Here is a 286,840-nt window from a genome sequence, read left to right as displayed (position 1 = left end):
GGCTACAACTCTTATGAAGATACCAAAGCCCAAAAATGTCATTAACCAAGTCAATTTGCTTGCCAAATTGAGTTACAAAATCTGTCCAGAATCGAAATTGACCAAAATTTGCAATACAAAGGCAATCTGTCCAACTTTGATAAAATGACCATAACTTGGTCTAGAAAACTCCAAATGACATGAAATCAATGTCAAAATTTCAATAAGACATAGACCTATAATATTGCTCTTTTGACCAGAACTCAGAAATCAAGGAAACTAGGTTATTTAGCTAGGTCAAGATAGCATACCAAATCTGAAAATTTGCAATAAAATGCAATAAGTCTAGAAATGGAATTGGCAATAAATGCCAACATAAGTGAAATGTAAAATGTGACATATTGTGATATTAGAACCAACTTACCTATTGTGTATGAAAAGTCAACATTTTGAGTTGACTAGCAAATTGATTAGTAATCATTAAAAATTAAATACAAAGAATTATACATTAAAATTTATAACATGCCCAAGTATGCCTAGTATGATTGGTTTGGATAGTTTGGCATGCCATTAGAGTTCTAATAGCAGTATTGCATATATGGCTTCATGCCATTCTGTGTTCTGTGGCTTATTATGCAAATCTGTGATATAACAGTCTGTGGCTGATCTGATTATGATGATATGCTTAGCGTTGTGCCTTATGACTTATATGGCTCATTAGCCATTCTGCACACCGGGAGACACATTGTGACCAATGGTGTGATGGCTGGAGGTACTTGGTACCCAGTGCCACTTTACCCGTTTATCCAGTCCGGTCAGTTGTCTGGGTCACTTGGGGCAACTAAATTAAGTCTAAATAAATTATTATCAAATAAAGACATAAAAAGTAATAAATTCATAACTTTATTAATAACTACTGAAATATTAATCTGTAAGAGATATTAGCATCAAAACTGCATAAACAATCATTTTACTTTATTTTAGTTTATTTTTATTTTATATTGGTACCAATAAGCATTATTGCTTAGTGCGTCGCTCTTTGGTACGCATAGATTCTGGAGGTAAAGATAAAGAGCCTAGCAGACCCTAGACTAGGTGATCTACAGATTTGCAGGAGTCCAGAGTCACCTACACATAGTGTATTCATGGTAGGACATTAGGTGGATTCTGTATTTTGTATTTTGTAGCAGACTTAGGTTTATCATGTACATTGTAAAATTTTGGGATTTAAAGTTTATGTAAATGTCTGTATAATTTGTAATTAAATAAAATTGAGTACTTCTTTATGTGTTTGAGATTATTTTGGTATGAATGAAATTATGGAAATAAATGTGAATGAATTTTTGAGATTCTGATAATTTGTTGAGATTGTGTTGAGATATATTGAGTTTGAGAATTTAAGTATTATATTGAAATTATTTTTAACAAGTATAGAAGAACTGTTTGTCCAAATTATAGCTGACACTCTGCCGGATTTTCTGTAAAAATTACGCAAACTCAGATTTATTAAAGTTTTAAATTATAACCAAAACTGATATGAATTTCTTACAAAGGCTATTTGAATTACTAAAATGAGTACTTAGAAAATATGATAAGATAAGATAAGGTGCTCTGGCACTCCGTGTGACACACCTTGCCCAGCTACACTGTAGACGGGTGAGGGGTGTTACATGAATCCTCTTAGAAAAAATTCTAATATATACATCTTAAGAGATCGGGTGAGAGTCCTTACTCGAATTCTCTTAGTAAAATTCTAATAATAAAAAAAAAAATATCTTAAGATATCGGGAGAGAGTCCTTACCCGAATTCTCTTAGCTAAAACTTTAGTAAAAACATTTTAAGAGATCGGGAGAGAGTCCTTACCCGAATTCTTTTAGCTAAAACTCTAATAAAAACATTTTAAGAGATCGGGAAAGAGTCCTTACCCGAATTCTCTTAGATAAAACTCTAATAAAAACATTTTAAGAGATCGGGAGAGAGTCCTTTCCCGAAATCTTTTTAATCAAAATTTTAATATTACTAATACCTAAATACCGAGGTGCATAACATGTGAGCCGAAAATCCTCCTCATTCATTGTAAATCTTTAGGAACCCAAATAATGCCTCTTTAGAATTAGAATCCCAATTCAAAGCGAAAAAATTAGATAAAATATGTTACAAATCAAATAAATAAAACACCAATTCACTGTAGGGTGATCCCATGTACCTGTGTTCTTGGGAAACTCAAAATGATGAGATATTAAATGCTTCTTTTATCAATAATAAGGACCGATATCATGACTCTAAACCCCCCAAATTATCAATCATAAGTTATTAAGAGCACATCGTTAAGTTTGCCGACCCTCGTTAAGAGACGAGGTGGGGTGTCTAACACCTTCCCCACCCGTGAATGGACTCCGAACTTAGAATCTCTGTTTCGAAAGTGATTTTTATTTTCAGTAATGGTTTCCTTTAATTTCCCTTAAAATTAAAGTGGTGACTCCTCACTTTTTTCACTTTGGTTAGAATCGTCTGGCAACCGCAAAACCCTTGTGACATCATATAATTTATATCATAAACATATTCAATTGAGCATTTTAACACGATTAATTAAACAAATGAGTCATTATTATAATCTGACCCATAATAATCATTAACAACGAATAAATATGCGAGAGTTGGGGAGAAAAAGAGGATGTAGAAGGATAGTTGCTTTTATTAATGAATGATTAGGGGTGGCTCTAATTCCTTTTGCTCGAAGTATAGGCTTTTCCCTCCCCATCTCTGACCAAGGTTGTATATATGTGTTTCTGAGTTTTCTTAGTTTTGCGTTGCAGGTTGGGCTTGCTTAGTGAGAGATCTAGAAGACCTGTTCCTCGTTCGTGAGTTGATTCATCTGTGAGAGGTGTTTCATTTGTATAGTGGTGTGTCTGAGGTCGTGCACCAGCTTAGCCACTGATAGTGACACTAAAGGCTTTGAGGTGCCATGGACCTTTACCCCATCACCCTCAGTTGGCTTTAAATGATGCCTTTACTGTTTTCTCTAGCCGACCATGGTTTAAAGCTCCTCTGATTATCTAAGCTTTTCTCATAGTATGGGCTCAGTTTGGGTGAGAAAACTTGGTTTGAGGCTTCTGCTTGACTGTAGTCTACTCAGATCAGCCTTGCGTGGTTATTATTTGGGGGGATCCATCAGTTATGCTTCCCTTGAGTGGTGATGTGTTACCGTCGCTTGAGAGAGTTGGATCATCTTCTGTATTGCTTTTGAAATTGTAAGAAACTAGGATTTTCCTATTTTGTATTTGGGCCTTTATTAGGCTAGATGTTCTAGGCTTGTGTAGCTAGGAGACAATTTTTTTAGGCCATGATCCATTTTTGTATTTAACTCTGCCTGTTTGAAAGGCTTCAATGAATCTATTACCTTTGGGGGGGAAAAAACCATATGAACAACAATTGTTTTATGGGTCAATTTCTTGACGCATAAGCATTGCACAACCCGGATTAAGAGATGTGGACTAGTAGCTGAGCAAATAAAATAAAACCACATGCTTGGGCATAGAAATTCAAATCCAAAAGTGAGATTTCTTTACTTTCATTCAATGCACCATTGGAGAGAGAGAGAGAGAGAGAGAGAGAGAGAGAGAGAGAGAGAGAGGAAACTTACGTATTGATTCAAAAAACTACAATTCAGAATCCCCCATATCAATAGAATGTTTCTATGGATTAATCAAATGGTAGAGTTTAATCAAATTATCTTGCTTCTCCTAACTATATGCATGGAATACTTACATTTGCAATTATAAAGAAAGAATAGGTTTTGAGTTTGAACCTTTAAATTTATTTATTTTAAAATTATTTGTTTTCTAATAAAAAAAATGAGAGATTTACCTCTTTATTGAATAAATAAAATTGAGAAATAGTTTGCCTCTTGAGACAAGCTAGAAAGGACAATACGATTAATATAGGATTTAGGAACCTTAATTTTATTCTCAGACTCATTTGCTTTTTCATTAAATAGCCCTAGTTGTCAGCACTGTCTCATATTCTATTAAGATCAATGGGCATAGATTGGGTTTCATTATTCCTTCTAGAGGTCTAAGGTAAGGAGATCCTATGTCCCCTGTCGACACCATATTTTGGCCGATCCCCAGAATCAACAAACTTCGAAACCGATCCCTAGCACTAAGTCTCTCCTTGCCATCTAATCACAGTTCCGATCTCTCTTCACAGAGAGTTGAGTCAATGTTAAGCTCTCGTATCCGTTAAAGCCTTACCGGACTCTCAATCATTCACCGATCTCTTAAGCCAATTGTCAAACATCCTGACCAGTTAACTACATTCCCGATCACTCTTGTCAGACGAAATTGAATTAACACCAGAACCTTGCTGCCAATAATTATAATCGACCTCTCTTTTAAAGGTTTAGAAATAACCAAGCCAAGGTTCTAATCCGGTTTAATGAAGATCCCGATCTTAGATGTTCAAGCTAAAATTTTCAATTAAGTTCCGTTTAGCAATCTCATGCATGTTGTATTTTCCGATCTCTCACACTTGGGATAATAATGGTTTTTAGTTGTTTCAATATACTCAGACAATCAAGTGTTTAGAAATTTTTCGATCACAACCATTCATCAAACAAAAGGGCATTCTATTTCATTTCATCACAAAATTTGTACAAGTTATTCGGCTGGGGGATCACCCCCAGCCTGATCTACATTTTGCTCATCCTCTCCTTCCTCTTCACTATCCTCACCCTCGCCCCCGGGAGCCAGGTCGGCCATCCAAGAGAAGTCCTCTTCTGGGTAACGCTTCTGGAGTTCGGCCAAGAGGTCCTTGTGAGCATTCACATAGGCACCAGCTATCCCTGTCACCATTTCTTCATCTTTCGCCTTAAGCTCCTCTATAAGTTGGGCGACCTGAGAAGCTTCGTTGGCCCGGAGCGCCTTGACTTCCCTGAGATCATGATCCCTTTCAGCCAGAACATGATTCTGTTCGGCCACTCTGTCTTCATAGAACTTCGCCCGCCCCTCAACTTGAGATATGTAATCCTGAGCGGATGCGAGTTGGGATCGGAGGGAAGCCATTTCCTGATTCTTCTTCTCGATCTCCTTGCCCAGGCGATGAGCCTTTTCCCGAACTATGGTCTGGTTCACCAGGCACTCCACGTTCAGGCTCATGGAGTGAGTCAAGATATCGTCAAGGCTGTCCGGGGATAGCCTGTCCCGATCCTCCCGAAGGCAGATGGAAGACCCCAAGACTTTGGCAAAACCGGGGTTCTCCCAAACAGTCCGGTTATTCTTCAGGGATTCCATCAACATTTGAGCGCCACGAGAAGAGGATCTCACAGAAGATTGAGAAGGACCCCTTTCTGTGCTTAGAGCAACTGGAGGGGGTGGAGCCGGCTCTTCCTGTTGAGGAGGAGATCGGACGACTTCAGATGATCGGCGGACGAAGGTCGGGACGGGCCTCCTTGCGTTCCACGGTTCATGGCGGAGTTCAAGCATTTCCGAACGCTTCATCTCCTTTACTTTCCGGGAGATCTCTCTTTCTTTCTTCCGCTTCCTAGAACCCTCATCACCCGCCATACCTGCACAAAGAAGAGGTCAGTGAGATCGCTAAGGTCCTGAGATCTGAGATGCAGAAAAATACGATCCGAGGTCGAGAGAAGCGGAAGATCGCGATCTTGGCGGTGAGCATTGTATGGTCCAATGGTGCGGCTCGGCGACCACGCATCTAAACAGGAATACTTTTGAGTGGCAGCCTGATTCTTCAGATCCATCACTATTAAGCTTTCCTCCTAGTTCAGGTTAAGGCGCTTCGGAAGCAGGGGCCCCTGGTGCCACCAGCTGCGGGGGAAGTCCTCAAAGCAGGTCGAATTTTTGCTCCTCAGAATAAAGAAGCGGTTCTTCCAATTTTTAAGGGAGGAGGGCAGATCGGTGAAGAGCCCGCAATGAGGCTTCGCCTAAAAGAACCAGTGCTCATCGTCCTTTCGGCGAGTTAGCCTGTGCAGCTCGGCGAACTCCTTAGCCGTAGGTCTGATTCCCTTAGCTCGGCATAGACCTCGGAAGGCTACTAAGATCCGCCACGAGTTAGGATGAACTTGAGCAATGCACACCCGGTGAAGTTTTAGGACCTCCTTGAAGAAGTCAACCAGAGGGAACCGAAGACCGGCCTTTAACTGTTCCTCGTATACCATAACCAGGTCATTCTCTTCAAAGAAGTGATCGGCTCGGTGATCGCCGTGGCACCGGATAAGTTCGTACGAATCAGGGCGAATATTGTACTCCTGGCTAAACGATTGTAGATCGGACTCTTGCAAGATCGATGGCAGCTCATCCATAGGGATATTCTCCCTCCCTGAAGAAGGTACGTGCCTTGATGGTCCGATCCACCCCCGAGCTGGAACAGAGGCCCTAGGAGGTTCTGTTTGCGCGCTTGGCCCGACCACCTCTTCTTCGTCAGACGACCACAAGAACTGAATGGAAGGAGGACTCGCCGCTCTTTGACCTTCGGCACCACTCATTTTCAAAAGAAATAAAGAACTTAAACTAAAAAGAAGATCAAAGCCCTTACCGGAGTCTGATCGGCGTCGGAAGAACTTGAGCAAACGAGAGAACTTTGAGGTTGTGAGCGAGAGATTGAAAATGACATACAGGAGCAAATGGCTAACCCCTCACCCCTATTTATACTTGTCCGAGCATTTAATGCTCACGAGGTTCTAGGCAACGCATCGATTGGTGGGACTCGCCAGCTGTTCTGACACTTCTCTCAAATATTCCAAAATTCCATAAAGAGATCGGCTAACTAGAGATCGGCATTATCAAGATAAATATTTCGAATTGCGGATCAGTTAAGGTTTGTTCAGTTAGGAACCAGATCCGATAAGCACATCAAAGCTCAGAAAGTAATCAATGCAATAAGATGATAATTCAAGAAATAAAATTTTTTATTTCCAAAAGATCGGATTACATCATTTGGGCGATCTCTAGGGATCGGATTACAATGAAGGTCTAACTACATCATTTGGGCGATCTCTAGAGATCTGATTACATTGAAGGATTACATCATTTGGGCGATCTCTAGAGACCGGTGGAACATCCTATCTAAGGAGTCCCAGGTTTATAACTGATCCCAAGGGTGTCGCCGATCGGAGCTTAATCCGCTGTCGGAACACCCAATGTGGAAGGAAACCGCTGTCGGAACACTCAACGTGGTGAGAAGCCGAATGAACTTGAGGAAGCAACCGCCAAGGGTCAGCGGAGCATCAGCAATTTGCTCGGCCAAAATCAGTTTGTCGATCATGCCAGTTGAACAACTCGGGATCGGCACGGTCGAGGTCCGCAATCTAGATCGGTCAATTAACCCAGTACTCTCACCATCATCAGACAAGGTTATGCGATCACCGGGGTCGTAAATTTTCAGTCGAGGAATAAGGAAGTCCATCGGAGAGGGATCAAAAACCACAATCATGGCCGGAACGACCGCCGGAGCAGCTAGAACTGGAAAAGAAAGAAGAAAGAGAGGAAAATCAGATGAAGGAAATGTCTCTGTCGTCAGGGGTATATATAGGGGAAAACGAGCATTTATTGCTGAGCAGAAAACAAAGCGAACGCTTCGGGAATCGAGGGGAAATTAATGCTTTGACTAGACCGGATCTGAGAAAGGGAAAGATCGGAATAATAGATCGGAAGATGGGAGACCAGCATGAAAGATCGGAAAAGAGCATGTAAAAGAGATCAGAAAGAGGAAAGATCGGAAGGCAAAAAGAATAAGACAAATCCCAATAACCGTCGTCAGAATCAGAGTCGAGGTAGTTAAAGCGTTGCAGATGAGATCTCCACCGCACGCCTAAGAATCGCCCGCAATGCTGACAGGTGCCAGGGTATGTCATGACAGTCCTGTACATCCCAATCCCCACCATTGATCTCACTGGTAAGGACAAACCCGGAACCCTTGGATCAAGAGAGAAGACGACAATACCAGCGTCTTTCGCTCTTAGCCCTCAGATCGTTCCGGACGAGAAGATTTGGGACCGTCAGATTGAAAGAAGAAAAGGACAAATATTCGAAGAGTGATCTCACCATTCATTTTGATTCTCTTTAATTCTGAACATCCGATCATGTCCTTGAAATCTTGACCCTCCATCTCCTCAAAATAAATCCCGACCCTTCATGGGAGCACCGATTCCTATAAATACCGCATGAAAAAGCTCAGGGACGGGCAAAAAGAGAGGTAGTTATTATAGCGGAAGAACTCTGAAACTTGATTCAGTTTGTTACTCTGCTACTTTGAAGTTTTGATTAGAAAGACTTTTGAAACTAGTTTTCTGAAGTGTTTTCTTGAAAAGGATTCTGAATACTGGAACTCTACATTTTCAGTTTGTTCATTATCTGGTCACACTCTCACTTTCAGCCCTTTATTATCTCTGTCTTCATTCCCGTTATCCAAGCTCAATTTCATTTCACTCGGTTTTTATCTTAATCTGATTGCATTTTAGCTAAGCACCCTTCATTTCACAACGAACATCAGCCCTCAAGCTAATCAGTCCGCTGTCTTATTACTATTTGTCACCCCGTATTTATTTCAATAGATTTGGCTCCTTACAGGTAAGAGCTCATATTGCTGTTTTATCAAGTATTTACGTTTACTTTCCGCATTTTCTTTGTTCTTTTTATGTATGTGATTTTCTCCAAGTTTATTTAGCGCCAAAGAACCTTAAAGAATGTTACTCTCGAGTTTATTTCTTTAGTGATCAGTCTATCATTTTATTAACCTTCGTCGTTTCTGAATGCAAATTTTCTAGTTCCTAGTAGCGTGTAAGCGGTTGGGTAAAAACGTAGGTAACTGCAACTTAAGGGTCTTTTTTTTAGAGAAAGAGCCTGAATAACACGTCAGGAAAATAGCCACAATATTAGGCTAACGTAAACGGCAATTCGGCAAGATGCCATAAAGTGGGATAAAACCAAAGTAAACGAAACAGAATAGATCGGACATTAATAGATACTGGTAAAGTGACCTCAGGGGAGGTCAGCAAAATTTAGTCCAGCTTTTCTTATTTAGTCACAAAATATCAATTAGAAGCCTTACCCCCCCCCCCCCCAACACCTTAGAACGTCGGAATCTTTAGCTTTAGGACCTTATGACATGTAGCTGAAATTAAAATTTGGGAGATCGGAAAGATCCCATTAAGGTTCCTGTTAATTTAAAAAGAGATCGGAAAAGGGTTCTTATCCGATTCTCAACTCAAAACTTTAATTAAATAGAGATCGGAGGAGAGTTCTTATCCGGTCTCAAATCAAAATTTTAAATAAATACTTAATAGAGATCGGAGGAGAGTTCTTATCCAGTCTCAAATCAAAATTTTAAATAAATACTTAATAGAGATCGGAGGAGAGTTCTTATCCGGTCTCAAATCAAAATTTTAAATAAATACTTAATAGAGATCGGAGGAGAGTTCTTATCCGGTCTCAACTCAAAATTTTAATAAGCATTAAATAAAGATCGGAGGAGAGTTCTTATCCGGTCTCAACTCAAAATTTTTAATGATTTAATAGAGATCGGAGGAGAGTTCTTATCCGATCTCAACTCAAAATTTTAATAAATATTAAAGAGTTCGGAGAAGAGTTCTTATACAATTCTTAAATTAAATTTTTATAAAATAGTTCTTTTAGATAAGATTAACATGCAACAGTAACTCACTAAGGTTGTCTCATTTACTTATGTATCTGGGTGATCCAAATTTAGTGAAAAATCAAATGCTCCTTTAGTCAAAAGGATCAACATGTCCATTCAAGCCCTCCTAACTAATGCAAAATTAAATCTACTTACCCTTATTAAGGGACGAGGTGGGGTGCCTAACACCTTCCCCACCCGTTTACGGACCCCGAACCTAGAATCTCTGCCTTGAAGTGGTTTCATTTCAATTTATTTTCACAAATAGTTTTCTTTAGTTTCCCTTAAAACTAAGGTGGCGACTCCTCACTCTTTCCCACTTCAATGAGGGATCGTCCAGCGACCGCAAAATCCCTTGCGACAGCTTGGTGACTCCGCTGGGGATTATTACAAAGACTGACTTAGCCCCGGTCTAGTGGTCCAAGAGTAGATTTAATTTTGTCCGGTCAAATTATAGTTAGATGGGCTTATTCGACGATGTTTTATACGTTAATTATTGTTATTGCGGCTAACTATTTTGCTTGTTTTGCCTGTTTTAGCTCCTTACGGTGCTCTTCGTTTCGAAAAAGGGAAAAAGGGAAAAATGGAAAAATAAAATTCCCCTGAATTGGGAAGAGGTAAAGGTGTCTCTTCACACACTGAACACTCACACGATGTCCTCACACACTTTGGCCCTATACCCGGGCTTTCTTACCCTTTTAGGAAAGTAGGAGGGAGTCATGTAGCGGTACCCGTGGGTTCTACCCCGTTAGTATCCGTAAGGCTTCTGCTCAAATTGAAACTCGTTCTATTCACTGTGATACCCGTGGAATTTTCCCGATAATATCATGGGGGTAGAATGGGGCTCTCTTGTTCTGATGAGGGGCAATTTGGGAACCTGTGGCTTTTAGAAAATTAGATCCTGAGCTAAACTATCACGATAGCTGAAAGCCGTAGTAAGCTACCTTGTAAGGTAGAACTATCCAGATAGGTAGCGCTCGTCCGATATCAGGAGTCTCCCTATTATAGGACAAAAGGGGCATACTTACTCTTATCCTTTTCTGCTTTAATTTCCTTTTGTTCATTTTTGTGAGGGTAATCTTGAATTCTACTAAAACACCTACACATTTTCCTACTTTGATAAATGTGTACGTGTCATCCTGTCAATAGTATGATTCAAAATTACCCTAATTTATCTTGCTAACAAATTTTCCCGCAGGCATTACCAACCAAGAATCTGTAAAAGGATAGGCATCATATTTATCATGGCATCCTCAAGTCAGTCGGCAGAAGAAGTTCAGAATGCTAAACTTTGGTCCAAATCGATTCATACTTCAGTACCCCCACAAAATGATGTTTCCAAGGCACATGCTAGTTACTACCTTCATTAGATCTGAATGGAATTGAAGTCAGAATGAACAGCCTCGAGAGCCTGTCTAATGGATGGAGGTTGCTTCCCGATCAGGTCAAGGCACGGTTTGAAGAGAAGTATGGGAGGATTGCAACCTTAATGCGAGTCAAGGTCCAAATCCCGGCATTAAAAGCCATGTTGTCGGTTTGGAACCCTAAGTACGGGGTATTCTCTTTCAATGATATTGATACAGTTCCCACTCTGGAAGAATATCAGGCATTACTAGGGATCCCTTATTCAACACAGAATCGGATCTACCTACACCTTGAGCATAGGCAGACCTGGAAACGATTAACACATTTGTTGGGCATCCCTTCGGAGGAGGCAAAGTCAAAAGAAACAGTCAAGGAAACACACATGGTTGGTATTGGACATATCTCCAGAAGTGGTTAGATCAGTACCTCCAAGAGAAAAAATGGAATCAAGCTTCAATGGCACTCGCCTTGGGGATCTATGGTCTGATTTTGTTCCCGGGACCATTGGGAATCGTAACTTGCAGCGCGGTGGAAGCATTCTGGATGGTAGAAAGGCAGGAGATCAATCCGATACCGGCAATTCTTGCGGAAACCTTGTTAACCCTAACCTACTGCAGACAACAGGGGAAAGGGTCCATTAAGTGTTGTTCTCAGTTGCTATACCTCTGGATTATCAGTCACATGTGTCCTGTGGAGACAAAGGGCTTAACTTGGTACCTTGACCAGCCTCCCATCGAAAAGATGACCCGGTTAGTAATCAGTCCGAAGAATGAACAGCAGTGGTGGGAACAGATTTTGAGTTTCAATAGCCATAATTACTGTTGGAGGAAGCTGTGGACGTCAGGCCAACCCGTTTTGATCGGTACGGGAGGTAGTCAGTCGGTATCCCTAATCGGAGTAACCGGATATGCAAGTTACACTCCGGCATTGGTAATGAGGCAGTTTGGCTCAACGCAGTCCATGATCAACATTGAAGAATACCACCAAGGTCACTTCTACCATGAGCTCAAGGAAGAGGAAGGATTGAAACTGGCTCGCAAGTTTTGGGAAAACATTACTCTGATGGAGAGATCGCCTAAAGGCCCAAGTGCCTCGGGCGATTATCTTAAATGGAGAGCTGACAGGGACCAAGAACACTCAACTACAGAATTCGAGGACAGCAACCCTCGCCAAAACATCCTATTAGAAGAAGCTGATAATCGTCTGCTTGACTCACTACAAAAAGCAAACACCGAGAACTCACAACTGCAAGAACAAATAAAACAGTTGGAGGATGAACAGCAGAAACTTAAAAGAAAAGTGAGAGAGCTCAAGGAAGAGGCAAGGGCCAAAAGGATGGGGTTCGAAGAGCAAGAGGAGCAGTGGGAAAAGGAAAAAGACTCTCTCCAAGCTGAGGTAAAGGAAGTGAAAGTGCATAATAGTAAGCTTCAGGAAAAGATGAAATACCAAGAGGTGCTCGTTGAAGAGTATAAACAGGAAAACAAAAAAAAGAAGCTCGAATTAAAAGAACAGGCACTACTCATCAACGATATCTTGAAAGAGTGTGCTAAGGAAAGGAAAGAAAAAGAAAAACAAGCTACTCTCTATCAAGAACTGAAAGAGAATGTTAACCAGCTGGAAAGAACGATAGCACAGGGAAAACAAGAATTATTACCTGAATCCGAGTACGCTCTGAAAGCATTCGACCCTGCCAAACAAGAAGAAAGGTTATATGAGTATCTCAGAAGATGTCATCTTATTATAAAGAGCCTTCTAGAGCCTAGGCCAATGTAGAGGATACGATGTATAAATTATTCAGTTAATGAAATGATTTCTGGACCATTGTTTAGCAAATTTGTGAATGAATAATATGACTCCCGTAGGAACTCCCTCGCTAGGGTTATGTGAAAAATTAAACGCGCTATATGGACAGGTATCATAAATGCGCATTCAATCCAGTCATTCACAGTCAGACTATCGAACGATGCCATAATAAAATTGATGCGATTATCCTTTTACAGATTTCAACCTGGCTCTCAAATGCCACTGTATCCTTCGTCCAGACCAGGACTTTTAGTTTCTTTGCAAAATTCAAAGTTCATTTAAAATTTTCTTTTTTTTGCTCCTTACAGGAAATCAATATTGCTTCAAATAAGGCAAGTCTGACCAAGCACACGGTTCAGTCCAAGCGAGTGTACTTAACAAGATCTCGGACAAAGAAGATAATGGAAGATCAGGAACAAGTACAGAACCTATAGGGGCAAGTCTCCGAATTGAAAGATCAGGTCTCAGAACTTATGAGACTAATGAGGGAAATGTCCCAGAATAAACCCACTGCAGAGCCTAGCCTGCCATTGCCTCCTCCACCACCTCCAACAAATGATCCTCACCAAGCTTCAACTTCTTCCACCTTTCAATTACCTATCCCGGACCCGACAGTCACTGTCAATTCGGTCGTCAAGACTAATGACCTGCCTTTCTCCTATTACCCGGCTGTCTCAAATGCCGAGCCTCACCCTTCAATCCTAATCCCTCCAGTTTACTCCACCCCTCAGCTCCCGGCCGGGGGAGCATATCATGCAGTGGGAGGGGAAAATAAGACAAAAGAAAGTGAGAAACTATCTGCTCTAGAGGAGAGATTGAGAGTAATTGAAGGGCTGAATATGTATGGTTCAGTCGACGTGGCATCGCTTAGATTGGTTCCTGATGTGGTGGTGACTCCCAAGTTCAAGGTCCCTGATTTCGACAAGTACACAGGGAATTCAGATCCTCGCATTCACTTGGCCACCTATATCGCCAAGATGTCTGCTCTGACAGAGGACGATAGACTGCTGGTCCACTTCTTTCATGAGAGCCTCTCAGGGGCAGCTTTGAGGTGGTGCATTCAGTTGGACAGGAGCAAACTGCGCTCCTGGAAGGATTTAGCTGATGCCTTCTTAAAGCAGTACAAATTTAATTGTGATGTGGCCCCCACGAGAAGGGACCTCCAGAACCTGGTACAGAAAGACAGAGAAAGCTTCAAGGAATATGCCCAGAGATGGAGGGAAAAGGCGGCAGAAGTGCATCCCCCGGTGACCGACAATGAGCTATGCTCTCTGTTCATCGAAACTTTGAAGGCCCCTTACTTCAACTTGATGATTGGGAACACCTCCAACAGCTTCTCTGACATCATACAGGCTGGCGAAAGGATAGAGGCTAACCTAAGAATGGGACGACAGGTGAGCCGGCCGAGAACCACGCAAAGAAACGCCAACTTTGGCAAGAAAAAGGAGGGTGATGTCCATTCAGTCACCTGGCAGAATAATTACTCCCCATTCCCTCAAAACAATTATCGGCCATATCCTCCCCCTCATGGCCAAACAGTCGCCAATATTCCACCTCCTTTCCCTAATTATCCACACCCACGCCCACAATACCCTCCACCTACAAATTACCAACCAAGACCATCTCTTCCTCCCGCTCAATCAAGACCACCACTAAACAACCCAAGACCCCCAAGAAACCCTGATCCACCTCTTCCCCTCCCACTCAGTGAAATATACCGATACCTTATCGGTATAAACCAAATCGTACCAGTTCCCCTAGATCCAATTCAGCCTCCATACCCCAGGTGGTATGATGCTACTGCCCGTTGTGAGTACCATGGAGGGGCACAAGGGCACTCAACCGATAACTGCGGGGCACTTAGGGGGAGAGTGCACGCTTTAATTAGAAATGGGTGGTTGAAGATTGAGGGAAATGGTTCCTTCCCCAATGTTACCTCAAACCCACTGCCTAACCATAATGCAGGCAGTGGTGTAAATATGATAGAGCCTGATGAAGAAAGATCAACACTGGAAGTAGATAAGCTGGTTCCTTACTTTAAGGAAATTTTTGCTGTGGCAATGAGGGAAGGCTACCTCTACCCTCAGGTAGCGGGATTGGACGAGAGTGCGGGGTGTCCTTATCATAGAGGGGCAGCTGATCACGAGCTGCAGAGCTGTGTGGGATTCAGGCAAGAGGTTCGGAACCTATTGTCTCTCAAGGTTCTGAGATGCCAGACAAGGTCGAAGATGGAAGAGGGAGTGAACACCACTAGATACGGCCAGAATGCTTCTACCTCTAAACCCAGAATCACCTTCTCACCTCCGGTAGCCTCACCACTAGTAACGGTTATCCGAGCCCCATCTCAGCTCCCTGTTACCAACACCCACGCCATACCTTGGAACTACAATTTCCAAGTCTTCACTCAAGGAGCATCAAGTAGTACACCGGTTCCTAGCCTGGCTTCACCCCCGACACCTCCTAAGCCATATTTCACTCCTCATGCACACTTTCAGATGACTTATGCTGGACCTACCACCAGTGCTACTCCCCAGATCGATCCCCAACCCGTCACTGCCACAAAGCCCTCCTCCCTTGAGCAAGAGGTTGAGTTCATAACTCGAAGTGGGAGGTGTTACAGTAACGAAGAAAAAAAAAAGAGAAAAGGGAAAGTAAAGGTGGGAGAGTCATGGAAGAATGCAGAAGAGGAGGTTGAGAAGACAGAGGAAGCAGAGCCTGCTGAGCATAAAGAAGAGGAGGAACTGTTGCTCCAAATAATAAAACAGAGCGAGTATGATGTGGTGGAGCAGTTGAGGAAAACTCCTGCCCGAATTTCGCTGTTATCGCTGATCTTGAGTTCGGAAGTGCACCGACAAACCTTGCAGAGAATCCTGGATCAGGCCTTTGTAAACCCCGACATTACTCCGGGGCAGTTTGGGAAGATAGTGGGACAAATCCAGGCATCCAGCTTTGTTACTTTCTCGGAGGACGAGATAGACCCTGCGGGTTTGAGGCACACTAAGGCTCTACATGTAACAGTGAAGTGTAAGGGTTGTATAGTAGCCAAGGTACTTATTGATAACGGGTCAGCTCTTAATGTACTCCCTAGTGCTACCTTAGCTAGGTTGCCAGTCGACCAATCGGACATACGTCAAAGTGCTATGGTGGTAAGAGCCTTTGACGGTACCAAAAGAGAAGAGTTGGGAGATATTGACTTGCCGCTTCAGATTGGCGCATGCACTTTCAACATCACATTCCAGGTAATGAACATTGAGCCTGCCTATACTATGCTACTGGGGAGGCCTTGGATCCATTCTGCGAACGCCACTCCCTCAACTCTATACCAGAAAATAAAATACATTAGGGACGGCAAAATCGTCACAGTAAAAGGAGAGGAGGCCTTGCTAGTCACCAAGCCGCAATCACTGCCCTATGTGGAGGTGGCTGAGGAGTCATTAGAGAGCTCTTTCCAAGCCCTTGAGTTACAAGAAACCATCTCAGAAAATGGAGGGGCTATGGCTATGGTAGCCAAAATAATGACAAGGAGTGGGTACGAAGAAGGCAAAGGCCTAGGCGCCACATTACAGGGAATCGTTGAACCCATACCAACTATCCAGAAGGTAAGCCGCTGCGGTTTGGGTTATGAGGAAGATGCCCTTATGGATGGGCATTTCTGGATGAGGAAAATGCTCCGGGATCAAAGGTTCGATCGGAAAATGGGAAAGATGAAAGTAGTCCCGAGAATTACGGAGATCTTCACTAAACAGGTCATTCAAAGATCCGCAAACACAGAAGAATCACCCGATGATCCATCCATAGATGTCATCCAACTGGATTCCTTGTATGAGGCCCTAGTCTCGCCAATGACTGAGGGGCAAGAGCTGAACAACTGGACAACTGAGGACATCCCTGTACTCAATTTTGAGTAAAGTACCTTTGGTTATCTACACTTGATCATTTTGTCCATGGTGACAAGTGTAATACTGTAAATGGACCTTTTTCTTATGGCCTAAATGTTCATGAATTAATAGCGCATTTTAAATCCAATTCTCTCTTTCTTTTGAATTCCATCCTTAATATACATTTTTTTATTCATTCAGGACCATTCATCAATTAACACCTAATAATCCAATAGACTTAGAAATTTCTCTGGTTAATTTTGAAATCCCCATAACTGCCATTACTTCAAATGATTCTGAGGAAGACCCTACACAAGAAGACAGTGAAAAGGATGAGCCCTCCCTCGTGCCTTGTGGAGACGAAACGCGCACCGTAAACTTAGGCACAGAAGAAGTAAAAAGGGAACTCAAGGTAGTGGAGAGTGAAGAATTGGGAGATATGATCAGTCTGCTTAAAGAATTCCTCGACGTATTTTCCTGGAGCTATGATGATATGGTGGGTTTGGACCCCCAGATAGTGACGCACAAAATTCCCCTAATTCCGTGGACACCCTGAAGCGTGGTTAAGGAGAATGAATCCCGACACACTGCTCAAAGTTCGGGATGAAGTCAAGAAACAGTATGACGCTGGGTTCCTGGAAGTGGTCAAATATCCCCAATGGATAGCTAATGTGGTCCCGGTAATGAAGAAGGACGGGAGAGTTCGGGTGTGCGTCGATTACAGGGATCTCAATAAAGCGAGCCTGAATGACGATTTCCCTCTCCCTCACATTGATGTGTTAGTTGACAATGCTGCGGGATTGGGCAGGTGTTCGTGTATTGATGGGGCATCAGGGTATAATCAGATCCCGATGGACGAGGAAGATAAGGATAAAACTGCTTTCATCACTCAATGGGGAGTATTTTGCTATCGGGTCATGCCTTTTGGGTTGAAGAATGCTAGTGCTACCTACTAGCGTGCAATGGTCACATTATTCCATGATATGATGCATAAAGAGGTGGAAGTGTATGTGGATGATATGATCATCAAATCCCGGGGAGAAGAAAGTCATGTGCAGGTACTGAGGAAAGTATTTGAGAGACTCAGGAAATACCAGTTGAAACTAAACCCTGCTAAATGCATATTCGGAGCTAGATCGGGAAAGTTGTTGGGATTCATAGTAAGCGAGAGGGGAATAGAGGTTGATCCAGACAAGGTTCGAGCTATTCAAGAGATGCCATCCCCAAGAACAGAAAGGGAGGTGCGCAGTTTTCTGGGAAAGTTGAACTACATTTCAAGATTTATTTCCAATCTCACTGCCAAAGCTGAGCCAATTTTCAGGCTACTCCGGAAGAACAACTCCACCCAATGGGATTCAGTTTGCCAAGAGGCTTTTGAGAAGATCAAGCAATACTTGTCAAGACCACCAGTATTGGTCCCACCCGTGGCAGGAAGGCCTCTTATCCTGTATATGGCAGTCCAGCAGAACTCGATGGGATGTGTTTTGGGACAACATGATGATACCGGGCGAAAGGAGAGGGCTATTTATTACCTGAGTAAGAAGTTCAATGATTGTGAGTCAAGGTACTCTTTCTTAGAAAAGACGTGCTGCGCGTTAGCCTGGACAGCAAATCGCCTCAAGCACTACATGTTGAATCACCAGACATGGCTCATCTCCAGGATGGATCCTATCAAATATGTATTCGAAAGCCCATTCGTGCCAGGTAGGATAGCCAAGTGGCAGGTTATACTCTCCCAATATGACATAGTCTATATGACCCGGAAAGCGGTGAAAGGTAGCGTGATTGCTGACCTCCTAGCAGAAAATCCTATCCAGGATTATGAAGCTCTGGATTTTGAGTTCCCTGATGAGCATATTAATGAAGTGGACTGCGAAGAGGAGGGGCCAGCCGATGTATGGGAAATGTATTTCGACGAGTCATCAATTTGTCCGGAATGGAATTGAGCCGTATTGATATCCCGGATGGAAAGCACTTCCCGATAGCCGTTAAGTTGAGATTCATTGCACCAACAACGCCGCGAATATGAAGCTTGTGTGATGGGTCTACAGCCGCCATCAAAATGAAAATCGTGAAGTCGAGGTATACGGAGACTCACTACGATTATTTATCAAGTCAAGGGAGAATGGCAAACCAAGGATCCCAAGCTAATCCCGTATCAGAAGTACTTATTGGAGCTGATCAAGAAATTCGAAGAAATCTCTTTCACTCTCCTTAGTAGGGACAAGAATCAATTTGCTGATGCCTTAGCCACTCTAGCTGTTATGGCTCAAATCGAAGAGGGTCAGATGGCTCAGACATTGAAGATTAAAGCAAGAAGTGAGCCAGCATATTGCTTCGTGATTGAAGAAGAGCCCGATAGAAAGCCTTGGTATCATGACATCCAGTCCATCAGAGAACTGCAGAATTCCCTTAGGGGGCGAGCAAGAATGAAAAGAAGATGATTCGAAGATTAGCATTGGGATACTTCCCCAGTGGAGAAACCCTATACAAGAGGAGCTCCAACGGCGAATTATTGAGATGTGTGGATGCAAAGGAGGCGAAGAAAATCCTTTTTGAGACTCATGAGGGAAATTGTGCAACCCATGCCAATGGGCACATGATGGCTAAGCAAATCATGCGACGTGGGTATTTTTGGACCACAATGGAAAAGGATTGCATCGAGTATTTCTGAAAATGCCATAAGTGTCAAATCTATGTCGATCCAATAAATGTGCCACCTCACAAGTTGTTCAACCTCATCTCACCATGGCCTTTCGCAATGTGGGGCATCGATGTGATTGGTCCCGTAAATCCCAAGGCATCCAATGGGCACAGATTCATCCTTGTGGCCATCGACTATTTCTCCAAGTGGGTCGAGGCGACATCCTATGCGCATATCACACAGAATACGTTTCTCAGATTTTTCAAAAGCAATATTATCTGCCGGCATGGCCTCCCTAATGAAATCGTCACCGATAACGCTAAGAATCTGAATGGCTCGAAGATCCAGAAATTGTGTGATCAATACAAAATCCGACACCTCAATTCCTCCCCATATCGTCCCCAGATGAATGGAGCGGTGGAAGCTGCAAACAAAAACCTCAAGAGGATAATCCGGAAAATGACGGTCACGTATAGGGATTGGCATGATATGCTTCCTTACGCTCTCCATGCATACCGGACTTCTGTGAGAACCTCAACCGGGGCAACTCCATACTCGCTGGTTTACGGCATGGAAGCAGTATTGCCGATTGAAGTTGAAATTCCTTCCCTAAGGATTCTGAAGGAGTCAGGAATTGATGAGTCAGAATGGATCCAGTCAAGGTTGGATCAGTTAAACTTGCTTGATGAGAAAAGGTTAGCAGCAGCATGCCATGGGCAGTTATACCAGATGAGAATGGCTAGAGCATTTGACAAAAATGTTCGCCCGCGCGAATTCCAACCCGGGGACTTAGTTCTGAAGAAAGTATTGCCAAATCAAAATGATCCCCGGGGCAAATGGTGACCAACCTACGAGGGACCCTATGTGGTTAAAAAGGCATTTTCTGGAGGAGCTTTGATCTTGACCCACATGGACGGTGAAGAGTTTCCGAGACCTGTGAATGCTGACACCGTCAGAAAATATTATGCCTAAAAAAAAAAAAAAAATCTAGGGGTGAAAACCCGAAAGGGCATCCCGAGAACAAAAAGGGAGAAATAAGGAATGGGGGGGCATGAAATCAGGATGAGGAGGAAACTGTCACGGCATAAGGCTTCAAAGAACTTGAAATAATGGCATTTAAGGGATTTCAAAATTAGCCACAGGGAATATGTGAGATCTATCCTTGTACCCTTCTTCTTTGAAACTTTTTCTTGTTTATGTTAAACCATAATAAAATCACACTTCATTCCCCATGTTTCTATCTTTCCCTTATATTTATCTTTCTGCAATCTCGTTATTTAATGCGCTATTTAAATCAGTTAAAATTTTTGCCATAAGATTAAGATTTGACAATTGATAACCTCACGTACTTTACTATGAGATTTGCAGGGAATGTCAAAAAAAAAAAAAAAAAATAGAGGTGAAAACCTGGAAAGGCGCTTCTGGTCATATAGACGAAGGGGAAGTAAAGACCCGCGAGGTGCTTTTCGGGGGGAAATCTGAAAAACAAAATGGGGCATTTCAAGAAACAAGGCCATAGGTCAAGTCTTGCAACTCGTCCTCCATTCGTCATTGGTCTTCGGGATTCTGTTAAGTACACTTCATTGGGGAAGAACTTCTAGTCTCCGGATCAGGCTTGCTTTGTGAGTGCAATTTTAATTTCCTGCATTTAAATTTCCTGCTATCAACCTCTGGTTCCTTGATCTAAGTTGATTTTAATTTCCTGCAATTTACATTTCCTGTTATCAACCTCTGGTTCCTTGTTCTAAGTTGATTTTAATTTCCCGCATTTAAATTTCCTGTTATCAACCTCTGGTTCCTTGATCTAAGTTGATTTTAATTTCCTGCAATTTACGTTTCCTGTTATCAACCTCTGGTTCCTTGATCTAAGTTGATTTTAATTTCCTGCAATTTACGTTTCCTGTTATCAACCTCTGGTTCCTTGATCTAAGTTGATTTTAATTTCCAGCAATTTAAATTTCCTGCTATCAACCTCTGGTTCCTTGATCTAAGTTGATTTTAATTTCCAGCAATTTAAATTTCCTGCTATCAACCTCTGGTTCCTTGATCTAAGTTGATTTTAATTTCCCGCATTTAAATTTCCTGTTATCAACCTCTGGTTCCTTGATCTAAGTTGATTTTAATTTCCTGCAATTTACGTTTCCTGATATCAACCTCTGGTTCCTTAATCTAAGTTTATTTTAATTTCCGCAATTTACTTTTCCTGTTATCAACCTCTGGTTCCTTGATCTAAGTTGATTTTAATTTCCAAAGAATTTAAATTTCCTGCTATCAACCTCTGGTTCCTTGATCTAAGTTGATTTTAATTTCCAGCAATTTAAATTTCCTGCTATCAACCTCTGGTTCCTTGATCTAAGTTGATTTTAATTTTCCTGCATTTAAATTTCCTGTTATCAACCTCTGGTTCCTTGATCTAAGTTGATTTTAATTTCCCGCATTTAAATTTCCTGTTATCAACCTCTGGTTCCTTGATCTAAATTGATTTTAATTTCCTGCAATTTAAATTTCCTGTTATCAACCTCTGGTTCCTTGATCTAAGTTGATTTTAATTTCCTGCAATTTAAATTTCCTGTTATCAACCTTTGGTTCCTTGATCTAAGTTGATTTTAATTTCCTGCATTTAAATTTCCTGCTATCAACCTCTGGTTCCTTGATCTAAGTTGATTTTAATTTCCAGCAATTTAAATTTCCTGCTATCAACCTCTGGTTCCTTGATCTAAGTTGATTTTAATTTTCCTGCAATTTACATTTCCTGTTATCAACCTCTGGTTCCTTGATCTAAGTTGATTTTAATTTCTCGCATTTAAATTTCCTGTTATCAACCTCTGGTTCCTTGATCTAAGTTGATTTTAATTTCCTGCAATTTAAATTTCCTGTTATCAACCTCTGGTTCCTTGATCTAAGTTGATTTTAATTTCCTGCAATTTAAATTTCCTGTTATCAACCTCTGGTTCCTTGATCTAAGTTGATTTTAATTTCCTGCAATTTAAATTTCCTGTTATCAACCTCTGGTTCTTTAATCTAAGTTGATTTTAATTTCCTGCATTAAAATTTCTTGTTGTCGACCCCTGGTTCCTTGATCCAAATTGATTTTAATTTTCTAGTCTTTTAACGTCTGTTGCCTATCTCTAGGTCACTGATTTAGGTATGCTTTAGTTCCCTAACTTCGAGCACTTAATCGTCCAAAATATGGGTCTGAATCTTTACATAATTCTTACACGGGAAATTCTTTTCCCTTTGATAAAAATTATGTAAAGAGGGGCAGCTGTCGACACCATATTTTGGCCGATCCCCAGAATCAACAAACTTCGAAACCGATCCCTAGCACTAAGTCTCTCCTTGCCATCTAATCACAGTTCCGATCTCTCTTCACAGAGAGTTGAGTCAATGTTAAGCTCTCGTATTCGTTAAAGCCTTACCGGACTCTCAATCATTCACCGATCTCTTAAGCCAATTGTCAAACATCCTGACCAGTTAACTACATTCCCGATCACTCTTGTCAGACGAAATTGAATTAACACCAGAACCTTGCTGCCAATAATTATAATCGACCTCTCTTTTAAAGGTTTAGAAATAACCAAGCCAAGGTTCTAATCCGGTTTAATGAAGATCCCGATCTTAGATGTTCAAGCTAAAATTTTCAATTAAGTTCCATTTAGCAATCTCATGCATGTTGTATTTTCCGATCTCTCACACTTGGGATAATAATGGTTTTCAGTTGTTTCAATATACTCAGACAATCAAGTGTTTAGAAATTTTCCGATCACAACCATTCATCAAACAAAAGGGCATTCTATTTCATTTCATCACAAAATTTGTACAAGTTATTCGGCTGGGGGATCACCCCCAGCCTGATCTACATTTTGCTCATCCTCTCCTTCCTCTTCACTATCCTCACCCTCGCCCCCGGGAGCCAGGTCGGCCATCCAAGAGAAGTCCTCTTCTGGGTAACGCTTCTGGAGTTCGGTCAAGAGGTCCTTGTGAGCATTCACATAGGCACCAGCTATCCCTGTCACCATTTCTTCGTCTTTCGCCTTAAGCTCCTCGATAAGTTGGGCGACCTGAGAAGCTTCGTTGGCCCGGAGCCCCTCGACTTCCCGAGCACGATCCCTTTCACCGAACATGATTCTGCTCGCCACTGTCTTCATAGAACTTCGCCCGCCTCAACTTGAGATATGTAATCGAGCGGATGCGAGTTGGGATCGGAGGAAGCCATTTCCGATTCTTCTTCTCGATCTCCTTGCCCAGCGATGAGCCTTTTCCGAACTATGGTCCGGTTCACTGTGCACTCCACGCTCGTGCTCATGGAGCGAGTCAAGATATCGTCAAGGCTGTCCGGGATAGCTGTCCCGATCCTCCCGAAGGCGGATGGAAGACCCCAAGACTTTGGCAAAACCGGGTTCTCGAACAGTCCGTTATTCTTCGACTCCATCAACGCTTGAGTGCCACGAGAAGAGGATCTCACGTAAGATTGAGAAGGACCCCTTTACGTGCTTGGAGCAATCGAGGGGTGGAGCCGCTCTTCTGTTGAGGAGGAGATCGGACAGCCTTGATGGATCGGCGGACCAAGGTCGGACGCCTCCTCGCCTCCCCGGTTCATGGCTGGGAGTTCGAAGCATTTCCGAACGCTTCATCTCCTTTACTTTCCGGGAGATCTCTCTTTCTTTCTTCCGCTTCCTAGAGCCCTCATCACCCGCCACACCTGCACAAAGAAGAGGTCAGTGAGATCGCTAATGTCCTGAGATCTGAGATGCAGAAAATACCAGTGCCGAGGTCAGAGAGCAGAAGATCGCGATCTTGGCCGGTGAGCAACTGTATGGTCCAATGGTGCAGCTCGGCCACCGTGATCTAAACAGAATACTTTTGAGTGGCACTGATTCTTCGATCCATCACTATTAAGCTTTCCTCCCGTTCGTTAAGGCGCCGAAGGGCCCCGTGCCACCAAATCGGGGAAGTCCTCAAAGCAAGTCGGATTTTTGCTCCTCAGAATAAAGAAGCGCTTCTTCCAATTTTTAAGGGAGGAGGGCAGATCGGTGAAGAGCCCGCAATGAGGCTTCGCCTGAAAGAACCAGTGCTCGTCGTCCTTTCGACGAGTTAGCCTGTGCAGCTCGGTGAACACCTTAGCCGTAGGTCTGATTCCCTTAGCTCGGCATAGACCTCGGAAGGCTATTAAGATCCGCCACGAGTTAGGATGAACTTGAGCAATGCACACCCGGTGAAGTTTTAGGACCTCCTTGAAGAAGTCATCCAGAGGGAACCGAAGACCGGCCTTTAACTGTTCCTCGTATACCATAACCAAGTCATTCTCTTCAAAGAAGTGATCAGCTCGGTGATCGCCGTGGCACCGGATAAGTTCGCATTTAATCGAATGCACATCAGACTCTTGGCTAAACGATTGTAGATCGGACTCTTGCAAGATCGATGGCAGCTCGTCCATAGGGAGATTCTCCCTCCCTGAAGAAGGTACGTGCCTTGATGGTCCGATCCGCCCCCGAGCTGGAACAGAGGCCCTAGGAGGTTCTGTTTGTGCGCTTGGCCCGACCACCTCTTCTTCGTCAGACGACCACGAGAACTGAATGGAAGGAGGACTCGCCGCTCTTTGACCTTCGGCACCGCTCATTTTCAAAAGAAATAAAGAACTTAAACTAAAAAGAAGATCAAAGCCCTTACCGGAGTCTGATCGGCGTCGGAAGAACTTGAGCAAACGAGAGAACTTTGAGGTTGTGAGCGAGAGATTGAAAATGACATACAGGAGCAAATGGCTAACCCCTCACCCCTATTTATACTTGTCCGAGCATTTAATGCTCACAAGGTTCTAGGCAACGCATCGATTGGTGGGACTCGCCAGCTGTTCTGACACTTCTCTCAAATATTCCAAAATTCCATAAAGAGATCGGCTAACTAGAGATCGGCATTATCAAGATAAATATTTCGAATTGCGGATCAGTTAAGGTTTGTTCAGTTAGGAACCAGATCCGATAAGCACATCAAAGCTCGGAAAGTAATCAATGCAATAAAATGATAATTGACGAAATAAAATTTTTATTTCCAAAAGATCGGATTACATCATTTGGGCGATCTCTAGGGATCGGATTACAATGAAGGTCTAACTACATCATTTGGGCGATCTCTAGAGATCTGATTACATTGAAGGATTACATCATTTGGGCGATCTCTAGAGACCGGTGGAACATCCTATCTAAGGAGTCCCAGGTTTATAACTGATCCCAAGGGTGTTGCCGATCGGAGCTTAATCCGCTGTCGGAACACCCAATGTGGAAGGAAACCGCTGTCGGAACACTCAATGTGGTGAGAAGCCGAATGAACTTGAGGAAGCAACCGCCAAGGGTCAGCGGAGCATCAGCAATTTGCTCGGCCAAAATCAGTTTGTCGATCATGCCAGTTGAACAACTCGGGATCGGCATGGTCGAGGTCCGCAATCCAGATCGGTCAATTAACCCAGCACTCTCACCATCATCAGACAAGGTTATGCGATCACCGAGGTCGTAAATTTTCAGTCGAGGAATAAGGAAGTCCATCGGAGAGGGATCAAAAACCACAATCATGGCTTAACGACAAATGAGCAGCTAGAACTGGAAAAGAAAGAAGGAAGAGAGGAAAATCAGATGAAGGAAATGTCTCTGTCGTCAGGGGTATATATAGGGGAAAACGAGCATTTATTCTTGAGCGTAAAACAAAGCTTAACGCCGGAATCGAGGGGAAATTAATGCTTTGACCAGGCCGGATCTGAGAAAGGGAAAGATCGGAATAATAAATCGGAAGATGGGAGACCAGCATGAAAGATCGGAAAAGAGCATGTAAAAGAGATCAGAAAGAGGGAAGATTGGAAGGCAAAAAGAATAAGACAAATCCCAATAACCGCCGCCGAATCGAGCCGAGGTAGTTAAAGCGTTGCGCATTTAGATCTCCACCGCACGCCTAAGAATCGCCCGCAATGCCGACAGTGCCGTGGTATGTCATGACATCCTGTACATCCCAATCCCCACCGTTGATCTCACCGGTAAGGACAAACCGGAACCCTTGGATCAAGAGAGAAGACGACAATACCGGCTTTTTCGCTCTTAGCCCTCGGATCGTTCGGACGAGAAGATTTGGGACCGCTGATTGAAAGAAGAAAAGGACAAATATTCGAAGAGTGATCTCACCATTCATTTTGATTCTCTTTAATTCTGAACATCCGATCATGTCCTTCAAATCTTGACCCTCCATCTCCCTCAAAATAAATCCCGACCCTTCATGGGGAGCACCCGATTCCTATAAATACCGCATGAAAAACTGCTCAGGACGGCAAAAAGAGAGGTAGTTATTATAGCGGAAGAACTCAAACTTGATTCATTTGTTACTCTGCTACTTTGAAGTTTTGATTAGAAAGACTTTTGAAACTAGTTTTCAAGTGTTTTCTTGAAAAGGATTCGAATCTGGAACTCTACATTTTCGTTTGTTCATTATCTGGTCACACTCTCACTTTCACCCTTTATCATCTCTGTCTTCATTCCGTTATCCAAGCTCAATTTCATTTCACTCTTTTATCTTAATCGATTGCATTTTAGCTAAGCACCCTTCATTTCACAACGAACATCAGCCCTCAAGCTAATCACCATTGTCTTATTACTATTTGTCACCCCGTAGTTATTTCAATAGATTTGGCTCTCATGTAAGAGCTCATATTCTCGCTTTATCAAGTATTTACGTTTACTTTCCGCATTTTCTTTGTTCTTTTTATGTATGTGATTTTCTCCAAGTTTATTTAGCGCCAAAGAACCTTAAAGAATGTTACTCTCAAGTTTATTTCTTTAGTGATCAGTCTATCATTTTATTAACCTTCGTCGTTTCTGAATGCAAATTTTCTAGTTCCTAGTAGCGTGTAAGCGGTTGGGTAAAAACGTAGGTAACTGCAACTTAAGGGTCTTTTTTTTAGAGAAAGAGCCTGAATAACACGTCAGGAAAATAGCCACAATATTAGGCTAACGTAAACGGCAATTCGGCAAGATGCCATAAAGTGGGATAAAACCAAAGTAAACGAAACAGAATAAATCGGACATTAATAGATACTGGTAAAGTGACCTTAGGGGAGGTCAGCAAAATTTAGTTCAGCTTTTCTTATTTAGTCACAAAATATCAATTAGAAGCCTTACCCCCCCCCCCCCCAACACCTTAGAACGTCGGAATCTTTAGCTTTAGGACCTTATGACATGTAGTTGAAATTAAAATTTGGGAGATCGGAAAGATCCCATTAAGGTTCCTGTTAATTTAAAAAGAGATCGGAAAAGGGTTCTTATCTGATTCTCAACTCAAAACTTTAATTAAATAGAGATCGGAGGAGAGTTCTTATCCGGTCTCAAATCAAAATTTTAAATAAATACTTAATAGAGATCGGAGGAGAGTTCTTATCCGGTCTCAAATCAAAATTTTAAATAAATACTTAATAGAGATCGGAGGAGAGTTCTTATCCGGTCTCAAATCAAAATTTTAAATAAATACTTAATAGAGATCAGAGGAGAGTTCTTATCCGGTCTCAACTCAAAATTTTAATAAGCATTAAATAAAGATCGGAGGAGAGTTCTTATCCGGTCTCAACTCAAAATTTTTAATGATTTAATAGAGATCGGAGGAGAGTTCTTATCCGATCTGAACTCAAAATTTTAATAAATATTAAAGAGTTCGGAGAAGAGTTCTTATACAATTCTTAAATTAAATTTTTATAAAATAGTTCTTTTAGATAAGATTAACATGCAACAGTAACTCACTAAGGTTGTCTCATTTACTTATGTATCTGGGTGATCCAAATTTAGTGAAAAATCAAATGCTCCTTTAGTCAAAAGGATCAACATGTCCATTCAAGCCCTCCTAACTAATGCAAAATTAAATCTACTTACCCTTATTAAGGGACGAGGTGGGGTGCCTAACACCTTCCCCACCCGTTTACGGACCCCGAACCTAGAATCTCTGCCTTGAAGTGTTTTCATTTCAATTTATTTTCACAAATGGTTTTCTTTAGTTTCCCTTAAAACTAAGGTGGCGACTCCTCACTCTTTCCCACTTCAATGAGGGATCGTTCAGGCGACCGCAAAATCCCTTGCGACATCCCCTTACCTATTTCTTTTTTGTGTGGAAGGCCTATGCACAACATAAAAGCTTGCTCATTGCATGGGTTATCTATATCGAGACATGGTCCGAAAGTCACTCATTTGCTTTTTGTGGATGACTCCATTCTATTCTCTAAGGCATCCATGGATGAAGCAAGGAAAATAGCTTGTATTCTCCACTCATACTCAGAAGCCAGTGGTCAATGTATTAATCTTGACAAGTCCAGTTTAATTTTCAGTGCTAACATGCCTAGAGATCTCAGGAACAGAATTGCCTCTCTCCTTAGGATTCAGAAAGTGGACAAACTAGATAAATTCCTTGGACTTCCAGTAGATGTTCTGAGATCAAAGAGTCAAGCTTTTACCAATATTAGAGATCGCATTTTCAACAAAACAATGGGATGAATGGAACACCTCCTCTCCAATGGAGGAAAAGAGACTCTGATTAAAGTAGTAGTAATTGCCATTCCTATATATGCTATGTCCTGCTTTAGACTTCTTGCTAATCTTTGCGCTTCTATTAATTCAATCATCACAAATTTTTGGTGGGGAAAAAAAGGAGCTGAAAGGAAAATTCATTGGGCCTCATGGAATTCCTTATGTGAACCAAAGGTTAAAGGAGGATTGGGTTTTTGAAACTTCAAAAGCTTTAACATGGCTCTGTTAGCTAGTCAAGGTTGGCGTATCTTGTCACATCCCACCACCTTGCTAGCCAAACTTCTCAAAGGTAAATACTTTCCCTTCAACTCCTTTTTACAATCAAAAAAGGGTTATAATGTAACGCTCTTACTTTAGGTAGTTCATACATTCTACTCTTCTGGTAACCAATGTCTGTCCGGACAGCCAGAATATCTGGAACTATATTTAAACTAGAGTGAGGAGTCATACATAACCTAAATAATAACTAAGAAAAATTAAGGAGAAATTAAAGAAATGAAATGCAAAGAGGTTAAATGAGCCGAAACATCAACAATGGGTAACTCTAACAGGAAGCGACTGTGAAGACAGTTGCAACCCTAGACCCATGGAAAACCTTGTGAAATAATTATTTGGTACTTAAGTGAAGGATTACTGAGGTTTAGATGACAATAAAATGCCAAGAAACTATAAGAAAATTTATGTCAATTGATACAGATAATTATAACTCAGTAAACACAACAAAAGACATTTTGGTCATTTCACCCTCAGAGTTGATTTTTGACCAACATGTTTATTTAAGTAAGATTTATGTTATAAAATATGAATAAATATTGATGAAAATTTAATTAGAAATGAGTAAGGAAGAGAGGGAAAGAAAATAAAACAAAATGAAATTAAAAATCTAATTATAACATAAGTATTATGCAATAGTGACGTAATTAAAAATTTGTAGCCAATCAAAATTTGACATACATAATTAATGGATATAAAAGAAAACTAAAAGAAACAAATTAGTCATCTTCTACCTCCTTCCAAGCTTGGCCGAAACCCTATTTTAGAGACTTCCTCCATTTTTGTTCATGTAAGCTTGAATTTCCCTTGCATCTTACCATAAAATCCCTACATCCCTTCACTAAAAATTGATCTTGCACCTTGGAGAAGTGATTGGCTACCAAGAATTGAAGAGAAATTGAAGTTTTAACAAGTCAAAGATTGGTCAATTCAAGGTTAGTGCCATAAACAAGCTTCTTTCCTTCTTTAATCATTGTTAGCATAGTGAACTAAGTTGAAATCTTATGAAATTGAAAGAAAATGATAAGTATTTGAAAGATCAATTTTCGGCAGCCATGAGAAGATTTGGGGTTTGATGATTTTTGATGAAATTAATTTGTTTACTAGTGTTGTTGATGAGTATATGTGATAGATAAGTTGATTGGTATGAGTTTACTATGTGTTGGATGAATTTATGGATTGTGATGGTTAAGGTTTGTGATAAATTTGGGATTTATTAAATTGATGTTGAATTGATGATATTAAGGTTAATTAATGACCATTTGATGTGGTTTGACCTTAGAATGGAATTGGTTGTGGAATTGAATTGTGAATTGGATGAGTTGCCCTTGTGCTAAAAATTCTGGACTTTGAGTCTAGCAGGTTTAGGTAGCTATAAGTAGAGTTGTGTAGCTTTAATTGGTGTAAGGCTAATTGACAGTGAAACTAGGGACATAATGCCATATTTTTCATGAAAAGACCTTACCCAAAAAACCAACACAAAGTGACCTAAAATTGGCTTGAATCTGAGTAACTAAAATTTGGACCTAGAAAAATGACTATATGAATAGTGATTGTTCAAATGGGCATAACTCTTTGTAGAGAGGTCCAAATGACCTGATTATTGAACTCATGGAAAGCTTAGACATAGTAGAACATCTTTCATGAAGAATAAAACTCAAATTCTGACCATAACCTAATCAAATTGCTAACCAAAGTTAGCTCATCAAAATTGCCAGAACCAAAACTGCCCAGAAAATTCTAAACATTGACCAATCCGACCAGTTATGGTAAAAATGCCATTACTTAAGCTACAAAACTCCAAATAGAATTATTCAAAAAGAGAATTAAAATAGAGACATTAAGGAACAACTTTGATGAAGAGAGGTTAGCCAAAATTCCACTGTAGATTTGTCCAATGGAGCAATAAACTTAGGTTGCAAAAACTAAAAATTTTAAAATACTTCTGAGAAGACTTGAATTGTGGTTGGTAATTAATGCCAATAACTTTATAACAAAAAATGTGGTATGATCATGTATTTAGAACTTGTATACCTTTTATTTATGGAATAATCAAAATTTAGTATGAATAGTGTTGTGAATAGTACCGACAATGATACAAAATGCAAAAAACCAATACCTAAAATACTAGAATGCCCATGTATGCCTAGTTATGATTGGTTTGGATAGGTTGGCATGCCAATAGGGTTCTAACTGTAGTACTGCTTATGGCTCTATTCCATTTCGTGATTTATGGCTTTTGGCCATTTTGTTATTCTTTGACATATACGGTTTTATGCCCGATTGATATTATGGCTTCTTAGTCATTCTGTTGCATACTTGGAAGACACTATGTGACCGATGGTGTAACGGCCCGAGGTACTTGGTACCCAGTCCAGTTTACCTATTTATCCAGTCCAATTAATTTGTATAAGTTGCTTGGGCAATTAAAATAAGTCTTAAAAAAAATTAACAACTAAATAATAAATATAAAAACCATTAAAATAAATATATTACAAATAGTTATCAAAAATACAGTCTGTGTGTAATAATAGCATAATTTCTTTACTTTTAATTATTTAGTTTATCTTTATATTATATTTGCACTACTAAGTATTATGCTTAGTGCATCGCTTTTTGCCACGCATAGGTATTGAAGATCAGGAGAGAGAGCCCAGCAGACCATAAACTGGGATTTTTGGGAGTCCAAATCTGCACCTGAGTTCAGTATCACTATCCTCTGCAGTGCATTTTGGTAGGACCGCTAGGCTATATTAGTGTATTTTGTATTTTGTAGTTAGACAATAATTTTGTTATGTAAATTATGAACTCATGTAATTATTCATTAATTATGTAAATTAATGAAAATTGAGTGTTTTATTTATAAATATGAGCATTGTTTATTTATGTATGGAATGAATGAATTTGTGAGTTTGAGACATGGAGATGAAACATTGAAATTGTGAATAATTTATATTATTGAGATTTTAAATAGGTGAAAAATTATCAAATTATGAATAAATTAGGAGAAACTCCGTTAGTTTCTCCGATTGATTAACCGAGTGTGATATGCCTTGCTCGGTGATACTGTAAACGGGTGAGGGGTGTTACATGTAAACCATCATGGGGATGAAGGAGTATTTTATAGGGGAGACAAGTACTAGAAAGAGGCATGAGATGGCATGTAGGAAATGGCCAATCCACCCTTTGTAAGTCTGATAAGTGGATTCCCAATAGCTTCCCAGCGCCACCTTGAATCAAGGAGAATCATGATCCAAATATTTGCTTGGTATCTCAGCTCATAGATCCTTCTACTAACTCTTGGAATCTCAATTTAGTTAAACAAAATTTCGAGGAAGAGGAGGTTCGGAATATTCTATCAATTCCAGTTGGAATTCGCAGGCAGGAGGATCATTTAGCATGGCACTTTGACAAGAGAGGATCTTATTCAGTAAAATCTGGTTATTATATTGCTAGACAGATCAATAATTCATGCAGGGATGGGAATACAGCAAGATCAGGGCCGTCTTCCTAATTGCGAAATGAAGTTATTTAGAAAAACATGTGGAAGATTCCTCTTCCCAATAAACTCTCTATTTTTCTGTGGTCCATGCTTCGAGATAAGCTACGTTCTGGGGATCTCCTTCGTTCTGGGGATCTCCTTCACAAATGCATTCCCCAAGCTTCACCAGATTGCTCCTTATGTGGCCAGAAAGAAACTACAAAGCATATCTTCTTTGAGTGCCCAAGGGCAGCAGCATTGTGGTTTAATTCCCCCTTCAGAGATTGATCCACATTTCTTAATGGTTCATCTGTTCTGGATTGCTAGGAATCCCTCACACGGCCCTTATCTAGTCTTGCATTAGGGAGAGAATTGATTCAACTAGCAGTCTTCATTCTTTGGGGCATTTGGAAATGTAGAAATGCTCAGGTATTTTGGGGTCTTCAGCAGGATTATCTTCAAGTCATTAATGGGGCCATTTCTTTCCAACAGGCCTTTAATGAAGCCAGACCCCCTCACCAGCATCCTCCTAATCCTCTAAGTGCTCAACAGATCTCTTGGGCACCTCTTCCACCAAATGTTTTGAAAGCCAATTTTGATGCAGCAGTTGATTCCAGTCGATATAGGGGATCAGTGGCAGTTATTTTCCGAGATCATACAGGTGCTTTAAAGGACTGGGGTTGCCGTTCATATTACCATGTTTCGAATCCACTAGTGTTGGAAAGTCTAGCTTGCAGAAATGCCGTTCAGATGGCGATGGAAAGAGGATACAATCGCGTCATCTTTGAAGGCGACTGTAAGATCTTGATTCAGGCTATTCTCTCTAATCAACCTCCTCTTGATATCTAAAATGTGGTGTTTGATATATGCATTTTGAGCAGAGAGTTAGACTTAGTTCTCTTTAATTTTGTCACAAGGAACTATAATAGAGCAGCTCACTTCATAGCCCAAAAGGTGATACTTCCTTTGCTGTTAATCTGTTGTAATCAACACCAGGTTGTATCGGGTACATTGCCCGTTTAGCTTTATTTATAAATTTTCTCATCTTCAGAAAAAAAAAAAAAAGCCCTAGTTGGACATGTCATATTCAGGGTTTTGGGCCTCGTTTAGATGAGCCCATCTAGTTAAGATCAAGTCCTCCTAATGATTGGGTTTTTAAGGCCACCCTGTTACGAAACTCTTCTAGTGCCCATAACAATTAATTTAACTCCAACGAATTTCAATTTAAACCATACTTTCGAAAGCAATAAGCAGTTGGGCTACTAACGCATTAACTGGTTCATCCCATTAGAGCTGCATAGTATTTTTTCTTTCATTCTCTGGCTATTGACCACTAACAACTGGCCACTATGGGGATCATTAATTAAAGCTCATTATTAAGAGTGCAATTAAACTTTGCAATGGCACTTTTGCTTTACTACAAGAGCATCACTTAGAAGCATCTACGAGTTTCTTTGAGTTCTGGTGTGAAGTCTAAGGTCATGATGAGCAATGATGTTTCGATAGTGTGTCGGTAATTCCATGAAATTTGAAGCGCCGAAGCTAAAAGGTAGATGAACTACTCCAAGAAAAAAAAAAGCACCTCTGCTAGTGCCGCATTAACCTAACTGTGCTTTTTCTGGTTTTCTTGATTTCTTAGTGGCAGCAACTACACCACAATATCATCATTCATCACTGCCCTCTTATATCTCAAATTGACACATATAGAAACTCAATATGATTTAATTTTTGTTAAATCATGATAAAAATAAGATGCCTAGCTTAACTTAATTCAGTATCTAAAGACATATCATTTATTTGATAGAGTCATATTTTAAAAAAAAAAAAATGAGGATAGGACAACTAAATCCATATATATTTTTAATATTCGATTGATTTGAAATTTTATGTGTATATAGTTTATTTAAATCATACAATATAATTTAATATAAATTTATTCATTTATATCTAAATTATTTTCATCTATTAAAATCATTAATTACATTTCTTTTGGTATGAATAAATTTCAAAAAATTTCTAAATACAATAGTGTTCATTTTAATTTTGTGTTCAATTTTTATAAAATTTCACATAATTAAATTAAATTCTAAAAAAATAGAGTTAATACTTAATACCAATTATGACTTGTAATTTGTTTATTTTCTTTTTATTTAAAGAACAATATTTTTTATGAATAACAAAATCTATTATATTAAAAGTATTTTAGAATATATACATATTAAATTAAATCATAGATTGATTTCAAATATAAATTTATGAAATTTAATTGAATTTTATATCTTATGGTATATTATTCTTATAAAAAAATCATTAGCAAGTGAACTTGAAATAGAATTATATATTTAATTATTTATACCAAATAAAGTGTAAACTTAAATTTCTCCCACAAAATTAATACTTCTTTTAAATACAAAGTTAATACTAATTAATGTCATCGGATGTTAAAAGTGAGCAGAGTTAATTACAGTTGCAGATATGCAATTGACATTTGTAAATTATTGATCTATATGAATGCTATCATTTAATATATGTGGAACCAATATTAATCAATGATATCATCATCACTCACAACTTATAGCTACCATTTATTGCATTCGCAGATATTTAAAAAATACTTCAAATATTTTATCAAATAAAAATATATATTTTTTACTATTTTAAAATTAATAAAAAAGATGGGACTTAACGTATTATACTAGGAGACAAACATTTTACTATTACTGATTTAAATGACTTATTAAATAAAAACTTTGAATACCTTATTAATGGGATAATAAAATATAAATATATTATTAATTAACGCAATTATTAAGTTGTCAAATTGATAAAGTTGTCCTATCTAATTTAATATCAATTATTGACTTATTAAATCTTTACGCTTTCAGTAAAAAAAAAAATTGATAGGTTCCATTTACATGCAAGGTAATTTTTCTCTTGCAGGATGAGTACGCAATGGTGGTTGTGAACTCTAGACTGATGAGGAAAGGTTAGGCTTCCAAACTTACAGCAACCAGCTACAAGCTGAAATGATTTTTTTTTTTTTTCTATAAAAAAAAAAAAAAATTACCGGCGCACAAGGGCACTTGGTCATAAAATTTCAACAGTTAATGGACCCACCTTTACGTAAAACACCCAGCCAAAAGGCCATTTCTCAACTCATTATTATTCGAGCTATGCCTATATATACATTCATAAGGACTTAGCGATGCATTTAAAGTTCACTCAGATATATACAATGGATACATGTCGTCACACAGGGGGTCTTCTCCTTCTTTTTCTTCTTCTTGTCTCTTTGTTAACCTTCTTTGCTGAAGAAATTGAAGCTCTACCAAGTCCAAGGACTTTGAATCATAATTCGGTTACTGCAGTTTTAGTGTTTGGAGACTCCACAGTTGACTCTGGAAATAACAACTTTGTCAAGACCATTTTCAAGGGCAACTTTCCACCTTATGGAAAAGACTTTCCAAATCAAGTGCCAACCGGAAGGTTCAGCAATGGACGCCTCACCCCTGATTTTATCGGTAAGTATTTCTATGATGCTTTAATTTTCTTCAAGTATCATAACTATGAATATATAATATTGCTTTATTTATTTACTGGGTGTATGTCAATCTGTCACAGCTTCGTACGTTGGTGTGAAAGATTATGTGCCTCCATATTTGGACCCAAATCTTAGCATTGAGGAGCTCATGACAGGAGTCAGCTTTGCCTCAGCTGGCACCGGATTTGATCCTCTCACACCACAAATAAGCGTCTCTCTCTCTCTTTCTCTCTTTCAAATTCATAATCATTAGTGCATAGTGAATGGTAGATGATAAACAGATACATAATATTTATTAGGGCTAAATATTTGTCTGTCATTTGGATACATGTTCATTTAATTTTGATTTGTCACTCACTTGAATTAAAAATGATTTTAATATTAATAATTTAAAATTTATTTATGCAAATATAATTTGATACAAATATATTTGTTTATATGGTATTTATTATGGGTGGTTAGTTAATTACTCATTATATTTCAGCGGGGTTTTATTTTGGACAGAATGTGATAGGGATCCCACAGCAAGTGGAGTATTTTAAAGAGTACAAGAAAAGGCTGGAGTCTACGATTGGAAAGAAAACAACAGAAAATCATATCAAGAAAGCTTTGTTTATTATAAGTGCTGGAACAAATGACTTTGTTGTTAACTACTTTACCTTGCCTGTTCGACGGAAGACCTTCTCCGTTTCAGCTTACCAGCAGTTCATATTGCATAAAACTCTGCAATTAATACAGGTTTGACTCCATATTAATTTTCGATAAATTTTTTGTGTTAAATTTTCATTGGAATTCCAATTTAAGGTCTTACATGTTTGAAGATGCATTAATTGCTTTCGAGTTGACGCTAAACAAACAGGCTAAGGTTTATTTTATATAGGCTCTTTTTTTTTCATATATTGATATACACTTTGTTTTATTTTTTAATATCTTAATAATAAGATAAATTTAACAACTATCTCTCAATTTATCTAGTTATAACATTACAGTTTTTCAACTTAAAAATGTAACATAAAATCCCATCAATTTTCATATTTTGCACAGTAAAATCCCTCTAACATCTAATTACTGATTTTTCAGTTAGATGCTTACTTGAATAGTTATAACATAGAGCTTAGTCAATATTTCTTTTTTCTCTCTCAAGCCATGTATAAATTGAATTATTCTTTTTTCTATAGACAGAATAATTTTTTACGTATAGAGAGAATAATTTTATACTTTACATAAGAAATGAGAGAGAAATATTGACTAAGTATTATGTGTGAGCTGTTCACGTTAATTTTTAACTAAAAAATTAATAATTGAAAATTAGATAGATTTTACTGTATAAAATTTAAAAGTTTAGGAGTTTTATATTATATTATAAAGTTAAAAGACTATAGTATTACAATCATATATGTTCAGGTATAGTTGTTAAAATTTATTCTTAATTAATTATTAAATTAATAAAAAAATTTAAAAGTGTATGACATAATTAAAATTAAAAATATATTTATTTATTTTTTAAAATATAATATAATAATGAAAAAATAATTTGCCTATAAATCAATATGGGCCTCTTCTTCTGTGCTTTTGTATTCATTGCCCTGGTCCATTTTACTATGAGCTGTGACATGTTCGTTTCCAGTTCTGTCGACTTCATTTATTTGTGGGCATGCACGATGGTTACTTTGAATTTATAAATTATAGTCCTGGAAAGGACAAATTATATAATTTATAAATTATGATGGCAAATATTAAATAAATATTTGAATTACGGGGTGAAAGAACATAATCCATTAATTCCTGTGGGCCAAAGGAAACCCAACTCGTTATTATTATAATTAGCAAAGAAGATCCATTAATTCCTGTGTCAACTATATGTGATAATTATAGGATTTGATCGACGAAGGAGCAAAAAGAATATTAGTAGCCGGACTACCTCCGATGGGTTGCTTGCCGATTGTTATCACCCTTTTCTCCAAGAACGCCATTTTAGAACGTGGTTGTCTTGAATATTTTTCCTCCATTGGAAAACAATTCAACCAAATGCTCCAAAATGAATTAAATCTCATACATAATCGATATCCCGACGTCAGAATCGCTATCTCTGATGCATACGGACCACTCACAGACATGATCGGAGGGAAACAAAGCTCTGGTAAGATTTAATCAATATATTCTGGAATTTATGGTAGCTCACAAATTACTATACGTGGCTTTTTTTCTTTTTTTTTTTGTGAAGGGTTTGACGTGGTGAACAGTGGGTGTTGTGGGACGGGTTACCTGGAAACAGGAATATTGTGCAATCCAAAATCATTTCTGTGCTCTGATGCCTCCAAATATGTATTTTGGGATTCAATACATCCAACTGAGACGACTTACTATAACGTTTTTCAGGCCACACGTCCTACCGTTGATTTTTTGATAAGGAATCCCTAATTATTTATTTTATGCGTATGTTTAATTTTATTTTTCTTTTTCATTTGTTTAAATTATTACAAGAGGATGTACACTAAAATGCATAATTACTCTCCCCAGGAAATCTGTATAATGGAATTACATAAATGCAGGGAGTATTATCCATAATTTTATTTTATCATGGGATTAGTGTTTATCCCACAAAAATATCATTATTATTATAATAATATTCTTGGGATTTAGACTCTATTAATTTCATGAAATATTTTTTAATATTCGGAGCAGGTCAATAAAAAATATTTTTCTAATTAAAAAAACTAAATCATTTTTAAGGAATATGATTTTTAAAAATAAAATATTTTTCATTTTTATTTTTAGATTTTGATAATTTTATTAAAATATAAACATATTTATATGTATATGACATAAATAAATATTATTAGTTTAATATTTTAATTAAATAATATAAAATATTTTTATGAAAAATATTATTTTAAAAAATCTTATATATAAATTATTTTTTACAAAATAAACTGAATCTTAATTATATTAATTAATTAATTTTTTATTTTAAAAATTATATATATATATATATATGTAAATAAACTATGTCCAAAGAAAATAAAAATACTATACTATCTCTACCCCTCATATTTCTCTTTAATGGCCGTGATTTGGCTAGAGGCATTGTCTAACATGATGGTGATGTGTTCAAAACACTCAAGAAAAAGGAAGTTTCAAAATTTTCATCGCCATATCTTAAATCTCTCTCGTTCGATCACCATCGCTATTGATTTCAAATGAAAGTTAATGACCATCTTTTTCTCTCTATTTTCTTCCTTTTCTTTCCCTCTACCTCTCCATCCCCCCTCTAGATTTACATAACCAATAAATCGAAAGCCTAAACAAAGAAATTAATCAACCAAGAATCGCCCATGACAATAAAAGCTCAAGCTTCTTAAAGCTTTGACCATGAGAGATAGGAGCTGGCTTTGATTGGTAGCAGGGAGAGGAAACACTATATAGGTGGTGTGCTCTAGGTGGGTCACAAATTCGCAATAATAGCATATAAAGAGTACTGTGGGTAGATCGCAATAAAGGGATGTGGGCGTGCGTGGTTGGTTGCAGCAACCAACAGCAACAAAGTGGGAAGCGGAGTTGGATGGGGCGATTGGGGTGCTGGGGAGAAAAAGAGAATGCAGAAGGATGATTAGTCTTTTTTTTTTTTTTAAATGCATGATTAGTTTTATTAATGAATGTTGTTTATGGAATTTCACATCCATAATTAACTTGACCAATAGGAAATATATAATTTTATGATAATAAACAATTTTTTTATAAAAATTAAAATATATGGATGAATTAATTTATTTTAAAAATATATAAAATGATTGAGTAATTAATAAATAATTACAACATATTCTTTTATTTATTATTAATATCATATTAATAACATTAAAAATACCTTTTTATACCAAAAAAAAATTTAATTATTAAAAAAAAAAAAATCATTTATTATGTATATTTGTTACGGGCTAAAATTTCCATCAAATAAAAGCCGAAAAAGCCAGACGCTCTTATTGTTTCTCTACAGAACCAAGTTGCGACGTGACAGTTGGCATTCCACCTATCTCATTTTTTTGGGGATCATTTTGGTAGTTGGATTTTCTTTTGGGTCCTTATTAGTGGGTGGTTAGCAGTTGGAAATCTTGTAATTAATTTTCCAATGCAAAGAAGCCTATACAACTTATAGTTTAATGAATTTGAAAATTTGACAACTCAGCAAGAAAGGCAACTGCACCCACCTCATTAAATCTATTTAATGGGCTAACCGATGCCAATAACTTTCCCCCGATCTTCCTTTCAAGTTAATTTTATTTAATTTTTAATTATAAATGATTTCATACACCTGTCATTTTCGAAAATAAATTCTCATGTGGCAGCATATATATTTCGAGCATACAATTTTAAATGATTTTTAATTAAATTACGGTTGATTGATTGATTGGTTTAGCTGGAATACGATTGAGTGTTGGGAGCTACTTATGCATGTTGATGACTTTCTCCTTTTTATGGATACACAAATTTATTGTTGCTTGTTGCACTAATTAGCCTTCATAATAATAGAATTTTATTTTTTTTAATTAATAATATCACCTAATATCCACCCTTTTTAATTGTGCTTTGATTATAATTTCCTATCAAATTAAGAACACATCATTAATATAATCTCAAAAACTAATTAAGCACATTGTTAGGTACTTTTGAGTGAATTATAAGTAATTAAGAATAAACATTGGATTTAGGTTTTGATGTCAAACCACAAGTCCAAATAGACTTAGCAAAGGGATAAAATAATTTGCCATTATTTTTTTAATATATTTTAATTTAATTTAGTGATTAAAGGTAAATTATTCACACAATTGAAAATTAAATTTAAAAACATTAAAATTGATAAAAATTAACTGAAATAAAACTAAAATTAAAATTGATATCAAAACTATGAGGAAAGTTAAAAGATTTTTTTTACCGATTTCGATCTTCTGGGTTTAAAATTAACATTATCAATTTTAATACAATTTCAATCTAAAATCAGTTTGTGCCATTGTGGCCAGTCCCGCTGAAAGACCGGGTTATATTTTCGGTAACGGAATTTCATTTTTCATAATAGTTTTTTTCCAATATTTAATTTAATTAAGATTTAAGCGGGAAATAACTACAATAACTACGATATTTCGCGCGGTCGTGTCAAGGCTTTGTAGTTAGGACTGAACAGAATTCGGTTCAAATTGAAAAATCAAATCAAATTGAGTCAATTTGATTTAATTAGTTTGATTTTAAAATTTAACTAGTTCGCTTTGATTTTACATTATAACAATTTTGATTATTTCTGTTCGGTTTGATTTTGAAGAAAAAAATTGATTAAATTGAATCGAACCAAATAGTAGTTTATATATTTAAATCGAACCGAATCTATTTTTGAATTGATTTATTTTTATGGGAAATTCATGAATTATATTAGATTTTATATATATTAATTGTTTAATTTCATTGATTAATGGTTATTAGGTTCAAACCAAAGTTAAAATTAGATCAAATAACTTAAAAATCAAGTCTAAATTAAAAAATCAATCAAAAATCAAAACTGATTGATTTAAACCGAATCGAATCGAAATAAAGCGGTTTGGTTCGATTCAATTTTTCACTCATTTTAGTTCGGTTCGGTTTCTAAAATTTAAAATTCAGTTTTTATAATTTAATTTGGTTCGGTTCGGTTCGATTCGAACCGAATGCTCACCCCTATTTGTAGTTCTTGACTTCATGAACTTCAAATACTAGGGTTTTGAAAATTCAGAAAAAAAAAAAGCTCTAGGATCAGTAGAAGAAGCAGCACAGCCAGAGGAGGCACCGAAGAAAACCCTTTAGCTATCCTCGACGACACTGATTCCAAAGACATGCAAACAGTCAGTTCGATTTTGAACCAAACCGATAAAATCAAAAATCAAAAATCAAGAATTTTAAAAATCAAACCAAATCGATCACTAAGAGGGAATCAAACCGAACTACTAAATATCAGTTTGGTTCGATTTTAAACAAATCAAATCGAATTTTGTAAGATTTTATATTTTCAACATTAAATCTCAATAACAAAACATAAAAAAAAACTTAGAAATCAAAACTCAAAAATCTTTGGGTTTCCTTAATATATATATAAAATTTCAGTTCGATTTTTTTTTTTCTCTATGAAAATAACCGAACAGAATCGATTAATCCAAATTATCAAAATTTATAAATTGAATCAAACCAATTGAACCAAATTAACTTTGTTCGATTCGATTTTTTAATTTAGACCGAAATCTACTAACCTTAGAGCTTACATGGATCGGTTGGATTCATTATATTTCATTAAATTAAATTAATAAAAGTCAGTTTTAATTTTTTTAAATTAAAATTAATAAATTAAATTATAAATTATATATGTGTGATATTCATATTGAACAAATTGAATTTGACTTTTATTATTTTTACTTATTTTAATAATTTTTAAAATTTTATGATATAATTTTTATTGATTTTTTTATATACATATTATACTAATTAAAAAAATAAATATTAATTTAAAATATATTATTGAGTAAAAATAACATTTACATGTACCTGTTGATAATTAAAAGATAATTTAATTGTCTGTATAAAATAGATTTAATTAATTTATATATAAATATTCAAATAATTTTATTAATTAAAAAATAATACAAACACTTCTAACACACTTGGCTCGTAAAACTTTTTTACTTGTTAATTCATTGATGTTAACTTATAATTTTCCTCCAAATTTTTTTTTTTAAATTCTTATGTTATAAATGCTGGACCAAGTCTCCTTATATAGGAAAATATGCGATGGTTAAGGACCAAAATTACTACCTATCTTATTGGCAATTCTTTAACACCAAGTAATTCTTCTTCAGTTAATCTTATTCAATGAAATGACGAGGCCACCTTTTTTTGATTAAGACAACTTGTACCAACTAATGATTTCCTGGTAAGTAAATCACACTAACCACTTTTAAATTGAGGAGATTATTTTATTCTCATTCCTAAATTTTAATTTATTATAAGAAAATTATTTAATTTTAATTTTATTTTAAAAAAATCCTCACACAATATCATTTTTTTTAAAACAAAATTTGAATGGACTAAATTGTCCCTAAGCCACCTTCCCTCTCTTCTTTCGCCTCCTGTGAAACACCAAAATAACCTTCCTTTCTCTGATATTTGATTAGGAATCGAAAGTGAGGATGGTTGAAGTCCTGCTTCAAAGCAGAATCACTCATTCTGCATTTGTATCACTCATCTTTTCCTCCCACCATGCTGTTGCATGTCTCATCGCACAAACCCTTCAACACATCATTACGTTTGTTGGTTATTATTGCAATCTCGCCTCTCGAACTCACAGCTACATGTCGCAATCTCCTCTCACATTCATAGGTCACTACAATTTCACTCTTGCTTATGCTCGGAGGTTACTACCAAATAATATGAACAATTTCAATTTGGGTTAGGGTTTTTCCTAAGTTGTTTTTCGATTTGATTTCTTGTTAAAAAATTGGGGTTTTATAAATGATTAATAGTTTGTTTTGATTGAATGGATTTAGGTTATTTGAAATTTTGATTACTGATTACTATTTTGTTTTGTTTAAAATTTCAAAAATCTCAAATTTATTTTAAATGTATTTATTTTGCAATTTTGATGTTATTGGGAATTTAGTTTGTATAAGCTCCTCACTACGTCCAATGCAAACGGTAGTACTAAAAGTCTGAAAAAATGTTGTGAGTCGTTCAGCGAGAAGGTAGAGTTTGATTGCGGTTTGTGAGGTCCATGTTCTTCCGTTACTAGAAAATTTTCTTGAGTTGTTCAGTAAGTTAGAGTTTTCCGATTGGAAGTTAAGGGAGGAGGTTGACAGGGAGTAGCGTTGGTGTTGGAGAAAGGGAAAATGATATGATAGACTTCATCAGGATGGCTGATGATGGAAGCACTTAAGCAAGGGAAAGATTCGAATGAAATGGATAATTGTATTAATAAATAAAATAATGTTAATAATGGTTGTATTACTATTTAGAATTATTTTATTTGATAGAAATAATAATTAATAAAAAACAATAAGAATTAATAAATAATATATATAATTAATGTTGTATTAACAAATAAAATAAAATAATTTTATTAATAAATAATTATTAATTAATTTAATTATAAAGACTAGAGATAAAAAGAATGTGAAAGAATTAGGATGATAATTTTATTTTTAAGGAAATGGAATAAAAAAGTAATTTTATTATTTTTAACTTGAATTTTTTTTTAAAATAAAATTAAATAATTTTATTTTAATAATTTAAAATTTAAGAACATAAATAAAATAACTCCTTAAACTCAAGATCATCAGTATAATTTACCCTTTCCTGACAGTACAACACGATGAAATAATTCAAGCTTGCATGAGTTGATTTTAACTGTACTTAACGAAGGCTGTGGTGATGAAGCAACTTATTTAATTCCTAACAGTATATTTGATATATATACACACACTTAAATTATATTTAAATTTAAATTTAAATGTATAAAAGCAGTTCAGTTTGGGATTACTCGGTTGATTTTTTTTACACCCTGCTACACCAACGACGATAGTACGTATTTAACCTTTTTGTCTCTTTGATCTCTCCGTTTGGCTCCCGAAAATCTGTAGGAAAACGAAGGAAAAGACAAATTTTAGAGTTTGGTATTAATATTTACATTTTTCCTTTGCAATTGAACGCCGGGATTGCTTTTATAGGAGTTAGAGCTGCTTCTATTGATCAAAATGATGGAGCTCCTCCAACCAAGTAATTTTTTGAAAAATTCTTGTCAAGCTGCTGAAATGGTTGTGTGCAGCATAATTATGCGTATTACTTGGTTATTCTGTGATGATAATTGCACTGATATTTTGATAACAGAATTTAATTTGGGAAGCAAAATGTGTATGAGGCCGTTTTCCAAATCCTGAGGGCTGGGAAATTTCTGGAATTGATTGTAGAGAGTTATTGGCATCTGGATGAGCTAGATAAGGTGCTTCATTGATTTTCTTCTGTTCCTTTTGCTAATTCAATCCAATTTATACTTGCAACTTCTTATGCTTTTGAGGGTTTTTTTTTTTTTTTTTTTTTAATGCATAGCGTTTTCCACCTGTTTATTTTATCAGATGCAGGAGCATCAGAGTCATCTGAGTTAGTGGTTGATGAGGTGTTAGGCCTTCTGGCCTTTTTAAGTGCTATATTTTAAGTCATAAGTTTCTCTGTGTTGCTGTATTAGATACTACCTTCAATTTTTTTGTTACTTATTAGGCTTGGTCGCTGTTTGTTTTTAATTTGGATATTACATCTGGTGAAAAAGAAACTGCTGGAAAAAACTCTGTACCATTTGACTCCTTGGTGAGTAGGATTTTGCTTCGACCAACTTTTATGTCAATTCTGGATCATAATATATTTCCTATAAATAGCAACTCAATTTGAATTTTGCTTACACGTTTCCACAAAGGAATGGACATTTACTTCTGGATATGTGAGTGTGGATAGATATTGTTTGTAATTCACTTATTTAATGTTATTTGATGATTTTTATCTTTTGAATATTTTTTCTGTTATTTTCATTAGAAAGAGCATATGGCATGGGGGATAGGGTTTCTTTGCACATAGATTCATGATTAAAACTCAGTGGCTTTTTCTTGTCGCCCTAAGATTCCAGCAATGTTGCAGACTCTCAATAAATTTTTATGGTTATTTGTATGTGACTATTGATATGTTGCACATGTACTGCAATACTATTTTTCATGTAATTGCTTCTTTAAAGAGATAAGAAAGAAGAGAGAATTGGATTGAGAAGCTTGATTATTCCCTCAAGTTGATTGGAATTTATACTGAATGAACTGGTATGAAAATTTTGAATACAATCAATTTTTATGATGTCTGAATGATTATAGCCTATAATATCTGCACATAACCTAATTTACAGAATATGATACCTCAATCTTAGATATATATATCTTGACAGTTTCTACCACTTTCAGGTTTTCCACCTGTTGATACAAGATCTCGCTGAAGTCATCAATGAAACAAACCTTCGAACATTGGAAATAGAGGTAAGGTTATGCCTGTTTTTTGTACTTCACTAATACAAATGGTGTTAGACATGGTGACCATGTCTTCTGTGTTCCGGTAGGCAGGCCGGACCCTAAGCTTGTTTTCATCTCCTTGTTTAGTCACTTTGTTGACTAAGGCTCTTGCATGATTTTGCATTAGTCACTGGGAAAGATGTTGCTGTTTCAGTATCTTATCCACGTTCTTGAAGGAGATTTTGTACATGCAACAAAGCTTATGAAGGTAAGAGCACATGATACATCTCATATTCTTTTGCTTTTCAGTATAAAAGATTTAAACAGCTTATTGTTGCATTCCAGAAACCATGAACTGGATGCTTGTAAGAGAGTCCTTGCCCAGAATGCTTCTGGTATATTTCTACCTTCTAACCCTTTCATTGTGATGGATCTTTAATTTAGCCTTCTTAATTGTGATAGTGTAGACATTAACTGCAGTATTACGTCCTGAGCTTCTAATCTTTCATTCCTTTCACTTTTATTAATTTTTTTCGATTGCAACTTGAGGCATTGTTTCACATTAAATGGTAAAAATATGTGAAGTCAACGTTACATTGATTTGGCAGAAGTCAAGAAGAATAAACTACAAAGTTCTAATGAAGGATTGCTTGTCCATTATGTGTGGACTATGTCAATTTTCTTCTGAATTCAGTAATGATATCAAATATTCTGATAGTTCTGTGGCAAAACCATCCCAAAATAGTAATCCTGCTGTAGCAATTGCTTTGCCTGAAGTGAGAAGCAGCACTTCCACTGCCACGCAGGAACTTTTGATAATTGTGAGTTGCCAGAAATATTGTTCAGTTAAGGATATTCTAAATCATCTTTTCTATGAATCCTGATGATCTTGGCATTTTCTGATTATGGAGCTTGATAGTTGATACGTCAAGAAAGAAAGCAGATGTCCTTGGTTTTACCACCAGAGCTGATGGAGTGAGGGGTTTACTTGTCTTCTTGATATAATGATATTTTTTAATCGCTTTTTTTTTTTTTTATTACTTAAGATAAACGCATTTCTGGGATTTGGTTCAGAACGCCTCTGGTAGAGATAATTCTGGACGGGTCGACTTATGATAGAGATATGCTCTCCCAATTTCTTGAGGTATTTATCTCAATTTTTTGTCTCTAAACTCCCTTCCTTTCCCCCTCCCCAACACATACATGCAGGCACAGAAATATGCATTGCGTTGAAAAGTTACATAAGGCATGGACAACCACTAGTTGGCTCAGTAGCTTTTGTATCAGTTGTGACCTTTAGTCATAGATTCATTGTCATACACTTTATAAACACAATTTTTTCCTTTCAAATGTTGTGACGTTGGATTTTCGTAAGCGTCTATCAATGTTTGATGACTTTTCTGTTCTTTTATGTGGTTTTCACAAAATAATTATTCTGAATGGCTTTTTAAATTACTAAAAATTGCGGACTTCTTTCTGGTGATATTCATGTTAACGTATCACATGATCAGAATTTTCTTTTAATTTTTTAAATTAGTAAATAATTGAGCTAAGGTAGTTCAAAGTTCTCTAATAATGTTTTAGAACAATTATTTTCATAAAAATAGTTGGGTGAAGCTGATCAGGATATTCTTTTCCTAACTATGGGAATGATATGCAGATATTTGATGAACCCAAATGGACGCTGGAAATCATTTTGCAGTATTTTGCAAAATACATTGCTAAGGTACATGGGTTGTTGAGTTATATCCAGCACACTTAAAATGAAGAGCTGAAAAATAATATTGACAAACTTCAGTGTTGAATATTTTCTATTTAAGAGCTCATTGTGAATTATTAAACGCCCCCATATGTTTTATTTTGTAGCCATCTGTTCGCATCTGGAGATCTAATGGTCCAACAAAGGATGATGGGACGTTGATTGGGTTTTTGAAGGGGTTTTCAAACATCACTAGCACGAAGAATGTTACTAAAAAGATTAGTGAAGATGTGGTTCAGATGCTTTTGGCACATTGCTTTTTAGGTGATTGTTATTTGTTACCTCTTTCCCTTCTAAGTATGCATTCATGCTTGAAATTTTGAGTTATGTCCATGATGAATGTTGTTTTTTCCTAGAATAACTTTGGAGAGCTATTTACGCTGGTGCAAAAATCTTTCTTTTTTTTCTTTTTAAATTAATAGCTCTAATTGATGAAAGAGATGGCTACTTAGGAGTGGGTATCTCCTATAATCTTCCATTGGCCTTCCTAAACAAGAAGGAATATAAAACAAAATTGGGATGGGAACTGGTTATGAGGACACAGGCACACAAATAGTAAAGTTCCTGAAAGGGTTACTGTACCCTCGAGTGTATTACTGGTTGGTGATTTTACTCAGTGTCAAGTATCGATGTCGGCAGGAGCGTCATGATTTGGGAACTTCAAATTCACTGGTACAGATTAGATTCTAAGGTAAATTGGTATTATATAAAGTTAATTTAGGGGGATCGTCAGCGCCAGAACTACTAATTTTAATTTTCTTAAAAAATCTAATTCTTCTTCAGGCTTTTCTGTCATTAACATCATCTCAACAAGAAGCTGAAGGCATCTTTGATTCCAAGGACAAAGTGTCACACCTTACCCCTTCCTAAGACATAACATGTTTCTGTAATACACCTAATGAATTACCGTACTTCGCTTACCGGTAACACATTAAATATACTACAAGAAATTTTAAAATAATTTCTAAAAATTTTTAAAGTGGTGAGAACGTTGAATATTTATTAAAAAGCCTTTAATTGAAATTTTGATCATGGATCAAATCCTAGATTAAAATCTGGTGTTACGAAAATTGTTCAAAATTTCGGTAAAGTGCCGGCTGTATTTTGAGAAAACAGTTATTCAAAATCTAAAAAGAAAAACACTTTCAATATGTTTTCTCAACCACAACTCCAATGCAAATCATTTTCGTATCCCAATTCAATATAATCAACTTAATTAAATTATCAAGCCATACTTATCATAAAGAAAACTATTCATAAATTACAAAACTCAGGAAGAAATATAAATATTACATTTATTAAGGTAATAAAATTAATATTACAAAATAATACAGATAAATAAATTCTCAAATTAATATTATAATAATTGCATTTCATTACATACCAAAATAATATTACAAAAATTTTTGTACAACTACTCAAATAATTTACATACATATTATTACATGAATACATCAAAATGTAATATACAGGGGTATACCTATGATATACCTGGAGCTAGTCCCAATGTGTCTTCAAGAAATCTTACTCAGCTGTTCTATATTACTTTCACCTGCGACATTATACAAAATTATTGCTGAGCGGTAAACTCAGTGGTGCACAACAATAATTTAAAACATAATACACTATACATTGACAAACTTATAGCAAAGAGTTTGAACATCTTGAAATTCATCAAATCAAAGTCAATATTTTTAATGATACAAATCAAGTATTTAAATGACATTGATCAAGAAATTCAATTTAGCAATCATAACTAAACATTTAAAATAATTCCAACAATTTATGGAAATAAAGAGAAAATTTCACTAAAATCAATTATGTACAATTCTCATTTTAAAAATCACCATTACTTATTTTCCAAAAACTATTCTTAATCTCACTAACTCTATACAAGACTAATCCGTAAGGGCCATCTTCGAAGTGATTCTTACTCCTTATGGTCGGGGAGATCGAATCGTTGTGCACATTGTTACACTCATTTCATATAGGCATTTTAGGGTAGTTTTGCATCCATTTTATCCTCATATTTTAGTGTATTTTATGTTTTTAGCTTTATTTTATCTTATTTGTTAACTTTAGATACTTTATATTTGATTTTTGTAATTTTATTGTTTTTGATAGGATTTTGTGGCAAATCGAAGATCAATGAGTGCAATAGGAAGTGATTTGAAGAGATTTGGAGTTCTTTAAGCATGGAGAAAAGTTAAAGAAATCAAGTCTTGAAAGAGCAAACCAGCCGAAATTTGCTTGAGGCTTTGCTTAAGATCATGCTTAGGGTAAAGCGGCAGTGCTTAAGGGGCAGCACAAGTCAAGCAGGAGCAGAAAAGTCCATTTTACTCTAAGTCTGCCGAGATTTGCTGAAGGTCTGCTTAACCTTAAGCAGGCAGTGCTACCAGAAGCTGAAATTTGCTAAGGAAGCTGAAATTTGCTAAGAAGCTGCTTAGGGTTAAGCCGAACCCTAAGCAGACTGCCCAGAACGTGAAAGATGCTGCTGACTTTGATAATTTTATACCTCATTTCCTATCCACTCCTTGGCTCTTATTTACTTTTAGGGCAACTTTTTGGGACGATAAAAATTCATCATTTCCTTATTTTTGCCACAAGAGGAAAGGGAGAAAAGACAAAGAGGAAAGAAAAATTAATAGAGGAAGAGGAGGAGACGCCATTCTTTTTGGGGAGGAGCTGCTGTACCAGTTCTGGAGCTCCAGAAACCAGAGATTTTGGTTCTTCTACCTGGGTTTTTCTATTTTAGTCCTTTTATCATGTTTTTCTTTACTTTTCCATCAATCTTTCTTGTAAATACCATCATGAGTGAGTAATCTCTTTAGATTTCAGAGTTGGGAAACATGTTTTAGATTAATTTGTGGATTTGGACTGGGTATTTCCTTATTTTACATAAATATGAGTTTTGATTCCTTCATTGTGTGCTTGATTTACTTGCCTAATATTGGTACCCATTGGGTATTATATTAATCTTTGATTGAAGGACCGAAAGGTGAAAGTCATTGATAGATAATCAAGGATTGGAACTTAAAATAACCTAGATTTAGAAATAAACTAGGATTTTAAGAGGAATTAATTATTGGTTACAAAACTTAATGGGTTTTAAAGTAATCAAATAACATACGAAAGTAGGTTTGGTTATTTTAGAACACACTTTGGTTTGCTTGAAAAAGATATCAAAGGAATTTAGAATCAATTTCCTTCAAACTCTATTTTTTTTCCCTAAAATTGGAATGCCCAAGACAAATCCCAATTAATTTATGCATAAACCCCAACTCTGGAATCACTTTTACCATAATTAGACTTTCATTTAAATTACCCATTGTTAATTTAGTTTAATTGCGAACTAGAATTAGAATTTATTTGTTTGCTCCTTACCTATTTCAATTAGATTAATCAATTTACCTTGCTCATTTACATTTACCATTTATTCATTAATCATTAGCCTAAATAATCGCTTCATTCATAGTTTGGTAATCAAACAGCAAATCCTCGTGGGAACAATACTTGATTCATCACTTTATTACTTGAGACGACCCGTATACTTGCGGATTAGTCACATCAAGTTTTTGGCGCCGTTGCCAGGGATTTGATTTTTGTTTGATATTGAACAATTGTTTGTTTGGTTAATTTGGGCATTTTATTTTATTTTCTTTTTACCATTTTACTTTGAGAATTTGTTTATTTTGTTTTTTAGGTGCTTTATTTTATGAGAAGGACAAAAAGTGAAGAAATCAATCTATTCTTTAACCCAGAAATAGAAAAGACAGCAAAAGCTTTAAGAGCAGAATCTAAGAGGAGAAAAGCTGAAATTAAAGCTCAACAACAACAAGAAAGAGCACAAGAGCAAGAGGAATTACAAGAAGAAATGGCCAACAACAACAATAACAACCGCTCTGTGAAGGATCATGCCTATCCTAACATTGGGGATTTCATGCCAAGTATCACAAGACCAAGGGTAAAAGCTAATAATTTTGAACTGAAGCCTGCACTTTGTCAGATGGTACAGCAATCACAATTTGGAGAAAATCCAAGTGAAAGTCCACATGTGCATCTAGCACACTTTCTTAAGATCAGTGATATGTTGAAGATAAATGGAGTTTCTGATGATGCAATTCGACTCAGATTATTTCCTTTTTCTCTGAAGGACCGAGCTAGAGAGTGGTTACATTCTTTGCCACTGGGTTCTATCACAACATGGGATGAACTTTCTCAAGCATTTTTAGCTCAATATTTTCCACCAAGCAAGACAGCTAAGCTAAGAAATGAGCTGACTTCTTTCAAACCTAGAGATGATGAGAGCTTGTATGAAGCATGGGAGAGGTACAAGGATTTGCAAAGGAGATGTCCACATCATGGGATTCCTAAGTGGATGCTTGTTCAACACTTTTACAATGGAGTTTCACTAGCTATTAGAAGTACAATTGATGCATCTTCTGGAGGTGATCTTATGGAAAAATCTGAAGATGAAGCTTTTTCTGCTCTTGATAAAATTGCTTATAACAACTACCAATGGAGTTGTGAGAGGAATGAAATCAAGAAACCAGCTGGTATGTTTGAGCTTGATGCCATGAATATGATAAATGCTAAGTTTAATGCTTTGACAAGGAAGATGGACAAGCTAAGCATGAAAGTAGATTCTTCAGCCGGAGGTTCTAGTAATTCAGTAGAAGTTGGGGCTGCAAATGTCAATTGTGCAGCAGATTTTTCTGCACTTAATCAAGATTTTTCAAGTGAGCAAGTGGATTATGTGGGGAACTACAACCAAAGACCAGGTGGTAACTCATTTTCTGAAACTTATGATCCAGCATGGAGAAACCACCCAAATTTCTCTTGGGGAGGTAGACAAGGGCAAAATCAGAATTTTCAGCAACCTTCTGGATATCAACAACATTAGAATTTTCAACAGAATAGAGGTCCTCCTCCTGGAATTTCTAAACCTCAAAATGCACCTGCTCCACCTCTACCACAACAAGCACAACCAGACAAGACAGCTAGATTGGAAGCTATGATTGAAACTCTACTTGTGAGCCATCAAAGTCAACAAGAAATGATTTCTCAATTAGCATCTAAAGTGGATCAAATGGCAACACACAACAAGATGTTAAAGAATCAAATAGCTCAATAAGCTAGCTCTTCAAGTAACAAAGCATTTGGGAAGCTCCCTAGCCAGCCAGAAAATTTAAGGGAGCATTGCAAGGCTATTACATTGAGGAGTGGAAAAATATTGGAGAATGGAGATAAAAAGATTGAAGAGAAAATTGAAGAAGAGAAAAACAGAGAAGGAGATGAACAAACTGAAGCTGAAGTTAGAATTGGAGCTGAGAAAGAAAATTCAGTGGAAGAAAAAGGAAGTAAGGAGAGGGAAAGCAAAGAGGAAGAACCAAAATATGTTGCACCTAAAGCCTACATGCCACCTTTACCATTCCCACAAAGGTTCCAGAAAGCGAAATTGGATAAACAATCTGGGAAGTTCTTGGAAGTATTGAAGTCTTTGCATGTGACTATTCCTTTCACTGATGCCTTAGCACAAATGCCTTCATATGCTAAATTTTTTAAGGAGATTTTATCTAACAAGAAGAAATTGAAGGAATTTGAGACTGTAGCTCTCACGGAAGAAAGCAGTGCTATTTTGCAAAATAAGCTTCCACCCAAACTGAAAGATCCTAGAAGTTTCTCCATACCATGTCACATTGGGGATATCAGTATAGATAAGGCTTTATGTGATCTTGGAGCCAGTGTTAGTCTGATGCCATTGTCTATCTATGAGAAAGTGAAGATTGGAGAAATGAAGCCTACTACCATATCACTACAGCTAGCAGATAGGTCTATTAAATTTCCAATTGGGGTAATTGAGAATGTTCCTCTGAAAGTTGGAAAATTTTTTATACCAGTGGATTTTGTGGTATTGGAGATGGAGGAGGATGTACACATTACTAACATTCTTGGTAGACCTTTAATTGCTTCTTCTGGAGCTTTTATTGATGTAAAAAATGGGAGGCTTACATTAGAAGTTGGGGAAGAGAAAGTTGAATTTAATTTGTTTCAAGCAATGAAAAAGAAAGATGATTCAAATTCATGCTTGAGAATTGATGTGATAGATGAAGAGGTCAGAGAAGTGCTTAAAAGGCAACATCCTAAAGATCCCTTAGAAGCTTGTTTGGTTCATAACATCAAAAAAGGGGACGAGATTGAAGAAGCTGCAGAATATGCTACAATTTTGGAAGGAAATCCACCTTTGCCTATGGCTGATATTGAAAAGATTGGGGACTTGAAGCAAGATACAACTTCATCATCAAAGCTTGAAAAAGGTGAAGCACCTAAGGTAGAGTTGAAACCTCTTCCAACAAATCTCAGGTATGCTTTTCTAGGTCAAAATTCTACATATCCTGTAATTGTTAGTGCTAAATTGACTGATTGTGAGGTTGAAAATTTGTTAAGAGTTCTTAGAAAGCATAGAAGGATAATTGGTTATACCATTGATGATATTAAAGGAATACATCCTTCTGTGTGCATGCATAGAATTTTGTTAGAAAATAATCATAAAGCCTCTCGAGAATCACAAAGGAGATTGAATCCAAATATGAAAGAGGTTGTGAAAAAGGAAATCTTGAAATTGCTTGATGCAGGTATCATTTACCCTGTTTCTGACAGCAATTGGGTAAGTCCAGTTCATGTTGTACCTAAGAAAGGGGGCATCACAGTAGTGAAAAATGAAAATGATGAACTAATACCTACAAGGATCAGAATCGGATGGAGAATGTGTATAGACTATAGGAAATTAAATAATGCAACTAGAAAGGACCATTTTCCATTACCATTTATAGATCAAATGCTTGAGAGACTAGCTCATCATTCTTATTTTTGCTATTTGGATGGCTATTCAGGGTTCTTTCAGATCCCTATTCACCCAGATGATCAGGATAAAACTACCTTCACATGTCCTTATGGTACCTTTGCATATCGAAGGATGCCATTTGGACTATGTAATGCCCCTGCTACATTTCAAAGATGTATGATGTCCATATTTTCTGACATGATTGAGGGTATTATGGAAGTGTTCATGGATGATTTTTCTGTGTATGGTAAATCTTTTGATGAATGCTTATCTAACTTGTCTAAGGTTTTGCAGAGATGTGAAGAGTTCAATTTAGTTTTGAATTGGGAAAAGTGCCATTTTATGGTACAAGAAGGAATTGTTTTGGGACATCTTGTGTCAAACAGGGGTATTGAGGTGGATAAAGCAAAGGTAGAAATTATTGAGAAAATGCCACCCCCAACATCCGTGAAGGGAGTGAGGAGTTTCTTGGGGCATGCTGGATTTTACAGGAGATTCATCAAGGATTTCTCTAAGATTTCTAAGCCTCTTACCAATTTATTGAGTAAAGATGTGGAATTCCATTTTGATACTAATTGTATGAATGCTTTTTGCAGGATAAAGGAAGCTTTGATATCTGCTCCTATTATGCAGCCTCCCGATTGGTCGTTACCTTTTGAGTTAATGTGCGATGCTAGTGATTATGCCATTGGGGCTATTTTGGGACAAAGGAGAGATAAGAAGGTGTATGCAATATACTATGCAAGTAGGACCTTAGACGATGCTCAAATAAATTACTCTACTACAGAGAAAGAGTTTTTGGCAGTGGTATTTGCAGTAGACAAATTCAGGTCCTATCTTGTGGGGTCAAAGGTAATAGTGTACACGGACCATGCAGCTATCAAGTATCTCCTTCAGAAAAAAGAGGCTAAACCTAGATTGATAAGGTGGGTGCTACTCCTTCAAGAGTTTGACTTGGAAATTAAAGATAAGAAAGGAGTAGAAAATGTGGTAGCAGATCATCTATCTAGATTGAGGCAATAACAAGGAGATAATTTGGGAAAAGAACCCCCAATAGATGATTATTTCCCCGATGAGCAACTGTTAATAATCATGAATGCAAAAATCCCTTGGTATGCAGATTTTGTGAACTATCTAGTGTGTGGAATCCTTTCACCTGACCTAACATGGCAGCAAAAGAAGAAATTTCTTTTTGATGTGAAGGATTATGATTGGGAAGAGCCATTTTTGTTCAAGAGATGTGGAGATGGGTTGATTAGAAGATGTTTAGCTGATGAGAAGATAGGGAATGTTATTAAAGATTGCCATTCTTCACTTTATGGGGGTCATATGAGCGTGACAAAGACTGCAGAAAAAGTTCTTCAAGCAGGGTTCTTTTGGCCACACATGTTTAAAGATGTGAGGAAGTTTGTAAATGCATGTGATAGGTGTCAAAGGATGGGTAATATCTCGAAGAGAGATGAAATGCCCCTCCAAAATATATTGGAAGTGGAACTATTTGATGTGTGGGGCATTGATTTCATGGGACCTTTTCCATCATCCTTTGGACACAAATACATTTTAGTTGGAGTAGATTATGTGAGCAAATGGGTTGAAGCTATACCATCTCCAACTAATGATGTTAGAGTTGTGATTAAATTCCTTAAAAAGTTCATTTTCACAAGATTTGGAACTCCACGTGCCATTATAAGTGATGGAGGTTCTCATTTTTGCAACCATCAATTTGAAAGATTATTACAAAAATATGGAGTGAAGCATAAGGTTGCAACACCCTATCATCCGCAAACTAGTGGTCAAGTGGAGATCTCAAACAGAGAGTTGACAAGAATTCTTGAGAAAACTGTGAATAGTTCGAGGAAAGATTGGTCACTAAAGTTAGACGATGCTCTTTGGGCCTATAGAACAGCTTTTAAAACTCCTATTGGCACTACCCCATTTAGATTGGTTTGTGGGAAAGCTTGTCATTTACCTTTGGAGTTAGAGCATAGAGCATATTGGGCCATAAGGACACTAAATTTTGACTTAAAAACTGCAGGAGAAAAAAGAATGCTGCAACTAAATGAACTTGAGGAACTTAGATTGGATGCTTATGAAAATGCCAAGCTTTACAAGGAAAGAACTAAGAGATGGCATGATAAGCATATTAAGAGGAAAGAATTTCAGGAAGGGGATGTTGTTCTTCTATAGAACTCTAGGTTAAGGTTATTTCTCGGAAAATTAAAGTCAAGATGGTCAGGGCCCTACACTGTTATAAGGGTATATCCCTATGGAGCTGTTGAGATAGGAAATGAAACCTCAGGGACTTTCAAAGTTAATGGGCAGAGATTAAAGCATTATATTGTTGGAGAACCCACACAAAAGGTTGTAGAGGTTTCATGGCTTGGTTCTCCAATCAGGGATACTTAGGTGATTTGGAGTGGAAGGTCAAGCTTAAGACCTTAAACAAGCGCTTCTTGGGAGGCAACCCAAGCGTATCCATTTATAGTTTGTTAATTTTCCATTTCATTTCATTTTCAGTTTTTGCCCTCATTAAACTCAAAAGTGACATTTGTTTATCTTTTATAGGTCATTCATGAAGATTGAGCAAATTAACACTTGTAGCAAAAAGAAAGAATTGAAAGAGAGCAAGTATAAGCAAAATTCTACACTCTATCCAGTACCTGTGAACAATAACACCTTTAAACTTGTGCTAAATTGCTGATATTGCAATCTACTTGATAGCACATGTTTGATTTTGTGTCTTGTGTAAATTTTGTGAAATGCAACTTGAATGAGGATCAATTTTGATATTTAGGACTGATGTGAGCTTTATTGAGGTGCAAAAATAGTGTTTGTTAAGTTTTACCTTTTAGTGTATATATAATTTTGTAGTCTGATAGGAATTTACATGTTTTTGTTTGAATTGCTATTAGTTTTTACAGTCTACAGATTTTTGCTACTATTCATGCTGCTTAAAAAGTCAATTTTTATGTCTTTTCTGCAATTTTTGAATGTTTGGAACTTGTCTCAAATGCTGCTGAAAATGTACTTTTGGTATAAGTTCAGAAAGGAGATCATTTCATTAAGTGTGTAAAAGGGTAGTCACAATTGGTGCCTCAATTGAAAAATGCTTGCATGAGCTAAATGAAAATATATAGTGTTTGATGAGTTCTAAGAGATGATGAGCTTAAACCCCTAAATTTTATGGTGTTTGTGTGTATTTGGTAATTGCTGAGGGTTATGATAGCATTCCATAGCTTTTGGACTGTTTTTGATAAGCAAAACTACAATTTTTCCAAAAACCTGCCGAAACTTGCTGATGATGTTGCTTGTCAAGCAGAGTCTTAAGCAAATTCTGCTGAACCTTATGCTTAACCCCAAGCATGACCCATATTACCACATGTCTACCCCACATTTTAAAAAACCCAAAAATTTCCGCCATTTTTATAAAAGCCTCGCTCAAACTCCCGATAAACCTCACCGACTCCCTTCCCACGCCATTTTTTCCTGCAAATTCTTACGGGAAGCTGAAAGGTTTCTTTCTTTTCAATAAGTGGTGGGAACTAAAATGTGGTCTACCCACAAACCCAAACCCAGGAAATCTCGATACTCTGTCCAATCGAAAATGGGTACTCCATCCTCCCTACCCATAAACCCTAACCCCAGTCCCAGTCCGCCACTCCCTCAGTCACCACCACCACAAACGCCGCCGCTCCCTCAATCGCCACCACCTCAGTCGCCACCACTACCCCCAGACCAAACACCAACCCTCATTCCGCCGACTCCCCTCTCGCCGCAAACTGAATCGCAAAATGAAATACCAATTCTCGACACTCATTCCCCAGAACCAATGCCTGAGCCTGCACCTACTCAAACGAAAACTAAAGGCAAAACTCAAAAGGCTGCAGGTAGACGCAAGAAAACCTCTGTCGGAAAACGAAAACGAGTACCCTCTGTTCCTTTCGACCTAAATTGTCCACCTCAACTTTGCTCTGAACCAGTCAGCAAAAGGACTAGGTCTTCCTCGCAAATTCCAGCACCAGCGATCCAAACACCTGTGTCTCAGTCACCCTTGAACTCTCCAGCAGCACCTGCGTCATTTGCTAATGACATAGAGGAGGTAATGTCTCCATTACCTTGGGCTTTTAAGGATATGGATATGAAAAATGCCTATGAGAAATTAGTTTCTAAACCTATTTTGGCAAACAAATATATGGATGAGCAAATTTTAAAAGAATTAGGCATTTATGATTCTGTATTTGCCTATTTGGATGCTATCAGCTGGACTAATTTTTCTAAGATTAGGGAACCAGTGTACAAGGATTTGACCCTGGAATTTTTGAGTTCCTTAAGGCTGAATTTCAAACCAACAGTGCCTGAGCATAAAGATGTAATATATTTTCGATGTGCTGGAATTGATAGGGAGTTAGACATGGATGCTATGAATGCAATTTTGGTTTTCAGGATTCGGGGTATAAAAATATTGAGTGGCAGCAAACTGTTTATGACCCTGTTCAATTCTGGAAAGATATTGCACCTTTTGGGGGTTATTATCGATAGAGGACAGTAAAAGCCTCTGGGATAGTCGATCATGTGTTGAAATACCTCCATAGGTTCTTTTTTACACTGTTTTAGGAAGGGGACACAGTAACAGTATTGTGGGAGCTGGAGACTTATTTTTCTTGTGGTGCATGAAGGAGAGAAAACAAGTAAGCACAGCTCATTTCATAGCTACTCATTGGCACCAAATTGTCACGAAGCATACTAAAGGTAGTATAGTTTTTGGGGGGGTATATAACTGCTATAGCAAACTCATTTAGCTTTGATGCTAGTCTATATAAGTTGCTGCCAGTTTCTGGTGAATCATATATAGACAGCACAATGTTGCTGCACATGGATGTTTGTGAGAAAGTAGGCCATACCTATACTCTGTTAAAGACATCCTAAAGCCACCGTGCAATGAGACCCCACTACCTTTGCACCAGCAGAACCCCAACCAACCACTACCCCACAGTTTTCAGCAGACATTTTGTCCCTCTTAAGATCCTTGGAATCCAGGATAGCAAGTTTCACTGTCCAACCATCTGTTCCCTCACCTGACACCACAGAATTCTTGCTACCTTGAAGAGCTTAGAAGTCAAAATTGATACCATGGGTCAGCAGCAAGTTTACCAAAAGAAGAAGCTCGAAAAGAAACTTAAAAAGAGATTTTTATCTCTTAAAAAGAAACAGAAGCAGCATCAACTTAAAATGTTGGAACTTTACAACAAACTGGCCCAATCTTACAACAATTTATATCATTGGGGCCAAGACATGTTTCAAGAAATGAAAGACCTCACAGAAAATTTGGAAACTGCTTCTGAAGCTTCGGATCACAATGAACCTACTGTAGAACCTGAAGCAGACCCTAGTACAGCAGCAAAGCCTTGACCGCAGAACTTGATCAGTAGCAACAGTTTTAATTTCTATTTTAGGTTTATTTTGTAATCTGTTTATGTTAATTTTCAAACTTTAGTAATAGTTGTAATACTTTGGTAATTAGTTTTTGTGATTATACTTGCACTTCTTTCCTTTAGTTTACTTTATCTTATTTTATTTTTTGCTATGGACATAGTTACTATGTGAATGCTTTTTGGTTTAATTTTAGATTTAACTGTTAGATTTTATTTCTTTACACTTTTTCATTTTCTTGCACATTATTTTTGCACTTTATCTTTTTCTTCAATCCTAATTTTGTTGACATTGATGAGTTGCACAATTTTCTTTGAGCCGCATATGTTTCACATCATTTGGAGGTAACAGCTTACCCTTTTACTATTTATGCTTATGGTATGTTGCCAATGCTTATGCTTTCGCTTTACCCTACGCAACAGGTTAAGCAACATCTTCAGCAATGTAAATTCATACATTTGGGATACTTTTTCACATTTTTCTCTCTAAGCCTTCATTGTTAATATCATTTTGAGCTAATTTTGGAATTCTTGAGCTTATATTAATTTAATCCCCAATTGTATAAATTTCATTAATTAAGTAATTCACACTATTTTGCCCATCTTTGCATTCATTTTAAACATTGAGGACAATGTTTCATTTGAGTTTGGGGGTGAGGGCAAAATTTTTGCAAAATTTTTCAAATTTTCATTCATTCATTCATTTATTGCATTTCATTCATCCATATATAGATAATTCATACACTTATATATAAACCTCACACATGTCTATACCCATATACATACATTTGCATATAGTTTTCATATAGATTACACTTAGTTTTAATTCAATTTATGCATTCATTTTAGGATCATGCATATCATAAAAATAATTTTTTTTACCTTGTCCTTAGAGGATTGAGAATTACTTTGAAGAGCAATTAAGCTTACTTTTAGAAGGGTTTGATGGATTGAAAGTTCTAGATAGGTGCAAAGTTATTAGATTCTTGCTTTAGTTTATATCTTCTTAGCCAAGGGCCACCCAATCAATTGCATTGATTTTGAGTGCCTAGAGAAAACTCTAAGGTAAGAAATAGCTAATTGATGTCTCACCAATCCTAGAACAATCTTCCTAAACCTTTCAAGGCGAAATCATAGCATGCACTTGAAAAAGAAATGATCTAGGCATTCTTTGAATTTTAAATCTATATTTTAGCCTTAACCAACCTCACTTCAAAATTTCCCTTTGGAACCAATTTAAACCTATATTTATCCCTCTTATTCCTTTGGAACCCACATTACTACCTAGCCATAAACCCAAACACTTACCTACCCTCTATGAGAATAATCCTTTGAGTGATAGATACACATAAAAAAATAGATAGAAAAAAAAATATATATGACAATTAGTTGGGAGAAGTGACTAAAATAAAAAAAGCTAGCAAATTCAATTATGGTATGTAAAGTAATTCACCACTCAAGTACATAAAGAAATGAGTTTGGGGGTGAATTGAAAGGGACAATTGTAATTCAAATTCAATATTATTTATGTAGTCCCTCTAAAAGCTTCAAAATTATATGCTAGCATTGGTGAATAGTTATAAAGTTCCTTCTCCCAAATGATTCAAAAAAAAAATAATAATAATAATTTGTGTGTCTTGATCTTTTAATAATTTGATTATTCTCATATTTTGTTACCCTTATCCCTTTCTTGTTAGCCACATTATCACCCCTTAGCCCCGCTACAACCCTTGAAAGTCCTTTTGATCTTTTGATGGTGTTTTGCTACATTAGTGGAGATTGGAATAGGAGAATTGCCTATGGGATTAGGATATCATTAATCCATTCATTTACTTCCATTATTATTTGAGACACTTTAGTTTATGGATTACCCTATAGTCTATTTAGGCACGATTATTCCTTGTGATTGATTGGTTTGGGCTTGATAATATGGATAGTTGACCCAAGACTAAGCGGTGATAAGTTTGGTAAGGATTGAATTCTTTGCATCTTGAAAGTGGGTATATGGTTTGTTGGTGGCTAAAAGTAAGTTTGAGAGTTTGGATAAGTAATTTTCATAAATTTAAGGTAAGGTACCCCAAATTGCATTAATTGTTTTAATTTGCTTGAGGACAAGCAAATGTTTGAGTTTGGGGGAATTTGTTACACTCATTTCATATAGGCATTTTAGGGTAGTTTTGCATCCATTTTGTCCTCATATTTTAGTGTATTTTATGTTTTTAGCTTTATTTTATTTTATTTGTTAACTTTAGATACTTTATATTTGATTTTTGTAATTTTATTGTTTTTGATAGGATTTTGTGGCAAATCGAAGATCAATGAGTGCAATAGGAAGTGATTTGAAGAGATTTGGAGTTCTTTAAGCATGGAGGAAAGTTAAAGAAATCAAGCCTTGAAAGAGCAAACCAGCCGAAATTTGCTTGAGGCTTTGCTTAAGATCATGCTTAGGGTAAAGCGGCAGTGCTTAAGGAGCAGCACAAGTCAAGCAGGAGCAGAAAAGTCCATTTTACTCTAAGTCTGCCGAGATTTGCTGAAGGTCTGCTTAACCTTAAGCAGGCAGTGCGACCAGAAGCTGAAATTTGCTAAGAAGCTGCTTAGGGTTAAGCCGAACCCTAAGCAGACTGCCCAGAACGTGAAAGATGCTGCTGACTTGGATAATTTTACACCTCATTTCCTATCCACTCCTTGGCTCTTATTTACTTTTAGGGCAACTTTTTGGGACGATAAAAATTCATCATTTCCTTATTTTTGCCACAAGAGGAAAGGGAGAAAAGACAAAGAGGAAAGAAAATTTAATAGAGGAAGAGGAGGAGACGCCATTCTTTTTAGGGAGGAGCTGCTGCACCAGTTCTGGAGCTCCAGAAACCAGAGATTTTGGTTCTTCTACCTAGGTTTTTCTATTTTAGTCCTTTTATCATGTTTTTCTCTACTTTTCCATCAATCTTTCTTGTAAATACCATCATGAATGAGTAATCTCTTTAGATTTCAGAGTTGGGAAACATGTTTTAGATTAATTTGTGGATTTGGACTGGGTATTTCCTTATTTTACATAAATATGAGTTTTGATTCCTTCCTTGTGTGCTTGATTTACTTGCCTAATGTTGGTTATTGTATTAATCTTTGATTGAAGGACCGAAAGGTGAAAGTCATTGATAGATAACCAAGGATTGAAACTTAAAATAACCTAGATTTAGAAATAAACTAGGATTTTAAGAGGAATTAATTATTGGTTACAAAACTTAATGGGTTTTAAAGTAATCAAATAACATACGAAAGTAGGTTTGGTTATTTTAGAACACACTTTGGTTTGCTTGAAAAAGATATCAAAGGAATTTAGAATCAATTTCCTTCAAACTCTATTTTTTCCCTAAAATTGGAATGCCCAAGACAAATCCCAATTAATTTATGCATAAACCCCAACTCTGGAATCACTTTTACCATAATTAGACTTTCATTTAAATTACCCATTGTTAATTTAGTTTAATTGCGAACTAGAATTATAATTTATTTGTTTGCTCCTTACCCATTTCAATTAGATTAATCAATTTACCTTGCTCATTTACATTTACCATTTATTCATTAATCATTAGCCCAAATAATCGCTTCATTCATAGTTTGGTAATCAAACAGCAAATCCTCGTGGGAACGATACTTGATTCATCACTTTATTACTTGAGACGACCCGTATACTTGCGGATTAGTCACATCACACATTATATCCACACAACAAATTACTTCCGAAAAGAGCCAAGTTAAACTTAGATCTAACTTCTGATAAGAGGAGGATCTAAGCATGTGTACGTACCATGGTAATCAAAACAAAGCTAACTCCAGTGTCTCCTCAACAAATGATGGATGGATAATAACCAAATCAAGCATCTATAGTGAGATATAAAATAACCTCATAAATTTTATTATTCTTTTTGTGAGCATAAAATTCATAATACAATTCAATTCAATGTCAATTCCAATATCCAATAATTTTTATGCCCATCAGAATTCAAAATATATTTTATCCATTTCCCATGTAACCATATTCCAATAATAATTTTTCATAGCAAAATTCTTTTCAATCCATAATAACAATAAAGTCATAATTTAACCATTTTCCAAAACTAAACTCATTCATAATGTGACACATTTTCATAATTGTTGAAATAAGTTCAATGCTTAAGAAACATAATACATAAAGAAAATAAACTCATTTAATTAAAGGAAATATGCAAAATATTATAAATGGAAAACTAGTTGTGCACAAACCTCTTTTGTTGACTCAATTTACTCCAATTTTCATTTTTCCTTCGAAGATCCTTTTCCAACTGAAACACATAATTTAAAGTGCTTCAGTATTCATTCTTTGCCGACTTATCCTACTCATTACGGTTCTTAAATTAGGCCCTCTACATTTTTGTGTATGGTGACACTATTCATGATACTATTTAAGTCAAAATATTGACTTTTTCATACTTAAAGGGTATGTTAATTCTAATGACACCCACTTACCACATTTTGAGTGTCAAATTGGTTGGCATTGGTTGCCATTTCAATTTCTAAGCTTCCTAAGAGACATTGTAAATTTTTAATTTTGGGTCATTATTTTCTACTGTTTCATTGGTCTAGTTACTGTAGGAATTTGGCTAAATGTCATTCATCAAAGTTGTTCCTTATTGTCTTAGCTTTAATTCCTTTTTTAAATCACTTCATTTAGAGTTTTGTAGCTCAATTTGTGCCTATTTTTCTAAGGCTGGTCGGATTGGTTACAATCCAAAATTCTGAGCACAATTCTGGTTCTGACAGTTTTAGTGTACCGACTACAGCTCACTTTCAAATGGGTTATGATCAGAATTTAGGTTTGTGTTCTTCATAAAAGTTGTAGCGCTATGTCTCAGTTTTCCATCGGTATAAAATTCAGGTCATTTGGATCTTCCTACACCAAGTTATGGCCAAATGAACAAACACTGTTTATTTGATCATATTTGTACAGTGGCAGTGTGCCAATTCCGTGTTTAATCTAATTGTTTACTAACTTAGAGTCATTTTCAGGGTAGGGTTTCTGCATGAAAATGGTGGCATTATGTGTCTACTTTCATTTTCAATTGGCCTCACACCAATTGGAGTGGCAGATTTACAGTTTTAGTCCTTGAAGTGGACTAAGGTCAGGCTGTCCAGAATTGAACTCCTACCAATCTGAATTTGACTTCACTTCTCAACATTCAAACACATCCTAATTGATCCCAATTGACCATTTTGAGTCCCAATTAAGTCAATTTAGTTCAATTTCAAAAATCTCTAATTTTTCCCTAATTTTCCCTAATTCAAGAACCCTAATTTCTCAATTTTCTCAATTTATGAAATTTACACATACACATCATCTGTCCATTATCAATTCACTAAAAATTTATGTTTAATTTAACTAAGCACCATCGATTCCACTTATCCCTAGCATGACCGAAATTCATGGGATTTCTTTACTTACATAATTGTTTCAATTTTTCATCAAATTTTAACTTAATTCAAGTGTAAGAGCATGAATTTAAAGAGAAAATAAGTGATTGAAAACTAACCTCTTTGGAATTACCTTGATTCCTCAATTTCTTCTTCTTCTTCCTTCAATCTTCTTCTTGAGGTCCAATTTGAAGGTTTCTACAACTCTCGTAAGAATTTTATGAGGTAATTTAGGGTCGTAAAAGCTCAAAGTGAGCTTTAATATAGGAAGACAAAGAAAAAATGAAAGAGAATGGAGAGAGAAGGTGGCGGCACCACTTGAGGAAGAAGACCAAAATTGGTTTTTCTTTTTTTTTATTTTTATGTATTTATCCTATTTTTGACTTGGTCAAAAATATAATTAAATGGAAATTATTTTTATGATCATGCATGATGTCATGGAAGTGATGTCATTAATCCTTATTTTCTTTTCTTTTCTTTTCCCTTTATTTTTCCTCACTTCTTCAATTTAATTATATATTTCACAATTTTAATTTCTCACATTTTATTGGACAGTTAGGTCATGAGTCACCTCTAGGGGTGAATTGATCAATTTGCCTATCGCCGGTCTGATCCGGTTTGCCAATAATTCAGTATTTCTTGCAGAACTGTGACCTAATTATTTGATCTGGTTCTCTATATTTTTCTGTGATTTTTACATTTTTTCTAGCTTCGCAATTTTTCTTAGGACTGCTGTGTCATAATGTCCCGTACGAAATTAGGATTTTAACTGATCACGCAATCACTTCTCGGTGCGGTCACCCATCGCTGTGACCCCCGGCTTATTTAATTTTTTATATTCTATTTTTCTGATATGTATGTAATCACTATTAATTTTTGTTCAAGACTTTTCTAGGTGACTTAAATATGATTCTAATTCTTTTAATTATTTAGAACAACACTAATCACCGAAACAGTGATTTGCACAGGACTATGCATATAGGGGGGTTACACAAAGTGAGAAGCAACTTTCTGGTGGAAATGCACGAGCATGTAATCTTTGCATTTGGTAGTTTGAAAAGAACGGACAAGTAAGACTTCACAATTCTTTTTAATAATTCTACTTGCACATATAGTCTGAACAACTAATTTTTTGTAAGTACTAGCAAGCAACTTGTGCATTAAAGAAACACAGCATGGATTTCTGCGAAATACCTCTTATTCTTAGTTATTTTTCACATTACATATTTAGGCACCTCTTTTGTTTTTCAACCACCTTTCGTTTCAAGTGTCACAAAGTTTGAAAGTTTTATTCCATGTTATGATGCAAAACATGGAGATTTTGCGTATCGGAAAAGAAGCAATATTTACAGCAGCAACTATTCTCTCAACAAAGTCATAGGAACTCATGTCTGACAGATGCAGGTAACATGATTAAACTATTAATGCATGTGTTTGTTTCTGCAAGGTGCTTATAAAGTTTTCTGTATTACATTTGTTAGTGTAGTTGCTGATCTCATCATTACCCTTGAATGCAATTTTCTTTTATCCAATAGTTGAGCTGCATGATAGGCTGTGTTTACCCTTAGATTCAGAATTTATGTAGGTAAGGTCACTGGTCCATTGCAATCCCTTTTGTTATCTGGGTAAGGTCGCTGGTTCATTGCTGTACTTTTCTGCCCAGGACTTGACGTGGATGACAGATTAAGTAAAACCTTTTTGCTTAATTCTGTTTCATTATTCCACATGCTCCACTGGGCCAAATAATAAGATCATTGTTGCTTTCAAGTTCAAAAAAAAATTTGTGGCGTATGTGTGCTTGTAAAATTATAGTATATGAAATCAGCACGAATTAGAAAGCTTTTAAGTTTAAAGCACTATTTTTGAAATGGCATTAGAAGAACTATATCTTATTTATTCTTTAATCATGCCAATGCATGTAACTACCCCATCAAGGGAAAGGAGTTGTATATCTGTGGTATGGGATTGTTCCCCAAAAACGATGGAGTGTGGTCTGTCATGTTCACAGAAATGAGAGCTAGTAATAGCATTCAATCTACCTTTGTGGGGAGAAAAAAAAAAGATCTTTTTTTTTTTCCAAATATTGTTTTGCTAAATTTGTATCACTGTGCTTGCATTCACAAGCGCCTTTCCTACAAATCTCAAGCATCAAATACAATGAGAAAACCCCAAAACACCTAACAACAGTTTTTTTCCCGTGAAAAATGATAGGAAAAACAAATATATCAAGCTCGAATTGTATCTATGATGCATGTAGGCGACAATCTTTCCTCTTCTCTCCATGTCTTCTTCCCCTTTTGATTCCAATAGAACCCATTTTATCCATTGCTAGTGAAAATGCTTGGAAGAATTTCTGCTTATCCTTCCCTAGCTGCTGAACTAGGGTCTTGGTCCGTGGGTCCAAAAACAGAGCTTGGTCAGATGCCAACAAACCCAATTTAGCCTCCAAGTTTCCATAATAGGCATGATCAAACAAGAAAGGAGTAGTAACATCAAATGGTGCTACAATATCTGCATTTCCACCAAATTCTGGGCATGACATTTTCAGTGCCTTGAGGAGCCTTGGGTCAATTACAGGGTCAGGCTGCTTGGTGCCTTTATAATTGTAAAGGCGGCTAATAAATTGCTTACAATGGGCAAATCCAATTGTATGTGCACCTGAAAGCACCACTAGGTCTTCTAGTGTTAATCCTTTGGAGTTAAAAAGCTTCAATAGTTGATCAGTTGTTGAATTTGCACGAGGGAGATTATAAGGCACCCTTGATGCCTTTGATATTTTTCCATCCCATCTCCCTTTCTTCACTTGGTAATAAGGTCCCCCTGCCTGTGCCATGTATATGTATCATATCAAATTACAACACTCCATTGTTACATTGTAGTATTATTGAGCAAAAAAACAAAAAAAAGGGAGAACCCAGAGAAAGACTTGCCTATAACATGAAGTGTTTTGTACCCATTAACCCATGTTGCGCTTGTATTGATTTATTGTAATATGATATCTATTGTAATTAAGAATTTTTAAAGACTAATGCATTTTAGTTTAATGGTGTTAGTATCATATTTAAGTTCTATTTAAAACCAAATTGTATAAAAAAACTATAAATTTATTTTTTTTAATATATGATAATAACAACAAAATTTAGAAGTAGATAGCATAGAAAATCCGATTTGAGATAACTAAAATCATACAACACAAATCAAAGAACTTCAACTAAAATCAAATGGGTTATAGTCCATTAATTTTTTTAAAAAAATAAAAAAAGCATAAAATTCAACTGTAGATCTTTGTTTCAGAACAATCTAAGACAAACGTCCATGTTCTTGTCTCACTTGTACTCTCATCATGTTACCGATGAATGCGGCATTTGGTGTTTCAATGTCCTAGCCCTAATTTTTCAAGGCCGAATTGATTAATCTTGACATTCATAGAGAAGTTCATTCTATAAACAAGGACAAATTACCAGCACACTGACCTAGCTGTTCAAATCACATATGTCATTATAAACAACAAATGGGGAACATGGAAATATGTTTGTTTTTTTGTACTTTCTCGTTCTCCTAGAAGGGTGTGTTGAGTTATAAATACTTGTTAAAAATGACAAAATCAATCTTCCTCTCCACCTTTCTACTTTGGAAGCATATTATGAGCACTGCAACATATAATCTTACCTACAGATAAGAGAGGGAAACTAAAATGTCCTTTTTTGATTTGTTCATATCAAAAGACTAGCACTATAAATTGGACTTTTGTAGGATCAAGTTACCATTAATTTTCCACATTTGTTAGGCAGTTTTACTAAAGTTTCCTTTTAGATGTGTTGGGAAGTGCTATATGTAAATGGTGGGATTGCAATATTAAAATGAGTAATTACTTATACAAGTCTAGATTAAAATGAACTAATATATTATTTATTCAACACTCTCTTCGAACCTAACAAAAGGATTAAAAGGTAAAAGACATTTTCTCTCTCACAATCATATGGATTTAATATGAGAAGTCACTTTTTCGTGAGAGAGAAAACTATTTTCATGTGCTCTGAGAATATTCTATAATCTTAAAAGGATATCATTAAGTCAAGAATGATGTTAAGTTTAATTTAAAGATATTGAAATTCTCTATGAAATTTCGAATTCAAGTTGAAACAAATGAAAATATAGATGATTAAAGTTTGAAGAAAAAGATAGTAAATTTAAGGAGTAAGAAGAAGTTAGGGGCATACCAGGTGGATATAATCTCTTGCTGCAATTGCAAGAATATCTGCGCAAGAGACAATACCAGGGCATTTGCTCTCAACCAAGGCCTTAGCTTTCCTAATGCTTTCAAATCCTTCCACTCTCAAGTTCTTATTATCCTCTGCATCCTTCTCTGCCAACTCTGTGCCTCCAGGCTTTGTTGATATCATTATTGAAGCATCACAGCCCTTCAATAATATTTGCACATATACTTTCAGGATCAATTAAAACGCAAACCCAAAAATAATTAAAATGGCATTGTAGAATTTGCTTGAAATGCATGTGAGGAAAATTTGGCTAAAATGCGTATGCATGCATGGAAAAATAATGAATAGTATTGTGGAATTTAGATTATTACTTCTACAAAGCAGTCATGGAAGAATAGGCGAATGGTGGCTGGCCCTGAAACTGGCGTTTCTTTAAACTGTTGGGAAGTGACTGAACCAACAAGTTGCTCAAGTTGAGGGCAGGTTTTTGTATAGTAGTTAACGGAGAGTTGGTGTGGAGGGCGAGTAGTATTGGTGGTTTTGGCTAGAGAAATTGGCAAGAAAATGAGCAAACAAGTGAAAACAAAAGACAGTGAGAGAAGGCGAGGAGAAGAAGAAGAAGAAGAAGAAGAAGAAGAAGAAGAGGAGGAGGAGGTTGGAGCAGGCATGTTTGGTGTATATGTTGAAGTTTAGGACAAAGAAATTAATGGTAGTGGAAAATATAAAAGTGAAGAGCACAGAAGTAGAAGTTTTTATTTTTTGGGACAGATAGCCATGTAGAAAATATATATATATATATATATATATATATATATATATATATATATATATATATATATATATATGGAGAATCAACACCCGTGAAGGCCAATACCTATACATAAAGCTGGTAGATATGGAAAAATAAAAGAATGCCCTTCAAATCTTGCTCGCCTGATTCAAATTCCAGAGTCTTCGCATTCTTGGGCAATTCAAAATTTGGGAGTTTTAGCTAATAGTTTTGAACTTACAAAATTAGCATGAATAATACAGTCACAAGAACATATGGAATGGAATCACTAATCATTCTTCATTGAAGACTTAATTATTGTTACTTTTGTCTTCTACAAGTGAGACAAATCACTATCTATCACTTCTCAATATTTCTTTCTTTATTTTTTTTTCTATGCAATCATTCTTGTGTCTAAAGATTTGCTTAATTACATATTGACCTTAGAAAGGAATTTAAAATTTTGGGAGTTAGATTTTGTGAGATAACCTAAAGACTACAAGTAAACAGTATTAGTAGAGTTGACTAAAGTGTTGGTTTGGACGGATTCTAAATTAAAATCAATGATTCTTATTCAAAATTTATGGGAGGGTCCTCCCAATTTCTATTAAATTTTAGTTTTGATTAAATTCAACGGTTGAAATTTTTTAATTTTAATTTTTTTAATTGGATTTTGAGCTAAAATTGAATCGATTAGTTTAAATTTAAATTAAGATTGATTTTGATAAATTTTAATCTAATTCGATTTAAAATTAAATCAGTTTGATTCTCAGATGATTTTAATTCCAAGCCGTCCCTTTGCTAGGTTTAAGTCTAGGGGATATTTACATCAAGCTGGCCAGAACACAACAGGTTACCCATGGCTATGAAATAGTTTTGTTACTAGTGGCTAGTGCTATATGCAACGAAGGTAGCCAGCAGATGCTAGTGGTAGTGAGTAGTGACCATAAAATGAAAAGTTTGGTATATAACTGATCACTTTTTGTGATTTATAAGCTATAATTCAATTAAGAATTTAAATTTTAATAATAATAAAAAAAAAAACTTATTGTAGATAAAGTGAGTCCCACTTCTCAAGCAAAGGTAAGTTCTTAAATGCAGGGCATGTGCAAAGAGGAGGGACCTCAATTCACCCAGAAGAAAGAAGAAGAACATGAAGAATCCTTTTGAGACCATTGGTTCTGTTGTCTAGAATAAAAACAATCAGTGGGAAGTTACCTTTGCTTCTCAGTTGTGTCTTCAATAGAGCAGAGGCTTTTCTTGCGTGATTGCAGTAAAAGCTGCATGGGCACTCAAATATTATTACTTCTCATTCCAGTGGGCAGCCATTTTTAAATGGTAGAGAAGTTAAAGTAACACGCGACTCAGCAGCACAAACATTGCCAAAAAGTTAATTCTCAGTGCCCACCCACTCCGGTTGATGAGTTAATAGAGTGACCTCTTGCTTGTGACATATGTTAAATGGCCTGGGATGCCAAGCTCAAGCCGAGATAAAACAAAATAAAGCACTCAAATGTCAAAATAATGGATAAAATAATGTAAAAGGCTACACAAGTACAACCATTGAAGAAGACAATAGCAACTGCCAACTGATCACCTCAGAACTGCTTTTCTCTGACATTTTAACTTGGGGAATGGCAAAAATGTCACCAAAAACCACAAGTACACAAGAAAATAAAATTGTTAATTGTTCTTAATATCTCTCCGATATATTTCTTATTATCATTTGCAATTAATTGTTTTTATTTTTTTTAATGATTCAATAATATAAATAATTTCATAAAGAGGAGATTGTAAGTAATATATTCATTAAAAAATTAAGGGAGATCAATGAATTTTCACTCAAATAATATATTATTTTTGATGAAATTAAATATATTTATTAATAAATTTTAAATCATTTATATTCTTGGGCTTCTAAGCGATGCTATGGACAAGTCTTTTTCTTTTCTCCTGGAGTTGGACTTAATCCAAAATTTAAATATCTCCATTCACAAAACGATGCGTTTTCCTTTAAGCTTTTGAACAGTCCAGTTGAACCCTTAGTTCTGGCTCCCTCGACTTGTACTCATTCCTCGCTGCGCCTATGCTGTTTGATGAAATTCTTGAATGAACTAGTGAAGCCATTCTGAATTTAGCTACCTTTTAATTGTTAATAACTGAACTTTATCCCTCTTTGATAAGCTTAACGTTACAATATGCAACGCTTATCATCAAGACTCTCAAGAACCTTATCGTTCTCAATTGTCCCCATTACTTCATTAAAACAGCGAAATTTAACTACCCGCTCTGTGAACTCGACTCTCCAAACCCTCCGGCAACAAGAACCCACCATTCCAGGTCGCTTCCTCAAATGGGGTTCGCTTGGTTTTGTTAGAACCTCAAGGTTTGCCACTGGGTTCACTCCGCTGCAGCCAAAGCCGCTTGATTCGATAATGGATATTGAACGGGCCAAGGACAAGTACCCTGAGGACCTCGCTTCCATTTGGGATGACGTAATGTATCCAATTCTTCAATCTTTTCTGATTGTATATTATTTATGGATTGTGGTTTAGCATCAACATTAGGCAGAGAATAGCAAATATAAATGTGTTGAATTTTGAATCATAGATTGATTTTTCAAGAGTGTTTTGCTTGTAGTCTGATTGAAATCTATTGTTTGACTGAATGTAATTAGTGTCTCTCTCTCAGATTGATGTTTTGCATTCCTTGTCTTCTATTAATCTTGTTTTGAATTCCTTGTGTTCTATTAATCTTGATATGCTGCAAATCTAGTTGTGGAGATGGTTTTCAGTCCATTGCTTTGTGTGTGTGTGGAAGAACTTCTATTTGTAATCATTTTTTCAACTTGGTTGAAATGTGAATTTGTTAATAAACCAAAATTTTGCTTAATATAACTAGGATGTATAACTGTAATGTTCTAAGGTATGTAATACAATTATAGTATTTTTCCTGAGCTTTAAAATTGTACAAAATCAGATTTGTCCAAAGCATCTATTTGTGATCTCTTCTACCTTTTCTCCTGTCTGTTTATATTTAATCATTAATTCCTTAATGTACTCGAATTCCTTGTTTTGCAACTAAGTGTGTCTTTCACATGCTTTACTTTAGTATGTTTTCATGTGGTATTACTATTTCTTAGTTATCATATTTGTGTATTTGGAAGGATCTTGATTTGAGCGAGTATCTATGTTGGTGTATCAGATAATTTTTTCCTTGTAATCAGAAAAGATATTATCAGATTCACTTCAGTGTCTGAAGCAATATTATTGATATGAAAGTCTAAGATGATTATATATGGTGACTTTTGTTTTATTGAATATTTGTGTTTGAACTTCTCTTATGTCAGTATCACTTGGGAAGAGGTCATATTGGTGCGTCTGTGACAGCCAATCTTTATCATTTGTTGGTGCAAAGAGCAGCAGATTGGTAATTGTATTGCATAGTGTTCATGTTGTAGACATGTCCTCTTGCCCTATCTTTACTATTCCTACTTCTATCTTTGCAGCCGGTATTTTGTTATTCCTCTGTGGAGAGGAAGTGGTTATTCAACGATATTTGCTCAAGGTTAGGTTTCTGACTTCTGATTAGTAGTGGTTAGCATGCATGCTGTGATATCTAATAATTACAATGTTTCTCTTTTTGATATTTGATTTATTTGTGTCAAGCAAACTTCTCTTCATGATTGATCTTATTGGTGGATTAACATATCTTAAGCCATGCATTTTCATTGCCATTGCACGATCATGTATCCCTATATTTGCTATCTGTTAGGATTTCGAGTTCTATTGCACAGTTATGCAAAACCGTTCCAAGAATTAATGAAGAAATGCCGCAGAATTGCTGATGCACTTATTTTTTACTATGACAATTTATCAACTGATTGCATTGGCAGATTTGTTCTCACACAAGTCACTAGAAAATTTTGATTATCTTGTTTGTGTAGTTGTATATAATAATGCGAGCCAAGTGCTTGGTGAATTCTTCATTATTTTGGGTGAACAACCCTTCTCAAGTTGTTCCACATTAGTGAATTACATCAATCCTCTACCTGTTCACCATTTCAAAATCCTTTTATTTCCTAAGCTTGTTGCAGTAAGGAAGATGAAAATATGTTTTGTCTTGTTGTATTTGCTTATTTGCTACATGTTTCTCTGAAACTTTCTTGCAGTACAGATGCCACACATGCTTTTCACTGGACTTGAAGATTACAAGGCAAGAGGAACTCAGGCAGCACCCTACTTCACCGCCTCTTTTTATACTGAATTTGCAGAAACCAAGGATTTGGTCCTTATCCGGGGAGATATTGTTTTTACCAGCAAGCTCGCCGATGAAGAGGCAAAGTGGCTTTTAGAGACTGCTCAATCTTTTTATTTGAATGATGGGAGGTACAAGCTGGTTGAACGGTTCAACAAAGAAACGCGTGATTTTGAATTCAAGGATGTCTTGCGAGCACTGGATATGCCCATTCTGTGATTTCTGATCTAATTAATTATGGCTAAATAGAATTGGGACTATAAAGGAGAATGATTTGATGTATTGAGAATGTTGAAATTTTTATTGGGAAAAGCTGACGCACATCTTTTTCTACAGGGATATAGTTAGTTGCTTTTGCAAATTGTTCCCTGTTTGAAGATTCGATTATTGAATGCATCTAATAATTGCAAATGCGCAAGTGAAAGAAGACAAAAAAAAAGTCTCAGAGGAAAGCATCCATGCAGTGCAGCTCATGAGTTTGTGAACTCTGTTTACATTGACAAGCTAATTTCCTATGTTATTACTGTCAGCACTAAAATGTACAACTTTCGTCCACTTCTATTGGTTACTTTGTAAAAGTAATTTTATTCAAAATTATTTATTATTTTGAGAAGATGTATATATATATATTGAGGATTTAATGATCAAAATTCACTAATTATGACTTTTGGTATATATTTTTTGGTTTGGAACAAATGTTTTCAGAACTTGAATGTTATCATATTATTTTAATTCTCCAAGTCATTTTTTCAAAAAATAAAAGAACCATTTAATTTTGGAAATTTGACACATAATGCATGAGATACAAGATGGTGAAAATGAGATGGTTGGTTATATAAAATTTTAATCAAAGTGTATAATATTTTAATAATTGAATTTAGAATGGGCAGACGAAACGGCTCGTTTCAACGATGGTTGGGAAAACGACGCCGTTCCAAGGCATAATGAGTTAAGGATAACACTAGCGGACCCCGACGAGAACGGAGCCCTCCCTGTCTTTAATTCTTTGCGCAATCAAACCCTCATTTTAGCTCTCTCTCTCTCTCTGATTTATGTTTCCTTTACAAAAGCTCTCGCTGTGCAGTCTGCACTCTTCTTAAATTTCAAATCTCGCACGATGAGCTCTGCACACATCTAAGTGAAAAGAAGCTCGTACGTCATCTGCTCTCCAATCTCAAGCTGTCAAATTTTATTGTATTCACTGTTCACCATCTCTACTCTTGCTTCCTCCAGATTCCAATCCAAATGCTGCTCAAATAACTTCTTCAATTTCATCTTTCTCAGCTCTTTATAGGGAGAATAATAATAATAATAATAATAATAATAATTATTATTATTATTAAAAGTATCCCCAAATGAGTGACTCCACTGAGGACGCCAAGCACATCGAGAAGCTCTACGAGTTCGGCGAGAGACTCAATGAGTCCAAGGACAAGTCTCAGGTTCCCCTGCTTCTCTCACTTTTAGGACATATGTTTTTTCGTTGTTGTTTGATTAAATTGATTTCTTTCTTTCTCTATTTATTTATTTTTGGGTTGTAATTTGCAGAATGTGAAGGATTACCAGGGAATTATCGATGCAACTAAGACGAGTGTAAAGGCGAAGCAATTGGCGGCTCAGCTCATCCCGAGGTTCTTCAAGTTCTTCCCTGACCTCTCCAGCCAGGCAGTCGATGCCCATCTTGATTTGATCGAGGAAGAAGAGCTTGGGGTATGTATTTTATAAGTAAACAGACTTTTATTTATGAATTATCTATTGTATTTATACAGTTGTCGTATATGGCTGCTCAGCAAAGAGGCTCTCTTTCTATTGATGCTTGGTTATGGTAATTTTAATCAATTAACAATAAGTAGGTTTAGGGTTTGAACCTATTAGTTAGTGGCCTGTATTTATTGTGAGGGGAATATGTGGCTGGAGATGTGGATTATCCTTTTTTTTTTTGGCAATTTCTGCATTTATTTTTAATGGGACTTAAGTTTCATAATTCCTGCAGGTCCGGGTGCAAGCAATTAGGGGCCTGCCGCTATTCTGCAAGGATACACCAGAGTATCTTTCCAAAATCATCGATATTCTTGTGCAGCTCCTTGTAGCTGGTAAATTGGATTTGCCTTGTTCCTTTTGAGAACTTTTATTTGTTTGTTCTAAATTTATAATGTTTGACATTTCTTGAGGGTTTCAGAGGAAATTGTGGAGCGGGATGCTGTGCATAAGGCCCTTATGTCTTTGCTGAGGCAGGATGTAAAAGGTGATTTGCTTAACACTAAGTTGGTGAAATTATTTGAATGTGTATTATATAGTGAGGCATAAAGTTACGGATACTCTATCTTTGAACTGTAAGGTAAAGCTCTTCTACATTTGAAGATTTAAACTTCTGGAATTAACATATACCAGTACTGGAATTCTTTGTTTAGTTTATGATTATGCAATAATTATATTTGATAAAGATATACCGAGAAAAACATAGGTATTTTCTTTGTTTGGCATAGACCTGGTTTTTAATTTTCCAGCTTATTTGTTTATTGTTTATTCAAAATAACATTTTAACAGTAGGCATATTCCTGATTCTTATTGAATACATTATATTTAAGCTCATGTGTGGGATTGTAATGCAATCAAGATATTACAGAATATTGAGAAGACAGTGGAATTACTGTGTAAATCTATTGAAGATTTTATAGCTCTATGATTTTGATGTGGAAGTAAGGTTCTTGTCCTAGTGGGATGGTAGAAAAAAAAAAAAAATCTATATTGAGTAGCTTATGTAGTTGAAGTTACATGATGCTTCATGATCAAACAATTTCAAGAACCCATCTAGTATGTACTTGATTGATGGCAATAGGGTAGGACCTAAACCTTTATTGACATATGCTGTTTTCTGTTTTCGAGCAGTACATATCGAATGTGCCTTTTCATAATTTCATGCTTCTCCTATACCAGTTTAAATTTTATGTTCTAAACCTTACTCTTTGCCCTTTTATTACCTTGCATTGCCCATATGAGGTATTATCATTATTTCAGTCTTACCACAAATATGTAGACCAGGTCAAGGGTGAATTGCCTCGTCCAAACCTAACATTAGTGCCATTGCTGTTGCTCTTTAACTGTTCAATCCTAAACTCATTTATGTTAAAAGAATTTGACTATACTAAGTTCCTAACAAAAAAAAAAAATGAAGTAATTGTTTTCACAGAGAGGGAAAAGTTTTGATAGAAATGTGGTTTAAAACTGCTCGAAGAGGGGATCATTGAAATATCAACTAAAAGAATACACTCCATGTTGGTATTAATTGGTGCATCTGTTAAGCAGCAATTCTCTGTGCAGTGTTATATTAAAATTAGAATTGCATAAAATTATTTGACTTCCATAATCACTAGTGTATTATTTAATATACCTGTTGTTGGTTCACCTTTTGTGGTTTTATCTCAAAGTTATTTAATCTTCCTGGTATGCAGCCTCTTTAACTGCCTTATTTAAGCACATTGGGACTACTGATGAACAAGGTCCAGAAGATGTCCGTGAGAAAGTTTTAGGCTTTATTAAAGACAAGGTTAGAAGATTACCTCAGATGATGCTTTTAATTGTTTTTGGTCCCACTTTTCATGATAATTGATGATTAATGATTGCAATTTCAGGTTTTCCCTCTCAAGGCTGAACTTTTAAGGCCGCAAGAGGAAATGGAACGGCATATAACTGATTTGATTAAAAAGGTAGATTCATCCATTTTAATTCTTTATATTTGACGTGCCTAGAATTCAAATCTAGTATTCTATCCGTAGAAGATCCATTAATAATTTGATTTGGTCCTTTGCAGGGCTTAGAAGATGTAACTGCAGCAGAATTCAGAATGTTTATGGACTTCTTAAGAAGTTTGAGCATATTTGGAGACAAAGCTCCTCCAGAACGGATGAAAGAACTTATTGAAATTATTGAGGGACAGGCCGATTTAGATGCACAATTCAATGTGAGTGCTTCTTTTGCTGCATATAGTTATGGTAAATTTGGAATTTTTTATCTTCCTATCTATTGAATTGTTCAATGTGTTTATGAACAATAAAAGAGAAAATTGCATTTTTTTTTTTATTGAAATGGTTTCGTTTTGATGACCTATACTTGATTCTCAGATGTGTCTTTAAGTAGTTTGCATTCTTCACAAAGATTCATATTTGATTATGTTTTCCCTTTACAAAAGAATTTGGAGGTGTTTATGTTTCTAATTCTATGAGTATGGGTGGGGGTAGCTCATATCTGGATAAGTTGCTTCTCAATTATGCACTTTGTAGCTTTTAGCTAGCATGGCAAAAGGTGTATTGTTATCTTGCCTTTTTAATTGGTTAGCTGATGAGTTTAGTAAACTAAAAGCAGAAAAAAAGGAGTTTTTTTGGCACATTTATGATTATCCTGATATGGCTAATTTAGTGGCCGTTTTGAGCTTGTAGATGTAACTTCTCTATATATAAACTATTTAAAATGCCAATAAAGACCATAATGTGCACTTGGCTTGGGGGGGTTATTGATGCAAAATTGAAATTCATCTTGGGGAAGTATAGGAGGTTTATCTTATAAAGAGGTACTCAATATTCATTTTGTTTACTTGAACAGGTGTTCTTCTTCTATATTTTATTTTGGTTAAGGATCATATTCTTTTTATGAATTTTTATTAATCATGTTCTGAAACTGTAGTGATGACCTCTTGTTGATTCCTTTTGACGTGATTTAATTGATTATAACAATGCAGGTTTCAGATGGAGAGCATATTGACAGGCTGATATCATGCCTTTATATGGCACTTCCATTTTTTCTGGTAAGGATTGTTCAGATTTGTTGAAAAATTTTGTATATGGTATAATCTTTCTCGAAATTTATAGCCTGACCTTCTTGATTCTTAAACACAGCGGGGTGCATCAGGCAGCAAGTTTTTGAACTATTTGAACAAGCTCATTATACCTGTTTTTGATAAGGTAATGCGATACTTTTTTCTTCTTTATTATATTGATGTATCTATGAACTATGATCTTGTCTATGGTTATTCTGTGTAGACCCAGCCATGGTCTGGGTTGGGCCCGGAATGAAAACCGCACAAACCCAAATAGGAACTGGTCAGTGGGTCATGGGCTTGAACTGGAGTGATACATCTTGTTGGACGTCAGTCCTGGTCTCTTCCCACTTTTAACTGGCAGTTCTTTCCAGTTCAAACCTTTTTTTATTCAAAAAAAATTTTCAACTGTTAGATTGCCTCAATTTGGATCGAACCAGAACCAAAATCAAACCAGAACTGTGGGGGACCAGCCACTGCAGTTACCCGAACTTCCACTTGTAACCTGGAACCAGCCTGCACTAGTTCTGTGTTCTTTTTTGTTTTGAACGTTTGATTTCATTCTGTATTATTTGTAGTACTTGTTCTTAGATAAATATGCCTAAATAGCAAAAAATAAGAATGTATTCTAATAATTTTTTTCTTGCCAGCTTCCTGAGGAACGAAAGCTTGATTTGCTCAAAGCACTTGCAGAAATTTCACCTTACACTCTGCCACAGGATTCACGCCAGATTCTTCCTTCTGTTGTTCAGCTATTAAAGGTATTAGTTGTGTTATTTTATTGGGAATGATAACGTATACTTCTTCCATGGTCTTAGTGTGTTCTCTCCGGTTTCAGTTCACCGATTCTCTCAGGTTTCAGTTCACAGATTTTTTTAATTGTGTTGCGTTAAAGAAATCTCTCACAAATAACAGAAACATATCTTTGCAATTTCTTGGTTGTTGGCGTAAACTGTCTTATTGCAATATTTTTACCTTTTTTACCTGCAGAATTACATGCCTCGAAGGAAGACTGGAGAAGAGATGAACTTCACTTATGTTGAATGCTTGTTATATGCATTTCACCATTTAGCTCATAAGGTAATTTTTTTTTTAAATTACTTTTATCCCCTTACTCTTATAGTTCTCTACACTGATATTTATTTGATGTATGTTTTCATAAAGGCTCCCAATGCTACAAACAGCTTATGTGGTTACAAGATTGTTACTGGCCAGCCATCAGATCGGCTTGGGGAGGACTTCTCTGAGCTGTACAAGGATTTCACGGAGAGGTGGTGTTTTTGTAATCTCTCAAGTATTTTCTTATTAATTGTTTTATTAAAAATATGATTCTTATTCTTCTTTGCTTTTGAACAAAATGTTATTTTGATTAATTTGGGCAACTATGAGTTATCTAGATTAAGTAGGAACTAGTTCCCATTAAAATCAATTGTGTGTGCCCCTACTCTGTCCATTGGCTAAGCTGTGGAGAAAAGCTCAAAAAAAAAAAAAAAGATTTATGGAGAGAAAAATGATTGAAATGACATATCTAATGACTGCACATATAAAATGTTCTGGGAAAATGATTTGAGTAAATAGGTTTATCTATCAGACAAAAAAAAAAGGTTTATCTAATTCACAGGTAGTAATAGAGTGTTCACTGTGGTCAAGAGGCAGAATTTCATTAGATTCATTATCAAAACAAATGGCAGCTACAGGGTTGTTGACTGCATGGAGTAACAATTTCAGATGATAACTTCTGTAGAAGCTCATTAAAGCGGGCAATCTTATAAGATTGTTGGATGAAGTAGTACCTTATTGCCTTGGATAACTTGGATTTCTAAGTTTCAGATATAGGTGCATTCTTCTTTACTCTGATGCTGACTAAAATAGAGAAATTAAGAAAAGTGATCCTTTTCTTGGTTTTGCTGGAGGTAAGAATTCTGATCATGATACTGAAGAACATTCTTCCTTGCCCCATGTACCCTTTTTTTCTGGGGATGACCACAAGGTGTAGTTCTTTTAATGGAAAGCTGTTTATGAATTGAGTCTATTAGTCAAATTCAATGGAATTTGAAATCATTTCTAATTACTCTCTATGGTTACCAAAAACGTTGTTTGTTTGGTGATTCTTTGTCTATTGAGCCTATATGTGGATGAAATCTGTTGTTGGATCAAGGAATAGTTAAAGCTGTATTATTCAGTGGCCATTCTCAAACTAAAGTATTCCTCATAAGTTTTAATTCATGTATTGGGAGTGATGTCTTGATTGATTATTTCTCTTTCTTTAATGAAATCCATATGGCTAAACCTTGTGTCAAAGCAATTCTTATTTTTCCCTACCAAACCTTGTCAATTTGTATCTTTTATTACCTAGTATGCTGCTGGGGCAGTCTAAATGATGGTATAAGGTGTGTTGCAAAGCTTTCCCAAATTGTTCTGCTGTGCTTTTGTTGGTCCCTATAATGGAGGTGGCAAGGTCACTGCAGTGCTTTATGAGATTATTTCACAGTGCAAAAGGCTTCGATTTTTTTCTGTAAGAATAAAAGATAAGGTCAAGCCGAAGGCTACAAAATGCAGATTTTTTGGTAGTTTAGGATTCTTGGCTATGTTCTAACCATTCTATGCTGATCTCTAATTGTAATCCATCAGGTCCATTACTTAATCAGCTAGAGGTTCTATTTTTCATTTTTATTCCTTTTTACTTTTCAGATATGGCTTTTGAGTTTTCATTTCTGTTCTGATGATGCAGGTTGAGTAATGTAGAAGAGCTAACTAGGGCCACCATGAAAAAATTAACTCAGGGAATGGCTGAACACAACAAAGCAATGGCAGCTGCAAAGTCAGATGAGGCTAAGGATAACATAGTGAGTTAATTATTAGGAGATGGAATTATTTCTTCTGGAGTTTCTTATAACATGTGTCTCACGGGGATATTTCTCATTTAATGTGCAGAAAACTCAGAAACAGAATACTACAACTGGGTTGCGAACTTGCAATAACATTTTGGCAATGACAAAGGTGATGAAGAACAAAATTTTTGAGATTCAAAATTGCATGGATGTCTACTCTTGAATCACCAGAACTAATATTTATCATTTTCACAATTTTCAGCCTTTGCATTCCAAGACACCTTCATTTATTGGAGATAAGAGCATCAACCCCTCTTGGAAAGAAGCAACAAAACCTTCTGTGCGTTCCACCACCACAGCAACTGGGTACAAAAAATGCTCACAACTTCTATGATATACATCCATGTTTTCTTTTTATTATTATTATTATTATTATTATTATTATTATTATTATTATTATTATGTGAATTTATTTTTGTCTCGTTTTATAATCAACTGCCCAGCTTTTTACCAAATTGGTTTGTGTTCAATTAGTAGCATTATGATGCATGAAAATGAGTTTTTCAGAAAATATGGACCCATACCAACTGTTGTGGTGATATTTCTGCATGTTATGCAATTGCATTTATTAATGGATCCATTCTTATTTTACTTTGTACTTTTTTGTGCAGAGCAAAACGGCCTGCTACTGCTGTTAATGGGTCTGGCAACATGGTGAAAAAGGGCCGTGGTGCTGGTGGCTTACAAAACCAACTGGTGAACAGGGCATTGGAAGGTATATCTCATGGAGGGAGGGGCGGTACAAGAGGCAGGGGTAGGGGGTGGGGTGGGCGTGGAAGAGGAAGAGGCTATAGGTAAAATTTAATGCATGTGTGCAAAGAGAACAACCATAATCTGGAAGAACAGATTTGCACCAGAGGAATACAGCGGGAGTCGATTGTGTATTAAGAAAATTCTTTTTCTGTTGGAATGAGATTTCATACATGGAGGGAACTGACACATTTTCGGATTTATTGTGGACTAACACTAACAATCCTATTTGTGTGGAGCTTTTCTGTCAGTCTGTAGATTGGCTAGGGATTAGAGCCTTGGGTTCCCAATCTGAAACCAATTTATTAGCTAATCAAAGCTGAACTGCTGGGCTAACGAATTATATTTGCATGTTTATTGCCATGTGCATCGTGTGTAATTTTATGTGTTGACTATTTTCAACTTCAGATAACAATGGTCATTTAGTTCTTATTATAAATATGTAAAATATGAATTAGGCCTGTTAAAGGCTAAATTTTAAGAACTTGTATGGACTTCTGTTTCGGTGTGAGGGTAATCATCCTTAAATTCTATGGTATCTCTGAGACTGTGGCTGGACCCAAGGTTCGATGGCTGGCACTTGCTTTTACTGATTCAGAGGTGAAAACTTGCCTGTGGAAGGGAAAGCTCGTTCAATATTTTTTTCTTCACGCGAAAACGCGTGGTTATCGAACCTGTCTGACAGGCAAGAATATTAGCCACGATATTATAATGACGTTATGAGTTGTCGATTTCGCTTATGATGTTATGCGAATAAATCTTCCAACTTGCCCATGAACTTCTATACGAGTGGATGCCATAGGTTTTGGCTTTTCAATTCCATCGTTTGACTCAAAGTAGACGTGGAACAAGAATGAAAGGGAACTTTTACTGAATTTTATGACATTCTATGTGGAACAATCTTAACAAAAAACGAAGCATATTTGAAATCAAAGTTCTTGAGGTTTGAATTTGAATCTTCGCATTTAAGAGAAGGCCACGTATCAAGCCTAAGCGAAAATGATGCTAAACCCATTTGTCTATGAACCTACCATAAGCTTTCCAAAGTTGATTAACTTGATTTGTACTTCTTCCTAGACTATGTGTGTCGAGTTTGTTTTCAATCCGTTAAATTCGTTTGCAATATGACTAGAGAGAAAATTCAGCTTCGATAATTCGATTGTGTTTGAACGAAGGAATTATTGTAGGAATTGAATTTCATAATTTTTATGTATAATTTTTTTAATTGATCAAGAGTAAAAAAATTTAGATTCTTAGGTTTAAGAATAAATATTAACTATATTATATTTTGGGGGCACATCAATGTAAAAATAACTATTGTACACAATAAATTCTGTATTCATACATAATAAAATTGATGAATGAATTTTGGTCTAGTGATACAGAAATTGGTCTCCACGGTCCACTGATTCGTTAAAGCATCTGGCTTAGTTGCTCAAATTTCTACTTATGCATTGATCTCAGCTGGTGATCATCAGGTGGCCTGAAGACTCCGGAAGAATTTAGAATATTCACAGCTTCGATTTCATGTGGAGAGGAGGAGGCTGGAAGACTCTCCGGAATGTCACAGGGAGTGGAAGATTCCCACCTTGGAGAGATCCATTCATGGAAATTAGGTGATGGAGAAAAACTTGGAGAGTTTCCTGGAATACCAATTTCTCCATGATATATATACCTTGCAACAGTAACAGTTTTCCTCCAAACGCTACTCTTTGCATTGCCTTCCTGATTTGCCTTTTGATAACGCCAATACTTATTCAGCAAGTGAACTAGAAATAATAGGAAACAAATGGTAGAAGTTGCACCAGATATTACGAAGAGACCCCAGAAACTTTTTAGGCTTAAGCTTTCAGTTTCATTGTCAGTCGCACTGCTGGAACACTTCTGAGAGAAAGCAAACCACTTGTTTTCCAATTTTACCAAATCTCCATTTTCTGATAACCTCAATATAGCTTTGGAAAAATCACTTGTCATTGGGGAGCCCTTCTGAAACACCTAAATCAATAGAGAATCAAAAGCATTTCTCGTTTAATCACCTCAGTAGGGACATGAAAAATGAAATTGAATTTCTTGATTGAGTTCTGGAAAAAGCAAATACTTACAAAACCTAATCCTCCAAATTTATACGTGGGTGCGTTTGGAACATATTCCTTGCAGTAATGGCTGAGGAAGACTTTCTGATATGGGAGTTCAAGAAAGGCAGCATATATTTGTCTACCCTGGAATTTACTGGGGTAATCGTATTCGCTAGTAACATTCTTGATATTATTGAACTTCAATACTTTCTTCAAATAATCCCTTACAAATGAATCTTCATCACAACCGATTGGTAAGTTTTTACTTCTTAACCAATCAATATCAGTAACATTTGGCCGTAGCCGTTGGATGGTAAGCATTGAAGTAAGGCTAGCAGTGTAGCTTGAGTTTAAGATCAACACAACAAATAACCACACTACCAACACCACCCGAGTGAGATTACTGTAAACTTTCTCCCCTAAAAAAATGAAACCATTGAGTATATATTATAAATGGTTCAAAGAACGAAATTAATGAAGTAGACGTAGGACAGAGAAGTATTTTTGGTGCTTACTGTGAGCAAAAAAGAGAGAAGAGAAAGTGAATAAAACTGCAGCGCCAATTTGATTCTTCAATGGACCTCTAAAATCAGGATTAGATTGGTGCTCCAGGAACCAAACTATGAACATCGTGTAGATCAAGATGGCACCGGTGACCACCCACATTTGCCAAGTGAAGGGCTTCGTAAACATCCATGCTGACTCTTCAGACTTGACGGGAACTATCATCGACAAGCCTGATTCTGTATATGGCTGGGTGAATTCCACTTTATCCATTCTGTCAGCTAGTATGGTTACGTCACCGACGATGGCATCAAAAGTCTTCAATTGATTTTTATGCACAGGACAAGCAATAATCAGTCAGAAACAGATAAATGTCCAGGAATCAATACAACAAAACAAAGCAAAAATCCACAATCTACAGAAATCAAATTTGGCTTCAATGCTTTGAATGGCCGAGTCAAATTATAGGAATAGTATTGAAGAGAAGGTGTCACAAGCATATGCAGAGATGACTATGAGAGTATATATGCCATTCCCCTTCGAGAAATAATGAGTCATCACCAATGTTGTGAGGCATGGAGTTCGAACCCCTATCCAAGCTGAACAAAAAAAAAAAAAAAAAATGCACAATATCAAATATGGGTAAAGACTACTAGATACCTTGTTATATACGTGATTCACCAGATCGTCGTAAGTGCCATTATAGGGTACAAAATTGTAAGGTAGATTATAATCCAAAAACTTTAACACTTCATGGAAAAGTTCAATGCAAAAACCATCATATTGGTTTTCACTTTCATTCACTACTCTCACAAACCTCTGGAACGAGGTTCTCCCTGGAACGCCAATAGTCATGGGTTTTGTATTTGAAGGCATTGCCCAGCCTTTTGGAATCCGCTTTAGGTTCCCAGGCCAATTCACATGACCTTGCAGTTGCAGAGACCCACCACCGTTTTGATGTCCTCCACCTTCTTCATTACTTTCCCAGAATCCGTACCTAGGCAACCAGAAGTCTATCTCCTTATATTTCTTTCCAACCACGTTCACAATCCCCAGTTTAGGACTATGCATTAACTCGCCTGCTTTGAAACGTATCTGACCACTTAAACCAGAGAAATTGCTTGACAATATATTATTCAAGAACTCATTTGGACTACTACTACTGTTGCTGGACATTTTCTCCATGGCCTTTATAATAGTTGAAATGCTATCATATGCTCTCAGGGCATAAAATCCTGGCTCCAAGTTATCTTCTTCTGGGTACTTTGACCTGAAAATTTGCCGAAACCTCGCATGGAAACTTTTGTAGGCACTGCTACTATCAGAATAGTAACTCTTAATTCCTAGAGCTCCTTCCATAGAGTAAATAACAGAGGTGTTAAACGAGTCCAGTAAACTAGTAACAGTATCGGTGAGGATCCACACTGTGTCTTTCCCCACCAGCCCCATGTTCTTAGCTTCTCTAAACAAATGGGTCACCAAAGGAAATGATGTCTGAAGAACAATAAAAACCCGCGATTTGATTTCTTGGAGCTTTGTTAGTTCCTCTTTAACAGCCTCTTTCGGATCTGATATTAAAGCAAATGGTGGTAAAACTAAGCGGTGCTCGATCTCTGAACCAACCTCCTGTAGAGCCTGAGATAGAAGTGCCAGCTCCCCAGAATCACCACCATAAATATTATCTTCATAAATTGCTACAACCCTTCTCCAATTATAAGCGCGAGTAAGTTCTGCAATACATCTCATTTGTTCAGAATCATTGTAAACCATTCGTACCAGGAAAGGCCATCGAGATGGTGTTAAAGGTGGTGTTATGGCAGGTGCATCAAATGAAAGAACGGGAACTTGAGCTTGGCTTCCAATATCAGCAACTAAAGCTGCCTCCTCCCATCTCTCCATGCCCAATATTGCCTTGACTCCCTTCTCTTTAATAAAATTTTCAGCTGTAACGGAAATATCATTTCATTAAGTCCATTAACACAAATGGCTATTGATGTAGAAGTGCGTAATACTAATTAGCATGAAATGCAATAAAAACATATAGTTACCAGCTTGAGCAGCGTGGAGGGGATTTCTTTGGTGGACTTGGAAGTAAAGAGATATATTGTGATCTTTTGAGCCATTGTTGAAATTTAGAACAGCTATTTCAATGGCAGTTTTCTCTTCTTTCCCGATTCTTGATTTGAGATCAAGGATTGCAGCAATGTTCGTAACCTGTTTATAATTGCCATTGATGACTTCGGCTTCGGAGGGTCGGAAGAGGAAAAAGGAGGTAATAAGTACAAGGAAAATATGCCAGAGTTTTGAAACTGACTTGGGAGAACTGATTGAGAGAGGAACTCGATAATCTTTTACTTGAAAGCAAATTACCATGGCCATTATGCTAAGAAGATTATTCAGTGTTTTTTGACATATGAAGATGGCTGTAGATTTTCCATATGGTTATCAAGATTCAGTACTACTATATATGTGGGAAAACAACGAGCCGCGGTTCGTTCCTAGAATCTACGCGTCAATAGTTTCTCACCTTAGAATTGGTCCTTGTTGGGACAAAGTCAATGTCTTATTTTAAAGACGAAAAATTGCAGGTGGCAGGACTCGTGACTTTCGAACCTAAATGTATAAAATGTTATTTTTTTTAAATTCAAGATTTAATTATTTTTTTTTAAATATCTTATATATTATTTCTTAACGAATGAATGAATCTTATAATTTATTAAATGATATGAAAAAAGATAATTTTTGAGAGAAGTGATCATATAAGGATTTTTAATTTTTTATAAATGAAGAAAAAGAAAATGTATAAGACATTTTTTTCTCCCTTGAAAAATCTTTAGAATTATACCACTACTTAGTTTTTAATTTGTCTTTTATTGTCAAACGAAATGTAAATAACTTATCCTCTCTCTTTGAAAGAAGGGGCATTTCTTATTCTATTGATACTTGAAACAATTTTATCTCTTCCATATTAATGTATTTCTAGAGTCAAAATCAAATAGTAAAAATTATTTTACGCTAAAGCTGAAAGCACATTTAGTATTTTTGAATTAAAGTTTTGTTATTGATAAATTTATAATCATCATACGGAGAATTACATAAACAACTAAAATTTAGTAGTGAATTTGTTGTATAGGCTGCATTTGCATATGTATTTTATTAAATATGAATATGAATAGGAATATATGTTTTAATAAAAAAGATTGTAAAATATTAATTTATTATCACATTTAATTTTTTTCATTTTTAAATTCTAATTTATGAAAATGAATTTGCTGAGAAATTAATTAGGTTTTTTTTGGACTGAAGCTTGTATTGAAACAGTTATGAGGGACATGTAAGGGGGTAAAAAAAAATAATGAAATTTAGTTAAATAATATTGAAATTATTTTTAAAATTATAATGGGATTTTAATTTAAATTTTATTAAAATAAAATTAAAAAAAATGCATAAGTTGATTTTGTTGACAAGTATTGGAAGTTAGAGATATGAGAATACTTCGAGGAAGGAGACAACGTAGAAAAAATGATGAGTGAAGCTTCGTTTATAGGCTGATCCTCTTAATAATGACAAAGTAGAAGTGTAGAATGAGTTGGGTCAAACGGATCTAAATTATTTTCAATTGTATATAAGGTTATTTGATTTTATTTTTTAAATAGACTTGGACAACTTTTCATTTGAATTATTTATTAAGCTATTAGACAAAAAAAAAAGATTTTTAATTTGTAAATCATAGATATTTTATAATAAAATATTAATTTTATTATTAATTAATTTTTAAACCAATTCAAATAAATTAATTTCATATCAAATTATTTTGATTATTAAGTTGATTTTCAATTTTTTTTTGAAATAAATCATAATTCACTTGGGATCATGTGAAAGAATATTTAAATCTCAATTGCATAGTTTAATTAGTTTTGTAACTATTGCACCATTTGTAATAATTAAAAAAAAAATTGAAATCTGAATATGGGAGAAAGTTAGATATTTTAAATTTTAAATTTTTTAATATATAAGAGATGTAGTTATTTAATTATTAATTTAATGATTAAATGTTTATTTTATAATATAAGAGATTAATTATTTAAATTCTCTTTTTTTTTTTTAAATAAACCAAAAAAGATAATGAGTCTTAAATCATTACCGGAGTAGAAGCAAACAATGTTAACATTAGGGAGGGCATCGAGCCCAGCTACTTGGGAACAGAAACATTAATTACAACGCCAGGCATATGATCCAGCAGTTCAGCCTCCAGCGTATGTTGATCATGAGCATGGAAAATTCTTGTTCTATGCTCAATTAATAGAACACGTATTTATCTATGGAACTTATCATAATTTTAACTAATATATTATTTTATATAATTAGGTGTACATATTTAAACGTAGAAAATACTTATTCTAATGAGTGTTATTTATATGCCCATTTTGTGAGAAAAATGAAATTATATTTAATTATATATGTAAAAAAAATTTAATTTGATTTCTTATGAATTCGAGTACTCTTGTGTATATATATAACAAAATTTTCAGAAAATTTTAAAAGAATGAGGAAGAAAAAAAAAAATCATTTGAATCACTCTACTCATTTTTTAAAATCAGGACATGTCCTGCGTGTATAATTACCCATACAATATTAATGATCTCGACGGCTGTTGTTGAGAAGGGTTGAAGAATCTCTTAAAGAAGCATTGAATATTCACAGCTTCGATCTCAGGTGGAGAGGAGGCTGCAGGAACACTAAGAGAAGCAGTCCTTCCATAATAGATATACCTTGCAATACTAACAATCCTGCTCTTGTTAGGACTTCCATTGGCTTGGTGTTCACTTTGCCAATACACCTTAATTACAAGTATTAAGAAACCAATGCTAGCAGTTGCACCTGATATAAAAGAAGAGACCCCATAAGTTTTTGTGGCTCAAACTATCAATTTCGTTATCAGTCGCGTTATTAAAACAATTTGACGAGTGATGAAATCACATATTTTTCAATTTTACTAGCTTTCCATTCTTCGACAGCTTTAATATAATTTTAGAATAATCAGCTATCATTGAATAGCCTTTCTGAAATTCCTAAATAAATAAAGAAACTTATTAGAGAAATACAAAATGAAAATGAATTTCTTTATTGAGTTGTGAAACAAACACTTTCGAGTAAGTGGATGTGGAATAAGAATGATAGGAAACTCTTACCGAGTTTTATGACCTTTTATGTGGAAGAATCTTAACAAAAAACAAAGCGTGCTCACTTAAAAATTGAAATCAAAATTTTTGAGGTTTGAATTTGAATCTTCGTATTCAAGAGAAGGCCAAGTAACCCAAATGTCTGTAAACCAAAGAGAATCTTTCCAAAGTTGTTAATTAACTTGATTTGTACTTTTCCCTAGACAATATATGTCGCGGTTGTCTTCAATCAGTTAAATTCATCAACAATAAGGCTAGAGAGAAAATTCAACTTTGAATGAAGGAATTATTAGTGCGAGAAATGAATTTGATGATCTATATGTTTTTAATTGATCAGATTAAAAAAATTTAGATTCTTAGGTTTAAAAATAGATATAACTATATTACATTTTTGGGCAAATTGACCGTACAAGGGTAATTTAAAAAATAATATACTGAAATCGGTTAGAATATTGGAAAATTACGGGAAAGGGGTGAGGAAACACAAAAATGTTGATAAAAATAGCGTCCAAACACATAAACGCTATTTAAAATAGCGTCCCGAAGAAAACGCTATTCAAAATAGCGTCCTGACGTAAAAAAGCTATTCAAAATAGCGTTTTGACGTGAGGACGCTATTTTGAATAGCGTCCCCACATGCCATTCGCGTCTCAGAAGCAAAACGCTACTTATAATAGCGTCTCAGAGCGCTTCTCCGCCATGCACCCTATGCAGCAGAAACACGCTAATCATATTAGCGTCCCAAAACACGCTAATCATATTAGCGTCTGAAGTAGCACAATTTTTATAATTTATTTATTTAATTGATTTTATAAAATATATTAAATTTATAATATTTTGATCATTTAATTTTAGTTATTTATTATATTTTATAAAATATATTAAATTTACATATGTTAGTTGTATAGATTGATTTTTTTTAAAGTTTGTTTTATGTTTTAGTAGTAGTAATATTTATTTAATATTATATATTTGTGAAATTAATTTTATTTATATATTGTAAATAGAATATAATTGTACGGTTTAAAAAATATTTATATTCAAAAAATTAATTTTATATTTTTGTAAAAAAAAAATTTATTAATCATAAAAATATTTCTTAATTTATAAATTAAAAATATAAATGTATAATATTTGAAATAGTATATTTTATGCATCTTAATAGGAATTTTTTTATTTCTAATATTTAGAACATAGTAGATTGATAAATTTAAAATTATGTTAGTTATAAACGTTAAAAGTTATTAAAGTATAACTAATATTAATTTTTATTCTTATTATAATTATGGATAATATATTTTCTTCATAGCAACTAATAAATGTAATTACTTTATTAGTTTTAATTACTTTATTATTTTCAAATTAATTAAAAATATATATATATATAATGTTTGCTAACATGTCATACGAGCAATTGGCTTAAAGCAAGATATAAATTAAGACAAGTATTCATAATTATTATACAAATAAAAATAAATATTTAAATTAGTCATGTGCCACAACTAGGTCTTCGAATATGTCGTCTCGGTCGAAGAACTCGATGTTGTCCCCTTCTTGTTGCTCTTCTGGATCACCTTGTGCATCTTGGGGTTGGCCAGGTTGCCATTGTTGTTGTCCTGATGATTCCCCCCTTGCAGTATAATGCATAGCACCTTGTTCATGGTGTCCAAATAGACCTGCACTAGATGGAATATGGCCTAAGGCACCAGACTGATATAGTGCATAGTGTTGATCTGAACCATATTCGCCAAATTAACTCGAAGCATATTGTAACACCCTAGGCAAATCCCACATCGACAAAACATGAAAGAGATGCTGGGTTTATAAGTTGGTGGTTCGTAACCCCTAGTGACGCGTTTTAAAACCATGAGGGCTTTGGCCTAGAGCGGACAATATCACTAGTGGGCTGGGCCATTACATTAGTGGTATCAGAGCTGCTCCGCGTGCAACCTTGAACGATGGTGGGGCAAACCTCAGCGAGGACGCTGAGTCCCATAAGGGGGGTGGATTGTAACACCCTAGGCAAATCCCACATCGGCAAAACGCGGGAGAGATGCTGGGTTTATAAGTTGTTAGTTCGTAACCCCTAGTAACGCGTTTTAAAACCGTGAGGGCTTCGGCCTAGAGCGGATAATATCACTAGTGGGCCGGGCCGTTACATTTGTGGTATCAGAGCTGCTCCGCATGCAACCTTGGGCGATGGTGGGGCAAACCTCAGTGAGGACGTTGAGTCCCATAAGGGGGGTGGATTGTAACACCCTAGGCAAATCCCATATCGGCAAAACACGGGAGAGATGTTGGATTTATAAGTTGGCGGTTCGTAACCCCTAATAACGCGTTTTAAAACTGTGAGGGCTTCGGCCCAGAGCGGACAATATCACTAGTGGGCCGGGCCATTACATTTGTAGTATCAGAGCCGGTTCGTGTGCAACCTTGAACGATGGTGGGGCAAACCTCAGCGAGGACGCTGAGTCCCATAAGGGGGGTGGATTGTAACACCCTAGGCAAATCCCACATCGGCAAAACACGGGAGAGATGCTGGATTTATAAATTGGTGGTTCTTAACCCCTATTGACGCGTTTTGAAACCGTGAGGGCTATGGCCCAGAGCGGACAATATAACTAGTGGGCTGGGCCGTTACATTTGTGGTATCAGAGTCACTCCGTGTGCAACCTTGAACAATGGTGGGGCAAACCTCAGCGAGGACGCTGAGTCCCATAAGGGGGGTGGATTGTAACACCCTAGGCAAATCCCACATCGACAAAACACGAGAGAGATGCTGGGTTTATAAATTGGTGGTTTGTAATCCCTAGTGACGTGTTTTAAAACCGTGAGGGCTTTGGCCCAGAGCGGACAATATCACTAGTGGGCTGGGCCATTACATTTGTGGTATCAGAGCCGTTCCGCGTGCAACCTTGAACGATGGTGGGGCAAACCTCAGCGAGGACGCTGAGTCCTATAAGGGGGGTGGATTGTAACACCCTAGGCAAATCTCACATCAGCAAAACAAGGGAGAGATGCTGGGTTTATAAGTTGTTAGTTCGTAACCCCTAGTGACGCATTTTAAAACCGTGAGGGCTTCGGCCTAGAGCGGATAATATCACTAGTGGGCTGGGCCGTTACATTTGTGGTATCAGAGCCGCTCTGCGTGCAACCTTGGGCGATGGTGGGGCAAACCTCAGCGAGGACGTTGAGTCCCATAAGGAGGGTGGATTGTAACACCCTAGGCAAATCCCACATCGGCAAAACACGGGAGAGATGCTGGATTTATAAATTGGTGGTTCGTAACCCCTATTGACGCGTTTTAAAACCGTGAGTGCTATGGCCCAGAGCGGACAATATCACTAGTGGGCCAGGCCATTACATTTGATTGTAACACCCTAGGAAAATCCCACATCGGCAAAACATGGGAGAGATGCTGGATTTATAAATTGGTGGTTCGTAACCCCTATTGACGCGTTTTGAAACCGTGAGGGCTATGGCCCAGAGCGGACAATATCACTAGTGGGCTGGGCTGTTACATTTGTGGTATCAAAGCCACTCCGCGTGCAACCTTGAACGATGGTGGGGCAAACCTCAGCGAGGACACTGAGTACCATAAGGGGGGTGGATTGTAACACCCTAGGCAAATCCCACATCGACAAAACACGAGAGAGATGCTGGGTTTATAAATTGGTGGTTCGTAACCCCTAGTGACGCGTTTTAAAACCGTGAGGGCTTTGGCCCAGAGCGGACAATATCACTAGTGGGCTGGGCCATTACATTTGTGGTATCAGAGCCGCTCCGCGTGCAACCTTGAACGATGGTGGGGCAAACCTCAGCGAGGACGCTGAGTCCCATAAGGGGGGTGGATTGTAACACCCTAGGCAAATCCCACATCAGCAAAACAAGGGAGAGATGCTGGGTTTATAAGTTGTTAGTTCGTAACCCCTAGTGACGCATTTTAAAACCGTGAGGGCTTCGGCCTAGAGCGGATAATATCACTAGTGGGCTGGGCCGTTACATTTGTGGTATCAGAGCCGCTCCGCGTGCAACCTTGGGCGATGGTGGGGCAAACCTCAGCGAGAACGTTGAGTCCCATAAGGAGGGTGGATTGTAACACCCTAGGCAAATCCCACATCGGCAAAACACGGGAGAGATGCTGGATTTATAAATTGGTGGTTCGTAACCCCTATTGACGCGTTTTAAAACCGTGAGTGCTATGGCCCAGAGCGGACAATATCACTAGTGGGCCGGGCCATTACATTTGATTGTAACACCCTAGGCAAATCCCACATCGGCAAAACACGGGAGAGATGCTGGATTTATAAATTGGTGGTTCGTAACCCCTATTGACGCGTTTTGAAACCGTGAGGGCTATGGCCCAGAGCGGACAATATCACTAGTGGGCTGGGCTGTTACATTTGTGGTATCAAAGCCACTCCGCGTGCAACCTTGAACGATGGTGGGGCAAACCTCAGCGAGGACGCTGAGTACCATAAGGGGGGTGGATTGTAACACCCTAGGCAAATCCCACATCGACAAAACACGAGAGAGATGCTGGGTTTATAAATTGGTGGTTCGTAACTCCTAGTGACGCGTTTTAAAACCGTGAGGGCTTTGGCCCAGAGCGGACAATATCACTAGTGGGCTGGGCCATTACATTTGTGGTATCAGAGCCGCTCCGCGTGCAACCTTGAACGATGGTGGGGCAAACCTCAGCGAGGACGCTGAGTCCCATAAGGGGGTTGGATTGTAACACCCTAGGCAAATCCCACATCAGCAAAACAAGGGAGAGATGCTGGGTTTATAAGTTGTTAGTTCGTAACCCCTAGTGACGCATTTTAAAACCGTGAGGGCTTCGGCCTAGAGTGGATAATATCACTAGTGGGCCGGGCCGTTACATTTGTGGTATCAGAGCCGCTCCGCGTGCAACCTTGGGCGATGGTGGGGCAAACCTCAGCGAAGACGTTGAGTCCCATAAGGAGGGTGGATTGTAACACCCTAGGCAAATCCCACATTGGCAAAACACAGGAGAGATGCTGGATTTATAAATTGGTGGTTCGTAACCCCTATTGACGCGTTTTAAAACCGTGAGGGCTATGGCCCAGAGCGGACAATATCACTAGTGGGCCGGGCCATTACATTTGATTGTAACACCCTAGGCAAATCCCACATCGACAAAACACGGGAGAGATGCTGGGTTTATAAGTTGGTAGTTCGTAACCCCTAGTGATGCGTTTTAAAACCGTGAGGGCTTCGACCCAGAGCGGACAATACCACTAGTGGGCCGGGCCGTTTCATTTGTGGTATCAGAGCCACTATGCGTGCAACCTTGAACGATGGTGGGGCAAACCTCAGCGAGGACGCTGAGTCCCATAAGGGGGGTGGATTGTAACACCCTAGGCAAATCCCACATCGACAAAACACGGGAGAGATGCTGGGTTTATAAGTTGGTGGTTCGTAACCCCTAGTAACGCATTTTAAAACCATGAGGGCTTCGACCCAAATCGGACAATATCACTAGTGGGCCAGGCCATTTTAAATTCGTCCTCGCTGAGGTTTGCCCCACCATCATTCAAGGTTGCACGCGGAGCGGCTCTGATACCACAAATGTAATGGCCCGGCCCACTAGTGATATTGTCCGCTGCGGAAGCCCTCACGGTTTAAGCAGCGTCACTAGGGGTTCTGACCGCCAACTTATAAACCCAGCATCTCTCCCGTGTTTTGTCGATGTGGGATTTGCCTAGGGTGTTATCTCTCCCGTGTTTTATCGATGTGGGATTTGCCTAGGGTGTTACAATATTATAACACCCTAGGCAAATCCCACATCGACAAAACACGGGAGAGATGCTGGATTTATAAGTTGGCGGTTCGTAACCCCTAGTGACGCGTTTTAAAACCGTGAGGGCTTTGGCCCAGAGCGGACAATATCACTAGTGGGCCGGGCCGTTACATTTGTGGTATCAGAGCCGCTCCGCGTGCAACCTTGAACGATGGTGGGGCAAACCTCAGTGAGGATGCTGAGTCCCATAAGGGGGGTGGATTGTAACACCCTAGGCAAATCCCACATCGACAAAACACGGGAGAGATGCTGGGTTTATAAGTTGGTGGTTCGTAACCCCTAGTGACGCGTTTTAAAACCGTGAGAGCTTTGGCCCAGAGCGGGCAATATCACTAGTGGTCTAGGCCGTTACATTTGTTCCACTAATTATAAACCCAGCAAATAAGCTACTCATTGGTGTTTGTGGCTGCTGACTCTCAGTGAAGTCAAATGTGCTTCTGCTTTACGCATGAGAATGATATGACATCCATGGTGTTGATGGGCCAGGTATTGATGGGGTAGGCATCCAACCAGTATAATGTGGGGGGATAGTTTTTGAATATGGTTGGAATACTGTGGATGGACTAGGATGAGATGGTGCAGGAGCTAAGGGAATAGGACCAGGCACTGATGCCATGCAGAAAGGGTGAAATGCGACAGGTGGGGGCATAACATCATCAGGTGGAGAGGATTGACGCATTGGATGTTGACGACGTCGAAGAGGACGTGATTGACGTCGTGCTGGTCTACGTGAGGGCTCAGGTTGGTTGATGGGTTGGTCCTCTTCCAATTCATCATTAAAAGTTGCTACTTGAGGGGCAGACTGAGGAGGTGGCATTTGGCAAAGCCTACTTTCTTGTTCCAGAACAATCATCATTTTCCTTAATGTACGCTTAACTTCTGCCACGTTTTGTGTTGATGGATTTTGTAATTTTATCAAACAATCCTCAATTGCGTCCTCCTGTAAAAATAAAAAATATATACATAAGGTCACATTTTAGGTTAAAAAATATAAAATTATTATTATAAGTATTTAATAATGAAAAAAATACATGTTATTAATCATTACCACACAACCAATAGCAGCTCCACTTATTGAGATCTAACGTCTAGCAGCTCGACGGTACCACTCCATATATTCAGAATGATGGTGGAGTGGTTGTCCCATTTGTTGCCCTTGAACAATATATTGTTCTCGCCTATTCCAACGATGAATATATGTTGCATGGTGGTGTGTCCAATTACTCTCACTGAGTCGGAGAGTAATATCGTGCAACTCATCTGTTTGCATCGGTGGTGCTGGAATAGGCTGGGCCAAACCAAACTACCTCATCACTCTGTCAGGTTGGTGCCATTCAATAATATGAAAGCAAATTAATGGCACCACTGTCTTCCAACTGGGACGACCTTGGATACACATGTCTGGCAGCTCATCCAATAATTCCTCACTATATGGTTCCCATGTGATCTGCAAGTGAATATTAGCAAAACATGAAGTGATTATAAATGTACGAAAAAATATAACATATTATTTTTTGTCAGATTTATGGAATTTTGACTTATGTATGGAATTTTATGTCATATTAATTGTTATATTGAGTTTCGCCAATTTTTTTTTATTTTACTATTTTTTATTTCTTTAATATTATCTAAATAATATAATTTTATAATTTATTTTTATTAATTACATTTTAATTATAATGCTACTTATTTTTTTGGCAATTTTTTATATTACTAATTTTTCATTTTTTAATACTATTTTATATAAATTTATATTTTATTTTTATTACATCATTTTCTATAATATATTATGAACTCAATTTTCTATTAATTTTTCCCTTTCTTCTATAGCTTTTACTAATTTTTAAAAACTTAAACTATTATTTTACTTTATACTAATATTTTCTGTTCAACTTATTAAACTATTATATTATGTGATACAAAAATTATATGACTTAATATAAAATTTATTTTGTAACATAATTTACATTTATAATTTTTATTTTCTCTTTCCTAACATTTTCTTAATACTACAAATTTATATTATTTTTTTCTTTACCTTCTTTACTATTATACACTAAAAATATAATTTATTGTATTATTTTTCCCAATAACTTTTACTCATTTTATCAGTATTATGCTATTACTATATATATATCAACTTGCTCACAAACATACCAACATGCATGCATAAAAAAAATATATATATATATTATTTTCAGAATAATAATTACATTAACACTCAAGCATTTTATATATTGCATGTTAAAAATTATAACGAAAATTTATTTCTTAAGTGATGCTTACAAAAATATCAACTTACTCACCAAAAATTTCTCACAAACATGCACAAAAAAAATTACATTATTTTCACAATAATAAACATTATTATCACCTAAGCATTTCATATGTCGACACCATATTTTGGCCGATCCCTAGAAATAATAAATTTCGAAACTGATCCCCAGCACTAAGTCTCCCTTTGCCAGCCAATTACATTTCCGATCTCTCTTTGCCGAACAACCACATTTCCGCTCTCTCCTTAAAAGGAATCGAATCAATACTAAGTCCCCATGTCATTTAAAGCCTCGCCGACCTCTCAAACCAATTGTCAAATCCCCTGACTAGCCAATTGCATTCCCGATCTCTCTTGACAAATGAAATTGAATCAATACTAGATCTTTATGTCACCAGTTTTATTGCCGATCTCCCTTTTAAAAGTTTAGGAATAATCAAGTTAAGGTTCTAATCCGGTTTAATGATGATCCCGATCTTAAGTGTTCAAGCCAAATTTCCAATTTTAATCAAGTCCCGTTTAGCGTTGGTTCCCTGCCGATCTCATGCTTATTGTGTCTTCCGACCTCTTACACTTAGATTAATAATTACTTTTAGTTGTTTTAATATGCTCAGACAATCAAGTGCTTAAGTAATTTAGAGATTTTCCGATCACATCCATTCACTGAACAAAAAGGAAATTTCATTTCATATTAAAATTTGTACAAGTCATTCGGCTGGAGGATCACCCCCAGCCTGGTCTACATTTTGCTCACTTCCTCTTTCACCCTCAGCCTCCTCCTCGCTTTCCTCTTCGTGTTGGGGAGCCAGGTTGACCATCCAGGAGAAGTCCTCCTCGGGATAACGCTTCTTGAGCTCGGCCAAGAGATCCCTGTGAGCATTTACATAAGCGCCGGCCTCCCTCGTTACCGCCTCTTCCTCTTTCGCTTTGAGCTCCTCAGTGAGGTGAGCAATTTCACCAGTCCGGAGTGCCTGAACTTCCTCAAGGGCATGATCTCGCTCGGCCAGAACATTAGCTTGCTCGGCCAGCTTGTCCTCGTAGAACTTCATCCGCCCCTCAATTTCAGATATATAGTTCTGAGCAGATGAGAGTTGGGATCGGAGGGAAGCCACTTCATACCCCATCTTCTCGACCTCCTTACCCAGGCAGTGAGCCTTCTCCCGAACGATGTGCTGATTCACCAAACATTCCACGTTCAGGCTCATGGATCGGGTCAGGATGTCATCAAGATTGTCCGGAGACAGCCTATCCCGATCCTCCCGAAGGCAGATGGAGGACCCCAATACCTTAGCAAAACTCGGGTTCTCTAGAACTGTGCGGTTCTTTTCCAGCGAATGGATCAAGATTTGGGCACCACAGGAAAGGGTCCTTACAGGAGGCTGGGAAGGACCCCCTTTCGTACTCGAGCGACTGGAGGAGGTGGAGGTGGCTCTTCTTAGCGAGGAGGAGATCGGATCACTTCTACCTCGGGGATTGGCTGCCCCGAAGGTTGAGATGAGCCCCCTTGTATTTCCCCGGGCTCATGGCTGGGTGTCTGCAGGGCTTCAGTTCGCTTCATCTCTCGTACCTTTCGGGATATTTCCCTCTTCCGCTTTTGGCTCTCCTTGGAAGCTTCGCCGCTTGCCATACCTGCACAAAGAAGAGGTCAGTAAGATCGCTAAGGTCCAAAGATCTGAGATATAGAAAAATACCGATGCCGAGGTCAGAGAGCTGAAGCCCGCGATCTTCGCCAGTGATCAATTCCATTGTCCAATGATGTAGTTCGGCAGTCACTGCATCCAAACAAGAGAACTTCTCTCTACCTGCCTGATCTTTCAGCTCCATCACCATCAGGCCTTCTTCCCTATTCAAGGTGAGGCGCTTCGGAAGTATGGGACCCTGGTGCAGCCAGCTACGAGGGAAACCCTCAAAGCTGTTCAGAATTTTGCTCCTCAGGATAAAGAAGCGGTTCTTCCAATTCTTCAGGGAGGAAGGCAGGTCGGTAAAGAGTCCACAATGGGGTTTCGCCTGGAAGAACCAATACTCGTCATCCTTTCGACGAGTCAGCCTATGCAGTTCGGCGAATACCTTAGCTATAGGACGGAGTCCCTTAGCTCGGCAGAGGCCCCTGAAGGCTACTAGAATCCGCCACGAGTTCGGATGAACTTGGGCGATGCACGCTTGGTGAAATTTTAGGACTTCCTTGAAGAAGTCATCAAGAGGGAACCGCAGCCCGGCCTTTAATTGTTCTTCGTATATCATGATCATATCGTTCTCCTCGAAGAATTGATTGGCACGAAGATCGTCGTGACACTTAATCAGCTCGTATGAATCAGGCCGGATGTTGTACTCCTGGCTGAACGATTGTAGGTCGGTTTCTTGCAGGATTGATGGCAGCTCGTCCATGGGAAGATTTTCTCTCCCTGAAGAAGATACATGCCTTGATGGTGCTGCTTGCCCCCGAGCTGGAACGGAGACCCTAGGAGGTTCAGGTCGCACGCTTGTTCCGACTACCTCCACTTCATCAGACGACCACGAGATCTGAACAGAAGGGGGGCTTGCTGCTCTCTGACCCTCGGCGCCACTCATTTTCAAAGGAAACAAAGAATTTAAACTAAAAGAAGGATCAAAACCCTTACCGGAGCTTGATCGGTGTCGGAAGAACTTGAGAAATCGAGAGAATTTTAGATTTGCTCGCGGGATGCTGTAAATGACATAAGAGAGCAACTGGCTGACCCATCCCCTATTTATACCCGTCTGAGCATTTAATGCTTATAGTGTTCCAGGCGGTGCATCGGTTAGCGGGAATCGCCAGCTTTTCTGACACGTCTCACGAATATTCCAGAAATTCCATAAAAGAGATCGGCTAGTTAGGGATCGGCTAATTAAGGCGAATGTTTGGAAGTGCGGATCAGTTAAGGGTTGTTCAGTTAGGAACCAGATCGGATAAACACATCAGAGATCGAAAAATAATCAATGCAATAATAATAAAATGACAGTTGTCAAAATAAAATTTTATTTCCGAAAAGGTTGGATTACATCATTTGGGCGATCTCTAGAGATCGGATTACATAAAAATTGAATTACATCATTTGGGCGATCTCTAGAGATCAGATTACATTGAAGGTCTGATTACATCGTAGGGGGGGATCTCTAATAAAGACCTATGTCAAAGCTTAGTCTCGTGGCTGACCAGCCATTGACATCGGATAGATGTACAGCTTAGATGGGGTGATTATGACTCTCATGAGGATGGAGAGTTATCCCCGCTGTCATCGACCAGAACCGAGCTGTAGTCGGGACGCCCAATGTGGTGAGGAGCCAAATGAACTTCAAGGGGCAGCCACCGATGTTAAGAGGAATATTAGCAGTCTTCTCGCCCGAAATCGGTTCACCGATTATATCGGTCGAACGACTCGAGATTGACACGATCAAGGTCCTCGATCCAGATCGATTAATTAGTCCGGTTCTCTCACTGTCATCAGATAGGGTCATCATGATTCTTCGATCACCGGGATCGTAAACTTTCAGACGAGGGACAAAGAGGACCATCGAGAAAGGATCAAAAGTGGCCACCATGGCCGGAATTGTTGCCGGGGCAACTAAAACAAGAAAAGTGAGAAGGAAGGAGGAGAAAGTCAAAAGAGGAAGGGCTTCCCGGTTGAAGGTATATATAGGGAAAATTTGAGCATTTATTACTAAGCAGAAAACAAAGCGGATGCCTCGGAAATTGAGGGAATAAATACTTTGACTGAACCGGAGCAGGAGAGATCGGAAGAGAGGAGCCCATTATGAGAGATCGGAAAAGGATCATGTTGAAAAGATCAGAAGGGAGGGAGGTCGGAAGACAAAGAGAATAAGACAACTTCTGCTGACTATCTTCATAATCAGGGCCGAGGTAGTTAAAGCGTCGCAGATGAAATCTCCACCGCACGCCCTAGAATCGCCCACATTACTGACATGCGCTGGAGTACGTCATGACAGCGCTGTACATCCTAATCTCCACCATTGATCTTACTTGTAAGGACGAGCTCGGAGCCCTCGGATCGAAGAAGAAGACAACAAGATCAGCGCCTTTCACTCCTAGCCCTCGGATCGCTCTTGACAAGAAAATTTTGGGCCGTCAAATTAGAAGAGAGAAAGGACAAATATACTGGAAGGAATCTCAGCCGTCCGTTCTAATTCTCTTTAATTCTCGAGCCTTAGATCATGTCCTTCAAAATCTTAACCCTCCATCTCCCTCAAAACAAATCCTGACCCTTCATAGAGAGCACCTGGTTCCTATAAATACCTGCATGAAAACTGTTCAAAAGGAGGACGGAAAAAAATAAAAGGGTGGGAATTATAGCGGAAGAACTCTGAAACTTAATTCAGTTTGTTACTCTGCTATTTCTTTTTAAGTTTGGAAAGATAGAAAAACTTCAAAAACCAGTTTTCTAAAGTATTTTCTTGAATGAGGTCTTGAATACTGAAACTCTTTATTTTCAGTTTGTTCATTGCTCCGTAACATTCTCACCATCAGGTCAGTCTTTGTTATCTTTATTTCCGTTCCCATTTCCCAAGTTTAACCTCGTCAGACCAGGATACTGCTTTGGCTTGACTTCATCTTAATGAGATATTCATCATCTCAAGGCAAACCTCAGTCCTTAGGATATCAGCCCATAACTTTACCACGCTTTTGTGACTCCATAGTTAATCCCATAGTTCCGATTCCCCACAGGTGAGTGTGCTTTACCGCTGCTTTATTTAGTGCTCGTTTTTATTTTATGTATTTCTTTTGTTTCATGCTAGTAATGTTCGTTAGTTTCATATTGTGTTAAAAGGGCCCCCGAAGAAGGCTTTTCTCAAATTTTCTTTTTGTTCATCAGTTCATTCTTTTTGACTCCCAAATGTAAATGTTCTAGTCCCGAGTAGCGTATAAGTAGTTGGATAAAATGTAGGTAATTGTATCTTAAGAGTTTCTTTAAAATATTGAAAGGTCTGAATAATAAGTCAGAAAATAGTAAAGTCGAATCATTAGAACAACACAGAAAACGATTGGGAAAAACGTCACAAGGCAGAGTAAAACCAAACCTTAGATAAGCAAATAGGGTAGATCGAGCATCGTTTGCCAAAAGGTGCTGGTAAGGTGACTACATAGGAGATCGGTAAAATTCAGTCTAGTATCCCTTGTCAAGTCGCGGGGTACCAATGAGCCAAATGAAGCTTTATTCAGGTCCCCGACATCTTTGAATATCAGAATCTTTAGTCTTAAGCTCTTACGATACGTAAAACTTCAAGAGATCGAAAAAGTCCTTTTCTGGCTCCCATTCAAGTAAAAGAGATCGGAGGAGAGTTCTTACCTGGTTCTCACCCAAATTTTAATAAGAATTAAAAAGAGATCGGAGGAGAGTTCTTATCCGGTTCTCACCCAAATTTTAATAAGAATTAAAAAGAGAACGGAGGAGAGTTCTTATCCGGTTCTCACCCAAATTTTAATAAAAATTAAAAAGAGAACGGAAGAGAGTTCTTATCCGATTCTCACTTAAAAAATATTTAAAAGAAGATTGGAGAAGAGTTCTTATCCGATTCCCACTAAAAATTTTAACAAATATTTAAAAAGAGATCGGAGGAGAGTTCTTATCCGATTCTCAATCCAAAATTTTAACAAATATTTAAAAAGAGATCGGAGGAGAGTTCTTATCCGATTTTCAATCCAAAATTCTAATTTTAATCTAAAAGAGATCGGAGGAGAGTTCTTATCCGATTCTCAAATTGAATTCTAACAAATATACAAAATGGCCCCCCCTTAAACAAAACTAATATGCAACAGTAACTTACTAAGGGTCGACTCATTTATTTATGTATCTGGGCAACCCGAATTGGTGAAAAATCAAATATTCCTTTTTACTAAAAGGATTAACATTTCCTTTCAAGCCCTCCTAACTATCAATTCCTATTTATAAAGAACGTGAAGTTAAATCTGCTTACCCTCACTGAGGGACGAGGTGGGGTGCCTAATACCTTCCCCACCCGTTTACGGACCTTGAACCTAGAATCTCTATTTTTGAAGTGGTTTCATTTATTTTCGCAAATGGTTTTCTTTAATTTCCCTCAAAATTAAAGTGGCGACTCCTCACTCTTTCCCACTTCGGTGAGTGTTCGTCCAGGCGACCGCAAAACACCTTGCGACATCATATATTACATGTTAAAATTTATTAAACTGTCAAAATACATACCTGAATATAATTTTTTTTCAAATTTCTTCTTTCTTTCTTTGTGATCTACCACTGCAACTGCACCTGTCTCCTCTCCTTCTTGCTCCACCCGACTATAAGCTGCTCCACCAAAATGAGACAATGGATGAGGAATAAACGAGCGAGGGAGACAATGGATGAGGAATGAAGGAGCGAGGGCTTGAGGGCGAAATGGAAGCCGTAAATGAGAGCGCAGGGAGAGAGAGCAGCGGTACATATGGGGAGTGGATGAACACAGGACGCTAATAAAAATAGCGTCTCGCTTCACTGGAGATTCGCTGCCTGCAGATTGGACTTGGGACGAGACCAGACATGCTTCACGCCACGAACAAAGATGCTAATTATATTAGCGTTCGGAGCTACAAGATGCTAATATAATTAGCATCCGGAGCTACCCTGTTACAGATGGGACATAATATTCCATCTGCAGGGGTGCGTGCAGGGGTGCGTGCAGGTGGTTGCAAGTGGCGTGCATTCGGACGCTATTCAAAATAGCGTCCGAACTTCGGATGCTATTATGAATAGTGTCCCTTGTTCATACGCTATTTTGAACAGCGTCCGGAGTTCGGACGCTATTTTGAATAGCGTCCCAGGCGCTGACCACTGACACTCGCCCCCTCTTCGTAATATTTGGAGTTGTTAGCCCATTCTGGTATTTTTTGTTTCTGAGTTACCCTAGTACGGTCATTCGCCCACATTTTTGGGGCACATCAATGTAAGAATAACTATTGCACACAATAAATTCTGTATGTATACGCAATTACATTGATGAATGAATTTGGTCTAGTAATACAGAAATTAGTCTACACGGTCCACTGATTCGTTAAAGCATCTAGCTTAGTTGCTCAAATTTCTACGTCTGCATTGATCTCAGCTGGTGATCGATCATCAGGGGGCTCGGAAGATTCTCTGGAAAAATTTAGAATATTCACAACTTCGATTTCAGGTGGAAAGGAGGAGACTGAAAGACTCTTCGGAATGTCACAGGGAGCGGAAGATTTCCACCTTGGAGAGATCCATTAATGGAAATTAGATGATGGAGAAAAACTTGGAGAGTTTCCTGTTATAGCAGTTTCTCCATGATAGATATACCTTGCAACAGCAACTGCCTTCCTCCAAACACTATTCTTCTCGCTTGGAGTTGCATTGCCTCCCTGATTTGCCTTTTCATAATCGCAATACTTGTTCAGCAAGCGAATTAGAAATAATAGGAAACAAATGGTAGAAGTTGCACCAGATATAACGAAGAGACTCCAGAAGCTTTTTAGGCTCAAGCTTTCAGTTTCATTGTCAGTCGCACTGCTGGAACAATCTTGTGAGAGGGCAAACCACTTGTTTTCCAATTTTACCAGCTCTCCATTTTCCGACAATCTCAGTATAGCTTTGGAAAAATCACCTGTCATTGGGGAGCCCTTCTGAAACACCTAAATCAATAGAGAATCAAAAGCACTTACGCTTTAGTCGCCTTAGTAGGGAAATGCAAAATGCAATTGGATTTCTTAATTTTTTTTAATAAGTAAAGATTTTTGTTAGTAATATTAAAATCAGGAAAAACTTAGCGTTGGCATCCCCAGCTAAATTCAGACCAATAAGCTAACCCCTATACAAGCTACCTAGGAAGTTGCATGCTAAGTAAAAACGCCTAGAACTGACATCAAAGCCTGAATCTGAAATACATCAAAGCCAAGAGACCAAGCATACAGCCAAAAGCTTTTTAAGAAACAAAACAGAGCTAGATAAAACCAACACCAACGGAAGAAAACATAGCAGCAAGCAAATTGTGGCTGATCAAACTTGAATAGTGCAGCAACACTGAAGACCAAAAATAGAGCACTACCCAAACAAGCTGCAACTCAAACCCAAACTAAAAATGAATAAAGCAAGCTAAAAATAACCAGCATCTGATCGAAATTTATATGAGAACCAATGGAATGAAGTAAGCAGCAACTGAATGAAATTAGGACCAAAATCAATAATCACTACCACCACCAAACCAAAGGACCACAAGCACTCTAATGACCATTCCATAGACATCAGCAACAAAATTGGAGCATGAAAAAGGCACACTTACAAAGCCTAATCCTCCAAATTGATACGTGGGTGTGTTTGAAACATATTGCTTGCAGTAATGGCTGAGGAACACTTTCTGATATGGGAGTTCAAGAAAGGCAGCATATATTTGTCTACCCTGAAATTCACCGGGGTAATCGTATTCACTAGTAACATTCTTGATATTATTGAACTTCAACACCTTGTTCAAGTAATCCCTTACAAATGAATCTCCATCACAACCGATTGGTAAGTTTTTACTTCTTAACCAATCAATATCAGTAACATTTGGCCGCAGCCGCTGGATGGTAAGCATTGAAGTAAGACTAGCAGTGTAGCTTGAGTTTAAGATCAACACAACACATAACCAAACTACCAACACCACCCGAGTGAGATTACCGTAAATTTTCTCCCCTGAAAAAAATGAAACCATCGGGTATTATAAATGGTTTAAAGAACAAAATTAATGAAGTAGATATAGGACAGAGAAGTATTTTTGGTGCTTACCGTGAGCAAAAAACAGAGAAGAGAAAGTGAACAAGACTGCAGTGCCAATCTGATTCTTCAATGGACCTCTAAATTCAGGATTAGATTGGTGCTCCAGGAACCAAACAATGAACATTGTGTAGATCAAGATGGCACCAATGACCACCCACGTTTGCCAAGTGAAAGGCTTTGTAAACATCCAAGGTGACTCTTCAGACTTGATGGGAACTATCATCGACAAGCCTGATTCTGTATATGGCTGGGTAAATTCCACTTTTTCTGTTCTATCAGCTAGTATGGTCACGTCACCGACGATGGCATCATAAGTCTTCAATTGATTTTTATGCGTAGGACAAGCAAGAATCAGTCAGAAACAGATAAATTGTCCATGGATTAACAAAACAAAACAAGCAAAAAAATCCACAATATACAGAAATCAAATTTGGCTTCAATTCTTTGAATGGCCAAGTCAAATTATAGGAGAAGTCTTGAAAAGAAGGTGTCACAAGCATATACAGAGATAACTATATATGAGAGTCTATATATGTCATTTCCCTTCAATTTTAGAATATTCCTGACACGGACCATTACATACCTTGTTATATACGTGATTCACCAGATCGTCGTAAGTGCCATTATAGGGTACAAAATTGTAAGGTAGATTGTAATCCAAAACCTTTAACACTTCATGGAAAAGTTCAATGCAAAAACCATCATATCGGTTTTCACTTTCATTCACTACTCTCACAAACCTCTGGAACGAGGTTCTCCCTGGAACACCAATTTTCAAGGGTTTGGCATTTGAAGGCATTGCCCAACCTTTTGGAATCCGCTTTAGGTTCCCAGGCCAGTTCACATGACCTTGCAGTTGCATAGACCCACCACCGTTTTGATGTTCTTCACCTTCTTCATTACTTTCCCAGAATCCATACCCAGGCAGCCAGAAGTCTATCTCCTTATATTTCTTTCCGACCACGTTCACAATCCTCAGTTTAGGACTATGCATTAACCCGCCTGCTTTGAAACGTATCTGACCACTTAAACCAGTGAAATTACTTGAAAATATATTATTCAAGAACTCCTTTTGATTACTACTACTGTTGCTAGACATTTTCTCCATGGCATTTATAATAGTTGAAATGCTATCATATGCTCTCAGAGCATAAAATCCTGGCTCCAAGTTATCTTCTTCTGGGTACTCTGACCTGAAAATTTGCCGAAACTGCGCATGGAAACTTTTGTAGGCACTGCTACTATCAGAATAGTAACTCTTAATACCTAGAGCTCCTTCCATAGAGTAAATAACAGAGGTGTTAAACGAGTCCAGTAAACTAGTAACAGTATCGGTGAGGATCCACACTGTGTCTTTCCCCACCAGCCCCATGTTCTTAGCTTCTCTAAACAAATGGGTCATCAAAGGAAATGATGTCTGAAGAACAATAAAAACCCGCGATTTGATTTCTTGGAGCTTTGTTAGTTCCTCTTTAACAGCCTCTTTCGGATCTGATATTAAAGCAAATGGGGGTAAAACTAAGCGGTGCTCGATCTCTGAACCAACCTCCTGTAGAGCCTGAGATAAAAGTGCCAGCTTCCCAGAATCACCACCATAAGTATTATCTTCATAAACTACAACAACCCTTCTCCAATTATAAGCGCGAGTAAGTTCTGCAATACATCTCATTTGTTCAGAATCATTGTAAACCATTCGTACCAAGAAAGGCCAACGAGATGGTGTTAAAGGCGGTATTATGGCAGGCGCAGCAAATGAAAGAACGGGAACTTGAGCTCGGCTTCCAATATCAGCAACTAAAGCTGCCTGCTCCCATCTCTCCATGCCCAATATTGCTTTGACTTGCTTCCCTTTAATAAAATTTTCAGCTGTAATGGAAATATCTTTTCGTTAAGCCCATTAACACAAATGGTTATTGAAGTAGAAATGAGTAGTACTAATTAGCAAGAAATGCAATAAAAACATATATAATTACCAGCTTGAGCAGCGTGGAGGGGATTTCCTTGATGGTCGTGGAAGTAAGTAGATATATTATGGTCTTTTGAGCCATTGTTGAACATTAGAACAGCTATTTCAACGGCAGTTTTCTCTTCTTTCCCGATTCTTGAGCTGACATCAATGATTGCACCAATGTTGGTAACCTGTTTATAATTGCCACTGATGGCTTCGGCCTCACAGGGAATGAAAAGGGAAAAGGAGGTAACAAGTAAAAGGAAAAGATGGCAAAGTACTTGAAAGCAAATTACCAGGGCCATTCTGTGAGGAAGATTATTCGGGTTTCTTTGACATATGAAGATGATGTCTGTTGATTTTTTAACTTATATGGTTCTCGAGATTCAGAACTACGCGTTCCTAGAATCTACGCGTGAGCATCTTAGAATTGGTCTTTGGTGGGACAAAATCGATATCACATCTCAAATACGACTTGTGACTTTGGAAAGTAAAACTGCTATATATAGGAATTCTGCTAAAATGTTTGGGACAAAATTTTAATGAAATTTATTTCAATAATATTATAATTATTTTTAAAATAATAATAAGACTTTAAATTTAAATTTTATTAAATTGAAATAAACAAAATAACATAAGATGATTTTATTGAAAAATATTGGAAGTTGAAATGTGGAGATACTTCGAGGAAAGAGAGACAACGTTTGAAAAATGATGTCCGAAGCTTCATTTGTGGGCGGATCCTCTACGTAATACGACAAGTAGTAACTGTGGAATGAGTTGTGTCAAACGGATCTAAAATCTAAAATTATTTTCAATCTAAATTATTTTATTTTATTTAGATAGTGTTGAACAATTTTAAATTATTAATTTTTATTGCGACGTGACATTATTTACTTCTTATACATACTTTTATTTAATTTTTTTTATATAGATATAATATGATCATAATATTATAAATATTAAATTTAATCATTTAAATAAAAATATTAATTTTATTAATTATATAAATAAAAATATTTATTAATTTTCTTTAAAAAATATTTATTAATATAAGAATTATTATATTTTTTGTTAGATTATACTTTTATGAAAGTTATGTATCATATTATTAATATAAATATTAATTTAATTATGAACATAAATGTAATATAATAAAAAAAATATGATATATTAATAAGCTTTAAGAATATAAATGGGTAAATATGTTTAAAATTTAAAATAAATTATTATGAAATACAAGTTAGCCCATTGTATTAAATTCGTTTAAATTCATTTCTTTTTTTAAATATATTTTTGATTTGTCCAAATTTTTTTTATAATTTAAAATAATATTAATTCATATAATGAGAAGGAAAATTATTTAAAAAATTAAAAAATATGATAATTTTTAAATTTTATTTTGTGATTTAATGGCATAGTATTTACGGGATAAAATTTTCATTTTCAATAAATTAATTTCATAAAATTTTATATTATCACATTGTTTAATATAAATAAATTTAAAACACATTTACTATATTACTAAATATAATTAGTAAGTATTTTAGTTTTTTAAATGATAAGAAGATATCGTAGATATTATATTATGTATTTTGTAAATACATTATAGATTAAAATATATATTAATATTAAATATTTATAGAGATATTTTTCAATAGCCAATTAATGAATTAAATTTAGTTTTTCATTGTCATTATATAAATGACAAAGAATTTTAAATTTATATAAAATTTAAAATTTATTTAAATAATAAAAAATTCTATAATTATAAGTAATATAAAAAAAATTAAAGGCATTTTTGTATATTATGTCAGATTATCAGTTAATTAACAAATAAAGAGTACATTAAATATAAAATTTGTAAAATTATTTTAAAATGTTAAATTTTATGAAATTTTAAAATAAAAAAAATCCCTAAACTATTATAAATTTATCTGATAATAATAAAAGAAAAATTTTTATATTTAGATAATTTTTTTAAAAGAAAAAGTACCATAAATTAAGAGATAATGATGACAATCTCGTGATAAAATAAATTTAAATTTTCTCTTAACATATATTCATATATAATGTATATATAAATACAAATAAATTATGTTAACATAGACAGGATAATTTAAATAAAAATAATTAATTTAGAATTTAATGTACATAAGTATAATTTGAAACAAACAACTGATTCCTATCAGACATAAAAACAACCACTTTAGCTAAAGTATGATTCCCAGACAGAAGAATTAAGACAATAAACCTGTGGAATTATGGGCTGCTCAATTTTCAAAATCAGGAAATGTCGTGCGTGTATTATTGTCCATACAATTATTAATGATCTCCGCCGCGATTAATCAGAAGGCCTGAAGATTCTCTTGGAGAAGCATTAGGATTGTTCCCATCTTCGATCTCAGGAGAAGAGGAGGCTGCAGGAACACTTGGAGAAGCAGTTCTTCCATAATAGATAAACCTTGCAATACTAACCATCCTGCTCTCGTTAGGACTTCTATTGGCTTGGTCTTCATTTAGCCAATACACCTTAATTACAAGTATTAGGAAACAAATGGTAGAAGTTGCACTCGATATAGAGAAGAGACCCCAAAAGTTTTTGTGGCTCAATCTATCAGTTTCATTGTCAGTCGGATCTCTGGAACACTCTGAAGGGAACCAATTTTTTTCCAATTCTACCAGCCTTCCATTCTCCGATAGCTTTAATATAGCTTTGGAAAAATCAGCTACCATTGGAGAGCCATTTTGAAATGCCTAAATAAATAAAGAAACTTCAGGAGGGAAATATAAAATGAAAATGAAATTCTTTATTGAGTTGTGAAAAAAAAAAAAAAAAGAGCACTTACGAAGCCTAATCCTCCAAATCTACGGGTGGGTGTGTTTGACGCATATTGCTTGCAGTGATGGTTGAGGAAGACTTTCTGATATGGGAGCTCAAGAAATGCAGCATATATTTGTTTATGGTGAAATTCCTTGAGGTAATCGTCTTCGCTGCTAACGTTCTTGATTTTCTCTGCATTAAACTTTAACACATTCTGCAGGTAATCCCTTACAAATGAATCTCCATCACAGCCGATTGTTAAATTGTTTCTTATTAACCAATCAATATTTGTAATATCTGACTGCATCCGTTGGATGGTAAGCATTGACGTCAGACTAGCAGTGTAGCACGAAGTTAAGATGAACACAACAAATAGCCACACTACCACCACCACCCGAGTGAAATTACTGCTAATTCTCTCCCCTGCATATATAGCAGATAAAATTATAATATCAGTCCAGTAACTTAAATCTTATATTTCACTACATTAATTCTTTCTTATTTTTTTAAAACAAGGATCAATTTGTTTATCTCAATTTTCATATTGAGAATGAAAAATTGTATTACACTTCTTTACTCACATAAATGTGGAATTCACTTCTCATAATTTATGGAGAAACTCAAATTTAACTAAGTATAAAGAACACTACAATTTAATTATCTGAAAACACCCAATAAAGTTCCATCGAGAATGCTCCAATACCTACTTGACAACCTTCTCTTTTTAAGTACTAGAGATTTATTCACATAAAAAGATTGAAAATTTGTTAAGATAATGGATCAAAAAGAAGCATTTTAATATTTACTTGTATAATGCAGTAAATATATTTCTATTAAATAAATTATAATTAGTAAGCGTAAAGAATCTTTTATATATAAATACCTAACCTCATTTTAAGTAAGGCTTAAAAAAAAAAAAACCCTCATTTTAAGTAAAAGATCATTAATTTTCTCTATTTTTATCTCTCATTCCCTTTATACTGAACACACACACACATATATATTCACTGGAGAGGGCAGGGAATTTTTAGGATTGATCACTTACTGTGAACGAAGAAAAGGGATGAGAAAGTGAACCATACTGTAGTGCCAATCTGATTAACCAATGGACCTCTAAATTCAGAATTAGGTTGTCGCTCCAAGATCCAAACTATGATCATTGTGTAGATCAAGGTGGCGCCAGTGATCGTCCACATTTGCCAGTTGAACGGCTTCAGAAATATCCAAGCCGATTTTTCAGATTTGACTGGAACTATCATCGACAAGCCTGATTCTGCATATGGCTGCGTGAATTCCACTTTGTCTAATCTGTCAGCTAGTATGGTTATGTCACCCACAATAGCATCATAGGTCTTCAATTGATCATTTTTATGCACAAGACAAGCAATAAGCTCCATTAAAAACACATGAAATTGTCCATGAACAAAATTAAACAGTAACCATAGTATATTGATGTAACTCTCTTGATGAACAAGTCAAATAATAGGAGATATCCTGCCGAGAAGATAAGGGTATCACATGCACAGAAGGTATGTGGGATCCAGCCATTTTTGCATCTGGGGCTCACCTTTTTTAATTTCGAGTTGAAATAAAAATTTTCATGTATTTTTATGCTTTAATTTTTGAATGAATATTCCTAACATGGTTGTCGTTTAATAGCTCACGGTTAAAGGTAGCAATAATAGCACAATAGTAATAAATTAAGAAACACAATCACCCCACTTAGAATAATTCATATATTAAAATTTTAATTTAAATAATTTTATAATAAAATTCATATATTTATAACAATTGACAAAAAAGAAAAGTAAAATTTATTTATTCACTTTCCTAGTTTAGAGACAAATTTAATTTAGTTAATAATGCTTTGAATTTTCAAGTTTTAATAATGAGGCCTATTAAATGAATTAATTAAATTCTTGCATAATTTAATTTCCTTTAAAATGACTTCTAACCTAAAAGTTAAAAAATTAAATTCTTTAAATATTTTTTTATTAAATATAGAAATGAATTGAATAGAATTTTCATTCTTTTTTAGACTTTCTAAACACATTCAATTGTCCAATAATAAGAAGAAGAAGAAGAAGAAAAGAAGAGGAGGTAATAAGTGGAGGGAATATTGCATACCTTGTTATATACGTGATTCACCAGTTCGTCATAGGTTCCATTGAAGGCCACAAATCTGTAAGATGGAGGACAATCCAAAACCTTTAACACTTCTTTGAAAAGTTCAATGCAAAAACCATCATATCCGTTAACATAATCACTTGCATTCAATACTGTCACAAATTTTTGGAACGAGGTTCTCCCTGGAACGCCGATAACCATCGGCTTTGCATTTGACTGCTTACAATTGCCATTGGTGGCTTCGGTTTCACAGGGGAGGAAGAGGGAAAAGGAGGTAATAAGTACAAGGAAAAGAATCCAAAATTTTGAAACTGAGTTGGAAGAAATGATAGGGAGATCGGGCTGTTGATAAGCTAAGCACTTGACCATGGCCATTGATCTGTTAAGAAGGTTTTTGACATATGAAGATGGCTTCAGCTTTCATATAATAAGCAAGATTCAGTGTATAAATTGAAAAGAAGGCGGTGAATTTCCTAGAATCTGCGCGTCATTGATTAATTTGTCATATTAGAATTGCTTTTGTGGGACAGTCGATGTTACATCTGCTATACACACGACATTGAATCGGACTACCGACTTTTTGGAACCTAAGCATGCAGGTTTTCACATATTAAATGTTGGCCACATAAGTCAAAAATCAGTTAATTTTTTGATAGGGAAATTCTAACCTGAATCTTATCCGATTTAATACGTAAATGTGGTATTTAAGTATTTAATAAGTAAATTCTATTATATATTAATTGTGGATCCATAAATAGATTAGGTTTATATAAGAAAGATTTGATTAGAAAGATTAGAAAAAAAAAAAAAAAAAAGACACAACATGTATAATAAATCACATATACAATAAGAAAGACTCACATATTTTTTTTTTTATGAGCTCCAAAAATTTGATTAAATCATATTCAAGAAAAATTTATCATTTATCATTTATTTAAATTAAATTATCAGACCTCATAACACTCACGGATGTATTGAATATATAATGGTTTGAATTTAGATAAAATATTTCTTAGATAATATTAAGGGTTTTGTTCATTTGCTAAACATTGTTTGCAAGAATTAATTTCGCATATATTATTAACATAATTGAATTTTATTGCAGAAAATAAGATCCATTTCCTGTAAGTATGGACAATACTTGTAGATATTAGCCAACTCATGTAGGCAGGGAAGTTTTTCCAGCAGCTTTGGCGATGGAGTTTAATTGATCCAAGTTGATGAAATTTTGTTAGAGATGTCACTTATTTATTGGATCCCACTTTTAATTAAGTTGGAGTTTTGAATATTTAATTTGGAACATTCATTGTTGGAAAATGTGGACCTTTAATTTCAACTTTTAATTAAGGAAACAAAAACATTGGAAAAATTGGTAGATAGAAGACATTTGGAAATTAAAGAATTGCGTCGTGGTTCCAACATCAATATTAATTTGTGGGTCCTTTTAATGGTAACATGACAAAGTCTATTGTCTAATTATTGGAAATTAAAGAATTGCGTCGTGGTTCCAACATCAATATTAATTTGTGGGTCCTTTTAATGGTAACATGACAAAGTCTATTGTCTAATTATTGGAAATTAAAGAATTGCGTCGTGGTTCCAACATCAATATTAATTTGTGGGTCCTTTTAATGGTAACATGACAAAGTCTATTGTCTAATTATTGGAAATTTCTTACAAAGAATATGTAATTTTTCTAAATATGAATTTGAATATATGTTTTAAGAAAAAGGATTGTAAAATATTAACTTATTATTCACATTTATTTTTTTTTATTTTTAAATTCTAATTTATCCAAATGAATTTATATATACATATGCATTTTTTATTGAATTAGAAGTAAAGATACATAACTCGAGAAATTAGGGGTTTTTTTTTGGACTGGAGCTTACAGCAATTCATTAACGAACATGAATTCAAACAATTATGAAGGATATATAGGATTAAAAAATTAATGAAATTTATTTAAATAATATTAATTTTTAAATTTAAATTTTATTAAAATAAAAAAAAATACATAAATTGATTTTATTGAAAAATATTGGATGTTGAAGATAGGAAAGTGACAACTTTGAAAAAATGATTCATTTTATGGGCAAATTCTTTTAATAATGACAAAATAAAAGGGTCGAATGAGGTGACATATGGATTTAAATTATTTTTATTTTATTTTTTAAATAGAGTTGGATAATTTTAAACTATAGATTGAATTAAATTATTTACTAAATTATTAGATAAAATGAATTTTGAGTTAATTATTGATATTTTAGAATATAGTATTAATTTTTATTATTAACTAATTTTCAAACAAATTAATTTCATATTAAACTATTTTGATTATTAAGTTGATTTTCAATTTTTTTTAGTTATTTTAATTTTTTATAAGTATTAAAATAAATTATAATTCACTTTGGGATGATGTGAATTCGATTCGAGGTCAAAATTTACTACGTCGGTCAAGTAATAAGCAAGCTGCCTAATTAATTTCCACACACCAAATTAACAATTATTTTTATACTTAAAAAGAAAAAGAATCCTTAAATCTCAATTGCATAGTTAATTAGTTTTGTAACCATTGCACCATTTTTAATAATAATTAAAAAAAAAAACTTCAAATCTGAATAGATAGTCAAGAATGTTAGATACTTGAAATTTTAATTTTTTTTATTATATATAAGAGATGTAGTTATTTAATTATTAATTTAATGGTTAAATATTTGTTTTATATTGTGATAGATTAATTATTTAAATTCTCTTAATTTTTTTTAAAAAGATTAAACTAAAAAAAGATAATGAGCCTTAAATCATTACGGGAGTAGAAGCGAACAGTGCTTGACCCATGTTATGCAATTCTCCAATAAAATGGGCCAACATTAGGGAGGGCTTTAAACTCAGCTACGGGGGAACAGAAGAAGCGTTAATTACAACGTTAAGTAGATGGTCCAGCTCCAGCGTATGTTGATTACTCGCATGCCTATTTTGGGAGGAAAAAAAAAAAAAGAAATTATACCTAATTATATAGTGGAAAAAAATTATTATTAAGAAGAAGAAGAATCGTTCAAGCCACTGTCTACTCATTTTCTTGGATCAAGACATATCCTGCACGTATCATTATTCATAGAATATTAATGATCTCAGCGGCTATTAATCAGAAGGCCTGAAGATTCTCTTGGAGAAGCATTCGGAATGTTCACAGCTTCGATCTCAGGAGGAAGAGGAGACTGCAGGAACACTCGGAGAAACAGTCCTTCCATAATAGATATACCTTGCAATGCTAACAATCCTGCTTTTGTTAGGACTTCCATTGGCTTGGTCTTCATTTAGCCAATACGCCTTAATTACAAGTATTAAGAAACAAACGATAGAAGTTGCACCTGATATAACGAAGAGACCCCAGAAGTTTTTGTGGCTCAAGCTATCAGTTTCATTGTCAGTCGCACCGTTGGAACACTCCGGAGAGTGAGGGAACCACTTATTTTCCAATTCTACTAACTTTTCATTCTCCGATAGCTTCAATATAGCTTTGGAAAAATCAGCTACCATTGGAGAGCCTTTCTGAAATGCCTGAATAAATAAACTTCAGTAGGGAAATGCAAAATGAAAATGAGTTTCTTTATTGAGTTGTAAAACAAAACACTTACGAAGCCTAATCCTCCAAATCTATAGGTGGGTGTGTTTGAAGCATATTGCTTGCAGTAATGGCTGAGGAAGACTTTTTGATATGGGAGCTCAAGAAATGCAGCATATATTTGTTTATCTTGAAATTCCTTGGAGTAATCGTATTCGCTGCTAACTTTCTTGATTTTTTCCGCATTGAACTTTAACACATTCTGTAGGTAATCCCTTACAAATGAATCTCCATCACAGCCGACTGTTAAATTGTTTCTTATTAACCGATCAATATTTGTACCATCTGGCTGCATCCGTTGGATGGTAAGCATTGAAGTCAGACTAGCAGTGTAGCATGAAGTTAAGATGAACACAACAAATAGCCACACTACCACCACCACCCGAGTGAAATTACTGCTAATTCTCTCCCCTGCATATATAGTAGATAAAATTGTGATATCAATCCAGTAACTTAAAATCTTATACTTCACAACACTCTCTTATTTTTTTAAAAAAAGACATCATTCTGATTGTCACATTATATGTATTGAGAACAAAAAATTATATATTACACAGGAAATATACACTTTTTTACTCGCATAAATGTGGGATTCAATTCTCACATTTTATGTAGAGGCCTACATTTAAGTGAATGTAAGAAACACCAAAATTTAATGACCCGAATACGCCCAATAAATTTCACTCCAATACCTACTTGACAACTTCTCTTTACATGTAGCAGAGACTTATTCAGATAAAGGGATTGAGTATTTTTCAAGACACATAGGATAAAAAGAAAAATATTTACTTGTATAATACAGTAAATATATTTTATACATAATCTTATATATAAATACCTAGCCTCATTTAAGTAAAAGATCATTTCTCTATTTTTATTTCTCATTCTTGTTAAATAAAAATTAATTTGCTGTTAAAATGGACATAGGAATATTTTTTTATATATGTAATATGTATTTGTAATATATATTTGTTTACATAGGAGGACTGAAAATATATTAAAATATAAGAAAATTATTGAATATATTTAGAACACTAAATTTTAGTGTCCTTTATACTCATATAAATATAAATTCCTCCATAATTTATAAAAGGTAAATTTCTTATATCTATATGAGTGAAAAAAAAAAATACATACTCCTAACATATTATATAATCTACTTAGATTATATACGACCAAAAGATATTTTGTTGCTTACTCATATAATATAACAAATATATTTTTATCAGATAGAATTTTAATATCAATAAGTATATGTGATATTATATATAAACTAATTATTTTGTTCGTGTATTATTTATTTTTATTTTAATAATATAATTTAATATGCATTTTTTTATATTTTATATTTTCATAATTATAATATAAAATATTAATAATAAAGTTCTAAATTAATTATAATTTTATTTCAAGTGTTAATTAATAAAATAAATTGATTAATATATTATCTTTTTATTATTTTTGACATATATCAATAAATGAATAAATAAAATAGATAGGTCAAATAGCAATTTTGAAATGATTTAATAAAAATAATTTTAAATAGTTAAAATTTAAAAATGTGTAGATAAAAGTTAATATTTAATAGGTAAGTTAATTTTTTTTATAATAAAATGTAAAATATAAAAATAAAAATAAAGAAGGTTCCTATATATATTTAAAATAATTATTTAAATATATATTAAATTTATTAAAAATAATTCACTTTTTTTTTTTATAAAAAATTTTAATTAAAAAATGCAAATTTTTTAACATATTTTAATAAGCAAAAATTTAAGAATTTTAAAATTATTAAAAGATGTAATAAAATTTTTTTTAAAATAACTATTAATATTTTTTATGAGATAAGATTTTAATTATTGAAATTTAAAAATGTTTAGATTAAAGCCAACATTTAATACAAAAAGTTAATTGATTTTTATATGACAAAATATAAAAAATTTAAAAAAAAAATATACCACATGACATTTTTTAAGTATCCTTATTAATTAAGTGACACATTATTGTAAAGCCATTTTTAAAACTTAGATTTAATATACATACATAACTCTACCTAAGTAGTTTGTGCTTAATCAGTCTTAAGTCCAGATAAAGGAGGAGGGTTGTGGTAGGTGACAACCAGCACAAAAATTCCGTCATACCTCATGATATGGATTCTTACGATATAAACGTTGGGGCATCCTCTACTTACGACATGCTACGTCAGAGTCCAGGTGTAGTAAGAAATATGCAAGGGTGTAGGCCGTTCACCCAAAGTGACGCGCTATGCTAGTTCCTAGGTGTAGTGTTAATGAGCAAAGGTTCCCACATCATGAACACGTGTGAGTAAAGAAATTAGTCTATAGAATATATAGTAGAACAGATAATGAAAGATCGGTTAGGAACAGAACACAAGATAGAACAGAACACAAGATAGGCATAGAGAACAATAGAATATATCATAGAAGAAGATCGGTTAGGAAAGAACAGAATAGAAGAAGAATCAGGAATGGTACTTGGAATGTTAGATCACTTACAGGAAAATTAATGGAGTTGTGGATACCTTGGAAAGGAGAAGGGTGAATATTACTTGCATTCAGGAAACTAAATGGGTAAGAGAGAAAAGTAAGGAAGTAGGTAATTCAGAATACAAATTGTGGGTTGTCGGAAAGGAGAGGAACAAGAATGAAGTAAGCATGATCATAGACAAGACATTGAAAGATGTTGTAATAGCTATAAAGAGTAGAAGATAGTATTATCTTAGAAGGAGAAACAATAAATGTAGTTAGTAATTATGCCCCACAAATAGGACTAGATAGTGAGAGTAAACAAAAGTTTTGAGAAGATATGGATGATCTAATATAAAGCCTACTGAATGAAGAGAATGTTCTCATCAGTGGAGATTTGAATGGACATGTAGGAAGTAATAGGCAAGGTTATGAGAATGTTCATGGCGGTTTTAGTTTTGGTAGCTAAAATGAGGACGGAAAAAGCATCCTAGATTTTGTCATGGCATACGACCTAATACTAGCAAATACTTACTTTATAGAAAGGAAGTCGCATTTTATTGACTTTCAAAAGTAGACAATATAGAAGCCAAATTCACTTCCTCTTAACTAGGAAGACAAATAGAGCTCTGTGCAAGGATTGCAAGGTTATTCCGGAAGAGGCTTTAACAAGTCAACTTCAATTAGTGGTCTTGAATGTCAAGTTTAGGAACAATTCAAGTAAGGTTAGAAGAAATATTATAGCTCGAACAAAGTGGTGGGAGTTTAAAGAAGTAAAGCAAGTAAAGTTCAAAAATAAGCTTCTGAAGTCCGAAGCATGAAGCTGAATGTGGAGGCCAATGGTATGTGAATACAGACGGCATCAAATATTAGAGAAATAGCTAGAAAAGTACTTAGAGAGTCTAAAGGACATGGAACACCGTCAAAAGAGAGATGGTGGTAAAATGAGGAAGTACAAAAGGCAATGAAGAGAAAAAGGGAATGGTATAAGAAATTACCTAAATGTGATAATAATGAGAAGTACAAGATAGCAAAGAAAGAGGTAAAAAATGTGGTTAATCAAGCAAGAGCGTAGGCTTTTGAAAAATTATATGAGAAATTTGAAACTAAAGAAGGGGAGAAAGATATTTATAGATTTGCCAGGATAAGAGAAAAGAAATGTCAAGATCTCAATTAAGTTAGGTGCATTAAGGATAAAGAAGAAAAAATATTGGTGAAAGAAAAGGACATTAAAGAAAGATGGAGAAATTATTTTGATAATCTCTTTAATAATAGTCAAAGTGGTAATAGCATAAATATAGACTATAGAGCAATAGAAAAGAATATGAATTATACTAGAAAGACTAGATCTTCAGAAATAAAGGAAGCACTTAAGAGAATGAAAGTGGGTAAAGCCTGTGAACCCGATGAAATACCAATTGATGTGTGAAAGTGTTTGGGAGATGTGGGAGTAATATGGTTAACTAAATTATTTAATAAGATTTTAAACTCAAAGAAAATGCCTGATGAATAGAGGATGAGTATTTTAGTACCTATTTTTAAAAATAAGAGAAACATATAGAGTTGCTCAAACTATAGGAGAATTAAACTCATGAGCCATATTATGAAGTTGTGGGAGAGAGTTGTGGAACATCGACTACATCATGACACTTCTATCTCCCCCAATCAATTTGGCTTCATGCCCGATCGTTCAACTATGGAACCAATCTTTCTCATTACAAGCTTGATGGAGAAATATAGAGATGTGAAGAAAGATCTACACATGGCTTTCATCGATTTGGAGAAGGCTTATGATAATGTACTAAGAGATATTTTATGGAAAGTGTTAGAACAAAAGAGGGTATGTAACACCCCTAAGTTCGGTAGTGCGTTCTGCTGTTCCGGTGACCAGTGCTGTCCGGACAGCTAGGATGCCTAGAACTACACTTCAATGTGAGTGAAGAGACATAAAATAATGAAATGCAAGAAAAGAAAATGCAAGAAAAACAAAGGAAAAATCATAGCAAAGAAATGTAACAAAGTTAAGCGAGCCGGGAAACCTAGCGATGGGTGACCGCACCGGGAAGTCACGGCGTGGACCGTTGACTGGCCCTGGACTGCGGGGAACCCTGGAAAAGATTTTTAGGACTTAAATAGAACCTTATTTGAACAATAAATATCATTAGAAAGATCAAAGAAAAATTAAATAATTAGTACAAAGAAAAGTGAGAAATCAAAAAACAGACAAAACCCGGTAATACCGAAAAATCGGGAATGCCACCTAAACAGGGGCATTATGGTCATTTGACATCCCGAAGTGTCTTTTGACCTAAATGTCCATTAAAAATAAATAATATTACACTTAGAAAATGAAATAAAAAATTAATTTGGTGGTACATAAAGTAAATAGCCAAAAATGGAGTGAAAAATGTGTAAATAACACATTTAAGCATTATTATATAATTAAATGAGTAAGTGGACCACTAAAGGATTAAACTAAACATAAAATGTGGCTGATGTAAGTCCACTATACCCATCAGAATGTTCATCTTCCTCATTTCATAAACATTGCCGAATTGAAGAAAATGGGAACCACCATGGCCATTTTTCATGCAAGCTCATCTAACCACTCATTTCACTTCTAATCACTTGAGTTCCTTCATCAAAAATGGTCTACACATCACAAGGAAAATATTGATACCAAATTTGAGAAGTTTGGTGAAGGTTTAGCAAGTTACAATCAAAGGTAAGTTTACATTTTTGAGAATTCCTTTGCTAAACTTTATGTTCATGTTATGGGTGTTAGTTTTGTGAAGGAAATTTTAAAGTTTAAATAGTTATTGAGATAGCCATTTTTGGACAGCCATGGGATCACGCATTTAATGATTTATTATGCATATAATTGATGAGAAATAATGTTGATCATGGTGATTTAATATCCTAGTAAATTATTTCACATATATATGGTGATTTATGCACTTGGATCGGAATTGGTAAATTGTAGGGCACTTTGATGTTGAAGGACAATTTTCGGTAGCTTGGGAACACTTGAGTAAATGTATGTATTCATGGAAGTGTAGGTAGAATATTGACCTAGAAGGATTGATGGATATGTATGGAGATTGATATTGTAAAGTGTATGTAAGATTTGTAATGGTTAGGTGTGAATGTAATGGTACTTATAACTTGTAAATGTGAATTATATTTGGTGTGTTGAGGGTAATTGTAATCTGCCCAAAGTAATGTTAGTGTAAAGTAGAATATGCTTTTGGTAATGTACCAAAACAGATTGGTAGAGAAGTAAACAAATTGCAAGGTAAATGTGTGTAATTGATGTGTGTTAAGCAAAGTAACCAAGGGCAGTGTATATTTTAGCCAATAAGTTTAAATGTGTAACCTCAATTGGTATAAGACCAATTGAAGGTGGAACTAGGCACAAAATGTGCCAACTTTCATTGAGAGAACATACCAAAATTCTGCTTGCAAGGTGATGTGAAAAATGACCAATTCGGATTAGGTACACTTGAGACCTAAAAACTGACCATTTGGGCAGCAGTGAGTGTTTAGGCCATAACTCACTCAAAACAGGTCCAATTGACCTGAAATTTTGACCAAGAATAGTTAAGACCCATACCTACAAGTCTTATGAAGACACCAAAACCCAGAAATAACCAGAAGCAAGTCAAAAAGCTTGCACAAGTTCGGGTCCAAAAACTGGCCGAACCAAAGTTGACCAAATTGACCAAAAATTGACCTAATTTGATACCAATTGACCAGCAATAGTATAATGACCATAACTTGGTCTACTTAACTCGGATTGACCTGAAATTTTGCCCCGCGTGCAATAAGACCTAGATCTACAAGTTTGTAGTTTTGACCGAAACCCGAAAACCGAGGAACTAGGCGTCCGGCTAGGTCAAACCAAAGATCTCTGATCCAAAGAAGTTGCATTAAAATGCACTAAACAAGGAAACGAGTTTGGCAAAACGTACCAAACCTAAAACCCTATCGAATGTGACATATTAACGACACTAAAACCTAATTTACCTAAAACGCAACGAGGGTCGGTATATTAGGTGATTAAGTGAATAATTGAGTTCAGTGCATTATTTACCAAACACCATCGATAGAGACAATTTAATTTGGTACTGAAACACTTCGGATTGTGTTTCTCAGTTAACAAGGACTCAAAGAAAAGGGAAAGAAATCTCGAGTCGACCAGGAGACAAATATCAGAGGTTTGTGCACAACAACTGTTTCTTTTGAATTATTTTCAATTGAAATAAATATTGACTATTTGTATATTATTGTTTTAAATTGTGGAAATGTGTTTGATGGACACTTATTGATTGAAAAACATTGTGAATGGTTTGAAACTGTGAAAATTTGTTTGAATGATATTGATGGATACTTATTGATTGAAAAGCACTGTAAATGGTTTTTGTGGAAATTGAAGTGAATTACGAATTGTGTTTCCAATTTGTTAATGAAATTATAACTTTGGAAATTTATTGAATTCTTACGGATCATTTGAATAAAATGTTTGGAATTGTTTTGACTCACAATTGGCATGACACTGATACTATGTTCCTCCTCCATTAATGGGGTGAGTGTGATTATTCCTCCCTCTTTGACTTATCAGTCTGGGGTGAGTATGATTATGTTCCTCCCTCTTTGACTTCCCAGTCTGAGGTGAGTGTGGATGAGTACTCATTAGATAGCTAGCTTCCTCCCTCATTGATTTCGATTATTGGGGTGAGTATGTCTTGTCGTGGTGTACAACACGACATATATGGAAAAATGTGTCATGACCTAAATTGTGTTATTGATTGGCAACATTGTATTGTTCAATTATTTGATCGAATTGTGTTATTGATTTGCAAAACGATATTATTCAATTATTTGATCGAATTGTGTTATTGATTTGCAAAACGATATTATTCAGTTATTTGATCAAATTGTGCATGAATTGGCAATACGGTATTCTTAAACTATTTACTAAATTGTGTTATTATGAATTTTGATAATTTGTGAATTGGAGTTTAAATTCCTTATGACATTCATTGTCTTGAATTTAACTATGGTTTTAAGTATCCACTATTGATATGATTTATGAATTGTGATTTAAAATTTGTATTTGGTTAATGTTGTGCACCACTGAGACATTGTCTCAGCGATAGCTTTTTATTGCTGTCGCAGGTAGACAGACAGATAGGGCAGCAGACTAGGCTGCTAGTACCGCCAGCGAGAGATTTTTGGGTATAGTGAGTATACCGCATTTTGTATTTTGTAATGTAATGTATATTCACTGTATGTATATTTTGTTTTTGGTTTTGAGCAGTTGCAAATTCAAATTGTACCTTGAAGTTGTAAATTAATTATGAGCTATTTGACTTGTAAAAACTGTATTATATTTCCTTATCTCAGACTTTGAAAAATTTCTATGGATTTGACTTGAGAAATGTGTTGTGTTGATTAAAATGTTGGAGTTGAGATTTGAAAATATATTGAAGTGCTTTTTACAGGTTTTCTGAAGAACTGTTTTGTCCAAAATACAAATGGCACCTTGCCAAAATTTTTACAGATACTCCAAATAAATCAAATGAGTTAGTTGTTTCACTTCAGTTCACCAAAGTCTTTCACACCTGTAAATAGTGCTCACCACTGTAAAAGAAGTAAGAAAAGTTTTTAAAATCCCTTGTAGTGTATTTAATGGATTATCAGTAGACGGAGTTGGTAATTCATTAGGTATACTACGGGATCATATTATGCCTTACAGAGGGGTAGGGTGTGACAGGGTATCTATTAAGTATAAACAAGTGTTGAAAGATATGTATAAAGGAGCAACTACTACTGTGCGCATAGTGGGAGGGGACACGAGATTTTTCTATCTCAATTGGATTACACCAAGGTTTAGCCGTGAGCCCTTACCTTTTTACATTAGTTCTAGATGAATTGATGAAATATATACAAGAGAGTATCCATTGGTGCATGATGTTTGCGGATGATATAGTTATGATAGATGACACGCGAGAAGCAGTCAATAAAAAGCTAGAGTTTTGGAGAAGTACACTAGAGTCAAAGGGCTTTAAGTTAAGTAGAACGAAGATAGAATATATGCATTGCAAGTTCAGTAAAGACCGAACCAATGATAGGGAATGAGTTAGTTTAGATGAAGTGGTATCATCCTAAAGTAATCACTTTAAATATCTAGGCTCTATTAGAGCAGTAACAGGGTATTTATTGGCTATTGCTTAGGCCAAATATTAACCACTTATTCTTTGTAAATCTTTTGTTTTAGAATACCAGTTGTAGAGGATTTGTAGGCACTGAATAGGGAGGTTTCGTATCAGTATATTGTGTTTATATTGCTCTTTTCATGTACTTAAAATACATACAAAAGAATACAATTCACCTTAAAGGCTTTACATGGTATTAGAGCTCTAAACCTATCCCTTTGCTTCAATATTTCAAATCCTACTGCTATGCCCACTGTCAACCTTTTTCCCACTTCAATCTCATCTTCTCATACCTTTTCTATCAAATTGAATACCAAAAATTATCTTGCATGGAGAATGCATTTTATTCCCTTAGTTAACTACCAAAAACTTCATGGATTTATTTATGGTTCTATTCTCGCTCCACCTAAAACTATCACAAACACAGAATCCTCAATTTCATCTCTCAACCCCGAATATGAAAAATGGTTTCTGAAAGACCAGATGCTATTATCTTGGATTCTCTCTTCGTTAATCAAAGAAATCTTCCCTTACATCTTCGGTCTATCATCATCCTTTGATGTATGGAATGCCTTATCTCAATCCTTTGGATCTGTTTCTCAGAATCGGCAACTTCAAATACATATTGAATTAAAAGAATTAAAAAGGAATGATCTTTCTGTTTCTGAATATCTTCACAAAGCTAAGTCCTTGGCTAATGAATTACAAGCTGCAGGTTGCCCTATTTCTTCTGCTGAATTCAATGCAATCATTTATCGCAATATTGGTTATAAATACCATTCTCTCATTAGTTCCATGAATCTTAAACCTGAAACATTTCATTCTGAGTTGTATGGTCAATTAGTTGCACATGAAATTCTCATCAAAAGTGCCCAAGAACCACCAACGGCTAATATTGTTCTCAAACCAACCAATAATGCACCACTTCTACCCACCCCAAATCGACCTCCAAATTATCAATCCAATAATCGCAGACATTTTGATGGCCAAAGTAATGCATTTTGACCGAAGACCTTGTCAAATTTGTGGTCTTGGAAATCATACTTCAAACTGCTATCGTCGCAGATATCAACCAAATTTTTCTCGTCTCCACCAAATTATTACCCTCAAGCCAGTGTTATCAAAGGCAAGCGAGGCGCCAGGCGAGGCGAGGCGTCCCTCTGTCGCCTCGACTGGAACGCCTGGCTCGGCTTGGAGGAGGCGACGCCTCCGGCCGGAGAGGCGAGAGGCGACGCATGCGAGAGGCGACGCCTCTTCACAGCAACGGTAAAGTGTTTTTTTTTTTTTTAAATTAAAAAATCAATAAATTTATCTGCGTACCGTCAGCCATTCCACCAGCCAGCAGAGACCCTTTTCTTCTCAACCTCACGAAGACGCTTTTCTCCTCAACGGCTCAACCTCGACTTCACGACGATAACAGGTACGCTCTCTCTCTCTCTCTCTTCTTCTTCTTCTTCTTCTTCTTCTTCCGCTTCGATCTCTCTCTCTGTTACGTCCCTTTCTTTTTTTTTTTTTTTCTCCCTCTCCAGTCTCCACCTCTGTTCGATCTCTCTCAGATCCTTTTTTTTTCTTTCCTGCTGCGCTGCTTCGATCTCTCCCACGTCCCTTTTTTTTTTTTTCTCTCCCTCTCCACTGTCGATCTCACGCTGCTCTCCTCTGTTGATCTCACGCTGCTCTCCTCTGTTGATCTCACGTCCCTTCTGCTCTGTTTTTTATTTTTTCTTTTTTTTTCTTTTTTTTTTCTGTCCTCTCCTTATTTCTTTCCTGCTCTGCTCCTTCTGATCTCACGTCCCTCTGTTGATCTCTGTTTTTTATTTTTTTTTTCTGTCCTCTCCTTATTTCTTTCCTGCTCTGCTCCTTCTGATCTCACGTCTCTTTTTATTTTTTTTTCCTTCTCCTTCTTTTAATTAATTAGTTATTATTAATTATTTATTTATTTGTTAATTTAATTATTTTATTTTTATTAATTAATTATTTAAATTTTATGGGTATTGGTGAATTGATTATTTTAATTTGTATTCTTGTTTAATTAGTTGATTAATTAATATGGGTATTGTTGATTTGTTGGTATTTAGTTTAATTTTTATTTGTTATTCTTGTTAATTTGATTAGTTTTACTTTTTACCTTATCAATTAGACATTATTTATTAATTAATTATTTATTTTATATAGGTATTATTAATTTATAGTTAATTTAATTTTTTATCTTCTTATTATTGTTAATTAATTATTTAATTTATATGGGTATTGTTAATTTATTATTAGTTAGTTTACCTTTTACTTATTATTATTAATTAGTTTTAATTTGATTAATTTTACTTTTTTCTTTTTAATTAGATATTAGATATTTATTTTATATGGATATTATTAATTTATTGTTAATTTGATTATTTTTCTTTTTGTTCTTAGTAAGTAATTGTGTAATTTATATGGACATTATTACTTTGTTGTTAATTAGTTTGCTTTTTACTTCTTATTATTGTTAATTAGTTGTTAGATTAATTAGTTTTACTTTTGTCTTGTTAATTAGACATTAGTTATTTATTTTATAAGGTATTATTAATTTATTATTAATTTGATGATTTTACTTTTTGTTCCTATTAATTAATTATTTAATTTATATAGGCATTGTTAATTTATGATTTTACTTTTTGTTCTTATTAATTAATTGTTTAATTTATATGGGCATTGTTAATTTGTTGTTAATTAGTTTACTGTTTTACTTTTTATTTATTATTCTTGTTAATTACTTATTTAATTTATATTGGATATTGTTAATTTGTTGTTAATTAATTTATTTTTTATTCTTGTTAATTTTTTTGTTAGATTATAAATGGGTGATAAGAATAATACATCTGGATCTTCTGCTAGTAGTAGAAGAACGGACTGTGATGGGCACATGTAATTCAAGTTAGTGAAAACAATACCAATGATCTTCAATGCATGTACTGTATGAAAGTTTACAAAGGAGGAATTAATAGAATCAAGCAACATCTTGCTGGAGGTTACAAAAATGTAATTCGGTGTCCAAAATGTCCAGAAGATGTAAGGAATCAAATGCAGGAATTCATTGCTAAAAAAAGAGAGCAAAAATTAATTATGAATATGGAAAGACCACCTGAATTTGATGATGTTGAAGCACTGGGATTAGATGAAAATGAGGAAGAGGAAGAGTTGATGCAAGAAATTGGCAGTGAAAGAAGAAGGCAAGTACTGGAAGTTACAGGCACTAGTGCTTTTAAAAAACCAAAAGTTTTACCACCACAAAGTATTAGAGGGCCTATTGACTGTTATTTTTCCCCTAGACCTGCTTTGGGAAAAATATGAGGCAAACTACCATTGATGAAAATAGTCCACTAAAAGGAGTTAAGGAGCGTGCTTGTGTTGCCATAGCACGATGGATGTATGATGTGGGAATAGCTTTTAATCCGTGAATTATGATAGCTTTGGGTAAATGATTCGAGCAATTGGAAATTATGAGAAAGAAATGAAACCTCCAAGTTTTCATGAGGTTAGAGTTCGGTTACTTAACAAAGAAGTGCAAATCATAAATGATCTTCTCGAGTCTCATAAAGAAGAATGGGAAAATTATGGATGTACAATGATGTGTGATGGATGGACGAATAGAAAAGGGAGAACCTTGATTAATTTCTTGGCTAATAGTCCAAAGGGAAGTGTATTTATTAAATCATTGATGCAAGTGATGAATCAAAGACAATGCATTGTTAGCTAGTTTGATTGAGAAAGAATTGATGGAAATTGGTCTGAAAAAGTAGTTCAAGTTGTTACAGATAATGCATCAAATAATGTTGCAAAGAGTAAAATTTTTATTTAATTTTTATATTACTAAAAAAATATCATTTTATTTTTATTATTAATGGAATGAATTTTTCTACTTGTTTATGACAGGAAGAATGTTGAAAGAAAATTTTTCTCATCTATACTTGGACTCCATGTACAAATTTCATTGTATAGATTTGATGTTGGAGGATATCTTTAAGATCCGTGTTTTCAAAGAAACATTCCGCAAAGTCGTTGAGCTTCTGGTTTCCCATATGGCTCTTCAGAGTTCTAAATATGTTATGAAGTTTACTAATGGAGTAGAATTGCTAAGGCCAGACAAACTAGATTTGCTCTCGCTTTTATTACATCGCTGAAGGATTCATCTTCAAAAGCCAACATTAGAAAAATATTTACTTGGAAAGTTGGACAACTAGTAAATGGGCTAAAGAGGTGAAAGGCAAAAAGTGTGAAAGGACGGTTTTGAGTCCCGCCTACAGAATCATGTTGTTTATGCTCTTAAGGTTTAGGTCCTCTTGTTCGTGTGCTTCGACTTGTTGATAATGAAAAAAAACCAGCTATGGGATATATTTATGAAGCCATGGATAGGGCTAAATAAGCCATTGCCAACTCACTCAATGGCAATGACGAGAAATACACGAGCATTTTTGAGATTATTGATGCGAGATGGTCACTTCAATTGCATCGCCCTTTGCATCTTCTTTGGATACTTTTGAATCCCGAATTTTTTATCCAAATAAGATGAGAATTGAATCGATGAAGAGGTCAATACAGGATTGCTTTCATGCATTCATAAAATGGAAAAAATTCAGCAAAAGTTGATATGATTCTTGATGAAATTGAGAAATACAAGGTAACAGTAGGACCTTTGGTTTTCCTTCACTATTAGAGGAAGAACAACCAAATCTCCAGTTATTAATTTAATTCTTATAAATTTTTCATTTTGCTCATTTATAAATTTATATAATGAATTTAACAATCATTGTTTCTATATTTTAATAGATGCTTGGTGGAAAACATATGGTTCTTCAACTCCAAACCTACAAAAGTTTGCTGTAAAGGTTCTGAGTCTCACATGTAGTGCAAGTGGTTGCGAAAGAAATTGGAGTGTATTTGAGCATGTAAGTAATATATATATATATATAGATTTCTTAATTTGTTATTTTATCTTGAGCCTTTTGAGTTTGAAGTTTAACTTATTTGTTACTGTAAAATAAATGACAGCTTCATAGTAAGAAAAGAAATCGGCTATTTCAAGAACGCTTGGACAATTTGGTATATGTGAAGTACAATAGAGCGTTGCTACGCCGACACACTTTTGGGGATATCACAACACCTATTGATTTGGCAAATATTGATGAGAGTAATGAATGGTTGCTTGGTGAATTAGAAAAAGGTGATGGGGATGATGATGATGATGATTCTCTTGTTTTCATGAATGACGTATTGACCTGGGGTGATGTTGGTAAAGCGGTGGAGTTTCAATCTCGTTATGAATCGAGAACTACCGCAAGATCAACACCACCAATTGAAACTCCATCATTTCGAAGGCCTCGTGCAATGACAGGTGCATCCTCTTCGCAAGTTGATGATGATGAAGAGGAGGAAGAATTTGTGATGGACGTTGTTGAAAATGAAGATGATTTTGGAAATCTTGATGATGAGTAGTTTTAGTTATAAGTTTTTTATGTACTTATTGCATTCTGTTTATTATGACTTACAACTTATTTTTATGTATTAATGTCTGAACTTCTATAATTTATATTTTCTATTATGTGACTTATGACTTATTTCTAATTTTTTATTTATTATGTATAATTTTATAGCTTCACTTTTATCATATACATCTGCTGAAAATTCAGGTATGAACTATTTCTTTTTTTAATATCTCTTATTATTATGTGTGTTTTTACTCATGCTATATATTTTAATTTTACAGTCTCATACTTTCACTTGTATCTTATACTTAAGCTGGAAATACAGGTATGCACTATTTTCAATTTCTCTTATTTTAGATATAAATATAGTGTAAATCATATTTATTTTCTTTTTAATATGTTTTTTTACTTATCAACTATTTAAAAGTATATATATATATATATATATATATATATATATATATATATATATATATATATATATATATATATAATTTAAACAATTAAGGTTATGGCGCCTCGCTTCAAAAAGGCCCTCGCCTCGCCTCTCGCCTCTCGCCTAAGGCAATAGAATGCTCTATCGCCTTATTGTCGCCTTTCGCCTTGATAACACTGCCTCAAGCTAATTATCATTCTTATGGGCGACCCACCACTCCTATCAATTACTTTGTGCCAAATTCTTCACCAAGTCCATGGTTTCTAGATACTGTGATAAACTATCATGTTACACCTGACCTTTCTGCTTTAAGTACTGCAGATGAATATAGAGGGACTAATCAGCTCTATGCCGGTAATGGCAAGGGTGCTCATGGCTTAATAGTTTGTTAACTGAGCTTGGTTTTCCTCCCAAGTTGCCAGCAATTTTATGGTGCGATAACATTGGAGCTATTTATCTCACTGCCAATCCAGTGTTCCATGCTCGCACAAAGCATATTGAATTGGATTACCATTTTGTTCGTGACCAAGTGGCTAAAGGTACTATTCACATTTTGCTTTATTAGCTCTGCTGATCAGCTTGCTGATTTATTTACCAAACCCCTCTCTCGGCCCTTATATGAGCAACACCGTGACAAGCTTTGGCTTCGTTCTTCTTCACCATCAGCTTGGGGGGGGTATTAGAGCAGTAACAAGGTATTTACCAGCTATTGTTTAGGCCAAATATTAACCACTTATTCTTTGTAAATCTCTTGTTTTAGAATACTAGCTATAGAGGATTTGTAGCCACTGAATAGGGAGGTTTTGTAACAGTATTTTGTATTTATATTGCTCTTTTCCTATACCTAAAATACATACAAAAGAATACAATTCACCTTAAAGGCTTTACAAGCTCAATCCTTCAAATAGATGGGGGATGTGAGAAGGATATTAATCATAGGATTAAAGCTGAATGGTTGAAGTGGAAACGTGCCATGAGAGTTTTATGTGATCACAAGATTCTCAATAAGTTAAAAAGGAAAATTTTACCGTACAGCCATACGGCCGGTCATATTATATGATAATGAGTTTGGGCAATGAAACAGTCATATGTGTCTCAGATGAGAGTTACAGAGATGAGAATTTTAAGGTAGATGAGTGACCATACTAGACTAGATAAAATTCGTAATGAGAGTATTAGAGAAAATGTAGGAATGATGCCAATTGAGGACAAGTTGAGAGAAAAGAGATTGAGGTGGTTTGGTCATGTGAAGCGTAGACATACAGAAGCTCCAGTTAGACAAGTAGAGCACATTGAGTTAGAAGATAGAAAAAAAAAAAGGGATAGACCTAAACTGACTTGGATGAGAGTAGTACAATATAACCTAGAAATATTATACATTTCTGAGCATTTAACTCAAAATCATTTAGAGTGGAAAAAAAGAATCTATATAGCCGATACCAATAAATTTTTGAGATAAATGTTTAGTTGAGTTAAGTTGACTTGAGATTTAATATATATACATGCAGATATCTGACCACATCTTAAGTACAAATCATTTTCTTTCTCCTCTATTTCTCGTACTATCAAATAAAAGTTGACTTCACTATCAGTGATATTGAATATGTAAAGAACACCAATAAATTTTTTTTCTTTAAACTCAATCAATCATAAATCTAAGACAAAAAAATATATAATAAAATTTATCAATTAAATATATAAATTTTATATATTTATATTTTAAATATATGATGGATAAAATCTAATTAAGAATTTCTCTCATTCAACCGCTTTTTCTTTATATTTAACATATATATAGATTTATTCACAGGAGAGGGATAGACAATTTTTGAGGATTGATGACTTACTGTGAACAAAGAAAAGGGATGAGAAAGTGAACCATACTGTAGTGCCAATCTGATCAACCAATGGGCCTCTAAATTCAGAATTAGGTTGTCGCTCCAGGATCCAAACTATGATCATTGTGTAAATCAAGGTGGCGCCAGTAATTGCCCACATTTGCCAGTTGAAAGGTTTCAGAAATATCCAAGTCGATTTTTCAGACTTGACTGGAACTATCATCGACAAACCTGATTCTGCATACGGCTGGGTGAATTCCACTTTTTCGAATCTGTCAGCTAGTATGGTTATGTCGCCCACGATAGCATCATAGGTCTTCAGTTGATCATTTTTATGCGCAAGACAAGCAATAATCTCCATTAAAAATGCATGAAATTGTCGAACAAAAGTAAACAGTAACCATGGCACATTGATGTCGCTCTCTTGATGAACAAGTCAAATTATAGGAGAAATCTTGCAGAAAAAAAAAAAAAAAAGATAAGGGTATCACATGCACAGAATCTATATAGACGAGTTATGTGGGATCCAGCCATTTTTGCACCTGGAGCTCACCTTTCTTAATTTCGAGTTGAAATAAAAATTTTCATGTTTTTTTATCCTTTAATTTTTAAATGAATATTCCTAACATGGTTGCCGTTTAATAGCTCACTGTTAAAGGTAACAATAATAGTACAATAGTAATAAATTAAGAAAGATCAATTTTCTCATGCAATTACAATGGAAATGTATTTGGTGATCAGAAACACAATCATCCCACTTAGAATAATTCATATATTAAAATTTTAATTTAAATAATTTAATAGTAAAATTCATATATTTATAACAATTGAACAAAGAAAAAGAAAAAGAAAATTTATTTATTCACTTTCCTAGTTTAGAGAAATATTTAATTCAGTTAATAATGCTTTGAATTTTCAAATTTTAATAATGAGGCCTATTAAATGAATTAATTAAATTCTTGTGTAATTTAATTTCTTTTAAAATGACTTTTTAACTAAAAGTTAAAAAATTAAATTCTTTCAATATTTTTTTTATTAAATATAGAAATGAATTGAATAGAATTTTCATTCTTTTTCAGACTTTCTAAACACATTCAATTGTCCAATAATAATAAGAAGAAGAAGAAGAAAAGAAGAGGAGGTAATAAGCAGAGGGAATATTGTATACCTTGTTATATACGTGATCCACCAGTTCGTCATATGTCCCATTGAAGGCTACAAATCTGTAAGGTAGATAATAATCCAAAACCTTTAACACCTCTTGGAAAAGTTCAATGCAAAAACCATCATATCCGTTAACATCATCACTTGCATTCACTACTCTTACAAATTTTTGGAACGAAGTTCTCCCCGGAACACCAATAACCATCGGCTTTGCATTTGAAGGCATAGCCCAGCCTTTCGGAATCCGCTTTAGGTCCCCAGGCCAATTCACTGGACCTTCTAGTTTCACAGCACCACCTCCATTTTCATCTTCTGTGCTTTTCAAGAATCCAGACCCAGGAAACCAGAAGTCTATCTCCTTGTATTTCTTTCCAACCACGTTCACTACCCTCAGTTTAGGACTATGCATCAACTCCCCAGCTGAGAAACTTATCTGACCACTTAAACCAGTGAAATTGCTTGATAATATATTATTCAACAACTCCTTTGGACTACTACTACTGTTCCTAGACATTCTCTCCATTGCTTTTATGATAGCTGAAATGCTGTCATATGCTTTCAGAGCGTGAAATCCTGGCTCCAAGTTATCTTCTTCTGGGTACTCAGACATGAAAATTTGCCGAAACTGAGCATGGAAACTTTTGTAGGCATTGCTACTATCGGAATAGTCACTCTTAATTCCTAGAGCTCCTTCCATAGAGTAAATAACAGAGGTGTTAAACGAGTCCAGGAAACTAGTAACAGTATCGGTGAGGATCCATATTGTGTCCTCCCCCACCAGCCCCATGTTCTTAGCTTCTCTAAACAAATGGGTCACCCAAGGCAATGATGTCTGAAGAACAATAAAAACCCGCGATTTGATTTCTTGGAGCTTTATTAGTTCCTCTCTAACAGCTTCTTTCGGATCTGATATTAAAGCAAATGGTGGAAGAACTAAGCGGTGCTCGATCTTTGAACCAACCTCCTGTAGAGCCTGAGATAAAAGTGCCAAACCCCCAGAATCACCACCATGAGTATTATCTTCATAAACTGCTACAACCCTTCTCCAACTATAAACACGAGTAAGTTCTGCAATGCATCTCATTTGTTCAGAATTACTATAAACCATTCGTGCCAAGAAAGGCCAACGTGTAGATGTTAATGGTGGGGTTAAGGCTGGTGCAGCAAATGAAAGAACTGGAACTTGAGCTTGGTTTCCAATGTCAGCAACTAATGCTGCCTCCTCCCATCTCTCCATACCCAACATTGCTTCGACTCCCTTCTCTTTAATAAAATTTTGAGCTGCAACGGACACAAGATTTCATTAAGCCCATTAACACAAATGGTTATTGAAGTAGAAGTGAATAGTACTAATTAGCATGAAATGCAATAAAAACATATAATTACCAGCTTGAGCAGCGTGGAGGGGATTTTTTGGGTGGTCCTCGAAGTAAAGAGATATATTGTGATCTTTTGAGCCATTGTTGAAGTTTAGAACAGCTATTTCCATGGCAGTTTTCTCTTCTTTCCCGATTCTTGAATTGACATCAATGATAGCAAATATGTTCCTAACCGGCTTATAATTTTGATTGACGGGTTCTGTTCCACAGCGGGGGAAGAGGAAAAAGGAAGTAATAAGTAAAAGGAAAAGAACCCAAAGTTTTGAAAGTGAGTTGGAAGAAATGACAGGGAGATCGGCAAGTTTATAAGCTAACCATATGTCCACGTCCATTGCCCTGTTAAGAAGGCTTTTGACATATAAAGATGGCTACAGCTTTCATATGCTGTATAATAAACAAGATTCAGTGTATGAATGGGAAAGAAGAAGGCGAATTTCCTAAAATAATGATTTTCCCATCTTCCTTTTTTTATGGGAGAGATTCATATGTCTGCTACGCACAGGACATGACATGCGACGATGCAAGTTCTGACAAATTACATGTGAGCTAGATACGCCCAGAGTAAGGAAATCTTTTGACGGGAAGCGTCAGATATTATTAAGGGTTTTGTACGGACCGTTTAATATCAGTATGGACCACATTTGTAGATATTAGCTAACTCATGGAGGGCAGGGAAGTTTTTCCAGCAGCTTTAATTTGGAGGTGGAGCTTAATTGATCCATGCAAGTCGAGGAAATTACGAGTGTTATAGATGTTAAGACCTTATTTATTGGATCCTTTGAATAAATTTTTATTATTATTACTAAGTGTACTTATTACACGTGTATCAATTATCTAAAACATATTTTAAAAAATTATATTTTTTTACAAAAAATATAATTTTTTGGGAGCAACAAAAATAATGAATTACAGACAAAGGGTGGTGCAGAAACGGTACGAGTTAGCAAACAGCATCACGGTCAGAACATTACAGCTGTATATAGGTCTGAGCGCAGTCGTGGGCAGTTTATGACCACGCACCCATCCTCCTCCCTCTCAGATATCCTTCTTTGTCATTGTTATCTCAATTCACTAACGCGTTTGTGAACTCAAACGACTTTAGCCAAGAATTTCAGTCCAAGCATCTAAGGCCTAAGGGCGTCTACAAGAAAGCTTAGTTTTTTTTTTTTTTTTTTTTTTTTTGAATGTATATGTCATTGCATAAAAATTCATTGGATACATTACAAAACCTGAGGCATGGTTTTACATTAAAGAGCCCAACCCACTATACAGGCCCAGCAATAGAACCCATAACCCTTTCCCACCTAAAACCCCAGTTCTGCATTTCACACAGAAAGCACAGTTTCTATGCATTCATTAACGCTTCTCTCAACTACTATGACTGTATTTGGGTTGTTTTGGGAAAAAAAAAAAGCAATTATTATTAAAAAAGAATGCAATTTTTTTTTCTTGTTTGGTATATAAATAGTTTTTTTTAATTGTTTTTAATAATTTAAATTTATAAGCACATCAAATCTAACTTTTATACGAAAAATTAAAATACAAAATTTAGACATTTCATCTTGATTAATTTAAAATAGAAATCGAGTACTAAAAAATAATGCTCCTTTAAATATAAATTTTTATCTTTTTATATTTATAGAGGTAAAAATTCGTGATTTTATATAAAGAGAGCATGTGCTCCAGACGTATACAATAATTTTTTATTATTTAATATTTATCCGTGATCAAATTATAAGTCATTTACTATTTCATGTGAGATTAAATATTTAATAAAGTTAAAATTAGTGGAAATCAAGGATTATAGGTGAGTATTCTTTTTTCTATAAATTCTAGCAGAAATTCCGAGAGGTGATATCATATTTGCCTGGAAATTGACAAGGATGTAAACTGGGGGCCTTGAATATGACAGGCGGAGGGAAATGGCTCCACAACCAAGTGCAATTCCTCAACGCACAAGCTAATAAAAAGCACAACTACACCTTTCATCATTGAGAATTCAATCTGAAAGTATAAAATTTGTTGCATGGAAGACAAAATAAAAAGGTCTACATATCATGATTCATGGCTTTTATGTTTGTAGGCTAGCATTTGCTTGCAGCCAAATTGCCAAAATCCTACAACTATAAAATGTTAAAATTAATAAGAGAATGACAGAGATAAAGAAAGACAAAACACACTAACAAGTGCAGGAGCGAAAACTGATACGCCAGTATTATCTCCATTCGATCCTCCTCAGCTGGGCATGCAATTAATTTGAAAAATCTGGTGATAATCTCCTAAAACTCAGAATTTTTTTATTATATATTTTATTATTAAAATAAATATATATTTATTAATTTATTATATCATATGATTTATTTTGAAAATAAATGTACAATTATTGATTTATTACATTATATAATTTATTTTATTATTAAAAGAAATAAATAAAAATTAAATAATTTTAAAAGATGTAACTGTAAAATAAGCAATTATTATTTAATAAATCTTATCATATTAAATTGCACACATAAAAAAATGTGATTTTTTCTTAACAAATAAATATTTTATGTTTTATATCATTAATAAAAATAAAATACATTTTAATAAAATTACAATATACTAACAAGATGAATGATGATATTGTAAAATGGAAAATATATATATATATATATATATATATATATATATATATATATATATATATATATATATATAAAAGTAATTTTAGAAATTAATTTTTTAAATTAATTATTTGGTAAACTAAGTTTATCATGTCATTTATAAATTAAAGTAATATAATTTTTTTAATAATATAATTATGAATAAATATGTAATTTAATTTTTATTTTTTAATATTTATATAATTATAAAAAATATTAATAATATAAAGTTGTTTAATTAATTTAATTTATAAATGACATGATAGATTGATTGAGTTTACTTAAAATTTTTGTTTTTCTGAACTAAAGTTTAACAAGATTAATTCACGCGATTAAGGGCACATATATTTTGATTTTATTGAACATTTTGGAAAATGGGGGGATATCGATAGAAAAGCTCCAAGGGATGATAACATTGAGAAAAAAAAAAATGGCAGAATAATTAAAGAATTCAGTTGCAGGGCAGGCAAGGCATCATAAATTTACGGACTCCATTTAATGGTCACATGACAAAGGACATCGTCTAATTATTTTCCACAGGGAAATTTCTTACGTCCGGCTCAATTTAATTATAAACGTATTTAATTAATTAATAAAAAATAATATCATTTTTAAAAAAAATTAATAAAAAAAATTATAAGATAAGTGTCTAACTACTAACACGGATAGTGAAGATCCGAGTATCAATCATAATATTTTATATATTAAAAAATATTAATTTATTATTATAATTTTTTAAATTTAATTTAATATAATAATATAAAAATATAAAATCTTAAAATTTATTTAGCTATAATGACTTATTATATTTCGACACTACGCAAATATTATTATGCTTAAAATACGATTTATAATTTGCTAATATGCTGAGAAATTAAAAAAGATAATAAAATAAATAAAACGATAGAGCATATGCTATTGCTACAGAGAGAGCATACGAAGCATATGCTCCTCACAGTTCACACCTACCCAATGGTCAAAACGTTTAGCGTAGAGTAAAATTAGTCTATTAATTAATTAATTATTAGGAATTCGCATATATTAATAAAAGCAATTATTATTCTTTCATATTAATATTCAATACTAACTTTTTAACCTTCTCTCAAGCATAATAATTAATAAGTAATCTTAATTCTTGGAGCTTACATCACGTGAGGAGTACGTGTGAATGGTCGTGTAGGGGAAACCCATCTAACAATAACGGATAGCTCTTTCAGTTGTATTCGTAATTGATAAGCAGCTAGTAAGTATAGACTCTGTGATGTAGTCCCGCCACTTTCGATCTGTTCTTCTGGTTTTTCTTGTTTGTTTGGAATCAAAAGAAAGGAAAGGAAAAGAAAAGAAAAAGAAGCGATTGATTTTATTGTTATTGTTATTATTATTATTATTAGGGAGGTTGAGGTCGTATGATGTTTTGTGGTGTATTAAAAGATCGAGTTCAGAATTGGCTTCGCGATTATGATAGGCTTCAGTACTTGGCTGTCATCCTCATTTATATTCAGGTAACAAAATCTTACTCTCTCTTTTGCATACATTATTTGTAATTTGAGTTTTCTTTTTTTTCTTTTTTCGAAGTCATGGATATTAGCTCTAATTATAGTCATTATTGTCGTAATTAGGGTTTAATTTAATCAAGAAATGGATTTGATTTGTCATTTACAGATTGGGTGCGCTTTGATTGGTTCTCTTGGGGCATTGTACAACGGTGTGTTGCTGATCAATTTGGGAATCGCATTGTTCGCTCTGGTCGCTATCGAGAGTAGCAGTCAGAGTTTGGGTCGGACCTACGCCGTTCTTCTCTTTTGTTCTATTTTGCTTGATATTTCTTGGTTCATTCTCTTCACTCATGATATTTGGTAATTTTTTTCAAACAATTTCCTTTTCCTTATTTTATCTGCTATGTACTTTCTTTTGTTGGCTGTGTTTTCTGTTAAGTGTTTCTTGGGATCATTCATCCTGTTCATTATTTATAAACTTGAATGAAGTTCATCACCGTTTCATTTTTATATAGCATCAATGATGCCATCCTGATTTATTTATTTATTTATTTGATTTTTTTTTATGGGTCATTACTTCATATAGGATTTATTTTATTGAATTAATAATTATTCAATGTAGAAACTATGTGGGACTGCAACCCTTTCCTTCCCTTCGTTTTCCCTTAAATTTATGAATCATGCAATTACGGATCGTCATTTCTAATCTATTAACTGAAAGCATTAATTTTTGTCTGCAGGAGCATTTCTTCAGAGAAATATGGAATGTTCTTTATCTTTTCGGTGAAACTCACTTTAGCAATGCAAATTGTTGGGTTTTCTGTGAGGCTGTCATCCTCATTGTTGTGGATTCAGATTTACAGATTGGGGGTTTCTTATGTAGAAAGTACTGGTCCTCGAGAAGCTGATTTTGATTTAAGAAGTAGCTTCCTGAGCCCAGTAACTCCTGCTGTAGCAAGAGAATGCTCTGATTCTGATGTTGCTTTAGGAGGCTCCATTTATGATCCAGCTTATTACTCATCCCTATTTGAAGATGGTCGGAACAATAGATATATACATGGGGTACATTATAGTTATAACCCTTGCCCATTTAACATGCCCTGGATGCTTTTCCAAGTTTGCTTTCAACTTTTAGGTTATGAATTTTGTTGCGCTCTTAGTTTTGTGTAGATACTTCTAATTCTATTGAAAAACTTGCTATTAACTTGCCAAAGACAAACCTCTTACACTGTTTTTGGTTTGAGGGAAGGGCTGAAGGAAAGAAATGCTGGGAGGGATAAGATAGGAAGGAAGAGGTGACTTTCCTTCCCATCTTTTTGGATGGAAATGCACCAAAGATAGGAAGGAAGAAGTTCGCATTTCCCGCCATTCTGGGACCATAACTGATCTATTCAATTTGGGTTAGGAGAGATTGTAAGGAAAGAATGGAGTTGCAAGGGAATGTAAGACCAGCATTTCCAACAAATTTAGACTACAAATTTTGCTAAAATGAAAAATGAAGAAAAGCAACCTGTCTTCACTTTCAATGCCATCCAAATGTGAGGAACAAAGCTGCCCTCTTTCCTTCTACTCAATCAAATCAATTGTTACTTTTTTGTTTTTCTACTTGAAGCCTCTCTCATGCACTCACATTGACCAAATTGAATGCTCAACCAAAGTGTAGATTTCTTTAATATCAAACATGTGTGTGTCTGTGTGTTGATGACTTGTCCCTGTACAGATGTAAATGATAGAGAAAACTTTGAAGTAAGGTGAAAATTTGAGCTTATTTCCATATATTATGAGAGTGATTGAAATGTAGTATGCACGTGAAATGTAATATGCATGTGCAACCTGTTGTTTGTGGATATCTGCTCTACAGGTCATACCGGCATTTGTATAGTTATTGAAGTTCAGTGCTTTCCTGTACTTTTGATTTCTTGGAATCCAAGTGATCTCGTTTCTTGTATTTGAAGGGATCTGTAATTTAATATGGATTTGTATGATACTGTTATTTTATTATTATTATTTTTTTGTAGGATCAAAATTCCAGTATTCTTGACAATGGATCCACTTCTAGTGCTGAAGTTTCTCAGTCGAAGGGGTCCATAGGCAGATCTTTCCAGACCATAGATGTAAGTATCTGTGATCAGTTATCTGTGTCTCTGAAAAAATCAGTGCTTAATTTCTGTCCTGAAGTTCAAAAGTCAACCAAATTGAAATAGAACTTTTTTTTTTAATAAATCAGCTGGAATTTGAATTTCTTGCTTTCACTTTACTCGTTTATCTTGGGGTTTTCTGTTGCATTCTTTCATTACTTGAATGCATACTGTCATTCTACTGGGTTCTTTCTGCATTTCTCTATTACATGTACATTAAACCATTCCAGTGAAACTTGTGGTCATGCTGTCAATAGTTGGTGGTTCTTGCAAGTTCTTACTATAACAATAAATACTTTCAATTTGTGGAATCTGTTATTATTAATATGATCAGGCATATATTTGCTTCTTCAGTAAGGAAGATTGTTATGTGTAGTCAATGCATGCTGTGATATATATATATATTGTTGTCACATATTTATGCACAAAAAATATTTTGTTGAAGTAGAAATTCCAGATTTCTCATACAGTGATATGGCTGAACAAATTATTCTTTTGAAGTTGATAAGTGGATGTTTATGACGACTGTCAATTGTAGCAATGGTTGCATGCTGATATGTGGGGTTGCGTAAGACAGTGGTTGATTTTACTGTGGTTGTACTCTGATATTTGTAGATTTATGGTGATTCTTTGAGAGGCATATTAGTGCCAGTATTGTGTACTTTGGAGTTTGAACCTCAGATGTCTGCTGCTTCTTTTGCAGAAGGATTAAAAATGGGTTTGAACCCATCATTCTTGGTTTAATATTAACTGCAAGTCATTATTTACGAGTCATTCATGGGTTTCCAAATTGAATCAATAAGAGTCAGCCTAATTATATTAAACCGTTGGCTGTCATTGGTAATATTTTCATGCTTGCCCTGTGTATAGAAAGTTTCATAGTTTATTTTATTTTATTTTATATATATATGTGTGTGTGTGTGTGTGTGTGTAACGTGTGGCATTATGCTGATTTATGCATTGCTTCTAACTAGTTTTAGCCCTTGCAGGAGGAGAATGCCATAGGCGAGCCTCAGGCTGTCTGAATTAGATTCTGGTATTTCTGAAATATCAGGCTTTGAAGTCACACTCCATAGTGTTATTGTTTTGAGGATGAATTCCTTGATGAGGCCAGTTGTGTGCAGAATGGTGCTTGTACAGTTTTTTTTTTTTTTTTTTTTTTTTTTTTAATTCTTGCCATTTTCCGCCAAGATGATAGCTGCCAATCTCTGAGTTGAAAGAACTGCCTGTTCAATCTCTGCAAGAGTATGATAGTAAAGTCAAAGGTTCTGCCATTTTTGCAATTTGAGTGGGCATCATGTGAGTCCATTATGCGATATTAAGCGAAGGATGCGTGCAGGTCTTTCGAAGCTCTGAATTTGGTGCGGTATCAAACTATTTAAGCCTAGCGTACAGGCAAAGCGATTCAGTTTGGCATGTGGTGCAGTCTAATTGGCCAGGCTATCTCTAGGTCCAACCGTCAATAACATTCTTATTTTGAAGAGTTCCTGAAATTTGATTAATTACCGTTTTTAGAATTACGAACTCTCAAGTAAATTTTCCTCGATGCTTATTCTTTTTTTTTCTTTCTTTCTTTTATTTTTTGAAACCTGATTTTTAATGAAATTGAATGGAAATAGTTTGCATTACCTGAGTTGCATCAATGGTTTGTTCGGATTTGGGAGTTGTGCGAACTTAGTGCGGGAATTCAAGCTATCAATGTCAAGGTCAAGTTTTTAAAGAGCTTAACTCGGCTCCATAGATTTTCACAAGTTTTAAACTTATAGCTCATTTAGATTTTGTTAGGTTTAGATTTGGCTTAAGCTTGGCTTGCATTTTAGCTCCTTTTTACCTGAACTCCCAAATCCCAACAAAATCAAACCCTTAACCAAACATAAATAACTAAATAACTATCATAATTCAATCGGGAACAAAATCAAAATCAAAATCAAAATTCAATTGGGAACTAAAAAAAAAATTAAAATAAAATAAAAAAAACCTATCATAACCATTTACTAGTCATAAATAACCATCAGCACAAAGAGCAAGAGGTAACCAACCATAGAAAAGTAGATCTTTATGACAGTTTTTCGCGGCAAGAGACGAGCACAAAATGTACATATGAGCCTGACTTTGTGTGTATGGTATCCGTTGTATGATCCTCGGGCGCGGATCTGAAAACACATGGCAGCGGTGTCTCTATCAGTTCTCTTGTTCCTCCTAAATTTGGAGAAAAAATTTATAAATTATTCTTAAAAATTAGGAGAAAAAATTTATAAATTATTCTTAAAAATTAATATATATATATATATATATATATATATATATATATATATATATATATATATATATATATATGTTTATTCTTTTAATGTGTGAATTATGTGATGTCTTCTGTCCGTTACTATTAAAAAAAAAGAAAAAGAAAAGCCAACTAATTTTAAGGAGTGCTTAGATAATTAATTAATTTCATGGCTTTTGCGGAATATTTGAAGTATTTCATTATAGGTATTAGCATATTGAATTTAATCTTAATTAGTCCTCAATATGTGCAATGTAGTACATGATTAATATTTTTATAAATAAAATAAATTATACTTAGTTTTTTTTTTTAGTTTTTTTTTTAAGACTTATATTTAGTCAAATAATTTTTTATCTATTTATAATACATAAAAATGGAAAAATTTACGACAAATAAAAATATTCTTATACGCATCAATTAATATTAATAATATAAATAAAATTTTAATATATTATAAATTTAATTCTAAAAATAATTCTAATTATATAATAAATCCTATTATAATTCTTAGTTTAAAACTAAAAGTTTATCCTAGTTGTTTTAATTCCAGGCCGAGTGGCTAGAGGGGCAAAGACTAACTCCTCTTTTTTCTTGAAATAACTATTTCCAAAGGGTCATTTCAAGGTTGTTTGCATCTTGAAAATGGATGAAAGATGTTAGAATTTAGAAGGAAGGATTTGCACAGCTGAAAATGCAGCTTCTGGAATCGCACATTGAAAGGGCAAGGAAATGACAGTTTCTTGCACAACAAACGTAATTTCTCAAGTCTCAATCTCACTCACTGGGATGCATCCCAGCACAGGCCATTAGTTCTACAATCAAAAATCGAAGCAACCATAACAACATGATATTGCTGATAATTGAGGTTCATTTCAAAACAGGAAAAATGAAAGGGAAAAGGGGAAGAAAAGGGGGGCGCCAGAAAAACTGACATAATCAGCAACGTCTTTCCCTCATCCTTGACCAATGAGAAGCAAGAAACTGGAACAAAAGTTCTCTAATAAGATCACTTCACAGTTATAATCTTGATTACGGATGCAGTTCCAACTCGGTGCAAAGCCACCACAGAATCTCCATTCTTGCATAGTCCTTTTGCCTTGGCATGTTGAATAGCAAAATCTAAAGCTTCCTCCGTTGTCTCTGCATGAGAAGCCCTAGCAGACCCTGCATATAAAACTGGCACCAACCCACGAAAAATTAGGCTATGCCTTGCAGGAGCTTCATCACTGCAGGACCAATCAAAGGAATCAGTCTCAATCTCAGGTACAACCACAGATAAAATTGGCAAGCCAGGTCGGTATTTAGCCACCAGTTTTGCGGTACTTCCTCCCCTTGTTAAGACCAATATGAGAGATGCTTTTGCTGAATTGGCTGTTCTAACAGCAGAAGATGCCAGACTCTCCAATGGGCTCATGGGCACAGGTGAATGTTCCATGACTCGTTTGAAGACATCTCCATAATCAAGGGTGCTTTCTGCTTCTACACATATTTTTGCCATTGTCCGAACTGCCAGCTCTGGATATGCTCCAGCTGCTGTTTCACCACTCAGCATCACACAGTCAGAACCATCAAGAACTGCATTGGCAACATCAGTGGCTTCAGCTCTAGTTGGTCGGGGTGACTTGATCATGGACTCCAACATCTGGGTTGCAGTAACAACGGGTTTTCCTTGAATATTGCACTTGTAGATCATCACTTTCTGTGCTAGAAAAATCTTTTCAATTGGAATTTCCATTCCAAGGTCACCACGTGCAACCATAAATGCATCTGAATTTGCTAAGATATCATCAAAATTAGCAACCCCTTCTTGGTTTTCAACCTAACAAACAGACGTAAAAGTAAATGCAAGTGAAATGTGAGACTCTAGATTGCAATAAAGCAATTCATAGTAGTTCATTCAAAAATTTCCAAACATATGTAAATTCGATATCCAATAAGCCTTGAATATCAACAAATTCATGGTCAAGTCATTCAAAATAACACTAAGTTTAGAGCAACAGCTCAAGTAAATGTTTGGATATAATTTCTCACTACATTTAAGTATGCAACATCACCATCAAAATCAAAGCAATTCAGGGATATAATTGACATACCTTTGACATGAGAAGGATATTCTTAGCATTTTTCCCGAGCAACTTCCGTACTTCAACGAGATCTGATCCTTTTCGTACAAAAGATAGAGCAATCATGTCAATTTGATTGGGAACTCCCCACTTCAAAATATCTTCCTTGTCTTTCTCTGTCAAAGTTGGAAGATCCACTATCACTCCAGGAAGATTAACATTTTTCCTCTCACCAAGAACTGCAGAGTTCTCACACCGACATCGAACCAAACCCGCTTTAATGTCACATGATAGAACTGTAAATGAGATTGTGCCGTCTGCGCAAAGTATAACCATCCCAGGCTTGACATCCACAGCCAACTTTTTGTAGCTCATGCAAATCATATTTTCATCACCTTTTATACTATAGTCAGTAGATATGCTGATATCTTGACCCTGTTTAAGCTGGATGGGCTTGCCATCCTTCAAGAACCCAGTTCGAATCTCTGGTCCCTGTTGCGTGTAACAAAATGAACAACTTGAGAGATTAATTAGCTTTTAGATAAAGAGCTTGAAATGGAACAAATGAAAAAGGGAACCATAAAAAGATTCCCATAGAAGAAAGATCATGATTTTCTTCCGTTTTCAAGAAAAAAAATAGTGTATGCCAAAATGGTTTATTTAGATGCATTTTCACCAAATATGTGAGTCTTTAATTTTCTCCCTTTTGCGGTATTTGTCAGTTGTAGTTTTCTTAGATTCTGGTTCTACCAAGAACAATTGTTAACACAGTTCTATTCCATAAATCTCCTTAGATTATTATCTTTAGAAGCTGTTTAGAAATGCATAATTACCAACTACTCAACAAATAATTTACCCTTTGTTTGGATCCTTAATTGTGCCAGATCCAATTATGAAACTGATAAGAATTAGTACAAATCGGTTTTTCAAGTTACAAAAAAACAAACTGGCATCTGATGTAAACAAACAGCTAGCCGACTCCCAGTTTAAAACGGGAAATTTATAACACAGCCTCCCAGAAATCCCAAAATTGATCAAAAATATAATCATATAAATGAACCAAACATAAAAATAACCGCTTGTTTGCATTAAAAAGGGGGAAAAAAACCGGTTACAGAAAGTTCAAAATAAAGACATGCATGCTACATCCACAGGTGACAGAGATGGAAACAAAATCAATATCGAACCAAGAACAGTGATATGCAGCATCGATAAGTAACATGAATAGCGTATACCCAGATGCAAAAATCCCGAATAAAAGTCAAACAGAACAAAAAAAAAAAGTGATAAACACATATATATACCTTGGTGTCAAGCATGACAGCACAGAGAATCCCAGTGTTAACCATGGCGGCCCTGAGATTGTCAAGGGTTTCCTGGTGGTACTCATGAGATCCATGAGAGAAGTTAAAGCGAGCGACGTTCATGCCAGCCTTCAACAGCTTTTCGATCATAGGCACAGATCTGGATGCGGGTCCAAGGGTGCAAACAATCTTCGTCTTGGGCTTCTCCTCCATTATAACAGCCTCTGCTTCGCCGTTGTTCATTTCTGATATCACTAAAAAATGGCTCTCTATATATATATATTGGCAAAAGGGTACAAAAAAGAAGGAAAACAATAAGACCCGGATTGTTATCGCGGAAGATGGAGAGAGCTGTGTACGTGAGAGATATAAGAAGGGAGTTAGAGACTTAGAAAGCGAAAGAAAAGAGATGGGTTATGTGATTGGCAAGGGAAAGGTTTGATTTTTAAGAAGACAACTAGTATTCCTTGAGGAAGAAGACGTAAAATAAGGGCAAGGATTCGAGAGCTCTTGCGGCAGCATTTGTTTTGCGCCTCGGTTTTTTATGAAACGACAGGCAGTTTCCAAATGGTTTGGCCCACCAGAAAAAGGAGTTTTATGTATATATACTTTAATGAATTAAAAGACAAATTATTTGATTTTTTTTTAAATAGATATATAAAATTTTATTGCAGAAATAATGGCCAATGCCTAATACAAAGAAGAATCCACTAAAGGTCTTGAAAATACAACATAAGGTTTAAAGCTGAACTTAAGACTCATATAAATTTAAATAATTTTGATTAAAAATGCTCATTTGATTGACTCAAATAAGATTAAAAAAAATAAGGTTATAGGCCCAAAACTAAGAACCTTAGGTTTTGGACAACTCCGATCCTTTTTTTTTAAGAAGGAAACGGGTAGAGAAGAGAAAGTAGAGAAGAATCGCTGCCTTCCACCACGCACCACCCTAATCTTAATGAGAAAGAATACAAGAAATTCATATAATTTTAGAGGGATTTAAACGGTTATTGCCTACTGACTAAAATTCCTTATCGAAAGGAGGACCAATGGACGGCAGGTAGAGCTCCTTTAAGCCGTTGAAGGACTGGGCACCAGTAACGTCCCTAGGAGGCACGTTGCCCCTAAAAACATCAATCATTAGCCTCAAGAGGCTCAATCTTTCAAACAACAACCGAGTAACCCTTACGCCTCAACCTAGGATCCAAAACCTGCATGCAAAGAAAATCTAACAAACAATAACACCAAACACAACAAACTCAAATCCGTACTCTCTCTAATGAAGCTCCAATTTGCCACAGTACCATTTAACAAAACATTAATTACACCCACTTGGCTATGGGGAGGGTCGACCCATCACTGGCCAAAGAGAGAAGCTCCCCTTGCCCAGTAAGGGCAGGAGAAGCTGCAAGATCGGCACTGAAAAATGCCTAGAGCGCAAAGTAAGGAAGAAAAACTAGAGAAACTTTACCTCCTACCTCCCTCTCTCTATACTTCATTTATTTGAAAATTTATTTAAAAAATTAATTACTGAGATTTGAATTTTTGATTTTTTCTATAATATTTAGTTGGACTTCTGGAGATGGTTATGACTCATCAGCCATTATGGTAAGTGACAGAGGGACATTAATTCCGGCATTTGGTCTGATCTTACGCTTTCTTGCCCCGTGAGTCGTTACCCACACAACAATGTTTTCTTTTCCCGATTCGAATGCACACAGAATAACCAGCATAATTGTTACCCACAAAGATAAGCTTAATTTATTAATTAAATATAAATATTTAATTTAATAATTATTAAACTCATTTTCAATAAAATGTGGAGTTTCTCCTGAAACCGCAATAAAAAGGAATGATAATGTTTTCTACTATTATCCATATTATTGTAATAACTCTAAGCATTAGTTCAATAAAAGTATTGGAGCATCAATGATTTCAAAATCAGTTTAAATGAGCCGGACATTTTCTAATGACTCTCAAGTCTCAATTTTCCTATAGTCCTCAAAGAATTGGAAGTGTTACATAAAAGATTCAGCAGCCCACTTGAAATATTGCTCAGAATTTCTAAATAACTGCCCAGATAGAATGCATTTTGCACCTCTTAATATTTCAAGATCAAATGAACTACTTGTCCCAATATTAGTCGACGCGGTTAACATCCTCTACAAAACCATTTGCTGTGATTCATGATGGCAGTTTAGAGTTCATCATGGCCCTGTGGTTGTTCTTTGTTCATCAAGTCTAGTTTATACTCCAATTCCTGTAATATTCAGAATCCACTCAATCTATTGGACTAAGTCAAAGAGTAAAAGCTTTTCTTTTTATAGGTGAATTGTACCTTAAGCTTTTCTTCCAGGCAAAGAGCTGGGGTAGATAAGAATGCTACGTATCTGCAATGTCAAAACTAAAGAGTTTGGAACAGAAAGAGGAAGCACGCAAGTATGCAATATGCATATGCAAACACATTATGACAGTTTCTTACTCGCATCGGCTTGGTTCATCCACATCTGTAAGCTCATTTTTCAACCCACATCTCAGCTTGACCTATAATAGGACATACAAAATTGCAGATATTAGAAAAGCCATTGAACCTATTCTTTCTTAACATCCATTTCAATTGGTGCTTTTATTAACTCTTTTGGCTGAATGTAATGCCAGACTTTCTCTCAAGAGGGACTTTACTCCAAATACACTTGCAACAGCAAAAGAAGAAGAAGAAGAAGAAGATAAAATTCTATACCAAACAATGCTCACCATTAGCTAGGCTATACTAAGGATCAATCTAGAGCTATTGTGTTTTTCTTTTGACTGTGAAGAAATTGATAAATCATATCTAAGGACCAAACAATGCTCACCCTTAGCTAGGCTAAACTAAGGATCAATCTAGAGCTATTGTGTTTTTCTTTTGCTTGTGAAGAAATTGATAAATCATATCTAAATGGATATCACTTGTGGCATGATGTTTGGCCAGATTTGGAGTTAACAAAGAGCTAGAGTTATAAAGAAGCACTTTGGAGTCCATCAGCTGAGTAGAACTACACATATGTGTTGCAATTTTAGCCATCGAAAGACAAGTATGTGAAAGTTTGGCCATTATAGAAGTCCTGCAAAGCACATGATTCCGATACCTAGTCTACTTCAGACACAAGGATGGGGGAACAGGGAATTATGTCAACTACTGGATTTAAGTAGAATGGATGTCAAATATAGGCCATGTCAATTAAAGTAGAGCACTAGCTGTCTATATCATAAAATGTTTCATAGAAACAAAACAATGCATATACCTTTAAACTTCTATCAGGCCCATTCCAGCACCTGTCACCATTTGAAAATATCATGGACCGGTACAAATCCTCAAATTTGTCCCAATGCCTATTAAATTAGACAACAAAATGTAGAGACAAAATACCATGTCAACAAGTTGATACATATAAAATGAGTAAATTTGAGACAGATACACAGGCAAATAGAGAGAGAAAAGGCGAATAAGAGAAACTCAATGCACTCATCAGGAATAGCAGCTACTCTAGAGTCTAGATTAGCAATTTGATCATCTGATAGTCCTAGCCCCCTATGACCACCCAATTCTACTGATACTAGTTAATGTAGTTCCTAAACTAATGAACAGCTTAAGAACTAAAAAACCATTGAATGCACAGCTAGAATGATCCTAAACATATTACCCATATTGAATAACTTGATCCCATCTTCAGCTGCTCTAATGATACCTAACAGAAGGAAAATTGGGCACACAACTAATGTAACAAAAAAAATTATTCTCATGGTTGCATACCCCAAACGAGTTGTTGTATGGACCTCCACCTGGGAAGCTTGTTTGAAAGGGCATACTTTGTAAACATACCTGAAGCAAGAATTTGAATTGTCAAAGGTACGATAAACGGATGATAACAGTTTAGACTACTTTCAAATAAAAGAGTACGATAAAAATCTAAATTAGTGGATTTTTGTAACTTGTTCTGCTTGCTTTCAAAACAGTGACCATAGAATGAATAGAACTCCTTCTCTGTTCCTGCAACATTAAACTTTACGGTCAGCTTATGAAACCAGGCAGGCTAATGCTGCAAGATGCACAGAGATACAGTTTGTCATGTACTAACCAAAATCATGTTTTAACTTTTGTGTCAAACTTGATATCCTTGACTGTAATTTAGACAACTTGGTGCTGGACTCTTCATATTCCTTGCGTACACGAGCTGCCTCTAAAGAAACCAAAGGTAACAGATGACCAGATTTGAGATTTCTACATATTCTTTTCCCACATTTATGTTACTACACCACCACAGCTCTGAAATGTACCTGATTTGTCCACTGGAGTTTGGAAGAAATTAACAGCTTGCAGAATGCTACTAACAGTTTGTTGTATCTTCTCCAACCAAGATGGGTTTCTTGGTATATCTAAAAAAATACAAAAAAAAAAAAAAAAGATTGTAAAACACAACATTGACCCAAAAAAGAAACGGAATAGGCAGTTGCAAACCTGACAAATCTAATTCATCCTCAGGGTCAGATTTGTATGATAAACCAGCATGATCATGAGCATCCTCTTCATAAGTCCCGTCTATATCATCTTCTGTGGTAACATCATCATACTTTCCAATTTCATCATCAGTTTCTGAAGCATACCCATCATATTCCTTATCATGCACATCTGGTGTCATGTCTTCATTGTTATTATCCTTTGCAACATCAACTCCCTGAATTTGCCTCTCAGAATTTTCAACTCCCTCAGTTTCCCTCCCAGAATCTCCTGTCCAACGAGAAGCAACAAGGCGGCCCAGCTCTTCCTTCGACAAACCTTCAATATTTTCAGATGCATAATTGCCCTGTGGGTACCATGACAGGAAGACTATCAAGTCTTAGGTACGTAATTTTTTTAGATTTCAAGAACATTGAGAGACTTCAAGAAATGTTCCAAATTTGAGAATATTTCTGCAGATGGAAAAAACTATCCAAAAATAGAATACATAACAAACAATCTTGGGAAAGGATTTAACGTCCCCAAATATGCCAGCAAGAGACTTATAAATATACATCTGAAGTACATTAAGATCTAATTTTTCTTTCTATTTTTGGCTAAAATTTAATGTGAAGCCATCTTCTCTACGATAATAGCACCGATGTATTTTATTACTAAGCCAAAAAAAAGCACATTAACAAAAGCACATTATAAACGAAACGCTATATCTACAAGTAAAATAAATTAGGCAAGTTGTTTGCAGGGACAAAGCTACACTGGATGAAAAGGAAGCAACTGCCCTTTCTGGTTTTAAAAAAAGATGCAGTACAACTTCATTTTAAAGAATTAATATCACCCCAATATAGAATTTGAACACCTTATGATTATTATTATTATTTTGCTTGTACAAAAATTTTGAAAGAAAAATTACAAGACAAAAGGTTGAAGTAGCTGCAAACGTCAAAAGCCAGGGGAAAACAAGAAAATAGATAGAGAAGAAAGGAAAAGCAAAGAAAACTGATAAAATTTTATGAACAGTCTTCTAACTTCATATCAATGCAGATCATGTCCGTAATTCATTCACTTGCCTCTTTTTCTCATTTATATCTTCTTTGTTTAATTTTTATCTTTACAAGTATAAAATTATAGTGTCAATTAATTTATAAGAGAACAATGTTACGTATTATAGGAGAAAGCCTAAGAAAAAAGTGTAGATACGTGTCTAGAAGGTTAGTAGTTGGCAGGAGTTGTAGTTGAGTTTGTTAGAAAGCTGAGTCTGTTAGTTAGCTGGATAAGTCAGCTGAACTGCCTAGTCTGCTTCAACTGACTTATCCAGCTAATTAATGGATTCAGTTAGCTTTCTAACAAACTCAACTACAACTCCAGCCAACTAGTAACCTTCTAGAACACATATCTACACTTTATTCTTATACTTTCTTCTATAATACATAACAACTTTGCAGTAGCATAGGTACTGTATAGCATTACTGGTCCACACTGTTTTGTGTCCCCAAAACAGTGGCATTAATGAATATTTTAAAAATAAGCTGCTTATACCAGGCCAGTGTTGTATATTAATCATTTCCTCTTGGCAAACTAATAGAAGATAATCAAATGAATCAACATGATCAAGCAAACATATGCAGACCAGGAAAATAGCTGGAAATCCACTCATTGAAGTTATATCATAAGTGAACCAAATATTTTAGAAAACAGTATATTAGAACTTCAAATAAGAGCAAAGGCTTAAACTTGAAGTTCCAATCAATATTGAAGAATAGAAAAAAAGAAAAAGGAATGCAGTTTACTGCTTTCTATTGTAAGGAAAACAATTACCACTTTCACAGCTTGATCATGAGACACCTCACTCTTAGAATCATGACCAGTTTCACTCAGAACTGCAGAGCCATCCTTGCTTTCAGGTGAGATGGACTTTTCCTCCACCAGTGCCACATGCTATATTAAGAAGGAATATTGTGTCATAGTTCCAAACGTTTGAGCTATGATAGCAATACTTAGTTGGGTAGAACATAATTCATTCACAAATTCATAGTCCATTCATTACCTGCTTCACTTCATTTACTGGTGATCCTTCAATTTTGGAACTATCAGCTATTTCAGCAACAGCTGCATAATCAGTATGCTCCCCAACCTCATCCTATTGAAAGGGCACAAACATTAAGCAATATTAGCTAGACTCTTTGAAGTTATGACCATATACATTTCACTAAGGTCTAAACCAAGCTCATTTTAAGTGGAAGAAGTATTTTTCAGAGAACATTGTGTACACAGAAAGTTGTCAATGTGTTCAACCAATTGGGACCCATATGAGAACTATAAAAACCTTTTCAAAAAGGATTGAGAATACTGTCTTTATTTTCCTATCCAATTTGTGGTGCGAACATTTAGTTGTGAGGTGTAATCATGGCCATGCCATAGAAATCTATTTAAATGTATGTAAAATTATCTTTCAATATGAGCATTACAGATGGGTCCACAAAAGGATGGACTTGTACATAATAGGCCATCAAATATCTTATAATATGTGTGTCTGTTTGTCAATTGACTTTACAAGCAGTTAAATAGGTCTAAGTGACCTTATGACTCTAATTACGATTGCATCCAACAACTAAATTGTAGGCTAGAGCCTAGAATCAATTAGTTTTAAAGTATGGGCCAAGGTTGCAAATTGGAAACAATATAAGGATTTTTTTTTCAGTGATTAATCCAGTATGCCAATGAATAGAAAAGAACAGGATGTATTTTTCAAGTAATCAGCTTTAGTTGAAATTTTAACATTTATTCATTCAGTTATTTTAGCGCTTTAATTATTCCTATGCTAAAATTGTCCAACCTTAAATTTTTAGTGCTTAATTTTAGTTTCAACCAAAACCACCTTAGTTGAGTTAAGTTGCAAGAGAAGTTCCAATATATCAATTTCAGGCAGAATGACTTCATCCATTTTTCAATGGTATCATAAACATTGAACAAAAGATTAAACAATCTAGAATATATGTGCATTGCAGATATCTACCCAATCAAACCATCTATATGTATTCCAGAATAACTTTTTATTTGAGTACGAATAGTATCTTCATCTCAGCTTTGTTAAAATATTCAAATATTGACCTTTTGAAATCATGCTTTCAGAACATAATATTGAAACTGGAAATACTTATACAACCTCAACAAACTATATAAAAAGCATAAAACTAAAGAGGTTATGCATGTGCAAGTTCATATATAGGGTGACAAAAGTTGAGCTTCAAAAGGAAATTTCACCTGATCCAAAGGTGACTCATCCAGCACACCAATTTTATCATCATCGACACATTCCACAGGATTGTCTCCAACATTAGATTTCTCCATGGCCTCTCCTTTTTCTTGTTGAGCTTCCACTTCAACTCCACTTTTCTCCCTATTAGCTTTTCCTTCAGCTTCAATTTTTTCTCTTTCTTCCTTTTCTTTCTGTAAGTGTTCTTTCTCTTCTGCTTTCTCTATCTGTTCTCTATGCTCTATATGGGAGAAAAAAAGAAAATAATATGCATAGCATATACTACAAAATACCAAACAACCACCTTTACAAGTATATTCATGTGTTTATGCATAATATATATATATATATATATATATATATATATGTTGAGAACAGTAAATTTGGAGAAAATTCTCTATTCCTTATGTGTTTAAACATATACAAGGTTCCCTATTTATATAGGGTGAGTTACAAACATAAAAGGAAGCTAAATAAAGACCTAGCTAATTACAGGGATTCTAAATATATATATAAAACTAAGTTTTACTATGTCCACATATTCTTTATTCAATACATAACACATTTGGAACCATTTCAATTCAATTGCATTTAGTATGGCATTTGGCAGACTAAATATTATCTGTAAATGCAACTCAAGTCAGTGACTGAAAGACTTGGAATGAAGATGATGGCAGGAAATAAATAAGCAAAACAAGAAGAAATGTTGTTGAAAGGCAAAACATGGACCAAATTATACCTTTAAGCTGTTGAACTAGCCCTTTCAGTACGCTCTCCTCATTTCTTAACTTTGATAGTTCCGCCTCATCTTTGGCAATTGCTAGTTTTGTCTGTTCAACTTCCTGCTTTCTCAAAGCAACTCCCTCCTTATAAGTTGCAATCTTTTTCCTTAACTTATCTCTAGCTACTTTTCCAGCCTCCCAGCATGTATTTTGGCATAAAACTTGCCCATCATATTCATCACTCCCATCACAGCAGTCTGCAAGGTAAGCCAGTAAAATACATACAAAGAGGAAAATAAAGGATGTGCATCCTTTTTTTGCACCAAAATAAGAAAAAAAAAAAAAGGAGGCAGAGAGCACAGCTGGGGATATATCCAAGAAATTATCAGAACAAGATAAAATCTAGCCATAGAGAAATAACTCAAAAAGGAGATTTGAGGCATCTCAATTACCTACCTGCTTATGGTAAACTAAGTGTATCCTCAACAATTCGTTTTTCTTTTTCCCATTCTCATTCCATGCTCAACAGAAGATAACATATACATGCTACAGAATGGCAGTGTAAGATATTTCTTATGTGCTGGGCCCTAAATCTCTTCATCATTACCCATATTTGCTCCATAACTTTAACCTCCTGACCTAGTTTACAAAGGTAAACATGAAGATATAGAAGTAACTAGCTAGCTATAATTTAACTCCACCTATGTGAGCTTAGTAAAACATTGCCAGTCTCAAGCTCGGATAAAGGAGGAGGGTTGTGGTAGGTTTATAAGCAACACCAACTAGTTTGGGATTAAGGCTTCGTTGTTGTTATAACTAACTAATTTCTTTGGGTTACGTTCTCAGGTTCACCTCATTCTGATGATGCTCAATATAGCAGCCATGTTCATGAAAAACAGTAAATTCCCTCTAAAGAACTAGATAAACAAATACAAATATGAAGTAAGATAAATAAAAAATATATACATTAAACTTTGGCTTCAAGCTAGCTTCTCTAGCAGCATTTCTATTCCAGAAAAAGTAAAATATAGACCAATTCATCATTGTTAATGAGACGACATCATTCAAGTTTCCGGTGATGATTGCTCCTTCAATATGTGCACAACTCCTATGAATAAATATTTTCTAATTTGTCAGATACGATTGTCTTGCCAATGCAACCTGTGATCATAATATTTGCTTTGAGCATTTTCAAGTACTAACAGTTGTGCTCCCTTTTTTTCCTAATCTGGCTTCTGAATCAAAAGGATGAGGAAACCACTCAAAGAAGACTTAAAACAAACAGAGAAAGAGCTATAAATTCGAATAAATCATTACACAAGGTGCCAACATCACACTTACCACAGATCCCATCATTGACTCTGGATGAAAATAACAAAACAGGAATATGTCCTGAATTTCGACAATAGAATTTCCCCCCTGGGCAAGCTGATGTGCCTACAATTAACAATATACATATAGTGAATACAAATAGAAAAGAAAAAATGTACTGCAATGCGGCTTTCGTTTTAAGAAAGAAAGAAATGGAGCAAAGATTAAGGAGATAATGCAAGGGCTATTGCAAGAGTAAAAAGAAAGCTCCCCAAGAAGAAACTAACTACACTTTCCATGCAAAAACAAAGTATCCAATCCGCCAAAGTATAGATAAAAACGTTTTGATAGTGTGATTGATATACTACAATATCCATAGCTCCGGTTATTCACAATCTAAAACACTAGGGAGATGCAGCAACCCAACTGAAAAAAACTGAAAAATACTATACCCATATGGCCAATATGACTCGATAAAAGGACAACAAAACAAGAAGCACGGATTCTAAAAACCAACCTGGCTCGTCAGAGCCATCAGGGCAATCACAGAAGTCATCATTGAGCTGAGCTTTGGTGAATTTCTTGGAACCATCTTTACATTTTATCGTCTCTGATGATATCTTGTAGTAATTCTCATCTGGGTATCCGAAAATTCCACCAAGTGACAAAAAAAGGAAAAAAAGAAAAAAAAAGCAGAAAAATTAAAAAGGAAAAAAAATAAAGAAAATAAAAACAAAAAAAAATCATAAACAAAAGAAGCCAATTTTAGTTGACGAGAACAGATGGTAAGTGACCTTGAGGAGGGATTCCAAGGAATTGGTCTTTGGGGACGGCAGATTTAGCAATTGAAGGTATACAAAAAACTCCCAGCACAATACCATATATCAATATCAAAGTATCAACTTTCATCTTCTGCTAAATTAGTTGAAAATTCACAAGAACAAAATCAATTACAGTATCTAACAGCTCATCACTGTTTAAGACCAAATTCCTCAGCTACCCACTAAACTAAAACACAGAGAGAAATAAAGATGGAGGGAGAATCGGAGTGGGAGTGAGTCATTCGAGAATCACGAGAGCGCGGACAGTGAAAACGAGCTGTTCAAGGGACCTTTGGCTGACGTTTCTCCTATCAAAACGACGTGTTTTCTCTCCTAGGCCATTTGTATTTTTTGGGATTATAAAAAATGGAATATACTAAATTAAAATTTTGGAGAAATGATAAAAAAAAAATAATTATCTTTAATAATCTCATACTAAATACTTATTAGTATTTTTTTTAAATTATTAGCACTATTATAATTTGAGAGGTGAATAATTTTAAATTTTTTATTTAAATTATTTAATTTTCTATTAAATCTTGTAATATTAGATATTATAAAAAAGTTTATAAGGTCAAATTTCATATATAATAATAATGATAAGGATTATTAATATGTGAATTTGGTCCAGTCCTGAATCTGCGATTGAGTTATGCTCAAAGTCAAGGGTATTTGCCTTTCAACATTATTTCTTCTTGTTCTTCTTAATTATTATTATTATTATTATTTATTATTTTAATGAACATTATTACTATTATCATTTTAGATAAATTACATAAAAATACCATAAATTTTAATTTATCGCATAAAATTTCTTATTTTTTAATTTAAATAATATAAAATTTTTAATCTTAATTTAAATAACATAAAATTTAAAAAAACTTGAGTAGTTGATTTTTAAATTATTTTTATTAATATAATACTTATTAAATTAAAAAAAATTATATTTTTTTTATTAATTTAACACTTATTATAAAAATTTTAATTATTTTCTTTTTAACTAAGTTTTGATAATTCAATCTGTACATATTAACATTTAACGACTCATAACTTATTTTCTTAGAATTATTAATTTATGAAAATAATTTTTTTAATTTAATAAAATAATAATTAATGTAAATAATTTTTATATTATTTAAATTAAACAATAAGATTTAATTTTATAAATTAAATTTGAGTACTTACCTACCATAAATTCAGGTATCATCCGTATAATTTTGTTATTATTTTGACTTAGTCTCCTTTGAGTCTCCTTTTGATTTTCTTTTTGTAAGGTGAAACGACGTCGGTGTTTGTGCAAAGATGTTATATAGCAATGTCCAACAAGATAAAAACTGATATTCTTATCCACGCCATTCCAAGAGCTCTGGTCCTGGAAACATAGAAGAAGAAGAAGAAGAAGAAGAAGAAGAAGAGGAATGGAGGGAGGCTCAATTTTAAGCTGTTCACATTGTTCTTCTTCTTCAAATCATTATTCTTCAAGAACCCATTTCAACTTTACTCTCCGACGTTCACATCCTTCATCTTCTCTTAGGAAATGCGAAACAGTGAGTTTGAGCTTCACATCCAATTTGCGGGCCAACAGGAAGAGCCAAATGTTGATGGCAGTCTCATCTCCTTCCGCTCGAACCGCCCTTCGCACTTCTGCATTCATGATTGAGAAAGAAGCTGGGAATTTCACCAAGGGGAAAGAAATGATGCCAAAAATTGATAAGAGTGGGAGATTTTGCAGCCCCAGAGCCGCGCGGGAGCTCGCTCTGTATGACCACTCTCTCTGTAGCGGTCTCTTTTTTTGTTGTGTATGGCAATATTGTGTCAGGGTTTTGGGTTTTAGGCCTAAATTTTTTAAATTTTTCCATCTAATAATCATGAAACATGTAATGGGTTGCTATCCAAATTAACTTAACCCAGAAGATTCAAACTTATATTTTCAAGTAATTCAGTTATACTGAAAAACAAGGGTAGTAATCCTTCTATAATTATTTGCTTCGATAAAATTTTAATCTTTGCCCTCCGTGACCCCGATTCCTTGCTTTATAGGATTGTAGTTATTATGGGTTGTTTCCTTTCCTTTCATTTCCGCTCTAGTTTCCATCAAATTCATTAGCATCTTTTTAAGAGCCATGACAAATCCTTCCCATTTATTTTGTTAATTTACTTTGTGGGGTTGGTTGCGTCTTGCAAGGTTGACAATATACGCAGCATGCTTGGAAGGTTCTGACCCAATTCGATTTTTTGAGAAACGAATGAATGCAAGAAGAGGTAATGCCCTGTGAATTATTAACAAAAAGTAAAATTAATCATCGGTTCTTTAGGGCTATCATGAGTTCTGTAGGGCTATCAGGTTATCTAATTGGTTCTTTTCAAATTCTCACATTCAGAGCCTGGTTATGAATTTGACAAGACTTCATTGATGGAATATAATCACATGAGCTTTGGAGGACCTCCTGTCACAACCGAGACTATTGAAGAAGCAGATGAGCTTCTGCGTAGTGATGAAAAAGAGTCTGCAGTTGGTAATCATTGCTTTTGAAATACACCTTATGTTGGTTATTTCAGTTTCTGAAGCGTATTGTTCTTGAAAATGGACATTTTTATATGCATATAGACCATGTTTTATTGCTTTTGGTACCATCCCATTCATTTTGTAGGTCATTACTCCATATGCATAATTTTTTTTGATTTATTTATTCACTTTTTTCTGTTTACATTCTTTTTATGATTATATTTGTTCATCTTAGTTTGAAATTGTGGTATAGATAGATCTGTACTGCTCAACCAAAGAACTGTTTTATGCTTATTTTCACTAATTAATGTTTCTTTAGAATGGCAACAACCAACATTTACCAATTAACACCCACTCAAATCAGATCTTTTATTTTGGAATTTGACCCCATAAACACTATAGGTAGGGTGTTAATGTGATAGCTGCAGGAACACTATCAGGTTTTGCAACCTCCAATGTGAGTGGAGATTGTGATTTCACATAGATGCAACAATAAAATGCTTTCCACCCTATCAAAAGTTGATATGCATTTATGCACGCAATTTGGATAGATAACATTCGTATAAGCTGTTGGTTGGGAATTGGCATGTTATGGGGACATCAATAGTATCTGTTTTAATGCAGACTTGAAACATGCAATCAGGAGTATAGCCTGATATAGAATTAAATAGAAATAATTCAGGAGAACTGCAAAAAATTGGGCCACAATTGGTATACATATCATGTGTGTTTATTGAGCTCATCTATTTCATGCAAGCTACAGTTACTTTTTCCTTTTGGGAGCATTACTCGAGTATTTTATGGGACATTGGATCTTATACCTAGCTTCTACGTGGTGAACTAGAGTCTGATTCCATAGGCTACATATTTATTACCATGTCTGTTACAAAAGTTCAATTTCCCATGTTTAACTTCTTTAAATGTCATAATCCATCTTGTTCTTTTGTATTCCAGAAGCAGAAGTCCTTTCAGCTCCTCCAAAGTTGGTGTATAGCAGATTACTTTTGCGGTAAATTTCCCCATTATAAGTTAATTAAGTACTAAATTAATTATGTAGCTACTAGCTACAAAGAGATTTAATTGAATTGGGCTATCATAGTGATAGTATCTATGGTTCGTGACAGTTTCACGAGGAAACTCCTATTAGCAGTTGTGGATAAGTGGGACAGCCATGTGCTTACCATAGACAAGGTTGCCCCACCTAAATGGAAGGTTTGAATGCTTGATCTTTTATTGTATGAATTCCTTATTTTCAAGTTTGTTTAGCATTTTCTTGTTGTTGAGTTATATGTATTATTTCTTTTTAGCCTAATGAAATTTGAAATATACACAATACGCTTATGTTTTTGCTCTTCTGCTTCTTAAATGTGTTGTGTTTTGAGATTATGGTTTCTTGTATAATTAAACAACTTCCACGCTGGATCAAGTGTCCAAAGATGAAGATGAATATTGTATTATGTTGGTCAGAAATAGAGTAGGATTAAAATCAAATTTAATTGTAATACGGTTTTATGTTTAACTGGATCCCTAAAATTGTAATTATTGTATTTGAATTTGAACAACAAAACCAACAGACCAGCCCTTGTGCATTCGAAACATATCTTGCCAAATTCTTTGAGGTTGAACTTGGATAGAGAATTTAAAATTTAAGATTGAGTTTTTGTTTTTAATTCAAAACTTCAAATATTGCAAGTATTTGAACTTATAAGGAAGGAGAAAACAAAGGCTTCAACTATAGACTTTTATGAAATTACACCCTTTAAATAATTTTTCGTGCACACACATGAATCTACCCAGCCAAAGAACACTTATTCATTTAACTATCATTTGATTTAACCTATGCTGTGAAGTCCAAATCATTTCATTCTATATTGCTATGCATCAAAATGCAACCTGAATGAATGTGGATTTTTATTGAAGTATGTTGATTACTGTGTATAAAGCTAAATGTTGAGTTATTTTTGTCTTTTGATATTTAGTGGTATGTGACTGTGGTTTAAATTTTATATGTGCAACTGCACTCCACTTGCTTTGTATTGTTTACCTAATTGGTCAGAAAGTTCCACAAAGGACAGTAATACTGTCAAAGGTTAGAGATACGGCAAACTAAATTATATCTTGCGTGGCCAATCTTAGAATGTTGGGTGTCAACTAAGAGCATTGTGGATGTATTTGAGTTTAGAAAATTCGAAACTTGCAGTATTTGCATCCATGCAGCTTAGGCTTGAAAACATTACATTTTTTAATGTTTCATGATTTCTTATATTACAGATTTTAATGAAAATTTGTTAAACTTGATTATTACCCACAAACATCTCACAAGTTCACTGTTGTTGCACATCAGAATAAGCCAGCTGGCAGAATTTTAGAATTTTGCATCCTCCATTTGGCAATGTCTGAGATTGTTGTTCTTGGAACACGGCACCAGATTGTCATTAATGAGGTAGTTTTATACTCATTGGTCCCTGTTGTATTGTGTTTGGCTTAAACTCTAAATGTCATTATATTTCCTATCATGCATCTGAATGCCCTGATGCTGTTTAATTATGTTTGGTTATTGATGAAGGCAATTGATCTTGCTAAACGGTTCTGTGACGGGGCAGCACCGCGCATAATCAATGGGTGTCTTAGGACTTTTGTGAAGGATTTTTCAGGAAGCAGTGTGGCTCAGGCTTCAGATGCTAATCAGAAGGTAGAAGTATAAAGTGAAAAAAAAAAAATTATATATATATATATATTAGGCTTTTGTCTGCTCTGATTATCACATTCCCAAAGAAAAAAAAAAGACCTCAGTTTGAGTTTATCTGACTGATTTTGGAAGAAGATTATGAGTTACCTTCATCTATCTTTTGTCCAATGAAGGAATGACAGAATGTCATTTGATGGTTTGCATTTGTGTTCAAAAGTCCAAACTAGATGCAGCTCCGAACTTCTGGTGAGAATTAGTAATGAACAATGGAGCAGACTGTTGTATGTGTTTTTTTTTTATCATAAGACTGTTGTATATGTTGTCATATGGTTCTTAGTATGATGTTTCACCATTGAAACTGAAATGTGGACAAATATAAACATTTTTGTTATTTTATTGTTCCCTTCTAGCAATTGCTTGCCCTGTGCAGTTTGATATGGTTCTTGGCTTCTTGGCTGTTGCTTAACATTTTAAACAGACTTTAGATAATAAAGTTGAAATAAGAAGATATTGAATTACGTATTTATCACATTATTTATTGATGAGCTTAGTCAATTATGCACATTGATTATGAAAATTAAAAACAGGGTGAACACACCCTGCAAAAAGTAAAAATATGAGGGCATATTACATAGTAATTTGGTTTCAGAAATATAAATGTAAAAAAGAGAAAACAGGAATCAAATGGTATAAAATGGTCATTTACATGTAATTAAGGCTTTTTTTTTTTTTTTGTTAGCTCTGATTGGGACAATTGACAAAAGCCTAAAATAGGGGAAATGGAGGAGATGGGATAATTTTCAATTAGTTGCCAATGAAGTAATAGAATTATCTCTAAATTTATAAATATTTATAAATATATCATAAAATATTTTAAATTTTAAAATTTTGTATAATAATTTTTTTTTTATTTTCAATCATCAATTTATAGCACTTTATATATAATAACTAATTACAGGAACCATTACAATCCCTATATTTAGAGACAACTCTCTTTTGAAATTTATCTGGAGGAGACATTTTGAAAAATTATCATATCGCCTTGTTTGAAATTTAAATTTTTAAAACTTTTCAAAATGGGGAAGGAAAGAAAATGCATTAATTTTTCTTCATTCTCCTCTCATGAATTCAAATTGATTATACCTCTTATTGAGGTGTAAAAAATTTCTAACTTCTGAAGGAGAAAATTATTTTTATTATTTTTCCATTTTTACCTTTTTTTAATGACAATATAAAAAAATTCATTTGCTATTAATACATTTTTATTTGAGAAAAATAAAAATAAGTTTAGATTCTATTTGTTTTGCAGAAAATATTTTTAAAAAAGTATTTTTCACATTTTTTTAGTATTTGAGGCATTCACAAAAAATAATTGAAAATTAGTCGATAGAAAATATATTTTAAAAAAATTAAATAATTTTTAAGAAAAATAATTTAAAAAAAGGAAATCATTTTTATTTTTTAAATTTTAATAATTTTATTAAAATTTAAAAATATTTATACTTACTTCAAATAAGAATATTGCAATCAAATAATTAAAAATATTTTTCATAAAAAAAATTTCTATATATAAATTATTTTTTTGAAACTAACAGAACTTAAAAGGTGAATAATTTTTTCTCTTACATTTAGTGATAAAATAAATAAATAAATAAATATATATAATTTCTTTAAAATTATTTTATATTAATAATGAAATTCAAAAAAATTAACTAACAGAATAAATCACAAAATTACTAACTTGATAAAATAAAAACTTTTATCTTGCAAATATAAAATTTCAAAATTACCAAGTAATTTTTTTAAATTATTCCTCGTGAATATCTTGAAAGGCTGAAAGTAGCGGGGTGGGTAGAGAACATCCATGGGCCCAGCTTATTAGAAACTTCAACTTGTACTGAAGTCCACTCCAGCCCCAACTCACGGAACTAAAAGGCCTGCTCAGCCCAGATGTATTATATATCTACCATCTAGGGTTTTCTTCTCTCTGTGTAATTTGCATGGCAGCAGAGCCTGACAGCACCGGTGGGAATGAGAGTAGATCTCTGGAAAATTATCAGCTATGGTTTGTTATTGAGAAGCCTAATATTGCAATAATGATCAAGTGATCTATCGTTAGGCAGCAGTAATGGTTATTTTCTCTATACATAAAGGTTAGGTTTGTGTTCTCCGCCTTTGCTCCGATTTTCTTCTCCCCTTTCAAGGAATTTTCGGCGGCTAAGTTAGATACATTCTTTTCTTTTTGGGTTTAATTTATTTTATGTAAGACGGAATCAATGGAGATGATGATGAAGATGGATGATGAATGAAATCAGACGGATTCCCATTGATATTTTCTAAACATGATATCATTTACCAGCTACTCCTGACTCTTCTTCATCATCATCCGCTTCTTTATTTATTTATTTTTATTTGAAAAGATTAGTTTACAGACTGTTGAATTAGGCCAGTGATGTGATAGAATATTTGCTACTCTTAATGGATTCGTTGAATCTCTCACTGATGATTCCTATCCACCAAGATCCCTGAGCTCCCTTATATATATATATATATATATATATATATATATATATATATATATTTTTTTTTTTCTTTAATTTAATTAAAATTCCTTTATTCAGATATCTGCGATTTGAAGGCATGGAAAAATTACTTCATCGGAGACAATAGTTGCATCAAAATTGATAAAAGAAGAGCAGTGCGGCTCTGCATGAGGAAACAAATATATTTCCCAAAAACCATCAAATCTGATGAATTGTTATAAAATGTCTAATCTGATGTGAAAACATATCAATTTCAATAAGTAAGACGTGATACAGTATGTCAAATGTTGATTGTGGTGCTGGATTGGTTGATTTGATGGGTATATTTAGTCTCATCTTAATAATTAGAATAAATGCTCCATTTAGTTTACAGGTTTTCTCAGATATAATAAATAAATAAATAATCTTTTTTAAAAAATAATTTACTTAATTCAAAAGATTATAACATTTATATATATATATATATATATATATATATATAAATAATAAAAAAAATTTATATATAAATTTTTTATATTCGTATCTCAATAAAAATATTGTTTTTATTATAAATTAATTTATTTTTATGTATTTAAATGTTTAAATATTATAATTTTAATAAGAATATATTATTAGTATTATATTTAAAATTTATTTTTTAATAAGTTTATTTTTATTATATAATAATAAATTAAAATAAAAAATTTCCGTCCTGACGAAATATCACTTTAAAACAATAAACGAAAATAAATAGCTTCTTATTATTAAAATAAATTACCAATATCTATAATTCAAACAGAAAAGCGAATAAAAGAAGTGATTGAAATGGGCCCATAAATAATAAAAGGTTGTGTGGTTTTTTCTCACATGGGAATCCAATGGGCCAGGGCCTTCTATATAGGGGAAAACGAACACTTTCGATTTTGGGGCAACTTCTGAACTATCGAAACAGCCGGATCCACTACCAAAATCAAAATACGAAATTACCTCTCTGGGAGGTAGCTGGTAGCTAGCTACTCTTGCTAGCCAAAGTAAGAATCAAAGCTCGAAATCGGAGGGAAAAATGTCGCAGTTCTGGAAACCGGGCGCCGAGAAGCCTCGCATCCTTGACGACGAGGAAGGCGGTGTCCTTTTCCTCGCCTCCTCTATCTCATCTACTTCATCTGGGTACTGTTTTCTGTTGTTGTTGTCGTTGTTGTTGTTGTTGTGTATACAAATTTGTATGTAATTTTATGTGAATTTACTTTTCTGTTTTGTAGATATGGATATGCTAGCATTGAAAAGCAGAGGCTGAGATTGCCTGTGTACAAATACAGAACAGCGATTCTGTATCTGGTGGAGACTCATGCCACTACTGTTATCGTTGGCGAGACCGGTAGCGGCAAAACCACACAGATTCCTCAGGTTTTTTTGTTAGTTTGTGAACTTTTAAAAGAATATCTATTGGGTTAATGGTATTTCTTACTTATGTAAATTTTTGCGTGCTTAAATTACAGTATCTTAAGGAGGCAGGTTGGGCTGATGGTGGGCGTGTCATAGCTTGCACCCAACCAAGAAGATTGGCAGTCCAGGTGCTGTTTGTATTGTGAGCTTCAACTACTGTTTTAAGTGTATTTCTGTTCTCCTCCTTGTTTGTGAATGAGCATTTGTTCAGGACTGTTTGATTTTTAGGTTGGAATGTCTTGTGTGAAGAAATCCTAATTATTGACTAAACTGAAGGATAATAATTTCAATGATTAAAAATATTATGTAGGATTTTCAATTTCTCATTGAATTCAATTCTTTAAAGAAAGGTGCCGCACTTTCTATACGCTCTTTGTTTTTATTTGGTTCCATTTTGAAGAATGCTTTATTAGAACAAGGAATGTCCAATTGTCCATAATGTATTGCAAAATCTGGAAAACCCCCCACCTAACATCATTTCATGAATCTCAAATTCCTAGCTCAGCTATTTCAATTCAATATGGTTTATATGGTGTTTTTGTCATAATATATTTCTTACAAGCATTAGGTGGTACTACTGCGCAGGCAGTTGCTTCAAGGGTGGCTGAAGAGATGGGGGTCAAGCTTGGAGAGGAAGTTGGCTACACAATTCGATTTGAGGATCTTGCAAATTCAGTGAGACGGTTTATTCCCTTTACAGACTGATATTTTTATCCACCATTTAAAGTATCTCTTACATTTTGTCATTGCAGACAAAGATGCTCCATCATTCACTGGCATTTTATGCAGATATCTTTGGACATCTGATACATACATATGAACTATTTATGTGCTTCCATTGTTGTCCTTAACTCCTTATGGTTCTGCATCATGAGTGCTCAAAGTTACTTCTTTTGGCAGTGCAGGGTGTCACAATGATAAAATTTCTCACTGATGGGGTTTTGCTTAGAGAAATGATGGATGATCCACTTTTGACCAAGTATAGGTACTAGTTATGATTTCTATCTAGAGATAATTTAAGTGCCGCTCCCCTTTTTTTTCTATCTTTCTCCATTACTTTCAATATTCCAAGCTTTTCTTGAGATAGACACTTGTAATTGTAAGACTAACTTGCTGAATTTGCTATTATTTAACAATGTAACTTGCCATGTTGGAGAGTTATCCTTCAAATTCAAATGGAATGCCTTAGTTATTTTTATTAGCTGATCAAAGCTGAATTATTCTATTAATTAACTGTTGAAAATGCATTGATTATTTGATTGGCATTTCCAAGTATTTTTTGATTCATGAACAACAATGGATCTTCTTATTCTTCTTTTGTTATTAGCTATAGACTATTTTAATTTTTAAGCTTGATTTATTTTTTGTATTTTGACCATAACTCTCTCGATTCTCCTCCCCCCCCCCCCCCCCCTCTCTTTCTCCTGTTTTATTTTTTCCTCAATGGATACCTTGGTATAACCTTTTACCGTATTTAATATTTCAGTGTCATAATGGTAGATGAGGCTCATGAAAGGTCTATTTCGACTGACATTTTACTGGGCCTGCTGAAAAAGGTAAAAGTTTTAATGTCCAGGACTTCCCAATATTTTTTGAAGGAACTAAAATTTTTCTATGTTTGCTGGGCTTGCATTTAATTTTCTTTTTTACTCTTGTAACTTCTGGAATTTCAGATCCAGCGCCGTCGACCTGAGCTGCGCTTGATTATTTCATCTGCTACAATTGAAGCGAAATCTATGTCTGCTTTCTTTCAGACCAGGTATTCTTCTTCAGATTTGTGTGCTGTCGGATATTTTATTTTCTTGCTGCTGTGCTTGTAATTTTATCATACCATTCTTTCATAAGTTCTATTTGAGACAATATAGATTGTTGTTAGATTCACATTAAATAAAATAGCCTCATGATTAAAAAGAAATAAAGATGTCAGATCTAGCATCCCATAAGGTGTTTTTGATGAAAGTTGTACATGATAAAGGCCTGCAACTATCTAAAAGCAGGAGTTAGTAGATAGCTTCCTCTCTTAATATCTATAGGAAAGTAAAATCTATACATCTCCTTTGTTGTATTTTTATGCATTGCATTCCTATCAGCTGTCAACTCTCTCTTTATATATTTTAAAGTAATATTATTCTCTATTGACACTTGCAAAAGTTCAAAATGTCTTTTTCATATCTCATATTTCAAGTGTATTCCCGCTCTCTTAGTTGACATCTCAAGCCTGTTTTGCTAACAATTTAACTATTATGAACAGGTATGTTTGAGGTTGAGTTTTGATTCTGATATTTTGAATTTATTGTGAACCAGCAAAAGGCGTCGAGGACTTGAAGCAGATGAGCTTGGTCCAAGGAAAGATCCTGCAATTCTATCAGTTGAGGTATGGTGTACAGGCAGTTGTTGCAGCATATCTAATTTTTGATGGAAGCCAATTCATTTCCTTCATATTGGAAGTTGTTTATGGGTGATCTTTTGCCTGAATTGGATTTTTAATAAAGGTCTTACTTTTTCATTTAATGTTCAGGGTAGAGGGTTTAATGTACAAATTCATTATGTTGAGGAACCCGTTGCAGATTATGTTCGCGCTGCTGTTTCTACAGTATTGTCAATTCATGATCAGGTTTTATGCTTGCAATTTGATTAAGTTCCTAGGTTTAATTTTCCTTTGTTTTTGGGAGTGGCTATTTCTGATGATGTGTTTTGAGTGCTACATAACTGAAACACGTTTGACGTTGTGGATTCATATGTGAGTGAGGCTTACCTTATTCCATTGCATATTAAAACAAATATTATTTGTTGTAGCAAATTCAAGTTCTGGCTTGTGATGCACCAATGTTTGCTCCGCAGATTTTGTTTATATATGCAGTCTTTGTCTTATAATGCCCTTAATTTGATATATTTTGATTAGTATCATTGAAAAAAAAAATTGTCTTTAACTTTTAAATCTTGTTTTGAACTCTTCCCCAATGTCAATTCTTAATAGAAATTTGTTCAAATTTACGGCAGAGACTGTTACTGTGGGACAGAGGGAGTGCAATGTACATGTTTCTGTAAGAGAACCTGGAATGCTTACAAGAAACAGTGGCTATAAGTTATGCAAAAGGTGTGAAACCCATATTCAAAAGAGGGAATCATTTATAGGATGAGAGAATTTACAAAATCTTTTTCTGCTTGAACATCAAGACAAGTATGATTATTATGCAGACAAATAACATTATTGGTAAAATCAGCAATTTAAGCCACAAAGAACTGCCCAATCTCAATTCTGACATCTAACTTCAATGGTGATCAGTTATTTAGCTGGTATTTAAGATGAAGTTATACACTAAAGCAACTAGAAAAGTTAATGCAAATAGGCTTAGAATATTTTATAAACCATGGAAGAATGCATATGGTATAATGTTATTCGGCTAAAAAAATAGAGCAGCCTTAAAAACATCAACTTAGATATCTCAACTAAACAACTCAACACACAGGGTCTGCCAGTGTTTATAACAGTCTTATCATGCATCCCAAAGCCACTCTAAACTTCACATACTATCATAAATCTGCTTCATGGATTAATGGGTGTGACACTATGACATGCTAGTTGTAGAAAGAGATGATTCTCCTTAATTTCAATTAATTTGTGCATGGATATATATATACAATTGATTCCTATAATTGTGTTCTACTAATTAGGAAGAAATCCTAAATAGGAATACAGAATACAGAATATACAGAGAAATAATATAGTGATTGACTTTCCATAACACTCCCCCTCAAGTTGGAGCATAGATGTTAATCATGCCCAACTTGTTACAAATGTAGTCAATTCTAGCGCCATTCAGAGCTTTTGTGGAAATATCTCTTAACTGCTCTCCAGTTTTGATGTGTCCTGTTGAGATGATCTGTTGTTGAATCTTTTCACGAACAAAGTGACAATCAATCTCAATATGTTTGGTTCGCTCATGAAATACCGGATTAGAAGCAATATGGAGAGCAGCTTGATTATCACACCACAATTTCACAGGCAGGGAGATCTTAAAACCTGTCTCATCTAGTAATTGAAGCATTCACATTACCTCACATACTGATTGTGCCATGGCTCTGTATTCTGATTCAGTACTAGATTGAGAAACCACACTCTGCTTCTTGCTTCTCCAAGACACCAAATTTTCTCCAACAAAAACGCAATATCCAGTAGTTGACCTCCTGTCAACCTTAGATCCAGCCCAGTAGGTATCTAAAAAACATTTAACATTCAAATGCCCATGATTATCATATAACAAACCTCTTCCTGGAGCGCCCTTCAGATAACACAAGATTTGTCCCAAGGCTTCCCAATGAGCAACAGTTGGGGAAGACATAAACTGACTTACCACACTAACGGCATAAGCAATGTCAGGACGAGTGACTGTAAGGTAGTTCAATTTTCCTATCAATCTCCTGTATCTCTGGATCTTCAAACAACTCACTATCCCCTGCTAACAGTTGTAAATTTGGAGTCATTGGTGCATTGCAAGGCTTAGCACCTAATTTTTCTGTCTCTGTCAATAGATCGAGGACATATTTTCTTTGAGACAAGAAAATATCTTTCTTACTTCTCATAACTTCAATACCCAAGAACTACTTTAATAATCCCAAGTCTTTGGTCTGAAATTGAGTTTGGAGGAAGGTTTTAAGAGATGAAATACCTGCAGAGTCACTCCCAGTGATGACAATATCATCCACATAGACTACCAGGAGAATTAGACCAGCCTCAGATTGCCTATAAAATACTGAGTGATCACATTTACTCTTTTGCATACCAAATTCTTGTACTACTTCACTGAATCTCCCAAACCAGACTCTAGGACTTTGTTTCAAGCCATAAAGAGACTTCTGAAGCCTACAAATTTTACCCAACTCCCCCTGAGCAACAAACCCAGGTGGTTGCTTCATATACACCTTCTCCTGAAGATCACCATGAAGGAAGGCATTCTTGATATCCAATTGGTGCAGGGGCCAATCATATGTAGCTGCTAAAGAGATAAACAAGAGAACAGAAGTAAGTTTAGCTACAGGAGAAAAAGTGTCAGAGTAATCAACCCCATATGTCTAAGCATATCCTTTTGCCACAAGGCGTGTTTTTAACTTAGTCACAGAACCATCAGGATTTACCTTTACTGTAAATACCCATTTGCAACCAATAGCTTGTTTACCAGTGGGTAAAGGCAGCAGTTCCTATGTACCATTAGCATCTAAAGCTTCCATTTCCTCTTTCATAGCAGCACACCAGCCAGGATGAGACAGTGCCTCACCAACAGTATTAGGGATAGGAACAGTCTAAAGAAGTAACAAAGCACCGAGAATAAGAAGACAATTGATTGTAAGATACAAAAGAAGAGATAGGGTAAATGCATGAACGCTTACCTTTACGAAGAGTAATGGGTAAGTCTAGGTCAGAATCATGATCTATATGAGGTACAGGATCTCCCAACGAAGTAGCTAGTGGAGGATTTGAATCAGGAATCCCCAATCTCCTGGAATAAACATGAACAACGGAGGTCGAGTAGGTCTAGAGACAGAAGGAACAAGCTGTGGGAGAGGACTAGACATTGGTTGGACAGTATATATTAAGAGATCATCCTCCTCTCCCTGACTCTCATACACAGATGATTGAGGAAAGAATGAAGTGGATTAAAAAAAATATGACATCTGCAGAAACAAGATAACGATTAAGAGTAGAAGAGAAACAGCGGTACCCTTTTTGGAGCCGGGAGTACCCAAGAAAGACACATTGGAGAGACTTCGGATCCAATTTAGTAACCTGTTGACAAACATCACTCACAAAACAGGTACAATAAAAAATACGGGGTTCAACAGGGAGTAAAGATTTTGTAGAAACAAAGCAGTATAAGAAATATCGCATTAAGAGCAGAAGAAGGCATACGATTGATAAAAAAATATGTTGTAGAAACTGCAGTTGCCCAAAAGTGTTTAGGAACTTTCATATGAAAAAGAAGAGCACGAGTTATCTCAAGAAAATGCCGATTTTTTCTTTAAACCACGCCATTTTGGGATGGGGTATCAACACAGGAAGACTGATGAAGAATGTCATTCTGTGTCATATAAGACTGAAATTGTGCTGAAAAATATTCTTTGGCATTGTCACTTCTTAATATGCGCACAAAATATTAAATTGAGTTTTGATTTTATTACAAAAGGCACAAAAGACAGAAAATAACTCAGAACGATTCTTCATTAAATATAACTAAGTAACACGAGAGTAATCATAAACAAAAGTAACAAAATAACGAAATTCAATTTTAGAAGTAACAGAACAAGGACCCCAAACATCAGAATGAATTAACTCAAAAGGGGATGAAGCCCGTTTATTGACTCTAGACACAGAAGGCAAACGATGATGTTTTGCAAACTGACACGACTCACATTCTAGTACTGATAAAGACTGAAACTGAGGACACAGCTTCTTCATGGTAGACAAAGAAGGATGGCCCAATCTACAATGAGTTTCAAGAGGTGTTAAGGTACTGGAGCAAACAAGCGACCACGGTACATGATTTTCCAGAATGTAGAGATCACTTGACTCACGTCCTTTACCAATAATCTGCTTTGTCGTAAGATCCTAAAACAAGCACTGGCCAAGGAAAAAGGAAACAGAACAATTTAAGGTACGAGTAAGTTTACTAACAGAAAGTAAATTAAAAGAGAATTTGGTAGACACAAAACAGATGACAAAGAAATTGACAAAGTCGGATTTGCAGGTTCAGAACCCATGACACAAGAAGTAGAACCATTAACTAAAATAACAGTAGAGGAAGTGAGATTAGACTGAAAAGTAGATAGAATACTAGAATTACCTGTCATGTGATCTGTCGCATCAGAATCAATAACCCATTTGGATGAGAAAGACACAAGGCATGTAGTGGATTTACCTGACTCAGCAATCGTAGTGACAAGAGAACTGGTAGGCTTTAGAGATTCTTGATACTGGGAAAATTGTGCAAAATCCTCTGCAGATACCAAAACAGTTTTCTTAGAGGAAGATACTGTAGAATCCTCTGCTGCCATATTTGCCACTTGTGATCGCTGATTTTTTCTTTGAAGTTGCGGACAATTATATTTTGTATAGCCAGGCTCATGGCAATAATAACAAATGACTCCTCTTGAGTCCTGATTAGAAGTAGTTTCTCCATTACGCTGATTACCTCTGTTGCCTGTAATTCCTCCTCTACTTCCTCTTTTATTACCCTGTTGTCCATTTTGATTACGGCTAATAAGAGCACTATTTGCAGGCTGTGAAGATTGAGTACTCTCTGTACGAAGGACCTGTGTGAACGTTTCATGCAAAGAGGAAATCTCAGAACTGGGGAGAATCTGAGATTTAGTAGTCTCATACTCTGAAGGAAGGTCTGCAAGAAAACTCATAACAACAGCCAGTTGCTCTCGTTGGGCCTGTTGAACTTTCACATCAGGACTAAAAGGCAACAATACATTAAGTTCCTCATATACCCATTTAAAATCCATAAAATAAGCCGTGAGAGACTTATCCTCTTTCTTAGCACGGTAGAATGCCTTACAAACATCATAAATACGGGAGATATTTCTTTTACCAGAATATAGAAAATTTAAATAATCCATCAATTCCTTAACAAATTCATAGTGATTAATTAAACTAATTACCTCACTGTGAATTGAGTTTCGAAGCTGCAAAAATAACCGAGCATCCTCCCTTAGCCAAGTTTGTCGTGTATCATCAGTAGGTGGGTCTTTAGTAAAGTGATCATCCTTATCAATGCTACGCAAATAGATCTAATAGTCTTACTCCACTCTAGGTAATTCGAACCATTAAGTTTGTATTCCGTGATCTTATTCATCACCGGAATTACATCAGAAATAACATTCTTATTGTCTGTCATTTATTCAAACAAAGAAAACTAACCGAAACGCTAATCCAAAGTGCTTACAGCCGCAAATTAACCCAAAATCACAAACAAACAAATACTGAAATAGGATCTGAGAGCCAAATCTCAGAAGTCCTTTAATGGTGTATTGGATCAGGCAACAGCACACAGTGATGGAATGAGGGGGTTGAGGTGATGCCGGCGATGTTGATCGGAGTCGAAACGGCCGGCGCACGTGCCTCCACGCGCCAGCGAGTGAAGAAACGGCGAGAACCTGAGTTGGGCGCGTGAGCCTCACGCGCTTGAATTCCGGCGACCGGATCAGTGGGAACGGCCAGTCGGCGGCCAAGGTCTCTCCTGAACTGGGTGGTGAGAACAAGTAGTCACCCTAGATAGATGACCTAGGATAACAGTGAGTTTCAGTCCAGAAACAGGCGAGAAAGAAATTCCAGATTTAGATTCCTTAATGAACCTGCTCTGATACCATGTAGAAAGAGACGATTCTTCTTAATTTCAATTAATCTATATATATATATATATATATATATATATACAATTGATTCCTATAATTGTATTCTACTAATTAGGAAGAAATCCTAAATAGGAATACAGAATACAGAATATACAGAGAAATAATATAGTGATTGACTTTCCATAACACTAGTGATATAAAATTTTGACCTATAAATATGCTTTAACATAGATAAGCTTATAAAAGTGCTTTTTTAACCTCTTGTATCAGCTTTGCTGATATGTTGCATCTCAATAGTTGTATGATGAAAATATTACAACCTTACATCTACTGGTTATATTTGTTGCTTAGGAACCTCCGGGTGATAGTTTGGTATTTCTTACTGGTCAAGATGATATAGATGCCGCTGTTCAGTTGCTTACTGAAGAAGCTCAAGCCAATGGAAAGAAGAACTCTTCAGGTAGAAAAGACATGGTTTAGATTTTGGGCTTGCAACTGTTCTGCATATAATCATCCTTGTGAAACTGTGTTATGTCTCTTTAAGTGCATGCATATATATTATTGTTAACATAAATATGTATTTGTGCACTTGCACGTGTCTGCATGAAAATAGATGTTCACAAGTTCATCAAGATGGATGTACATGTCTCTAAGCACAGGGAACTCATTCAACTACATGATCTGCATGCACGCCTGTTTAGTTTTGTATTTGGGTAGAACTTCTTGCTTGGTCACCTGTATTCTGCTTCATATTATCTAACAGCCACCAATCTTTGCTGCTCTTTACTAGCTCTAAAAATTTGATCCAACCAATAGCAGGAACACATGTTTATCATACAGGATTTTTCTTTTTTTTTCTTTTTTTTTTTTGAGATTCTTACAAATTTATTAGACATTATTATATTATTAAAAATCTGCATTTTCAGGATTGATTGTTCTGCCTTTGTACTCTGGTCTCTCACGTATGGAGCAGGTCAGTGATGTTCTAAATTGAATTTTTAGAGTTTAATTAGTGCTATTTCTGATCTATGTACTAAACCTTTTTGCTTTCTCCATAGGATCTGGTGTTTTCTCCCACCCCTAGAGGGAAGAGGAAAGTAGTGATATCGACCAATATTGCTGAGACATCTTTGACTTTGGAGGTGGCATCTTTGCATCCTAAAACAAAATTCACAAGATGTGATCTTTTCAAATTTCACGGCAAGTGGCAGCTCATTATCATTTACCCTTTTTATTGTGATTGCTGCAGGGAATTGTCTACGTTGTTGATAGCGGATTCTCAAAACAGCGGTTCTACAATCCGGTATTTTCATTGGCACCTTTTTTTTTTTTAAATTAATTCAGCTAGTTTGGTTGAGCCATGATGCGTACTCCGCAAGTATACGGGTCGTTCAAATAGTAAAGAAAAGATATCGTTCCACAAAGATTTGTTGTTTGAGTATCAAACTATAAAATTCACGACTATTTGGGCCATCGATAATGTGTTCCAAAAAAATAGAATAAGAGATACAATAAATTAAATTGGGAAAATAAGGAAATTATAATGAAATAAGCAATTAAATTTCTAAGTACTATATTAATTTACTAAAATTTCAGCAGGTAACCTAAGATTTAATTAATTAATGACAAAATTGATTCATGAGTTGAGGTTTATGAAGTAAATTTCATTAGGATTTGGATAGGCAAAACCAAGATCAAGGGAAATACAAGTTTGAAGGAAGTTGATTATGATTTCCTTTAATTTCTCTTTCAAGCAAACTAAGTAGTATTTTAAAAGAAATTAAACCCCATTCTCATGCGATGTTTAATTACTCAAAACTCTTTAAGCATTTTAATCAATTTGAAATTCCTCTTAACCTACTAGTTTATTTCTAACACTAGGTGATTAAGTTCATTATCTTGATTATCTATCATAGATTTTCACCTCTCGGTCCTTCAATATAAGATTAAGAACAAAACCCAAAGGGTACTAACAATGGGTATGTAAATAAGCACACAAGATAAGAATCAAAACTTATATATACTAAAATCTGGTTAAAACCAATTCAAATCCACAAATAAAACTTAAATCATTACACCAAACTCTGAAATCTTAAATATCTACTCACTTATACTTGTATTTACAAGTAGAAAATATGAAATAGAGCTAGAAAACTTGAAAATAAGACTAAAAATAAAAGAACCCATAAGAAGAGAATTTAAATATCTGAAAATGAAAGCTGAAAACGTCACTCTGCAGGTGTTCTTCCTCCAAAAAATGGCGTAGTTCCTTCTTTCCTTCTTCTTCTGATTTCTCTCTTTTTCTCCTTATAGTAAAAGTGAGAATATGATGCTTTTATATCCCCTCAAGCTTTGCCCTAAAAATGATTTTTAAAGAGATAAAGACAAAAGGTGTGAAAAGAGAAAATTTTTCCATGTCAGCAATCTGCCAGTATCATCTCACATGCCTCATGTGGATTTAAGTTATTTTCAACATGCCTCATGTTGATTCGGAGGAGGAGCCTTTAGATTCTGCATGACCAGCTACACGGGGCATGTTGAAGTCCCTAAAAATTTTGGCAAGTTTTGTTCCAAAATCTCTGTTTGCATGACCCAGTGTTGAATCTATATGCCTCATGTGGATTTCTGCTGGCTAACTCTTATCTTCATACAACCTTCAACACAGGGCATGTTGAAGCCCTTGAAAATCTCTGCTGGTCTTCTTCCTCAGGCAAATTTTCTTCTCTTTTCACATTACTTTAAGCTTCCAAGTCATTTTGAATTTCTTTTATATGGACCTTTTTGCCTTTAAACCTTATTAAAACCTATTAAAAACATTAAAATTCTAAAAATCAAATATAATGAAACTAAAATTAACAAATTAACTAAAATAAGCATTAAAAGCATAAAATTATTAAACTAAAAAGGGCAAAATGAATGCAAAACTATCCTAAAATATCTATATAAAATGAGTTTATCAAGCCAGTATACGATTTGATTATTTTAAATCCTTTCTTCCTCTCCTTTTTGCCCTTCTTTTGCTTTTTTTTTTTTTTTTTTTTTTATAATTTTGTTAAGCTATTGATGCCTGCATATGTTATGAGAATGAATGCATGAACTAGTTTAGGGTTAATGATTTTTGGAGTATAAATATGCTTTATAAGAATTCTTTCTTTCTACAAACCACTATGATTGATTCCACACTCTTTTGAGGTGATAGTCAATATACTTTTGCCTTTATTTGTTTATAGCTTTGTCTAATTAATTTACATTTACTATGCTGCAGATCTCAGATGTTGAAAATCTGGTAGTGGCACCAATATCCAAGGCATCTGCTAGACAAAGGGCTGGTAGGGCAGGAAGAATTCGACCTGGGAAGTGTTACAGGTGTCTAACTATGAATGATAGTCGATAGTATTCTTTTGAAATTTTTAGTGAACTTGTTTGGCTCACTTGTCACAGTTATTGATCATTTGATCTCTTAGTCACTTTGATGCTTAAACATGTTATCGCAACTGAATTGATATTATTCAGTTGAACTTCATGTTTTTCTTGTCGTGTCTAGACTAGAGTGCTTAGCACTTGCACTATTTGACATCTTCATGTTGATTTTAGAATTAGGTTATGCTTTGGAGTATCTAGTTCCTGAACAGGTCTTCAACTGTATGACTACCTTTTGTCTATGCTTTGCCAATACGTCTGCATAGTATCCTTCAGAGTCAGATGTGATTTTGCATAAAGAAACATGTTAGGGCTGTCATTGTAGTTGGTTAGACAAAATCCTATTGTTACAAAATCCCACATTGGTAAGAGATGGGGTGGTTATTGCTCTTATAAGCAGTTTGATTAGCTCCATCTGATAGGCTAGTCTTTTGTGTTGGAGCCCTGGCCCATGGCAATATAGTATCAGAGTAAGCCCAACTCTTCAACTATGTGGGCTTCCATGAGAAACTTCAGGAAGTAGACCTGGACGAGGTTGGCTCCCTCTCCTGTATGGGTAAGGACTAAGGAGCCAATGCAATGAGAATTTGTCACATTTGGGTGGAGGAGAATGTGATAACTCAATTGGTAAGAGATTTGGGCTAATTAGCAGGTTAGTTAGGTCCACCTAATAGGTTAGTCTTTGGGTTGGAGCCCTAGCCCGTGACACTATGATGTCATGTTAGGAGATGCAGAATCCATAGGTCAGTTGAGGCTCTAGTCTTTCCAACAAGGTACTATCTACTCTAATACCCCCTTCCACACATAGGCATAATGGACATAATATAATCTAGACGGCTCACTTGATAATCCAAAACGAGTAAACCCACTTGTGGAATTTGGATGCATATGAAACAGCACTGTTATACCACATGAGAGCTTTCAACCTGGAACCTAAACTATTGAATTTGGGTCCATACTTACCATATCAAGACCATAGGCTTGCCATTGCTGATCTGGTTCTTACTAAACTGAAGTATTCAAAATGAGGTAGCAATGGTGTTATCAAATGAATTCCCTTGTAGTGCCATACTACAGTCAACATTTTCTTCTAGAAAGCTACATAAATTTGTGTTATGAGAAATTGGGAACTCTTGGGAGTTTATGCACATTCTGTTCATAAGATTAGTGCGGTGATACAAATATGCTTTTTCTTGCAATGACATACGTTCTGGACCTCAAATTAAATATTCAAATATTTTTTACTTGTTTCATGGATCTCTTACGGTGTGAACCTACATAAATAGATGATCAAAGTCTCCAAGCATTTAATGAGGAATCCTCCTCCCTCATTTTGTTATGCATCTGTTACACATGTTGCCTAATCACCAGGGTGCACTATGTGAGCCTATGAAAGTTGTAGGTTTGAATTTGGGTTCTCTTTTGGCTATCATTGTTTCCTTCAAATGTTTGTATATGAAGTTTTTATGTACACTTGCCACTGGTCTGACTTGTTATAACATATTTTGTTGCATACAACCAGGTTATATACAGAAGAATACTTTATCAATGAAATGCCAGCTCAGGGGATCCCTGAGATGCAGAGGTCAAATCTTGTTTCCTGTGTGATTCAGGTATTGTTTTCCTTGCAGTGGTTCAAAGATATTTTGCTGCATAATTTTTTGTAATTAATTATTATCATGTGTAATGTTCCCTGTTCAATGTTTTTATGACTTTTCATATGCAAGAGCTTTGTTTGTTATGGGCTACCATGAAATCTTGCATTGAAAGAGTAATTTGACTCTTTCAACATTTTACAAACAATTACTGTGTTATGGTACTGCAGTTAAAAGCTTTGGGCATAGACAATATATTGGGCTTTGATTGGCCAGCATCTCCAGCTCCTGAAGCAATGATTCGAGCACTTGAAGTCCTTTATTCACTAGGAGTCCTTGATGATGATGCTAAACTTACTTCACCAGTTGGATTTCAAGCAGCAGAGATTCCACTAGTATGCCACAACCACCTATTATTGTTAATAATTTTACAAAATTTGAGCTTCTTGTTGCTGCCTGTTTTACTATTCTCATGTATTGCATGGATTATTTATCTTTTTTTTTTTTTTTTTTTTTTTTTTTGGGTTTGGAGTCACATTCAAGTGTTAACATAATTTTTCTTAATAGTAAAACTGGATGAGAAATGTGGAAATGTAGGAAAGTCTAGTGTCCTAATATGTTCTCTCTTGCAGGCCATATTTGCATGGGTGCACACACACACACACACACACACTCTCTCTCTCTCTCTCTCTCTCTCTCTCTTCACACTACTGCTCCAATGATTTCTCCTTTGAAAATAAGAGAAATTTTCCTTTAACCTATTGTGAATGTGCTCATGTTCCTTTTATTTATCAAGTTCAGGGCAGGTGTGTTTCTGCATGATAAATCTGATATATGAAATATTAGTTTATATCTGTCCCTCAAGAGACATTGATCATGAGGCCATCGGATATCTGTTTCGTCATAACTTATTATGGGACAAAAATGGGCTTATTCAGTTTATATATGTTTAAGCATCCAAGGATTGCAATGTCCTGTGTTGTCAGCTGGCCCCTCTTCTTTTTCTTTTTTATTTTTTTCCCTCCCCCTCTATAAAGAAACAAGCATGTGCATCTCTCCTGTTTCTGTGTAACTATTCACTTTTTAATTTGTGTTTATTTGGGGTTAGTTTCAGTTTTCACTCTATGTAATTTCTCTCTTTCCTATTTTCCTTTTGTGAAAACCTCATTCCATCGATTTCATTTTATGATGAGGTGTACCTGTTCATTATGATTGTTGATGATGAGATGTTTTCTGTTGACTCATATTATGTGCATGCTTGACTTCTACTTATGGTTACTTAAGCTTGATAAAGATCTTAAATTTGAATGTTTCGCAGGACCCAATGATTGCAAAAATGATGTTATCTTCAAGCCAACTTGGATGTTCAGAGGAAATCATTACCATTGCTGCTGTTCTCTCCATCCAGGTAATGCTTTTTCTCTACATGTACTGTAGTTAATTGCTTATTTTTTGTTGTCTTAAATTCAGTAACTGTAACTGGAGCCAGAACATTCTAACAAATACAAGTGAACTTACCCATAAAAAATGTCCAGGAAAATTGGAAGTGTGTTACAAATTTACTAGGATTCCTATTTATACAATCTATACAATGCAGCTAATATAATCACACATAAATATTACCCTTGGGTTTTAATTCATGTTCAAATTTTCCTTTTGCAGTCTATTTGGGTTTCTACCAAAGCACAAAAGGAACTAGATGAAGCTAAGTTGAGATTTGCAGCTGTTGAGGTATTTGATTTGATTTGTCATTGGTATGGTTTATTTTCATGAGTTCAGTACATAACTATTATGCCTTATATGGATTGAGATTCATCCTTGATCATGTCTACTATCAATCTGTAATTAGATACTTTTGAACCTTGGTTATGCTCCTTTGTTCCTGTCAACTGTCCTGGTGGAGGAACAACCTTTACCAAGCCTTGTGTTGATCTTGTTATTGGACTGGATTGGTGATTAGATACTTTAACTGATAATTGGAATATGTTGCTTCTTATTTTGATATTCTGATTTGATATCTACTAAGCATGACAAAGTTGAAAATTTATTGCTAGGGTATTTGATTTCGGTATCTCAATTGTGGTGTTTTGGCGTTTATGTAGTAGACTGGTAGTACTATCATGATTTATTTGCCATTGAATTCATTAACATAATAATTCTAATATTTTCCTTCAATTTCATTTGTTAGATGTTATATTTTTCTTAATTCAGTATTTTCTTTGTCAAGGGTCCATTTTGTTGATACTTTCTTTTTTTTTTTTTTTATAATTCATTTTCTTCATACTTTGCAGGGCGATCATGTTACTTTCCTAAATGTTTACCAAGGGTTTCTTCGATCTGGAAAATCTTCACAGTGGTGTCATAAGAACTTTGTCAATTACCATGCTATGGTGTGTAGTTGCTCGTTGTGGCTGTAACCTTTAGACATGGTTAAAAATTTTCATTCTGCTTTTAGAGTTAGCTTTTGTGAAAAACTCTGCTGACTGTAGTTCTTTTGACTGGCACTTTCCACCTATATTATCAATTAATGGCAACTTATTTTGTTTTGCAGAAAAAGGTCATTGAAATTAGAGAACAGCTGAGGAGAATAGCACTGAGGATAGGCATAGTCTTAAAATCATGTGAAAGAGATATGCTGGTAAGTGGTATCTGTAGTCTGTATTCTTTCTTTTACATCTCATTTCACACTAGGCATTTAAAATTGAATATAATGGTCATTATGCTGCTGCTAACTCTTTTGTCCTACCTAAATAATTTGCAGGTTGTAAGAAAGGCTGTAACTGCTGGGTTTTTTGCAAATGCATGTAATTTAGAAGTGAGTTTGATGCTGACCATGTTTCCTTTCTGGAAGTCTAAATATTTGATCATCTTGCACTATTCTAAAGAAACTATAATAATTAGACCTACTTGATATCCTATTAATATATGTTATGTTTATCTTTTTGAAAGGCATACAGTCATAACGGGATGTACAAGACTGTTAGAGGCTCTCAAGAGGTCTACATTCATCCTTCATCCGTGTTGTTCAGGTTAGCAGACTGGAGTTTGAATATTTTACTGCTGTGATTTCAAATAATTTCTCATTTTTCTCAGTTTGTCTACTATATTCACTATTATGAAACATCTATTAAAACTGAAGGGCTGTTATTCCAACAATTCAGGGCATGCCTTTTTTTTTTTTTTTTTTTAAATATGCATATCCTTGCCTTGCTAATGCTTAATGACAGTAATAGATATGAAGAGAAAAGGAACTGTAGACCTTGAATCTGTGTGGTGTAGCTAGTTTTTAAATATATGATGCATAATGGTTTCCCTTTCTGTCCTTGTCGTGCCATACAATGTTAATCAACACTGTTTATGCACATTCTTTGTCATTTAGGTCTTGATCCTTTTGATTTGTGTGTGTGTGAGTGTATGTGTGTTTTTCTTTGTTTTTTTAATAATCAATCCTGTTTGCTTCTGTGTGTTTGGTATGGCTTTTCATTTTGTAGTCTGCTTTCTTTTGTGTTGGGTGTTTTATGGACATGCTACTCTGTTTAATAATCTCAAAATTTTTTTACTTCCTCCAGAGTAAATCCAAAGTGGGTTATTTACCAGTCCCTAGTCTCCACTGATCGACAATACATGCGAAATGTAATAACCATCGATCCTTCTTGGCTAACAGAGGCTGCGCCACATTTTTTTCAGCATCAACGACCAGATCCCATTGGTCGCTGACTACTTATTTATTAAGTGCATATGAACTTGATAACAGCTTGGCGTGGTTGTGATCATGATAATAGAAATTGTGTACCATTATTTTATTAGAAAAAATTTCTTTTTAGTAACCATTTTTTTTTTGTTTATTATTTTCTCTCGATGTAAATGGGGATTTCTGGCTTATTACATGATCTATTGTGGAGAGTTCGCTGCATGTTGTACCTTAATTTATAAGCTGATTGTATTTATACACTCATGCTTCGGTTTCATTTTGGTTTAGAATTGGAATTAAAAACTGGTGAATTCGGTTTTGATTTAATTCAATTCGTTCGTTGGATTTAATTTGAATTGATCAAACTTAATAGTTAAATTCTTTTTAAAAAAAATATATAATGAAAATTTTAACTAAATCAAATTAAAATATTAAAAAAGAAAATTTTAATTAATAATTTAAACTAATTTAATTTAAGTCTAGATGCGGGATGCAATGTGTAATCATTCGCGGAGAAAGAAAGAGATTTTGGATCCCGGGAAATTATAAAATGTTAATTTAATTATTCAATCAATTATCATACCTCTTTGGTCCCATCAGTTTATTTAGATAGGGTGGAGTGGGTTGGTGCACATGCCGGTATTAGGCCTACCTATAACAACTGTGACTTCCTTGCCCCTAAAAAAAAAAAAAACAAAGACTTTTGCCTCAAATGTCAGTTCAAAGCCTAACAAGAAAATACTAATAATGCACACTTACTCTGATTGGACAAGTTTCTGTAGAGAGAGATGAGGTTCCTCTTTTAACAATCATCAACATTTATTAAAATTTGTTTAATGCACTGTATTTATATAAAAAAAAGTATAAAAAAAAGTATAATAAATTTCATAAAAATTATGTTAAATAAATAAAAATTATATTTAATAAATTATAAATTATATTTTCTGCATTAAATAAACCTTTAAAAGTGCATATTTGCATAATAATAATAATAATAAATAAATAAAATTTAGAAAAATATTGTTGTTTTTTTAAAAAAAAAATTAAAGAAATTAGAAATATGTGTACGCTACGTGATGAGTGTCGTCACAATAACACGACATACCTGGGAAAACGTTGAAAGATATATATAATAATTAAATCCAAAGTTTAACTTTCCATTGCATTAATCATTTTGAAATTTGGAAAAGTTAATTTTATTTGCTTTAGTTCCCCAACCCCATTAATCCCACTCACTTCACAGCCGACATGCAAGTAATTCTTCACTTAACTCAATTATTTATTTTATTTTAATTTAAAATTTTATAAAATTTATATATGTAATTTAAATGAATAGAAATATTTTAATAAAATTATTATAATTTTATCAAAAAATATATCATATGCTTAAATCGTGTGTGTATCTATCTTTAAGAAGAAAAAAAAAAAAAAAAACCTCCAGTACCTCATTCTTTGTAGTTATCATTTTTCCTACTGAAAATTTGTGTTGCTTTAGATATTTTTCATGCCTTCTTTGCCTTTTCTTCTACCTTTATCTGCTATCCACATCTGTCATCAGTGTTCCACTTTTTCCCTAATAATTTTCATTTGTGTTGATGGTCTACAGCTTTTAAATTCATAATAATGGAAATTAGATTGTAGATTTTTTAAAATATTTTAATTTTAGCTTCGTTAGCAATAATATTTAAGATAGTATTCAATATTTTAATTTATTTTTTTATTAAAATAATTAATATTATTAAATAGACCTTTTAATTTAATTTTATTTTATTTATTATTTTAATTTTAATTTGATATGATTTAATTTTAATTAAATTTAATTGGTAAGCCGGTTCTATCCTCGCCAATTAACTACTTCATTTATAGACTTTTTTTAAGTACACAGCACAATAATTTCCCTTCTAAATTAACCATGAAAATATTGATGTTCGTTCACAAGCACTATTAAATTACTCTCTTTTAAATCAATATTTATTATTATTATTATTATTACTCCATCATGTAATAGGATGTGTACAGAATTTTATTTTTCTTTAGATCATTTTAGATTATAAATTAATTTGAATTAGTATAGCTATGTATAAAATGTTTTTGAATTAAATTCTGATTAATTTGTGAATTATGAATTTTTTGAGGTAAAAAAATTTAAATTTTTAGAATAAAACTTGGATTGGTTGGATTAATGTTTGGACTTATCATATAAATCAAGGACTATACTTCTAATTGAATTATTAATTTTATGAATAATTCATATTCATATCTTTATAAATGTCATTCCAATTAAAATGGATTAATTAAAATAAATTACAAAAAAATTCAAATCGAATTGATAAATTAGATATATTTAATTTAGTATATCAATATCATGAATTTTTTAAAATTTTTTTTTTATCTTTGATACTGATAATTTATTTAAAAGAAAAAAAATCATCAGAATTTGAATCTTTCAATTTTCTGTATTATGGGAAGTTAGATATTAATCAGAGAGGTAAGGAGATGAGGAAGCTGATGGCCATACCTACCATTGCATAATAATTGTCTTATTATATCCTAATTACTTTTATGAGGTAAATTAATAAGGAATTTATACATTATATATAGGGGAGGCCACAGTCCAATTTTGAATTGGAAACGAAGTGAAATTGATTCGATCAAAATCAAACCAAAACTGGTCAAAACAGGAACCGGTTTCGAACCGGACCGAAACTGTCCTTCTGCAGTTTGATTTAGATTCATATTTTTTAGAAACCGTGAACCGGTGGTTCCGAACCGGATTGAACCGATAGTTTCAAACCAGACTAAATCAGCGATTTAAATACAAAAAAATTTAATAAATATCTCACTCTGCTCCTAGTTCATTTATATATATCATTAATTCTCTACATAGTTATTTCTACATTCTTTTTAATTCTTAATACTTTTTCAATTTCTCTCAAATTCTCTAAATAATTATTTTCTATACTCTTTTTAATTATCAGTACTCTTTCAATTTTTCTACTTTATTATTTTATATACTCACAGAAATTTTTAATACTATCTGAATTACTTTATTGTTATTTTATATCCTCAATAAAATTTATAATACCCTCTATTTTAATTTTTTTTCTCTTTTATACTTTTTTAATTATCAATTATCATATAATTTTTTTAAAAAAAGGCAAGCAATAGAATTAGAAATTTTGATTCCTCTAAATCCTAAAGGAATACATAGGTAAAATTAAGTTCATACACTTTTTGCTAATTTCTTTAAAAAAAATTATTTTTATCTTTAGCTTTTTAATCAAGTTCAAGTCTTTAATTATTAATTTTTTCTTAAAGATAAATTATTTTTATTCTCCTTTTTCTTATTTTATTTTGATTGAAATATTTCTAAGAAAAATTAAAAATATTTTTACAAATATAACTTAAATTCTGAATCAATAAAATTTTTTTCTAATTTTTTTTATCTAAGTCACTCTTAAACAGCCCTTAAATCGCTCCCAAACCATCTTGAATCGTCTTTTTTTGAATCACCCTTCAAATCGTTTTAAACCGAGGCTAGAACCAAAATCGGCGATTCAGAAATCGTCTTTCAAACTGTCCCCTAACAGTTAGGTTCAGGTTCATGATTTCATTGAATCTAAATCGGTGGTTTCTAAACCGTCACCACCCCTACACAAGTAAGCTCTATAAAACTATAACTATTCAAACGATAAACATTTCTCTTTTAAATTTTAATAATTATATTTATTTATATATATTAATATATTTTATTAACTTGTTAATAATTATATTTATTTATATATATTAATATTTTTATTAACTTGTCATGAGATCATCTATTTACTCTACAGCATAATTTTTTCCTTTCAAAGACAAACAAATGTCGGTGTCACGCGTTGATCATTCAAGATATGTGAGCGGCCACTTTAATGTAAGTACATTTTTTAGGTTGTTTGTCTTTGGCAGATCTTTTCAATAGAGAGAGCTTCCTTCGATCTGCGATGTGGTTATGATGGCTGGAGCAGCGCCACTGTTAAAGTCTCCGCCATCTTTTTGGAGGGTCTTCACCGGTGCAAAGCCACAGCATAGACATAGTGAGTAATTGCCTACTTTAAATTTTGAAACTAAAATGGAAATCTAACTATTTATTTATACTTTTGTCCTCCATAATAACCAATCAATACCCATATTTGAATTCTGTTTTTAGTAAATATAGTAACTTAAAAAGCTAAATTTATCTTTACCCTCGCCAATTCATATCGTAAAGAAGAGTAGTGGTGGGACTCAAATAGAAAAAAGTTTCTTTATTCTTCGATTACTAACAAAAATGAAGAAAATGATGGGACCTTTAAAATTATAATGACAAAGCTTTTTTTAATGTAGTTGTTATAGATTTGCAGCTTCAGGAGCTTAATAATCGTTTCAATTAAGTGAATACAGAGTTAATTTTATATCTTAGTCCGTGTTGTGACAAATCACACCTACACAAAATAAAGAACATAAAATTTAACGTAGTTTGGCATAAACTTACTCCACTAAACAAATTCACTGTAAAGAAAAAATAATTACAACCACTAATTATTTTTCTCACCCTCAAAATCACTTAAACAAAATTCACAGAATTCAACACACCTCTCCACTTTGTGAGCTCTCTGCAATACATTTCATATAATGGTTAACCAACTATTCATATATATATGCCACTAAAACCTAGTCCTTTTAGGACTCTAATTATTAAATTTCATAATTTAAATTTTACTAAATTTCATAAACTAATTATACTTCCTAAATTAATTATACTTCTTAATTCCAGTTAGACTTGGACTTTAATAGTCCGAATAATTCCTTTTTCATCTTTTGATAAGGAAAAATTATTGTGCTTTGCTCAATTTTACCTGATTGAATTTTCTATAGTACAACTTGTTGCTCTTGACAATCAATTGGAGACATGTATTCTTAATATAAAGTCCAATGTTGAGTTTTTAAATTTGACAGGATTAGTAATCTTGCTGAAAAAAAGATGAAGACAAAAAAAAATGTGTTATATCCTTTAATTTATAGGCTTGTAATATTGGCCTTAATTATACTTGTTGCAACGAGAGCATTTTCTACTATGAAGATTGTGAAAAATCGATTGCGCAATTGAATGGGAGATCAGTGGATGTCTGATTGTTTAATTACATATATCGCGAAAGAAATTTTTAACTCCATTGACAATGAAGTGATCATGCAACGATATCAAAACATGAAAACTCACAGAGAGCAATTACTACTTAGAAATCTATGTATTGATGTAATACATAATTGACATTTCTGAGTAATGTTATGGCTTGATTATATCATTTTAGGATATTAAAATATACTATTTTTCTATTAGTTTATTTTGAATAGAATATTATTATTACTATTTTAATTTTATCTTTTAAAGCATTATCTTTATAAATTTTGATAGAATTTATTTTTTCTCCTTTGTCCACCTTCAATAAAAAATCTAGCTTCGTCACTGGTCTTTACATGTTTGGTTGTGGGTAACCCTGCATTATTGAGCTTGTCTTAGATCTGTTTGGCATTGAAAAATAATTTATCTAGAAAAGCAGTTTGAGTATTCAAACTAAATATCAATGTCTATTTGATATTAAATTTGAAAGATTAAAATTATTTTTTTGAATAAAAATATTATTTTAAATTTCATTTAAAAAAAAATTTAAAATAATTATTTTATTATTTTAATATTTTTATAATTAAAATTAATTAAATTTAATTTTAAATTATTTTTTAATTTTTTATAAATTATTTTTTAATATTCTTTAACTAATACATTTAAAAAATATCACACAGACTCTTAATTCGTGGGATCTGCCCACCCCCTCTCTGTCTGAATGTTTAACCCTGAAGTCTAGCACCTGGCTGAGTTGATGTAAGGTGGTCGCTTTTGGTAGCGGGTGACTACGGAAGCTATTGCTTTTGTCAGCCCTCCAGTCTTGCTCCAGATCTAGCACCTACAAGAACGACGGCTTTGAAGGGTTTCCTAGATATTTGTTCTCAGGTCTCTAGAGTTTTGTCAAGCTTATATTATTTTTTTAACGGGGCTTTTTGTATTTTATTGTGCATTGTTAATTCAATGCTATAATTGGAAAAAAAAAAAAACCACTGAAGTAATTATGCGAGAATATGTAATTACAGGCAAGCAGTTAATATTAAAAATGGTTAAATAATTATTTTATTTTAAATTCATTATTAAATAATTATTTTTAGAGATTAATATTATTAGGAAGACTGATTTGTGGGTTCTGTGAAGTCTTATTCCTACCATCACATATTATTATTTTTTTAATATAATTAATTTTTATTGAGACTCAAATTTAAAATTTCATAATTTTAAAAGTAACTTCACTATTGATAAATTAAAATTCATGGATATATATGTTAAATTTTCCATTTATTGATTTCTTGTCTTGACTTTTGGCATATCTTAGCTTTTTTTTTGTTCTGTTTAATTTTGTTTTGAATTAATGTTAATTTTGTTAAAAAAAATACACATATTTATTATTTAATAGAGATTTATTAGTTAATCCTCCTTTATATGTAGAATGGAGACTTCTAGAGTTGGTCTCTCCTTAAAATAAAAATATTTAAAATACGACTAGCCGTCGGTGGTGTTGTATATTTATATTTTGGGCTGCCTCCAGAGGTACAGCTACATGACCCAAACAAAGGCATCTTGGCAATTGTTTTGTAGCATCAATGGTAGTGCCCCTTCCTTCTCTGCAGGTGCAGGCTATTCTCATCCTGCTTGTGGTAGGAAATGCGCAAGGTCTCCGGGGAATTAGATTAAGCTCTGAGGAACTGGTGTCTGCTAGAGTAGTCCGTCACCTTGATTTTAACTCTTCAAATCCAAGTTCCAACGCCCTGAATTCTACAAAACATACATGTACTCACCCCTATGGCTTCTTGCCATGCGCTTCCAATATTCCAGGCTTCATCTTCCAAATCGTAGTCCTTGAATATCTGCTGCTTGTGGGTGACAAAATCTTAACAAAGGGTAGACAGCAACTCTTCAGTATCCTCGGTGTCGGTATCTATGGTGCCACTGTATTTCGCATCCTTACAGTGCTACCCACTATCGTGCTAGTTCTTGGTACAAATACATACAAATATCGATTCTTATCAGTTTTTCTAGTTAAGCCTCAGTAAACAGCAGCAGCTTCAATTCCATAACATTTTTTTTTTCTTGCTTCCAGCATCTGGGCTTGCTCAGAACAAAGATGCTGCTCAAGCTAGAATCGAGAACGGAGCTGGTACTCTTGCTGGATCTACTGTTTTTTACTTGACATTACAGTGGGGAATTTGCGTCATTCTTGGCAGAACTAAAATAACCAAGGAATTGTCACCTCCTCAGCAAGAATCATCAAATGCCTCGACTCCTGCAGGGTGTTTGCGGGTTAAACGGCGATTATCAGTATTAAAAGGTTAATTAACTTGCCAATTTCGCTTTCCTAAGTGTGATATTATCTTAATTATTATTCTGTGGTAACACTTGGTTTTTTCACAGAATATGGGGTAAAGACGGACAAGGAGACGAGATACGCAGCAGGGATAATGCTTCTGTCACTAATTCCATTTATAATTGTGGAAGTAGCTAGTAACTTCAAGTCACGGCCATGGAGCCTCATAGTGACTCTCACAGTATCTGTCGCAGCATTAGTTTCATACTTGGGTTATCAGGTATATATGAGCATTCTACAATTCAGGAATTCACAGTTAGTGGGGGATGAATTTTTCTCTGTTGTGGTCATTGGTCAATTGTTTACAAGTGATATGTCTTTTTTTGGTCTATGCTCACATCCAGTCGCGTAATAAATGGATCCAAGAAAGAAGTTTAGAATATTCAAGGGATCAGCTTCTGCTGGCTGGATTCTTGGATCATTTGCAAAATTTTGCTAAAAGAACTCTTGTCAATGACGAAGGAAATGTCGACGCTTCTTGCATTAAAAGGTCATTACCCATTAACTAGCTTCTTTTTTTCTTTAATCTTTATAATTTCCTCTGTAATTGAATTGTTTCCCAAATTCATAAACAGGACATTCCGTAAGATTGATAAAGATAATGATGATCACATATCAAAAGATGAACTCAGAGAATTCTTAGCAAACAAGAAATCTGGGCATCTGGCTGTTGATGAAGAATTTGCAATTAAACAACTAATGAAACACTTCGACCAGGACAGTAATCATTTGATTACTGTGGATGAGTTTCTGGGTGGGTGTGAAAGATTTGTCCGTAATGCCAAGGAAATGGTTGCTGATAAAACTGACAGCTCAAAACAATATTTCCCAGGGATACATCGAGTGAGCAACCTCCTTACCCTTTTCCTTTTTTCTTATATATATATATATATATATATATCTCAATTAATTTAGAAATGTGAAATTTTTATCTTTTATTTCTCCTATGAATTAAGTTTCCCACATGGCCACATGACTACAGAGTTTTTGAAATTTATTTAATTCCAAAGTGCAAGTGACTTCCACCACTCTAGCATCTTAAAAAATTCTGTTCTAAATTTGGAAAAAAAAAAATGCAGATGGTTCAACCATGGATTAATAAAAGCAAGAGAAAATTACTCGAAATTGAGGAGCAAGTGTCAAAAATTTTAAACACTGCCCAGAACGAACAACTTGCTTGCCTTCTCACTGATGGAAAACCTGATGAAGAGAAGATACGAAGGTTATCTCTACTTAATTTATCTCTAACTTCTTATTTTCTTTTTATGCTATTCCCCTAATCTTTTCTTGAACTGCACAAAAATTGTTCTGGGTTCTGCTTGATTTCTTTATTTTAATCAATGACTGTACCTGTACAGTCTCTTTGTGGAGTTTGACAAAGATGGTGACAAAAAGATGACAGTTCAAGAACTAAGAGAAATGATTGAGAGCAAATTCAGAAGTGTAAAATTGGATCATGATGATCTGGAGAAAAAAATGATGAAAGTTTTTGACATGGACAAGGACAATGTGCTGCATGAGGAAGAATTTTTGGTTGGATTCAAGAAAAGGCTATCCGATGGTACTACCTCTCAATTCTTCAATGAATGCATAGAGGTAATTAAGCATTAAAAATTGAATGCCAATACAAGGGTATGATGCATATAATTTTATTATTTAGCAGATGGAATTACAGAATATTTGCCTAATTATGATTTTGCAGAAAGAGAAAAGCAGTATCAAAAAAATGTCAAAGCGTTCACTGATGAAAGCTTTACTTGGAGTTGGTCTTGGAACTGCAATTGTGTCTTCCCTTGGAATGCCTCTGGTGAATAATACCCAACTCTTATCAGAACGCTTAGGCATACCTTCTTTCTTCATTTCATTTGTGGTGCTTCCTTTCGCTGTAAATTTCAAAACCGCAATGGCAACAATCTACCCTGCAAGTCAAAAGAAGGAAGGAGCATGTTCAATAATGTTTTCAGAGGTTCATCCCCTCGCTTTAGTCTTTTGTTTCTCATCTCATGAATGTGCATAGGAAAATTTAATTGAAGGATTTTCATTAATTCCATGTATTGCAGATTTATGGAGCAGTATTCATGAACAATATTCTAGGCCTATTGACCCTTGTAGCACTTATTTGGGCAAGAGGGTTTTCATGGGATTTTTCAGCTGAAGTCCTAGTGCTAATGGTGGTTAGTGCTATAATAGGAGTAATGGGCTATTGGCACGACACATACCCATTTTGGACTTTTATCTTGGCATTTTCTTTTTACCCATTATCTCTGGTGCTGTTCTATGTAATTCGTTTTCTTGTAGGCTGGAAATAAGGCTTGAAAGAAATCTGACCCTATGTATAATTGCGTGTTATTGTGTTCTTCAAATGTGTTGTATTATCTATGTTGATTTACTTTTTCTATTCTTTCGCAGTTTTTGAGACTCTTAACACTATTAATTGATTGCGTTCGTTTCACGTATCATTAGTGGTTTAGGAACCTCAATACTCCTCAAACCAGAATCCTCTCGAGCATGATGTTATGATATCACGGAAACCACTTGGCTATCCGATGAGTGCCAAGTATGGATGAGTATATATCATTCATAACACATAATAATTCATTATTAATTAAATATAAAAGATTCAAAATATTTAACACATTCATTTTGATGCAATACTTTTAATATTTAATAAAATTAATAAGCGATTTATTTTTATAAAAAAATAAAAAAAAATTACTATTTAATTTTTTATAAAATAATAAAATTGATTAATTAATTATTATATTTTTATTTTATTTACTTTTAAATTTCATAAAAGTATAATTATATATAATTTTTATTTTATCTTCTCTTTTTTATTTATTATTTTAGTGGTTGCTGATGAATTTTTTACTTGTAATTATTATTATTATTATTTATTTTACATTTTTCTAATTATTACATTCATATCATTTTGAAATGAATTTATCGTATTAACTAAGGTATGTTATTATTAATAAATTTTAAATTTTTTACCTTTTTTGTGATGATCTATATTTTGAAATTATTGAATATAATATTTTTTTTTTTTGGAGGAATTGACCGCAATATGTAAATTTTCTTTTTAATAAAAAAATAAAATTTGATGATTATCGTAAAAACATTGTAGAGTTAAATATGATAGATGACCATCGAATAAAATATGTTTTTTAGGTGTAGACGTTTTATTAATAGAATCAGATATTTTAAATTAAAATAATTATATAATTATTTTATATAAATAATTTATTAAAATAAAAACATATAAGACCTCAAAATTTTATAATTTTGAAAATAAAAACTTAAATTTTATTTTTTTTTAATTCCCAGTTAGAATTTTTATTAAATAAGCTGAGCAGAGAAAAGTGGGTCGATAATTAATAATTCATTCCAATTCATTAGTTTATTGTCTATTGTTGTCATTCTTCATGCAGTAACATGACAGATGGGACTAATGATATTTTCCCCTATCACGAGTCCAAAAGTGATAAGCCTTGGGCTCGTTTTGTCGAAACTAGTTTAGCACAAATATATACATTCATGCCCCTAAATTATGTACTTTTAATGGCTAGCTTTATCAGAACCCAAAAGCACTATGACCCTCCCCCAAATAAAGAAAATCCTTTCTAACCCCACTTTCCAAATCTTTGTTTCTTTCCTTCTTTTAAAAGATATATATATTTTTTTCAATTAAATATGTTTTTTTTATCACTAGTTTAATGAAAAATTCATGTAGCTAAAGTGGATCATTAATTCCACCAACATGATTATATATATTTTTTATAAGCAGCAGCCATTATTGAATCCGACATTTCTTTAACCTGTGACCTCAAATCATTCAAGACATCTTTCATTTGTCGTTTTCTTCTCCCTTGAATTTTCTAAATAAATAGATCAATCTCCATCACCTTTTCTTTACACCTGTATATAGGGCCATCTATCTCTTTCTCATTTATTGTTTTCGTAGCTGATTGCTTTGTTCAAGTAGTGGCTTCATGCGTTGCACTTCTTTTCTTGTGTTGGCAAATCTGTCTGATTATCCTTGTGCCTCCTGCCCCATCTAACTTTAACTAAAATTTTAGCTTCAAAATTTGTCAAGTTATTAATAAAATATAAAGTTTCTCTGGTTTTTCTTCTGTTCTCTGCGCTCTAGGCATTTTTCAATGCCGATCTTGCGATTTCTCTCGCCCTTACTGGGCAGGGGGAGCTTCTCTGTCTGGCCGGTAATGGGTTGACTCTCCCCACAGCCAGATGGATGTAATTAATATTTTGTTGAATGCTACTGTGATAGATCCAAACTTCATTGGAGAGAGTCTTTTCATGGGATTTGAGTTTATAGTGTTTGGTGTTATTGTTTGCTGGGTTTTCTTTGCATGCAGATTCTAAATCCTAGGTTGAGGCATGAAGGTTACTCGGTTGGTTTTTGAAAGATTAAGCCTCTTGAGACTAATGGATTGATATTTTTAGGGGCAACGTACCTCTTGGGGACGCTACCAGTGCTATCTATAGGCACCCAGTCCTTCAACGGCTTAGAGGAGCTCTACCCGTTGTCCATTGGTCCTCCTAGGTTTCATTTGTCAGTTCATCAACTCAGTTTGGAGATCAATTAGTTTTTGTTTCTAGGCCTTTTTGATTTGCTCAACTTTATGGAGAGTTTCTTTTCTGTAAGGGATCTTAGTCAATAGGCGATAGCCGTCTAGATCCCTCTGAAACTACATGGATTTCTTGTATTCTCTCCCGTTAAGGCTGCTAGGGTGATGGGTGGTGGAAGGCGGCGATTCTTCTCTACTTTCTCTTCCCTACCTGTTTCCTTCTCAACGGGTCGGAGTTGTCCAAAACCTAGTGTTCTTGGTTTTGGGCCTTTGGCTTTGTTTTTCCTAATCTTATTTGAGCTGGCTAATTGAGCCTTTTTAGTTCAAAGTAGTTTAAACTTGTGTGAGCCTTGGGTCCAGCTTCTAATCTTATGCTGTATTTTCAAGATCTTTAGTCGATCCTTCCTTTGTACTGGGTATAGGCCCTTATTCCTGCAATGAAATTTTATATATCTATAGAAAAAAAAAAAAAAAAAAAAACTTGAACAGAGCCTTCTAGGTTTGGTTCAATCAGTTCAGTAATCAGATCTAATTAAAATTAATATTAACATAGTTAGATTTATGACCCATAATATTAGTTGATTTAGAAGATAATTTCCTAATAGTTTAAGTGGAAAAAAATATTCTTCAATATGATGAAGGTAGAATTTCTATTTTAATATTATTTTTAAATTGAGTGTAATTTTTAATCAGATTAGGATTGAAGGAATTAACACTATAAATAAAAGTAAGGTGAAAATGTTATTTGGTTTTGTCCATTAAAGAGAGTGATTTCGCCTATTGAGAGTGGCTTTTGCCATGAAGAGTGGCCTTTGCTTATTGATGAGGGGCTTTGCCCATTATAGTCATGGAGGAAAAGAGACTTCAGCTTAAGGTGGAAAAAAAATATAAAATTTAAGAGAAAATAATTCTTATCCATTGATAAGAAGGCTCTTGTTATGTAGTTGAAGACATCTTTGTGGTATAGTAGTTAAAATGATAAATATATTAGGTTATGTCTAGAGGAAACTGAGAGAATCAACTAATGTATTTACTATGAACAGTTATGTAGTGTAAGTTATTTTTGTGTAATTGAGTTGATAAGTAGTATAATTTGAGTTAATAATAATGATTTATTATTGATGATAGTGAAATATGGCTTGCCTGTGATATAGTCTTATAACCATGTAAATATTATTATTTTGTGTATTTACTTTATTTCTTTATAGTTTATACACTTTCGTAATACACAAACATAATATAAATCCATTTTATATTACTATAATATTAGAAAAATGAATTGTTTTCTTTTTTCAAAATTTTTAAAGCTTTTTTTTTAACGTTTTACCAAGTAATTATTGTTTAGCTTATATTATTAATTAGGGAATTAATCTACCTAAATTATTAGTGAAATTGACTGGAAGATGTAATTCTTGATAAACATCAATATAAATCATTACTCCCAGGCAGATGAAATTAATCATCTTGGCTTTTATCACTGTCATCAATGGCACGACTTGAATTCTTGCTTTCTATTGCCCTTCTTCTGCTTGTGCTTGGAAATGTGCAAAGTCGGAGCTTAAGATTAATAAGCTCCAAGGAATTGGTGTCAGGCACAACAATAATCGTCGATCACCTTGATTTCAACTCTTCTGTTCTAACATCAAAAGGCCTGAATTCCACAAGAGATGAATGTGTGCACCACTATGGCTTCCTGCCATGCGCCACCAATATTCCAGGTTTCGTCTTCCAGATTGCAGTTCTTGAATACTTGTTACTTGTGGGTGACAAGATTTTAACAAAGGGTAGACAGCAAATCTTCAGTATTCTTGGCGTCGGTATCTATGGTGCTACTTTGTTTCGCATCCTCGAAGTTCTGCCTACAATTGTGCTAGTTCTTGGTAATTAATTAATTAATTAATTAACAGTATGTGCATGGCTCAGTTATATTATAATAAGTAACAGCTTCTTTACATCAGGATGTTTGTTTTCTTGAACTTTTAGCTTCTGGAGTTGCCCAGAACAAAAAGGCTGCACAAGCTAGAGTTGAAAATGGAGTTGGTTCGCTAGCTGGATCTACTATTTTTTGGTTGACATTACAGTGGGGAATTTGTGTTCTTCTTGGAAGAACTAAAATAACCAAGGAGTCCTCACTTCCTCATCAGCAGAAATCATCAACTTCTGCAGGGTTTTTGCTGGTTAAACAGCGATTATCAATATTAAAGGGTTGATTAATTTGAGAAATTTTCCCTTTTCTTATCATATTAATTAATTCGTTATTAGCTATAGTGACCTGGACTACTCTGAGCTAACACTTTCCGTACATGCATGCTCGCAGAAGACTGTGTAGAGACCGACAGGAAGACAAGTCTTACAGCAGGGTTAATGCTTCTTTCACTGATTCCATTTATAATGGTGGAAGTAGTTACTACCTTCAAATCGCATCCGTGGGGCCACATAACTACAATTACAGTTTCTGGGGCAGTACTTGTCTCATACTTTATCTTTCAGGTATTCTCTAGCAATTATATACTGTATGTGTTGGGATTATAAATCCTGGGAAAGTAGAAACATAAAGAAGTAAATATAAGTAATTAAATTATAATATAATTTGATTAATTATATAAGTTTGAATTAAAATGAATTAAATTGTAATTAAATTAATATTTTCTTTAAATTTAACAATATATATACATAATAATTTGAAAGAGGAAAATGTTTTGGTACTTGTTAGAATTTTATTTGCGCTAATCTTAACAATTTTTATTAATTAAAATTTATAATCAAGCTGCATGGACAAATTTTCAATAACTATCGTTATTCTATTTAGAGACGCTAATATTATGTTTAGCGACGTTATTTAATTTGATATACTGTCGTCGCCAAAAGTATAAAAAGCTTTTAGCGACGCCAACTTTCGCTGATTATTTTGTGTAGCAACGCCGTTTATTTTCCCTCTCTTCCGTCATTGTATAGAAGTCAAATTTCTTTTCTAGCATTTAGTATAAGCCAAGATATTAGCAAAAATTAAAAATTAAAAACAAATACAATTATGAGATTGCAAATCAATTGTGATCGTACTAATTGAATATTTTATTAATTTGCAACAACTTGTCAACTATTATCAAAGTCCCGTCATCAATGGATTCAAGAAAGAAGCTTGGAGTTCTCCAGGAATCAGCTTCTACTGGCTGGATTTCTAAATCATTTACAGAAGTATGCAAAAAAGAGGCTTGTTAACGACGAAGGAAAACTTGATGTTTCTTGCATCAAGAGGTCTTCTTCAGCTTCCCGAGCTCTTTACAAATTTCATTAGTTCTTGTAAATTATAGACATTTTAATTTTTACATATATTTCTTCCATCTCAAATTCTTTATTTTTTCTTTTTCTCAAAATTCATTAATAGGACATTTCATACTATCGATAAAAATGAGGATAATTGCATATCAGAAGCTGAACTCAAAGATTTCGTAACAAACATGAAATCTGGGGATCTGCAACTTGATGAAGAATTTGCAAATACAGAATTGATGAAGCATTTCGACCAGGACAGTGATTCTTTCATTACAATGGATGAGTTTATGGGTGGATGTCAAAGGTTTATCTCTGAAGCTAAGCAGATGGTTGCTGATAAGAATGCCTGCTCAAGAAAATATTTACCAGAGTTGCATAAAGTAAGCAATCTCAGACTTTTTTCACCAAAATTTTTTTTATAAAATAATGTGCGATCCTCTGACTTCAGATTTGTGTAGTCAAAATGCCATATTAGCATAAAGTTGTGGTATTTGTTAATAGCATTTCTTGTTTCAAAGAAAGTGTCATGAATTGGACACTGATTAATCTTCCAGCTATTACTCAAAGCATACAAACTCAATAAATCTACGCAGATAGTTCAACCATGGATCGAGAAGAAAAAGAATAAATTAGCCGAGATTGAGAAGCAACTGTCTGAAATCTTATGCACAATCCAAGACCAACAACTTGATTTCCTTCTCACCGATGGAAAACCCGATGAAGCTAAGATACGAAGGTTAATTATCTACTTTATCACACAATTTTCATTTTTTTTACTTATGGTTTTCCTTCTGATCTTTCTATGCCTTCTAAATTGAAATTACTTTTGTTTGATTTTCTTGTGCAGCCTCTTTGAGGAGTTTGACAAAGATGGAAATAGAAAAATGTCAGTTGGTGAGCTAAAAGGAATGATTACTAGCAAATTTGAAAGTGTAAAATTGGATCATGATGATGTGGTCATGAAAATGATGAAAGCTTTTGACATAAATAAGGATGATATGCTTCATGAGAAAGAATTTTTGGATGGATTCAAGAAAAGGCTATCCGATAGTACCAACTCCAAATTAATTGAAAAATACAGAGAGGTAAGCTTTGAGAATGAAGGGCAACTCTTCTTCTAAAAAAAATTTATATATCTAGTGATTGAATAGTATAGAGATTGTGTGTAATATTGGATCATGCAATATGATTATGTTAATTAATAGAAATTGTTACATATTATTTTGCAGAAAAAGAAAAGAAGTATAAGGAAGAAGTCATTACATGCTCTGATTAAACCACTACTTAGATTAGCTGTTGGAGTTGCAATTGTGTCTTCCCTTGGATTACCTCTGATAAATAACACTCAACTCTTATCAGAACACATGGGCATACCTTCTTTCTTCATTTCATTTACAGTACTTCCTTTAGCTGCAAACTTTAGAACAACAATGGCCACGGTATTTCCTGCAAGTCAGAAGAAGGAAGAAGCATCTTCATTAACGTTTTCAGCGGTTAATAACTAGCCTCTCCCCCCTCCCTTCTTTTCTTTCATCACTCACACACACAATCCAATATACAATAATTACAATAGATTTTTCATTTAGGGATTTTAATTTGATATGTGTGCGCAGATATATGGAGCCGTATTCATGAACAACATCCTTGGCCTATTGGGTTTTCTAGGACTCATTTGGGCAAGAGGCTTCGTGTGGGAGTATTCAGCTGAAGTCCTAGTAGTCCTCATTGTTACTGCTATAGTAGGTTTACTTGCCTTTTTGCGCACCACGTACCCACTCTGGACTTGCTTCCTAGCTTTTTCTCTCTATCCTCTGTCTCTCGTGGTGTTTTATGTAATTCGTTATCTTTGGGGCTGGGAATAGGTCTAGCTAGCTAGAGTAATAATAATAATAATAATAATAATAATAATAATAATAATAATAATATTGAGAAGAGAAATGTGTAGTGCTTATGTATAATATAAAGTTCATCTTTTTAAATCTTCTAAGTTGATATGCTTGTAATTGTATATTATTTTTACTCTTATAAAAAAAATATTATAATGCTTTTACATTTCATTAAATGATTAATCAAGTATATATTTTAAAATATAGATAGTTAATCAAATATTATAATGCTTTTACGTTTCATTAAATGATTAATCAAGTATATATTTTAAAATATAGATAGTTAATCAAAATTGAAATCCGACACTTTTAGTTTTACGTTTGTCCAATGCAAAGGGAAACTTTATACATATTCATATATAGTAATTCATACAATAATTTACTTGAGCCAGAGCAGCCAAAAGAAGAAACTCTCATATCTCTATTCTTTACATCCAAAGCCAAATATCCACTCGAAGGCACACATTTGTATACAAGGACCAACTTCTCAACCATCTATAGAAATAGTCCTTAAAATGAGAATTTTCATTTTGTATCATAAGCTTTTCACATGCACTTAGAGCCTGAGGTTGAGATCAATGCCATCTCCTCTCGTTTCAATCCTCTCATTGTTTAAGCCAAAGTCTGTTTCCACCGTACCAATTTGCTTACTTGGAAGTAAGAAGCTATAGAAAGTTTTATTCTGAACTGATCCACCTTGTGCTGCCATATGCTGCGAGTCCCCATTGTTTTCCTTCAAATCATAATTGGACCCCATCAAGAAAAAAAAAATACAATGAGCATCATATCGAACAAGCATATATGTAATTTTGCCAGTTAGAAAATTCAGTTCATGCTTTAGAAGCGTATCATTATCTTATTACCTGAAATGGGAAAAGACTAAATTTGGACCGTTCTCGTTGATTCTGAATTGATGGAGTTGTTGGTGAGCCAAACAAGAGGAAATTGCCATTGTCTGCTCCAGTATCTGTACTTTTGCATTTTCTTATGTTGGGCTCCGAAGAACTTCCGGACTTCATCTCTCTGAGAGAAACATTATAAAATAGTATAATTTAAGCATAGTAAAATCAAATGGCTAGAATTTAATATAGAAGATGAAACTATATGTATATATATAGGCCTACCTTGAGATTGTGTCACATGGTTCAAGATTGATTATGCTGTGACCACCACATGAAAGTGACGAGTCTAGTCCGTTCATCTGAGGTGAAAATGTAGGAGCTTGGTACCGGAAAGGAGGAACCGGAGGGATCATCATCTCTATGGAGAATGGCCTTGATCTCTTTGCACCAACCTGTATAGTAACCATTTTCATCATTAGAAATTGAAATTATTGTTCTCCCACATTTTTCAAAAAAAGAATTAATTGCCAATTAAGGAGAGGAAACGATTGTATTCAAATAAAGCTTAATAATTGTAATTAAGGAGATATATTTCTTTCTTAATTCCTCTGATTTGGTAATAGCCCTCATTATGGTTGCTAGCTAGGGAATATATAACAGGAAATTAATTGCAAAGCACAAGAAAAATGAGATTTTTCCAATCTTTTTCTTTCAAGGGATGATATGCCAAATTAACTCAGTCATGTTTTGGACAACAAAAGGTTTAATTGAGTGAAATATTTAATTTATGAATAATTTTTTGGACACCCAAAAAAATCCCAGATTAAAATTTTTGATTTCCTTTTATTTCTCCAACAAATAATTAACAAATGCAGAATGGACCCTGCAAATTAATTTACAAAAATCAAATAGATCATGAATGATGAAAAATGGGAATATATATAATTAGATTAAATTTAATTAAACTTGCCTTATCTTCCTCTGGCCACGCATTAGTATAGTGATGACGTGTTTGGTTTGAAGGGGGCTCTCTACCATGACAAGGTCCAGCAGAAGATGAGGTTGCTAAAGATGTCACAACAGGGTGTGGAAAAAGATTTTTCTGCACATCATTATGCACAAATTGAGACTTAATTGCAATACTCCTGAGAAAAAACACACACAGAGCTAGCTAGGGATAAACGAATTTCAATTCTTGCTTTACCATTGAAGGTGGTGAGTGTTGGCTTCTTTGCATCAAACTAGGAGAAGGAAAAAAGTGATTATTACATCCGTTGGATAAAGGGATAGAAAGTGGAATCCCAGAAGCTGATCTAGAACCTCCAATCTCTCCATTAGGCTCACAAGAATTCCACATTGTTGGTAATAATGCATGTTCAGGTAAAACAACACCTGATCCAGCGATATGAACACCACTTCTACCACCTCCTGATGGTGGGTTACTATCAGAATTGTTAGCGTAAAATGTTGTGGTCGTTGGTGGAGTAAAATTGTTTGGATTTGGAGCAAATGAGGGGACAGGTGTAGGTAAAGAATTTGGTGATGGAAGAAGAGGAGATTGTGGCTGATAAGAACATGGAGGTAGTGAAACTAAAGAGAATCCTTCATTCTTGGCTTTGTCTAAATCAGGTCTCTTCTCTTGTTCTCTCAAGATCTTCTCTAGTTCTGCCACTCCGGGTCCTCTCTTTGGGACTCTTTGTCTCTTGGGTTTCTTTGAATATATACTCTCACCACCATAACCACCACTATAGCCACCACAGCCACCACTATAGTCACCACAACCACCACCACCACCACTGCTGCTAAGGCTGGTATTGCTGCACATTTCTGTAAAAGCTGAAAGAGCTGGTCTTTTTGTCTTTTTTTTCTTTGGTCTTCTCTGTCTTTCCCTGTGACACCCATTAAAAAGCCCATGAACGTTGTAAATTTAAATAGCAAAAATGAAGCAAGCCCAATAGAGAAAAAAATTGCAGAGAGAAAGATTAACAAAAATCCGCATATTTTAAGATCCACAAATCTAAAACAAGTAACAAAAAATCAATTCAAAAAAGCGAGATATAAGGTAAGGAAATCTCAAAGGATGTGGAGTTGAAAGCGGCTACCTATGCGTTAATGATCAAGGTGAACCAAGGAAAGTCCAACCATGTTTTCAGCTCAAAAAAATCTTTTATGAGGAAGAGATTTTCTTGTCCGAGAAGAAAATCACATCACAGTGGATGTTTTCAAAGCACTGAAATCCAAGCATTCTTCAGAATCTTCTCATTTCTCGATTTTCTCGCTAGTTTTCTCTCTCCCTATCTCTCTCTCTCTCTCTCTCTCTCTCTCTCTCTATCTGACTCTCTCCCTACCTTGAAATGAAACCTCAACACAATGTGTACTCTGCCTATATATGAATTGTATCCCACGAACATGTCAATGTCATGTATGTTATGCAATGTGACTCAAGGTCTCAGAATATCTTTGCCAAATTTATAACCAGTTTTTGTACTCTTCTATGCCACTTTGCAAGGAAGAGTAAGGGACTCCATCTCATTGCATGGAATTTATGGCTTTATTTGTGGACCTACCAAGGAAAGACATTTCTAGATTTTGCTAAAATTGAACTCTATATATATATATATATATATATATATATATATATATATATATATATATAGATAGAGTTCATATATATATATATATTAAAAGAAATTCTTTTTCTTTCTTTTTTATGATGTTCATTTCTTTATTTAATAACAAATGATTTTTAAGTTATCCATTCAATAAAAAAATTAATAAATGCAGCATTTAACTTGAAATGAGATATTAATTTTGATTTTTCATTCCATTATCTTTTGAAATTATGATGAATGTAGCACTAAATCAAAAGGCTAAACATATAGCTCATCCTCACAAACTAAAGCTTCAATATCATCATGCTCTAGGATCACTATGACATATGCAAAATACCCATTTGGTATGTACTGTAATATGCCTACTACTGAATTAAAAAGGAAGCAAATGGAAATACAACATTGAAGTAAAAATATAAACAAAGAAAATCTCATTTGATAAGGCAATCCACAGGCTGGCAAACCTTTACTACATGAATCTTTTACCAATCATCTGCTGTACACAGTTCTTAATTAAGATGAACATTCTATATAAATTACAAGCTATTTACTTGACATGGAAATGATCTAAAAGATTTTGAATAAATTTGAATTTTATAGCATATATATATAGGGTAAATTATAAGGCAAATTTGGTTAAGTTAGTAGGTTGAATCACATGGGTTTTTGAAGATTACAATTTTGTCTGACATGAAGAGGATCCCAAATGAAACCCTTTAATTGATCATAGCTGCAGACAGGCCAAATTATCAGTTTAAGGCTTTAGATATCTAAAAATAGTTTCATAGTGATGTAATGTAATTACCCTTTTAGAGGAAATCAACGGTACATGTCATATTCAAATTTCTTCTACCAGTAGCCCAAAGTTACTTGTCACTTTCATGTTCTAAAAATATGAAAATATCAGATTTCAATTTCAGCCAAGCTCAAATTGATTAATGTGCCAACAGAGAGAGATTTTTTTTTTATCATGTTTTTCAAGTTTGTTCACTTAGCATGCATCATTTTATAGATGATATAGATTAAATTTTTACCTAAATTATATATATATATATATATATATCCAAAATATGGTTAATCCAACTGTTGCACATTTAATTTAATTCTAAATTGATATCCATGCATGCATGTTTAGATTGAATTCATAAATATAAAATATTCCACATAAGATTTTTTTTTTTTAAATTCTTTTTTTATACAATAACTATATTAAGATTATGTGCAGCTTATCTATGTGTAAGTCTGCCTCCCTAAAATCTCTTTCCAATTTTCTCAAATTTCATTCCTCCCTAACAATAACCCTCTTCTTGATAATATATATATTTACTAGAAACCTTTAAACTTTAATTTTAAATATAATTTATCAAATTTTAATTATAAAAATTTTATAATAATAAAATGACTTTTTTAAATCAATTTTCAATACATTAGAAATTCACATACCTCAAATGTTCTAAAAAGTTTTTCATCTATCCCCAAATTTTTTAAAATTTCCTTAATTAACTCAAAATTTTTAAATTCTCATTTTTTTTATATATGAATTTTTACCCATTCATAAATTTTTTTAAACCTTAGACTTTAATAAAAATTTCATAATTAACTATATATCTTATTCTTTTGAATTTTCCTTTTTTACATAGGCAAAATTTATCTTATTTATTAATATTTCTATTTTAATCTTCAAAAATCTTAGAAAATTTTTATAAATAGACATTTACATATTTATTTATAAAATATTTTTACCTAAATTTCATAAGAATAAACATAAGATAAAAATTGACCATATTTATTCTATGAACACAATAATTTATGTAGAAATTTATAGAAAAAAGAAATACAAATGAAGAAAATTATAAATATGGTATATGGAATGGTTTCCAACCCATACTCATACAACCCTAATATCTCTATTATAATATTTGTATTAATAGTCTACTATATAATCACATATTTATAATAAAATATATAAATTAATTCAGTCTAGATGTATATCTTATTTGTAAAAATAAATTACTTCACAACTTATTTAAAATAAGAGCCTCTAAATATTAAGAATCAGGCCAAATTCATACACATAAAAATATACACTTATTTGTCTTTTTGCTACTTATTATAAATGACTTGTAATGCTCTTATATATATTACTCAAAGCATGCCAACTTTTTAACTAATAAATACATCTCTTCATGCATGTAACTATTAAAAATAATTATATCTCTTTATCCAATTACATATTTTGGCAAATGAATATAACTCTTTGTATAGATACAATTCTTTATGTAACACCCCAAAATTTTAAATTTTATTATTTTATGAGCATTTTTGGTATTTTAATTTTATTTAAATTTTAGGAATTTTTTGAGATTTTTTGGATTTTAAAAATCGGGTTCGATTTTTCGAAAATATAAACTTTGATGATTTTTAAAAATTAATTTAAAGACCACGTGGAAAAACTAAAAATATATTTAGAATCTACGAATTTTTCTGAGTTTTCTGAAATTTTTTCGGAATTTTTGGACCTCGTTTTCGGTCCAGAGGCAGAGTAAAAATTCAAAAATTTTGTATCCTGAATCGAACCGATCGAATCGAACCGGACCGGATCGGACTGGTCGAATCGGACCGGCCTTTTCTTTTTCTTCTTCCCTTCCCCGCGCGCGTCCGACCTCCTCCCCTTCTCTCTCTCTTTTCTCTCTCCTCCCTCCTCCCCTTGCCGCACCGCCACCTCCCCTGCCTCCCCACCTCGCTGGCGCGCCGCCTCAGCCCTCCCCCACGGCAGGCCGCCGCCTAGAACGCCGGAAAAGGGCTCCAGAAGCGACGCGCAGCGCGCGCACGACCGTTCACCTTCTCGGCCAAAATCCAGCCGATCCGGCCACCAATCGGACCGGGTCTTGTGTCTAAACTCATCTACTCGTCGAGAGCTTTCCATAAACACCAAGAACACCGAAATCCATCGAGCGGTTTGTCCAATTTTTGCCCGGGAATTTTTAGCCCATTTTGACTTTCGGGCTAGATTTCTCACAAACCGTGAACCCCACAAGAAAACCGAGAGTACCAGAGCGCTCCACTCTTCGAGAGCTTCACGGCGACATAAATTTCGAATTTTTTTGACACCGTTTTTCGGTGGGTCCCACGGAACTTCGCAGTGTCTTTCCGAGCATTAAATGAGCTTAGAAAATTCTGAAAAATTTATGTACTAACCCCTGTGTTGTGGGCTTCGTGTAGGTATCCTCAATTCGCGGAAATTCGATAGTTGATCAGGTCTGTGAATTTCCGGCCAGACAGACCCGTTACCGGAAAAGTCTCCGAATTGGACCGAGGTTTTGGTTACCCCCCCATTGTCAGACGTCCCGAGCGCGTTCCCGAAGTCAGAATCGGCAAAGGTAAACCCGAACCTTGCTTTTTCGTAATTTTCTAGTGCTTAAATTGGATTAAAAATCCATAAAATATTCTTGGTAGCTCGGAAAATTATGATTCTTTTTGCAATAGCCCAGTAATATTGCTAAGAACCGCGGGGCAAAGTTTTAGAATTTTTAGAGCTTTTTTGGGTAGTTTTTGCAAAAATGATCAATTATAATGACTAAATTGAAATTTTACATATTATGATGGATGACTGATTTGATGGGCCCAGGAGGGGCTGTGTGATGTGATTGAGTTGTGGATATATGGATTGTGAATATAGAAGTGTGTTTTGAGCCATTTTGCAGATTGGGTAGGTCCTAGGTATAGGGGAGACTCTGCCGGATTTTCGGCACGACTTAAGACGTATTTGGTCTTTTCTTGATTGTATTGAGTCATTTATATTAAATAATTATAATGTAATTGTCAGGTGAGCCGGGACAGCCTTCTTCCTCAACCCAACCGCCACAGTGACCGTTGTCAAGTCTGTGAGTAAAATATTAATTTTAATTGTAATTTCTCTATTATTATATATTCAAGTATGCCCATGCATCACTTATATGCATATATCTATGTAGATAAACTTTAGGCACGATTTATGTTGCATTCATAACTGTGAAAGTGCCATGTATGTTTTTGTGGTAATTTGGAGCAGTGTGCGTGCGTTGGCATGCGTGTGATATGGTGTGGACTATGGATAGGACGGGTAGACACGGCTTGAGTTCTTCGCTGGGACCCCGATTTGGTTATTAAGTGGAAGTCCGAGCTGAGTTCTTCGCTGGCACAGTTGGAATTAAGAGAGTTATATAGGGGATCAGCTCCCATATATATATGATTGATATTGCTGGGTGCGTGAGTGCTCCAAATTACTTTTTTGCTGTTATGATGTGAATTTATTGCTGATGCTGCATTTCACTCCACAGGGTGCATTAGTTTTAGATAGTTATAGAGATTATGGTTAAAATTGATATTTTACTCTCTGAGTCGAACGCTCACTCCTGTTCAATATTTTTCTAGGCCACAGGAGGATATTTTTGAGGTTAACCTGCTTTCTTCCTCGCAGGTCGATTATTAATATTTGTATAAACTTGTTAAATCTTAGAATTTCCGCATGTGTTAGAAATGTTTATTTGATTTGGGTCTGTAAACTAAATTATTATTTTGGACCTGTAAACTTAATATTCTATGCATGTTTGATGGATTGGATGAGGGAGCTGAGCTCCCATTTATTTTTATGCTAATGAGTATGTGAAGGGTGAGCTGAGCTCCCCAATTGAGTATTTACTGTGTTTACAGGTCGGGTGAGTCAAAAACTCCCCGTTGGTAGGTCCATTTTATGGCCGGACTCTATCCGGTTGATTTCTTGAAATTGAGCCCAAATGGGCCTTAGAGTTGGGTTAATGAATAGTTAGGCTTACTACGGGCCTCGGGGGCTTTAGGCTGGCCCAGGTCCTAGTGCTGGTCCGGCCCCTAGGTTGGGTCGTGACAAATGTGGTATCAGAGCTTAGGCTTCAGATTCTTAGGGATTGTTTGTCTAAAGTGTTGGGAAGAGTCTATTAGGAGTCATCTTAGGGTCCATATTCATCTTGCATTGTCATCTTTGCTTATAGTTTCTGCTCTATATATTGTGTGTAAATATGAGTCATAGAGCTGTGTAACGTGCAGTTTTGAATTTTGTGGGCTAATGCTGCTAAATTTCAGGAAAATGCGTAGAAGCAGGAGAGCTGCCACTGCACCAGAACCAGATGTGCCTGACGAGGTTTCAGCACAAGATGAGGTGCCTGCCCCGAGGAGGCGGGGTAGGAGGCCTAGAGCTGCTCAAGTAGAAGAGCAGCTGCCAACAGTTCATGATCAGTCTTTCATGGCACAGGGTCCCATGGACCCTATGGCAGTTACTCTAGCTGGGTTACAGAGAACCATCGATATGATAGCGCAATATATGGTCCACCCTCCACAGGAGCAGCAGTCCACCGCACCAAGAGGGGAACCTTACAAACAGATAATAAATTTCAAGAAATTGGTGCCTGGTACTTATGATGTGTCTGATGATGCATATCGGTTTTTGGATTCCTGCAGACAGGCAGGAACAGAGCTGCAGTTGACTGACAGAAGACTTATAGAGTGTATGCAGCATATTATGGGGCCTATGCCTAGACAATGGATGAATGACTACATATTACCTCGGATGGAGGGTTTGTCGTGGACTCAGTTTGTGGAACTGTTCATCAATCGGTTTGTGCCAGAAAGCTTCAGGGATCAAAAGCAGTGGGCCTTTGAGGCCTTAAGACAGAATGGTAGGTCTGTAGATGAATATGCTATAGAATTTCTGGAGTTGAGCAGGTATGCCCCTACTGCAGTATCTACAGAAACTATGAAGGTGAAGAGGTTCCTAAAGGGGCTTGACAGGAGGTATGCAAACCTGGCCATGATGTCTGATCAGTCTTTTGACGTGGTAGTTGATCGAGCCAGACAGATTGAGATTAGCTATGCTGTGGATGACAGCAGAAGGGCAAAGAAAAACAAAGCAGAGGGTTCTTCAGGTGTTCCACACATGGGTACTACGGATAGTGGTGGCCAAACTAATTACAGAGGAAGAAGCAGGAATAAGAGGAGTGGTTTTAGACACAAATCCTGAGGGTTCAAACCAGGGTGCGGATCCAGCAGTGGTCACAGTTCAGGGTACAGTAGTTCTGGGTCTGGTTCAGGATCCTCCTTGGCACCTTGTGCACAGTGTGAAAGAGGACATTCAGGACCTTGTATGATGGGTTCAAGAGTATGCTTCAGGTGTGGCCAACCAGGTCACTTTGCTAGGGAATGCCCCGTGTTCAGTGAGCCATAGATGGGGTCACAAGGTTCTGTTGCAAATGTTCCTCGTCAGTTGTATCCGGGTGCTTCGGCATGGCGGCGATCGATTCGATGGCCAGAGGCGAGGACAAGGGGAACGTGGATTTGGAGGCGGTCGGAGGTAGAAGTCGATGTCGAGGGTTCTGCCACTCAGGGTAGGGGTCAAGCTCGGGTTTTCACCCTGACCCACCGGGATGCTCAAGCTTCAAATGCAGTTGTGGCAGGTATTCTTCTAGTCTGTTCCTATGAGGCTCGTGTTTTGATAGATCCGGGTGCTACGCACTCATTTGTCTCCCCTGTGTTTGCCATGAGATTGGGTAGAAACTCTACCACTTTAGAATACCCTTTGTCAGAAGCTACCCCACTTAGTGACAACATAGATGTAGATATGGTTTTTCCGGGTAGCCCAGTAGTAGTGAATGGAAAGATCCTCCCAGCAGACTTGGTTCCTCTACCAGTGATTGATTTTGATGTAATTTTGGAGATGGACTAGTTGGCAACTCATTATGCCACTTTAGACTGCAGGAAAAAAAAGGTGCATTTCCACATACCTGGTGTGGAAGAGTTTAGCTTTGATGGTGACAGGAGCGTGGCTCCATATAATTTGGTGTCAGCAATTAGTGCTAGAAAAATGTTGAGGCGTGGATGCTAAGGGTATTTGGCATTGGTGAGAGATACATCTGTAGAAGGTGCCAACATAGAAAATGTTCCTGTTGTCAGAGAATTCATGGATGTCTTCCCTGAAGAGCTTCGGGGTTGCCACGAGAAGGGAATAGAGTTACGCATTGATGTTGTTAGGGTACAAACCCCATATCAATGCCACCTTACAGATGGCCCCAGAATTGAAAGAGTTAAAAGAGCAACTACGGGAGTTGTTGGACAAAGGTTTCATACGTCGAGCACTTCACCACAGGGTGCTTCATTCTATTTGTGAGAAAGAAGGATGGGTCATTGAGGTTGTGCATTGACTATAGACAGCTGATCAAGGTGACTGTGAAGAACAAGTATTCACTTCCTCGGATCGACGATCTGTTTGATCAGTTTCAAGGGGCTAGATTCTTTTCCAAGATAGACCTGCGATCAGGCTACCATCAGTTAAGAATCAGGAATGAGGACGTGTCCAAAACGGCATTCAGGACAAGATATGGTCATTATGAGTTCTTTGTGATGTCTTTTGGACTCACTAATGCACCAGCAGCCTTCATGGACTTGATGAACAGGGTGTTCAAGCCATTTTTGGACTGTTTTGTCATCGTATTCATAGATGACATTTTGGTATACTCTCGGACCGAGGAAGAACACGTGTGGCACTTGAGAATGGTGTTGCAGACTTTAAGGGAGCACCAGCTATATGCCAAATTTTCAAAATGTGAATTTTGGCTAGAAAGCATCTCATTCTTGGGACACGTGGTTTCTAGTGACGGCATTCAAGTGGATCCCAAGAAAATTGAAGTCAGAATGGCGATTGGCTTAGGCCTACAATCCGATCGAGGTGCGAAGTTTTCTGGGTTTAGCTGGCTACTATAGGCGTTTTGTGCAAGATTTTTCCAGGATAGCAGCTCCCTTAACTAAGTTAACTCGGAAGAATGTTCCATTCATTTGGATAGATGACTGTGAAAAGAGCTTCCAGAAGTTTAAGGAGTGTCTAACCACCGCCCTTGTGTTGACACTACCTATGAGTGGTGAAGGATACAGGTGTCTTTGTGGCGCCTCGAGTTGGCTTAGGGTGTGTTTTGATGCAGAATGGAAAGGTAGTGGCTTATGCTTCAAGGCAGCTGAAGAGGCATGAGCAGAACTACCCCACTCATGATTTGGAAATGGCGGCTGTAATCTTTGCACTAAAAATCTGGAGACACTACCTGTATGGTGAAGTGTGCGAGATATACACCGACCACAAGAGTTTGAAGTACATCTTCCAACAGAGGGATTTAAACTTGAGACAGAGGAGATGGATGGAGCTTCTGAAAGACTATGATTGCACCATCCAGTACCACCCTGGGAAGGCCAATGTAGTGGCAGATGCTTTGAGCAGGAAGTCTTCTGGCAGTTTGGCACACATTTCAGTGGAGAAGAGACCGTTGATTCGGGAAGTACATGAGTTAATGGATCAAGGTTTAATCCTAGATCTTTCAGATGATGGGGTATTGTTGGCTCATTTTTCAGTGAGGCCAGACTTGCGGGACAGAGTTAGAGTTTCCCAGCATAGAGACCAACAATTGATGAAGATCATAGAAAGAGTACAGCAAGGTGAAGGTGGTGAGTTCGCGTTTGCCAATGATGGCACCCTTATGCAAGGTTATAGGATATGTGTGCCCGATGTGGACAATCTGAGAAATGAAATCATGCAAGAGGCACACTATACCCTGTACAATGTCCACCCAGGCTCCACCAAGATGTACCATGATGTGAAGGATAGCTATTGGTGGAATGGCATGAAGAGAGACATAGCAGATTTTGTGTCCAAGTGCTTGACTTGTCAGAAGGTGAAGTTTGAACATCAGAGACCGTCAGGGAAGCTGCAAGAGCTCCCTATCCCAGAATGGAAGTGGGAAATGATTACTATGGATTTTGTGACTGGGTTGCCTCGTACCACGTGAGGATATAATTCGATATGGGTAATTGTAGACCGTCTAACCAAATCAGCTCACTTCTTGCCTGTGAAGACTACATATTCTGTGGCACAGTACGCTCGACTCTACATTCGAGAAATAGTCAGATTACATGGAGTTCCAGCTTCCATAATATCTGATAGAGGGCCCCAGTTCACTTATCGATTTTGGAGAAAGTTGTAGGAGGCACTTGGCACACAGTTGAACTTTAGTACAGCTTTCCACCCTCACACAGATGGACAGTCCGAAAGGACAATCCAAACACTGGAAGACATGCTTCGCATGAGTGTTTTGGATTTTGGAGGTCAATGGGATGATCAACTAGCTTTGGTGGAGTTTGCCTACAACAACAGTTACCATTCCAGCATAGGGATGGCACCCTATGAGGCACTATATGGAAGAAAGTGTAGGTCTCCTCTGTGTTGGACGGAAATAGGAGAAGCAAAGGTGCATGATGTAGACCTAGTGCAGTACACTTCAGAGATAGTTCCCTTAATCAGGGAACGATTGAAAACAGCTTTCAGTAGGCAGAAGAGTTATGCAGACCCTAGACGAAGGAATGTGGAGTTTGCAGTAGGCGACTATGTATTCCTGAAGGTTTATCCGATGAAGGGAGTGATGAGATTTGGAAAGAAGGGCAAGTTGGCACCTCGGTATATTGGACCTTTTGAGGTTACTGATAGAGTTGGAGCAGTTGCCTACCGATTGGAGCTACCACCCAACCTTTCTCACGTTCATCCCGTATTTCACATCTCCACGCTCAGGAAATACATTCCAGATCCTTCTCATGTACTACAACCAGATGTAATAGAGCTAAAAGAGAACTTGACATTTGAGGAGCAACCTATAGCCATAATAGACTACCAAGTGAGACAGCTAAGATCCAAACAGATCCCTATGGTTAAGGTTTTGTGGAGGAGTCAGTCGGTGGAAGAGTGCACCTGGGAGTCAGAACGGGACATGCGTAGCAAATACCCTTATTTGTTCAATGTATAATCATGTGCTTTATTCTGCCTTGTGTAAAAATTTGAGGACGAATTTTCTGTAAGGGGGGAAGAATGTAACACCCCAAAATTTTAAATTTTATTATTTTATGAGCATTTTTGGTACTTTAATTTTATTTATATTTTAGGAATTTTTTTGAGATTTTTCGGATTTTAAAAATCGGGTTTAATTTTCCGAAAATATAAACTTTGATGATTTTTAAAAATTAATTTAAAGACTACATGGCAAAACTAAAAATATATTTGGAATCTATGAATTTTTCTAAGTTTTCTGGAATTTTTTCGGAATTTTTAGACCTCGTTTTCGGTCCCGAGGCAGAGTAAAAATTTAAAAATTTTGTATCCTGAATCGAACCGGCCGAATAGAACCGGACCGGATCGGACCGGTCGAATCGGACCGGCCTTTTCTTTTTCTTCTTCCCTTCCCCGCGCGCGTCCGACCTCCTCCCCTTCTCTCTCTCTTTTCTCTCTCCTCCCTCCTCCCCTTGCCGCGCCGCCACCTCCCCTGCCTCCCCACCTCGCCGACGCGCAGCCTCAGCCCTCCCCCACGGCCGGCGCCTCCTGGAACGCTGGAAAACGGCTCCAAAAGCGACGCGCAGCGCGCGCACGACTGTTCACCTTCCCGGCCAAAATCCGACGGATCCGGCCACCAATCGGATCGGGTCTTGTATCTAAACTCATCTACTCGTCGAGAGCTTTCCATAGACACCAAGAACACCGAAATCCATCGAGCGGTTTGTCCAATTTTTGTCCGGGAAATTTTAGCCCATTTTGACTTTCGGGCTAGATTTCTCACAAACCGTGAACCCCACAAGAAAACCGAGAGTACCAGAGCGCTCCACTCGTCGAGAGCTTCACGGCGACATAAATTTCGAATTTTTCCGACACCGTTTTTCGGTGAATCCCACGGAACTTCGCAGTGTCTTTCCGAGCATTAAATGAGCTTAGAAAATTTTGAAAAATTTATGTACTAACCCCCGTGTTGTGGGCTTCGTGTAGGTATCCTCAATTTGCAAAAATTCGACAGTTGATCGGGTCTGTGAATTTCCGGCCAAACAGACCTGTTACCGGAAAAGTATCCGAATTGGACTGAGGTTTTGGCTACCCCCCCCCATTGTCAGATGTCTCGAGCGCGTTCCCGAAGTCGGAATCGGCAAAGGTAAACCCGAACCTTGCTTTTTCGTAATTTTCTGGTGCTTAAATAGGATTAAAAATTCATAAAATATTCTTGATAGCTCAGAAAATTATGATTCTTTTTGCAATAGCCTAGTAATATTGCTAAGGACCGCGGGGCAAAGTTTTAGAATTTTTAGAGCTTGTTTGGGTAGTTTTTGTAAAAATAATCAATTATAAGGACTAAATTGAAATTTTACATATTGTGATGGATGACTGATTTGATGGGCCCAGGAGGGGCTGTGTGATGTGATTGAGTTGTGGATATATGGATTGTGAATATAGAAGTGTGCTTTGAGCCATTTTGCAGGTTGGGTAGGTCCTAGATATAGGGGAGACTCTGCCGGATTTTCGGCACGACTTAGGACGTATTTGGTCTTTTCTTGATTTTATTGAGTCATTTATATTAAATAATTGTAATGTAATTGTCAGGTGAGCCGGGACAGTCTTCTTTCTCCGCCTAGCCATCACAGTGACCGTTGTCAAGTCTGTGAGTAAAATATTAATTTTAATTGTAATTTCACTATTATTATATGTTCAAGCATGCCCATGCATCACTTATATGCATATATCTATGTAGATAAACTTTAGGCACGATTTATGTTGCATTCATAACTGTGAAAGTGCCATGTATGTTGTTGTGGTAATTTGGAGCAGTGTGCGTGCGTTGGCGTGCGTGTGATGTGGTGTGAACTATGGATAGGACGGGTAGACACGACTTGAGATCTTCGCTGGGACTCGGTCCTTCGGGGTAGACACGGCTTGAGTTCTTCGCTGGGACCCCGATTTGGTTATTAAGTGGAAGTCCGAGCTGAGTTCTTATTTGTACTGATTGGATTAAGAGAGCTGTATAGGGGATCAGCTCCCATATATATATGATTAATATTGCTGGGTGCGTGAATGCTCCAAATTACCTTTTTGCTGTTATGATGTGAATTTATTGCTGATGCTGTATTTCACTCCACAGGGTGCATTAGTTTTAGATAGTTATAGAGATTATGGTTAAAATTGATATTTTACTCTCTGAGTCCAACGCTCACTCCTGTTCAATATTTTTCCAGGCCACAGGAGGATATTTTTGAGGTTAACCTGCTTTCTTCATCGCAGGTCGATTATTAATGTTTGTATAAACTTGTTAAATCTTAGAATTTCCGCATGTGTTAGAAATGTTTATTTAATTTGGATCTGTAAACTAAATTATTATTTTGGATCTGTAAACTTAATATTCTATGCATGTTTGATGGATTGGATGAGGGTGCTGAGCTCCCATTTATTTTTATGCTAATGAGTATGTGGAGGGTGAGCTGAGCTCCCCAATTGAGTATTTACTGTGTTTACAGGTCGTGTGAGTCAAAAACTCCCCGTTGATAGGTCCATTTTATGGCCGGACTCTGTCTGGTTGATTTCTTGAAATTGGGCCCAAATGGGCCTTAGAGTTGGGTTAATGAATAGTTAGGCTTACTACGGGCCTCGGGGGCTTTAGGCTGGCCTAGGTCCTAGTGCCGGTCCGGCCCCTAGGTTGGGTCGTGACACTTTGTATGGCAATGTAACTTTTTGTAATTACATAGGTTCCTTGCTTTTTTTTGAATATATATTTTTATTTTTATTTCACAAATTAGAAAATTATGAATTCGAGTCGACGCATGTGGATGATTTAATCCATGTTTTTAAGATAAAATAATAAATTGTCAAAAAAATTATTTGAGGCTCAAGTAAGAATGATGCATTTTATTAATTATAATTTAATAAAAATTAACACTTAATATTCAAAATATAACATAGCAAAATTTTTATTTCAATTTAATCACAGGAATAATTTGCATCAGTTACTAATTCATTCGTGCAAATTTAATCTTAATTGGGCTTCAGTTGTTTGACAATGTGGGCCTTGTGTTCTCGCTTTGGTTGTCTTGTTGCTTCAAGGTACTTCCCAGGCCTTACAGCTGGGTGTATAACTGGAACTGATTTAGTCTAATTCGTGATTAGAACCCATAGAAATTAGACCAAAATTGATTGGTCTAATTCATTCCAAGGCTAAATTAATCTTTTTTTCTTTTAAAAAAAATATAATTTTTTTTGACAACACCAATAAATAAAATTAAAATCAGAATGAACTGAATTGAAATTAAAAAAAGAAATTTCATACAATTCAATCTCAAATCCCTAATTTTAAAAAATTTAAACTGATGATTCCGGTTGGAATTGGTGGCTACCCTTATATGTTCATATATTAGGTTTTCTCCTCTAGCTATACTGTCAGATAAAACTCATTGCGACCAATTGTAACAAGTGGAAGAGTAATTAATAAAAAAATAATCCATAGAAAATTAACCATAAATCGCTGAAAATCTAATTAAAATAAGTGTATACTTTTATAATGAATAGCAAAATTATAATCCAGTTAAACCAAAAGCTGCAACAGCAATCTCAATCCCTTGACCAGAACCAGAAAAATATTCTCAAGAAATACAGAACCAGAAATATTATAGCAAAACTATGATTAAGAACCATTCTTTGAAAACTACAATATTTACCATAATCCCACGTACATAAACATTCACACCCTTTCCAGATCTTCCACGCCAACTTCATCTCCACAGCTTCGAGCTCTTGACGATCTCTCCCTAGTAACCATCCATCGAAAAGAGCCAAATAGAGATCCTGATCCACCGGCCAAGGGTGGAGCTGAGGGTTGGACCTGGGCCTGAACCTCACTACTACCCAACTCTCTTTCCACTGGCTGGACCCTTGGCTCAGCCACAGTGCGACATATTGGACAAGTAGTGTTTGATCCGAGCCACATATCAATGCACTCTACATGAAACATGTGCTTACAGTTTGGTAAAATCCTAACCATGGCATCTTCCACTATGGTTCCCAAGCAAACTGAGCACTCTATGGGTTCACCGTGGTTAAGCTCTTGCTGGTTGGTCGGCTTATATGCAACCGTCGGAAACGAGGCTACGATCAAAGGGTCAAGCCCTACCTTAGGTGGTTCGACGGTAACATTAGACTCCATATCTGGTCCAATTTGCCTGTTTTGGCGATGAAGGGCGGAGCGTCGCCTCCTTTCTTGGCGGTTTAGGAGATATCTACAGTAAAGTTGGAGAAAAACTATCAGCAACACCACCGCGAATAAAGAAAAGATCGCCGCGAGCATGATCTTCTGGCTATCTCCAAGTTCATCTTTATCATCGTCCTTGGAACCCATGGTTATGGTTAATTGCTGGCTATAGAATTTGTTTGATCATTCTAAATTTTCATTGAAGTCAAGCATGTATTAATTGTTTACGTATGACAATGTGAACTGTTGAAATCTGCGTGTGAAAAGTCTGTTGGAGTTGGAAATTCTTGCACCTAAATCTTTCTCAAGTTTGACTTCACAAAACCATATTTATATATATATATATATATATATATATTTCCAATTATTTTCAAAAACAATTTATTCAGAGCAATTTTTATATATACTATAAATTCACTCTAATGATCGATTATGATCGACTCGGCATAATCAATAGTTATGGTGCAATAGTGGTAACTATACATATTGAATTTCAAAATTTTTTCATTTTCAAGGGCTAAAATTGAAAAAATATTATTGGTATGGTTTCAAGGATATTTACATGTTTATTTATATACAGGTTAAGAGTTTTAGCTTAACAATATATTAAAATCATTTATAGGGTTACAAAATTTTGAATTTAAATTTTAATTATAAGTAAATAAATTAAAAAAATATTTATATTATATTTAACTAATTATTAATTATTCGACAAAATAAAAATATATGTAGTCATTATTTTAATATTTGAATTCAATAAGTTATATAATAATATAAATTATAAAAAAATTTTTACTTAAATTTTATTTATTATAAATTAAAATATAAATATATAAGACACATATATAATATCTTGATTTTAATAAGAATTAATTTAAAAAAAAGTCATAAATAATGTAATATAGTCAAGATCCAACGGCGTACGGTAGTAATAGTTAATTAATATCACGTAATCCGTCATTATACAAAGATGACTTTTGCCATTGCCTCGTCAATGCCTCCACCGGTCAACATTTAAATGTGTATATATATATTAATAGATAATTTTTTTAGTGGATGAATTAATACAAAATTCAAAATAAATATTTTTATATAAAATTTATTATTTTTTAATTAATATGTTATTTATAAATTGAATGAATATAGACAAGTATTTTTCAGATTTCAATTTCTCTAGCCATGGGGGAAAAGGAGCGGTCATGCTGTCATTTTCTTGAACTAAAAAACATAATGAGCAAGTGGTCCCGTAGCTCAGTTGGTTAGAGCGTTGGTCTTATGAGCCGAAGGTCGCGGGTTCGAGCCCCGCCGGGACCATTTTGTTTGCATTTTTTCTTATACTCCTTTTAATTGATCTTATAAAATATCATTTTTTAATTTCTAATTAATTGGGTGTATAATATAATTTTTATACTGAATACAACTAAGAATTTTTCTCTTATCTAATAAATTTTTATTTTTTAACCTATCAACGGCGCACAAACGGCCGTACCAATCGTAATCCGACGGCCCACATTACCACCATGGCCAACTCCAACAGTCCAAGGCAATAATCAAATGAATCCTGGCTCTGCCACCAATGCCATTCATAAAAATTATAAAGAATCTCATAAATAATTCATCATTTATGTTTTTCTTTTCTTATCATTCCAATTGCCAACATTGCAAGCTTTATTAATTGTCAATTATATAAAATGGTATACATATTCTCTCAACTAACAATTGTTTAGAATAATAAAATAAAAAAAAGAAAGTATATCCTTTCAATTCATGCAAGATTATGTATTCTGGAGGTTGAAGTCCTATGCTTCTAATTTTCTTATATTCTTCTTTAAAAAAAAAAAAAAGCAATGGTTAAGGCTTTTAATACTATTAAAAATTGAAGGCCTAAGTCTTATTTAATAACATAATTTGTGATTTTATTTGTGGAGGTTATTTCTAAGTTTAATTTGGTCACATGCGTCTTCATAAAATATAGATATAAATATATATTACGGTTAATTATTAGATATACCCAGAATATTAAAAAATAATACTTTCTCTCTCACAAAAAAATGAACCATTTCTATCCCACATGATTGGGAGATATTGTTTATATACATCGGATGCACCTAATAATTTCTCATATATTACTTGTTTAATTTGGAGGGTAAACCACCACACTAGACAGGGGATTCAAGCGGGAAAAAACCGATGAGCAGCAAATCCTTCAGATAGTCTGAAAAAGCAACCAAACGAGGATAATTTCCTCTTAGTATGTAATTATCAATTATAACTTTATTATGAATTATTTAAGGGAGAGAGTTAAATTAAATTATAGGATTTAATTTAAATTTGCTATTTAAATATACATTTGATACAAGTACAAAAAAAAAAAAATTGAAAGTCTAAACGAATAACTATTAAAGAAGTAAAATATAATTAACGGTATAATGATTAATTGTGTTTAATAGAGCATAATAATAAGAAAAATTAAATAAAAGGCTATAAATATTGATTATTATATTTTGATAATAAATATTAGAATTATTTTTTACTGCAAATAAAAAAAAAATGAGTGTAAATCATGTCCACAACTTTTGATTGGTGTATAAAAAAAGGACAATTTTAGGTTAATATAGTTAAAAATATCTACTGTTACATTGATTTATAGATTTTTATAAAAAATATAATTCCATTAAAGAATTTCTACTAACTAGAGAATTTTTCTCAAAAAAAAAAAAGAATATTTACTAAAATATAAATTAATTAGACAGCAAAAGAAATTTTTTTAAAAAAATTATATCTCCATTTTTTTCAACTAATAATATAATAAATATCCAAAATTTTCATAAAAATTTATAGTCATTCTAAAATATTTTTATAATAATAGAATTGAAAAAAAAAAAATCCTAACGTCTTATTGTCAAAGGAAATAAAGTGTTTTTGAAGATGGAAAAAATGAAATAAGTGAAAAAAAAAAGAGTGATATAAAAAGAAAAATGTGTTTTTTTTAATTATACTTCTAGCCATAAGATTGATGTTTAATCTAAAAAAATAAATATTAATTAAATTAAAAATTAATTTTTATAATCAATTAAAAATTAATTTAATTCTTTATTAATTTCTAAATAAGACTAATAATTATTCCTTTTTACTTTTGTACCTAGTCTTTTAAATCTTAATGGCAAATTAATTAGATTAATTATAAATTTTTTTAAAAAAATTATATTTAAATGAAATAACTTAAAAAAAAAAGAAAAATAAAATCCTTTAATGAAGCAAAAGCAATGAACTTGGCAAGACAAATAACCACCCATCTCTGTCAACTTGTCATTGTTTGTTTGTTCTCCCGTCACTGTTGAGCATCCCTCCGCTGAAATTTTCAAACCCAAAAAACCTGCCACTACACACACACACACACACGCATATCACAATCTCTTCACTAGTTGTTGAGGCCTTGATTGAAGGGCAAAGAAATTTTTTTTTTTTTTAATTTTTTATGATATATATTTATAATTTTATATTCTCCACATTAATTTGTTCTTGACTGTATTTTGAGGGGTAGAAAGGCTGGTGATGGGCCATGGTAATCCGCGTTTCCACACCCACCTTTTCTTCTTTTTCTTTTATTTATTTGTTTTATCAGGCTTTCCTTCTCCTTCACTACAAGTCCTGTTGTCGCCACCTTTTTTTTTCTCCGCCAAGATCTCGAGTGCCCATTTGTTGAAGAGTCCCTACACGACCTTTTGCCACTCCGTCTCTGGTATGTCTTGCTCACCCAGATTTTCTTTTCTGCTTTCCTTTCGTTTTCTTTTTACGCCTGGATAAAATCTTGTATTGGTTCTGTGGGCTTTACGTGTTGTTGACTTCTTTTTAGTTTGGAAAATCCAATTTGAGCAAGAGATATGGGGGAGATCTGGGTTCGTAATGATTAGTGGAAGTAGTTTGAATCAATCAGATTGGTCTGCAATCTAGTTGTTGCTTAAGGAATTAAGTACTGAAATACAGTTTCTTGTTTGATGTTCAGAGTTTTGTCTTCTTGCTATTGCAGTCTAGTTTCTCGTGATGTGTTCTATATTTCATTCTTGGATAGAGCTATTTTTTCGTGGATTACCTTTTGTTGAATGAAAGAAAAAGGTGGAATTTTGATTGGGTGTAAGAGAATGAAATGGTCAAAGATAGATTTGTTTTATAAATCGGTAGCTACTTTCCATTGTCAATTGGTTGAAGTGTAACTGCATGACATTGTAATGCTTTCTCGAGAGGTGGGATCCTCAGATGGTGAAATTTTCAGCCCTGCAACTTAATTGCTTCTGATAGAATTTCACCTCTGTTGTCCTTATTGTCATCGTTTTCCAATTATTTATGATTTGCGGTTCATTAGGTTCAATTTGATCAGCATTTGTTTGATTGCTAAGAAAATGAAATAAAAATTGCTGAATTCTATAATTTATGGGCATATTCGCCTGTAAAAAAAATTTAGCTCTTGGAACCTGTGCAGAATGCTAATATTGGGTGTAAGAGAATGAAATGGTCAAAGATAGATTTGTTTTATAAATCGGTAGCTACTTTCCATTGTCAATTGGTTGAAGTGTAACTGCATGACATTGTAATGCTTTCTCGAGAGGTGGGATCCTCAGATGGTGAAATTTTCAGCCCTGCAACTTAATTGCTTCTGATAGAATTTCACCTCTGTTGTCCTTATTGTCATCGTTTTCCAATTATTTATGATTTGCGGTTCATTAGGTTCAATTTGATCAGCATTTGTTTGATTGCTAAGAAAATGAAATAAAAATTGCTGAATTCTATAATTTATGGGCATATTCGCCTGTAAAAAATATTTAGCTCTTGGAACCTGTGCAGAATGCTAATATTGGTTATTTTTTTATTAATAATGCCATCAGGTTTATGTTAAGTTGGATACAGGCTCCTGATATCAGGAATGGGTTCTTCTGATTGGTTTAAGACAATAATTAGTTTTAAAAAGGTGAAGGAAGAAAGTTCAAGACAAGCGAAGGTATTGATTCTCAAAACTTGGTATTTTGTTTAATTAATTTTTTGTTTTTAAAATTCGTTTTAATAATGAATCCATCTAAGTTTGCTGTTGTGAAGGTTGTTATAATTTGGTCAATTGCCTTAATTTTTTATTTAAGAACAAGATCTCATTAATGTTCTACATAGTAAACTTTATCAGCTCATTCTCAGCATAGTGTCAACCCTATAATTCTCTGCCAGTGTCTATGTTAACAGTGAATGACAATTTTGAACGTAAGGGGAATGAAGGATGTAATTATTAATTTGGACATCACTTCATCTGTTCCTACAATTTGAGACAGGGGTCTTCAGCTTCTGGAAAATCAAATGGCTTCAAATGGAAGAACCAATCACGCAAGGAGTCCGCTAGTTCTGCTGGTGGCAATCCAGGAGTTATTGAGGACTTGGCTGCCACTCGGATTCAAACTGCATTCAGGGCCTATTTGGTACGTCCTAGCTACATCATATAAGCTGCTTTCTCTTAGTTTCATGTTTTAATTGTCTTAGTCTCATGCTAAATGTAGATTTATCAATTCTAGCATATTCACTTACAGGCATGCTGGGTTTTCTCAACAGAATCTTTACCTAACTCAATTAGCCACTATATATGTAGAATTGATAAGCAGTAAACCACATGGCTTATGAACAATCTGTAGATCACAACTTGTCAACTTCTTAACATTTCTGCGTGGTATTCTTCCCACTGAGGAGAGATGAATGTGGCTATTGGTGATGATTGATGTCATGAGTGTGTCCCCTCTCTCTAATGTGCATGCACGCGCACACACACACACACACACACAAAAGGTTATGCATCTGTTCACAGAGTCACTCACAGAGCACACTGTATGCATAATAATGGTTAAATTGTCCCCTCATAATGCAGGCCAGAAAAACTTTACGCTGCTTGAAAGGAGCTACAAGATTACAGATCTTGACCCAGAATTATTCTGTTAAAAAGCAAGCTACAACTACATTGAACTGTCTTCATACATGGAGCAAAATACAGGCCCAAATTAGAGCTCGCCGACAAAGTATGGTAACAGAAGGCCGGTTAAGACAGAAGAAATTAGAAAATCAACTAAAACTTGAGGCAAAGCTTCATGATCTAGAGGTTAGAATAAATCTTAATATTGAACAGCCTAGCACAGAGTATTTTATTTGTATTGATATGGAGTTGAAGAATCTGGAACAGATGTTAAAGTCAGTCATGTGGTCCTAGATTTTGGTAAGGCAAGGTTATTGTCTCTTGTCTGTTTGCTCTGGAACTACATTCAGAAAACTTTTGATCCTGTCACAGCTCCCTTTCTCTAACATAGCAGTTGTACAACTGTTTGTACTTTGTATGTGGATAGCGTCATTCCCATGTTATAGCTTTTAGATGGGGACATTTTACTGATATTTTTTAAAAAGTAAAAGAATAATAATAAAAAAGTAAGAGATTTGCTTATTTCTCTATGCATTAGAAATTGGATACTTACGAATCTGCATTTTCTGGCGGTTAGTCCTTTGATTTCCGTAGTTATTCCAAATGGATTACAGGTAGAATGGTGCGGTGGCTCCGTCACAATGGAAGAAATTCTTGCAAGAATACATCAGAGGGAAGAAGCAGCTGTTAAGCGAGAGCGAACAATGGCATATGCCTTTTCTCATCAGGTAACTTTTTTGCCCTCATCATTTAATTCTGAAAGTATTATCTGCATGACCATGGCTTACTGAAATTGGAAAACAAAAAATGAAAATCCCATGAATTGCAGTGGAGGGCCAACTCTAGCCAAAACCTTGGGTTGGTTAATTATGAACTTGGCAAAGCGAATTGGGGTTGGAGCTGGATGGAACGCTGGATTGCTGCACGTCCATGGGAAAGCCGAATACCTGCTCAGTCCATCACTCCAAAGAAAGTGCAGAGTAAACAGACAAACAAAGCTGGTAAAAACACCAATTCACCAACTGCTAAAACCCCAGTTTCTTCTAAACCATCTTTGTCCAATGGGAAGGGAAATGATAAGGCCCGAAGATTGTCATATCCAGCTGCTGAAAAAGGTGCTACACTTGAAGGAAGCATTAAAACTGCAGAAGCCAAGGGAAATCATAAGGCCCGAAGATTGTCATATTCAGCTGCTGAAAAAGGTGCTACACTTGAAGAAAGCATTAAAACCGAAGAAGCAAAATCTAAAGGGGAACAGTTAGTATCTTAGTCCCTAGCCAGTACATAAAGTGGAAAGCTTAATCTTCAGCAAGTCATGGTAAGGGAAGATTCTTTTATCCATATGTTTGTTTCTGATTGTGTACAACAGGAGTGGCGTGATTGTGATATACTTCTGCATGCAATGCAGAACATTACACAAAGCCTGGATATGGGACTCAGCTGATCATTCTTCTGTGTTTTTTCTGTTCCTTTTTTTACCTCAAAAAAATTTCTCTGATTTTGTTTTTTTTTGAAAAATAATTTGTTTCTATAATGTAAATAGGCAGAGGCACAGAGCATTGTTGGAGTAATTGCTGGAGTTTTGAGTCTGTAGATGTAAAATCCAAGTTATGAACAATGTCTGAACTTTTTGTGTTTGATTCTTTATGCCTATTGTGAGGTTCTGCAAATTCCATTAATTCTTATCTTTTTGTATCAAAATTCTCTATTAACATATCTCAATGAAGAGTGAAAACCAATGTCAACAGATGAACTTCTGCTGGGTTATAAAAAAGAATCTTACAAAAGGGCAAATTGCCCAAAGTTGCATAGTACACACCTTGAGCCTAAATTTTGGATTATAAATTACATTATTGCTCTTAAACAAATCATTATTTAGTTTTTGAAGAGCACAAAGATAGACCAACTTATTTTCTAAATTTTAGAGAGCAAATTATAAAATATCGAAATATCATTCGTCCTTTTACATTGCTTGTTCTGCATGTACTTGAGTTTGGGATAAATTTACTAAATTTATCAACTTCAAGGTTTAATTGATCTAATTTTTAATTGAACCTTATTGTTAAGATGAGAAAGCAAATTGACCTTTTCTCCAATCAGAACTTAACCATTATTTTAGTGTAAATGAAACCATCGAATGCTTCGTTATCATAAAATCCTAAGCAAAAACCATTAGATGTAAGAGAAAATAATTATTGAATGCATCCATTATAAAATTTATAGAAATGAGATTTACAGCTGCGCAGATGTCCATAATCATTTGCTATATAATTCTGGGGCTGCACTGAGAACCGGAAATTGAAGTTGGTTTTGGGTCATGGCATTTATGATTGTACCTCTGCAAGAACAAGAAAATGCGGGACTTAATGATTTAGGGCATAATGAAATTTTACGACAGAAGCTGATAAATTCTTCGTAGAATAATTAATTATAAAAATTTATTAATTTAATAAAAAAAAATCAAGTGTGAATGCCAAAAATGCAATAAATCAAAAGGCGGCTAAATTGCAGTTTTCACATTTTAGAAATAAGATAAATTATAAATTTTAACATTCAAGAAAATCAAAGCAGAGCAGAGCAAAAGCTCCGTCTCCCTTATAAAATCAAATCTCTCACTATGCCAAAAATCCTTGCCTCATGATCTCCCTCCTCAGAACCAAGCTGCCATTATCACCGCAACCCCTCCAGAAAGCGCCATTCCTTTCACTCATGGATTCTTGTGGATCAAACACAAACAGGCTCATCACTTTAGCCCAGCAACTCCGCCTCTACAAGCCACCGTCCCCATCACCAGACGAAATTGAAGAGCAAACCATTGAGGAAACTGCTGGGAAAGTTGTCTCCCAGCTGGGTTTTCAGGAATCTGCAACCCCAATTCCTAAGGACCCTCAAAGGTTTCGGCCCAAGAGAGCTGCAGTTTTGGTCTGCATTTTTGAAGGTGATGCTGGTGATTTTCGTGTCATTTTAACTAAGAGGTCGTCGCGATTATCTACTCACTCAGGTTAGAGGTTTTTCGGATGCTCTTTTGCTTTGATTTTTAATGGACGTATTAGATTTTCTATTGATATTCTTGATTTGAGGATGGAGCTTCAATGTTAGTTCAGTTGAATCGTTGTTGGTGGCTAACTCTGTTTTGGATCTCTTACTGTTTGGTTTGTGATCAAAGTGATAAATTCTTTATTGAATCGTAGGGGCCCTAATTTCCATTTATTAAGATGGTTAATCTCTATTCTTGAAATTTTGCAACTGATATCAATTGCGCTTATGTATTCTCAATCTGTTTTGTTAGACTAGGTAAAACTTCCAGTAGAATACAATGAAATGAATTGAAAGTTAGAGTTTATCTTGGATTTTTTTCCCTCATTTTCTTAAAAAAAAAAAAAAAAAAAAAGTAAAAAGATTTAACCAATTGAATTAGTATAGGCTTGCACAACTACTTGATTATATATATTCATATTCTTTGTGTGCTACTGAGTAAGTTTTAGAAATCAAATCATTTTGTCATTTTCCTGCATTGTTGAAGGAATCTAAATGTTGATCCTTCTAATGTTATAACTCAAAGATTTCTGCAAACTAAGTGAAAGAGAAAAAAATTTTGAAGACTTGGTGGTCTCCTGAAAAAGAGGGCGACTTCACATAGTAGTTTTTGGTTCAATTAAGTGTTGTTCAACATTGTGTGATACACATCTTTATCAATTTCGTTTGTGAATTAAGATTTCAGATTCCAATTCCTTTTTCTTTCCTCTATCTTCTTTCCTCTATCTCCTGGTAACCAAGAGGAAATGTAACACTTGTGGTTGATGATTGAGATGTGGGAAGTAGTCGATGATTGGTCATTGAAAGAAATGGGTTTTCCTGGTTGCAGGTGAAGTTTCATTGCCTGGTGGGAAAGCGGAGGAGGGTGACAAGGATGATGGTGACACAGCAACAAGAGAGGCAAAGGAAGAAATTGGGTTGGATCCTGCACTTGTTGATATTGTTACTGTTCTTGAACCATTTTTGTCCAAGGTATGAAAATCTGTTGGCTATTTAGCGATATACTAATGGGGAATTATGTATTCAATTGATAGAGATACTGAATAATACTATATTTGTTTATTCTACGTGAAAATTCATAGGAAAAGAGTGATAACTTTAACTCATTCTTGATTCATTACAATACACTCTTCATTCCATTCTCTGTTGAGTTTGACATGGCTTGCTTCTGCCTGATCTAGATTTGTACCACCTGAACTTTGGTATAAATTTCCATTTCTTTTGCATGTCAGTAGTTAATTTCATATGTCGAGAAATTTTCTGGTTCCCTTGTGGGGAAATGTCCAAAAAACTAAAAGCAACAGAATTCTTAATTACATTCCTGGTTTTTACTTCAGTTTAAATGATTTACTGTTACTGTGTAACTATGATGCACATTTGAGATGTAAATTACTTAGGTTTGAATAGACAGTTGCATGGAACCAATTAGCACATGATGACATGAAATATTCTATGGATATTTTTGTTAGGTGCTACTGAAATTTAAATGGCGTCTATCTTTACCTTTTCTGTTTAGCAATTGTTGGTTTTCTTTGCAGCATCTCCTGAGAGTAATTCCTGTTATAGGCATACTACGTGATAAGAAAGAATTCAAGCCCTCTCCAAATCCTGGTGAAGTTGAAGCAGTATTTGATGCTCCATTGGAAATGTTCATTAAGGTTTGTTTTTTTTTTTTTTTGTTCTCTCTCTCTCTCTCTCTCTCTCTCTCTCTCTCCCTCTAACTGTTTAACAGCTTCAATTTTTGGTTTATCTTCATGAAGTATTATGCATGAACTGTTTTGTTTCAGGATGAAAATCGAAGAGTAGAGGAGAGAGAATGGATGGGAGAAAAGTATCTGGTTCATTTCTTTGACTATGAAACAGAGAAGAAGAAGTATTTGATATGGGGTTTAACGGCTGGGATTTTGATTAGAGCTGCATCAGTGGTCTACCAGAGGCCACCAGCTTTTGTGGAGCAGAATCCGAAGTTCAGATTTCCTAGAGATGTAAACAGTAATACTGTGATGCATTGAAGAATTGTGGAAACATTTGGTGGGTTGTACTCCAAATGATCAAGCCGTTGCAATAAAATCCACAACCCGCACATGTCAGGCTAGTTTGATCTGTTCAAAATAATTATTCAGAATACTGAAACAGTGATTGGTATGCAGCATAGCACATAATACCTTTTTAGGTAATTGTAAACTGAAGGGACCAATAAATTTCAAATACAATGGAGTAAGTAGATCAAGCATCATTAACTTCTTGGTGGGGAGTTAGTTATGTACATTCAAGATTCTGAAACTGCTTTAGGAATAAGGAAATTTTTTCTCCTGGGAGCTATTTCAGTAAAATGTTTGATGTCCCATGTATTTCTTTGGTTAGGAAGCTGTGTCTTCAGTCAGTAGTTATTTGAACTGTTGTATTTCATTTTTTATTTTTTATTTCTCCTAATTGTATAAGACATTTGTTGTTTATAGTATATGAAACACTGTTAATTATAGAAATCATACTTTATTGTTAGCATACCTTATAGATATAGACCTTGTTTGCTCATAAAGAGTGACAAAAATATGGAGTTTCATAAAAATGTAGACCACATTTTAGTCCATAATATACAAGGTTAGCTGTCAGATTACCATTTTCTGGTTTATTTGGCAGCAAATGTTGAATACCAATTTGCTGATAACAAATAACACTCTTCTCTGCGAGTGTGTGTGGAGGGTACATGATTGCTGATTTTTCAGTCCCGCATAATATGGTAGTCTTCTGCGGGTGGAGTGGCATATCTCTCAAGTTTATCTAGTCTCTAGATTTCTTAAAATGAACTACTGAAGCAGGGAGAAATTGAAGATTGCCAATGCCAGTTAGGTTGGGATTCATTGGAAGATTCATTCTTTACCTGTTTTTGCCAACTTTTATGTACAAACAGGAATAGGTCTACTGATAAAAGTGGGGCTAGATCCGGGCTTGTTGTTGCTGAGTGATCCCCAGTTCAAGACTTTTCATCCGGTTGCGACTTTAAAGAGGCACCAATATACTGTATGCCTCTTCCTAAAAGAAAAGGAAATTCACGGTGCAACCGCCACCTATCATTCTAATTTACGGTGCAACCATCTACCACGTTTCAAGGTTTTAATCATTACTTGTTCACTATGTGACGGAGACACAATGGAGTTCAGAGTCTTGAAACACTTCTAAAATCATTCCATGATTCCGTATTGTTACTGAAGTCCTACCTTTCATTACTTGAGCTGTAGCCACAACTTCTCAAACCTCTTTGCTATCCACTTAAATTATCTTCGAGTTCAAAACATCACATGAAGTTAATTGAGCAGAAGTTGTTTATATGTTAATTTTGAAACAAGATCTGGAATTCTGTTTGCAGCGTGGCATAGCAGTAGTTCCTGTGGTTGGCATACTTTTTGACAGGAAAGCATTCATTCCATCTCCAAACGCCAATTAAGTAGAATCAATATTTGATGTTTCCGTAGGAATGTTTCTCAAGGTTTTATCATTTTCAATTAGATTTCAAAATTATATCTGTCAAACTTTCATTATTGGCATATATGAATGATGAATGCAGGATAAGAACCGCATGGGCAAAGGGAGAAACAACTGATGGGATACAAAGTGTTTACTTAATTTCTTTGACTATGAGCCAGGGAGCCAAACGTATGTGATTTGGGCTTTAATGGCTGGAACGATGATTAGGATTGCATCAATTGTCTACAGCAGGCACTGCATATTCAGAGCAGAGGTAACGGACTGGTTTAGGTCGTGGTTCAAAAATTGAATCGTTAAGTCACCTACATGAATACCATAGTGTAATAATCTTTGAGTTGCTTGGATTGCGGATTTTATGGAATAAGTTCATGATTAACAGATCTTTAAACTTGCTATGGGTTCCAGTAACTTTAAGCTGACCTAATCTCTAGCGCTGTCAACGACTCTAGTTTGAGTCATTACAGCAAAGCCGACTCTAGTTTGAGTCATTACAGCAGAGCCCCCATTTTGGAGTGGAATTTCTCATTAAGATGCCCCCAAGCTTTAGATTTGCTTAGCACTGCTCAATTGTCATTTATAAAGAAATTCTTACTCGTACAATAAATTTAAACCCTGCAACTCCTCAGCCAGTGTAACAGATTTGATATCCAGATATTTTTAAAGCAAAAATGTATTAATATTATGTTTTTGTCGAATATATTTGCTCATAATTTATTAATAGATGAACAAACGAGTTTAAAACGCAAGGAAGCATGAAAATTTGTGATTTCACTCTGCAAGAAGATGCAAAAGAAAAAAAAAAGGCTGTTTTGGCAACTTTAGAAGCAATATCAACTCCATTCAATGAAAACAGTGAACTTTCAACTTTGTAACCAACAGGCAACAGCAGAATCAGTACGCATACAATTCATTCCCTTCAATTTAGTACAAGGTCCTCAATGAAAACAGGAACAACCTGTCCACAATTGTAGGATATTTAAATAGGACAATACCAAAAAGCAAATATGTGAAAAACAGCAAAAAAAAAAAAAAAAGATACTATTATGAGAAAAAAAAATTACAGAAAAAGACATCTAAAGCCACCCTCAACTAAAAACTTCATAGAATTTCTCAATGACAAGTAAACCTGAGTCAATTGACTCCAATGGATCCTTCCTAAGACGGTGTCTTAAACAGTTGGGGATGACAGTAGCAATATCCTCTGCTGTGACATTATCTCTACCCTTCAGAGCAGCAAGAGCTTTTGCAGCTCTGTTAGTCACAATGTCCCCTCTCAATCCATCCACATTCAGCTCTGCACAAACCTTGGAGATTTTTACCTTGAGATCATGATCTATCTGCACACAAGAAAGAGAAGTTCTAGCTGAAGCAATCTGTTGCTGTAGCTTCTCTTGCTCTGCCTTGTAAGAATCACGGAATTCTTTTGGGTTTTTATCAAACCGAGCTCTTTCTTCCACTATCTTCACTCTGAGCTCTGCATCTTTCACTGTTCCTACTTGTGCATGCATCCCAAATCTATCAAGTAGCTGTGGCCTGAGCTCCCCCTCTTCAGGATTGCCAGAGCCAATCAAAATAAACCGTGCAGGATGTGAAATTGAAATACCCTCTCTTTCCACAGTGTTCCATCCTGAGGCAGCAGAATCCAAAAGAACATCCACTAAGTGGTCATCCAAAAGGTTAACTTCATCCACATAAAGAATCCCTCTATTAGCTTTAGCAAGAAGGCCAGGCTCAAATGCCTTGACACCCTCTGTGAGAGCCTTTTCAATGTCAATTGTACCGCAAACCCTATCCTCTGTAGCACCTAACGGCAAATCAACCATATTAATCTTGGCAAGCACAACTTGAAGCTCCTCCCCTTTCATGATGCTCTCCCTGACTTCTACACCCATGGACTCTGGATCTCCTGGATCTGAGTTATAAGGATCACCGAAAACTACCTTAATTTCAGGAAGTAAATCCACCAGGGACCTAACAGTAGTAGACTTCCCTGTTCCTCTATCACCCATAATCATGACACCTCCAATCTTGGGATCAATCACATTTAACAGAAGGCACAGTTTCATCTCATCCTGTCCTACTATAGCAGCAAATGGATACACTGGCCTCTGACTTTCCTTAGCAGCAAGTTTCTGGTAAAATAATTCAAAGTTGATATATATTACCCATATTTTGAGAACTATTCACTGTTCTTGCTATGCACAATTGCAGAATTTCTTCCAAACAAAGTTTATCTTCAGTGGATGCAATTTATATTTTTACCTTGCAACAAGTCTTTTTAAGTAATGTATTAGTATTTCATGACCATATGCATTCTAATTGATCAAATTAAGCTTTAAACCAAAATCTAGAATGTGCCTAATATTCTCCAATATTACTCAAATGCTACACAACTCTCAGGCAATGAAGATAACATAATACAGGAAAAAAAAAACAACGACATCAACAACAACAACAACAACACTCCATCTCAATATAATATATATAACGAGGATAAAATAAAGAAAAACCCGCACCTCCACAGCGGAGCTAACGTCAGTCGCGACATTGGTAACCGCAACATGGAACTGGGACCTCCCTTTTTTGCCCTGAATCCCACAATACCTCTTCCCACAACCCTGCTCTGCGGATTAAGCGAAAAACATATCATTACTAACGCTCCACTGAAAAACTCCACAACCCACCTGCTATGTTAATCAACAAAATCGAAGAATCCAAAAGTGCGGAATCCAGGCACATAGAAACAGTGAAACAAGAACTGGTCTATATAAATGCAATCAAATCTAGAAATATGAGCCAAATTTTGGATTCTGAAGAGGAAAACTGATTTGGGTTTTAGGTTATTTAGTAGAGAAATGTACCTGTGGTTAGGGAGAGAGAGGCAATGGAAGGCCTGGCTAGGCAAGAGGAGAAGGGCCTAGACCCCAAAATTGTTGGGGAAGAAGTTCCCAGTATGGATGCCATGCGCTACTATTTCGGTCACAGTGATTATGTTTCTTGTCTTCTCATTCGGCTTTTCTTTTCTATTGGTGAGCTAGGCTGCGGATAAGAGGATAGATTTCAGTGTATCTACTCTGCTAAGCTGGAGGCGTTTGGATGTTAAAATAGTAAAAAGAAATTTGCATTAAAAAAAAAAAAACTAAAAAGTGAAAGTTAAATGCCGTCCGGTCTTTGAAGCTTTCTTCTTCTTCTCCTTCTTTTTTTTTTTTTATTATTTTTTTTAAACTAATAGCTAATAATCGATAATAACTTATTAATATTAAATATTTAATAAAATTATGTTAATTATTACTGTTTATATATAAAATAACTAATAAGGTTATATATCATATAATTTATTTTATTATTAAAATAATTATATAATTATTAATTTCTTATCTATTACTAATTATTTTATTATTAAAATAAATATATATTATTAATTTATTATTTCAACAAATTTAATTATTATTGAAATATATAAATAAAAATTAAATATTTTAAAGTAAAATATATTTGAAACTATAGTAAATAATATTTATTTAAAAAAATTAATAATCATTGTTTACCAACATTAAACTGCGACCGATTTGATCACATAATGCATTCATTTGAAGTGCTCCACTTTTTTGACTACTTTTCTTCTACTTGAATGTTATCTGCATCACGAACTATATCTGGTGGTATAAAATTTAGACTTTTATCTATTCGCTCAAATGCTGTATTAGCCAACGCTTTTCTTCGAATATAATTATATAATGCCATATAGACAACTACTATATCTCTTTGTACATGAAATGAATAAGGAGGCATTATTCGCAATATCTTCCATTTTGTCTTTCAAACTCCAAAAGTTCGTTCAATGTAACATCTTAGAGATGAATGCCAACGATTAAAAATTTATTTGAGTCCCCTTGGTCTTCCACCACATTGAAAATCAGGTAAATGATATCTAGTACCTTTATAAGGTGCAAGATATCCTTCCATCTGTTGATATCCAGTATCCACTATATAATATTTTCCTACATATGAAATATATTTTATTAAAAAAATAAATCACTAATATATAATAGTATAAGGTTTGTGTGTATATATTTGTGTACATCTGTGTACTTGCCTTTTTATGACCAATTGAAAAAAGCAATAAGAAAAATGAAAATAAAATACGCATTTACCTGGTGGTGGTTTGGGGAAGTTTAAAATTTGTTTATTGATAGCATACTGGAAAAGGCGTCCATCATGAGTTATACCTTTCCATCCTGCCATTACGAATGTAAATTGCATATCAAAGCTACATGCAGCCATAATATTCTAGGTAGGCACCCCTTTTCTACCAATAAAACGAATCAAATTTTCTTCTTGAACACAAGCAGACACATGAGTTCCATCAATTGCTCCAATGTAGCCCTATTTTTCCAATGTTTAGATTTTAAAATTAAAATACTTAATGATATTTGTAATATAGTACTACATATAAAGATAAGAAAAAATTTTGAAAAATATATCTTGAAATAAGGCATATATCTGTCATCATTCAGTATATCATGAGGAATATTATTGAACGTGGGGTCTGTTAATTTTATCATATTAATTGACAAGCACAACATTACTTTTAATACTTTATGAAAGTTCCTATTAACAATTTCTCCTAAATGCTGAAACCTTCCTTGAACTTACCTATTTGAAGCTCCCAAAGTGAGAACATATAAAAACATGCCAACTTTTTCCAAAATAGTTATTTTTTTAGAACATTTTAATTTGTAATGATGCTCTAAGTCTAGACAAAGTTTTATTAATGTGTCTTTATCCATTCTGAATAAATTAACACATCTTCTCTCATTACCTCTCATTATTTCATGTAACCATACAAGTCCTGTATGGAATGAATCCATATAAGGTTCTTTATGAATATAAGACAGGAAATAGTTACACATAATATCAACTGCATATGTGATTGTCTGCCAAACTTCATCATCATTGTCATCACAAATCATTCGCTAAACAACATCCATTTCTATCAAGAAAAAATAAAAACAAATAAACCTCATATATAAATTAATATTAAGTACTAAATACTTTAACTTTAAAAGTTCATGATTACACTAAAACTTTATTGTAATGCCAAACTTGATAATTAAGAGTTCAAACAAGCAATGAAAAATAAGAAAAATAGCAAATACAAGTAATAACATCTACTAAGTAGAAGGCTTCCACACACCATTAGTCTATAATGAGAAATGAAATTGCAGCCATTTTCACTTTGTTTTTGCATTTTTGAGAGTATTGTACATCTCTCTTTTTGACTTTTGATCAAGTAACAATGTGCAGAAAAAATAAATATTGCTTCATTTCTCTATAAGTGGCAAAGTTAATACATCTTTCATAACTTCTTCAATAAAACAACCTGGGCAATCTCCCAAAAGACTACACATAGTTGCAGTCTTAGATTCTATAGTCTCTTTTATAGTTTCTTTCAGCTCTTTAACTGTTTCAGTCATCTGTGTAGCACCTGAAACCTTTTTGCCCTTATTATCCTTTTTTTCCTTTGTTGCAGTGTCATTAGACAACTCTTTCCTCTTTTGTTTTTGCACGTTATGTTGACTATTATCATTTTTTGTATTCTCTAAACCCACATTTTCACCTACTGCTTGACTGAATGAACCTCCAGATCCAAAACTAGCATTCATCATTTTCATCTAAATCATCATCAAAATTAGATTCTGCATTAATATTCTCCTCAACATGATCTGCGGTATTAAATTGTTACGTCTACTAAGTTTCATTAGGTAAAACTCCAGATGATGGTGTCATAACCCAACCTATGAGCCAAACCGGCACTAGGACCTGGGCCAACCTAAAGATCTTAAGGCTCGTAGTAAGCCTAGTTATTTCTTAACCCAATCCTAAGGCCCATAATAAGCTCAATTTCAAGAATTCAATTGGACAGAGTCCGGCTATAACATGGACCATCCAACGGGGAGTTTTTGACTCACTCGACCTGTAAGCATAATATATAAACAATTTGGAGAGCTCAACTCACCCTCTACATACTCATAATGTCATAAAATCAAATGGAGCTCAGCTCCCTTATCCAATCCAATCATACATGCATTTAATAGATTTACAGATCCAACATGGCATTATAATATAGACCCAAATCAAATAAAATACTTCTAATACATGCAGAGTTCTAGAATTTAGTAAAATTATACAAAACATAATAGACATTACTAAATGACCTACGAAGGACAGAGATAGGTTAGAACTCAATAAAGGACCTCATGCATCCTGGAAAAAATAGGTGAATAGGAGTAAGCACTGGACTCAGAGAGTAAAATACCGATTTTAAGTACAATTTCTATAGCTATCTAAGCTAATGTATCCTAAAGAGTGGAATGCAACACCTTCATAGTTTTAATATACAAATCACATCATAAACAACAAAAACGTAATTTGGAGCACTCAAATACCTATATAATATTCAAACAGTACATATATGGGAGTTGATCCCCTATACAGCTCTCTTAATCCAACCTCTGCCAGCGAGTACATCTTAAGCTGGACTTTTGCTTAATAAAACAAATGTGGGGGCCAGCGAGATCATCTCGAGCCGTGCCTACCCCGACTTACCCTTAAAAGGATCAGGTCTCAGCAATCAAGCTCCGTCTTGTCCTGTCCATATCCAATACCACACGCCACATGCATGCCAATACACGCATACTGCTCTAAATTACCATAGAACAACATCCATAGCATTTCATCAATTAAGAATGCAATATAAAATGTGCCTAGTGTTTAACTACATAGATATATATTTATAAGTGATGCATTGGCACGCCTGAACATATAATAATATCAAAATTATAATTAAAATCAATATTTTACTCACAGATATAAATCGAGGTCAATGTGGTGGCTGGGAGGAGGAGGAAGGCTGCCTCGGTTTACCTCATAATTGACTCAATATAAGCTTAAAAAGAACCAAAGACACCCTAAGTTATGCAAAAAATTTGGCAGAGCTCCCCCTATACTTTGGACTTACCCAACCTGCAAAAGAGTTCAAAAATACACTTCTATATCCACAAGTCACACAACTCAATCACATCACATGGCCCCTTCTGGGCCCATCCAAACAGTCAACAGCCACAATTTTGAAAAATTATAATTTAGTCCTTATAACTAACCCTTTTTGCAAAAACTACCCAAATGAGCTCTAAAAATTCTACAATTTTGCTCCATAGTCCTTAGCAATATTACTAAGCTAATATAAAAAGAATTATAATTTTTTAGCTACTCACAAATATTTTATGAAATTTTATTCTAAACCCAGCACTACAAAATTGAAGAAACTCAGAGTTTGAGTTTACCTATGCCAATTCTAACGCTTGAAACGTGTCCGGGGCATCTAAAAAAGGTGGGGTAGCCTATAACTTTGACTCAATTCTAAAGTGATTTGTAGATTCGGGTAACGGTTGAATTGCCACGAAATGAAAGTACCTACGCAAAGCCCACAACACCAGGGGTTAGACTAAAATATTTATATTTACATATAAAATAATTATTTGAAAATTAGGAGTGTTATATTCTCTCCCCCTTACAGAAAATTCATCCTCGAATTTTACATAAGACAGAATAAAGAATTACAAGATTACACAGTGGATAAGTATGGGTACTTATTGCACATGTCCTACTCTGACTCCTAGGTACACTCTTCTACTGATTGGCTTATCCACAAAATCTTAAGCATAAGGATCTATTTTGACCATAGCTATCTCATCTGAAAGTCCACTATGGCTATTGGCCGCTCCTTAAAGGTTAGGTTTTCCTTCAACTCCACTGTATCGGGTTGTAACACATGGAAAGGATCAGGTATGTACTTCCTAAGCATGGAAATATGGAACACTAGATGGACGTGAGAAAGGCTTGGTGGTAACTCCAATTGGTCAGCAACTGTTCCAACTATATCAATGACCTCAAAAGGTCTTATGTATCTAGGTGGCGGCTTGCCTTCCTTCCCAAACCTCATGACTCCTTTCAATGGGGAGACCTTTAGGAATACATAATCACTCACTGCAAACTCTACATCCTTTTGCCTAGGATCCGCAAAACTCTTTTACCTGCTGTAATATCCTCGCTATCATCGTCATTTCACAGCGAAACTCATACCTCAAACCACTCCTTAATCTTTTTCTGACATCTTCAGTACTCACTATACCTTCACTGTGTTTGACTTGATATCTCATAACTTCCATTAGTTTTGGTGCTTACCTCTCCTTCATTGTGCCCTAACGTATCTCTTAGTGACTTCAGTCCCCATACCTTTGTTTCAACAATCTCTGCTTTCTATAGACATGACTTATGTTCCTTATCCTATAATATCCTATGAGATGCTTTCCTATAGCACCTATCATAGGTATCTTGTTCGACATCTTTACTTGTTCTATGGCCCCATTGGTAAACACCTATGCATCTTCTCATTCCGATGATACTTTGAATTCCCAATTTACTGGTGTCATTATTAAGGTCCTCAAATCAACCCCTATCCATCTTATGTAACTAGTTATATAGAGCTCTATCTAAGTGTTGAGCGTTCATATTCTATCTATTTATACTAGAAAGTGGGTTGGGCTTCTTCTCTAACCTAATAAAAGTCTACGTATTTTTAAGCCATCCAGTCAAAATAACTTATCATATCCTAATCCTTTTCTGAAAAGAGAGTTACTTGCCTTCTGTTTGAATTTTCTTACTATCTGACGTGTTTATTGACACATTGGTACTTAAATCAAGGCTCCATTATTCCTTTATCTTACTATTTCACCATAATTTGTTTTAAACATCCCTTAGTGTGTCCCTAGCGTACTTAATCCTTCTTATCCTCATCATTGTAACCAACTCTACTGAGCTTTTCACCTATCCTTTGGATATTATCCACTTTTTTTTTTTTTTTTTTTCTGCTAGTATAGATATCTTTCCAACTTATTGTACTTATTCTTTAACTTTTGTCCTCTCTCACCTTTATGCCTTTCCTTCAAGGATATCCATTCCAACATCTATTTTGACTTTTTTTTTTTTTATCTCTTAGTCTTATCTTGATTACTAGTTCCATTATTTCTGGGATTCTAACCTTACGATTGGCTCCTATCAGCACATCTTTCACATTATGTAACACTTGTAATTGACCCTAGAAAATTCTTTTTGTGTCTCCTTTCTTAACTATTAGAACATTATCATTCTGTACTACCCTTTGTAGAAAATTGCTCATCATAGTTAGATAGGAGCCCATGAAACTATAAGTTACAGTTGAATTAACATAGCTGTGGGAAATGTGTGCTAGGCTATAATTTCGGTTAAGATACTTCACATGTTCATTCTCCTTAATACAACCACACATATTGCCCACGGCTCTCTAGACTTCAACCTTAAAGTTACTCATCAGCAATAATTTCATCCACTAAAACTTATTCACAACTAGCTATTCCTCTAGCTTATAGTTCAGAAGGGTTGCAAGCACTGCTGCCTAACTCAATTTAATTCCAATCACTAATCTGATCGTCCTTTCATACATAACATTAGGTACATGCTTACTGTCATTTTCTTTTTAAGAAGAATGTGTATAGACTAGTGCCTATCAGGTTCTTAAATACTAGGTCATCATAACATTATTTCCCTTGCTTATGTAGGCTTGTAGAGATAAATGTACGATCTAAACTTGAAGAGAAGGAGAAATCTCCTCCTATTGACATCAACACACCATTCATGTCTCTTGGTATTCTCCCTGAAATTTCATCATCTCTATATAAGATATCAACTACAGTAATCCTTCTATTATACCACCTGCCTGATATATCATCTTAAGATTTTCTATCTCCATTTGTACTTTATTTCTACCTTTTTATGCCTACCTTAACTCTTTTGCATTCCTATATTTTACTGTATTCAAGAAGATACCTCTCTAATAAACTCTTCCAAAATGGATTTCAATCATACTTACTGTCATAACTCTTATCCTTGTACTTCTCAGTGACTTGTGACTGTCACTCATACATATCTCTTTTTGTTCTATCTCCTTCTGTCATTTTGTCACTCATTTTCATTCATGTTTCCTTATAAAGTGACCCTATTGGTCATACTAAAAATGCTTACCTAATCCTTGATCGCAGAACCCATAATTGCTATCTCACCACCTCTACTCAGGTCCTGAGCCTATGTGCCATTTTCCACCTTCCTTTTTGTTCGTCATGCCCATTTGAACCATTAGGTTTACTTTTATTTAACTTACTACTTATTAATTCACTCCTTTGCCTGATAGGATAGTTCAAGACACCATTGCACATCCTATAACTTTTACTTGCTCTAGTTGCATTTCTCAACTAACTTTCCTTATACTGTTAGAAGTCTAAATGGACTTATCCCATTGCTACCTACTCAATCTTGGAAATAGGAATAGATAGAGTTTGATCGATATCTTGCAACTTTGAACCCCATGTTTTGGCTCCTGACTGTCACACCTTGCCCCTCTGTAGGGCATAACATGATCCTGTAGTATACCTAATGAATTATCGACTCCGCTTACCGATAACCCATTAAATACACAACAAGGGATTTTAAAATAATTTTCTTATTTTTTGAAAGTGGTGAGCATTTAAAAACATTTAATTGAAGTTTAAAAGTTATGTAAAATTTTTATCCATTTTTATTTTTCCATAAATTTTGGAAAAATTTCGGCAGAGTGCCGGCTGTAATTGAGAAAAATAAAAAATTTTACCTGTAGAAAACACTTCCAATATAACACTTCAACCAATCTCAGCCACCATTAAAACTCAAGTCAACATAATTTTCCCCAATCTCCACAATTTAAATCAATTTCCAACTCAAATATTTCAGAAATAATACTAAATAGTTTTCATTCACATTCCATTCAAGAAACATTAATTTACATTCATCAGTCTAAATTACATCAGAAAATCCAAAATAACATTATTACAAAATCTGTACAACTGCTCATGACCAATTTACAAATGTACATACAGTCAATTATATCAAAATAAACATGTACAATCAGGGTATAAAATTATACCCGACAAAAGGTCTAAAGGTAGCTCTGAAATCCTCAGCAGCTCACTCCGCTACTCTACTAGTCTTTCTATCTACGACAGCAATAAATAGTCATCGCTGAGTACTATGACTCAGTGGTGCACAACATACTAAAATAAAATCTTATGCATAAATCAAATCATATTTATTCCAATATGGTACTGAAAATGAAAACAAATACAAAATACAATTTATAATTTTAGTCAAAACAGTTTCATTTCGGAAGTCCAAAACACATTTCATAAAAGCACACAGTTATATCATGCCATCAGTACAATGTTCATCTCAATAGCTGGAGGCTTATGAGGAATCTCAAGGCTAGCTAGCTCAAACTATGGGTACCCATTCAATTTCTTCCTCTACTGGCACACACCTCAACACTTCAGCCAGAGAGGGAATTCAAAATTCAAAACTAATTCCTCCCACTAGGTATACTAATGAGGCATTCAGATATATGGTCATGACACTGTGGTTTCAAAACTATCTTAACATTTTACTAAACATTTATTGACAATTCAAACACATACAATTAAATTTCCAACAATTTAAGTCAAAAGCATAATATTCATTTCATTCACAAATTTGCAATAAAAATAATTCACAATTTCTTCATCAAAACAAACTGTCAAGAGAATTTACAGAAAAATTTTATGTTGTGCATAAATCTCGTGTGAATCGCCTGTAGGCCTTGACTCGATGTCTCGGGTTCTTTTCCAGTATTCTTTTCAACTGAAACACACAATTTTATAATATTTCAGTATCATAACGTATAATAAATTCAATCATAAATTTACAATTATTTATGTCTAGCTCTAATATGCTTGATTTAATGTTCTTTGAATTTTACATTTTGATGTTACTATTCACGACTCTATTCAAGTCAAATTGTTGAATTAATAGGCATGGAAATTTCAATTACACCCACATACCACATTTTGGTTACCAAATTTGTTAGTTTTAGTTGCCCTTTCAATTTTTTAGGTCTCCTAATTGCATTTTCAAAATTTCAAATTTGGTGTCCTATTTTGCACTGTTCTATTGATCAAGTTTATGTGGAAATTTGACAAAGTGTTCTTCATAAAAGTTATTCCTTATTGTATTATCTTTAATTCCCTTTTTGAATTACTTTATTTGGAGTTTTGTAGCCCAAGATATGGCCATTTGAACATGGCTGGCCGGATTGGCCTAACCCAGATTTTTGGGCACCTACTTTGGTTCTAGCAATTTTGGGTCTTTAACTTTGGGTGGCAAAATTTTGGTTATGGGCAAAATTTGGGTTAGTGTTCTTCATGAAAGTTATAGTGCTATATCATACCTTTCCAATGCCACAAAAATCAGGTCATTTGGACCTGTATAGCCCAAGTTATGGCTAAATGAACAAACACTGTTCATTTGGTCATTTTGGTACAGTGGCGGTGCACTATACCCGGGTTTGACCTAATTGTTTACTATGTTAATGTCATTTTCTGAGCATGATTTCTAAATGAAAAATGTGCATTTATGTGTTTGCTTTTATTCCCAATTGGCCTCACACCAATTGGGTTGGTAAATTTTTAGTTTTAGTCCCTAAAATGGACCTAGGTCAAGCTGCCAGAATAGCGACTCTAACCAATCCAAATTGCAATTTCATTCTAACAATTCAAACACACCACAAATGGTCCCAATTGGCCATTTTCAACCTCAATTAAGGTCATTTGCATCATTTGACCATTTTCTCAAATTTTCCTAAATTTTTAAGAGGGTTAAGAACCCTAATTTTTGAATTTGTTCAATTCACCTCAAATTCACTACATAAATCACTTAATCCACCTAATTAAGCTTAATTTCATGCCTAATTTAACTTGAGCATACCAAACCCTAGGGATCCTAACTAGATCGAAATTGGTGGGGGTTTTTAATATGGTATTTTTGTTCCAATTTCCACAATTAACTACTAAATCAAAGTACCTAATTATGAGTTTAAAGATAGAAAAAGAGAAATCAAACTAACCCCTTGGTAGCTGTTTCACTCTTTCAATTTCCACTTTCTTTTTGAATTTTTCTTCCTCCACTCCTCTTGCCAAAGCTTGAGTAGAGATTTTAACTAAGAAATTTAGGGATTTATGGGTTAATTTTTGGATTACTCAAGCTCAAAATTGAGCTTTAATGGAGGTTTTAGAGTGAGGAGAGAGATGGTAGGTGGACGGCATATGAGATGGGAGGAGAAGAAATGAAATTATTTTAATTTTTTTTATGATTTTATGTGTTTATTAATTGTATTTGAATTAGTCAAAAATTAAGAAAATTAAAATTGAATTATGATGTCACATGTGAGGTAAGGTGATGATGTAATAAAGCCAATTTTCCTTTCTTTTTCTTTTTCCTTAATTTTTCAATAGTTTTTTAATTTAATTCTCGATTTCGAAATTTTTATTTTTCCGATTTTATTGGACAGATAGGTCAGAAGTAAGCTCTAGGGGTGAATTAACCAATTTGTCCCTCGCTGGTCTGATTCAGTTTGTTAGTTATTCAATATTTCTTCCGGATCCTTGACCTAATTATTTGACATGCTTAACAATTCTTTTCTGTGATTTTCTCTTTTCCACTGTGTTCACAATAGTCCTAAGGACCGCAGTGTGACATTTTTCGGTTCAGAATTAGGGTTACGTGGGCCTTCCCAATCACTTCCTAGGAAGGTCACCCATCGCTGTGACTCCCGGCTCATTTAACCTTTTATGTTCTGTTTTTCTTATTTATACTTAACTATTTAGCAATTACTAATTATTTATATTCAGAGCTTATCTAGGTATCTTAGATGTGGTTCTAATCCCCTTAATTGTCTAGACCGACACCGGTCACCGGAACAATGAAATATACCAGGCTATGCAAATAGGAGTGTTACACTGACACTGCCCGAACCATAACCTGCTCTAAGTCCTACACTTTTAGATTCTATATCTTGACAGCTATCATCACTCATGTACCCTCGTTCTAGGTTTTCTAATATTGCCTTTCAGTTCATCCTATTTACCTTGCTCAGGATGAATCTTTATATATCTTATATCACACTTTGATCTTCCTGACTTTGTCCTATTTTTGGCTATTCTCTTTTATCTTACCCAAAGTAAAACTTGACTATTTTATTCTTTAGTGCTACTCTCTTTCTTGATCTGACTATCATGTCAGGAACTTATATCCCTTCACTGTCTCTATCAAGTTATCAATACCTTGATGTTACTCAAAATTGGTGCTTTAACCACTCTGGCTGGTACTTCTACTGTCATTCGAATTTCTCTCCTGTTGCATCTAAAACAAACTATCCAAATTTTTATTTCTATATTTCCTTTTATTTACTGATATTTTATGTCTTATTTTTGCTGACTTGTAGTCATTGTCCTTTCCTCTGTTTAACTCTAAACTACCCTCTAATACCTTAAGGAGGGAATCTACAGGATCCCTTTTTTTCCTTGCTACTCAAAAGCTCTACATCTATCATGATCTGATCCCTTATGATCCTTACAACGAAAATCGTACTCTCCCTAAGGGGATACCTGAGCCATTATTTCCTATCACACTACAGTCCTATTTAGGACATCATTCCACAGATCGTTATATTAGTGGTAATCCTTTGTCTCTCCTTAGAAAACATTACCATACTCTACAGTATAACTGACTGCAAGAGAGGTACTACCTCAACCCCATTACCACAACTATATAAAGCTGTCAGCTCTCTTTTTATATTGTCAACCTTCCTAGAATGTCATTTTATAGGCTACAAATATTATTCATAATCTCCAATCTCCTTTAAGGAGTAGAGTCGTACTTATGCTCCAATGTCTCATGAAAGAGGTGCTATCTTTATTAAACTTTAGGCAAAAGGTCCATTGCAATGCCAAAACTATCTAAGACCCCATATTAGAGACCAAATGGCCTCACCCTATAGGTATTACCTTTAATTTATGACTATATTGAAACCTCTAGTCTTATAGTAATTCCTAATGTCACTGTAGCTCATGCTAGGGTAACTGAGTCACTGACTTTAGCTACCTTACAATTATGACCTTTCGATATTCTAGCTCTAGGGTTTTAAATCCCTAACTAGGATTTCCAAACTCCTTTGCAGTAATAGAGCCCTGTTCTAGCATAACTGCACCAAAGCAAAGATAATCTACACCCTCATCATGATGCACCATGGGGAAGCACGTAGCTCTACACAATAATCTCATGTTGGTATTGTAATCTGTAGCTTATAATACAAACATTAAGAATATTACATAGTTACTATGGTACGTCTTAACAAACTAGGTTTTTTAATCTCTTATCTCCCTCGAATCCATCGATCTCGTAAACTTATTTTGACTGTGATATCCACTGACAACTACCAGTAGTGATACCTTTGCTCTCATCTAGGGCAACTATATTGCCATAATTCACCTTTATGTCCTCTTGCCTTGCACTAAGGCACGCCAATTAGCCTTATACTGACAAAAACATAGAACTTCATGGAATACATATACCCATGGTAAACCTTAACACATCTGCTAACTCTAGTTTACATCGCCATGTACTGTACGAAAAATAAGACACCAATCTGAAGCACTTTTACACTGCTTAAGGAATAACGCAGAATCTAGAAACAAAGAATTACAGAAAAAGACGAAATAAAATCCTATACTCTGCATGTGATAATTCTAGGTACAAACTTTTCCATGAACCTAAAGCCTAAGCTCTGATACCATATTTGTCACGACCCAACCTATGAGCCAGACCGGTACTAGGACCTGGGCCAGCCTAAACCCCCCAAGGCCTATAGTAAGCCTAGCTATTTCTCAACCCAATCCTAAGGCCCATAATAAGCTTAATTTCAAGAATTTAACTGGATAGAGTCCGACTATAACATGGACCATCCAACAGGGAGTTTTTGACTCACCCGACCTGTAAGCATAATATATATAATAATTTAGAAAGCTCAGCTCACCCTCTATATACTCATAATGTCATAAAATCAAATGGGAGCTCAGCTCACTCATCCAATCCAATCATACATGCATTTAATAGATTTACAGATCCAACATGGCATTATAATACAGAACCAAATCAAATAAAATACTTCTAACACATGCGGAGTTATATAATTTAGTAAAATTATACAAAACATAATAGACATTACTAAACGACCTGCGAAGGAGAGAGGCAGGATAGAACTCAATAAAAGACCTCCTGTATCTTGAAAAAAAATAGGTGAACAGGAGTGAGCGTTCGACTCAGGGAGTAAAATATCGATTTTAAGTACAATTTCTATAGTTATCTAAAGCTAATGTATCCTAAAGAGTAGAATGCAACACTTTCATAGTTTTCATACACAAATCACATCATAAACAACAAAAAGGTAATTTGGAGTACTCACACACCCATATAATATTCAAATAATACATATATGGGAGTTGATCCCCTACACAGCTCTCTTAATTCAACCTCTGCTAGCGAGTACATCTCAAGCCGGACTTTCGCTTAATAGACCAAATGCGGGGGCCAGCGAGATCATCTCAAGCCATGCCTACCCCGACTTACCCTTAAAAGGATCAGGTCCCAGCAAGTCAAGCTCCAGCCGCGTTTACTCGTCCTGTCCATATCCAATACCACACACCACACGCACGCCAACACACGCAAACTGCTCCAAATTATCATAAAACAATATCCATAGCATTTCATCAATCAAGAATGCAATATAAAATATGCCTAGTAGTTAACTACATAGATATATATTTATAAGTGATGCATGGGCATGTCTAAACATACAATAACATCGAAATTATAATTAAAATTAATATTTTACTTACAGACGTAAATCGAGGTCAATGTGGAGGCTGAGTAGAGGAGGAAGGCTGTCCCGGCTCACCTCACAATTACATTACATTCATTTAATATAATTGACTTAATACAAGCTTAAAAAGAATCAAAGCCACCCTAAATTGTGCCAAAAATCTGGCAGAACTTCCCCTATACCTAAGACTTACTCAACCTGCAAAATGGCTCAAAAATACACTTCTGTATCCACAAGTCACACAACTCAATCACATCACATGACCCCTCCTAGGCCCATCTAAACAGTCAACAATCACAATTTTAAAAAATTATAATTTAGTCCCTACAACTAACTCTTTTTGTAAAAACTATCCAAATGAGCTCTAAAAATTCTAAAATTTTGCCCACGGTCCTTAGCAATATTACTAAGCTAATATAAAAGGAATTATAATTTTCTAGCTATCCACGAATATTTTATGGAATTTTATTCTAAACCCAACACTATAAAATTAAAGAAACTTGGAGTTTGGGTTTATCTATGTCAATTCTGACGCTTGAAATGCGTCCGAGGCGTCTGAAAATGGTGGAGTAGCCTATAATTTTGACCTGGTTCTAAAGTGATTTTGGCAGCTTATCTGCTCAGTCCGAAATTATAGATCCGGGCAATGGTCGAATTGCCACGAAACGAAAGTACCTACGCAAAGCCCACAACACTAGGGGTTATACTAAAATTTTTATATTTACATATAAAATAATTATTTGAAAATTAGGAGTGTTACAGATGGTGCATATGCAAATTCTCCAGTAGCCACAGTTCCTAGAAATAATTCTTGATAGTTTTCATAAAGCTCTTGTCCAATTTATTTCTCTCGAAATCTTCCAAAATTTGAATTTTTGTAATACATATAAAAATCAAAACACTAGTGTTAATAAATAATTAAATGCCTATTTGTTTAACGAAGCCTTAAAAGCTAGTTCTTTATTTAACTTACCTTAATTTTTTCGTTTCACCACTCATCAAAAGTAACAACTGTGCCTTTTATAGGATCCCATCCCAATCCTGTTTCATTCCCTTTTAATGCTTTCCACATCTTTCAGTGATCTTTCATCCAATCCCACTTGTGCCTTAATTGCTCTTTAGTATACTTTACACCAACTTGCCTCAATTCATTCTGTAATCATGTATATCCTTTGTCACCCCATCCACCACCATTTTTCTTGCCCAAATTAGTGGCTCGAACACAAATTTTAACAAACAAGTTAAATTGTTCACTACTCCATGCAACCCTTCCAGCACCCTTACTTTTTGTAGCCATATCAACCTATAAAGATGAATGCTTTTAACTCCAAATAAAAATAACATTCAAGTAAATAAAAGTATGCAAAAGTATTAAACATAAACTCCCATTTTGAGATTAATTCAAGAAAAAAAGCATGAAAGTAAGTTTCCTATTTTGTAAGAATTCAAGCTTCTGAAAGGCAAATAAAACTAAAAATAATAATCTAGACCTTCAGTATTACATGAATTTATCATGAGATAACTAATAATAACTCTTCCCATAATCTCCAAATTCCAATGATAAACATCAAATAATTCCTAGTACTATAGCAAATTCCAGCATTAAAATTGATCATGAGAATTGGAAATTGACTTGTTTAGTTAATAAAAGAACTGTACAACAAACTTCTATTACAAATTGACCTCTTCAAAAATACCAAGAAACATGAGATCACCATATTCTAGACTTTATATATCTAACATAATTAACAATTCTTTTTTTCATATTAATTGTTTAATTTTAAAGTTCGTTCTATCTTGGATTAAGAACAATGTTCAACTAAAACCAAATAAGTAGCAATCAGAATTTGAAGGACTGATCAAGAAATTTGAGCCATACTACTTCCAGGTCCCTAGTTATTTCCAAGGTGTGATTCCCATATCTGGAAAAATTAATAATGTCCTCAACTAAATTATTATCTCATACCTCAATCACTAAACATACTGAAATTAGATTGAACCTTTTAGATCAATTCAAAAGGCAATGAATAATAACTTGTCATCAGCTCTCATGCTACATAAATATAGCACATCTTTTTCCCTAAGAAAGATCTGCTAGAAATAAACATTGTGTTTGAAGCATTATATTTGATGCTTAATTCAACAATATTTGACCAAAGGTGCTTAATATTAACACAAATAGTTATTGCTCCCCATTTTTTCAGGCAATCGTGCACCAAATGAAAGTAATTACTGATTCTTCTTTCTATTAGCATAGCTTTCTATTCATTGCAATTAACCTTTTTAATTAACGTCTATAGCAGAATCACATTGAAGAAAATTTTCATTTGATTTAAGTAATAGTTTCACCATACCTTCAAGGTTCTAGAAAATCACAATAAAGAGCCACACACTTTCAAGGCATCTAACCATGCCCTGTGAAGGCTCACAAAAGGAACTCAAGGTACAATTTGATGTCTCATTTGTTTTAATTTTTCTACTTGATCTCAAATGTGTTAGACCTATTCTAAATGCCAACAACCAAAACTCCATTTGAAACAGGCTTGATTCCATTTGAAACAGGCTTGATTCCATATGATATAATGGACGCAAAGGAGTATTTGAAATAATTCATGATGTGATGACTATTCTAAATGCAAAGCATTCAGATCTCTAATGGTGTCTATCATCATGAATGGAACATGATTACTACTGTACTAGGCACATAACATAATTTCTAAGTCAAGCTCTTGGATTCACTAACTCTTGGATTCATTGTGAGGTGAACAGGGGAAAAGAAATTCATTGTCAGGTGAACAGGGAAAAGAAATTCATTGTCAGGTGAACAGGGAAAAAGAAATTGATTTTTTCATTGGGAGATGAATAGCATATATATATATATATATATATATATATATATATATATATATATATATATATATATATATATATATATTTCGTTGACTTTTTTCATTGTGAGGTGATCAGGGGAAAAATAAATTGATTTTTTTATTGTAAGGTGAACAGGGGAAAAAGAAATTGATTTTTTTCATTGTGAGGTGAATAACATTAGGGCAAGAGAATAGCATCATGTCAATTTCTTTTTCCCCTGTTCACCTCACAATGACGAAATAACTGTTATATATATATATATATATATATATAGCAGCTAAACTGAAATCATAATGTGTGAGTTCATAATTTGAGTTTAGAGTTGCTACCTTTCACTCTTTATTCATAAGTAGTGCGATCACGTATCATTATAATCAAATTGAATTCAAAATCAAAAAAGGAGACACAACAGTAGTATAAATAAAATTAAAAATTAGAAAATCATACTTTCTTGACTCAACAAGGGATAATCTGATGCATTTTAATATCACAAATTAATTCTATCCTGAGAAGAAATTAGAATTTCAATTGATAAGCTCAAGAATAGGAGCAAGAAAATAAAATAAGGAAGATGACAAATTAGAAAGAAATCGATATTTTGATTCAAATAGGAGCAAGAAGATAATACAGTGAAGGACACTGCGTAAACATTAGAGTAGAGATATTTTAATCAAAAAATAAAAAAAAATATAGAGCAGTTCTAAACAGCTCATATTTTAGAGCTGATAGAATTTGCAGTTAATAGGTATCCTATCGGCTGCCTTTCAGTTATTAGCTAATTTTTTGGAGTTTTACCAAATATTTTAATTTAGCTGTTTGAATACCTATAAGCTACCAGCTACATCCAACAGCTGAACCAAACACTCTAAATGTGAAAAATGAGTGGTGGGATAAATATCGATTCGTCTTAAACATTTGCTGTTTATTCAGCTGGGCCTCTTCTAAAAATGGGTATCTCATACCTAAATAGTACTTTAGAAAAAATGGTAATATTTTTTTTTATCACTATTTAACTTCAAATAAGCCATATGTAACTTCAAATAAGCCATCAGCTTTTGTAAATATCTGCTAAGGAACAAATCGATTGTAGCTTTGTAGCTTAGTCGTGTCGTTAGCAGCCCAGTCAGTCTTTGAGGTAGCAGCAGCCACCAAGTCCGTTAACTGGGCAGTCATCACCATGGAACATCAAATAAGCCATCAAGCTTTTTGTATCTGTCCTAAGCTGTTTCACTCACAGTTACAGCAAGATCAGGAATCCAGACATTAAAGCACAAAGAAGAACAAACAAAACAATAGCAAGATCCGCTATTTAGCCATTAGCTCACTTTTCCCTTTATTTAGCAAATTCTCTGGTGCATATATTGCAAGTTCTAGTCTTTGTTCTAGCATAAATTACAGACACAATAATATCAGACTTTGACATGTAAATCTTCACAGCTCGAAGTCTTGGTTGCTAAATTTCTCCATCTCTTTCTTGAAAGCAGGCAAGGCAGTTTCTTGCATGGTCACCAGCACCTTGAACCCATCTTTCTTGCCTGCATTTGCTGATGAGTAAGGCAAGAAAAAGCAAGGCTCAACACTTCCAAGTAGTTTCCTTGAAAGAGGCAAGACAGTAACTGGACCTCCCCACCCGAAATCCACAGTTGAATGGCCCAGGTGTCTCCAATCTGTGAATCCACTCACTCTGTTTCCTGCTGTGATACCATCTGCATAATGCACTTCTTGGAAGTCGACAAATGATCGGACATATTCATTGGTGGCATTAATTTTACTCTTCTTGATCACCTCTGCTGTTTTCCAAATGGGTTGCTCTAGTAGCTCTTTAGCAAGAAGCTGTGCATACATTGGAACACAGCCATTGCCCCAGTAGCCTGCAGGCAACGGTGGCTTTACCAGTCTTCGTATATTCATTGCATATGTAAACTTCACAACCTCATCACCAGCAACTCCTGAGGCTTTGACCCTGTTATAGAAATGGCAAATCAGTATTAACGGCGGCAATTGACAAGTTGTAATATAAAGAAATACTACAATTGCTACTGTAGCATCCAGAGGGTGTGATCACTAAAGTGGATTATCATCATCAATAGAAATGGAGAAATCCCCCCCAAAATTGGAAGATTAGAAGGTAGCAAACCCTGAATTCTATAACTCTATCTGCACAATGCTAATGCAAACGCAATCTCATAACCTGTCTAAAACATTTTTGGTGGTCCCATCTAAGAGAATCTAAGCATAACAAATTGAATGTTCTAGTCGCCTCCTATAATGATTTTGTTCAAAATCTCTATAATCCCGTTCATAAAAATTGAGCAAAATACAAATCCATCCACTAGCCTAACAGTCTGTTCTAGTTACAGCCAATCATGATTTGATTCAAAATCACTAAAATGGAAAATCATAAAGATTGAGCAAAATATGAATCCATAACAATCACTATACACAAGCATAAATTGTACGGACAAAATGGGAAATTGACTTACTTGGCCCGCCATAAGAATGCACCCAAAGCTTCAAACGTGGTGAAATTTGAGCCACTCTTCTGAAGCAGCACTTTCTTGAACAGATCCAACCACTCATCCTTTACATTGAAACACGCCCTAGCAACCTTACCAACCGCCTGACCGTACGGTTCAGACCCTTTCTCCAACCCCAAAAACTCCCTTATCGCTCCATCAGTCTGGGGTGGGTCCCTCGGGCTCAACAAAGTCGTCCTGTCCCACACCGGTTCAATCGAAATCAGGTCCGCCCCGCGAGCCAACTCCGCCATGACATTAAAAAACTGGGTGGCTCCAAGCCCATCACACAAGGCATGGTGTATTGCAGCTCCCAGGGTATACCCACCGCACTCAAACATTGTGATTTGGAGTATGCACGGGTTGACCAGCCCATCATCCGGACTCGGGTCGGGCACCAACTGCTCCACGAAATCATAGTCCGGGTCATCAAGATAATTGAGGGATTCCAGCGTGCAGTTGACCGTGGCATTGATGAGAGGCACACCTTGGTCCCCGGAGCAGAATACCTCAAAGCGGCTGTCTTCATGTCGGCGGCGGAGAGTGCCGGCAAGAGGGTAGTAGTGGACGAGAGCGGAAGAAAGGGCGGCGGCGATTACATTAAAGGGGTTCTTAGTGTTGTTGGTGGTGGCGGCCTCGTTGTTTACATATACGCGAAGATAACGGAAGGTAACGTTCATGTTGCGGTCAATATCGAGAGAGGAGAGTGGAAGAACATGGTCTTGAGATAAGGGAGAAGGAGAAGGACGAATTGGAGTAGTTTCTTTGATATTAACTTGCATTTTGGCTGATGGGTGTTTCTCTTGTTGGGTATTGGATGATGGATCTGAAATCTGTTTATATGGGTTCTGATTTTTCTAATATGTGGATGAATTGGAGTCGTCGTTGCTCACCAACCCAGGGTAGTACGAGCTACCAACCCCCGGCGACACTAACTTCTTGAGAGACACAGTTCATCTCTTTGAATAATGCTCGTGGAGTCAAAGATGGTGACCAGGAAGGTGGATCCCACTGTGACTATGGGCACAATTAATTATGATATAATAATATTAATTAAGTGCAAATAAGATTATTTTATTGTAAAATTAATTTTAATTAAAATTTAATTTTAAGAATTCATAATTTTTTAAAATAAAATTTATTTTAATGGGGTTTCACCTAACATTCCATCCAGCTCATTTTTGTCCTGGGTTCCAAAGATGCTTGTAGCCACTCCCACATGACTTCTAACTAATCATCTCCATTTCAAAACTAATAACGGATTAACGATTTATCATATGAATGTTAATGAAATATTAACAATTGATCGGAAAATGTTTACTATGGTAGCGAATGAGGTTATTTTCTAATTTAAATCGTTAATTAATATAAATTTTTTTTATATATAAAAAAATTTACATAAATTAATGATGTAAATAATTAAATTGCATAATCACAAGTGATTCAATTATACTTAACATACCTCTAAATAATTAATATTTATAAAACATTTGACAACACAGCTGATTAAATTAAAAATTTTTAATTTTTAATTATAGTAATTTTTATGAGATTAAATTAAAATTTAATAATTTTTAATGAAATAAATTAAAATTCAGTCTTTTAATGAAAACACACACCCCATGTGACAATTATCCCATCTTTTAAGTTTAATTTTGTAAAAATTGAATTTCATAGTTGATATCAGTGAGATGGCTTTAGTTTTTTTTTTTTTTTTAAGTAATTATTTGTTGTTTCTGCTACAGTGTTATGATGTTAAATTGACATCATTAATTATTTGTTGTTATCGTTAGCTGGTTCATGTTCTGCATTTTAAATGATAACATCATTGTATTTCTGTGAAATGCATTAGATATTATGCGACTTGTAAAGACGTTGCATTATCAGTATAGGCTTTCGGAGTTCGTTATTTTGCCGTTGTGATGTTAATCTTGCCAGATCCATCTTGAGACAACTAAGACAACAGCAAATTCTATAGCTTTGGTTTCAAGCATGCATGGGATCAACTTGGAACTCGAAATGATTTCTGTTGACGGGCTTAAATGTTGGAAGAGATCACCTGATCTTTCCAGCTTAAAGATCTCAACGTCAGACTATCGAGAATATGGAGCTTTCATGTTTCTCAGTGGCTTCTGATTGTCCGAAACTATTATAATAGATTTTCTTGATGGTTGAATGTCTTTCTCAAGACTCAATATCTTCTCTTTCCTGCTGCTGTTTGAACCATTGGAATTTGTTTCTCTGAGCAGTTAAGCTATTCAACTTACAAGCTTCCAAATGCGATGTTTCGCTGGTCAAACTGGCTAGCCGCCGCTTCACTTGCAAATGTTTTTTCTTGCGCGTTTACTCTGCCAAGCCTACAATGTATCAGACATTAGCCTGAAGTATACCTTACTCTGATGAGATAGCATTGGGTGATTTAATAATTACTGGACCTCTTTTTTTTTTTTTTTTTTTTTTTCCTGCAACCAAGATGCATTACGAAGACAAATGAGCATCGAAATACAAAATGGACCAAAGATTTTGGGGAATAGCTCTGATCCAAGAGCAATTTAAAGAACCAGATAAAACATTTTTTGCTACATAATCAGCCATCTTATTGGCTGATCTCTTCACTAAAGAAAAACAGATTTCACTGAAAAAAACCATAAGAGCTTTAATGGCAAGCACTGAAGCTCTAATTTCCCACAGTATAACTCCAGAAGGATTTCGAATCGCCAGGAAAAGCTCTGCATTATCAGTTTCAAGAACAATAAACTTGGCTGCTAGTGCTGTAGCTAACTTCAACGCTTCTATCATAGCCATTGCTTCCCCTGCCAGAGGAGAACTCACACAGATAAAAGAGGCTTTACCATCCAGAAGATCTCCCCCATGATTTCACACTGTAATAGCTGCTACTAATTCCACCCGATTTCCTTTCCAAGCAACATCATTGTTTCGTTTTAAAAAACCATACGGAGGAGCTATGCAACCAAAATTAACTGGATAATTGAGAACATGATGAGTGGAACTATTAATAGGCTCTGGCAGCAAGAGAAACTTCTCAACTGCATTTGTAATCTTATGAGCTACATTAATGGGATTAGGAGATATATGATAAAAAACAGTCCTATTCCTTTCTTTCCAAATCATCCAACACATAGTCGCAACCAAACACCAAGCTTCTACAACATTAAGAAATTCTGAGATCAAAAGAATGTGAATCCAAAAGGGTTGGGCTTACAGCTATATGGACTTGAGAACCAAGTGGCTCAAGCATGGTCACACCAAAACAACATGTGTTCCACCGTCTTAACATTATTACCGCAAACTAGGCAAGTCGAATCAACAGGAATCCCCCTTCTTGCTAGACAGTCTCAAACTGGAATGGCATCAAGCAAAGCTTTCCAGATAAAAACTTTGACTTTAGGTTGAATCGGTGTTGAAGCTGTTACACTCATTTCATATGGGCATTTTAGGATAGTTTTGCATCCATTTTGCCTTTATATTTTAGTATATTTTATATTTTTAGTTTTATTTTAGCTTATTTGTTAACTTTAGATACTTTATATTTGATTTTTATAATTTTGTTATTTTTTATAGGATTTTGTGGTAAATCGAAGATCAATGAGTACATTAGGAAGTGATTTGAAGAAATTTGGAATTCTTTAAGCATTGAGGAAAGTTGAAGAAATCAAGCCTTGAAAGAGCAAGTTAGCCGAAATTTGCTTGAGACTTTGCTTATGATGTTGCTTAGGGTATGTCATATAAGCTTAACCTTAAGCCTGTTCAAGCTGAAAGTTAAGCACAGCTTAAATCCTACACATTCAAGCTTTTACTCCACAACCTGCCAAGAATTGCTTAAGATCCTGCTTAGGATAAAGCGGCAGTGCTTAAGGTGCAGCACAAGTCAAGCTGGAAGTCAAGCATGAGCAGAAAAGTCCATTTTACTCCAACCTGCCGAGATTTGCTGAGGGTCTGCTTAACCTTAAGCAGACAGTGCAACCAGAGGCTAAAATTTGCTAAGAAGCTGCTTAGGGTTAAGCCGTACCCAAAGCAGACTGTCAGAACGTGAATAATGCTGCTGACTTGGATAATTTTATATCTCATTTCCCATCCACTCCTTGGCTCTTATTTACTTTTAGGGCAACTTTTTGGGACCATATAAATTCATCATTTCCTAGTTTTTTCCATAAGAGGAAAGAGGAGAAAACAAAAAGGAAAGAAAATATAAATAGAGAGAGGAGGAGAATGCCATTTTTCTGAAGAGGAGCTGCTGCAACCATCTTTTAGAGCTCCAGAAATCAGAGTTTTGGGTTTTTTTACCTGGGTTTTTCTAGTTTAGTCCTCTTATCATGTTTTTCTTTATTTTTCCATCAATCTTTCTTGTAAATACCATTATGAGTGAGTAAACTCTTTTGATTTCAGAGTTGGGAAATATGTTTTAGATTAATTTGTGGATTTTGACTGGGTATTTCCTTGTTTTACATAAATACGAGTTTTGATTCCTTCCTTGTGTGCTTGATTTACTTACCTAATGTTGGTACCCATTGGGTATTGTGTTAATCTTTGATTGAAGGACCGAAAGGTGAAAGTCATTGATAGATAATCAAGGATTGAAACTTAAAATCATCTAGATTTAGAAATAAACTAGGATTTTAAGAGGAATTAATGATTGGTTACAGAATTTAATGGGTTTTAAAGTAATCAAATAACATACGAAAGTAGGTTTGGTTATTTTAAAATACACTTTAGTTTGTTTGAAAAAGATATCAAAGGAATTTAAAATCAATTTCCTTCAAACTCTATTTTTCCCTTAAAATTGGAATATCCAAGACAAATCCCAATTAATTAATGCATAAACCCCCAACTCTGTAATCACTTTTAACATAATTAGACTTTGATTTAAATTATCCATTATTAATTTAGTTTAATTGCATCTAAATTTAGAATTTATTTTCTTGCTCTTTACCCATTTCAATTAGATTAATTAATTTACTTTGCTCATTTACATTTACCATTTATTCATCAATCATTAGCCCAAATAATCGCTTCATTCATAGTTCGGTACTCAAATGGCAAATCCTCGTGGGAACGATACTTGACTCATTACTTTATTACTTGAGACGACTCGTATACTTGCGGACTCGCACACTAAGTTTTTGGAGCCGTTGCCAGGGATTTGTTTTTTGTTTGATATTGAACGATTGTTTGTTTGGTTAATTTGGGCATTTTATTTTATTTTCTTTTTACCATTTTACTTTAAGAATTTATTTATTTTGTTTTTCAGGTGCTTTATTTTATGAGAAGGACAAAAAGTGAAGAAATCAATCTTTTCTTTGATTTGGAAATAGAAAAGACAGCAAGAGCTTTAAGAGCAGAATGTAAGAGGAGAAAAGGTGAATTTAAAGCTCAACAACAACAAGAAAGAGCACAAGAGCAAGAGCAATTACAAGAAGAAATGGCCAACAACAATAACAACCGCTCTGTGAAGGATCATGCCTATCATAACATTGGGAATTTCATACCAAGTATCACAAGACCAACAATCACAATATGGGGGAAGTCCAAGTGAAAGTCCACATGTGCATCTAGCACACTTTCTTGAGATTCGTGATATGTTGAAGATAAATGGAGTTTCTGATGATGCAATTCGACTCAGATTATTTCCTTTTTCTTTAAAGGACCGAGCTAGAGAGTGGTTACATTCTTTGCCATCGGGTTCTATCACAACTTGGGATGAACTTTCTCAAGCATTTTTAGCTCAATATTTTCCATCAAGTAAGACAGTTAAGCTAAGAAATGAGCTGACTTCTTTTAAACCTAGAGATGATGAGAGCTTATATGAAGCATGGGAGAGGTACAAGGATTTGCAAAGGAGATGTCCACATCATGGGATTCCTAAGTGGATGCTTGTTCAACAATTTTACAATGGAGTTTCACCAGCTATTAGAAGTACAATTGATGCATCTTCTGGAGGTGATCTTATGGAGAAATATGAAGATGAAGCTTTTTCTGCTCTTGATAAAATTGCTTATAACAACTACCAATGGAGTTATGAGAGGAATGAGATCAAGAAACCAGCTGGTATGTTCGAGCTTGATGCCATGAATATGATTAATGTTAAGTTTGATGCTTTGACAAGGAAAATGGACAAGCTAAGCATAAAAGTAGATTCTTCAACTGGAGGTTCTAATAATTCAGTAGAAGTTGGAGCTGCAAATGTCAATTGTGCGGCTGATTTTTTTGCACTTAGTCAAGATTTTTCAAGTGAGCAAGTGGATTATGTGGGGAACTACAATCAAAGACCAGGTGGTAACTCATTTTCTGCAACTTATGATCCAGCATGGAGAAACCACCCCAATTTTTCTTGGGGAGGTAGACAAGGACAACACCAGAATTTTCAGCAACCTTCTGGGTATCAACAACATCAGAATTTTCAGCAGAATAGAGGTCCTCCTCCTGGAATTCCTAAACCTCAAAATGCACTTGCTCCATCTCTACCACAACAAGCATAACCAGACAAGACAGCTAGATTAGAAGCTATGATTGAGACTCTACTTGTGAGCTATTAAAGTCAACAAGAAATGATTTCTCAATTAGCATCTAAAGTAGATAAAATGGCAACACACAATAAGATGTTAGAAAATCAAATAGCTCAACAAGCTAGCTCTTCAAATAACAAAGCATTTGGGAAGCTCCCTAGCCAACCAGAAAATTCAAGGAAGCATTGCAAGGCTATTACATTGAGAAGTGGAAAAATATTAGAGAGTGGAGATAAAAAGATTGAAGAGAAAATTGAAGAAGAGAAAAACAGAGAAGGAGATGAACAAACTGAAGTTGAAGTTAGAATTGAAGCTGAGAAAGAGAGTTCAGTGGAAGAAAAAGGAAGTAAAGAGAGAGAGAGCAAAGAGGAAGAACCTAAATATGTAGCACCTAAAGCCTACATGCCACCTTTACCATTCCCACAAAGGTTCCAGAAAGTGAAGTTGGATAAACAATTTGGGAAGTTTTTGGAGATATTGAAGTCTTTGCATGTGACTATTCCTTTCACCGATGCCTTAGCACAAATGCCTTAATATGCTAAATTTTTGAAGGAGATTTTGTCTAATAAGAAGAAATTGGAGGAATTTGAGACCGTAGCTCTCACAGAAGAAAGCAATGCTATTTTGCAAAATAAACTTCCACCCAAACTGAAAGATCCTGGTAGTTTTTCCATACCATGTCACATTGGGAATATCAGTATAGATAAGGCTTTATGTGATCTTGGAGCCAATGTTAGTCTAATGCCATTGTCTATCTATGAGAAAATGAAGATTGGAGAAATGAAGCCTACTACCATTTCACTACAGTTAGCAGATAGGTCTATTAAATTTCCAATTGGGATGATTGAGAATGTTCCTCTAAAGGTTGGAAAATTTTTCATACCAGTAGATTTTGTTGTCGCACCTTACCCCTCTGTAAGGCATAACATGATCCCGTAGAATACTTAATGAACTACCGAACTTCACCTACTGATAACTCATTAAGTACCCTACAAGGGATTTTAAAACAATTTTCTTACATTTTGGAAGTGGTGAGCATTTTGGTAGGAATTAAAAACCATTTATTCAAAGTTTAAATACTAGAAAAGATTTTTGTCTATTTTAATTTTACCGCAAATTTTATAAAAATTTTGACAGAGTTCCATTTGTAATTGGAGAAAACAGTTCTTCAAATACCTGAGAAAAACACTTTCAAAAAATTTTCACAACTCCCAACCTCCAATAAACCTCAAATCAACTCAATTCAATTCATTTCAAAATAATTCCACAATTCAATCAAAATTTATCATCACAAAATATTTAATAATTTCATTCACATGGCATAAAGTATGAAATTTCCAAGTACAAACATTAATTTACAAAAGGAAATCTAAAAATAATATTATTATAATTTATTTTACAACTGCTCAACTTTACATTGATACATACAACATTCCTATATTTACATCAAAATTAACTATAAGGGTATAAAATAATACCCGAACAAACAGACCGATGTAGTTCTCAAGTCAATAGCAGCTCACTCTGCTGCTTTCTCCTTGCTCTTATCTGCGATAGCAAAATAAGCTATCGCTGAGTATAAAAAAAATACTCAGTGGTGCACAATAAAAATTTGAAATACAATACATAAATCATTCATTGATGAAACACAATTTAAATATTTCTCAATCACATTTCACAAATTATTAAAGCTCATAATAACATAATTTAATCAAATAATTTAATAAACACAGTGTTGCCAAAATCATACACAACTTAAGCCATGACACAAAATTTCCGATCAATGCCGTGTTGTACACCACGACAAAGCAATGTACAACCTCATTAATCGAAATCAATGAGGGAGGTGGCTAGCTAGCTAATGAGTACTCATCCGATCTCAACCTCAACTGGCAAGCCAGAGAGGGAGGAAAATAAACGATCTCAACCCCATAAATGGAGGAGGAATAATGTGATACTGTCATGCTTAGTGTGAACATAAAATCAATTCAAAATAATTTATTCAAATAATTTATTGGAAATCTAGTAAATTTTCAAAGTCATATTCACAATCATAAATGGTAACACAATTCGTAATTAACTCAAGAAAAATCAATTTTTCAAGAATCATATATTTAAACAATAATTACTATGCACAAACCTGACGTGAGTCGCCTCTAGGCCTTGACTCAGTCTCTCAGAGCTTCTAAGTCTTTTTCAGCTGAAACACACAATTTCACAGTGTTTCAGTACCATAACTTAGCATAAATCCAAAAATAAATTTCACTTCATTTTTACCTAGCTTTAATGTACTAATTTCGACGTTCTCGAAGTTTTTGTGTTTCGAGATACTATTCACTACACTATTCAATTCAAATTGTTGACTCTTTAAGGCTTAATAGGTATGGAAACTCAACTTCACCCACATACCACATTTTGGTCATTAAATTTGTTGGTTTTGGTCATTTTCTCAAAGCTTAAGTCCTTTAGGTAAAATTGTCAAATTTTGAGTTTTGGTATCCCTAGATGCACTGTTCCATTGGTAATTTTACTGTTGGAATTTGGCAAAATTTCCTTCATAGAAAATGTTCCTTAATGTCTTAAGTTTATTCTCATTTTTGAATCACCCCAATTGGAGTTTTGTAGCTCAAGTTATGGCCATTTGAACCATGGCTGCCGGATTAAAAACAACTCAGATTTTCTGGGCAAATTTGGTGCTGGCAGTTTTGGGTCACTAACTTGGGGTGGCCAAATGACTTGGTTGCTGGTAGAATTTGGACTTGTGTTCTTCATGAAAGTTTTAGGTCTATATCTCATCTAACCACTGGTAAAATTTCAGGTCATTTGGATCTGATTAGCTCGAGTTATGACCAAATGAACAAATACTGTTCATTTGGTCAGTTTGTACAGTGGCAGACTGCACTTATCCAACTTTGGTCAATTTGTTCACTAGGTTTTGGTCACTTTTTGGGCATGGTTCCTAAATTAAAATTGTGTCATTTTATGTCTATTTTCATCCCCAATTGGTACCATATCAATTGGACTTGTAAAATTTCATTTTTGGTCCTTCAAAGTTGACTTGGCAGCATGACCACACTCCCTCCGAATTTAACTTTAATTCCAACCATTCCAACACAACTCATTTGGTCACAAATGACCATTTTTCACTTCATAATAGGTCAAAGACATTATTTACTCATTTCTCACATTTTTTGTTCATAAACCCTAAGTCCCAAAACCCTAGTTCACAATTTTTTTGCATTTAACCAAATCTAAACATTTCAATCTCATTACCACATTCACATAAGCTTGCCTAACATAAGAAATTCAATCAAAACACATGCTTTTTATCACAAACCCTAGCTGCCAGAATTTCCATTTAGTCCTCCAATAATTAATTTCTTTTCATTTTAAGTTTATTTCTAAGTTAATTAAGCTATAAACACAACTAATTCAACTAGAAAATCAAATTTAGTTTACTAACCTTAGTGCAGAATTTTCTTTCCCTTCAAACCTCTTCCTTTCTTCTTTCTTTATTCTTCAATCACCTCTTCTAGTTGCCAAAACAAGCTTTAACCATGGTAGAGTAATTTTCTATGGTGAGATTTTTGGTTTTTCAAGCTCAAAGATGAGCTTTCATGGAGGTTTTAAGGGTGAGAGAGCTTTGGGAGAAAGAGAGAAAGAGAGCTACGGGAAGAAGAAGATGGATCTCTTTTCATTTTTTTTTCTCATTTAATGTGTATTTATGCAAAATTTGACTTAGTCAAATTGGTTAATTAAATTAAAATTAATTTTGATGTCATATCTTATGTCATTTGGTGATGTCATTATTCAATTTTCTTTTTTTTTTCTCTTTTTCTTTTATGCGTTTTTTTTTAAATATTTAGTAAGACAAAATTATCCTAAAATTTAAATTTTTAATTATTAAGTTTATTGCATCATGCATGATGTCATGCATGATTTAATAAGCTTTTTCACCTTTTCCAAATTTTTTTCTTTTTCTTTTTCATATATTTTTCTATTAGCTCTTTAATTTAATTCTTGATCCCAAAATTTTCTTTTCTCCGATTTTATTTGACAGTTAGGTCAGGATTCAGCTCTCAGGGTCAATTGACCAAATTGCCCCTCGCCGGTTCATCCCGATTTGCAAATAATTCCATATTTCTTCCGGCTCCCTGACCTAATTATTTGACTGGCTTAACAGTTCTTTTTCATGATGTTCTGTTTTCCACTGTGTTCATAAGGGTCCTAAGGACCGCAGCGTCACATTTTCGCAGTCGTTCCCGAGGAGGTCACCCATCGCTGTGACTCTCGGCTCGTTTAACTTCTTATGTTCTGTTTTTCTTATTTATACTTAACTAATTGAACATTACTAATTATTTGTGTTTATGGTTTCTCTAGTTGTCTTAAGTATGGTTCTAATCCCCTTAATTGTCCGGACCGACACCGGTCACCGGAACAGTGAAATATACCAGGCTATACAAATAGGGGTGTTACATTTGTAGTATTGGAGATGGAGGAGGATGTACACATTCCTATTATTCTTGGTAGACCTTTCCTTGCTACTACTAGAGCTGTGATTGATGTAAAAAATGGAAGACTTACATTAGAAGTTGGGGAAGAAAAAGTTGAATTTAATTTGTTTCAAGCAATGAAAAAGAAAGATGATTCAAATTCATGCTTGAGAATTGATGTGATAGATGAAGTGGTCAGAGAAGTGCTCAAAAAGCAACATCCTGAAGATCCCTTAGAAGCTTATTTGGTTTATAACATCAAAAAGGGGGATGAGATTGAAGAAGCTGCAGAATATGCTACAATCTTGGAAGGAAATCCACCTTTGCCTATGGCTACTATTGAGAAGATTAGAGATTTGAAGCAAGATACAACTTCATCATCAAAGCTTGAAAAAAGTGAAGCACCGAAGGTAGAGTTGAAACCTCTTCCAACAAATCTCAGGTATGCTTTTCTTGGTCAAAATTCTACATATCCTGTGATCGTTAGTGCTAAACTGAATGATTGTGAAGTTGGAAAATTATTAAGAATTCTTAGAAAGCATAGAAGGATAATTGGTTATACCATTGATGATATTAAAGGAACACATCCTTCTGTGTGCATGCATAGAATTTTGTTGGAAAATAATCATAAAGCCTCTAGAGAGTCACAGAGAAGATTGAATCCAAATATGAAAGAGGTTGTGAAAAAGGAAATCTTGAAATTGCTTGATGCAGGTATCATTTACGCTGTTTCTGATAGCAATTGGGTAAGTCCAGTTCATGTTGTACCCAAAAAAGGGGGCATCACAGTAGTGAAAAATGAAAATGATGAACTAATACCTACAAGGACTGTAACTGGATGGAGAATGTGTATAAACTATAGGAAGTTGAATAATGCAACTAGAAAGGACCACTTTCCATTACCATTTATAGATCAGATGCTTGAGAGATTAGCTCATCATTCTTATTTCTGCTATTTGGATGGCTATTCAGGGTTCTTTCAGATCCCTATTCACCCAGATGATCAAGACAAAACCTGTCACGACCCAACCTATGAGCCAGATCGGCACTAGGACCTGGGCCAGCCTAAAGCCCCCGAGGCCCGTAGTAAGCCTAACATTCATTAACCCAACTCTAAGGCCCATTTAGGCCCAATTTCAAGAATTCAACCGGACAGAGTCCGGCCATAAGATGGACCTTTCAACGGGGAGTTTTTGACTCATCCGACCTGTAAACACAATATATATCAAGTGGGGAGCTCAGCTCACCCTCCACATACTCATAACAACATAAAAATAAATGGGAGCTCAGCTCCCTCATCCAGTCCATCAACATGCATAAAATAATAAGTTTACAGGTCCAAAATAACAATTTATATTACAAACCCAATTCAATAAATACTTCTAACACATGCGAAAATTCTATAAGTTTATAGAATTACACAAACATGAATAGACGACCTGCGAGGGAGAAAAGCAGGTTAAGCTCAAAAATATCCTCCTGTGGCCTGGAAAAATATTGAACAGGAGTGAGCGTTCGACTCAGAGAGTAAAATATCAATTTTAACCATAATCTCTATAACTATCTAAAGCTAATGCACCCTGTAGAGTGAAATGCAACATCAGCAATAATTTCACATCATAGCATCAAAAGGTAATTTGGAGCACTCACACACCCATTAATATCAATCATAATATATGGGAGCTGATCTCCTATACAGCTCTCTTAAATCCAACCTGTGCCAGTGAAGAACTCAAGCCGGACTTTCGCTTAATAAACCAAATCGGGGTCTCAGCAAAGAACTCAAGCCGTGTCTACGCCGAAGGACTAGGTCCCAGCGAAGATCTCAAGCCGTGTCTACCCGTCCTATCCATAGTCAACACCACATCACACGCACGCCAACGCACGCACACTGTTCCAAATTACCACAACAACATCCATGGCACTTTAACCGTTATGAATGCAACATAAAATGTGTCTAGAGTTTAACTACATAGATACATACATATAAGTGATGCATGGGCATGCTTGAACATATAATAATAGTGAAATTACAATTAAAATTAATATTTTACTTACAGACTTGACAGCGGTCACTTTGGCGGCTGGGTGCAGGAAGAAGGCTGTCCCGACTCACCTGACAATTTTATTACAATCATTTAATAAATTTGACTCAATACAAGCTAAGAAAAAAAATCAAATACGTCCTAAGTCATGCCGAAAATCCGGCAGAGTCTCCCCTATACCTAGGACCTACCCAACCTGCAAAAGGGCTCAAAACGCACTTCTATATTCACAAATCATACACTCACAACTCAATTACATCACAAAGCCCCTCCTGGGCCCATCCAAACAGTCCTCAGTCACAATATGTAAATTTACAGTTTAGTCCTTATAATTGATCATTTTTGCAAAAACTGCCCAAATAAGCTCTAAAAATTCTAAAACTTTGCCCTGCGGTCCTTAGCAATATTACTAGGCTATTGCAAAAAGAATCATAATTTTCTAAGCTACTACGAATATTTTACAGATTTTTAATCTCTTTTAAGCACTAGAAAATTACGAAAAAGAAAGGTTCGGGTTTACCTATGCCGATTCCTACTTTGGGGACGCGCTCGGGATGTCTGACAATGGTGGGGTAGCCAAAATCTCGATCCGATTTGGAGACTTTTTCGGTAATCAGTTTGTCTGGCCAAAAATTCACAGACCTGGACAACTGTTGAATTTCCGCGAATTGAAGATACCTACACGAAGCCCACAACATGGGGGTTAGTACATAAATTTTACGAAATTTTCTAAGCTCATTTAATACTCAGAAAAACACTACGAAGTTCCATGGGACCCACCGAAAAATGGTGTCGAAAAATTTTGAAATTTATATTGCCGCGAAGCTCTCGACGAGTGGAGCATTTTAGTACTCTCGGTTTTCTCGTGGGGTTCACGGTTTGCGAGAAATCTAGCCCAAAAGTCAAAATGGGCTAAAACTTCCTGAACAAAAATTGGACAAACCGCTCGATGGATTTCGATGTTCTTGGTGTCTATGGAAAGCTCTCGACGAGTAGATGGGTTTAGACACAAGACTCAGCCCGATTGGTGGCCAGATCGGCCGGATTTCGACCGGGAAGACGAAGCAGCACGCTTGAGCGTCGCGTCACTTCGTGCGATGATTGCCGGCCGCCAGCCTTGGCCGCGAGTAAGGCGGGGAAGTGCAGCGCTGGGTTAGCGGGCGATTACCGGGCCGACGGGCTTGGGTGGGAGTAGAGAGAAAACGGGAGAGGAAGAAAAAGGAAGAAGAAAGGCCAGTCCGATTTGACCGGTCAGATCTAGTCCGGTTCGATTCGGCCGGTTCGATTCAGGATATAAAATTTTAAATTTTTTATTCTGCCTTGGGATCTAAAATAAGATCTAAAAATTCCAAAAAAATTCTAGAAAACTCAAAAAAGTTTGTAGACTCCAAATATATTTTTAGTTTTGCCACGTGGTCTTTAAATTAATTTTTAAAAATCATCAAAGTTTATATTTTCGGAAAATTAAACTCGATTTCTAAAATCCAAAAAATTTTAAATAATTTCCTAAAATTTCAAATAAAATAAAATATCAATATTTACCCAAAATAATAAATTTAAAAATTAGGGGTGTTACATTCTTCCCCCCTTACAAAAAATTCGTCCTCGAATTTTACACAAGGCAGAATAAAGTACAGGATTACACATTGAATAGATAAGGGTACTTGCTACGCATATCCCGATCTGACTCTTAGGTGCACTCTTCCACTGACTGGCTCCTCCACAAAACCTTAACTATAGGGATCTGTTTTGATCTTAGTTGCCTCACTTGGCAGTCCACTATGGCTACAGGTTACTCCTCAAACGTCAAGTTCTCTTTTAGCTCTATTACATCAGGCTGTAGTACATGAGAAGGATCTGGAATGTATTTTCTGAGCATGGAGATATGAAACACAGGATGATCATGAGAAAGGTTGGGTGGTAGCTCCAACCGGTAGGCAACTGCTCCAACTCTATCAATAACCTCAAAAGGTCCAATATACCGAGGTGCCAACTTGCCCTTCTTTCCAAATCTCATGACTCCCTTCATTAGAGAAACCTTAAGGAATACATAGTCGCCTACTGCAAACTCCACATCCCTCCGTTTGAGGTCTGCATAACTCTTCTGCTTACTGAAAGCTGTTTTCAATCGTTCCTTGATTAAAGGAACTATCTCTGAAGTGTACTGCACTAGGTCTACATCATGCACTTTCGCTTCTCCCATTTCCGTCCAACATAGAGGAGACCTACACTTTCTTCCATATAATGCCTCATAGGGTGCCATCCCTATGCTGGAATGGTAACTGTTGTTGTAGGCAAACTCCACCAAAGCTAGTTGATCATCCCATTGACCTCCAAAATCCAAAACACTCATGCGAAGCATGTCTTCCAGTGTTTGGATTGTCCTTTCGGACTGTCTTTCTGTCTGAGGGTGGAAAGCAGTACTAAAGTTCAACTGTGTGCCAAGTGCCTCCTGCAACTTCCTCCAAAACCGAGAAGTGAACTGGGGCCCTCTATCAGATATTATGGAAGCAGGAACTCCATGCAATCTGACTATTTCTTGAATGTAAAGCCGGGCATACTGTGCCACAAAATATGTAGTCTTCACAGGCAAGAAGTGAGCTGATTTAGTCAGGCGATCTACAATTACCCATATCGAATCATGTCCTCGCGTGGTACGAGGCAACCCAGTCACAAAATCCATAGTAATCATTTCCCACTTCCATTCTGGGATAGGGAGCTCTTGCAGCTTCCCTGACGGTCTCTGGTATTCAAACTTCACCTTCTGACAAGTCAAGCACTTGGACACAAAGTCTGCTATGTCTCTCTTCATGCCATTCTACCAATAACTATCTTTCACATCATGGTACATCTTGGTAGAGCCTGGGTGGATATTGTACAGTGTATAGTGTGCCTCTTGCATGATTTCATTTCTGAGATTGTCTACATCGGGCACACATATTCTAGAACCTTGCATAAGGGCACCATCATTGGCAAATCCAAAATCACCCCCTTCACCTTGCTGTACTCTTTCTATGATTTTCATCAATTGTTGGTGTCTGTGCTGGGAAACTCTAATTCTGTCTCCCAAGTCTGGCCTCATTGAAAAATGAGCCAACAATACCCCCTCATCTGAAAGATCTAGGATTAAACCTTGATCCATCAACTCATGTACTTCCTGAATCAATGGTCTATTCTCTGCTGAAATGTGCGCCAAGCTACTAGAAGATTTTCTGCTCAAAGCATCTGCTACTACATTGGCCTTCCCAAGGTGGTACTGGATGGTGCAATCATAGTCCTTTAGAAGCTCCATCCATTTCCTCTGTCTCAAGTTTAAGTCCCTCTGTTGGAAGATGTACTTCAAACTCTTGTGGTCGGTGTATATCTCGCACACTTCACCATACAGGTAGTGTCTCCAGATTTTTAGTGCAAAGACTACAGCCGCCATTTCCAAATCATGGGTGGGGTAGTTCTGCTCATGCCTCTTCAACTGCCTTGAAGCATAAGCCACTACTTTTCCATTTTGCATCAAAACACACCCTAAGCTAACTCTGGAGGCGTCACAGTACACGGTATATCCCTCACCACTCATTGGTAGTGTCAACACTAGAGTGGTGGTTAGACACTCCTTAAGCTTCTGGAAACTCTCCTCAAAGTCATCTGTCCAAATGAATGGAACATTCTTCCGAGTTAACTTAGTTAGGGGAGCCGCTATCCTGGAAAAATCTTGCATAAAATGCCTATAGTAGCCAGCTAGACTCAGAAAACTTCGCAACTCAGTGACTGTTGTAGGCCTAAGCCAATCAGTTACAGTTTTAATTTTCTTGGGATCCACTTGAATACCTTCACTAGAAACCGCGTGTCCCAAGAATGAGATGCTTTCTAGCCAAAATTCACATTTTGAAAATTTGGCATATAGCTGGTGCTCCCTCAAAGTCTGCAACCCCATCCTCAAGTGCCACACGTGTTCTTCCTCGGTCTGAGAGTATACCAAAATGTCATCTATAAATATGATGATGAAACGGTCCAAAAATGGCTTGAACACCCGGTTCATCAAGTCCATGAAGGCTGCTGGTGCATTAGTGAGTCCAAAAGAAAACACCAAGAACTCATAATGACCATATCTTGTCCTGAATGCTGTTTTGGACACGTCCTCATTCCTAATTCTCAACTGATGGTAGCCTGGTCGCAGGTCTATCTTGGAAAAGAATCTAGCCCCTTGGAGCTGATCAAACAGATCATCGATCCGAGGAAGTGGATACTTGTTCTTGATAGTCACCTTGTTCAGCTGTCTATAGTCAATACACAACCTCAATGACCCATCTTTCTTTCTTACAAATAGAACAGGAGCACCCCAAGGTGAAGTGCTCGGACATATGAAACCCTTGTCCAGAAGCTCCTGTAGTTGCTCCTTTAACTCTTTTAATTCTGCTGGTGCCATCCTGTAAGGCGGCATTGATATGGGGTTTGTACCCAGCACAACATCAATGCAAAACTCTATTTCCCTTTCTGGTGGCAACCCTGGAAGCTCCTCAGGGAAGACATCCATGAATTCTCTAACAACAGGAACATTTTCCATATTAACACCTTCTACAGATGTATCTCTTACCAATGCCAAATACCCTTGACATCCACGCTTCAACATTTTTCTAGCACTAATTGCTGACACCAAATTATATGGAGCCACGCTCCTGTCGCCATCAAAACTAAATTCTTCCACACTAGGTATGTGGAATACACCTTTTTATTCCTACAGTCTAAAGTGGCATAATGAGTTGCCAACCAATCCATTCCCAAGATTACATCAAAATCCATTACTGCTAGAGGAACCAAGTTTGCTGGGAGGATCTTTCCATCCACTACTACTGGGCTACCTGAAAAAACCATATCTACATTTATGTTGCCACTAAGTGGGGTAGCTACAGACAAAGGGTATTCTAAAGTTGTAGGGTTTCTACCCAATCTCATGGCAAACACAGGGGAGACAAATTAGTGCGTAGCACATAGATCTATCAAAACACGAGCCTCATAGGAACAGACCAGAAGAATACCAACCACAACTGCATTGGAAGCCTGAGCATCCTGATGGGTCAGGGTGAAAACCCGAGCTTGACCCCTACCTTGAGTGGCAGAACCCTGATGCTGACTTCTACCTCCTGATCTGCCTCCAAATCCACGTCCCCCTTGTCCTCGGCCATCGAATCGATCGCCGCCATGCTGGAAGCACCAGGATACAACTGACGAGGAACATTTGCAACAGAACCCTGTGACCCCATCTGTGGCTCACTGAACATGGGGCATTCCCTAGCAAAGTGACCTGGTTGGCCACAACTGAAGCATACTCCTGAACCCATCATACAAGGTCCTAAATGTCCTCTTCCACACTGTGCACAAGGTGCCAAGGAGGATCCTGACCCAGACCCAGAACTGCTGTACCCCGAACTGTGACCACTGCTGGATCCGTACTCTGGTCTGAACCCTCGGGATTTGTGTCTAAAACCACTATTCTTGTTCCTACTTCTTCCTCTGTAATTACTCTGGCCACCACTATCCGGAGCACCCATATGGGGAACACCTGAAGAACCCTCTGCTCTGTTTTTCTTTGTTCTTTCGCTGTCATCCACAGCATAGCTAATCTCAATCTCTCTGGCTCGATCAACCACCACATCAAAAGACTGATCCGATATCATGGCCAGGTTTGCATACCTCCTGTCAAGCCCCTTTAGGAATCTCTTCACCTTTATAGTTTCTGTAGCTACTACTGTATGGGCATACCTGCTCAATTCCAGAAATTCTGTAGCATATTCATCTACAGACCTGCCATTCTGTCTTAAGGCCTCAATGGCCCACTGCTTTTGATCTCTGAAACTTTCTGGTACAAATCTGTTGATGAACAGTTCCACAAACTGAGTCCACGACAAACCCTCCATCCGAGGTAATATGTAGTCATTCATCCATTGTCTAGGCATAGGCCCCATGACATGTTGTATACACTCTATAAGCCTTCATTACCAATCTGTACTGCTCTCGCCGCTCACAGAATCCAAAAATCGATAGGCATCACTGACACATCATAAGTACCAGGCACCAACTTTTTAAAATTGATGATCTGTTTGTAAGGTTCCCCTCTTGGTGCGGTGGATTGCTACTGCTGTGGAGGGTGGACCATATACTGCGCCATCACGTCAATGGTTCTCTGCAATCCAGCTAGAGTAGCTGCCATTGGGTCCATGGGACCCTGTGCCATAAAAGACTAATTCTGAACTGGTGGCAGCTGCTCTTCTACTTGAGCAGCTCCAGGCCTCCTACCCCGCCTCTTCGGAGCAGGCGCCTCATCCTGTGCTAACACCTCATCAGGCACATCTGGTTCTGGTGCAGTGGTAGCTCTCCTACTTCTACGCATTTTCCTGAAATTCAGCAGCATTAGCCCACAAAATTCAAAACAACATGTTACATAGCTCTATAGACTTGTATTTATACAAAATTATATGAAGTAGAAACTAGAAGCAAAGATGACAATGCAAGATGAATGTGGACCATATTTTCTGCATGTGACTCCTATTAGACTCTTCCCAACACTTTAGACAAACAATCCCTAAGAATCTGGAGCCTAAGCTCTGATACCACATTTGCCACGACCCAACCTATGGGCCGGACCAGCACTAGGACCTGGGCCAGCGTAAAGCACCCGAGGCCCGTAGTAAGCCTAACTATTCATTAACCCAACTCTAAGGCCCATTTGGGCCCAATTTCAAGAATTCAACTGGACAGAGTCCGGCCATAAAATGGACCTTTCAACGGGGAGTTTTTGACTCACCTGATCTGTAAACACAATATATATCAAGTGGGGAGCTCAGCTTACCCTCCACATACTCATAACAACATAAAAATAAATGGGAGCTCACCTTCCTCATTCAGTCCATCAACATGCATAAAATAATAAGTTTACAGGTCCAAAATAATAATTTATATTACAGACCCAATTCAATAAATACTTCTAACACATGCGAAAATTCTAGAAGTTTATAGAATTACACAAACATGAATAGACGACCTGCGAGGGAGAAAAGCATGTTAACCTCAAAAATATCATCCTGTGGCCTGGAAAAATATTGAACAGGAGTGAGCGTTCGACTCAGAGAGTAAAATATCAATTTTAACCATAATCTCTATAACTATCTAAAGCTAATGCACCCTGGTACTCTCGGTTTTCTCGTGGGGTTCACGGTTTGCGAGAAATCTAACCCAAAAGTCAAAATGGGTTAAAACTTCCCAGGCAAAAATTGGACAAACCACTCTATGGATTTTGGTGTTCTTAGTGTCTATTAAAAGCTCTCGACGAGTAGATGGGTTTAGACACAAGACCCAGCCCGATTGGTGGCTGGATCGGCCAGATTTCGACCGGGAAGACGAAGCGGCGTGCTTGCGCGTCGCGTCGCTTCGTGCGACAAATGCCGACGCTCCAGGATGCGGCCGGCGAGCTGGGGCGGCTGGGGAGGTGTGCCGGCGGACTGGGGTGGCAGGGGAGACGGCTGGCCACCGGGCTGGGGTGAAAGGAGAGAGAAAACGGGAGAGAGAGAGAGAGAGAGAATAAGGAGAATGCGCGCGGGAGAGGAAGAAAAAGGAAGAAGAAAGGCCGGTCCAATTCGACTAGTCTGATCCGGTCCAGTTTGATTCGGCCAGTTCGATTCATGATACAAAATTTTGAAATTTTTACTCTGCCTTGGGACCGAAAACTAGGTCCAAAAATTCCAAAAAAATTCTAGAAAACTCAGAAAAGTTCATAGACTCCAAATATATTTTTAGTTTTGCCACGTGGTCTTTAAATTAATTTTTAAAAATCATCAAAGTTTATATTTTTAGAAAATCGAACCCGATTTCTAAAATCCAAAAAATTTCAAATAATTTCCTAAAATTTCAAATAAAATAAAATATCAATATTTACCCAAAATAATAAATTTAAAAATTAGGGGTGTTACAAAACCACCTTCACATGTCCCTATGGTACCTTTGCATATCGAAGGATGTCATTTGGACTATGTAATGCCCCAGCTACATTTCAAAGATGTATGATGTCCATATTTTCTGACATGATTGAGGATATTATGGAAGTGTTCATGGATGATTTTTCTGTGTATGGTAAATCTTTCGATGAATGCTTATCTAACTTGTCTAAAGTTTTGCAGAGATGTGAAGAGTTTAATTTAGTTTTGAATTGGGAAAAGTGCCATTTTATGGTACAAGAAGGAATTATTTTAGGACATCTTGTATCAAATAGGGGTATTGAGGTGGATAAAGTAAAGGTAGAAATTATTGAGAAAATGCCACCCCCGACATCTGTGAAATGAGTGAGAAGTTTTCTAGGGCACGCTGGATTTTACAGGAGATTCATCAATCTCTAAGATTTCTAAACCTCTTAACAATTTATTGAGTAAAAAAGTGGAATTTCATTTTGATACTGACTGTATGAATGCTTTTTGCAGGATAAAGGAAGCTTTGATATCTGCTCCTATTATGCAGCCACTCGATTGGTCATTACCTTTTGAGTTAATGTGCGATGCTAGCAATTATGCTATTGGAGCTGTTTTGGGACAAGGGAGAGATAAGAAGGTGTATGCAATATACTATGCAAGTAGGACCTTAGATGATGCTCAAATAAATTACTCTACTACAGAGAAAGAGTTTTTAGCAGTGGTATTCGTAGTAGATAAATTCAGGTCCTATCTTGTGGCGTCTAAGGTAATAGTGTACACATATCATGCAGCTGTCAAGTATCTCCTTCAGAAAAAAGAGTCCAAACCTAGGTTGATAAGGTGGGTGCTACTCCTTCAAGAGTTTGACTTGGAAATTAAGGACAAGAAAGGAGTAGAAAATGTAGTAGCATATCATCTTTTTAGATTTAGGCAAGAACAAGGAGATAATTTGGGAAAAGAGCTTCCAATAGATGATTATTTTCCTCATAAGCAGCTGTTGGTAATCATAAGTGCAAAAATCCCTTGGTATCAGATTTCGTGAACTATTTGGCGTGTGGAATCCTTCCACCTGATCTAACATGGCAGCAAAAGAAGAAATTTCTTTTTGATGTGAAGGATTACGATTGGGAAGAGCCATTTTTGTTTAAGAGATGTGGAGATGGGTTGATTAGAAGATGTTTAGCTAATGAGGAGATAGGGAATGTTATTAAAGATTGCCATTCTTCACTTTATGGGGGCCATATGAGTGTGACAAAGACTGCAGAAAAAGTTCTTCAAGCAGGGTTCTTTTGGCCACATATGTTTAGAGATGTGAGAAAGTTTGTAAATGCATGTGTCAAAGGATGGGTAATATCTCAAAAAGAGATGAAATGCCCCTCCAAAACATATTGGAAGTGGAACTATTTGATGTGTGGGGCATTGATTTCATGGGACCCTTTCCATCATCCTTTGGACACAAATACATTTTAGTTGGGGTAGATTATGTGAGGAAATGGGTTGAAGTTATACCATCTCCAACTAATGATGTTAGAGTTGTGATTAAATTCCTTAAGAAGTTCATTTTTATAAGATTTGGAGCTCCACGTGCCATTATAAGTGATGGAGGTTCTCATTTTTGCAACCATCAATTTGAGAGATTATTACAAAAATATGGAGTAAAGCACAAGATTGCAACACCTTACCATCCACAAACTAGTGGTCAAGTGGAGATCTCAAATAGAGAGTTGAAAAGAATTATTGAGAAAACAGTGAATAGTTCAAGGAAAGATCGGTCACTAAAGTTAGATGATACTCTTTGGGCTTATAGAACAGCTTTTAAAACTCCTATTGGCACCACCCCTTTTAGATTGGTTTATGGAAAAGCTTGTCATTTACCTTTAGAGTTGGAGCATAGAGCATATTGGGCCATAAGGACACTTAATTTTGACTTAAAAACTGCAAGAGAAAAAAGAATGCTGCAACTAAATGAACTTGAGGAACTTAGATTGGATGCTTATGAAAATGCCAAGCTTTACAAGGAAAGAACTAAGAGATGGCATGATAAGCATATTAGGAGGAAAGAATTTCAGGAAGGGGATGTTGTTCTCTTATATAATTCTAGGTTAAGGTTATTTTCCGGAAAATTAAAGTCAAGATGGTCAGGGCCTTACACTGTTATAAAGGTATATCCCTATGGAGCTGTTGAGATAAGGAATGAAACCTCAAGTACTTTCAAAGTTAATGGGCAAAGATTAAAGCATTACATTTTTGGAGAACCCACACAAAAGGTTGTAGAGATTTCATGGCTTTGTTCCCCAACTGGGGATATTTAGGTGATTTGTAGTGGAAGGTCAAGTTTAAGACCTTAAACAAGCGCTTCTTGGGAGGCAACCTAAGTGTAGGGGTGGGGCGTGAGGCGAAATATCATCCATTAGAATTATATAAAATGCACCAGGTAATGCCCAGGAAAGATGGTGGAGTCACAATGGTCTCACTTAAGTACCACCTCCTTAGACAGCATTTCCTAGACATGCACTTCATACAATCCTAATAGAATCAAACCACTGGTAAGTACCGTCTTCCCATAACACTACCACGGTACTAAGGATTTATGCCACGAAGGCATAGATAGACAGGAGTCGCCACCCGGGTAATAACCGGGACATATTCAGTGTTTCTTCTGAGGGTCATGGATGGCAACTTACTCCTTGCAGAGTTTCCACAACCGTCATTACCATAGCCCAATGTCTAGGTTCGGGATAGTGGGTACGTAAGAGGAAGGTGTTAGGCACCCCTTACGCCTGGTCTAACCTCGTTAATTCGAGTGCCAGTCCTCTACTAATGTTTCTAGAAGTCTTGTTTATTATTCCTTTATTAAACTTTATCCTAAAAAATGTAATTCTAATCCGACACACGCAAGTAATTCACAAAAAGGGTTGTTGTTTACACACAATTTTCATGCACAAGTAATTCCTATCTATGGGTTGCTAATTATTTAAATGATATTTACCAGATGGCTAAAATTAATTTATTATTGGGAATTTAATTTATAAACAAATTCAATTTCAAATAACCCTATATTTCTATTTAACCTAATTAATTAATTTTCACTAAGTTACCCTAAGGATAATTGAACTAAGTTAATTATGTACATGTGTAATTTATTCTAATATCACATAAGTCCCAAACAATCACAACCTAATAAAGATTTCTAACATTCAAATTTATTTTACAATTACCAAGTATTAAATTAAATTTATTTTACATGCCAATATTAGTTTAATTTACAAACAAGATTAATTTTAATTTACAAAGTATTTATTTAAATTAATTACATGCAAAAGTCAGTTAAATTAAAAACAAAGTTAATTTTTAATTTACCAAATGAAAGTTCTATTATTACTACAATTTCATGCCAATGGTTATTCGAGAAGTTTAGAGCTACTTACTTGTTGGTAAATGCAGTTGCCATTGGGGCAAGCTACCCTTAAAAAAGGGTCTTCTCTTCTAGTATGGCAATGATATCCCTGGCTTACTCCCATTTAGCTCCATATAAGCTCCGCGCAAATGCCCTCTTTGGTACTTACCTTAGGGCTACTTACCAATTTTGTTTGTAAATAAAAAAATAAAGAAAATAAAGAAAAATAATAAAAGTACGAGAGACAGAAACTAAATATGTGCAGAGTTGTGTATCCGCTCAAATTAAACATGATTACATGATCTATATGAACATATAAAATAAATTGAAGACAAAGAGCATAGAATTAAAATATTGTGTGGCATAGATCTTGAAAAGAAAACAATAAAAACTGACCTTCCAGAAATCTTGTATGAAAATCTTCTTGAAGAAAAAAATAATAATAAGGAATAACTCAAAGAGTCTTAAATATCTCTAAATTTCTTATAACTCTGAATTTTCTCTATCTTTTTCCTCCCATCATCCTCTTCTTCCCTTCTCTAGTAGGGTATTTATAGGGTTTTGGAAGAGAGGTGTGATAGGGTTTGGAGTCTTAGGATGATAAAGTTTAGATGACTTAAACAACTACGATTGCAGAGTTCGAATAAAACTGGGATATGGGTGAGGTGTTTCAACCAATAGGAAGACAGGAAAAAATGAAAGGCACCAATAAGGAATGAGGAAGAGGTGTGGTAGGATTTGGAGTCTTAGGGTGATAAAGTTTAGATGACTTAAACAACTACGATTGCAGAATTCGAATAAGACTGGGATATGGATGAGGTGTTTCAACCAATAAGAAAACAGGAAAAAAAATGGAAGGCACCAATAGGGAGTGAGGAAGAGAGCGGGGCCAAAGAGGAGAGAGATATTTTATTATTTTAATTTTAAGAAAATAATTTAATGGGTCCCATTTAAAATTCCTAACTAGGCTTTCTTAGGCCCATAGAGCCCAATTAAACTTAATTAGATCCATTTAAGAACTACCCATATTAAATTTAAACAAAATAAAATTTTATTTAAATTTAATTAAATTAATTTCCCCAAAACTTTATTATTATTTTTATTTTTTCAAGATCATGCCACGGAATTAATAATTCAGCTCCATGCCTTCAATTATATCTTACAGTCATATAATTTTTCATCATCGGGTTTCCCACGGCCTCAATGCAGATACTCATCACAAATTAAGGGTCTACAGTTTGCCCCCCATTTTGGCGAAAGTTGAAATCAATGCGAAAGCATTGCTCAAGTTTCGTCAAAGTGAAACTCAAAAATCTAATAACTATGAAACATTGGCTATGAGGATCAAGTATATCTTGCTCGGTCGATATACTCTATGTTATAAGACTAGCTACGGTCTCATAACAGTAATAACTGTGTCATGTGAAAAATGAGTGTATCTTGCTCTGTCGATACACTTTGCGTCATGAGACTAGCTACGGTCTCATAACAGTGATAACTGTGTCATGTGAAAATTGAGTGCATCTTGCTCTGTTGATACACTCTATGTCATGAGACTAGCTATGGTCTCTTGACAATGGCAACTGTGTGATTTGAAATGTTGTGGATTCGTATTTAGGACCGCAGTCCTAAACTACCTACGTATCCCCCTCATTATCCTAAGGAAGAATCAGACCCACTCGTAGTTCGACACTTGAAACTGTGGTGATGCATGTTATTCTACGCCTTACAGACCTACAGGTGACATGTTGATGCGTGTTCTTCTACGCCTTACACAACTATGCCATGTGCCCTAAACAACGTCTAAGGACTTACCAAAAAAACATCTGTCATGAAATATTGTGGGTTCGTATTTAGGACCATGATCCTAAACTACCTACGTATCCCCCTCGCTATCCTGAGGAAGAATCAGACCCACTCGTAGTTCGATAATTGAAACTGTGATGATGCATGTTCTTCTACGCCTTACACACCTACAGGTGACATGTTGATGCGTGTTCTTCTACGCCTTACACAACTATGTCGTGCACCCTAAACAACGTCTAAGGACTTACCAAAAAATATCTAATTCGTGATTTGAAAAAAATTGGGATAACTTGGTCTCAAAATTCTCTCTGATTTTTGTGCTTCCTGTATTCTATTTCCTATCATCAGAATGCAAATTTTATTGGAGATTCTATAAAAAAACATAGTCCTCTGAGGGATCTCTTTTGCAAAAACTTTCTTTTAGCCTCAAAATTTTTGAGAAAAACCATTCACTAAAAAGACTTCCTTAAGGTCACAATACAATTTCCCTCTGATTTTTCTTTTTCTTCTCTCCCCCTATGGTTTCTTCCTTGACTCATTTCTCTTCCATGAACTCCATTCTCTGTGCCCTAACTTTTGCCTGAAATGCCTTTTTCGGTTTTCATCTCAGCGGGCTTGCTCTAACTTTTGCCTAAGAGGCCCTTTCGGGTTTTCCACTTAGCGAGCTCTCTTTTTTCTTTTCTTTTTCTTATTCTTTTTCTCTTTTTTTTCTTCTTTGAAATTAGACAATCACCAGGATATTCATATCAAGCACCTATTCTATCATGCTCACAAGACAATAGGTTAAATCAAAATAATGCAGTTCAATTACTTAATCTTTTGATGTATCCCTCAAGACACAAACATTCACAATCATAATTAAATAAAACCTATTCCTGGTTAATACAATAAAAACTTCTTTATTTATTCAGTTACACCATTACTCCCTCTTACATTTAATTTTGCTAAATTTCTAACATTCCAAAGTTAGAAATAAGCTTTATAACCTGCCGAATGGCCTTTTCAGGTTTTCCATCCAGATCTTCTCTCATCTCTCCTTTTGCCTAGACTGCCTTTTGCAGGTTTTCAATCTAGCATTTTTTTTTTCTTTTTTTTTTCTTTGCCTAGACCGCCTTTTGCAGGTTTTCAGTCTAGCGGGCCTGTCTCACAAAAAGTACCATTTGAGCCTGTCTAAATTGGCTAGTTCTTGAAGTTCATTCCCATCCAAGTCTGATATTCTTACAGTAGCAAGATCTTTTTGACTATGTATGGACCATCCTAGCTTGGGTTAAACTTTCCTCTTAAATCAAAAGGGACGGGCCAAGCATGTTTCAAAACTATGTCTCCCTCTTTGATCCTTCTTGGCTTCACCTTCTTATTAAAGGCCCTAGCTATCTTCCACTGATAAGCCTGCATATGATACAAGGCTCACATTTTCTTTTCATCAATCAAAACTAGTTCTTCATATCTCTTCTAGGCCCACTCATTTTCTAGGATCTTAGCTTTTAGCATCACTCTTAAGGATTTGACCTCTTGCTTAATGGATAGCACTACTTTAGTCCCATACACTAAAGAGAACGGGGTTGCCCTCGTGGATGTCCTTGTAGTACTACGATAATCTTAAAGAACATAAGGGAGTTTTTCAGGCCAATCCTTATATGTTTCGAATATTTTTTCCCAACTAGAACATTTCCATTCATATAGGGACCACACATTTCCTGCAAGTATTTCTTTCATTATTTGCTCAGCCTATTTTTCTATCACACATAAAAGTTTGTAGAATTGCCCCCCAGCTAAAGTAAATTGAGTGGCTAATCTATGAATTGTTGCTCTATCTCTTTTGTAGGCTTATTGCGAGTATTCTCTCACTTCCAGAGACCTCTTTATGTCTTCACATCATTTTCCTTCTCCCTCTAGGTCCACATGTGCTACTATTAATCCTTCATAGCATGAAATTTTACTCCTCATTAGGATAACTAGCTAAGTCAACTTTTGATTATTCTTTTCCTATGGAGACACTAGCTTGGCTTGGGGATTGGCCATCTAATTTTAAGCTCGAGGCATGTGCTTCTTGGTACTTTGTTAACAAGGTTATAAATTTATCTCTTTCTTCTTAGGTTAAATCTTCAGCTAACTTAATGTCTTTAGGATTATTTGGTATACCCAAATTAATAGAGATCGATTTTGATGCATTAATAGAAATAAATTCTAAATGATTATGAATGCCATGCATACGCCCATCAGAATAAAAATCAAACAAGTAAGCAAAAGGACTGGTCATGTTATTGATCTTTGCCTCAAAATCTTTATCAAGTACATCAGAATTGGAAATATCAGTATCACTACTGTGAGCATTACAAAAGACAAACTCAAACTTCGGAGTGTAACTTTAGGTGTTTGGCTTTCCATGCAGTCCTTAGATTAATGGTGTTGATTTTCTGCTTTAACTCCTTCACATGTGGTAACCCTTAATTATATGTTCAAGTAATTGCCCCCTCTTTCAGGGACTTAGGAGGCTTTGGTTCTTTTTTCTCTTCAGTTGGCTCATAGCCCAAACCATAACTCATGATCTGCCCCTTCATCTCAAGAAAAGTCACCAGGCCATCTATACTTTTTCCTAGGCCCATGCCAGAAAAAAACTTTATCCCTTTCTTAACAGTAGCCACTTTTAGATCCATCAAGTTTTCATAGATCCCAATAACTTGAAAATCAGACACTAGTGGAACTGAACCATCTAGTTGTAATGCAACTACCTCCTCATCAAAATTGGTCAAAACATCTAAAGGACCCTCATCATAGCTAGAATTATCACAAATGTCAACAACCATTATAGACTGAGGTTCATTGGGCTTTTGGATGGGTTGGATAGGTTCACTGGGCTTTTGGATGGGTTGGATAAAGTAAATAATTCTGTTAGGGTTATTTGGGGTGATGGAGATCATGTAGAAACTTGGTGTAGGTGGAAATTTTGGCTAGGCATTGGGGCTTTCGGGTTGATTTTTTTGGGTCAATTATCCTTTTGGCATCAATTAGGTCTTAGATATCATGCTTAAGTTAAAAGCATCAGTCGGTGTTATGACTGTGGGCTTAGTAGAACTAGCAACATTGGTTGATATCATAGCTAGATGGGAGTAGATTTGGTAGTGATCTGAGTGCTAAGAGCTGTAGGAGGTCTTGAGCTTTGAGACGCTCCAAAACTTCAGATAAGGGTTGGCTGAATTGGAAAAATGCCACTTAATTGGCCCACCTCGAGGCTTCTTTCTAAAGTTGACCACAATTTTCTCTTCTAGCTCAAACATCTTAGCGTTCAATATTTCATCAAGCACGGCCATAGTTTCTTTCATCTTAAGTAGTGCAGGTGAAATCCTTACTAGTATCTTCCCTTCCCTAACCCAAGTGACCTGATTGGAAGTCTCTTTGATGTGTTTTGAGGCTATGTTTGCTCAAAAAAATAGGATTTAAGGGTTAACCTAAGCATGCTATGTACATGAATGTAATGCATGAATGGACCATTTTTTTTCTTTTTTTCTTTTTTTTTTTTGCCTTTATTTTTACAAAACCAAAACTGAACCATACCAATAGAACCAAAAATGAACCAAAACCAGACCATATAAACTGAACTAAAATCGGACCAAAGACTGAATTAAAATCGAAAAAAAAATCTCCAGAACTGAATCTTCGCCCCCTTATACCTTCAACTCTCACATGCAGGGTAAAAAAAAATTCTATCCTAGGCTATGGTACACTGGACACACCAACAGGGAGTGGTCCAGGATGATCCTTCCCTCACAAACAAAGGATTTATATCCTTAAAGTTTAACCATAAGTAAGCATCATCTTGCTTAACATGGGTTTTGAAATGGACTTGGGCCTATACACACATTGGGCCTATGCATAGGCCTAGGTTCATCTCAACTACCACTAGAACTTATGGTTTGAACAGTAAGGTTATGAATCCAGCACAACAAAAATCTACGGGGTACCTAGGGTTGAAATCTATGGCTCATGAGCTTCATTGGGTAGGAAAAGGGTCACCCTTGCGAGAGCTTGTCCATTAAGCACGACGGCCGGAGCTGTGGTTCTTTTATATACTTGAAGGTACGGGCATGGGGTGCTAGCATTCACCAATTCGTCATAGCTCGAATAGAACTATGGTCTCCTTGGCTAGTGCTAACGGGGCTAAAAAGGTAAGGGTGATCCGTTTGATAGTGTAGTGCAATGCAAGAAGTTTAAGAGAGGAATAATATTAGACTAATAGAAACATGTTGGAGTAACTATCCATTTAGTCCCCAGTGGAGTCGCCAAACTGTAGGGGTGGGGCGTGAGGCGAAATATCATCCATTAGAATTATATAAAATGCACCAGGTAATGCCCAGGAAAGATGGTGGAGTCACAATGGTCTCATTTAAGTACCACCTCCTTAGACAGCATTTCCTAGACATGCACTTCATACAATCCTAATAGAATCAAACCACTGGTAAGTACCGTCTTCCCATAACACTACCACGGTACTAAGGATTTATGCCACGAAGGCATAGATAGACAGGAGTCGCCACCCGGGTAATAACCGGGACATATTCAGTGTTTCTTCTAAGGGTCATGGATGGCAACTTACTCCTTGCAGAGTTTCCACAACCGTCATTACCATAGCCCAATGTCTAGGTTCGGGATAGTGGATACGTAAGGGGAAGGTGTTAGGCACCCCTTACGCCTGGTCTAACCTCGTTAATTCGAGTGCCAGTCCTCTACTAATGTTTCTAGAAGTCTTGTTTATTATTCCTTTATTAAACTTTATCCTAAAAAATGTAATTCTAATCCTACACACGCAAGTAATTCACAAAAAGGGTTGTTGTTTACACACAATTTTCATGC

At 35.3% G+C, this 286,840-nt stretch overlaps 22 protein-coding genes and 5 non-coding genes across 36 annotated transcripts; 14 read left to right on the top strand and 13 right to left on the bottom strand.

Moving 5' to 3' along the window:
* The first annotated feature begins 35,839 nt into the window (after positions 1-35,839).
* LOC110673629 (GDSL esterase/lipase At5g45960) lies at positions 35,840-38,739 on the top strand. Its single transcript, XM_021836762.2, has 5 exons — positions 35,840-36,141; positions 36,242-36,372; positions 36,666-36,899; positions 38,037-38,301; positions 38,386-38,739. The coding sequence occupies exons 1-5, from the start codon at positions 35,856-35,858 to the stop codon at positions 38,580-38,582; spliced, it is 1,113 nt and encodes a 370-aa protein (XP_021692454.2). The 5' UTR covers positions 35,840-35,855; the 3' UTR covers positions 38,583-38,739.
* A 13,488-nt stretch (positions 38,740-52,227) lies between these two features.
* Positions 52,228-52,334, bottom strand: LOC131176178 (small nucleolar RNA R71). The gene has a single exon (XR_009146303.1). It is a non-coding gene; the product is annotated as a small nucleolar RNA R71 (small nucleolar RNA).
* A 6,080-nt stretch (positions 52,335-58,414) lies between these two features.
* LOC131175907 (proline-rich receptor-like protein kinase PERK2) lies at positions 58,415-59,349 on the top strand. The gene is made up of 2 exons (XM_058140600.1): positions 58,415-58,909; positions 59,254-59,349. The coding sequence occupies exons 1-2, from the start codon at positions 58,415-58,417 to the stop codon at positions 59,347-59,349; spliced, it is 591 nt and encodes a 196-aa protein (XP_057996583.1).
* Positions 59,350-67,735: 8,386 nt separating this feature from the next.
* Positions 67,736-70,648, bottom strand: LOC110673631 (peroxidase 19-like). Its single transcript, XM_021836765.2, has 3 exons — positions 70,276-70,648; positions 69,905-70,105; positions 67,736-68,508 (listed from the first exon to the last, which is right to left on the bottom strand). The coding sequence occupies exons 1-3, from the start codon at positions 70,570-70,572 to the stop codon at positions 67,927-67,929; spliced, it is 1,080 nt and encodes a 359-aa protein (XP_021692457.2). The 5' UTR covers positions 70,573-70,648; the 3' UTR covers positions 67,736-67,926.
* A 2,009-nt stretch (positions 70,649-72,657) lies between these two features.
* LOC110673597 (uncharacterized) lies at positions 72,658-75,263 on the top strand. The gene is made up of 4 exons (XM_021836729.2): positions 72,658-73,168; positions 74,023-74,102; positions 74,182-74,240; positions 74,845-75,263. Exons 1-4 carry the CDS (start codon positions 72,872-72,874, stop codon positions 75,147-75,149), a joined length of 741 nt encoding a protein of 246 aa, XP_021692421.2. The 5' UTR covers positions 72,658-72,871; the 3' UTR covers positions 75,150-75,263.
* A 656-nt stretch (positions 75,264-75,919) lies between these two features.
* Positions 75,920-83,868, top strand: LOC110673604 (apoptosis inhibitor 5-like protein API5). Of its 4 annotated transcripts, none has more exons than XM_058140432.1 (17): positions 75,920-76,082; positions 76,215-76,372; positions 76,479-76,640; positions 76,924-77,023; positions 77,110-77,175; positions 78,383-78,477; positions 78,563-78,637; positions 78,742-78,891; positions 79,666-79,731; positions 79,823-79,888; positions 80,394-80,504; positions 80,734-80,823; positions 80,908-81,014; positions 82,475-82,589; positions 82,678-82,743; positions 82,837-82,940; positions 83,246-83,868. In XM_058140432.1, exons 2-17 carry the CDS (start codon positions 76,286-76,288, stop codon positions 83,430-83,432), a joined length of 1,647 nt encoding a protein of 548 aa, XP_057996415.1. In that variant the 5' UTR covers positions 75,920-76,082; positions 76,215-76,285; the 3' UTR covers positions 83,433-83,868. The 4 variants fall into 4 exon arrangements, with proteins under 4 accessions (XP_057996415.1, XP_057996416.1, XP_057996417.1 ...); XM_058140433.1 differs by having other exon boundaries at positions 76,164-76,372; XM_058140434.1 differs by having other exon boundaries at positions 75,921-76,124.
* Positions 83,869-84,642: 774 nt separating this feature from the next.
* Positions 84,643-88,387, bottom strand: LOC110673642 (glutamate receptor 2.9). The gene is made up of 5 exons (XM_058140431.1): positions 88,012-88,387; positions 86,624-87,906; positions 85,975-86,281; positions 85,487-85,878; positions 84,643-85,379 (listed from the first exon to the last, which is right to left on the bottom strand). Exons 1-5 carry the CDS (start codon positions 88,340-88,342, stop codon positions 84,828-84,830), a joined length of 2,865 nt encoding a protein of 954 aa, XP_057996414.1. The 5' UTR covers positions 88,343-88,387; the 3' UTR covers positions 84,643-84,827.
* A 17,789-nt stretch (positions 88,388-106,176) lies between these two features.
* On the bottom strand, positions 106,177-110,300 carry LOC110673641 (glutamate receptor 2.9-like). The gene is made up of 5 exons (XM_021836777.2): positions 109,981-110,300; positions 108,591-109,873; positions 108,017-108,323; positions 107,532-107,923; positions 106,177-106,884 (listed from the first exon to the last, which is right to left on the bottom strand). Exons 1-5 carry the CDS (start codon positions 110,258-110,260, stop codon positions 106,480-106,482), a joined length of 2,667 nt encoding a protein of 888 aa, XP_021692469.2. The 5' UTR covers positions 110,261-110,300; the 3' UTR covers positions 106,177-106,479.
* A 1,770-nt stretch (positions 110,301-112,070) lies between these two features.
* On the bottom strand, positions 112,071-115,345 carry LOC110673616 (glutamate receptor 2.9). The gene is made up of 4 exons (XM_021836747.2): positions 114,907-115,345; positions 113,825-114,131; positions 112,805-113,202; positions 112,071-112,712 (listed from the first exon to the last, which is right to left on the bottom strand). The coding sequence occupies exons 1-4, from the start codon at positions 115,279-115,281 to the stop codon at positions 112,281-112,283; spliced, it is 1,512 nt and encodes a 503-aa protein (XP_021692439.2). The 5' UTR covers positions 115,282-115,345; the 3' UTR covers positions 112,071-112,280.
* A 2,361-nt stretch (positions 115,346-117,706) lies between these two features.
* LOC110673615 (glutamate receptor 2.9) lies at positions 117,707-138,042 on the bottom strand. 3 transcript variants are annotated; one of them, XM_058140430.1, is made up of 6 exons: positions 137,522-138,042; positions 136,140-137,416; positions 134,981-135,287; positions 118,548-118,945; positions 118,281-118,470; positions 117,707-117,880 (listed from the first exon to the last, which is right to left on the bottom strand). In XM_058140430.1, exons 1-6 carry the CDS (start codon positions 137,844-137,846, stop codon positions 117,828-117,830), a joined length of 2,550 nt encoding a protein of 849 aa, XP_057996413.1. In that variant the 5' UTR covers positions 137,847-138,042; the 3' UTR covers positions 117,707-117,827. The 3 variants fall into 3 exon arrangements, with proteins under 3 accessions (XP_057996413.1, XP_021692438.2, XP_021692437.2); XM_021836746.2 differs by lacking the exon at positions 117,707-117,880 and having other exon boundaries at positions 117,929-118,461; XM_021836745.2 differs by lacking the exon at positions 117,707-117,880 and having other exon boundaries at positions 117,929-118,470; positions 137,522-138,038.
* A 3,300-nt stretch (positions 138,043-141,342) lies between these two features.
* LOC110673643 (uncharacterized) lies at positions 141,343-145,310 on the top strand. The gene is made up of 5 exons (XM_021836779.2): positions 141,343-141,661; positions 141,822-142,015; positions 142,396-142,717; positions 143,674-143,769; positions 144,783-145,310. The coding sequence occupies exons 1-5, from the start codon at positions 141,566-141,568 to the stop codon at positions 144,816-144,818; spliced, it is 744 nt and encodes a 247-aa protein (XP_021692471.1). The 5' UTR covers positions 141,343-141,565; the 3' UTR covers positions 144,819-145,310.
* Positions 145,311-146,750: 1,440 nt separating this feature from the next.
* LOC110673635 (pyruvate kinase, cytosolic isozyme) lies at positions 146,751-150,066 on the bottom strand. The gene is made up of 3 exons (XM_058141164.1): positions 149,442-150,066; positions 148,168-148,629; positions 146,751-147,893 (listed from the first exon to the last, which is right to left on the bottom strand). The coding sequence occupies exons 1-3, from the start codon at positions 149,682-149,684 to the stop codon at positions 147,081-147,083; spliced, it is 1,518 nt and encodes a 505-aa protein (XP_057997147.1). The 5' UTR covers positions 149,685-150,066; the 3' UTR covers positions 146,751-147,080.
* A 1,218-nt stretch (positions 150,067-151,284) lies between these two features.
* LOC110673634 (glucosidase 2 subunit beta) lies at positions 151,285-160,365 on the bottom strand. Of its 2 annotated transcripts, none has more exons than XM_058141162.1 (16): positions 160,020-160,365; positions 159,743-159,862; positions 159,256-159,351; positions 157,932-158,171; positions 157,201-157,433; positions 155,984-156,076; positions 155,755-155,874; positions 153,940-154,285; positions 153,759-153,857; positions 153,560-153,661; positions 153,414-153,471; positions 153,235-153,303; positions 152,726-152,813; positions 151,924-151,985; positions 151,780-151,831; positions 151,285-151,701 (listed from the first exon to the last, which is right to left on the bottom strand). In XM_058141162.1, the coding sequence occupies exons 1-16, from the start codon at positions 160,132-160,134 to the stop codon at positions 151,639-151,641; spliced, it is 1,956 nt and encodes a 651-aa protein (XP_057997145.1). In that variant the 5' UTR covers positions 160,135-160,365; the 3' UTR covers positions 151,285-151,638. The 2 variants fall into 2 exon arrangements, with proteins under 2 accessions (XP_057997145.1, XP_057997146.1); XM_058141163.1 differs by having other exon boundaries at positions 155,755-155,863; positions 155,985-156,076.
* A 1,002-nt stretch (positions 160,366-161,367) lies between these two features.
* LOC110673638 (uncharacterized) lies at positions 161,368-165,654 on the top strand. Of its 2 annotated transcripts, XM_021836772.2 has the most exons (8): positions 161,368-161,805; positions 162,232-162,308; positions 162,428-162,562; positions 163,507-163,561; positions 163,677-163,764; positions 164,897-164,995; positions 165,119-165,244; positions 165,415-165,654. In XM_021836772.2, exons 1-8 carry the CDS (start codon positions 161,465-161,467, stop codon positions 165,418-165,420), a joined length of 927 nt encoding a protein of 308 aa, XP_021692464.1. In that variant the 5' UTR covers positions 161,368-161,464; the 3' UTR covers positions 165,421-165,654. The 2 variants fall into 2 exon arrangements, with proteins under 2 accessions (XP_021692464.1, XP_057996962.1); XM_058140979.1 differs by having other exon boundaries at positions 165,119-165,654.
* Positions 165,655-167,532: 1,878 nt separating this feature from the next.
* LOC131176241 (small nucleolar RNA R12) lies at positions 167,533-167,615 on the top strand. Its single transcript, XR_009146365.1, has one exon. It is a non-coding gene; the product is annotated as a small nucleolar RNA R12 (small nucleolar RNA).
* Positions 167,616-167,685: 70 nt separating this feature from the next.
* On the top strand, positions 167,686-167,774 carry LOC131176101 (small nucleolar RNA SNORD24). Its single transcript, XR_009146229.1, has one exon. It is a non-coding gene; the product is annotated as a small nucleolar RNA SNORD24 (small nucleolar RNA).
* Positions 167,775-168,683: 909 nt separating this feature from the next.
* LOC110673630 (probable pre-mRNA-splicing factor ATP-dependent RNA helicase DEAH9) lies at positions 168,684-186,544 on the top strand. Its single transcript, XM_021836764.2, has 23 exons — positions 168,684-168,930; positions 169,023-169,167; positions 169,260-169,334; positions 169,792-169,881; positions 170,112-170,191; positions 170,693-170,762; positions 170,880-170,965; positions 171,511-171,580; positions 171,725-171,820; positions 177,913-178,021; positions 178,488-178,534; positions 178,620-178,703; positions 178,811-178,864; positions 180,827-180,927; positions 182,504-182,594; positions 182,807-182,971; positions 183,895-183,984; positions 184,239-184,307; positions 184,868-184,966; positions 185,128-185,214; positions 185,338-185,391; positions 185,526-185,605; positions 186,146-186,544. Exons 1-23 carry the CDS (start codon positions 168,827-168,829, stop codon positions 186,291-186,293), a joined length of 2,094 nt encoding a protein of 697 aa, XP_021692456.2. The 5' UTR covers positions 168,684-168,826; the 3' UTR covers positions 186,294-186,544.
* Positions 186,545-192,873: 6,329 nt separating this feature from the next.
* On the top strand, positions 192,874-196,150 carry LOC110673639 (sodium/calcium exchanger NCL2). The gene is made up of 9 exons (XM_021836773.2): positions 192,874-193,387; positions 193,491-193,718; positions 193,802-193,974; positions 194,099-194,244; positions 194,330-194,597; positions 194,834-194,976; positions 195,113-195,350; positions 195,457-195,720; positions 195,815-196,150. The coding sequence occupies exons 1-9, from the start codon at positions 192,994-192,996 to the stop codon at positions 196,061-196,063; spliced, it is 2,103 nt and encodes a 700-aa protein (XP_021692465.2). The 5' UTR covers positions 192,874-192,993; the 3' UTR covers positions 196,064-196,150.
* Positions 196,151-199,790: 3,640 nt separating this feature from the next.
* Positions 199,791-203,666, top strand: LOC110673601 (sodium/calcium exchanger NCL2). The gene is made up of 9 exons (XM_058141046.1): positions 199,791-200,223; positions 200,327-200,548; positions 200,661-200,833; positions 201,453-201,598; positions 201,729-201,996; positions 202,210-202,352; positions 202,464-202,701; positions 202,846-203,109; positions 203,230-203,666. Exons 1-9 carry the CDS (start codon positions 199,830-199,832, stop codon positions 203,476-203,478), a joined length of 2,097 nt encoding a protein of 698 aa, XP_057997029.1. The 5' UTR covers positions 199,791-199,829; the 3' UTR covers positions 203,479-203,666.
* Positions 203,667-203,807: 141 nt separating this feature from the next.
* Positions 203,808-206,682, bottom strand: LOC110673640 (uncharacterized). Its single transcript, XM_058140841.1, has 6 exons — positions 206,447-206,682; positions 205,549-206,233; positions 205,315-205,446; positions 204,627-204,796; positions 204,366-204,525; positions 203,808-204,235 (listed from the first exon to the last, which is right to left on the bottom strand). The coding sequence occupies exons 2-6, from the start codon at positions 206,167-206,169 to the stop codon at positions 204,059-204,061; spliced, it is 1,260 nt and encodes a 419-aa protein (XP_057996824.1). The 5' UTR covers positions 206,170-206,233; positions 206,447-206,682; the 3' UTR covers positions 203,808-204,058.
* Positions 206,683-220,332: 13,650 nt separating this feature from the next.
* Positions 220,333-221,324, bottom strand: LOC110673600 (E3 ubiquitin-protein ligase ATL41). Its single transcript, XM_021836731.2, has one exon. It carries the CDS (start codon positions 221,191-221,193, stop codon positions 220,540-220,542), a length of 654 nt encoding a protein of 217 aa, XP_021692423.2. The 5' UTR covers positions 221,194-221,324; the 3' UTR covers positions 220,333-220,539.
* A 962-nt stretch (positions 221,325-222,286) lies between these two features.
* On the top strand, positions 222,287-222,360 carry TRNAI-UAU (transfer RNA isoleucine (anticodon UAU)). Its single transcript has one exon. It is a non-coding gene; the product is annotated as a tRNA-Ile (tRNA).
* A 2,169-nt stretch (positions 222,361-224,529) lies between these two features.
* On the top strand, positions 224,530-228,666 carry LOC110673621 (protein IQ-DOMAIN 9). Of its 3 annotated transcripts, XM_021836755.2 has the most exons (7): positions 224,530-224,788; positions 225,930-226,042; positions 226,362-226,505; positions 226,946-227,173; positions 227,602-227,715; positions 227,817-228,305; positions 228,396-228,666. In XM_021836755.2, exons 2-6 carry the CDS (start codon positions 225,968-225,970, stop codon positions 228,255-228,257), a joined length of 1,002 nt encoding a protein of 333 aa, XP_021692447.1. In that variant the 5' UTR covers positions 224,530-224,788; positions 225,930-225,967; the 3' UTR covers positions 228,258-228,305; positions 228,396-228,666. The 3 variants fall into 3 exon arrangements, with proteins under 3 accessions (XP_021692447.1, XP_021692445.1, XP_021692446.1); XM_021836753.2 differs by having other exon boundaries at positions 224,533-224,788; positions 227,817-228,666; XM_021836754.2 differs by lacking the exon at positions 224,530-224,788 and adding an exon at positions 224,795-224,945 and having other exon boundaries at positions 227,817-228,666.
* An 858-nt stretch (positions 228,667-229,524) lies between these two features.
* Positions 229,525-232,509, top strand: LOC110673611 (nudix hydrolase 15, mitochondrial). The gene is made up of 4 exons (XM_021836742.2): positions 229,525-229,988; positions 230,853-230,995; positions 231,562-231,681; positions 231,811-232,509. Exons 1-4 carry the CDS (start codon positions 229,625-229,627, stop codon positions 232,033-232,035), a joined length of 852 nt encoding a protein of 283 aa, XP_021692434.1. The 5' UTR covers positions 229,525-229,624; the 3' UTR covers positions 232,036-232,509.
* A 1,844-nt stretch (positions 232,510-234,353) lies between these two features.
* Positions 234,354-236,597, bottom strand: LOC110673610 (magnesium-chelatase subunit ChlI, chloroplastic). The gene is made up of 3 exons (XM_058141006.1): positions 236,371-236,597; positions 236,026-236,132; positions 234,354-235,641 (listed from the first exon to the last, which is right to left on the bottom strand). The coding sequence occupies exons 1-3, from the start codon at positions 236,471-236,473 to the stop codon at positions 234,595-234,597; spliced, it is 1,257 nt and encodes a 418-aa protein (XP_057996989.1). The 5' UTR covers positions 236,474-236,597; the 3' UTR covers positions 234,354-234,594.
* A 17,967-nt stretch (positions 236,598-254,564) lies between these two features.
* On the bottom strand, positions 254,565-256,731 carry LOC110673627 (3'-N-debenzoyl-2'-deoxytaxol N-benzoyltransferase). The gene is made up of 2 exons (XM_021836760.2): positions 255,740-256,731; positions 254,565-255,219 (listed from the first exon to the last, which is right to left on the bottom strand). The coding sequence occupies exons 1-2, from the start codon at positions 256,552-256,554 to the stop codon at positions 254,688-254,690; spliced, it is 1,347 nt and encodes a 448-aa protein (XP_021692452.1). The 5' UTR covers positions 256,555-256,731; the 3' UTR covers positions 254,565-254,687.
* Positions 256,732-261,543: 4,812 nt separating this feature from the next.
* LOC131176112 (small nucleolar RNA R71) lies at positions 261,544-261,650 on the bottom strand. The gene has a single exon (XR_009146240.1). It is a non-coding gene; the product is annotated as a small nucleolar RNA R71 (small nucleolar RNA).
* Between the last annotated feature and the right edge of the window lie 25,190 nt (positions 261,651-286,840).

The sequence above is a fragment of the Hevea brasiliensis genome, chromosome 18 (assembly GCF_030052815.1).
Source record: "Hevea brasiliensis isolate MT/VB/25A 57/8 chromosome 18, ASM3005281v1, whole genome shotgun sequence".
Taxonomy (NCBI): Eukaryota; Viridiplantae; Streptophyta; class Magnoliopsida; order Malpighiales; family Euphorbiaceae; genus Hevea; species Hevea brasiliensis.
Note: the sequence above shows the minus strand (reverse complement) of the source record. Positions and strands in the feature narration are given on the sequence as shown.

Coding starts and splice junctions, on each gene's coding strand:
- LOC110673641 (XM_021836777.2), bottom strand. CDS start 110,260: ATGGCCCTGGTAATTTGCTTTCAAGTACTTTGCCATCTTTTCCTTTTA. Junction 107,924..108,016: donor TTCTCTGTTTTTTGCTCACG/GTAAGCACCAAA, acceptor CATTTTTTTCAG/GGGAGAAAATTTACGGTAAT. Junction 106,885..107,531: donor AATTTGGAGGATTAGGCTTT/GTAAGTGTGCCT, acceptor CTATTGATTTAG/GTGTTTCAGAAGGGCTCCCC.
- LOC110673638 (XM_058140979.1), top strand. CDS start 161,465: ATGGAGGGAGGCTCAATTTTAAGCTGTTCACATTGTTCTTCTTCTTCA. Junction 162,309..162,427: donor ACGAATGAATGCAAGAAGAG/GTAATGCCCTGT, acceptor TCTCACATTCAG/AGCCTGGTTATGAATTTGAC. Junction 164,996..165,118: donor ACCAGATTGTCATTAATGAG/GTAGTTTTATAC, acceptor TTATTGATGAAG/GCAATTGATCTTGCTAAACG.
- LOC110673639 (XM_021836773.2), top strand. CDS start 192,994: ATGGTAGTGCCCCTTCCTTCTCTGCAGGTGCAGGCTATTCTCATCCTG. Junction 194,245..194,329: donor GACGCTTCTTGCATTAAAAG/GTCATTACCCAT, acceptor ATTCATAAACAG/GACATTCCGTAAGATTGATA. Junction 195,721..195,814: donor GTTCAATAATGTTTTCAGAG/GTTCATCCCCTC, acceptor CATGTATTGCAG/ATTTATGGAGCAGTATTCAT.
- LOC110673631 (XM_021836765.2), bottom strand. CDS start 70,572: ATGCCTGCTCCAACCTCCTCCTCCTCTTCTTCTTCTTCTTCTTCTTCT. Junction 70,106..70,275: donor TCCATGACTGCTTTGTAGAA/GTAATAATCTAA, acceptor ATATTATTGAAG/GGCTGTGATGCTTCAATAAT. Junction 68,509..69,904: donor CAAGAGATTATATCCACCTG/GTATGCCCCTAA, acceptor TACATGGCACAG/GCAGGGGGACCTTATTACCA.
- LOC110673635 (XM_058141164.1), bottom strand. CDS start 149,684: ATGAACAACGGCGAAGCAGAGGCTGTTATAATGGAGGAGAAGCCCAAG. Junction 148,630..149,441: donor CTGTCATGCTTGACACCAAG/GTATATATATGT, acceptor TACACGCAACAG/GGACCAGAGATTCGAACTGG. Junction 147,894..148,167: donor ATATCCTTCTCATGTCAAAG/GTATGTCAATTA, acceptor TCTGTTTGTTAG/GTTGAAAACCAAGAAGGGGT.
- LOC110673601 (XM_058141046.1), top strand. CDS start 199,830: ATGGCACGACTTGAATTCTTGCTTTCTATTGCCCTTCTTCTGCTTGTG. Junction 201,599..201,728: donor GATGTTTCTTGCATCAAGAG/GTCTTCTTCAGC, acceptor ATTCATTAATAG/GACATTTCATACTATCGATA. Junction 203,110..203,229: donor CTTCATTAACGTTTTCAGCG/GTTAATAACTAG, acceptor ATGTGTGCGCAG/ATATATGGAGCCGTATTCAT.
- LOC110673634 (XM_058141162.1), bottom strand. CDS start 160,134: ATGAAAGTTGATACTTTGATATTGATATATGGTATTGTGCTGGGAGTT. Junction 157,434..157,931: donor GCTAGTTCAACAGCTTAAAG/GTATAATTTGGT, acceptor TCTCCCATATAG/AGCATAGAGAACAGATAGAG. Junction 154,286..155,754: donor ATGATCAAGCTGTGAAAGTG/GTAATTGTTTTC, acceptor TGGTACCCACAG/GGCAATTATGCATCTGAAAA.
- LOC110673627 (XM_021836760.2), bottom strand. CDS start 256,554: ATGCAAGTTAATATCAAAGAAACTACTCCAATTCGTCCTTCTCCTTCT. Junction 255,220..255,739: donor GCATTCTTATGGCGGGCCAA/GTAAGTCAATTT, acceptor TTTCTATAACAG/GGTCAAAGCCTCAGGAGTTG.
- LOC110673611 (XM_021836742.2), top strand. CDS start 229,625: ATGATCTCCCTCCTCAGAACCAAGCTGCCATTATCACCGCAACCCCTC. Junction 229,989..230,852: donor GCGATTATCTACTCACTCAG/GTTAGAGGTTTT, acceptor TCCTGGTTGCAG/GTGAAGTTTCATTGCCTGGT. Junction 230,996..231,561: donor TTGAACCATTTTTGTCCAAG/GTATGAAAATCT, acceptor TTTTCTTTGCAG/CATCTCCTGAGAGTAATTCC.
- LOC110673630 (XM_021836764.2), top strand. CDS start 168,827: ATGTCGCAGTTCTGGAAACCGGGCGCCGAGAAGCCTCGCATCCTTGAC. Junction 170,966..171,510: donor TCTGCTTTCTTTCAGACCAG/GTATTCTTCTTC, acceptor ATTGTGAACCAG/CAAAAGGCGTCGAGGACTTG. Junction 185,215..185,337: donor CATGTGAAAGAGATATGCTG/GTAAGTGGTATC, acceptor AATAATTTGCAG/GTTGTAAGAAAGGCTGTAAC.
- LOC110673597 (XM_021836729.2), top strand. CDS start 72,872: ATGCAACGCTTATCATCAAGACTCTCAAGAACCTTATCGTTCTCAATT. Junction 73,169..74,022: donor TCGCTTCCATTTGGGATGAC/GTAATGTATCCA, acceptor CTCTTATGTCAG/TATCACTTGGGAAGAGGTCA. Junction 74,103..74,181: donor GTGCAAAGAGCAGCAGATTG/GTAATTGTATTG, acceptor CTATCTTTGCAG/CCGGTATTTTGTTATTCCTC.
- LOC110673600 (XM_021836731.2), bottom strand. CDS start 221,193: ATGGGTTCCAAGGACGATGATAAAGATGAACTTGGAGATAGCCAGAAG.
- LOC110673640 (XM_058140841.1), bottom strand. CDS start 206,169: ATGTGCAGCAATACCAGCCTTAGCAGCAGTGGTGGTGGTGGTGGTTGT. Junction 205,447..205,548: donor AACACTCACCACCTTCAATG/GTAAAGCAAGAA, acceptor AATGATGTGCAG/AAAAATCTTTTTCCACACCC. Junction 204,797..205,314: donor CGTGGCCAGAGGAAGATAAG/GCAAGTTTAATT, acceptor GTTACTATACAG/GTTGGTGCAAAGAGATCAAG.
- LOC110673621 (XM_021836755.2), top strand. CDS start 225,968: ATGGGTTCTTCTGATTGGTTTAAGACAATAATTAGTTTTAAAAAGGTG. Junction 226,506..226,945: donor CTGCATTCAGGGCCTATTTG/GTACGTCCTAGC, acceptor CTCATAATGCAG/GCCAGAAAAACTTTACGCTG. Junction 227,174..227,601: donor CAAAGCTTCATGATCTAGAG/GTTAGAATAAAT, acceptor AATGGATTACAG/GTAGAATGGTGCGGTGGCTC.
- LOC110673616 (XM_021836747.2), bottom strand. CDS start 115,281: ATGGCCATGGTCAAGTGCTTAGCTTATCAACAGCCCGATCTCCCTATC. Junction 114,132..114,906: donor TGAATCACGTATATAACAAG/GTATGCAATATT, acceptor GATCAATTGAAG/ACCTATGATGCTATTGTGGG. Junction 112,713..112,804: donor GATTTGGAGGATTAGGCTTC/GTAAGTGCTCTT, acceptor TTATTTATTTAG/GCATTTCAAAATGGCTCTCC.
- LOC110673643 (XM_021836779.2), top strand. CDS start 141,566: ATGATGTTTTGTGGTGTATTAAAAGATCGAGTTCAGAATTGGCTTCGC. Junction 142,016..142,395: donor CTCTTCACTCATGATATTTG/GTAATTTTTTTC, acceptor TTTTGTCTGCAG/GAGCATTTCTTCAGAGAAAT. Junction 143,770..144,782: donor GATCTTTCCAGACCATAGAT/GTAAGTATCTGT, acceptor TAGCCCTTGCAG/GAGGAGAATGCCATAGGCGA.
- LOC110673604 (XM_058140432.1), top strand. CDS start 76,286: ATGAGTGACTCCACTGAGGACGCCAAGCACATCGAGAAGCTCTACGAG. Junction 76,373..76,478: donor AGTCCAAGGACAAGTCTCAG/GTTCCCCTGCTT, acceptor TGTAATTTGCAG/AATGTGAAGGATTACCAGGG. Junction 79,889..80,393: donor TTATACCTGTTTTTGATAAG/GTAATGCGATAC, acceptor TTTTCTTGCCAG/CTTCCTGAGGAACGAAAGCT.
- LOC110673629 (XM_021836762.2), top strand. CDS start 35,856: ATGGATACATGTCGTCACACAGGGGGTCTTCTCCTTCTTTTTCTTCTT. Junction 36,373..36,665: donor CTCTCACACCACAAATAAGC/GTCTCTCTCTCT, acceptor TATTTTGGACAG/AATGTGATAGGGATCCCACA. Junction 36,900..38,036: donor AAACTCTGCAATTAATACAG/GTTTGACTCCAT, acceptor TGATAATTATAG/GATTTGATCGACGAAGGAGC.
- LOC110673615 (XM_021836745.2), bottom strand. CDS start 137,846: ATGGACGTGGACATATGGTTAGCTTATAAACTTGCCGATCTCCCTGTC. Junction 137,417..137,521: donor CCTCCACGCTGCTCAAGCTG/GTAATTATATGT, acceptor TGTCCGTTGCAG/CTCAAAATTTTATTAAAGAG. Junction 135,288..136,139: donor TGGATCACGTATATAACAAG/GTATACAATATT, acceptor GATCAACTGAAG/ACCTATGATGCTATCGTGGG.
- LOC131175907 (XM_058140600.1), top strand. CDS start 58,415: ATGGGTACTCCATCCTCCCTACCCATAAACCCTAACCCCAGTCCCAGT. Junction 58,910..59,253: donor TTGCTAATGACATAGAGGAG/GTAATGTCTCCA, acceptor TTTGGTTTTCAG/GATTCGGGGTATAAAAATAT.
- LOC110673642 (XM_058140431.1), bottom strand. CDS start 88,342: ATGGCCATGGTAATTTGCTTTCAAGTAAAAGATTATCGAGTTCCTCTC. Junction 87,907..88,011: donor CCTCCACGCTGCTCAAGCTG/GTAACTATATGT, acceptor TTTCCGTTACAG/CTGAAAATTTTATTAAAGAG. Junction 86,282..86,623: donor TGAATCACGTATATAACAAG/GTATCTAGTAGT, acceptor AATCAATTGAAG/ACTTTTGATGCCATCGTCGG.
- LOC110673610 (XM_058141006.1), bottom strand. CDS start 236,473: ATGGCATCCATACTGGGAACTTCTTCCCCAACAATTTTGGGGTCTAGG. Junction 236,133..236,370: donor CTCTCTCTCCCTAACCACAG/GTACATTTCTCT, acceptor CTTAATCCGCAG/AGCAGGGTTGTGGGAAGAGG. Junction 235,642..236,025: donor ACGTTAGCTCCGCTGTGGAG/GTGCGGGTTTTT, acceptor TTATTTTACCAG/AAACTTGCTGCTAAGGAAAG.